Source organism: Meriones unguiculatus, chromosome 4 (genome assembly GCF_030254825.1).
Source record: "Meriones unguiculatus strain TT.TT164.6M chromosome 4, Bangor_MerUng_6.1, whole genome shotgun sequence".
Taxonomy (NCBI): domain Eukaryota; kingdom Metazoa; phylum Chordata; class Mammalia; order Rodentia; family Muridae; genus Meriones; species Meriones unguiculatus.
In genome coordinates, this window is record NC_083352.1 from 106,048,232 (window position 1) to 106,336,589 (window position 288,358).

General features: G+C 46.5%; 4 protein-coding genes across 4 annotated transcripts; 2 read left to right on the top strand and 2 right to left on the bottom strand.

The window, feature by feature from the left end:
* Nucleotides 1–28,054: 28,054 nt before the first annotated feature.
* On the bottom strand, nt 28,055–78,242 carry Rab22a (RAB22A, member RAS oncogene family). Its single transcript, XM_021644414.2, has 7 exons — nt 77,934–78,242; nt 76,670–76,749; nt 47,735–47,816; nt 40,219–40,290; nt 40,035–40,141; nt 39,388–39,497; nt 28,055–34,644 (listed from the first exon to the last, which is right to left on the bottom strand). The coding sequence occupies exons 1-7, from the start codon at nt 77,967–77,969 to the stop codon at nt 34,547–34,549; spliced, it is 585 nt and encodes a 194-aa protein (XP_021500089.1). The 5' UTR covers nt 77,970–78,242; the 3' UTR covers nt 28,055–34,546.
* A 203-nt stretch (nt 78,243–78,445) lies between these two features.
* LOC110552835 (putative serine/threonine-protein phosphatase 4 regulatory subunit 1-like) lies at nt 78,446–152,935 on the top strand. Its single transcript, XM_060383239.1, is given in 12 exon segments — nt 78,446–78,452; nt 118,864–119,028; nt 120,335–120,477; nt 129,755–129,901; nt 137,746–137,853; nt 138,447–138,512; nt 140,273–140,431; nt 140,991–141,156; nt 144,556–144,739; nt 147,154–147,328; nt 148,064–148,249; nt 149,513–152,935. Coding segments are annotated over 8 exon segments (957 nt in total). The 3' UTR covers nt 141,153–141,156; nt 144,556–144,739; nt 147,154–147,328; nt 148,064–148,249; nt 149,513–152,935.
* Nucleotides 152,936–159,781: 6,846 nt separating this feature from the next.
* Ankrd60 (ankyrin repeat domain 60) lies at nt 159,782–165,170 on the top strand. The gene is made up of 2 exons (XM_021644410.2): nt 159,782–159,866; nt 165,013–165,170. The coding sequence occupies exons 1-2, from the start codon at nt 159,782–159,784 to the stop codon at nt 165,168–165,170; spliced, it is 243 nt and encodes an 80-aa protein (XP_021500085.2).
* A 41,940-nt stretch (nt 165,171–207,110) lies between these two features.
* Cimip1 (ciliary microtubule inner protein 1) lies at nt 207,111–214,416 on the bottom strand. Its single transcript, XM_021644408.2, has 4 exons — nt 214,305–214,416; nt 211,197–211,278; nt 209,349–209,447; nt 207,111–207,450 (listed from the first exon to the last, which is right to left on the bottom strand). The coding sequence occupies exons 1-4, from the start codon at nt 214,370–214,372 to the stop codon at nt 207,289–207,291; spliced, it is 411 nt and encodes a 136-aa protein (XP_021500083.1). The 5' UTR covers nt 214,373–214,416; the 3' UTR covers nt 207,111–207,288.
* Between the last annotated feature and the right edge of the window lie 73,942 nt (nt 214,417–288,358).

The following is a 288,358-nucleotide window of genomic DNA, read 5'->3' on the forward strand; positions in this document are numbered from 1 at the left end:
AAAATAAGCCCTCTATGGTCTTATTAGCATGTGACTAGTATTTCATTGTGTAACATACATATACTATGTAAAATAGATCTTAATAGCCTCCTCATAAAACATATATGAAATAAACATATATGAAGTAAACATGAGTAATTGTTCACCATGGTCTATTCTATATGACTGAATATTCATATTGTTCAGGCATTTCCCATGTTCTGCATCCTTGAACTTATTTCCATAATAAACGTTTTTAAGGGGAAATCTCTGTCTTTTAGCTTGTGCATCTATAGTCCATTTATATTTATTATACTTATTGGTGTACCTGGATTTATTTCTACCACCTTACCTTGTTTCCCTCATTAATGTACCATTTTCTTTTTGCCTCTCATTTCTTTTTCTTCTGAGTTGTTTTCCTCTCGGTCTATTCTTTCCTTTCATGGTCTGCTGCTGTTGCTTCAGTGCTTATTTTAATTTTTTTTAAAGTGTACTGAATTTTTGAAAGTCTAGCTTTTATAATATTTTGCCCTGCTTTTTTTAAGAACTTCAGCTCACTATAATAGCCCACTCCTCACTTATGTGCCTTCATTATTGTGCCTTTAAAGGATATACATGTTTTCCTCAGTCCCTGTTCTGTGTTTTGCCACACTATCTCTTTGCATTTGTCATACTATGAACTCTTTGGAGCTTTCTAAATTTGTTCACTGGGTATCTTTCATCAAGCTCAAAGCTTTTCAGTCAGTATTTTTCTTAATTTTACACCTTTTGCTGTTGTTAACTTATTTGCTTTGTTTCTGAGAAAGGGTATCTTGTATCCCACTCTGACCTTGAACTCACTATGTAGCTGAGGATGATCTTCATTCTCCTGCCTCCACCTCCCAAGTGCAAGAATTCCAGATGTTAGATATCACTCCCAGTTCATGGAGGACTGAAGCTGGAGTCCAAGGCTGCCTGCTAGCCAAGCATTGTACCAGCTGAACTATCGTCTCAGCCTCAATTTTATTCTGTTTTTGAAGTAGGGTCTTACTACGTAGCACTCACTATGACTAGAACTCACTATGTAGAGACCAGGCTGGCCTCAAGTTACTTTGGTTTATTAATTACACCTAACACGGGACTTCCAATGTGCCATTTTTAAGAGTGTAGCCCAGCAGTACTGACAACTTTCATGTTGCCTGCAACCAACCAGCTCGCCCATCCCCCAAACTTGTACCTTCAAATCTGAAACTCCACATCTCTTAAACAGTAAGGCCATGTTTCCCTTCCCCATCCTCAACTCTTGGGGAGCTATTTTCTGTCTCTGAATTTGAGTGTTCTAGGTACCTGGGGTGGGGTGGGGGTCACAATTTGTGACTGAGCTACTTAGCACTAAGATAGGACAGAGTGAGAAGCTAAGGAGATGTGAGAAGAGAAAGATCCCCTCCCCCTCAAACACACACAATTGGGTTATGGGGCTATAGATCCCATTGGACAGCACCCTTGTCCCTTTGAATGGTAGATGCCAGGGATCTGTTCATATACCTGTGAGGATTTACCCAATGCTCACAGAAGCTGTTAGGCTGGGTACAAAAGAGTGCTATAGATGGCTATCAAGAGGCATAAGATGAGGCCTGTGGTGATTGGCTCTGGACCTGCAACCTTACCGGCTATCTGGCTCTCATCATTGCAGGTCTGCTCATTCAGTAGTCTTTGGAGGTACAGCTTCTATGCAAGAACTCTCATTTACACAATAAAGCCAAAATTGCCCAAAGAGCTAATGTGTGTGTTGTCTGAGGGCATCTCAGACAAAGATTTACCAACTAACAACTGTGAGTCCTACCATAGCAGCACTCCTCTCTCATCCCCAGACTGGAGCAGTGTGCCTCAAACAGCCCCTTACAGCTTTACAAAGCATGATCCTGTAAGCAATCCAGCTCAGATATAGTGCTTACTTCATTTCAAGCTCTATTTAATCTTTGAACTTTGTAATAAATTGCCTCCATGCAACTTAAAGCCACAGGATCATGTACATTGTGGAGACACCTAAGTGTTGTCAGAGCACATGCTTAATGCCAGCATTCAGGATGCGGAGCCACACAGATCTCTGTAAACTCAAGGCCTGCCTGACCTATGTAGCGAGTTCCAGGGCATCTAAGAGAACTCTCTTGAGAAGCCCACACCCATGACTTGGTGCCATTTTTTCCTATGACTCTGTCTAAATACTTAATGAACTCATTGACTTTGCGTTTAGTCTGGCTCATCTTGAAATTCTTTTCAGTGCCATCATCAAGCATCTGGCTTCACCTGAGCAGAGGTCTCTAAGGGGGGAAGGAAGCTCTTCAGGCTGTTGGCAGCAGTGCTGGACTGTGTCTTCCTGCCACCACGGCTGACAGCATGATGTCCCTCAGGGCTCATCCATTGTGTAGCATATGTGACAATATTGCTTTCAAATGCCACCTCAGCCCCATCCTCTCACTCTTAACATCTGGAATTCTGGTTGGCATTTTTATTCATGATGTTTTTGAAACCGTGGTTGTTTTCCGACAGTAGCTTATAAAATGAGTTCAGTCATTACCAGAATCTGAAAAGAAAGAACAGGATGTGCTGAGATGCCTTCTATTATTCAGGAAACTTCTATTTGACCACACTAACGTGCTTGCACTCAGATCTATGTACAATGTCACAAGTATTAGCATAATACAGTTATTGCTGGGGCTTGTTAGACAGAGAATGAAGAAGGAAGAGCTGAATAGAGGGAGAGGGGAAGGCAGCCAGTAAAATAGTCCAACTATTGCATACCAGCCTTAATGTCTCTTAAGATAACACATCATCATCACCATTGTTATTATTATTACTTATTGGACTTGGTCTTGCTGTGTAGCTCAGCGGGCCCAGAACTCACCTCATAATCCAGGTAGGCTTCACATCTGTGCTCCACTTGCCTCAGCCTCATGATAGCGGCCATTGTAGTCTTGGACCACTGCCCTCATATCCATACACTTGCTTGGTCTGTTGTTTTTTTGTTTGTTTTTTTGTTTGTTTGTTTGTTTTTCTTCTCTTTCGGCACAGGAGGCTCTTGGATGTTAGTGTTATGTGGCTTATAGGCAACCCCTACCCCCAGCCTTCTGGATTCCATTCCAACCTCTCATCTTCATAACCCACATTCCAGATATATCTAGACCTTTCTTTTGGTCATTTGTTATCCCTTAGGCTGCCAGTAACAGTTTCAGACGGTTTTCCACTGGTCACTCTAAGTCTACGCGCTCTACTTTCTCCCTTTATATATGTACATGGTCGTGCGCATTTGTAACAGATCTCACGCCGTCCCCTCCCCCCAGCACAGTTTTACTGTGGGTCTCTTCCGCTGTTACTGCACTCAGCAGTTACAACACTCAGGTTAGTTTGGGAAGAGAAAGATCGTACAGAACCAGTGCAACTTACCACAAAGGCCAGTTCATAAACGGACCCACTGAGCAGGCAGCAGTTCAAAGGAAGGAGAATATTTTCCACAGAGTGCGTTGCTTAGTTACCCCTGAAGCACTGTTACAGAGGACAGCTTTGCATGGAAATCCCGCACCTTGAGAAGCATGCCCAGACCTGGGGACTGGACTTCCACATCTCTGCTCTCTGTCCCTCATCATCCACTGTCCATGACCATGTGTTGGTGGTCCTGTCCATGCAGCTATGTTCTTGTACCCATATTTCTGGTCCAAGCACCTGGAGTCATGGCTATGCACCTCTTCTCCGCCTATCAGCCTGTGCTCCGACTCAGCACCTGTGATCCTGACTCAGCACCTGTATTCCTGACTTAGCACCTGTGAGTCTGAATATGGGCCTGTTCCTGTTCCATACACCTGTGTTTGTTGCTATGCACCTGTGTTCCTATTGTCCATGTACCTGTGCTCCTGACCATGCACCTATGTTCCTATCCCACGCACCTGTGCTCCTGCCTATGTACCTGTATTCCAGATTCTCTCTGCTCTTGTCAACAAATCTCTACTCCGACTGTGCCTCTGTGCTCATGTTCATCTTTCAGCCACACTAGTAGACAACCACATATATTTCTTGAGATTATGACAAATGGTTATGTCCAATTTAGCTGTTACTATGCAAGCCAGTTAAATCTTGGGTGTGATTTTTCATCTAGGTTGAAAGGGTTGTTTTTCTATGGAAACCCTGTTTCTCTGGCTGTGATTTAAGCTCAAAGTACAAAGGCTGGGGCATGTCATTTGCTTCCCATAGTTGCCCCATAGCCTCAAAAGTAGCTGTCCCTCCCCAGGTCCTCCAGTCCTTAGTGCTTCATCACTACAGCAGCTGCAGGGCTCTCCACAACTTCTGTGGCAGGTGGAAATGATGTTGGTACCCAGTGTTACATGGGAAACTGGCTTTCAGGGAGCCGAAATAACCCCTGTTTGTAGTGTTAAATTTTCTGTAACATAAATATTCCTGCTATGACTTATTTTAAATCAACGTCAAGCAAACCAAGTAAAAAGCAGAAGTGTTTGGTTGGCTCTGATTAGCTGTGTGAACCCCTGCCGATGTCAGTTCAGCCAGGCCCTGTTCCTAAAGCTTCACTCGAATCTGGAGGAATTAAAAGGTGGAACTCCGGGAGATACTGCTATCCATAGAGGACCGAGTGGAAGAGATGGAATTCCGAGATTCTTAGTGAGAGCTCAGAAGAGCTTCGGGAGGTGGACAAAGTCTCAAGCAAGAAGTGCTCTCTGGCTAGGGGCGTATTGCTTGCTATTGTGTACCATTTTCCTGGGAAGATGTGAACAAACATTCATTCATACCAGATAGCACACAAAAGATAGACTAAAAAAAAAAAAAAATTATTCCACCCTCCCTCTGGCTACTTCAGCCAGTAAACCCAGTGAGTTTACTGGGTTTAATCACAGGAGCATAGATAAGGAGTTACTTTCAGGGACATGGGTGACTCAAGGCCACCCCAGCATGAATGACAACTCAAGAAAACTGTATTCCTGGAGCATTTTGCCCAAATTTTAGGCAGCCCTATTTAAGAGGCTACTCTCCTTCAGCAGCTTTTCAATGCTTCTATAACCTTATGGAGGGGCTTTGTGAATCTTATAACATTCTGACCTTCTTGAAACTTGTAAATTTCATGGGCTTTCTAAACCTTGTATGTTTTCTGAATCCTATGGGACTGCCTCCTCCTTCCAGGAGGGGCTGCTTCAATGTAGAAGGGTAAAACACACACACACACACACACACACACACACACACACACACAGAACATGTTACTTCTGGGACTATAGAAAACTTCAGGAGACTGGGAAAACTATTCTTCTGGATAAAGGGCAATTGCTAAGCTGACAAAGACAAAACATGAACAGCAAGTCTTTCCCATCCCCTCGCTACTGCTTTGATGTCTTCCTTAAGAGACTATCCTGATGGAACATGTCAGAAGCCTTACCTGACAAAAAATGTGTGTGTGTGTGTGTGTGTGTGTGTGTGTGTGTTAATTTAAGAGCATGTCTTGCTTTATAACTGGAGTTGATTTTGTGTTCTCCATTTCCTTGCCTCAGCTTCCTGAGTCCTGGACTTGGCATTGGAGTTACTGACAGTCGTGTAGCTAACCAGCCAAGGACCTCACAGCTTCAGCAACAACCAGCTGTGTTATTTCTCTCACACTGGCAAAGGGCTGATGGTGGTTCTCATTGCTGCAGTCCATCTTGTTGGGGAAGCCATGGTAGTGAGAACGTGAGGGAGCTGGTTTTATTGCATCCATAGTGAGGACCAGAGACAATTTCTGTTTCTCAGCTGGTGCGAATGAAAACTGTCGGGGGGGTGGGGATGGAGGGGGAAGCTGTGTGTGCAGAGACTGATGGGCTAGTTAGAACTTCAGGAATGTGGAAAGATTGGGATGCTGCAGGTCCAAAGGCTAGTTCTAGGTAGGCCTCTGGAACAAGCATTCCTTGTCTGTCTCTGTGTCAGAACTAACATCCTTTTGGAATCTAGTAACTTTGCCGACTTCTAGCTTCCACCAATCCAAGCACTAAGAATGTTATCACATGGCATCATAGGCCATCTTCCCCCATCTTACCGTACCTCCCTCTCTAATGTATCCACCAGTGGATTTTAAACTTGCTGTGATATATGACTCTCTTTGTTCTGTGAAACTACAAAAGCTTCATGAAACGGCTTCCACAATGAGACACAGAATTTGAGGTAAACTAAATCTATGTTCCTGGGCCATGGCCACTTAAAATAGCTCCAGAATAAATGACTTATTCTCCTTTAGGTTTCTTACTCTCTTTTGTGTTGACATTTGCTTTCTCCGTTTTCTTTGCTCCAGGACCCCAGCCCATGGGATGGTGCCACCTACATTTAGAGCCCTACACCATGTACCCAGTCAGAAGTTCTCTCATAGGAACACTCAGGTTTGTTTCCGTGGTGATTGTAGAGCCTGTCATATTGACAGTACTAACCACCATAGACACCAACTGCTAGTTTGGTGGTTGTTTTATTATTGTTGATTTTTAAAGTATATTTGTAGGTGTGTGTGTCTGTGTGTGCCTGTGTGTGAGTTTGTGCACATGAGTACAAGTATCTTCAGAGGCCAGTGGCATCAGATCCCTTTGGAGCTAGAGTTTCAGGTCATTGTGAACCCTGTGACATGGGTGCTTGGAATTGAACTTGGGTTCTCTAGAGGAAAAGTATGTGCTCTTAACTTCTGAGCTATCTTTCTAGTATTTTTTTAAAGACACCTATAGGCTTAAGAATTCTCTAGAAAGACAGTTTGTGGAGTGTTCTTTTGATCGTGGTTACCATTTAGATCATGGGAAAATGTTGGAATCCTGACATAGGGCCAGGAAACTTGAATCCCTGCCTGGAAAAAGGAAAAGAAAGACCTTTCAGGACATTGAGAGAGTAAAATGTGTGATATGACAATAGAAAAAAAAGCTGGGCACAGTGTGTACCCCTTTAATCCCAGCACTTGAAAGACAGAGGCAAGTAGATCGCTGTGTATTTAACATCAGCCTGGTTCACATTTTAAGGACAACATAGTGAGATCCTGTCTCAAATAAAATAAAATAAAATAAATAATAAATAAATGGAAAGAAAGCAGAAGGGAAAAATACTGAAGGTTAAAAGGTTTAAGGAGAAATGAGGAGCAGAGAGGTGGGGAAGAGGAAGGTCTTAGAGGGGGACAATATTAGCTACTGGGCTAATTCTTGTGACGTTTTGACAAAGAACGTGGTTCCTTTCTGTCACTGTCCTTAAAATTTGCCAAAGGTTAAACTGAAAAGTAATGGAATAATTTTCTTGGGGGAGGAGATGTCAAGATAGTCTAATATTGACCCTGTTTTGTCATTATTAGTAGTCAGTCTTATGCATGTCTCCAGTGAAAAAGAGCAAGTGGGGTCAAAGGGGCGGGGAAATGTACAGATTGAGGAGAAAAAAAAAGAGCACCAGAAAATTGAATATTGAAGCTAAGGCTTGTACTGAAAAAGGTAAGAGGATTAAGGGGAGGCCTGATCTGAGATGGAGAAAAGGTAAGGGGACCCCTCAAGACCCCACCTGGCCGAGCTCAGGAGAGACTTTTGACTTTTAAACAGTTGAGACTGTGAAAGACTAAGTACATTTTAATAAGTCCAGGAGCCTGTGGTGCCCAGGGAGGGAATGTAGTGGTTTGAATGAGAACGGCCCCCATAGATTCATGTTTAAATAGTTGGAAGAACTGTTTGTGAAGGATTAGGAGGTGTGGTCTTGTTGGAAGAGGTGTGTCTGTGGAGGCAGGCTTTGAGGTTTCGAAGGACTCAGGCCATCCCCAGTCTCTCCTCTCTCTCTCTCTCTCTCTCTCTCTCTCTCTCTCTCTCTCTCTCTGTGTGTGTGTGTGTCATGGTTGTGGATCAAGACATGAACTGTCAACTATTCAACTGTTCCTTCACTCCACCATCATGGATTCTAACCCTCTGAACCCGCTGTCTCACCACTCATGCTGCTAATACCAACCTGAAACAGAGTTGAGACTATGAAATTGTCTCTGAAACTGTAAGCCAAATTAAACCCTTTCTTTAAGCCAAATTAAACGTTTCTTTTATAAGTTGCCCTAGCCATGGTGTTTTATCACAGCAATAGAAAAGTAACTAAAATAGTGTTCATGGTAAAAATATTTTCCTGCTCTTCAGCTTCTGTTCTATGTTCCTTATAGCTTTCCATCACAAAGACAACTGAGGCTCTTGGGAAAAAATAAATGACTCATGGTCCCAGGGAATGGATACAGAAGACAAACCTGACATAACAGATGGAACCAGGAAGCAAGGAGGCCCTGAAGAACCAGCTGAAGGAGATCCTAATGGCCACAGCTTAGAAGATCTGAGTAACAAAATCACATGACATAACAATGGAGTTTAGCAGGAATTGCAAAAGAGATGTTTGTAAGCTTTAAGCCAGCCTGAGCTACATAGCAGACTCTGTCTCAGAAGTATATATATATCACTGGGTAAATGGTAACACATAATGACACTTGATGCCAAGCCTATCTAATGAGCTGAGTTTGATCTCTGGGACTTACATGATAAAAGGTGACAATTGACTCTAGTAATCTGTTTTCCAGCTTCTACCCCACCACCTTTACCCCTGCCTAACAAGAAATAAATAGTTTCAAAAACAAAACAAAATCTAAAAAGAAAACAAATAGACTTGTACCCATAATTATACAAATAAATGACTGAATAGAGCCTGGTTTCTTATACTATGAATTTGGCCTCATATCGGGCCAGGCAGCTGAAGGTGGAGTTAAGAACATTTTGGCAATAGTAAAGGATTTCTGAATTCAGAATCAAACACAAAAATGAGCCGGAGGTGTTTCTGGCTGTGCTGGCTCATGTTGCATCGTGGGGCTTCCCTTCAGCCTTGGTTCTGAGCTCAGGACACCCACAGTTTGCTCTGCTCTTTACACGCTGTCTCACCACTCATGCTGCTAATACCAACCTGAAACAGAGTTGAGACTATGAAATGTTACAACTTTCAATGTTTTTACTGTATGCACAAAAAAATTGTCTGTTCTTGTAGAAACAGAATGGTTTGATTAGGAAAAACAGCATTTAATATATTCAAATGTCACTCCTCAGCCTGTAAGTGCCAAATTAGCATACGTTTGGATTGTATCATGCTTAGAATATTTGATTTTAAAAATTGCTATCACACATGTGTATGTATGTATGTATATGTTTGATTATTGAAGACAGTTTTATGTAGCCAAGGCTGGCTTCAGACTGTATAGCTGAGGCTAGCCTTGAATTGCAGATTCAACCCTCTGAAACTGTAAGCCAAATTAAACCCTTTCTTTAAGGGTTTAATTGCCTCAGTCTCTGAAGTGCTGGGATTAGAGGTGTGTGCCACCAGGCCCTACAGAAAAAACAAATGAATAAATGCAAGGCTGTTTGACTCACTGGCCTATGTGTTAGAAGATTTGTTGTGGGGTGGAGGGGCTGCAGAGTTGGCTCAGTGGTTAAGAGTGCTTGTTGCCCTTGCAAAGGACCTGGGTTCAATTCCCAGAACCTACATAATAGCTCACAACCATCTGTACCCCAAGTTCTAGGGGATCCAATAGGCACACATGTGGTACACATACAAACATGCATGCAAGTAAGGTATATACACACACACAAAATAAATAAATAAATCTTTTAAAAAAAAGTGTTGGCTGTCAGGATGACTCAGCAGGCAAAGGGGCTTGCAGCCTAACCTAACTATATGAGATCAATTCATGGAGCCCACACTGTAGAGGTAACAACTCACACATGTTGCCCTCTGACTTCCACATGTTACTGTGCACACACAAGCATGCGCACACATGTGGATACACACACACATACACACACTAAATAAAGAGATGGAATAATGAAATTAAAAAATGATTGCCAGGTATAGTGGTGTACACCCTTGAATCCTAGCACCCTTGAATCCTCTGCCTGAAGCAGAGGCAGGCAGATCTCTATGACTTTGAGGCCAGCCTGGTCTACATGGTAAGTTCCAGGACAGCCAGAGTTATATAGTGAGTCTTTGTCTCAGGAAAAATTAATTAAATGAGGCTTGTCATAATGCCATAATGCCAGCATGAGGGAAGCTGAAGAAAGGAGTTTGCCCTGAGATTAAGTTCAAGAGCTGCAGATCAGTCTGGGCTCCAGAGAGAGATCTTGTCTCCAAACAAAAGGAACCACAAACATTGCTAAGTGAATTCTGACTTGAGATTAGGACAGAATTTCTAACCACTTTTGAAATGACCTCAGAGGCACTCCCACCATCTGATACTCTGCACTATGTAAAGTGGCATTCTCGGCACTGACAATTATAAAATCAAAGTGTAAATCTACCTGAAAAAACATTCTGCAAATACTTGCCCACTCTTTCATTCTTTAAAGAAAAGAAAACAAACAAAAAAACATAACGTGCCTGTGCCTGTGTGTGTGCCTGTGTGTCTGTATGCATGAATGCACACGCCTTGGCTCATCTGGAAGTCAGAGGACAACATTCAGGAGTTCTCTCCTTCCATCACAGAAGTTCTGGGGACAACTCAGGTTGTCGGGCTTGGAGTCAAGCACCTGCATCCACTGAGCCGCCTTTCCACTTCCACAGCTTAATTCTTTTTTGTTGTTGTTTTGGTTTGTTTTTTGTTTTTGTTTTTGTTTTTTTGATTCACAATGTAGCCCTGGCCATCCTGGAACTTACTCTGTAGGCCAGGCTGACCTGGAACACGCAGAGATCCACCTGCCTCTGCCTCCTGAGTGCTGGAATTAAAGGTATGTGCCACCACCACCTCCTGGCTCTGATTTAATTCTTAATGTAAAAAATAAATGAACACAATTATCTCAAAATCTAAGTTTGCTTTCATCTTTAGTAAATGGTAAAAACTTATATGTGTATCAAAGAGGTTTAAAAATACACCTTTTTATGGCTTACTTTCAGGAAAAGTTTGCTTTGCACACTTGCTTCACACACCTGCATATCTAGGGTCACATAACATTTCCCAAGTGACAAGGGGTTGTGACAGGTGACCACATCAGAGGCTCCTGCATTGAGTTCCAAGCGTGTACCTCAGAGGCTTCTGGGAGGAGGAGCAGGCAGGATTTCCTATCGCGTCAGCAAAGATTGAAACTAGCTACAAAGTAGCTTCACAGTGGAGGAGCCTTCTGCAAGGTCAAGATCAAAATCCACAAGCCCTGTTGGTAGAACATGCCCTTGGTGACAGGATGTGTGTGTGACCAAAAGGGCATCTTGCCCATCTTAAGAATGCACCTACATTCCCAGCTACTCCGGAGGCTGAGGCAGGAGCATCACTTGAGTCTAGCAGTTCAAGGCCAGATTGGCAACCTCTGTCATAAAATAAAATAAAATAAAATAAAATAAAATAAAATAAAATAAAATAAAATAAAATAAAATAAAATAAAATAAAATAAAATAAAATAAAATAATAAGAAAAATTGCTTTGAGTTTGAGGCCGGCCTGGCCTGCAAAGTAAGTTCCAGGAGAGCCAGAGCTACATAGTGAGACCTTGTCTTGACAAACTGAAGAACCCCCTACCAAGTGCTGGGCAGGGCTCCTGAGACTGTCAGGGGTCTCCATAGTGAAGTCTGAGAGGCTGGCACAGCCCGGAGGAGCAGAAGGAGACGTGCTAACTGATGGTTGTGCGAGAAAAGGACATCCGGGGACAGCTAGGGAAATTGGTGTAAAATGTGGAGCTCAACGAACAATAACATATTACTCGTGTTAATAATGGCTCATTAATTGTGATAAATGAGCCACACTAATGCAAGCTCCGACAATAGGGGAAATGGAGTGTTGGGTAACGGACACTCTCTATTATCTGTAACTTTTCTTTAACTCCAAACTCTCTCAAATTATGAAGGTCTCATTTATTTTCTCACTTCAGGGATGGATGCATGCCAGGCCAGGACTCCACTGCTGAGCCACACTCCCCAGCCCTGAAGAAGATAAAAAAACCCTTTTGAGACAAAGTCTCCTTGTGTAGCCAGACTGGCCTGAAGCTTGCAGTCTCCTGCCACAGCCCCTGAGGTGATGGAACTGCAGGCCAGCTCCACTACCCATGGCCTCAAATCTCTTTTTGATGTATTTATACGGGCACATGGAGGCCAGAGGGAACTTGAGGTATCATTCCTCAGGAGCTGTCCACCCTCTCATTGGCTTGAAACTCGCCAAGTATGCAGGGTTGGTGAGCAACAGGGATCTGTCTCTCTTTGCCTCCGCAGGGCCAGGAGTACAAGTACTCACCAATACACTTAGATTTAAAAAAAAAAATCTATTTTTCCACAATTTTATACACACACACACACACACACACACACACACCATGCTCTGATCATATTACCCCCATGAGACTCTTCTTCCTGAGTCCCCTTTCTACTCTTGCTTATTTATTTATTTATTTATTTATTTATTTATTTTTATATTACTTATTTTTTGTGGCCCACTGCACTTAATTATGGTTGCTTGCATGAGGATGGTGTGGGGTTGTTTACTTAAGCAAAGGAAGCTTACCAATGGCTATAACACTAAGAACTATGGCTCCCCTCTCACAGCAAACCTTAGTAGCTCCTTGAGGAGAAGTGGGGCTCTAGGTGCTCCTCCCCCGTCCATGATGGAGTGTTGATGGGCCCAATCTTATGCAAGCAGCCATTGTTGCTGTGAGTTCCTGGTTGTAACTGTCATGTCGTGTCTAGAAGATAGCCCTCCTCTCATCTCCCAGCTCTTACATTTCTTTCTACCTCCTTTTCTACAATGTTCCCTGAGCCATATAGGAGGTGATACAGCTATCCCATTTACACTTGAGCTCTCAACCGTCACTTCCTCTCAGCACTCTGAGCAGTTATGGGTCTCTGCATTGACTACCATCCACCATCAACAGAAGCTTCTCTGGCTAACCCTGAGCGGAAATAAGCTATGGCGAGGATCATACATACTGAGAAGGCCGTTTGACACCCTGCCCATTCAGCAGGCCAGCAATGGCAGATTCTCTTTATGACCTCTCCAGCCCTTGGCTTTTGATGGGGTTTACAGAGCCTGGTATAGATACCTCTGGTGGAGCAGGCCTCAAATCAAATCAGAAAGTGATTGGTTGCACATTGACACTCACACCTTTATTGCATCAATGGTCCCATCTTACCCAGCAAGCTGTTATTCCAGCTCACAGGGCTCACAGGTCTGTAAGACCACTGACTTCTTGCCTGGCCCCCACAATGGCACCTTCCTAGCTTCCCTGCCTCTTACGGGCACTCCAAGTTAAACACAGATTTAAAAATTCAAAGCTAGGATCTTCCTATGAAAGAAAAAATGTAGTGTCTGTCTTTCTGGGCCTGGGTAACCTCACTCAGTATATTTTCCAGTTCCATCCATTTTTCTGTGAATTTGCTTTTCCTTTCCAGCTGAGTAAAACCCGTTGTGTTTGTGTCACATTTTCATTACTATTCATGGGTCGATGGACATCTGGGCTGATTCCAGTCCCCAGGTATCATGAATGACAGCATGAACATGAGTGTTCCAGGGTCTCTGTGACAGGATATGAGTCCTTTAGGTAGATGTCCAGAAGTGATAAAGCTGGGCATTGGGCAGTTGTGTCATTTTCTGAGAAAGTGCCACACTGGCTTTCTTAGTGGCTGCCCCACTTTACACTCCTACCAATAGTGAACGAGGGTTGTTTGCCTTTTCCTACATCTTCACCAGCACTTGTTATCATCTGTTTTCTTTATAACAGCCATTCTGGCTGAAGTGAGACAGACTCTTGGGAGTCCTTTTCATGTGAATTTCCTTGACTGCCTGGGCTTTTTAACCCACTTGCTGGGGACTCAGCTCCCGTCCTCATGCCTGTGAATGAAGCCCTTCCCTGGCAGCCATCTGCCCACCGCCTAAAAATGTTTTTCAATTGCATTTCTAGTCTCCTACATAGTATTCTCTGCAGGCCACTTTGTGACCATTGCCCTGTGACAGCTGAACCCTCAGAGATCCCAAAACAACCAACGCTGAACCATGTCAAGGAGACAGGTGACTGCTGAGTTGCTATCACTGTCTTCAACCCATTTTCTCCTTTGGAAAAGCCATTGTCATTCATTTTTACTTGTCTAAGATTTCTGTTTGTTTGTTGTTTTCTTTTTAGAGATAGGGTTTCTCTGTGTAGCCTTAGCTGTGTAGCCAGACTCAACTTGTACACCAGGCTGGCCTCAAACTCACAGAGATCTGCCTGCCTCTGCCTCTGCCTCCCAGAGCGTTGGGATTACAGGCATACACCACCACACCGGCTTGTTTGTTTTGAGACAAGGTTTTACTCTGTAGCTCAGACTGGCCTGGTCCATGCTCTATAGAGCAGAGTAGCCTCATAGTCTGGGTAATCCTCCTGCCTTTTGCCTTTTGCATACTGGAATTTGCTACTGTGCATGCTTGCCTTCATCTAGGTGTTAAGTAAGACTTTAAATAGAATTGCATGTGTGCTGTGTATTTGATGTGTGCGTGTGTGTGTGTGTGTGTGTGTGTGTAGGTCAGAGGAGAACCTTATGTGTTGTTCCTCATCCTCCATCTTCTTTTGATGAACAAGAGTTTCTAGTTCTCTGTTTCTTGTAACAGGCTGTCTGGCTCATGAGCTTCCAGCAGTTTTCCTGTCTGCCTTTGCTCTCCCTGCAGAGGCATGCTGCACTCTTGCACCTGGCTTTGTACAGGTTTGCAGGACCTCTACTGAAACCATCAGGCGTGCAGAGCAAGTGCTTTACCCACGGAGCCCTTAAATGGGATGTTTTCACCACCGCTCCTGTGTCATGTTTATTTATCTGGCTTGTTATTTATTGTTTGCAACGCTTCAGAATCTCCTGTTTGAACAGCCTGCAGTGCATACATTTATTGTGTTTATTTTATTCTATTTTTGCAGAACTGGGAATTGAATCTAAGGTCTTGTGCCTGTAGACAAATGCTCTTGCACTGAGTTACACCCCCAGCAACAGTAGAGGAGATGTGTTTAGGCCAAGCTGCCAGTGAGAGTTCCCTTGAAGAAAAACACCAACATGATTACAATCTGTGATGAATGACAAAACAGATGAAAAGAAAACTGAAAAGAATAAATACACTTCACCTCGGAGTCTTGGAGAACTACATGCTCAGAAGATGTTTTAAAGGGGGCTTAAAAATCACAAGAAATGACTGAAAAGATAGCAGGCAAGGGTTCTTGCTGTGCACACATCACATGCATGTACTCGCCCTCATGTGTGTAAACACACACACACACACACACACACACACACACACATTCTGCATGGTGCACAGAATGACCTATGATACCTGTGTTTTCAGTTTTGAATGAGTGAGTTTATTGAGTGTACAGCAAACAGAGGTGCAAAAACAAACAGCAAGGAGCAGATAGAGAGGCAGCAGAGAGACAGCAAACACCATGGAGCCAGGAGCTTACAACATCCAGCAGAGATGACTGGAGTGGCTGGACGGAGAGCAAACAAAAGGTAATGTCATCAGATAGGGGCTTACAGCACCCAGCAGAAATGGACTAGAGAAGCCTGGTGAGGCAGCAGCTGAGTTTTGGATTGAGAGTCTGGGCAGAGCACAGTTCTCTTTCTCTGAGTTCCCCCTTTTACTGCAATATTTTTATATTGTGGAGCAAATAAATGCAATTTTTAAAAATTTTACAAGATAAGCCAGTTACAGTGGCACATGCTTTTAAACCCAAGACTTGAGAGTAGAGCCAGAAGGATTTCTGTGAGTTCAAGGTCATCCTGGTCTACATAGAGAATTCTAGGCTAGCCTGGTCTACACAGGGAGATCTAGGATAGCCAGATCTATATAGTTAGACCCTGTCTCAGGAAAAAAAAATTACAAGAAAGGTCTTACTGCATGGAAAAGACAGGGAGGGGTCCTCCAAGCAGACCTGTGCAAAGACCCTAGGGTTCAGGAGATTCCAGCAGACCTGGTTGAGGGAAACGTAAGGATAGCCATCACATTTAGTCAGCCCTACTGTGTGTCAACTGGCTTTAGGTGGTTGCTTGAACACACCAAACCATCCACGGCCTGAGATCACTTCTCATCTTACCGCTGTGGAGTGAGTCCTGAAGGCTAGGAACTGGGTTTGACGAGGGTGAAAGCAAGATGCTGGCAGGCTGGCGCCTGTCTGAGCCTTGAGGACACTTCTGTCACCACCTTCCTTAGTTCATAACTACCTTTTCCATGTGCAAAGCCAGGCACATAGCTTCTTGGAATCTTCTGTTGTCCACATCAGAGCTCTGTTGGACCCTATGCATCCATCCTCCATTGCCTGGGTCTTTCTTTGTTGTCTCACCTCTGAGTGTGTGTGTGTGCATCCGGCATGTGCATGTGAGAGAAAGAGAGAGACATGGGCATGTTCCTGTGTGTTCACAATACACACATGTGCAGGATGTATGTTTGTGTATGTGTGTGTAGGCTAAAAGGACAACCTTGAGTGCTATTCCTCAGGCATCACAGCTCCAGTTTTGGAGACAGGCTCTCTCATTGTCCTGGAGCTAGCTGAAGTAGACAAGGCTGGCTGGTCTGTGAACCCCAGGGAGATATGTGTCTTGATTCTGCTAGTGCTCACACCACAGACATGTGACTGCACTCTGCTGCCCCTTTTCTAATGTGTGTTCTAGCTGCCTGTCTTGGTTAAGGCTTCTATTGCTGTGAAGAGATACCATGCCTGTGGCAGCTCTTGTAACTGAGGTGGGTGAAGGGGAGTGATTTGGGCATCACCACAAGGCACACCAGCAATGAATGGAGTTGTGCAAGCCAAGTCTGGAGGTCTGGAGTGTCCTCTGGGTCAGGTGGCACTCGAAAGGCTCTGGGTTCCAACTGCGCCCTGGCTGTGCGGCTGATGAGGAGGCCAGGATGCTGAGCCGAGCAGCCCGCTAGAGCTGGGAACCAAGGCTCCTGTTACTCCAGTGGGTTTTAGCCTTAAAGATTTAACCTTCCAAAGAGAGAGAGAGAGAGAGAGAGAGAGAGAGAGAGAGAGAATGAAACGCTGAAACTCTGGCTTTGGAGATGATGTAAAGTAATGTGCATTGTTCACCAAGCTGCAGTGCTTTAAGAACACTTCTTAAAAGGCAAAGTAAACACTTTCATTTTACCTTCAAAAAAAAAAAAACAAACAAAAAGATTTGACCTTTCTCCTCCATATTTTCCCCTTCTCCTTTCCCAGCCTTTCCCCTCCCCTTTTTCTTTTTGTGTGTGATGATGAAGATCAAACCCAAGACCTTTTGCGTGCTAAATATGCACCCTACCACTGAACTGCATCCCAGTTCCACCCAATACCTTTGTGCAGATAAGTGACAGACAGACAGACAAACAGACAGACAGGGTTGGGGAGGTGCCTCAGTCAATAAAGTGCTGTCTCTGCAAGCATGAGGACCTGGGTTTGATCCTCAGAACCCACATAAAGAAACCTAGCACAATAGTACATGCTTGTAATCCCAAAGCTGGGGCATAGAGAGGGCCGGATTTCTGGACAGACTAGCCTCGTAGGTGGGCCCCACGTGCCAGTGAAAGGCCCTGTCTAAAAAGTCAAGGTAGATGGCGCCTGAGGAATGACACCCGACATTGTCCTCATCTGTCCCACCTTTTGCGTACCTTCCAAGGCCCATTGAGAATGGGCACCTGTCAGGTGACAGGGCCACAGAGTCATTCCTGGGTCTTCCACAGCATCGTGTGGGCTTCTTCCTCCTGCTTTTCCATCTGTCTCTCTGGGTAGAGGGCTGGAGCTTCACCTGTCCCCAGGCACCCTTTTTTCCCTGTGGCTCCCTTCTCCTTATGATCAATTTCCTGTTCTGAGTTTAGAAGGCCAGCTGTGCTCCTGGCATGATCCATGTGTTAATGTGTGCGTGAGTTTTCTTGGCAAGAATCTGGCTGTTAACTTGCTGGTTTTCAGTCATGCGGACCCTAGAGGCCGAGCAATGTTGCAGAGGCTCCCAGCTTTGACCCTGTGTGTGATGGCTAAAGTGTCAGTTTGAAGGGATCTAGAACTACTAGGAGACAAACCTGTAGACAAGCCCAGGCTGGTGTTTGTGACTGGGTGAGTTGAGAAGGGGAGACCCATTCTGACTGTGGTCAGCACTGTTCCCTGGGCTGGGGTCCTGCGCTGATTAAATGAAGAAAGTGAGTTGAATATCAGAAACACCTCTTTATGCTTCTGACTATGGATGCAACATGACTATCACAGCTCTGCCATGATGGACTGCACCTACAAACTGAGAGCTAAAATAAGCCCTTGCTTCCTTGGGATGCATATGCTAGACATTTTGTAATAGCAACAAGACAAGTAATTAATGTACTCTGGGAGCATGTGTGGAATATTCCTTTGTGAACAGCACCCCTTTTTTTTTTGACATCTACAGTGTCACTCTACTTTTAAAACACCTCCATGCTGACCGAGGGGCCCAAAGACCTTGTTGGATATTCCTTCTCTTTCCCTCCATGCCCATCATCTGAAATAAGTTTTTGTTCTTCACTATTTTTACATCTACAGAATACCTGTGGAGAAAGCCCAGTATCTGGGCATCTCCTCCCCGCAGTGTTCCCTCATGCTACCGTTTCGTACCACCCTGTCGTATTTGTACAAACTGAGGAGCTAACTCTGGCCTGTACCACCAGCCACCCTCCAGACTCTGGATGCCAGTGGTTTGCCTACTAACTGTGCTGCTCTGTTGCAGGATCCCAGCCCACACGCTTACAAATGTCTCTCTCGTGAAGATGCCCTTGGAGCTGACTGCTGGATAGGGTCGTCATAACAACCACAGCCGCCCACCGCATCCTGCAGGGGCTCTGGCTGCCTGGGAGCTTTCAGCCATTGTGCAAACCTCTCAGCAGACCAGGACGCCACTCCAGCGTTTTCCTTGTTGCACACATCAGGAAACTGAGGCACAGAAAACTCCCCAAGTTGGCCTGTGGAAGTGAGAACCTGAGAGCAGAGGCTGAGGACTGGCTGTGATGGGCTGCAGGTCAAGAGGGAGCATTTCTCAGAAGTAGGGGATGTGCTTAGGTATTATTTGAGTGTCTTCCAGGAAATGGGCTCCTGAGGGGACATCATCTTTGTGTGGTTTTATGGTGGCAGAATCTCATGCATACAGCCCAGGCTGCCTTAAAGTCATTATGTAACCAAGGCTGAATTTCAACTCCTGATCCTCCTCTGTCCACCTGAGCACTGGGATTACAGGTTCTTATTTCAGTGGGTGGAGAAGTGAGAGAAGGAACGAAGAAATGGGGCTGGGGATATGGTCCAGGCAGTAACAGTACTTAGATGACACCATGAGGACTTGAGTTCAGATCTTGGTGCCTACATGAAATGTTAGGCAGCATGACCTGTGGAACACAACCATAAACTCCACTGTGGCTTGCGCGCTGCAGACCTAGCTTTAGGTTCATGAGAGACCCTGTCTCAAGGGAATGAGGAGGAGGCGGGGAGCGTCAGAGCAGGACACCTGACATCGTCCTCTGACATCTGTGTGCACACACATGTGAGCACATACACACTGTACACACAAACACACCGACAAACACACAAACATGCATAAATGCTCACACCCCCACACACATACACACATATAGAAGAATTGAAGGAATGAAGGAGAGATAAAGAGTTAGTCCCTGTGTCCATGTCCCCTCCCCCCCCCACAAAAAAAATAATTACCATTTATAAAGAAAGTTTCAACCAGCCTGGAACAATGTAATACCAGTAGGTGGGGAGGGAGAGGCTGATAGAGCTCTGTGAGTTTGAGGCCAGCCTGGTTTAAAAAGCAAGTCCAAGGCTACACAGAAAAACCCTGTGTCAAAAAACAAAGCAAAAAGATCCAACACTTCTGGGACTAAAGTGTCAGCACAAACCTGTGCATAGTGGTTGCTTGATCCTCAAAGACTTGTCTACTCAAGAACAAGCCTAGATGGGCTTTGTGTTGACTGCAGCCATATGCTTCATAGACTCTCAAAAGAGGGGTGCAGCCACGTGAGCCACTCATGAAGCCCCCTCAGATCTGGGCAGGGCTCCTCTTCAGCTGAGGGTCTTGGTGGTCTAGGTGGCTTGGGCGACTGTCCAGAAGTTTAGGGCTCTCTTCTGTCTCTGAAAGGAAGCTCTTCCCTAGAGCCAGCTTTCTTGGACCTTTCCTGCCTGACAGAGAGAAAGCAGAGGTGGATTTCTGGGCCCCATCTCTGTGCCTTGCATGTAAAAGGTGTTCAATAAATGTTTGATGAATGAACGAAATAATGTAATTAAGAATCAGAGAGGGCGGGGTGGAGGGAGTGAGTCTTTCAATCCTTAGAATTTGTCCCCAAGCACTCAGAAGGCCACATTTGCATACAAATAATTGATATTCTAATTACAAATCATTCCTATTGATTTATTAAGCAGATCCCCAAAGAATCTCCAGATGATAATTAGATTCTCTCTCCTTAGGGGTGAAGGCGGTGTGTTTACCTCTGTGGGCCGCCCCCACCCCTGGGCAGCACGGCAGAGCTTCATGATAAATGCTCTGAGCAGCAGCAAGCGAGAGAGCATGGGCGTCATTGCAGAGAGAGGTCTCAGGGCTCCAAGACTGCTACTGTGTTGGAGAGCACAGGCTGTGCCCACATGTGTGTCTGTGGGTGGGTAAACCCGATGACCTCACTCACGGCGCTGATGTTTGAAGGGACATGTGCCCACAGGGAGTAGAGAGACCAAGGGCAGACAGGCAGTGGGATAACCTGACTAGTGCCTTGAAGTGGTTGGGAGGGGGACAAAGACCTATCCCCACTGTGTGCCCCTCCTGGTGACAAGCTAAAGGCATGACAATAATGCACAAAGGCTTTAAGGAGAATTACATAACCAGTGTGAAAATGCACAGTGAGAAAAGCCTCCTTGGTACACAGACCAGGAAACTGAGGCACAAGGAGCTCCGGGAACTTGCCCAAGAGGAGTGAGAGTCATTGATCTCACCGACAACTGTCACTCAGGCCTACCTATACCTTTTTTTTTTTTTTTTTTTTTGTCTTTCATCTCTTCTGTCCCAATTGGATGGCCAACCCATGGTCTCTGAAAACAGCTGCAGTGTCCTGGGGTCCTCAGCCTTTGAAGGGCGGCTGGGCTCTTGGAAGTCCAGACAAACACACATACATAGAGAAAGGAAGGAGAGTAACCAGACACAGGTCATGGCACTTTCAAGTTTGCTTTCTCCAGTCCAGTCTTTTTGCTCCTAGGAACACTTGGATCACTGCTCAGTGGCTGCCACCACTCTACTTTTCTATCCAGGGTTAAAACTGGGAGCCCAGAGATGATGGAACTAGAACCAAAGCCAGGCTGCAGCAGCAGGAGGTCCTGTCATGTTCTCTGAGAGCAAGAGTGGGTGCTAGCTGCTCCAGCCCCCATCCGTCCTTGCAACTAATACCCCCCTAGGACAGGCTGCTTTGGCTATTGGCAATGCTTTGCAAACAAGGAGCCCTCTGACATTCTTGTAGGTGTGTGGGTTGGTGCATAACTCTGGGCATTCTCTGGGGAGGTGGTAGTGAGAGAACACAAGAAATGGGGTACAGGGATAGGAGGCAGGGTGGCAGAAAGGGTAGGATGGAGAACTTTATTCAGGCATAGACCTTGTGAGGATGTGGGCCAACACTTTGCATGGACCACTGAGGGCAGATAAGAATGAGCCGGAGGAGTGTGCTGGTACACAATTTTAATCCCAGCACTTGGAGGTAGAGAGAGATGGATCTCTGTGAGTCTGAGGCTAGCCTGGTTTACAGAATGAGTTCAAGGCCAGCCAGGGCTACACAGTGAGACCCTGTTTAAAAAGCAAAACACAAGTGAACTGATGGCTGTCACTGAAATGGTAGCATCCCTCTATTAAGCTGCGAGTTTGACATTTGGACCGTGCTTTGTCTGGGCCTGGAGGTGACTGGTGAGGAGTCTTGCTTTTATCTTGACCATCTGTTAGGCAGGTTGGTCCTCTGTGATGTCCATTCTGTGCATGTTCTGTGGGTCAGAGCACAACACAGGCAGCTGGGGCCAGCAGGGGATGTTTGTCTTTCAGTGGCTTGAGTCTCAGTTTCATCCCTCATGTGGAGGGGAAGAGAGGAACACTTGAGGAACTCGAGGAACAGTGGCCACATCACAGGCACAGGACACAGAAGGAGCCTCACTGTGGGGATTTCACCCATCTACTGACATCCCTCAGCATGGGGAACAAGGGAGGCGGAGCTTTAAGAAGTAAACCTAAGTGGGGCCTGTTGTGCCCCTCAGGACGAGTTGTTGCTAGTGTCAGTCATTTGTCAGTATGTGAGTTTTATCAGTTCTGGTGGGTACCACCCTGGGTCCCAAATACACCATCAGCATCCAGGCACCAAGGCATCAAGAACTATCTCATCACCATTAGCCCCGAACTCTGAAGACACTCCTCCCTTCACAACCTTTAAATACTGTTAAACAGAAGCAGATGATTCTTAACTTGTAGCATCAGAAACCACAAAGAGAAGTAAATATCTTGTTATTTTCTTCTAGGGGGAAGGGCCCACAAAAGAGCTGTCTCCCTTTTCTTTATTTCTCAGAAGCTTAATTCCCTAGGGGGGGCCCTGATTTGTTTGTGTTCTGATAATGCATGGTGTCTGTCTGGACTCATGAAGTCCTGTCCTGATTTCTCATTTATTTATCCCTCTGAGCCCGAGATGTAGGACTCTGCAGCGGCAGGGATGTTTTAACGTTTGACAAACCAAATAATAAACGATGATGGATCAGCACAGGAGAGATGGTACCAGGGAGGGGCGGGAGGCGACCTTCAGCTCCCAGTGGCAGTCAGCTGCTGTACCATCTGCACTGCTCACAGGGCTCCCGCCTCTTCAGCTGTTCTGTCCCCTCCTGACTCCTCTGCTCCCCCGCTCCGAGCCCCGGGTCTCCTGACGACACCCCTCCCCTGATCCTGTACTCTCTTACAGAAAAAATATTTTGTCTCTTTTCTCTGCAACTTAAACATTTGTCTTTTCTTCATTTTGTATTTGTGTGCATACACTGGCCTGTGTGGGTGTATCTTAAAAAAAAAATGAAGACAGCATTATGAAAAATGAGGACAAGCTTTCATATTGTTTAGGTTCATCTAGAACAATAAAGAAGTGCCCCGGCGGACCAGCGGTGGAAGAGGCAGGTACCTGCTGTAACAGGGCTCTGTTACAAGCAATTGCAAGTAGGGCTGAAAACAGAATATATATAAATTACATCTATATGTATACATACATAAGTGGTGCGGTGAATGATGTCGTTTGACAGAAGCTTGGTTTCCCGTCATAAAGTTTGCAACCTTCTCATTTAGCAAATAAAGCTATCCACCAAAATCAGATGTGGCGCCTCACATGGGTAACGCCTAGCACTTGGGAGGCAGGATTGTCACAAGCTCAAAGCTAGCCTGGGTGACACAGTGAGCTTCAGAATAGCGCAAGCTAGAGTGTGAAGGACTCCCTCCCCATGAAAAATTACACACCAGATCACAGAAGGGGAGCCAAAAGGCTGGGTGTGCTGGGGCATGCTCTAATCCCAACTCCTGGGGTGAAGAAGCAGAAGGAGCAGGACTTTAAGGCCACCATGAACCCTACCTCAAAAAAGAGAAGAGGGGACTGTCTATATTAACCGTTCTAAAATGATGTACATGCTTTAGGCGATTCCCAGTCTGGGAGCCAATGGGAAAGGAACTTGTACTTGATGGTCTCTGAGATGAATGACTTGGGTGGTTTTCCTGCAGGGGCTTCGCAGCCAGCTAGATGAAGGATATTGCTTGCTAATGTGGTGAGTCCATGGATGTACTTGGGTTTTGAGATGGTTTCACTATGGGGGACAGGCTGGCATGGGATTTATTCTGGAACTCAGCTGGCTGGCCTTTAACTCTTGGTAATCCTCCTGCTTCAGCCCCCCAGTGCTGGGATTACAGCTAGACAGCCCTATGTGTGGCTCTTAGTAGGACCCTTCTGTTGGCTCTGCTTGGTTCTTCCTTGCCTCAGACTGTCAAAATTTGGGGGAGAAGCAGGTGGACTTCATGTCATCCTCAGAGAGGTGTCATGGGCTTCTTTGTGTGCTGCCCTTTCTGTAGCCACCAGTTTGCTCCTGACTGTTCATAAGCACTGCCTCTCATCTACCCACATGTCCACTGCCTGTTACTTTCAGGAGGAATTCAAGAACAGGAAGGAAAGCCCACTTGGAACCTGATTTTCCAACTTGTGGTTCATTAACAATAAGGTGTGTGAAAATTCAGGTGAGACACACAGGGTAGGCTATTTCATGACTGGGCAGCCTGGGTCCCCAGGGCTGGTTCCAACGGCAACTCAGACTGTTGACAACATTCAGATTGTTCCCACCAGGCTTAAGACAAATATAAACAAAATAGCTCTGAAGTTAAAAATGTGTTCTTATTTATATGCAAACAAGGCCTGACCCCATCACCTGGGTGGGCTGGGGGTCTCCAGCGTGGATGATAGTATACCACAGGGCCCCCACTGTCTCGACAAGGTGCATTAACCCCAAATTAACATTCTCAACTCCTTAATTTTCTCCTTAAAAAATGTCCTTTTCTAATGGAGTGGAGCCCTGGTAGCTTTTCCATTTTCTTTTTCATATATTTGATTTCACAGAGGCCTGAAGCTCTGTTCGACACTAAATATTAATAAAGAGAAAAGTGACCCCCTGCTCCGCTTCCTACCCCATTAGCAGTGGTATCAGAGACTGCTGCACCTCCGCGCACACTTCGCAAAAGGTGGTCTCTGAGTTCCTACCTTGTTTCCTAGGAAACGCTGAAAATAAATCTAAAGTGACTGGAGGTCTGATTAAAATCATAATTAACCAAGTGATTCATCTTGACAAGGTGTTGGCTGTAAAGGTCCCCCACACACTTCTTGCAGGCTCAACCAGCACTACAAAGAAAAGTGGTAATAGAATACTCCCAGAGAGTAAGTTCTAGAAGCCTGCAGATGCCTCGCTTCCTAAACACAGCTATTTTCAGTGGAGAATCAGGACTTTGACCATTATTATAAGACCACCACCACCCTCCAAACTTAAAAGATCCATGTTTTGTAATTTATCAGCTCAAAGGAAATACACTTAAGTTCCAATGTAAAGAAGATCTACCTGCAAGCAATTCTGAGGTTGCCAAGAAACCTGGACAGGCAAACCAGCTGCTGTGTGCTTCCAGGCAGGCAGCCAGCTGCCTGTGAAGACACAGGCCATTGTTTTGTGCATTTAAAACATCCTGCTTGTTTGGGGTGCTGGTAATCTCTTTCTTCCTTTTGGCTTGGGCTTCTTCTGTTTCTCTTGGCATCTATGAATGATGCTGGCTCTTGCATAGTGCTGCTTTGATGGGCCAGAGACTAATTTGTCCTCTTAGTATGTATTTACACTTCCCTACACCCTTTCTTCCATGAGAATTTAAGATAGCTTGGAAAGACCTATGGCAAATGAAGAAATGAAAATAAATGTGCCCTATAAAGTTTTACACACTTGGTCCTAAACCAGCTTCTAAGCTTTATAGCGAAACAACAAAACACTTCAGTGTTTTCAAGCAGCTGCACGAGTATGTGTTTGTATGTGTGCCCAAGGACGACCGTGGGTGTCTGTCCTGAGTCTGTCTGTTTGAGACAGGTTTTTCACTAGCCTAGGTTGTAGGCTGGGCTGGCAGGGATCTGTCTGTCTCTGCCTCCCTCGTGCCGAGATTACAAGTATAAACCTACCATACCTGACTTTATCAAGTGAGTTCTGTGGATCAAACTCAGGTCTTTGTCCTTAACTGAGCTGTCTTCCCAGCCCCATGGTTTTTGGTCTTTTGAGACAGAGTCTTATTATACAGCCCTGGCTGGCCTGCAATTCTCTGTGTAGACCAAACTCAGAGATCTGTCCGCTATGTCTTCCAGTTACTGGGATTAAAGATGTGCTTGCTACCAGTCAAGCGGCAGCGCCTGATTTTGAACTCTCCCTCTTAAGGCTTCTACCTCCTGAGTGATAGGATTCCAGCTGTGTGGCACCATATCTAGTTAATGCTGTGCCCTGTGTATTCCCCAGGGCTTACACACACTAGGGGAAAACAAGACAACCACACTTTCTGTGTATCTATTGATTTTCACTAAAGTTCTGAAGGCAGGAGAGAGATAGTTCTTCAAAACTTATTTTATTCGTGTCTTTGGAGGCTCTGTAAGCCTCTTTGAAGACTGCAATGCACAGTGAGGATTTGGTCAGCTGGTGCAAGCATTTGCCATTCAGACCAGAACAGAGAGAAAATGAGTTCATTCAGTACAGAGAGCAGCGAGCATGGCAGTAACACAAATGACAGCCCTGATTTCTTCCAAATGTATTGTTCCGAGGGCAAGATGAGATGTAAAATGTGGGCACATCTCTGCCATGGCACCCACGAGGAGGTCAGAGGCCAATTTTTAGGACTCGTTCTCTCCTTTCACTGGTTTTGTTTGGGAAATAAGGAAGATCATGCACAAAGAAGGAGCTTGAATAAGTATAGAATTATCTACAAAGTAGCAGGTGTCTGTCACTGAACCTCTCTCTCTTCAGAAATGACTGCTGCTGGCAGCGACTTCTAGACCGTAACCAGGGAGACTGAGCAGCGGGGATTCTTGTGTGCTGCTAGTGGGTTTCATGGAAAGGCATAGAAATGTGCATCTAACAAAGCAAAAACTATACAGATACCACATGCCTCCTGGGAGCCAGGAACGCTACTTCCAGGATGCGCCCAAGAGAACCATTATGTGTACACCATAGAATGCTTGTCACAGGTGGGTGGGGCTCACACCTGTCATCTCAGCATGCAGAGGTAGTTGGCTCTCTGTGAGCTCCAGGCCAGCCAGAACTACAGAGTGAATTCCAGGATAGCCAGGGCTAGGCTGAGAGCCTGTCTTAAATAAAAAGCAAAACAAGCACCGATACACCAATCAGACAACCAGAAACATTCATCTAAATACACACTCATAATAGCAAACAAATAATCTAACAAACAATGCAAAAAACAAAACCCTAATGCCTACAGGTAAAGCATAGACACATGGCAGGAGCCTGTTTACAGGTAGAGTGTTCCACAGAAACAAAGGCAGGAGTGAGCACAAGTGCCTCGTGCTATTCTGAGTCATGGCCAGACTCAACAGTACACCTACACGGCTGCACACAGTCCACATGAAGATGTGAAAGCATTCAAAAATGATGCCGTGCTGTCAGAAACCAAGGGCTGGAGAGATGCTCAGTGAAGTGCTCGCTCTTCAGGCATGAGGATCTGACTCTGATCCCTGGCACCCACATAAAGGACACGAATGCCAGAATGTGCCTGTAATTTCAGAATGTGCTGGGAGGTGGAAACAGTGGGATCTGTGTAATTTGCTGGCCAGTCACTTTCATCAACTGGTGAGCTCTAAGTTTGGTAAGAGACCTTGACTCAAAAACTAAGGTGGAGAGCAATGTAGGAAAACATTCATGCGGGTCTCTGCCTTCCACATGTGTGTGCATACACACATAGACAGGCAGGCACACACAGGTGCGCACGCACGCACACACACACACACACACACAAACGGGCAGAGATGTTTCTCAGCTGGACACACCACTGTTTGGGTTAGACAGAGATTCATGGTATATTCTGTACATGTTTATACATTTTTAAATGAAAACCAAAGCAAGTCATCCAATCTGTATTAAAATCACTCACCCGAGTCAGATGGGGGCTCTCAGCACAATGGTTTGAAAACACAGGTATGTTTTCTGTGTGTTTACTCCTGGTTAATAAAGTGACTTTCCACCAGACACCACACAGATACACCAACCTTTCACTCAACATCACAGATACGCCAACCTTTCATCAGATACCACACAGATACACCAACCTTCTACCCAACACCACACAAATACACCAAATGTCTGGAACTCTATATCCAAAATCTGTCTGAAATGTCTTCAGAACATGTGGTTAGAAAGATGTGAACAGTGATGGGTGTGGAACACATAACTTGAAATCCCAGGACCTGGGAGGGTTGAATGTGATAGGCTTGGGCTGTCCATGGAGAACCCAACTTAAACAAAATAAAACAAGAATTGTGATGAATGCCGTTGAACAGAGAGGCTGGATCATGCATCTGTAAACATAGCATTTTATTAACAAATGTTTGCACCATTCTTAACACAGATTCTATAGTGACAGGGCATGCCACACTCTATCAAAGCATACGATGGAAGTCAAGCTGAAGGAACACTGTTCCAAAGTATGCCAGGTCTACCATCTGCAAACAGAAGTACACAGAAGAACACAGAAGAAAAACCTTACAACAAAAAAGCAAAAGGCCAAGTTTTCTTTTGTCAGCATTTACAAACAAAACAGACATCATACAGTTTACATAGACTTAGGTCCAGCCCAAGGTCAGACTGCAAAAACTATCATCAAACATCCATTCAGGCTTAGCAAATCCTCATTCCAGTATTGTTACAGGTGACCAGGCAGTATGTCACTTGTTGTGAAGCCACGGTTTTAAGTTCAGGCTGTTCAGAGAGCTACCAGGCTTGAGAAACCCGGAGCAAGTCGATTTTTATATAGATGCTATTTTAAAGGCACAAGTCGCTTACTCCCTGCACTGGGTCTTGACAAGGATGGCACTTTTAGAGAAATAAAGATTGCTGGTATAAAGGCTTAGGTTTTCTCTCTAGATGTCTGATTTGGACTTTTAAACTCTTTAACAGGTGCTCTCTTACAAAATCTGTGGAGTTCCTACCCTTGAGCCCATCATCCTGTCACCCTTGACAGATCATATTCTGTCACTCAGTGGAGTTTGCCTTAATGGACTCCTGCTGCCCACTGCCCTTCTAGAAGTCCTCGGGGCTCTTTAACCCACAGAGAAGGGCATGTCATGTGTGCCTAGGTGGCTGGGCCAGGGTGCCTGAGGGAGAGCCCACAGAAAATGAGAGTAAGGCAAGAATTCAGCGTCCATCAAATAGAAGGCAGGCTGTAACTTCTGAAGGGCAGAGCAGTGATTGATGATGCTGAGTGACTCACGATGTAAAATGATGGGAAGACTGAGTGGGACAAGTTAAAAAAAAAAATTCTTCCCAGGGCAATAAAGCTCTGTCTACACAGCACAACAAATGGCTTAACAATAGAGCCACCATCAGCTGCTCTGACTGCCCAGCTGCCAATCATTCTCCCCCACCAAACTGACGGGTCCTTCTGACATCTTGAGCATGACCCAAGTTGAGAAAGTTTCGTGCACCATGCAGCAACTTCAAACAGGAATGGGAGGGAAAGAAGTCCCAGTCTTGCTTCCAAGCTTTTTCAAGGTGTAAAATGGATTACTTAAGTATAAATGCCAAGTGTTCATGATGGGTCAAAGAACGTTAGGGCTAGTCCTCAAAGACAACAGTATTGTGGGCAGTGCCTGGCAATGGTGTAGAGTAGGGGAGCATGGGGCAGGCTCCGGGCTGGTTGTGCAGCTGACTCAAGACCTGCCTCATGGTGCAGTGGATAAAGCACACAACTTGGCTTTAAATGTTTGGGACCTCTGCCTCCTTGACAATGTTAGTTCTGAGTAAAGATCATGGGCCCCACATGCAACATGCTATTTTAAAGGCGATTCCCTTGAATGGACCACAGCAAACAACCTGCCTCTAAACACTGGGAAGCTCCTCAGTCGAAGTAGCATGAGGAGCCAGCAGGCTGTTTCTACTGTGCGATTAAGAAGGACATTTAGACCCACAGTTGAAAACTGTCAATTAAAGAAGGCTCTTTAAAAAGATCATTATAGTCTTAGGACTGCCCCCCCCCCCATTAATTGGCAGATAGAATTAGGAACTTAAGTCCTGTCTGTGGAGAGCTACCCCGGTTTTTTGCTTGTTGTAATTATGCAGCATTTTGATGAGACACTGGGCACCATAAAATGAACTCAGAGCAAATTAAAACATTTTTTCCTCAAGTTTGTTAGACATTATGGTTTTAATCTCACCATTACTATTTATATATTCTAATCCTGCTACCTAGAATGTTCAACATAATAAAAGGAATCGATGGAAGGTCTGAGCTATTTTTTTTTTTATTATTAAACTTCTGAATCCTTTTGTTTTGAAGCCAAAATATTCTAGCACATCTATAATTGATTACTCTCTGAAAGGAAAGAACACAGATATTAGTTATTTCTGATAGTACAGACCATCAAATTAAACTTGATCTATGCTGGTTGAAGTCCTAGCTTCAGAGAGTAAATCACTCTCCTACATGCTAAGAGCACCCTGAAGGACGAGCTGAGAAATACGGCGATTCCAAGCTCTATTCATCTGCCCTTCGCAGCACATCTAATGAACTTCATCACGGCAGGCCCCTCACTCATCACCTTCTGAGATGCAGAAGGGAGGCTCCTGCAAAGTGTAATACCCTTCTAATATTTTTTAGACTTTCATTTGCACATAAAACAGGACAAATGCCCTGGAATTCCATTAACATTTCTCGAAAATCAGATAATCAAATTGCCTGGTTTTCTATTACTGGAAGTCAAGACGAGCCTCTCTGCTGTCACAGGAAATTCACTGAGGTCATTCCTCTAAGTCTCAAACTAAATTCTACCTGACCCTCCTTTCCTAAAAGTGCAGTGTTCTTGTTTATCTTCTAAATAATTTGCTGCTCAGAATATTTTAAATGATGACATTTACTAATGTGTATGTCTAAGGATACGTGTGGCAATCAGAGGACAACTTGTGGAATTCTCCTTCCACTAAGTAGGTTCCGGGGATTGAATTTGTGTCATCAGCCTTGGCAGCAAGTGCTTTTACCTGCTGAGCCATCTCACCAGCTCCATTTAAAAAAAAAAAAATCATATTCACAGGCTATCTCAAGCATCATATCATTGAATTTTTTTTTTTTTTTTTTGATAAGCCAAGGAGACTAAGGGAGGGCATGGCTGACAGACTGAACCTCAAAGGTACACCCCATTTTGTCCTTAAAAACTGATGAGCTGGGGTTAGGCATTTAGCTCAGTGGTACAGCACTTGCCCAGCAAGCACAAGGCCCTGGGTTTGGTCCTCAGCTCTGGAAAAACAAACAAACAACAACAAAAGACAAAATAACAAAAGAACAACAACAACAAAAAAAAAAAACAAGGTTAAAAAAAACCAAACAAACTAATGAGCTAGTAAGAGGCGGAGGAACGTATCTTGAAATCAAACAAAGATTGTGGTGCTCATCCCTTAAAAACACATGTAAATGAGGGACTGCAAGGCATTCCATGACCTAGCTCCCACTGCTAGTCAGGTCGAGCAGCCCAATGAGTCTAATGTGAAAAGTCAGCCTGTCCGGCTGCCATGTTCTGAAGCAGGGATGGAGGTCAGATCGGAGTTAAAGGGTTCCCTAAGTGAGGATTCCCTCATGACTCCTGCAGGTTCCCACAGACACAGGGCCTGGCTATAGAGACAACACAGTGTGCTGTCTTCCACTTTGAGGGTCTGTGGGTCATGGTCTCTGCGGGTTCTGGATGAGTGAAGAAGTGCGAGATGAACCCCGTCCACTTCACTTGCGACAGGAAAGGACACAAGGCAGTGAACTGTTGCCGTCTGGGATGCTGACGTGTTGGCATGCAGTGTATCCCAAACCGAATCTACCCATTCAAACATGGTACCCTTGAAATACAGCAGCAGATTCTCTGCAGTGCTAGCAGACAGCTACCTACAAGGCACCTTCAGTATTCTATCTTTTAGAGCTTTAGAAAACCCCCAAACCCACTTTCCTCCTGGAGACAAGGAACAGATGTAAGACTTACAAGAATTTCTAAAATTAAATGTGGGTCACCCCCTTTTCATATATTAAAAAAGCCGGAGGACAGCTAATCTCAAAGACACTGGCCTCTCCTAAGACAATCTCGATATTTTGACCTGGGTAGGCATTGAAGGAACAGGAGCACAATGAGAGGAGGCGGGCACTTCAAACATCATCATAAATGGGAACAAGGACCTAGGCTATTTTAAAAGGAATAAATCTCTCGGCTGCCATGTACAGGGCTTGTCTTGGCTGCAGCTGACAGGCGGGTGACAGCGTTTCACTGGGAACCAGAAGGGCTTGTTGGTAGGTGTTTCTCTCCAATCACTTCTCACAGAGTTTACACTGAAGGACACTTAATCAGACTCTCACTTTATGTTCTTTTAATCACCAAATGATAGTTAATTAGTTATCACAGAATCAGAAAAACACTTATGTAGAAGGAGAGATGGAGAGACAGTGGCTCCTAGGATCGGACACCTGCAAAGAGCTTATTTCAGTTTCTCTGAAAGAGATCAATACACACCGGCAGTTAATTAAAGATCTTCCCCTTCTGTTCAGTCTTCAAAGCTTTTAAAAATGGCTTTGCATCATAAGGGAACCAAAGACTTTTATGGAGAGGCTATGTCTTAATGCCTTTGGAGTCTGGCTATTTCTCTTAAGAAACAGCCAGGAAAAACAAGGAATTTATATTAGATTCCTGCTTAATCTAAAACATGGTCAAAATAAAGCACTATGTCTGACTACATTTTAATATGCATAAGGGGAAAGTAAGTGGCGATCTCCCTGTCTTCCACCGAGCAAGAAGGGTGGGCCTGACGGAAATCTGCTGTCACTGAGCAGTACTTGATACCACAAGCAGCATGGCTCCTTTGTCTCTAGAGCAGACTGGTGACAGAGAGGCTGAGGAAGACATTAACGCAGAGCCCATGCTTCTCATCCTGGTGATAAGACATGCAGCCGTGGCCAGAGTCCCTCCCCGCATGTGACATGAGAGGGAAGCTAGCTAGAGAAGCCACGGCCCACAGAGGAGAGCAGGAGGGGATGCAGCAGAGCACAGTGAGGCAGAGGTGCTGCCGTGCACACTGATGAGCCATGGCTTCCAGAATGACCTGACTCTTCAGGTCAGGAATTCATACCAGATTTTGGTAGCCTCGTCCACATGAGGCAAGCCGTTAGCCGTTTTTTTTTTTTTTTTTTTTTTTTTGTTTTGTTTTGTTTTGTTTATAGAGAAGGTGACAAGGCCACACTCAGGTTGGCGTCACCTGGGCTGCCGGTGTGTTAAAACCTCTCCATTTTAAGTGTGTAGGGGAGGGGCACAAAGTAGTAACAATTGTTTTTAAAAGTTTTGACTGTTCAGTTAAGGACAGCTTTGAAAACACAATTTCGTTTGAAATTCAAGCTGTTTCATTTCCTATTTAATCTTGTAAATTTCCTTCCCTTACAATACTCGGGCTGGAAGGGCGCCAAATTAGGCCAGGAACAAATTTCCAGCAGCTTCACTTGGGTGCTTTATTTTTAGATTATATTAAAAACCTCATTAGGCCCCTGAGGGAAAAGAGTGTAAAGCACTAACAGAGGCAAGAGAAAGTAAAGGAGGGAGAGGTGAGGCGGGCTGTTGGTAAGCAAAGCACTCTTAGAACAGTTGGTCTGAGCTCGCTGGAGGAGCTAAGAAGTGCTCGCTCTCGCCCCAGGTAAATGACGGGTGCTGGGCTCACTCTCGCCCCAGGCAGGAAGGACTAGTCAGGCTTGTCAAGGAGGCATATGTCTTTATTACCATTTCCAGATGGGATGCAGAAGGGCGAGGGGAGAGGAAGGAAGCTGCGAGCTAAGTGCTCCATGCTTCTGCACAATGTAAATGGGCTTCAGAGTTTCCTGTGGACAGGCTGAAAGACGGGTGGGGGTCACGTGAGACTGGGCACAGGACTAAATGAGTACTGAAAGGAATTCAGACGTTAATAATGTATTTACATAATTTATAATTTTTAAGCAATGGTCTCATAAATATAGACTACAAATTTACATATGCTAGGCAGCACATACTTGTTCTTCCCACCAAATACCTGGGCCAAAGGAAAACAACAACAACAACAACAATAACAAAAAACACCACCAAAAGAATCATTTCCTTTGTTCTTTCTCTCTTCTTTTGAAACCACTGCTCATCAGTTTAGACACATGCAACTCAACTGGCTCCAGGTAGCTTCTCCACACCATCACCTGGACCAGGAGAGCTTATTTAAAATGGTAACAATAAATCTAATGTGTGTGGTAACACATTCAGGGTCAAAAGCAAACCCAAGGTGAACCAGGCAGCTGCTGCTGCTGCTGCTGCTGTGGTGTTAATTTTCTGTGCATGAAAGTGCTTTAGAGATGGTGGACTCTGTCCCAGGAACAACCATCCCTCCCCTTGTGGTCACTTTGCACATCTTAAATGATGTGACTTTGACACTAGAGATGAGGACCTAGGAGATGACCATCTCCACAGCCTTTCCCTTAAGATCCATGAAAGTGCTCATTTCCCTTTACAAATAATACATAAAATCCTGATTACAAGTACCAGCAAGTCAATCCTACCACCCATACATCAGATGCTCCTTTCAGCTAGGTCAACAGCCAAGGATGTGGTCCCTTTGCATGCCAGAGTCCATCGACAGAAGTCTGCAGTCAGAAACACCCATTGCAGTCTTCCAAGAGAACAAAATAGCCATTTCCTCTGAGTCCTTTTGCATCAAGAAGACTCTCGAGCACAAGGCGGCTACCAGTGGCAGGGCCTGGCTCTCCTGCAACATCCAGGACCACCTGCTTCTTCATCAGGGTGGGGCCCTGGGTTGTCAGCAGCAGCTTCGCTTTGGCTCCGATGGCTGTCTTCGGAGTTTGAAGCCCTTGCCGCCAGACGCCGGGTTGGCATCAGTGGATGGAATTCTTCGACCTGCACCAAAGTGAGAGGAGAGGAGGGAACAAACTTTGATTTCCTAATCTGTGCCTTCTCAGACAATATTTTGACAATGCAACGGGACAGTTTCTTCCAGGTAAGACAATGGCAATGCATTACGGCAGGTCCATCCAAGTAAGACAATGAAGATGACCGAGATGATAGGGAAACAGTGTGTCTTTTCACTCTGATCCAGCATCACTTAATGCTGAGCCCACAGGACACCTGCCACAGTGAAGAACAAAACATTGCCACAGCAGCAGAAGCCCAGGTCTTTCAGATGTCACTAACTCTTAAACTATCTCCTATTTCTATTCCAGGATCCAAATAAGGATGCCAAACAGCATTTAGTAAACTTTTTACTACAAAGTACAAAAATCAGACTGGAAACATTTTCTCTTGAGCCAGTAATGCATGCATGTTAAGAACAAAACAAAACAGAACAACAACAACAAAACAAAACAAAACAAAACAAAAAAACAGGCCCTATCCCATGTCGCAGGGCAGAGGCCACCACAGGGGTGTGGAAGCTCCCACTGTACCCAGCTCCTCTGCCCCCAGGATGGTCTCTTCTGGTACACAATGCGCTGCTGTTGCTCTGAACAGCTGGACATGTGCCCTGTCTCCTAGACTAACCACTCCTCTATGGATCCCTGTTCCTTGGCGTACTGCAACTGCATAGGGGGATTAAAGAGAACGTGAGGAACCAGGGCACTGTTCTATTTCAGGGCATTATTCTGACATATGCGCCACATTCCCAGTGTACTACCTTGAGCAATTTAACGTTTGACAGGTGCTGCCAAACCGCTTTCTGAAGAGCTGTGGCATTTCATCTCTCATGACATCACAGGAGAGGGCAGGCTTCACTTTACGGCTCTGTGAGGCTAATGTCAACTTGGAAAAAACCCTTCACTCACTATCCACCCACCTGGCTGACATGGCTCAAGGCTGCTTCTTGTATGAAGGGTTTTCTAGCCTCCCCCTTCTGAGCTACTCCAACACCTCACATACCACAGGCACCAGGACACCGGCAGCATGCTGGACTTCTTTTCTGTGTGATTGCTATCCCCAAACTGGACCCTAAGCCCTAATTTCTGTCTTGCCTACTTTCCACTGTGGTACTCTCAGATCTCTGCGGCACAGCACCAGGCAGAGAGGCTGTCTGTCTGTCTGGTGTGTAAACAGAGAATTAACAACAGGGGCATCTTCTGACATCAGCAAGGCTGAGAGACAATCCCTGACAATTCTCTGCGAAATCTTGAGGCATCCCCACTGTGGGCTTTAACCTGTGTAGACACAACATAATATCACTTCTACATGGAAGAAAGTATTCCTCAACTTTCCAAAGGCACTGCAATACTGTTGTGAACAAATCACTAAATATAGCTATAAGTCTCCTAAAGGTTCTTATCATTATGGTTTTCTCAGTAAATAGAAATGGAAATATAGCTGGTACCTCAGAGGCAACTGAAATGTGACAAAAGATTTTCAAATGTGTTTTAGATATCTTTATGGTCTGGGCACAGCCAATGGTTTCATAATCAGGAACTATGCGGACCATAAAGCAAAGTAAGGATAAACTGAATTCAGTTTAGGTTAAGAAGCCCAGTTCACTGAAGGACTGATTCAGAAATCAAACCAAAGGGGAAGGTACTCCCCACATCGTTAATCAACCAGGGACTGATACTCAGACTAAAGCCCAACTCATTAGGAAGGTGGGTGGTGACTCGGCAGGAAGGCAGGCAAGAGGCTACGAGGGCGCCAGCTACTGTCCAGGTAGAAATCTGTAGGCAGACAGGTGCTCGCTCACCTTCAAGACAGACATAAGGATGCAGGTCCTGCCTCTCCTACAGATGAGAGGGAAGAAATCTCATACACCACTGCTGTGGGCAGCAGCTGGCACAACTACCACTTTGCAAACTGTTTGGCAGTAAAGCCACAGGGAACACATGCAAATCTAATGACGCAGCAATCTTTCTCTCAGGCACAAAGATACTGAGCAAAAATGCATCCAGATGTTCCTTAGAGGACACAGGATGTTCAACAGTGCAATGTGCAATTGCCCTAAGTCAGAAACAACTGCCCGATGTCTGTCAACAGCAGGAGGGACAATTATAATGTAAACAGTCTCCATTTCTTCTTTTCCCAACTTTCAGTTCTGACACTGACAAACACCAGCCACGAGAATGTATCTTTTGCAGGTGCATGGGATGTACAATATAAGCACATGATGTAAGTCAGATACAGCATATATGAAGTCCTGGGTTCAATTCCCAGCACCATCCACAGCATGAGGCATGGTGGTACAAGTGTATTCTAAGAGTCAGGAGGGAGAGAAAGGAGGCTATCGAAGTCATCCTTAGTCACAGAGTGAGTGTGATGTCAGCCTGGGCTACAGAAGATGGAAACAATGGAGGAGATACAGCAGTAAAGTGCTGGCACAGACTTTAATCTCAGCACTTGGGGGAAGAAACAGGTAGATAGATACCTTTGAGTTCCGGACAAGTATGAGCTACCTAGTGAGATTTTGTCTCAACAAACAAACAACAACAACAACAAAAACAAAAGCAACTGAGGAGCTGTCTATCAAGATGGGTTATCCTTTGGGGTGGGAACAGCTGTGACTCCAGGTGTCATTCACAGGCTGTTTTGCCTTTGTGCTTCTCAACTACCCCTTTCTGCGTGTACATTATACTTCAACCCAAAGCCTGTGTGCCAGGCCCAAGTTCTCAGTCAACACCCACTGAGGAAAAAGTAAAGATGATTTCCTTCTCTGTAATGTCCCCATCTCCTTGCCCATGGTCAGTTCTTCTCAGCTACAGGTGCACACTAGGTGTCTGCCTCTTTCTCTCTGCATCGTCGGCAATTGAACCCACAGCCCTGAACGTGACAGGAAAGTCACAGCACAGGGACGCACTTGCTTGTGAGGTTTTGCTGTAAGGACTTGTTGTCTGTAAAGCCTACTACCCGTGATCTTTAAAACTAGAAGAAGCACCCACAACAAAGCCAGGGATACTTTGAACACATGACACGCTACATACAGACATTCAGAAAGACCATTAAGACTCCTTGTAAGAATGAACCGGGCTACTGCCACTTAGGATCACCACATCTTAGATATGAATTGAAGAGAAAAGCTTCAGTGTACCAGTGGTAGACCACTGGCTGTCTGAGTTCTGCAAAGAACGCTAAGGTTTAAATGGCTAAAATGACACAATGGAACAAACATAAAAATCCACATCTCTGAGCCATCTAAACTATCATGTGTGTCCAACTAGATGTGTGGACTCATACTTGTAAATTCCAGTAGTTGGGAATTTACAACAGGGGAACCGCTTTGAGTTCAAGCTTGAGCTACAGAGTAAGACTCTGAGAACCTGTCTCAAAACAAAAAAAAAAACCAAAAAAAAAAAAAAAAAAAAAACCAAACAGACACAAAATGAAAATAAAGCAGCCCTAATCTCCAGATCTCAGAGAGGTCTAACTGCTGCAACAGGCCTAGCTGTGGGTACCATACCACAGGCCTGCTCCCTCGGACAGTCCCCATACGGCTCTGGTGGGTCCTGCAATGCTTTACATTCACCTTCAACAAGGCCAAGAGCTCTTCCAGCTCCCAGCTACTCTGGATCTCAACCTAAGGGCAGCTGATAGGCAAATGCACTAAGCTTGAATGGCTACTCCTGCCATCCAGGAGCTGGCTATGCTCAGTTAAAGCAAATCATCCCGCTCTTCGAGGCCTGTACTATCAGGCCTCAGCTCTCATTCAGTGCCTCAAAGAGACCCATCCCAACCATCTTCCTTCATCAGGCTTCAGCTTCCAACTGTCTTCCCAGAGGGGCTTTCTGGGACGGTCTGCATGCATTCTTACATCTACCTCAATTGCTTTCTTCATATCTCTTATTATTATCTGAAATGATCCTATTTATCTGGAGTTCACCACCTGACTCCCTCAACAGAACATACACTCTAAGGGAGCAAAGGCTGCATCTATCTTCTTTAGGCTGATCCCTTGAGTCTGGAACAGTTCCCAATAAATATTTTGATGAATTTGAATGAAATGAATAAACACAGATGCAATCTACAGAAGAGTCCCAAAGGCAAGAAGCAGCCTATCTCAACACTCTGAAGGAAGAGAAGGGGGAAAAGGACTGACCCTTTCCTTGCCGAGAACTAATTTTTGAGGTTTTCTTAAGACAGACCACACACACATTTCATTTCCCTTGAGTTATTTTGTTCTTTTTCCATCTAGAAACCTTTAGTATTTTTAAATCTGTTTATGTCTACATATAGGTACGAGCACACAAGTATAGCTGGGTACAGAGGCCAAAAGAGTTGGAGCCTCTGGAGCTGGAGTTTCAGGTGGTTGTGAGCATGATGTGTGCTGGGAATGAAACTCAGGTCCTCTGGAAGAGCAGTGACTGATCTCAAGCGCTAAGCCAGTTCTCCAGACTCTATTTTGCTCATTTCTGATGGTCTTAGATGAGTAACTGAAACACATTTAGAAGATAACAGAAGGTGGCTTTGACACTGAGAGGCATTCTCTCTGGAAAGGTGCTCATTACCAAGCAACACCCAGAAACTCCACCATGACAGACATGGGTTGTTCTTATCTGTTCAAGTGTCCTTTCAAGGACACAGTCTTAGAGACTGTACCAAACAAGGTAAGAGTCTAACCACAAAGAAAATTCTGTTTGTGTTTGCCCTGAACAGAAGAAACCCCCAAGATGCAGTGATACTTACTAATTTCTATAAAGAGTTCATTTATGTTTATTGCATTTTTTGCGCTGGTCTCTACAAAGATGGCATGAATGGAATCAGCGTAGTCCTTAGCGTCTCTTTCCATGACTTCTCTGGAAGGCAACAATTGCTAATCAGAGTTTCTGCCCCTGAGGACCTCTCCCACTCCCCATCCCCCTTGACAACAAAAGGATAGCTCCATCAGCTATGGCATGAGCCCAGACAGACTTTCCAGTTACATGATCTTCCTGATAAGATTTTCTACAAGCACTATATTAAACAACCCTGCCCCACGCCCAACAAAACAAAAGCAAGGCTCTAGGAATCAGACATAGTGCACAGAAACTGTCAATAATAAATGCACCTTTTTTATTCAGCCTGTCATAGCAGCCTGGGGAGGCAATGATCTCAGATAATGCCATATGTGATACCACCAATGTTTGAGTAAATTACACAACTGTCTACATGTAATATAATTAATTCCAAATGACTTAAGTCTTCATTTTAGTTTGAAACTTTAGGGCCAACCAGGTAACACAAGAAATTTTTCAATGTCAGAGATAAAATCAAAGCTAGACTCTTATGCTGGATCTGGCTCATTAGAAAAAGAACACCTAATCGGCATGGGAATCTCGTGCCCAGTCACTCACCTGACATCAGTAAGATCACACTTGTTCCCTGCAATGGCAACAACAATGCTGGGGGGGCCGTGCTGGCGGAGCTCTCTCACCCAGTTCTTCAGTGTTGAAAACGTCTCCTGCAATATGAAGGGAGAGTATCTAGAGGCCTGAGCAACAGATAATAGCATCTAAGAAGAAATGAATAAAGTCTTACTTCTTTTGTGATGTCATAAACGATGATGGCTGCTGCTGACCCTCGATAGTACATCGGTGCCAAGGCACGAAACTGCAGAGGGGAGAAGAAGCAATGAAAATGGGGTGGCCAGTTAAAGATGTCCTCTTACAGACTTTGAAGTCCATTATCCCTACACAAAAGGTAATTTTTCTCTGAAGCCACAGAAGATGACATACCACTTTACAGCAAAAGAACCCGTAATTACCAGAGGCGAAGACTGACTGTAGTGCCGGAATGTCCCACAAAAATAGTCTAGAAAACAGCTTATTAGGAACTGAATATGGGGCAATAAGCAATTGTTTCAGCTAAAAAAGCTTTTTAATTCAACTCAAAGTTATAATTCCCAAATTCATTTGTTGAATAGTCCTTTAAACTTTGGCTTCCCAAACTAAGGAGATAAACACCTCACTATAAACAAGTTCCCAGAGAAGTGGCTGCATTACTGGGTGTTGTAGAGACAACACTGTAATCTACATGTTGACTGTCCTAGACATGAACACACATTTAAATTCACTACTTAAATGAGTTTGCAAGTTGCTTTTCTGACATCTCCATGTACAGGTCTCATCTCTCTTGCACAGTGTCACACTGCAAACGCAGTTGCCGGCTCCTGCTACCACAAACTAGAGAGGGATACAGAAGGGAAAAGGACCATCCTCAAAGCAAGGGTAATTCAGTGAACCACTTCCTTGGAGGAGTGTGGGATAGAAAATGAGGAGCCCTTTCCTCACTCAAATCTGGGTCTAGGGCAAATGTCTCAGTGTGGCTCTTGCCCACCGTACCTTCATTTTACATTCTGACTTTAAGATCTGGTCCCCAGAGTGACGCAACACCCATGTACTGCAGCCTGCTCCTCAGAGAACGTCGGGTGCACATATGGGACACACAGCATGCCCGTGCGTCTTTAATGTCTCGAAGCTCAGGGTTACCCCTTCTGATAAAGTAGTGGCGTTAGGACTGCAACCCCAGGGAAGATGAACAACTGCCGTGGCCCTCGTGCACTACAGGTAACCAAGAGCTACAAACCAGACAGTCTCAGTCCTCTATGCCTCCATAAGCATTTAAAATGTTGGACTGGCTGCACAGTGTAAGAGAACGAGATAGTGGCATGCAGGCACAACTAGGATCATGGTCCTACCTGCCTCCACTGTGGATGTTATTGGTGATGGCAACATCATTTAGAGGGTCATTTCTTTCTCTATAGATTTGTAAGGTGAAACTCACACCAAGAAAAGCAGATTGCAAGTCTACAACATGTAAGTCAACAAACACGAGTCCCCACACAGATGCTCATCACAAAGATAAAGCGTTTCTGCCAACACAGATGATCCCCAAGATCTCTAGCACTTGTCTTCAACGCTACTGGTAGAGGAAACACAACCACAGTGTTTTTAATTTTTTTCCTTTTGCTTATAATCTGGATAGAACATGCTTTCCAATCTCTCATTTTCTCTCCTCTGAGCACATTTGTTTAATCACCACAGTTGAGGTCTCATGGCAGTTGTGTCACCTCTGCCCACTCAGTGGGGGGCTTGGTGCGCTTTACATCCACGAATGTATCTGCTGTGTCTGCACACAGGTTTAGGGCTTTGTTGCAAAGTTGTTCAAATTTTTAAAAATGCCCCTGTTCCTCTTTCTTCCTCTTCCACAGTAAGTTTTAGTATCCCAGGCTGGTCTTGAATTCATGGTGTAGCCAAGGAAGACCCTAAACTTTTGGCATTCCCACCTCAGTCTCCTGACTGAAGGTAAACTACCGCACCCGACTTAGATGGTGCCAAGGATCAAGCTCCAGGCTTGCTGCGTCCTGCCCCAGGCCCCAAGCTTAGCCTGTTAGTTATACTTTCTTACATTACTTACTAGGTGGCCGTTCTTGTAACTACAATAACAACTTTTTCTAGTACACTGCTATTTTAAATGTATGCTTCCTATAAAACATTGGAACCTTACATGAACCTAACCTCTCCTGATAGTATCTTGCATGAATCTAAACTCTTCAACTTCACCATTCTTTGGCTGCTGCTCCTAAATGCTTCAAATGCACACTGTTGAATGAAATAGCTAGTTGTCCAGAAGTTGTGAAGAACAAAATAAATTATGATTTTCGCCCTCTATTGCCTACAATAATCATTATGTCTTTCTTTAGGATATGAGTAGCCATCTTTGGGACTGCTACTACTGAACCCTCTGCTTTTACTTTCCCAAGACTATTTTGATTCTGTATCTGGAAGACAATTTTCGCAGATGGACTTGTTTGCATGCCCAAAATATGCTAGAGACTCTGACCATTGGCCTGCTAACACTGTTTCTGTGAGAAGTCAACTCCCCTCATACTGTTCTCTGGTATATATCTCTGGCTGATTGAGGACTTTCTCTTTATCTTCAGTTTATGACAGCTTGATTAGGGTCCATGCTGTACTTAAAAGGTTTGCTGAAGCCATTAGAATTTAGAGTTGATTTTCACCAAACTGGAAATGCTGGATTCAGTCATCAAATACTGAAACACTGTCTTTACACTGTACTCTATTGCTCCTTCCTTCTTTCTGGGTGCTGGTTCTACTATACTTAGCTGACCAAGCCTCTATGTTGCTGAGACTATGCAGACTTTCCTGGCCTCTCCTTTTCTGTGCTTCTAAGCAATCTATTCTATTGTCCACCCAGCCAACTTTGCCTCTTGACACTGTGGCTTTAAATCTTAGCATTTCCACTTCCTTTCTGTACAAGCTTTCCATCTGCAGTCATCTTGCCATTCTGTGAACCTGCAGACATACTTAAAGGAGGCGTGCTTTCAACTTTGGCTGCAGACTCCCATCACAGTGTTGTCCTCTGTTCTCACTTTCCCACACATGCAACAACTGTGACCGCACACTGGCCAGCTGCCACTGTCATGTTGAAGAGTGGTAAGTAACTCTTACCATTTTGGGACTGCGTATGTACAGTCAGGATGGCTCTATTTGGACTGGATCTCAAGTCCAGGACACTGTCTCTCCTCTGAATGAGATTCTTCATCAGAATGCTTAAGGACTTTACCAATACCCTCGAATGTGGTGGACTGGGTTTAAACTCCAGCTCTGCTGTTTGAGGAGCTGTGAGTCTTTGCTCAGCCTCACTGTGTTTGCAATGCCTTGTCTGCACTTTCACAAAGGTATATGGAAGGCTTTCCTTTCTGGGATGTGGCTTTTCACAGCTCAATGCTTTCATCCAGCAGCTCTAGCACTCTCAGACAACGTCTCCCACTATCATAGTCTACATTTCCTGGCCAGTCAGTGGTAGTGCATGCCTTTTACCCCAGCACCGGGGAAGCAGAGGCAGGCAGATCTCTGTGCGTTTGAGGCCAGCCTGGTCTACTCAGTGAGATCCAGGACCAGCCAGGCTACACAGAGAACCCCTGTCTTGAAAAAAAACAAAAACAAAAACAAAAAACAAAAACAACAAAAAAAAGCAAGACCTTTTCTGCTTGACTCCTTGCTGCTCTATGCCACACAACTGGGGGTGAGCTGGGTATGTCTGTGAGGCCTGGACCATGCCAGCATATGCCTTGGTCACTGCTTGTTTGTTAGCACTTTCAAAAAGCTCCTTTGTAAAGTCTGAGCCAACATTTACAAGCCAGGGTGGCCCTCATGAGCTACACTCCTGTGCTGACTTTGAAAGTCTCCTCTATTCTGGTAAAGAAAGAAGACTGACACAGATAAAGAGATTCCAAAGATGTCATCCCCAAATCTGGCTCTAGATTAGGGGACAGCAAAGTTTCACACTGTGGACCAGATAAGAATAGCTTCAGCTCTGTGGCCCTCTGATTTCTGTCACAGTATTAAATGTATTTTCATCACCAGGATTACTACTGTAGAGTAAGAGCACAGCACAGCACAAAGAGAACGGACAAGCATGGTTGTGCTCTAATAAAACTTTATTTACAAGAGTGGGTGGCTGGTTCAATATGGCTCATGTCTGCCATCTCAGATGTTCTAGATGCTACTAAGTGCTCCTTGTCCCAATTTAAGCACTAACAACAACTGCTTATGTGAATCCTATAAGAATTGGTCACCTTCATGCTCTTCCAAACTCTGTGGAACAGGCAGCCAGAACAAGTGCAGGAGAACACAGGGTTGTAAACTGTTATAAATGTGGCCAAGAAGCCTTCCAGACTGTCAGTTAGGTTGCCCTGGGGATGTTGCCCTGCATTCATGGTGTATTTAGGACACGCATTCATGGTAGCAATCTGTCTATGTTCTGGGGTTTAAGTAGGACAAAATACGCTTACTCAAATTGCAAACAGTGGACAAAGGACTCACAAATGCTCAGTCTTAAGAAAATATATTTAATCGTGAAAACAAGTTTCATTTGAGAAACTTCACCCTTCTTTTCAGAGCCAAGAGCTGATGTTTAGAGAAGTCTGAGTTGGTGAGGAGACAGTGTGGTGAGCTGCTTCTGCTAGGAATGTATGAGAGCACCACATGGGACCTTTCATTTCACAGTGGACTCTCATACTCCTCACAGAAACAGTTGCTTTGAAAAAACATCTGAGGTTTCCAGTCTGTTTTTCTAGGCGCTTCTTAACCTTTTGATATACAAACCATTGTCTTCTTAGCACTTCTTTCCTTTTAATGTAACAAGCTCCCTCAGTCAAGGACTCACATACCATTCAATTTCTACTTGCTTTCATCGACTTAGTGAAATCACTTTGTGGTATGTTGAAACTTGTCAGAAAACCCATCGTTCAGAACTACATGCGGCAACTAATGTGAGGGTCAAATGGGGGAGAACATTTGTTCATCAAAAAGCCTTTTCATTCTGCAATGGTTTTGGGTCCCCACCATGAATCTCAACACTACAGAGCTAAGCAATAAACATGGTAACATCAGAGACTTATTGCTGGAGTCATGGAGGACCTATAGTAGGAAGAAAGGCTCTGTCTTTATCTGTCACAAGATGGACTACCAACCAGGTGACGTAAGTACTAACATCAATGCTATGTGCCAGGGGCTGGGAGCACACAGGAGGGCATTCCCTGACCCTCAAAGAGGTCACAGTCTAATGGAAGACAGAAATATAAGAAAATACGTGACAATTCCATGGTTGAAGGCAAGCAAAGACTATTCAGGACCTACAGTTGATCTGCTGCCACCCAACTAACTCCTGGGTGTTTGTTTGCCTTTGTCTGGTACTCTGCCAGGGCACTGGGACTACAGCAGTGAGTAAGACATGTAGGCACAGCTCTTGACCTTTATATCTCGGCTGTCAATAAAGGCAGATAGCTGAACAGACATTACAACTTACAATGAATATCTTGAAAATGAATGCTAGCAATGATAGAGAATGAACCTGAGACCCTGCTCAGGTACAGGGAGACAGGGAAAATGCTGAGGTATGACATTTTGCCTGAACAGCTGGTAAGAACCCTGTGCCAGTGAGAAGGACCAGTATATGTGAAGGCCTGATGGCACGTATGTGCAAGGTCCTGCCATGGAGGCCAGTAGGCAAGAACAACAGAGTAGGACACATGGGCTGCATGGGTCCCTTAGAACATAGCTAGAGGTGAGTAAAGGTCAGCAAGAAGATAGAGTGTGATCCATGTTCCTCATACTGTCTGGGTTCTCTTGAATAGTGATATGGGTCAGGACTGGGTGGAGTCAAAAGGCTGCACTTGAATGACAGTGAGGGCAGCCAAAGCCCAGCAGAGTAGAGAGCTGAAGAACTGTGTGGCCAGCAACGCTGTTAGAGAATGCAAGATCTGAGTATAAGAAGCACAGCTTTCTGACAACTGAGGGGTTAGGACAGCCCTTCTTCGTGTGACAAAGGTAGGCTCCAAGGCTGGTCAGTTATCAGGCAAAGGATGGGAAGAAAGACAAGACAATATAGAGCTGTGTGGCCCACTGGAGAAGCACACATTTACTGCTCCAGGGCAGACTAGGTAGGAGGAGACAGCAGAGTCTAGCAGCAGCTAGCATAAAAGGCCTTGAAGACCTAGCCCTGATTGAATGGGCAATCCTTGAATTAACCTTGAAATCTGGAGAGCTGGGTATGTCCTTCTGCACAGTGACGCTGGCCACACCCAGTATTCTTCTCTTGATTCTCTTCTGCCTTCAGCATCTCCTAGTTAAGGGAGCCTGTCCCTGGCCTTGTCTTTCAGCATCTCCCGCCCAGCTCTAGGATGCAAGATGGTACTTCATGCAAGGAAAGCCAGACTGCACCACAGAGCAGCACTATCTGCCAAAGTAGTCAGTTATGGTCCTTTAGGTCTTGTGACCACTTAAGTAGAGGGAAGGGCAAGCCTAGGCATTCATTCCACTTCCATCATATTAAAAAAATCACTCTAATAATGGAGACTGATTGGCAGCATGTGAGCATCAAACATACATTGAGAGGGCAACTGAAACCTGGGATCCAATGGAAGGATACATCTGTCACTACCAGGGAAAGTCCATGCATATGGCTACTGGCACAATGCTAGGATAGTATGCAGATACATCCAGTAGGACAGCTGTCCTAACTTCCTGTTCTAGATGCACACAGGCCACCAACACAGCAAGGGTGGATGCTCTGATAGGTGATACATAGTTTTAAAACTGAAGGCAGCCAGCAGTAAGGCTGAGGCACAACCTGTGCTCAGATGGACAGTGGGACACCACTGCAGCATTCCTTCATTTGTTGGGGTGATTTTTGTCAGTATCCATGCTGTCCATCTTAGGTAAGAGTGTGCTGACAAACAATTTTCCTGATTACTTCTGGTATACTTTCAAGAGCTTAGGACAGTACCTCGCACCCACTAGGTGCTCTGTTTGGATAGAATCATTTGAAAGCAAAACTAAACTGCAGCTGACTAATGGGATGACCACTGCATGTACCTCATCAAGGAAACTGGACTTAGTGTCCTGAATGGAATGAGAACAAGGGTGTGCTGCAGTTTTGGCTCCCCCTTCCATGTCTATCCTGCTCCCCCCACCTTCCTCAGTTTCCATCCCACTGTGCTGCCACAGCACTCCACTGGCTCTACACTGAGGTGGGGATAGCTAGAGCTTTGGACAGGCTCCCTGTCAGGCATTTAAGTGCCTGTCATAGGCACTGCATTAGCTAATCTGTCCACTTAAACCTTAAAGTTTATATGCTGTAAAGTTCCCTCTTTAGCTTTTAAAAGGCGGCGATAAATGAGCTGTGCTTAATTCTCCCTTTCTACCACTAATTCTTTTACATCTTTACTAGAGGACAGAGCCCCAAATCACACACTCTGCTCCAGGAACTTTATCAGGCCTGTTAGTCAGCATTTACTTTAAGACACTAAAAAGTATAAAAACGCCCTCAGTGCCCATTATCACTTTCTCCATCAGTAGACTTTGTGGCTCTAATTGAAAAGAAAAAGGCTGGCCCATGCAAATGGAAGTATATGTGTCTCTGGTGCAAAGAAGTGAAGAGCAGTGGACAACAGGGACACTGACAGCTTAGTTGGAGCCATAATTTGTTTTGGGCCTGAGAAAACATAGTAAACGAAAGAGTGACTTACTCGTTCTTGTCCAGCTGTATCCCAGATTAGGAATTTATGTAGCTCATTTTGGTACTGGACAGTCTTGGTCATAAAAGATGCCCTATAAAGAGAGACCTAAATGGTCAGAACACAGTTATTTAACACCCGTGTCCAGCCCCAGTCGGAATCATCACTTTGACTTAGCACTCAGGCTCCCAGCTCCCCACTATATCCTCACCATGTTCCTCTGGAGTGTGAGGGACGGCCAGACACTGGCTGTAGCCTCTGCCAAAACAAAGCATTGGGCACATCTGCCTGACAGAGGAAGAAGCCAAAGAACTGAGAGAGCCCAGTAATTGGAAGCTTAGCTTAGGCTCCCTCGTAAAATGCAAGGCGCTATCATTCAAACAGGTGGGTACCATAAATAAGGCTTATTTTATTTTATTCTTGTGAGGCTATGTGTGTGCGTGCATGCCCATGCACTTATAAGGCAAGCACTTTTACCTGCTTAACAAGTTCACTGGCCCCAAGAGAAAACTGTCTAAAGACCACTATGCTCAGGGACCTGAGCGTTAGTCGAAAACACCTTACACCATTTTGGGTTTCTCCTCCAGTTCTCAAACCATGTGCCACATAAACAGCCAAGTAAGAACCAGGGAAACATGGGAGCTCATAGAATTATGATGACAAACAAAAGAGGACAAGCAAGGATGGCTTCTAGGAAAGCTGAAGGAAGTGATGGTGGCCTCTGTACTATTATCACTGTGCTTTATGAACACAATGCCTTCTCAGCTGAGGCTCAGTGTCGGCCACAGCCCAGCCCACGGTCACACTCAAAGTTTGTATTATTTGGGGACCCTACACATTTTGCAGGACTTTGAGTAAAACTACCAAGTGCCCGTGCATTTCTGAGGAGTCCACAGCCACAGCACAAGCCTGACATTCTCAGTCTTGAGATGGAGGCCTGGAGCTGTCCTCTCCCTATGCTGGTTCAAAGAACCCAGAAATGGCCCTCTGGGGTAAACAGCCAAGATGTGTATTTTTTAGAGATGCGTTTCCCTTTGTAGCCCAGGCTAGTCTTGAACTCACAATCTAGCCATAGCTTCTGAGGGCTGTGATTATAGGTGTGATTCAGCATGCCAGGCCTGAGGTGTCCTCTTAAACTATATCCCAGTCAATGCAATCTAGACAATGAACTCAATGCTTGACATTCTCAGCCTTAATTAGAGGTAATCTTCAAGAGAGTGCATTATAAGGACTGCTAGAGGAATACAGAGCTCCACAAGTACCAGAATTCTTAGAAACACTTATGCAAATTCACAGCCCAGCAGGCAGCCTTGCAAACTGGCTGTTAAGGATGGCAAGTGAGTGGAAAAGCAAGACCTAGCTATACTACAGGTGCTGTTGGCCCCATGGAGCCCCAGAAAACACTTTGTGGTTAAAGGTTCTCCATAAAGTCCACATATTCAGAACTTCTGGTGAGTCTCTCTAAATCAGGATGCGCAACAGGGTTCCTCACTTGAGAAAGATCTGGTAGTCAGGGAGCACAGCTTTGGAGAAGTGGTACGAGAAGACATGTCTGCATGGGTGTGACTGCTCAAAGGCAGCTCAGAAAATGTTCACTTGAAACTGTCTAACAAGACCCAAATTAAGCTGACCACTCAGCTCTGATCAGCAGCACCGCGGTACTATAGCAAGTGTGACTGCACACAGATCACACACATGTTGAGTGCTGGAGGGACAGGCCAGGCTGCATTCCTTGTGAACTGAAAGCCGAGGAAGGAGGGTGCAGGCATCAAGAGCCTTAAGCTCACAGCTCACACAGTCTACCGTGCCTTCAACCAGTTCCTTCATGAAGACAGACTTCCATGAGTAAGAGGAAACACACAGCACAGCCTTCAATGTCCGAGAAGAATGAGGCCCATACCCCAGAGTCCTCACTGCACATCCTCCCAGACTTCCCACAGCTCCACCTCTGTAGTTGGGCACTGTCTGCAACTGTCTCTTTGCTGTCCAGGAACTTAGTCAACACTTACTGTGGTTGCCCACAGGCTACCTGCAGTCCAGCACCGCCCCCCCCCCCACCTCCATGCTCAGCATAAAGAACAAAGTGTCACTCAAACACAAGGAAAAGGTAGAGGTCAGAGAAGGCTCTGTTCCAGCTTGGCCAGAATGGAGCAGAAGGAAGTGGTGCAGGGCTGCTGTGGTGAGGGTTCTATGTGCCTTTCGCCCAGTTACCAGCCTCAATCCTGTTCTGCCACCAAACAGAACCTGGGATGGCTACAGACACTCTTTGTGTCCCCCCTCTCCCCCACAGGGAAGGGACCTTTGCAATTCGCTATGGAAAAAAAGTCATAGGATCTTAGGGGGTGTCTTTGGTGCTCACTCGTGGGTTGAATCAAGAGCTTCTTCCAACCTCCAGGTCTCAGTCTGTCACTCTCACCTCTCCTCCTGAGCCCTTTACTCTAAAGCAAAAGCATCCCGGCTAACTGACATACAGACTTGGTTTCTCTCTGTAGTCATAACACTCTAGAGTCAGACTTGGGAGTGGTGCTGCCTGCTGCTTCTCAATAGTACCTGCTGGGTTCTGGGCTTGCACTAGCACAGAGGCTGTCTACCGGACTTAATCGTGAATTTCTTGCCAAAGCTGTAGTACCTGAGGACAGCACTTTTCATAAGTGAATAAACAGACAATGGAGACACTTCATCACACAACGAGGTGTCTGACCCAACACTGGTCCCAACTTCTAAGTTGTCAGTCACAGCCATGAAGCTGTCTTTTAAAACAGGTGACTATGCTTGTCTTTTATTAACTTGCACTCAATATTGTACTAGAGTCGTCTGGCTCTTTATTTTCTATTTAATCTATATCCAAACCTTAGCCCCTGAAATAAACCCATGAATTGAACCCTAATCTTTGGGTGACTTTATTCCAATTTCCTGCCATCATCACTTCAGCTCAAGGACCACTCCTCTGATGTTCAAGTTAAATGACACAGAGGGGATGAGAACTACAGTGCCTTACATTTTGAAAAACAGGCGCTGGCTCCCTGCCATTCAAAGGATACATTCCTATTTCCCAGCCTGCCATTCACTCGTCTGAGAACCTCATTTTTTTTTTTTTACTACTAAACTGTCTCTCTTCAGTCTTGTAGGCAGATCTTACTCTCTCTTTCATCTAAAGTCCCTAACAGCATTATTTCCTAAAGCTAGAACACCTTTCATATGCTTCTCCATTTTCATGACACCCTAAAAATATGACTTCCTCACACATCAGGTAATCAGGGCCTTTGGTCAGAGTGTTGTTCCTAGTGAAAACACTTGCTACAAGGTGTTTTAAAAATTTCCTTAACTTCAGCAACTTGTTTAGTTCCTGTGAAACATAGATGTACAATGACTTCATTGCAGATTCCCTACTTCTGAGGTTTTCTTGTGACTGGCACATGAGATGAAGTCACCTCCACTGTGCACTCTGAAGACAAACAGCTCATTGTCAAATAAACAAAAACCAACACCACAGGTCTCACAGTTATATGTGCTGCTGATGCACTGCACCAAGATGGACTTGGAGAGACAAACACAGATCAGCCTTAGAGTTCCTCTAAGAGAAATATCAAAGCTCTCAGGAAGGTAAAGGGGGCTGCAAGGCCCATTTGGGGCTCAGAGAGGGTTTGCTGAACACAGGGCACAGCCTAGATGCTGCCTGTATGTTGTGGTAAATGCTCATATCTCAGCATTTGGGAGACTAAGGAAGGAAAACCTTCAGCTCTCACAGAAGTCTTAGGAGTACCCCAAAATTCTGTGACATACACAACCTACAGTGGCAGGCCTCTCACCATTCCCCTACACTCATGAGGCCAGCTACGTGTGAGGACTGACCAGCCACACACTGCTGCTGCCACCTGCTCACACCAGTCAGTACACAATAGGTTGTCCTCTAGGGTTGTGTTCATCTCATACAAATTCTTTATTTTCTGTACTTTGTTCATAAATTCAAAAAGTCCTTTGGAAAATACTGAAAACCTAGGAAAATATTTATTTAAACGGATAAAATATCTCAAAAGTTTCACCTTCCCTTTCCTATGCTTTTAATAAATAATTTATACTACTTTCACATCAAAACCAATAAAATCAACAGTGGCAACAAAAGTAGCTGCTTCAGCTAAGTGTTGGCTGCTATCATGCCCTCTTCCTGTTGTCCCGACTGTAAGCTTCTAGACTGTGAGTCTTCATCATCACTGCTTAGGGGACAGAGCCATGAACAGGGCTGCTGGGATCCTAGGATAGTCATCTGCACGCCCGCTGTAGCACTGTGTTCTTACTCCCTCCAAACACTCGACCTTCCAAAGTCTTGGACAAACTCTGGTAGGCAAGGAGTTAGGACCCCACCACTGCCTTTGAGAAATTCAACTGGGAGAGCGGGTCAGGAGGACAGATACTTTAGGAGACACTTACAAGAAGCCAGAGCCAGAAGGTGATTTGTTTTGCTTTGTTTTCTGAGACAGGATTCCTTTGTAGCCCTGGCAGTCCTGGAACTCAAGTGCTGGGATTAAAGTGTGCACCAACATGCCTGGCTTCAGAAGGTGATTTGAAGATGAAAGAGTGCAGTGATGGGCTTTGAAGATGGCAGAAGAGGCCACAAACAAAGGCAGTTACTAGAAGCTACAACAGGCGAGGCAACAAGTTCCCCTCAGAACTGCTAGGATGAACCAGCTTGGCCAATATTTTGAGTTTAGTTTGGTTTTACACTTCTGATCTCTAGAACTGTAAGTGAAAACACCTGTGTTCTTCACGATATTGCTGTGACTAGTTATGGCAGCACAAGGAGATGAACTCAGGTAACAAGACTTTCCAGGAGAGGAAGGTGAGTTTTCAGGTGTTAGAAGGCGATGGTGTACATGGGCATTAAGAGTAGTGGTGAGACTAGAGCCAAGAACTAGGGATGCAGTAGCAACATCCTGCTAGAGCCAGGTTAGAGAGGGTGGAGCATGAAGGGCTGTTAAGAGGCCAGAGAAGGCTTGGGTGGAGAGAAGAACACTGGGGAAGGGAGGAGAGCATGCTGGGAGCTAGTGCCTCTCCACAGAGGTGATCATTCTGTCCTTGATATTTTTTCTGTACTACTGCTGAATAACATCCCAACAAACCACTACCTCATTTTAAACAGAGCCTTATCCAAGCAGTGATGTTGGTAACATGAAAAATATTTGCAGGTTTCATGGACTAATTTTACTTATTGCTTCCTGGTGTACCATTTGAACACAACCATATACACTGCTTTAAAAATGAGAGCTAGGACTGGCCACACTGACAGAAGGTGTACTCACTCATTCCTAGGTCCTTAGTGGCTCATGGTGTGGGTGATGGACTTCACAGGGCAGGAGACACAAGAGCAGAAACTGGAGCACTAAGCATTTGGAAGCATAGATAGGGGCTGGGGAGATGGTTCAGCAGTTAGGAGCTCTTACAAAAACTCAGGTTCAGCTCCCGGATCATGTGGCAGCTCACAACCATCTCTAAGTCTAGCTCTAAGGGAATCTTCTGACCACATGTAATGCATATAAATTCAGGTAAGTATAAACATATACACATGATTAAAAAAAAAAAAGAATACAGATAGTATGAAGGGAATAGGAGAGAAATGAGCAAGGTTAAGTGGTCCCAGGAATGATCCTGCACGAAGATGAGCAGGTTTGGTGGGTAGAGGTAGGCAGAAGGGACAGTTGGGAGACTGATATCCAAAAGCATATAGCTTTGACTGGGATGAGAGGAACGGACAGTCTCAGCAAGTCTGAAGCAGGTTTTCAGGTGCTTAGGCACATGTGCAATGAACTATTTCAGCCATTTCCAAATTGTAATTGTGGTCCTCAGGTTTCTGAGCAGGTGATAAAATACTGGTATGCTTCAGTGCCTCACATGTACAAATAGGGATGTACTGAGGCCCTCCTTTGGCTCCTCCAGCCAGCCACATCCTCTCTTGCAACTAGACTTTATCAGTTTCTGCAGAATACTACAGGTTTATATGAGCATACAGATCAACTCTCTGCACCCTCCTTATTTTTGAAACACTGGTGGTAATACTCCACACCGATTTTTTCATTCTCTACGGTACCTATCTCACCCGATAGATTATGAAGGTGAATTTTCAAGTTGCTTCAGTGTACTTTATATAATCAACAGTGTCATAGGCGTTCACTGGAGGCTGGAATTTACACAGTCCTAGAAGTGGAGCCGCCGGGCAAAACTGCAGGAGACAATCAACACACAGGGTAAGAATCAGACCTTCAAGAGTCTTCCAGCTTGGTTGATTAGTTTGAATGCCGTGTGCCACGAGATCAGTCCACTGACCTTTTTTTAACTCAACTACATCATGTGAAAATGAGGAATAACTTCACAGATGTGTCCCAAAGGTTCATGTACTTAAGGCTTTTGTAGCCAGCATGACTTTACTGGGATGTGTCATGGACTTTTGATAGGTGCAGCCTATTAAGGTTCTTAGGTGTTTATGGGTATGTTCTCAAAAGGGATTGAGGATCCCAGACTCCTTTTGCTTTGATTCACAGCCATGAGGTTCTAGAGCCTCCTCTGCTATGTTATCCTATGCTGCTATGCCGCCTCAGCACAGGAATGAAGCAACACTCGTACAACAGGGTCAAACGACCATCTAGTACAGCCTCCAAAACTATAAGCCAAAACAATCATTCTTTCTTTTTATAAGTTAACTACCTCAGCTATTTTGTTACAGTGACAGAAAGGTGACTAACACAATGGGGCTTTACAAAGCAGTAACTTATTGAAGCATTGTCCTGGTTAGCCTTTATGAACTTGACATAGCCCAGAATAATCTAATAGGACAAGTCTGTGAGTGACTGTCTTGATTGAGGACTGATGTGGGCAGGCCCACCCAACTGTGGGTGGCTAGCATCATCCCTAGGCAGTTAGAACCAGGCTGTATAAAAAACTAAGCAGAGGTGCTGGAGAAATGTTCAACTGTTAAGAACATTTCTTACTCTTCTAGAGCACCCCAGTTCAGTTCCCAACACCCCCAACAACAAGTGGCTCACAGTCATCTGCAACTTTATCTCCAGGGGCTCTGACACCTTTTCCTGGCGTCGACAGGCACTTCCACAAATGTGGCATATATTTACTCAGAACAACACATACACATACCCCAAATCTTAAAAAACTATGAGCCAGTGGATGAGTCAGAGGTGAGCCATTCAGTAGCACCCCTCCACGGTTCCTGCCTTAGTTCCTGCTCCAGTTTCCCTCAATGATGAACTGCCACCTCAAGTGTGAGCTGAACTAAACCTTCCTTCCAAGTTGCTTTCAGTCAGAGCGGTTTATCACAGCAATAAGTGAATGAGAGGTAGTATGTACAATAAAATGCAGTACATATTTTCAGGCTAATGCACTTAGTCTCATGTAATTATCCCCCCCAAATAATACAGTCAACATTTCCCAGTCCTAGAAATCTCCCTCATGCACATTTCCAGTTTATTTTTGCTCCTAAGCTGACCATGGAGTCTACAAAACGCCAGAAACCAAAGAGCAGATGAAGAAATTATATATTACATAATTATTATAAAATTATTATATACATGGCAATCTATTGTTCTCAAGAGCTGGGGTTACATGTGTCCAACACCATGCGGGGCTCTATGTATGCTGAGACCATGAGGTAGTGTGTTTTAAATCATGCTAACCGGTGTTTACAGAAACTCTTAGACTTGTACATGGACCCTGAATTTGGGAATGTTCTGGCCATTTATCTTCAATAGCTCTTCCATCTTCTTTGTCAAGCCAACTGTATGGACAGGAGACCTGCTAGTGCCCTGCAGTTCTACCACTAACAGTCATCTTCCTCTTGCACTTTAGTCCAGGGTTCTCTGTCTGACCTGACTTGAACTAAACATATTGGGTGACTTCACAGAAAAGGAACAGAGCAAGATGAGCAGAATGGATCAAGAGTCCTGGAATTCTCTTCACTGTTCTACCACCCACCACGCTCTTGAGCTTTAGCCATGCTATTCTATGCCCTGTGAGGCAGTGATTCCTGTGGAGAGGCTGCTTTGAGCTCACTCACCCCTCTATGAGTTTCTACAATGGCCAGTCCGAGCACCCCAACCCATGGCAGTTTCTCTCTGTTTCTGTCTCAGACTGGCAGTGAATGTCTTTTCAATAGCCTATCACTTTAAGTTAAATCCTTTAGGTTTCTAGTTAGTCAACATGCTTTTAAAAACTTTGCGCTTTTTTTGTTGTTAAAAGGATGTGATTAAGAGTCTTTGTACCTTTTTATGTGGGAATCTCAAGATATGTTGGGTTGTATGAAGGACTGAGGCATTACACTTACAGAGGACAGTGAGCACATCATGATTATGTGACAATTTCCATTTTGATGGGTTTTTGCCAAGTTGCCTATCCAGGCCTGTATAAGGATGAAATTGTTAACTGCTCTCTTATTGAGAAGGCAGGACATTTTGGGGCTGAGGATAAAAGGGGAATTCAGCATAGGGAGGCAGAATCCTAGTCATGTTTGCAGTGAAACACCAGGCACCTGGAGTCACTGGAGAAGAAGCCTCTCAGAGCTATCAAAGTCCATGAAGTGACCTGGGAAGGTACACAACTGTACAAGAGATTCTTATAGCCTCAGTGTTTTAGTGGTGGACATTGAGGCTGGGAACAGAAGGAGAAAGGAAGGAGAATCAGAATTCTATCCTAGGAAACAGGAGGCTAAAAGAAGGAGTAGGGGGCTATAGATGAATATAAAGATAATGCCAGATGCCTCGACAACTCGCAGATTGATTGCATTTGGTCATGCACAATGATGCTACAGTAGAAAAGGACAGACACAATGAGTGTATACAATCTCACAAATCTCAAGGCAGTGGCGGGGGGCACACAAAATGGATGGATGGATAGATGGATGGATGGGGTCAGGACCTAATAAATTACTGTTGAGAAGGATATAGTTGGGTGGCCATTTCTCATGAAGTTCTTTTCATAGAATGTCTAGTGGGGTGGTGGGGACAGGCTGGAGGGTAAAAGGGCACATCCTGGGTAGAAAGGAACAACAGTGGAGGGTCCTGCAGATCTATGCATCAAAATCTATGTATGAACTCTGCCATCAACCATACCTGGTTCCCAAACTGTGCTCATAACTGGAGATATTCCAAGGAGCCCAAGGGAGGGCAATGGTGGGCAGACTGAAAAGGCTGAGTAGAGGTTCTGGCTGATGTCCTGCTCTGGGTAAGAGCTAGGGATAACAGTCCTCCACATTGCAGTGGCTCACTTAACACTTGAAGCAAAGTCCAGAGATACAAGGCCTGAGGAAAGACTGCAATGTAAAGGCCACATTCTGACATGGCCATTTTAACTCAAACTCGGAGCACACATTCCAGGTATCAGTCCCACCACTGATGTTTGGCTAAAACAGCTTTTTTGGCCCTAACCTGTTTCTTGTAGTTTTAGTATGCAAAGAAATTGTGACTCAAGGCCAAGAAAAAAGGACAGATAGCACCAAGACCTGAGATGTCCCAGATGCTAATAAAAATAGGGATTAGGAACACAAGCAAGGCTTGGAGGAAGAGGGGCCTACCGAGTGACTCATCCCAATTCTAGGCATTTCATGGCATAAAACAGGACTGCTGGCAATGCAGCAAGCATGAGGAACTGAGTTTGAATTCACAGCACCCATGTAAAAATCTGTGTGGTAGGATGTGTCTATAATCCCAGCACAGAGGAGAGGGAATCAGGTGGAGCCTTGAGGCTCACTGGCCAGCCAGTCTAAGATTGTTGAGCTTCAGGTTCCAATGGAGACTTTGTTTCAAAAAAAGGTAGAAAGAAACTGAAGAAGACTTTGCATGTTAGCATCTGGCTTCCTCATACAGAAGCACAAATGTCCATGTTTCTGGTGTTACTTCTTATGATCAGGCTTAGCAATGCTTGTATGTGTGGTCTGATATCCTGAGTAACAATATCCTTTCTTTCAGATCCCAATCAAATGATGATCTTTCAGTCTACAAGCTTGGACTCTGTCTCCATTAGATCAGACAGGTTGGTATTTCCTCACCTGGAGGACAGGGTTTTTCTCCATCCCTGTTTAACAGGAAGAAGCTTCAGAAAATGCACCTTCAGCCAACACCAACCTTTAAAAATAAGGGATTGGAAAGTGGGTGTGGTAGCTCACTATAAACCCAGTACCTGGGAAGCTGGGGCAGGAGAATCACCGGAAGTTTGAGGCCAGCCTGAGCTACATAGTGAGTTGCCAGCCAACCTACTCTACAAGAGTGGGATCCTCCCAATCCCACCCTCCTCCCTCATCTCTTCCCTGCCCTTTTCTAAATCCAATGCTAGGGGAGGACCTCTTCCCCTTCCATCTGACCCTAGCTTATCAGGTATCTCCAGGACTGGCTGCAATGTCCCCCTCTGTGGCCTAGCAAGACTGTTCCTCCCTCTCAGGGTGAGGATGGGGGGGGGAGGTAAAGGAGCCAGTCATTGAGTTCATGTCAGAAATAGTTCCTGTTCCCCTTACTAGGGATGAGGGAGGGGGCTACGGCTAGGATACAAAGTAAATAACCTGTGATTAATATAAAAAAATAAAAGAAATCTTCAAAAAAAAAAAAAAAAAGAGTGAGATCCTGTCTAAAAAAATAAGAACAACAAACCTTCAAAGAAATGATCTAAATCTCAAAAGGAAAAATTAAGGGTGAGCAGAAAGATGGGCGAAGTTAGGGGGACATGCGAAAGGAAGGGAGCCCTGCATACATGCTGCTGGGAGGATCTCTTCAGGAAGATTGTGGATCATGTCAACAGTCAAAATACGTTTTGGCTTGTGACCTAAGTATAACAAGGCTTCCTTTGACCTAGGTTTTATCTCATAGCCTGGGAACCTGTATCATGCACCCTGCAAACCACTTTCAAGTCTTGTAGCCAACAACAGGATTACGAGAACATTTCACCCACTCTTTTTAATCTTGCAACACTGTAAGTGAATGGGGCTCCAAACACTGCCAAATCCACATAAAGAACAACTCTGACAGGAAGGTCTGCTCTGCAGGGAAGCTAGCGCTGCTCTGCGGTGTGCGCTGCTGTCCTTTATATGTGTAATATTCACCATTAATGCTGCATTTACACAAATAACATACACAGGAATCATAGGCAGGGGTGGGCTGTTCAACAGAAACACAGGTACCAGGGTCCCACTGAACAGTGACTTAAAAAGTGCTAGAAGAAGCAAATAAGGCACTGCTCAAGCCAGAGCTCACATCTGGAACAGATGTTCCTTCAAAGTGAGGTGGAAGCCTCTGTAGGCTGTGAGAACGGAGCCCACAGGAACTAAAACAGTACTTATAAGGCAGATGGTGTTGACTGTCATAGCACCAAGGCAAACTTTGAAGGGAGTGCAGAGCCTGAAACTGGAATGTAGACTCAGCAAAGCACCTCCCAGAAACTTGTAGGGAAGATCAACCAGTACTGTAATCAGTACTTCCACAAGATGGAGGGAAAGAACTCAGGACAGCGGGAGGTCACCAGTGCTGGCAAACTCAGCACTAGACACTGTGCTCGAGGAACTAATGGGCCCAAATAAAACACAGGGCTTCAAGGACAAACCTATAATAATTAATTTTAGTAGATCTCAAACTTGTCTTAAATCAACACCCTCCTACTCATATTAATGTCTTGATTAAATAACACAATGCAATTAAATGAAACAATTGCAGCTGGCAACATGACCTGGTCATGGATATAGTTAATATCTCCTTAATATCCTTATGCACCACAATCTTTCTCTTGCTAAGGTACCGCCATTTCAACAGAAGCCCAGAAGCACAGTGGTGCGTGCCTGTGACCAAAGCACTCAAAAGGCTGGGGCAGGAGGAATGTGAGCTTAAAGCCAGTCTCAGCTATATAAACAGTGTCAGATTAGTGTGTGCTACAAGGAAGGACTCATTCTCAAAAAACAACATAAAAGCATCCCCAAACAACCACAAAACATCATTAATCTGAACTACCTAGAACAGAATTTAGGTGAACTATGGCAAGAGGTATCACACAGGGTGGACAAAATTGGTGTTCTGAAAAGTCAAACCCTCCAGAAAGAAAAACAAAATGGCATGCCTTCTTCAGCTTGCCCAGTGAAGAAGCCGAAGCTCAAACTGTTTCAAGTAGCGGGTACAGGGAGTGTCATCACAAACAATGTTAACTTTGAAAGCAGTGTGGCATCAGATTTCTAGTATCAAAAATTCTCAGGACCGGGGCTAGCAAGATGGCTCAGTGAGTAAAAGTGATTGCTATGTAAGCTTGCAATCTGAGTTCAATCCCCAGGATGCAGGAAAAGGTGGAGAGAAAGAACCAGTTCCACAAAGCTCTTCCCTTAACAATTGTGGGGCTTGAGAGTCCCTTAACAACATGAGTCAGGATTGGGGCTGATGAGACAGCTATTCAGTCAGTAAAGTTCTTGCTCTATAAGCACAAAAACTTGCCCTGCTAAAACCCACACCCACAAAAAAAAAAAACACACACACACAAAAAAAAAAAAACCTTGGTGTGGTGCAAAACCCACACCCACATAAAAAAGCTTGGTGTGGTGGTATGTGCTCCAGCTCCAGCTTGGGAGGTAGAGACAGGGGTACTTATGGGATACACAGAAAGAAGCCTGCCTTGCCTAATCAGTAAGTTCCACGACCCAGTGAGAGATCTCAACGGCAAAAACCAAAGATGCTCAGGACTGTTTGATAGCTGTATTTACATAAAACAGTAGACAAGGGAGGTGAATTTTGGTTAGAGAGTATTCCTGTGTTACTATTTATTTAGTCTTTGTTCAATAGATCACGTATTTAAGTTTAATCGAAGTCAACAAAAAAAGACAACAGATGTATGGAAATATGACTGTGTGTGGATGTGTGCCACACATCTCTCTCTGTCTGTTGCCTCTGAATAAAGATATAAAGGTTTAGCTACTGCAAACACCATGTCTTTCTGCTCCTCACTATGATGATAATGGACTAAACCTCTGAAAGTATAAGTCAGCCCCAATTAAATGCTTTCTTTTATAAGAGCTGCTGTGGTCATGGTGTCTTTTCACAGCACTAGAGCAGTAACTGAGACAGCCTACTACTACAGGACTACAAATAACCCTAGCTAGTTAGGAAGATTACAAGTTAAGAGCCAGCCAGAGCTACAGAGTATCTTGAAGGCCAGCACGGGCAATTTGTAAAACCCTGTCTCAAATACACACACACACACACACACACACACACACACACGACTCTGGGGATAGGAAATATAGCCTAGTGTGTAATACTCACCTAGAATAGGAGAGGCCCTGGGTTTAGTGCCCAGTCTCAGGGCTATCATGTAAATGAAACATGTCCTGGGGGAGAACTGAAGGTACTGAGGATGTGATGCAGCCTACAGGAGGCATTCCCTGAGGAAACCTTTACACAATAGTCTGCAACAAATGCTAGGTGGTCTGTTGAATAAAGGTAAATCCAAAGGAAAACTCCATTTTACAAGAAGGAATATAACGTTTTTTCTTCCTGCTCTGAATAATGTTACCATGAAATAGGTAAAGAAGGTAACTATTCATGGAGCAGTCACAGTGGCTGGAGCTGGTGTCAATGAGTGAGCTGAGGAACTCCTGAAGATGGAGGAGGTGCTGGTCTGCCCTGAGCACTCACGAATAGGATAACAACACAACTGGCCTTTCCTGCAGCAAAGGGTCAGACTCCCTTACTGCGCAGCAAGCCCTCCACCACTGGCCCCAAACTGAGTTCCCCACTGGCCACTCCCTGTGACTGCCTCCTCATGGCCCTCTACCTACTACTCATTTTCTACACCAAGCAGCTGGTGGTCTTCTCATGACTCTGAGACAGGGTGTGGGATCACTATACAGTGAAACAGCCAATTTAAACAACAAAACAATTCAGACCTACAGAAATAAATGCTAAGTACAATTAGAGTAAATTTCTTTTTCAGTTTAAGAACTTGCACATATTTATCCCCCAGCCTTTCAAGGTACACTGCATCACTGAATGGTAGTCTAGTACAGCTTCTACAAACAAGAGTGCTTTCCCAAATAAGCAGAGAACACCTCAACTGCTGCAGCTGGTCCTCACACCCCATCAGAATTCTGATAGCTGTACTGATGTCACCCTACTGGCAAAATCCCAGTTCCAAACACATGCTACAGTGTGCTCTCATGACTCCTCTCCTCAATCTGGTCAATGTTCTCTTCAACCTTTCAGCCTGTGAGACTGCCAACCAGCTGTTGTGTCAAATGTTTCTCAATCTCAGTTTGTCTGGTGTCATTGTATAGGTTGTAACATACATACATATGGGTTATATTATAAGAAACCCAGTTTGTGGAGGACATGCCTCTTGTCCGCACCCATTTGAGATGGTCCTAAAGAACATGCAACTATACCCAACAGAAGCCAGAACAGATGACTCTCAAGAGGCCAGAGAAGACACTACAGAGGCCATGCTGCCTCACTACCTCCTCTCTGTTGTGAGGGAACTCTACAACTAGGGACAGGCTCACCTGGCAGAGAACAAGGAAGCTAGCTGAACAGAGGCCTCCAGCCACAGCAGCCAGGCTCCTTGGATTCCCAATCCACAGAAACTATGATGTACAAAATGATTGTTGTTTGATGCTAAGTACTGGGTAACTACTACATACAACATATAAATACAGTGATCCGCCACAGAAAGGAGAAAAATATCATATAAGAAGATAAACTATCAGGATAAGACTCAAGAGCCATTCTTGACAAAAATGCTTGCTCAACTAGAAATACAGAAACCTCCTCCTCTTCGTAACTGGCAACTCCAGTGACCAACATCATGCTATATACTCCTGAAAACATTCAAAAGCACAGTATCAAATGTTCCCTTCAAGGAGGAGGAAAAGCAAAGATGTTGGCTCTTACCAGGATTTCAAGCTAAAAGTCCGGTGAACAAGGCATGGGGGAAAAACAATTAAAAACAAAACAAAACCTAAAACTAAGCCACCACCAAAACCAACTTAAGAGCAAAACAATCCCTACTTTGTCATGCCATGACTATGCATTCCAGGAATCCAAAAAGCCCACAGCACATCCTGGAGTATAAACAGAGTTATTAAGACTAAATGATGACAGGCCAATACACAAAAATCAATAATATTCTACAAAAATAATGAAAAAAGGTTTTCATTCACAACAGCTAAAAGGATAAAATATTTAGAAAATAGTTAAAAATATTCCCAACATTTCTCACATTGAAAACTATAAAAGAGGGCTGGAGAAATGGCTCAGTGGTGAAGTAGCTATACCGCACTTGCAGAAGACCTAACATAAGTTTGTACAACACACACTTAAAAAAGAAAAAGAAAAACCCCAAACCAAAAACCATAACCCAACAACCCCCTAAAGCAGCGCAGAGAAAATGCATAAGGCATGGCAGAAAGAGGCACATACTCAGGATCAGAAGACTCAATGTGAGCAGCACTGACTCAAGCACTACTAAATGGTAAAGAATACAAACTCAGAGAATGAGGAAAAATTAACATGTTCATAGTAATGGAAGATTTTCACCCATTTCTTTCAGTCAAAATGCCAACAAGGGGGCTGGAGAGATGGCTCAGAGGTTAAGAGCACTGGCTGTTCTTCCAGAGGTCCAAATTGAATTCCCATCAACCATATATAATGAGTTCTTGTGTGCGGGTGGGTGTACATGCAGACAGAACACTGTATACATAATAAATAAATCTTTAAAAAATGCCAACAAGGATAACAGAAAAGATCAAAGTGAAAGAAAAAGCAAACAAACAACCTTACTCCAATCACAGGCGGCATCCCCAGCAGCTAAGAGCACAGAAGGCTCACAAAAAAAACTCTGGACCTTGCTGAGACAACTGCACGAAGAAAGACAGCAGATCATACCACGTCAAAGGATGAATTATAGAAAATACATTCTCCCATTTTACAATTTTGTCAGTAATCCAATAAAAAATTAATTAAGTTATTCTTATGTCTGAGATTGAGAACTGCCTATTTAAATGATACTTGGATCAAAGATAAAGCCAATAATAAATCAGAAAATGCTTAGAACAAAATACAAAAATCTGCTGAGGTGGAAAGACAGTTTAGTGCTCTTGCAGAGGACCTGTGTTCAGTTCCAAGCACCCATGGCAGGTAGCTCACAACCATCTGTAGGGGATCTGACACCTCTGGCCTCTGCAGTACTGGCAGTCATATACACATAACCACACATACACATAAATAAAAAGACATTTTTATTTTAGTTAAGGTGTAACTTATAAGGTGTATGCCACAGTGTTACTATTGCTGTGATGAAACACCATGACCAAAAGCAAGTTGGGGAACAAAGAGTTTACTCGCCTTACACCTTCACAAAAGGGTTTGTTTGGCTTAGTCCATCATTCAAGAGAGAAGAACAGAAATTCTAAACAAGGCAGGAACCAGGAGGCAGGAATTGATGTGAAGGCCATGGAAGGGTGCTGTTGCTTTTTCTCTCTCTCTCAACTTTTGATTCTTTCTGAGTGTCATATCATGCTCTCCACCCCCTCATTCCTGTCCCTTCGTATCCATTGCCCTTGCAAGCTCCCCATAAATATAACAACAAAAATAATGAAAACAAAAACAGAAAACATCTCGCTGTAGAAGTTTCAGTGTGTCACAGTGTATCACACAGTATACTCTTTTGTCCACACATCTGTACTTGAAAATTTTCATTGCAATGAATCATTGGTCTGGTTTTAGTCCTCTGGTTTCTGCTATATTCTCAATACTGGATCCTCAAGGGACTTTGCTCAGTTATTTTGTTGTCCTGTGTTGTGGAGATCTTTCAGCTTTGGATCTTCAGGACTAGCCCTTTCATATACTCTAGCAGCTCATAGATGTGGTAAATTTTGGAGTGGGCCAGCCCCGGATCTGGACCTAGATAGTAGCTGAGTTGTTATAAGACTGTCAACTCTATTCTACCAGTACCACAGGTGAGCTCTCCAGCACTGCCCCAGCTAGCTCATCCAATGTTGCAGCAAGCTAAGGCAAGGTCAGCTCTCCTGCTCTCCAGCCCTTGGGATGGGCTAACACATACCAACAGAATCAGGGTCTACTGTGCTGCCCAGCTGACATGTGGGGCCCACTCTCCTGAGTACTGCAGCCAGCTAGGGGCTGGACCAGCTTTCCCACTATTTCACTCTCCAGGCTGCCTCATCAGTTCCTCCATGCCTTCATCATTAGGGTCAGTTCTACTGTGCTGCTCAGGCAAGGTACAGTGCCTGCTCTCCACAGTATTGTGGTGAATGGCAGCTCTCCCACTGTCATGACCCAAGAGGCCAGCTCTCCTGACTATCACAGGTGTCGAAGGGCAAGAGTGGAGGGGCCAGCTCTGCTGTGCTGCCCAAGGGAGATGCTGGGCCGTCAACCGCTTTCTTACAGAAACCAAGACTACCAGCCCGGAGATGACTCCACCCACAATGGGCAGGGCCCTCCCGCATCACTAATTAAGAAAATGCTCTACAAGCTTGTCTACAGACCAATCTTATGGAATCATTTTCTCAACTGGGGTTCCCTCCTCTCTGATGACTCTAGCTTGTGTCAAGTTGACATAAAATTAGCCAGCACAGTGTTTAACAAAAGTCTGAATATCAGGGACAAAAACACCAATATCAAGAGTAGGAACTTTCATATACTAATCAAGACATAGACAAACACAAGAGAAACATTACAATTGACCAAAGGCAAGACCCATCCAAAATGAAAGCAGTGTCAGTAGGAAGCCTAGCTGCTTTATGCTGATAAACTAGCAAGATGGAAGAAGTCCACAAAAGAGTTAAAGTTGTTAAAGAATGCAATCTATCAAGACCAGAGCCAGAAGTAACAGATAATTTGCATATGAACAATCTTACAACTATGAACAGAATTCACTTCTTAATTAACTCTATTATACAAGGAGTGCTGGAAGCCCAGATGGAAACACTGACAAATCTTACTAATCATTTAAGGAATAAAAAGGAGGGTTTCATACAAGCAGCATTTCTGAATAAGCACAACTTTGATACAAATCTGACACATGTTCAAAAAAGATGACATCATAGTCTTAGTTGCATACACACAAGTCCTAACATAACAGTCAACCAAAGCTTACTATGATGCTCGACAGCACCAAAATGAAGGGTCTAGAGTCACATGCAAGACAAGCCTGTGGGCGTGCTTGGGAGCAACTTCCAGACTGGGTAACTGAGGTAGGTGAGCCACCCTGAATGCGGTGGCACAACCCATGGGTGGGTCCTGGACAAACATCAAGAAGTGTATGCTGAGCAGCAGCTCTGCCACTCAGCCTGCTGACAGTAGATGCAACTGGCCACTGCCTCCTGTGGCCATGACTTCTCTGTATCATGGACTACAACTCCTCAAATTACAAGCTAAAATAAACTTGTCCCCTCATAAGATGTTTCTTGTCTGGTATTCTACAAGACCAGAATGCAGACAGACTTGCAGGCAGTGAAGGGTTAGCTCATGAAGTTTCAGAGGAAAATTCGGAACTGGACTAGAGGCCATTAAAGTTGTATTCTGGCTATATTGTACCTGGGTCCTAAGAATCTGATTGGGGCTAAATTTGAAAATAATGGAGTAATTTCAAGACAAGAAAACATTCAGGATGTGGCATGACTAGTTCTTGGTGCTCTTATTCGGATCTATAGTGAGAGAAAGCAGAGACATGAAAAATGCAAAGTTCAGTAAGGAAAGGCATATGGGCAACGATGAGGACAGCCTGGGATACCTCCTCCATATATACAACCCCCGCCCCGCGCGCACACACACACGCACGCACGCACGCACGCACGCACGCACACACGCACACATACACACGTGTGCGAGAACAACCTTAGAATAAGATTGTCTAAAGGGTCCCCCAGGGTCAACACACAAGAGACTGAAGCAACTGTAGCTCAAGGAAGCAAGGCTACATTTGAGGCTTTCAGCAAAATTTGGCAGTGATATTCATGTTTTATATGTACGAAAGACCAAGTGTAATTCTAAGTCTTGTATTAAGGCCCCAAAAGCCACTGGAGTCAGATGAGTGGCAGGATCAGAGTTCTTGCAAGGAAGCTCCAAGGGGACACTTCATACAGTTGTGAAGGTAAGGCCTAACCTGCAATGGACCCCAAGATATTGATAAAGCTGGGACCATGAACCATCCACAGAGGAAGGGTGCAGGTGGCAATGTGGAGCTGGCCGAACAAAGGTTATGTGTGTTAAGGCACAAACAGGAGGAGTGGCACTTGCCATGTCTTTTGGAGCCAAGATCATTTCATTATGGGCTTCAGAAGACAGACACTGAGCTTCAGAATTTGAAGTTTATAATACTGGGTTTAGTTTTGCTTTGACCTAGTCCATCCTTGCTATGCTCCATTCTCTGTTTTCAGAATTATAATTCCTTACTCTGTGCCACTGGAAACCAGTTATGTAACTTGTTTTTTGTTTTTCTTTCTTTCTTTCTTTCTTTTTTTTTTTTTTTGAGCTCACAATTAAGAGATTGCCTTGGGTTTAAGAAGACAGTTGGACTTTAAAAGAGTTGGGACTATCAATGATGATGAGAACTTCAGAAGCTGGATTGGATGCATTTTGCACTATGAGATGGCCAAGGTTCTATCGAAACAAGGATGGAAGATTACAGCTTAAAATAGTATGCTTGGGTACTGAGTAGTTAAGGAGTTGACTTGTGATAGTTAATACTGTCAACTGGACAAGATCAATCACCTCAGAGATAACTCTGTGGGCTTGTCTATAAGAAGTTTCTATATTTGGTTAACTGAGGATAGAAGACCATAAAGGGGTCCCAGACTAAATAAAAGATGGGAGAGAGAACTTGACCACCAGCTAGCTCTACTTCCTGACTACAGATGCAATGAGGCCAGTTGTCTTCTTTTGCTGCCATGACTCCTCCGTCACCATGGACTGTGTTTCCTTAAACTGTTAGCTCCAGTAACCTCTCTCCCTTAAGATGCTTCCCGTCAGGTCTCTGCTAGAGCAGTGCTTCTGAACCTTTTTATGGCTGCCACCCTTTAGTACAGTTCCTCATGCTGTGGAGACCCCAACCATAAAATTATTTTGATGCTATTTCATAACTGTAATTTTGCTACTGTTATGAATTATAATGTAAATATTTTTGGAGATAGAGGTTTGCCAAGATTCTCAACCTGTACGACCTACAGGTTGAGAATCATTGTGTTACAGCAACAAGGAAAGTAACTAAGACATCCGTGATATATAAAAACTACAGGTCACCATCTGTGTGAATGACTCCTACAAAAATCCAACAAAGATATCACATATCATGTGTTCAGCCCAGTACAGACAGAAAAACATGTTCACACACTCAAACAAGGAAAAAAAAAAGCATCTTCTTTGAGCAATGTGGTGAGGGATAAGCAAAAAACAAACAAACAAACAAACAAAAAACAACAAAAAACCCCCCATTAGACATTTTATGACACCACAGCAAGAGCTCCCAGCTCAATTATAGTGGCATCAGAGTGCTCAGTCACCACTTATTCTCACCAACAAAAATAGAAATAGAAAGTCAAATGCTTAAAGTAACTATAACAAAACCCCATTTCCAGATGACACAAAACCCATATAGACAAAACACAAAAAATGCATATATGTAAGTGAATTCATAAACAAATTTAGGAATGCCATGGAGAGAAGCTCAAATACCAAGTTGTAGTTATGTTGGTGGCACATGCCTTTCTTGGGGCACTTTCAAGGCTAAGATGAAATGTTTCCAAGTTCAAGGTTACACACCAAACCCTACCATAACAAACAAGATAATCAACAACAATAAAAGGTAACTTGGAACCACTTATTATTTTCACACCAAAACAATGCATTAAAATTAAAAACATCAGCCCCTTAAAATAACTCTAATGACAGATGTGAAAATCCATTACAGAGAAGAGAAAACCCAGAGACTACAGAAGCCCAGGGGATGTAAAGATAATCCATATTCATAAACTAGAGCATTGGTGTTATCATATCATTCTCTAAATGGATCTGTAAATTCAGTGGAAGGCCAGTCAAAACCACAATGAGGTCAGCATGCTGGTTTGTGTGAACAGAATACCATTGCTAACATCTGTATGGAGATGTGAGAGACCCAAGGCAGCCAAGACATTCTTGAACAACATAACACTCAACCAACACTAAAATTGCAACTTACTATGAAAACTTAAAAGAAAAAAAAAAAGAAAGAAAGAAAGAAAGAAAAGAAATGAGAAAAGAAACCCATTTGAAATACATAGCTATCAACAGGGTAAGTTTAAGATATGAAACAGGCTGGAGAGATGGCTCAGAGGTTAAGAGCACTGGCTGTTCTTTCAGAGTGACCCGGGGTTCAATTCCCAGCACTCACATGGCAGCTCACAACAGTCTGTAACTCCAGTTCCAGGGGGACTTGACACTCCACAGGGATATACAGGCAGAAACACCAATATACATAAAGTAAGAATACATAAATTAAAAAAGACTGTACTTGTCAAGATATGCAGAAAGAACGCAGGGAGCCTAAAAGACACCAAAGCAGACCCAGAACAAGCACTTTTATGGGGGGAGGGAAATCAAGAAAACATGCTACTTGTACACTCGGTTATATTCTAGACAAACAAGTTAAAGCAGTAAACAAGGACTCACTCAGAGATGTTCAAATACCCTTTCAGTGCAGGCAACAACAAAAAAAGGGCCATACAAACATCCCTATTAAGCACATGGTTTTGTTAACATCCATCAAACACCTCAGAGAGCAGTAAATACATAACCTTCTCAGGGATGGAGCATGTTCTAGGCCAAAAGGAGGGTATACATATATATATCCTAACAAAGTTAACATAATAAATTTCTTATTAACTCTGGGTACAATGGGCATCATTAGCTGGACAGCAGGAGGAGCCACTTAATTTAACTGAAAAAAAGGCCAGGAATCCCTTTTGCCATAAGGTCAGGAAGGCAAAGGTGCCAACTATCCACATCTCAACTGCGGATCCTAACCCTACATTATACCTGCTTACTTGGTGTGATAAGAAAGCAGAAATCAAATGTGTATAATAAACCAGAGAGAAACAAAGTGCCTGACCAGTGACTGTATCAATAAAAGCTCAAGGAATTTCAAAAGTTGCCTTACCTACCGCAACTTAACAAAGTCACATATTATCTACATATTGTCTACATAGTATCAGCATGAAATTTATAGTTCCATTTATAATTCCAGACCGAAGCTGGAGGGTTATGAGTTTTAGGACAGCTTGGGCTACACATCAAGACCCTATTCCCAAATAGCCTGATCCAAAAAGAAAAGCTCCAAACCAACAAAGAACCCCAAAGCAAAAACCACCACCACCAACAAAAATAAATATTTTAAAATAAACTTAGGAAAATATATATAAGGCTTGTACAGTAACAACTTGAAGTGCTGACAGAAAGAAAGGAATCTAGAAAGAGAGACAACAGGACTAAAAATCAAGACAAGCTTAGACTACAAGGTGAATTTAAGGTGTGTGAATTTAAGGAGGGGAGGGGAAGGGAGGAGGAGAGGGAGCAGGCACATGGGGGGGGGGAAGGCCAGATAGGGCATGAGTGAGCGCTTTGACCTAAAGAAGAGAGAAGTCTATCACGGTCATGATCACATCACTGTTAGGTTACCAAATTTTCCCCAAACTAGTCATAAGGTTCCCAGTCAGGTTTTTAGTAGGTGCTTGAAGAACTGGGCATGTGAGTGTACCTAAAGTTTATACGCAGATGCAAGAGCACAAGAGCCTACAAACAAAACAAAACAAAACAAAACAAAAAAGCTGAAAAGTAATACAATTAGGTGACTGCTAGATTTCCAAAATCAGAACTTCTCCCACATACTAGCCCATTCCTGATAGAGGTACAAGGGCAATATACTAGACCGGATGCTGAGCTCCACATTACCTAATATCCAGAATGACCACAGGGAAAGTGTCAGTCACCTCATACAGCAAACACACTAGGAGAGACAGAGCACAGGACTTGGGAGGCAGAGGCAGTGGATCTCTGTGAGTTCTAGGCCAGCCTGGGCTACTTAGTCAGACTGTCCCAAAACACAGAAGCAAAACAAAAACCAAAAAAAAAAAAAAAAAAAAAAAACAAAAAAACAAAACAAAAAACCCAAAAAAACCAAAACAGAATCTAGAGCACAGGAGAAAACCCTTCTGACCTTGGATATATAGGATACAACAAGCCAATGCTATGAACAGGATGGAAAAATATTGACTGATAGGAGTGAAACAATGCACTTGGAACTAGACAAATATCTGAACAGATACCAGGAAAAGAGAAGCACACCTGTGGGCAGTAGGGAAATGGAAATGAGAACCAATGTGGCACACACACACCTGGAAGACTGACAGATTTCTGAAAGATGTGGAATCACCCCAACTTATATACTCTCCTGGATAGAACATCGAACACTATGAGTATTTGTTCTGGTTTGTTTTGAGACAGGGTTTCATTATGTAGCCCTAGTGTGCCTTAACTTGCTATATAGAACAGGCTGGCCTCAAATTCACAGCTCCTCCTGCCTCTACCTCCCAAGTGCTAGGATTAAAGGTGTGTAGCACGATATCCAGCTGGTATGAATATTTTGGGAAAGTATGACAGTTTCTTATGAAAATTAAACAAATATTTAGTACATGATCCAGAAATGGCACTTCTAGATAATATAACTCTACATATATACTGGAAAGTAAATTTATGTCCAAATAGATAAAATTTATTCCTAACAGCAAAAAATTGTAAAATCTAATGTTTATTAATTAGCCAATGAATACATTTTGGTATATCCCATGCAATGGAAAACTACTTAGTAATATAGAGGTACATGCTTGTAATACATGCAGTAATATGAGTAACCCCCAAAATAAAAAAGAAAAAACTAACTTCAAGACAGAACATTATCAGAAGTATATTTATCTGAAAACTAAAAACAGACTGGTAAAAGCTTCTGTAGCTACCTGGGGTAGGGGAAAGGGCGGAGCTGCAGAGATCAAGTGATGGGAGGTGGACAGACTCAAAGTGGGAACTTTGTTCACTAGAAGACTGTTCAGAGAGTGCAAAGGCTTGTCACAGAATAAGATACATAACTGCAAGACACAACCAAAGAATGTCTAGTCCACAGACCATAGAGTGACACTCGCAAGATAGTGAGAATGACCAGCAAACAGCCCAAGGTTTGAGGGCATCATGCCATTCTATGCCAAGTTTATGTGCTTTACCCCAATTTTTACAACCACCTCCATAAGACACCACAGAGTACTCCCAATGTGCAAATGTAGCCACAAAGAGATTAAGTAGTTTAACCAAGCACACAATTGAGTACAATGAGAGCTGGGAAATACACAGCCAGCCTGCTGTGAGGGTGTGTATTTAAACCTTTGCCATGTTGAGGTTCAACGACAGACCTGTAATAGCAAAATGGAGGGAAGGGAAATGTACAGGAAGTGGGAAGACAGCTAGGCTCCACATTTTAAAGAGAAAATCAGCAGATAATGCCTAAAATTGGTGGTGGTAGTGGGAGGAGGTGGTGTGGTGTACGTGTGCTTGTGAGATCTAGAGGAAAGATCAGAAAATAGCTGCATGCCATGGCAACAGTGGTTGCCTCTAAGAAATGGGTCAGAGTAGACACGGCTGTTAGATTAACTTAAAAGGCCTATGACACCATTCTTTTCTGCAAAACTACTCTTCTCCCCCTCCCCAACTCTCTCTCTCTCTCTCTTTTAAAAAGAGGATCTTGTTATGTAGTCCAGGCTGGCCTGCAACTTCTCATCCTCCTGCCCTCAACTTTCCTAGTGAAAGGACAAGCATACTGGGGATAAAGCTCATAGAAACATACAAAGAATTAAGATACTAAGACAGAATAATGGCTGTCATTTATTGATCTCTAACCATTTCAGCTCTTTGCTAAATGCTTTTCCTGCATTATCTTGAACCTTCTGAATAATAAGGAGGTGGTCCTGTCACAACCCTTACTTTATTGAAGAAACAGATTATATGGATTTAACTGTTATGGGCTCACTGGCTAGCAAGTGGTAGAGCTGCAGTACAGAAATACTCTATTGTCTGTGTGCCACTCTGAAGGCCTCCATGTCAGGTGACAGTTTGGGGGTTTGAATGAGAACTGGTGCCTTGCTACTTGCTGGGAGCAAGAGGCTCACCTTTACTATATCTGAGGACATGCTAGTCCTGCTCCCTATCTAGGGAAAGAGGAACAAGCCTCTCAAGGATTATTCACAAGTATGGTCACAAGCATGTAGAGTTCCCAGGTGTCTGTGTGCCGACTGAGGGAACAGGCTGCTGGTGAATAGAAGCTACTCCAGCTTGGCTCTTAGGGGAGAATTCGGGGTTAATGGTGTGGGACCCACCCACATGCCCACAGTGACTGCAATCTCACTACTCTAGCACACCCAAGGGACACAATGAGCTCCCAAAGATCACCATAGCTCATCATAGTGGTGATTCTAATGACGGCCTCACCTCCTCCACATGTATTCCCTGAGGGTTAGAATCACAGCCTGTGGGTTGACCTCTCACCAGCTACTGCCAAACCTTTGCCATATACTTCCCATGCTAAATCAGTGAATTCTCATCAAACCGCAAAAGTAGGCATGAATCAGACAAATCCAACAGAAGCCTGGCCACTAGCATGGAAATTCTCTCAGCTAGTGTTCACTGAGATTCCTCACCAAGGTTCCAATTCAAGTACATTAGGTTCTTTGTACTTGGAAGGTTTTCCAATTCAAGTATAGGAAGGTTCTTGCAGCCAAGGCTCCTCCCCAATCCTTAACCCACTTGGGCCATTGAAGATGAACACACATTTAGGAGTGAGGGAGTTAGGAGAGGAGAGATAGATATCCACTTCCTTAGGGAGCTAAGTCTAAATTATTGGTTGGAGATATGGGCCAGTGGCCAAGAAAAAGGCCCAGACTTTGGGTCACATGACCCAGGTGAAAGTGCACTTTAGGAACAGAGGACATGATCTGAAGAACCCTAACAGTTACTTCAGCAGTAGGAGAGGCCAAGAGGTATCAGTGGAAGAGTGCAGCCAAAGGCCGGAGGAGGGAACCAAAGACAAAGGTGCCTCACTCCTTCATACCTGGTCTGCACCTGTCATGTTAGTGAAGTCCCCATTGTTAAAGATCCATGCCTGGTCCTTGTCCCACAGTCTCGCTGGCCAGTCCTGCAAGTCTTACTCTTTGTCCTCTGTCCTTGCTAGCCTCGAGATTCCTCCTTTATTTGGTTAGTCCTTCAGTCTGCTAGGACTGTTCAGATTACTTTCTGCCACCTCTCACTACTACCAACTTCTCTTCAAATACATACTTTCTTTACTTTCTGCAAAGTACAATCCACTCATATTTCTTTCACTTATTTGTTTGCTTATTTATTTATTTGAGACAGGGTTTCTCTGCGTAGCCTTGGCTGTCCCGGACTCACTTTGTAGACCAGGCTGCCTGGAACTCACAGCGATGTGCCTGCCTCTGCCTCCCTGAGTCTGGGGATCACAGCCTGCACTACCACACCATGCTATCCACTCATCTTTCAATATCTGCATGTGGGTGCTTCTAAGTGTTTCATATTTCCCATGGGCCCTGCAGGAACCAAGCATGCCCAGGAAGGCCATGGCCTGCTGTGTGCTGACATCAGAGAGATGATAAAGAGTCATTTTCTGCACAACAGTTACAGAACATGCCTCTCTTAACCTACAGGGAAGCTACACCTTTACATCATGGTAGGAGCAGAGAGTCCAGATCAGGTTTCAGCAAATGTATTCTGAAAAGTGCCAGGTAGACATGTGATGGCTAATGTTGTTTTCCCGGCACACATGGGATTGAGTTAGCCTAGGCTACATAGTAAGTTTTAGGCTAGATAAGACCATGCTCCAAAAATAAATAAATTGCCAGAGTGCCAGCTGACAAATCCTGGTTTTGTGTACCATAGGACTCCTGCCTTTGGTCAAGATAGCTTGTGAACAGTAGAGGCAGCTGTGACTGCTTTAATAATATTTTAATTACAAAGGGAGAAGGCAGAGGACAAGCCTACAGTTTGCTGATGCCAGGTTTCAATCACTAGCACCCAGGATACCTGACACACGGTTGGCACCCAATAAATGAAGAAAGCTTTTTGAAAAATACCCACTTTGTTTTTGAGGTGGCTCTTAGGGACTAGTATCTAGAGATGATGGATTTAATGACATGGTGGGTGGAACTGTGTGGACAATGGGCTATAGAGAATGACAGCTGAGAGAGTGGTAGGTTCTCTCCCAGTGTAAGCAGCAGGACTGGAGGGCAATGCTGTCAGAACACAGCAGGGTAGATGGGCAGCAGAGCTGTAGGAAGAGGGAGAAAGTGATGAAGAGCTGGGTCTTTCAGAGAGGTACATGGGCCACTGGGCTGTTATTCATAAGGGAAGAAGCTGTTAGAGGCAGAAACAAGGAAGCAAGGTTAAAGGAGAAAGGGCTCTGTAGTTTTTCCTGAAAAATATGAGTCAAGACTACAGCCTGTGACACAGTGGGAGCCTGATTGAGCCAAGGCAAGAGAAGTACTCTTAGTTTCTCTCTCCTCATCTGATAGTAAAGGAGGTGGTGTCTCAGTACTTGTGGGTTCTGGCTTTTCAGTTGTGGCTCAGTGTGAACACAGTATGTCACTCAGTGACGCATCAGCACTTCTTGTCACTACCCATCACTTCACTTTGCAGCAGGTACCAACAGGCCCCGAGGAGTGTGAGGTGATACTTTAAACATGTGGACACACCCAGTTCTTCTAGAAGGATACTATCTTAACTGCAGCCACAATGGTGGATTTCATCTCCATCCCCTCAAAAGCGTACGAAACCCAGAGATTCAACAAATTCTTAAGCGTCAGTCTTAAGGAAGCTGCCCTCACTGCTATGAAGTCCTTCCCTATGTGGCAGAGAATAGTCTTTTCAGAGCTCAAAGCCATATCACATCCTGATGGTGGACCATACACACCATTTTTTTATCTTCTTTAAAGATAAAAAAAGCAGTTGACAGGCAGAAGTTTCAGAATAAACAGCATCTAATCATCATTAGTTGTACAAACGTAACATAGTATTAGGGCTTATAAGAGCTCAAGTTCTCAAAAAGAAAAATGAAGTGTTCGTCCCTTGATCACCCCTATGACATTTAAACAGTTAGAAAAGTTTTTTATTAAATTTATAAGAGGCTGGAGAGATGACTCAGCAGTTAAAACACAGTGCTCTTCCAGAAGACCACAGTTTGGTTCCCAGCACCCACAGCAGGCAGTCACAACCACCTCCAGGTGGATCTGATGCTTCTGACCTTCAAGGGTGGGCACCCACCTTCACATACTTACATAGACACACACATACCTAATCAAAACTAATGAAATCTTCAAGAACTCTATAGTCAACTTCAACAATCAAAAAATATCAGAGACCCTAAAGAAAACACACAAAACAAAACTAACCAACCAATCACCACCACCACCAAGGAAACATTTCAAAGTTCATTTATTAATTTGTCACTGTCATCAGTGCTACAATGTTCAAGAGGGCTCGGAGCCAATTCCACTTCTTTTCAAGGACTAAAACTAGATTTTAATTGATATGCCCCAAAGAACTGATTCAATATGTGTTTTCATTTACTTTCTTTTAAGGCGTAGTTAGGTGTGTAAACTCCTGTGTCAATTGATTCCTTATTCTATTTTGAAGTTCTTATTTCCAAAGTCTGAAGATAATTCTCCTAGGATACAGTAACCCTCACTGTATTCTCTCAAGTCATTTTGGAACTGTCAAGAACCCGGGCACTCACAATTTCACTGAGCTCAAGACAACAGGAGTTACACTAGTAACATATTTTTGTTTGCTTTTCCATGCACCCTTAGATTTAGATTAAATAAACTTGTTCTCTTACCCTATGGTTGGATTGATATTAGGATCAAAACTGTCTTCCACGAACCGCCACACGATGCTGGATTTACCTACACCGGTATCCTGAAAGAGAGTAAGATGGGTGACTGAAGAAAAACTAACCTATTTGCAGACACCCAAAACCACTTTGTGGCATAAAGTGGGGACTTTTAGAAAAAGCATCCTAAGCTGTAGATTTCGTACATTGAGAGACACAAGGCAGGCTTCTGGAAGTAATTATATTTCAAAATGTATCACTGTGGCCAGGCCGAGTAATGCATGCTTTTAATTCCAGTACTTGGGAGGTAAATCTCTGAGCCTACAAAGTGAGTTCCGCAAATTTGTACCAACAAATTTGGGAGGTTGAGGCCGGAGGGTTCCGAGTTCAAGGCCTGCTGAGACTACACAGACTTAAAGGTTAGCCTGGGCAACTTCTTGAGATCCTGCTACAAAATAGAAGCAAGCAAGCTGGAGACACACAGCTCAGTGATATAGTGCTTGCCTAGCATGAACAAAGTTTTAGGTTCAATTTCTAGGACTGAGCTCCTGCTCTCTCCCAACGAAGAAAGACTCTGGTTTCTGCTTTATGTGAAAAGTGATGAACTCTCTGGTCTTTTATCATATACCAGTAAGTTACGTGCTCCCACGCTGGGCCTGAGTAATCCCAGACGAACCCTAGCCCCACCCTGTTGAGGGGCAAAAAACATCCAGTTATTGGAATTCTTTTCGGTCATTAAAACCGAAACTCAGGAAGGAGACCATCAGAAGGCCAAAATATCCTGAGACAACCGGAAGCTGAACCTTCAAAGTCCTGGAGGCTTCCTGGTATGAACTCCTCCCTTCCATACGAGAAGAGCAAACTTTGGAAAGCAACTCTTGCAAAAGTGTCAAAGACGTACCAAAAGTTTAAAACCATCCCATACTGCTTGAAAGGAGGCCAAGGGTGCTCATAAAACCTAAAGACATGCCGGGGGGTAAACTTTGAGAGACTTCGCTAACTTCAAAAGTGTCCCTCTCAAAGTTGAAAGGCAACTACCTGCGGGTTGCTTCATTGTGGAATGGAAAGAAGGCACCGCTCCGGGGCTCCGGGGGTCACTCCGATACCTTGGGGCCTTGGGAGGGGGATAGCCTGGTGGTCTGGCCGCTCCAAGGGTCTGCGGGGGGGCTGAGTCCCGCGCACGGCGGGAAGGGGTGCAAGGGGCCCTGGAGTGCCGGGGGCCGCCCACCTGACCTCCGCGATCCCCGGGACCCGGCCCGCCGCCACTCACCCCAAGCAGGCACACTTTGAGTTCCCTCAGCGCCATGGCCCGGGAACCAGGGGTGCGGGCCCACCGCCGCCCTAAGTTGAGAGAGAGGCCCGGCCCAGCACCAGCATCCCCCGGCTCCGCTGTTGCACTGCCCAGCGCCGGCTGTGCACACGGGGCGGCCTTGCGTCCGCCGCAGCCTTTCTGTCCGGTTGACCAGTCACTTGTCCCGCGAAGTCACCTCAACAGCCCGGACACCGCCTCGGCCTCCCAGGCACCACCTTCGCCGCCATCTTGGGACGCCAGCTGGGTCACCTGACCTCCCCGCCCACTTCGGCAGCCACCTTCGCCGAGAGGGCGGGGCGGCCGGCTCGAGGCTCACTGGAGGGTAGGCGGTGCACTGGGGGCGGAGCCTCATCATAGCCCCACCCTCCAGCTCCGCCCCAGCCCTATCTTCGCTGAGGAGTGGGAGGAGCTGGGTGGGGCGTAATCTTGGCGTTACCACGCCTCTAGCTCCACCTCCCACCCATCCCAAGATGGCGGGTGAGTGGGGCCAAGCTGGTGGGCAGAGCAGGACGGATGGGCGTAACCTTTGCTCTCGCTCCGCCTCCAGCCCTGCCCTCCACCCCAACCCAAGATGGCGGGTGAGTGAGCCCAGGCTCCGGGGGCTTCGGGTGGCTCCCCTCCCTTTCCCTGGGTGTTCTCCCCTCCCTACTTATCCCCCCGAGCTCGGGACCCGCTAACCGCGTAGCCGACATAACTCCTTGTGTGTCTTTTGTTTTTGTTTTTTTTTTTTTTTCAGAGATCCCCTTGTACTTTGTGGATTTGAAGGATGACTTAGAAGACTGTAAGTAACAGTTGGGGCACCCCGCCCCTCCGTGGGTCCCTCTCGGAGGACTGTAGGGTGTCCTTAGACGGGGCGGGAGCCTCAGGGTGGAGCCAGTCTCGATCCCGCTTCCTCAGGTGGGTAGGACATCGGTCTGTTAACTGTCACTTTCCCTAGCTGCTTTGGGAGCTGTGAGAGGGAAAGCAAGTCCCAATCTGGGATGAACGTTCTGTGTAGCTGGATGGTGGGAGCACTGCAGTACTTGTGGGCACAACCCCATCTTTTCACGGAACCCAATGCTTCCCTCGTTTTGACCCTTTCCCTCCACTTGACCCTTCTAGCCTCCTCCTTTTCTCTGGAATAATTTTAAGGGATAGTAGCTGAGAGAGATGACACCTTCGAAGTGCAAGTTCAAATTTGTGGTTAATGAATGAAGCTTTGCCTTTTCCATCCAACACATCTACCTGCTCAAGTCATTTGCTGGGTCTGAGAATTAACAAAGATGAACTAGAAATAGCCACTATTCCCTGGATCTCCCTCACAGGCCAGATAGGAGCAGAGATATAGCAGAAAAATATCAAGCCCAGGGAAGCTTGCTGGTCACTGAAGCCAACACAAATTCCCAAAGTCAACTGGAACTTCCAGCCCTGAGTGCGACCCTCTTCTCTTCCCTTCCCTATGCACAAGTCCCTAGTGGTAAGAGTTGATGTTGACTGAAAAATGTTGGTACACCATTGCAGTGGTGAGCATACTTTATCTCTTCCCTGGGGTGGATGGGGAGGAGGGGCTCAATGTTATTAATGTACTATGACACTTGAGGAGAAAATACAAGTCAGTGGTGAAGAGGCCTGACTGTAGAGTCAGCCCTCAGGCGAAGTCCTGGGTCACTCTAGTTTCAGTGCAATCTGGGACAGGTCGCCATATCACTTAGAGCTCATTTCATCTGCAAAATGAGCATAATAGCATCCCACCTCATAAATCCTTTATGGATTTGAGGCAAGTCTGGTGTGCAGTGTGAATTCCAGGATGGCCAGGACTGCATAATGAGGGATTTTGTGAAGATTAAACTATCAAAGAAGGTGACATGAATCCTTGTGCACAATAAACACTCAGTAAATATTGGCTGCTGCCCTGTAAAGTAAGTTGGATTAGCCTGTCTTACAGATAAGGCTGAGAACCAGAGAAGCCAAATGTCTCCTCTACTATAGCACTGATGGTAAGGAAGACAAATTTATCCCTTCTGACCCCTGTTCTTTCTGTTTCACCGTGCAGACTGACCTTACAGATGCTCTTCACTCAGTAAAAGGGGCATAGCTGTCAGTCTGGGTGCTATGTAATCTATTGTCTCCCTGAGCAGTTTGTTTTCCACCTTCCTACTGCTGCAACCCTTTAATAGAGTTCCTCATTTTGTGGTAAATCCCAACCATAAAATTATTTTTGTTGCCACTTCATAACTGTAATTTTGCCAGTGTTATGAATCATAAATATCTCATATGATGGTTATTTGATAAGTGACCTTATGAAAAGGTTATTTGTCCCCCTAAAGGGTCTGTGACCATAGGTTGAGAACCCCTGAAAATGACTCACTGCTTCTTGGTTTAGGTCAGATTCCTATGGGCTGATGGTAGGATGGTCATCCATTTTTATAACCACATGTCCTGCATGGTCTAGGTGCAAACTAATATACTGATAACAGTAATGGATTCTAAAGCTTGTCCAATTTGCTTGATGATTCTTGATTATGTTTGGATAATCTCAAAAAAGGCATGATGAGGGGGTGCCTTGCTTTTAAATGATTTAGAGCCTTCAGGCTAGAGCAGCATAGAAAAGATGGGATTTTCTAGGATTGGCTTGTTGAATCAATCTGAATTCTCTTGAGAGTGTAAGTGAGAGAGGTAGTCTCCATTCAGTTTTCAGGTGGCGTTGCAGGTAGGAGATGGGCACTTAGGAGTCTGCTAAGGGTTTCAGAGGCTTGTGAACGTCCAGGTTTGCATACAGGGTATCAAGGCTGAAGAGGTGTTACTGTTGATAAGATCTGTTCATCCAGTTACCATTTAAATGTATACCAGGGGTGGATGAATGAGAAACCAGAGCGCTCTATGGCACATATAAAGAGACCTAATAGACCAATCACACAGTATGTGGTCATATTTGGATCCTTGGTTGAACAGAACCAGTGTGAAAAGGAAAGGCACTGAAGTGAGATTGGGTTATTAGATAATATTAAGAATTGTTATTTCTTTGGCAGTGATAATGGTATCATGTTTTTCTTGAAAGGAAGAGCTCTAGCAGAAATAAGCATTCATGAGTGAAATGACTTGGTATGTGAAATCAGCTTTCAAATTCTCTAACAAGTAGTAAACAAAACGTTGGGAGGAGGGATCCACTGGAAAAATGGCAGAATTCTGATACTTGTAGACACTAATAGCTGGGGACTATCCTTTCATTTTTGCATTTTTGAAAATTTCCATGGTAAAAGGTTTTTAAAAATGAGATGAAAGTGTCACAAATGATCAGACATTTGCAGGAGGAGTTGGAAGGCTGGATTTAATTCTGAATATGCTGTAAATTGTTGTAAGATGCATTTAGCTTCAAAAGACCCTTGTGTGAAATACGTCAGTGTTCAGGAGACTCTGTTTCCTTTCAGATGTTTAGTTTTCAAGAGGTATCAGTGAAGGAGCCTGGGAGAGGGCTTTTATTTATGAGAAAAGCAAGGTGCCAGTAAATGATGTCTGGATCTTTGGTGAAAATAGGATTAGCTCAGCCTAATACAGATAGACTCTTGGAATCTGGGTGCTGGAGGGTGTGGTGGCTGCTCAACCTTGAATTAAAGACTTCTTCCAGAGCAAGGCACATTGCATTTCACCTACACACTTTGTTCTGTGCTTGTGACAGTGTTCTCTCCAAGGACTGAGGCCACTCTGTGTAGCTGTTGCAGGCAGGCAGAGTGCCAGCTTGAGCCATACATGCAACCATTGAGTTTTTTCTTTGTTCAATGTGAATTTGATCCAAACATTGACAACTGTTTTTACCAGTCTCCCTGTCAAGAGAAATAATTCAACAGCTAGATGAGGATTCTAATACTTGAAGCACAGAGCAAAATTTAGATAGTCGATCATTCTTTAAATTAGAAATTGACCAATATATATTTATTTTCATGAAGGATCAGATAATAATAATTTTGGGCTTTTCAGGCTAGAAGGTATGTGACAGAACTATAAGCTCTGAAGTTGCATCCTAGACTAATGTAGTGTGAACTACACACTACATTTATGAACTACACACACACAAACACACACACACCTTGGAATCAACTATAAACCACACAGACACTTACACTACCCACATACCCGATAAGCTATACAGATACAAACACATGCATACACACATTCTAAAAGCAAGCATACTCCTCTACCTAGAAGGAACTGTAAACCACACAGACATACAATACACATACACTCCAAACCATGTACTGTAAACTGCACATCTGCAAGCCACATGAACATACATACACCAGTAAAACCGCACAAACACACCCATAAACCTCACACATGTATACACATACACACACATACCATAAACTACACATACCATGAATCACACAAAACATACTCATAAACTTTATACACCCATATATACACACAAACACCATAAATCACACAAACATACCTATACACATATATGCACACAGACATAGGTACAATAGACTACACATACCACCAACCACACAAAACACATACATAAACTTTATATACCCATTTATGTGCACACACATATATAATGTGTTATATAAACATATCCATAAATCACACACAGACATATACACCATAAGCTACACATACCATTAATCATACACACACCATAAACCACAAATGTGCATATGTGCATGTATGTGGGCTTGGATGTATGCTGTTGGAGCTTTATCAATACAAGGGAGTGCCGGACTTGGCCCAGGGCGAGTGGTTTGCTGCTCCCTCCGTGAAATGAAACTCAGATTGGAGTAATGAGATCTGTGGTCTGGGGATGAGCTGGGCCTACCTGTTGGGGTGTCTTTCTTGGTAGATTTAATGAACAGAATATTGTTTGAGGATCACTGCTTGATTGAATAACCTTGGACAAGTTACTCACTGAAGTGTGGTCTCCTGTGGTTGCTAGGGATAAAGATATCCACTCTTCTCTCTTTGTGGCTGAGCAGGGCAGGAGTCCAGAGTGGCTCCCCTCACAGCCTGATGCATTCTCATTCTACTCGGGTTCCTATGAGGCAAATAGATGGATGTCAGGAAGTCCTAGAGATTGTCTGTGTTTAAGGGGGGTGGGGGGGAGGTCAGTGGCAGTCTTCATCACAACATGAAAATGAAGTTATATCACAGAGAAACTTTAACAAAGTTTTTTTAAAACAGAGTTTTTGCAACAAAATCTAATTTAAAAGAAAGCTTTTTAGGGCAGGAAGGATGGCTCAGTAGTTAAGAGTAGTTGTTTGTGGATGCCACACCCTGGAGCTAGGGTTTTACACACAGTTGTGAGCTGCCACATGGGTGCTGGGAATTGCACTGGTGACCTCTGGAAGAGCAGTCAGTGATATGAACCACTGTTTTGGGTTCCATTGTAATGGGGACAGGGACTGTCTCTGACAGGAACTGATTGGCTTGCTCTTTGATCATCTTCCCCTGAGGGGGGAGTAGCCTTACCAGGCCACAGAAGAAGACAATGCAGCTGGTTCTGATGAGACCTGATAGACTTGGATCAGAGAGAAGGGGACCTCCCTTATTAGTGGACTGGGAGAGGGACATAGGTGGGGAAGAGGGAGAGTGGATTGGGAGGGGAGGAGGGAGAGAAGTACAGGGAGGATACAAAATGAATAAACTGTAATTAATAAAAAGAAAAATAATTTTAAAAAAAGGTACTTGTTTTTGCAGTGGACCCGGGTTCAATTCTCAGCATCTGCATGGCGGTCCATAACGATCTGGAATTCTAGCCCCTAGGGACCCATCACCCTCTTTGGACTCCACAGGCATCAGGCATGCACATGGTTCACGTATGTACATGCAGCAGAATACTCATACAAATAAAATAATAAAACCTTAATAATTATAATAATAAATATCAAACAACAATAGCACAATAAATGTTGCTTTTCTCCTGGTGCTAAGGATAGAACCCAGGACCCCCTGCATGCTAGGCCTGAGCTCTGACCTGAGTCACACCTCCACTGTCTTGTTTGCTTTGAGTTTGCCTCTGTGTGTTGTTGTAGAAATTCCAAGATGTGTTCTGTAGGCCTTAAACTTGTGATCTTCCTGCCTCAGCCTTTGGAGGCTGTGGCTATGGGACTGTACCACCAGGCATAGCTTACAAAAGTGTTTTTTTTTCCTTCCAAATTCCTGTTGGTCTTAACCCTGATGGGGTACATAGAAAAGGTGGTATGCAGCTGCATCCTCATCTGGACAGTCATCTTCTTTGTAACAGATGTGTCACCAGTGTGCCCAGGCTAGGCCGTGGAAGGTTTAGAGAGGGAAGCAGAAGAGACCCTTGATCCCAAGATGCGCCCTAGTGGGTAGCAGACCCTGAAGGCAGTGCAGACTCAGTGTGTCTCAGCCCAGGCAAGAAAGTGAGCCAAGAGGGAGGGCATCACGAACACAGTGATTCAGCCTGCTGTAGGGAAAGTGACATTCTTGTTGAGTCAAGCTGAGGAAGGCAGGAGGCATTCTGGAAAGTGTGTAAAGGTAGCATTTCCAGATGGCCTCTTTTGGATTAGAGCTGATGGTGATGTGGGAGGCTTGGAAATGGGTGTTTGGAGGGGAGAGGTGAGGTAACACTGGGAAGTAGGGCAGGAGGCTGCCAGAGAAGAATCTGCATTTTGACCAGTAATGTTCTGGTCTAAGGGGAGGGCAAGAGAAGGCTCTGAATGCTTACTTATATGTATCATGGGAGCCTGAGGAAGGAGAATCACTTACCCAAGCAGTGGTACCAAACCTCCGTTTATTTTTATTTGTTTATTTGTTATTGTATGTCTGTGTTTGTGTATAGGTATGTGCATATAAGTAGAATGTCCATGGAGGCATCAGATTCCCTCTGGCTAGAGTTAGAGACAGCTGCGAGTTTCCCAGCAGAGATGCTGGGAATTGAGCTCCACTCCTCTGAAGGAGTAGCATGTGCTCTCAACTGATAGGTCTTCTCTCCAGCCCCAAGCCACCATTTCTTTAAGGTTAATGATGTGGAGCCCCGTTCTGCGTGTTTCTAGCAGTTTAATTACTTACTGGGCTGGTTAGATGGCTTGGATAAAGGTGCTGGCTGCCAAGCCCACTGACCTCAGCTTAGTGCCCAAGACTTCCACCTGGATGAAGGGCAGAACATCTCCTACAGGTTGTCCTCTGACCTCCATGTGTGTACCATGGTATCCATACATGCCCTCATAAACACACAGTAAATAAAAAAAAAATAATAAGGTATACTCCTCTAGGGCAGAAACTTTGCTAAATAAAACTGTACACCTGTACTGTAAGAGGTAAGTACTTTTTCCCCATTGCTGTTACTGTGGAAGGCTGACAAGGAGTGAAGAAAGGTGAAATAAGTTGTTCAAAATAATGCATGCAATCTAGTGAATGGTACCAGGGATCCCGGGTGTGGAGTTTGTTCCACTGCTAACCATCATCCATTCGTCAGACCTTTACTAAAGCTCCATTGCATCTCAGTTACTACGATAGGCATGGTAGTCCCAGAAGTGAATGAGCCCAGTGACAGAGACCAGTGTTCAGCAGGTTAATATACACCAGTGTCATAGTTCCTGGTTGTGGTAGATGCTGGAAGGCAGACAGTCATGAATGTGGAATGCCAGCGCAGCCAGGTGTATGTATGTAGTCCTAGCATGTGTGAGGCTGAGGCAGGAGCATCCTAAGGTCTAGTCTGGTTTAGACTTTAGAGTAAGGTTCTCAAAAAGGGGAAACAATCAAAACAAAGTAAAAAGCAGCTGAAAAGAAAGTGCCAGTGCAGTGCCTGGAGGGCTGGAGGGCCTGTTTGTGTCAAGTGGCCGGAGAAAACCTTTCTGGAACTTTGTGAGGGGCTCTTGAGTTGAAATTGGAGTGAAGGGTGGAGATTTTTGTGTGAAGAGCCCAAGAGATAGTTCACTGATGGCCCCTCAAAGTCAAGGACCAGCAGAATGCCTGAGTCTGGCACACAGGTTTGATAAACATGGAGGTCAGAGAAGCGGGTACAGTCATACTCCATATGACCCCTCAGGCCCCTTACAAAGTAAAGTGTTTGCTTTTTACTTAGGAAGTCATGAAGAGCCCCTGGAGAGCTTGAAGCAGGGTGTGGCTGGAGCTGAGTTATTACTTTCAAGAAAGGTGATGTGAGTAAAGTTGCAAACCAGAGAAGGGATGGGTACCATGTGCTCTCGCCCTCCCAATAAAGGACTTAGGTGTGACACAAGGGGATGAGACTGATGGCGATTTCCACTGGTCAGGGACCTCAGTGACCTCAGAGATGGGTCTGTGGGAAGCTTGTTTGATCTCTACACAGAAAGGGCTAGATACCCATTCTTCTTGTTCCCAAACTCTGTGCCACTCTTTGGCAACATTTGACATGGAATGGCCAGGTGGCTCTCTTGCTCATCAGAATGAGTTGAATTGACCTTGGGTTGCCATGGTCTAGAACAGCAGATGGCACCAGGCAGCACTTAGGGAAGAATGATTTGGGCACTGGAGTAAATAAGTAGACACCACTTACTTCAGAGGGTTAGCTAAGATGGGAACTAGAAACAGTTCAGGGTGGTTGGCAGTTGAGAGACTCGGAGATTGAGTGGTCAGCACAGCTCAGAAGCAAATGGGAGTGAGTTAGGAAGGCATGGGAAGTTAAGCAAGGAGTTGAGGCCAGCTGCTCAGGCCACCAATGAGGCAGTGGCTGGACGTTGGGCATGTTGGGAACTGATTACTGCTTTCAAGTGTCATAGCCTAGGAGAAAGCACACCAATTCAAGGAGAAGCTGGGTGAAAAGGGCTTCCCTTTGTAAATGGAAGATTCCAGAACACATTGCTACCCTTTGTGTTTACTCTGAAAATTTTAGGAAAAGACAAAACCATAAGCAACCTCCCCGCAAATATTTGAATGACCTAACATTCCACTCTTGTGCCCAGGTGGAGAGCATTTCTCATGGGGGTGTCTTCATAGCAGCTCCGTGGCACAGTTAGACTTGAGCCTGCTCAGATATCCACCAAGGGGGAATAGCTGCAGACTGGGGTGTAGTCACAGGGCAAAACTTTGGCTTTCTAAGCAATAGAGAGCTCTCCCCACCAACGTGGCCGAGTGTCTTGAGTGTAAAAGAAGCCAGGCTCTCAGAATGTGATTCTGCATGGTGACACACGCCTTTTAAACCCAGTACCCAGGAGTTAGAGGCTGACAAGTTGCTGTGAGTTCAAGGCCAGCTTGGCTTACATAGTAAATTCCAGGCCGGCAAGAGGTACACAAGTGATCCTGTCTCAAACAAAACATCCAGGCTGGAGAGGAGTGCCTAGGTTGTAGTCTGAGTGTCAAGAGTTGGGAGGGGAATATGGAAGAAAGCAGGGGTGGAGGCTGGGCTAGTATTGGGCTTTGTCTTAGTTAATCTTCTATTGCTGTGAGAAGACATCATGACCAAGGCAACTTGCAGACTAAACAACTTATCAAAGGCTTGCTGTTTCAGAGACTTAGAGCCCACGACCATCATAGAGGAGAACATGGCCTCAGGCAGGCAGGCAGGCATAGTGCTTGAGCAATAACAGAGAGCTCACATTCTTTATCCATCAGCTTGAGACAGAGAGAGCTAACTGGGAATGGCTTTGGCTTTTGAAACCTCCAAGCCTATCCCCACTGATACACCTTTTCCAGCAAGGCCACACCTTCTAATCCTTCCCAAACAGTCCTACCAAACAGGGACTAAGTATCCAAATATACGAGCCTAAGAGGGTCTTCCTCATTCAAACCACCACAAGCTTCATGAGCCTGTCCATAGAAGAGTTTATTCCTGTCTGGGAGAAGTGTGACCCAATAGCAGATTGGCCAAAGAGAAGCAAATCTGTTGGGTTGAACTGCCTTACCAAGCAGTTTTGGAATACTTTTAATAGGAGGAAGATAGAAACCTCCCTACCCCAGAGGCTGGTAGCTTCCTTCTAGGTCCTTTCCGTCTTTTTGAATGTGTCTCAAGTCTGACTAGCAAATTCATTGCATCTTTAAATAATTGTGCTCTATCTAGCAATACCATGTCAGTGACCAGTCCCCTCCTCCAGATATGCCCAGGCAGTGGCTCTGCAGACAGCTGAGATGTGTCACACCCGAGTGAGGGTTAAGCCTCACTTAGGTGCAGTGGTCTCACCAGTCAGGTAACCTGAGTAAACGTTTCCCATTGACCGTCAGTGTAAATGTCGCAGACATAAATCATGAAAGGTTTTGGGATCTGTGATTAAAGCCACAAATCAAAGAAGAATCTCCATGTATGGACAGTGTAGAAAGGGTGGCTGCTCCTGAGTTAAGCTGGGCTTTCCAGCTAGCCCAGAGCATGGTGCTAGACATGAACATCAGTGGCCCTCAAAGGTTTGCCCTGTAAAGCATTTTGTGTTGGACGCTCTGCTCTCTGAGAGCTCATAAACCTGAGGGTCTTGTTAGAAGATGACACTGATACAGGCAAATTTTGTTGGCACAACTTGCCTTTGAGGTTCAGTTAGGTCAGCAAGGACCTGCTGTAGAGGGCCAGTTCCCCAAACAAGCCAGTGACCAATCAGAAGGGTTCTTTGAAATTTGGTGGGTCTTGTCTAGCTAGGAGAAGCAGTCATCATTTAGGGTCTTGTAGTCATCCTTGGAACTTCTTAGGTGGAAAGACAGGGCCTCTCTGAACAGTAGGATGGAGAATGGCTATTGAAGTCTCCCCCCAAACATACAGAACTCTTAAAAACTTATCGTTCAGAGAAAGACTAGTGAGATCCTCTTATATTTAATGGTTATTTCCCTAAGATCTCCATTGAATAAGGTTAACCACCTTGGCCTCTGTCAACTAATCTTCTAATATTTTGAGCCAGACTAGACATAGTGGACCACGTCCATCATGTTCTCCATTCAGTGTCCCCTAGTGCTATGTCAGAGACAGAATATTGGATCGTGTGGATAATTGGTCTGGCCCTGGGTGTCATATCTCACACAGAGTTATAGTGACAGGATGACATGTTGAATGGAGAGTCGTAAATATCGGGACTGCCCGGAGAACGGATTCTTAATGAAAATGCTTGCTGGGATGGACGTGCTGGAACATTCTGCCTGCAGCTTCAGCTCTGCTCATGTCTGGACCAATAAAGGTACCTCATTGACTATGTTTTATTGTGTTTATTTTTCCTCACCTTTCCACTTAAAACCAATTATACTGTGGCTACTCAGTCAGGATCTAGTGGCTGTCTCTGTGACTTCCTGAGTCCCTGGATCAGAGATGAAGACAGACTGTCCTGCCTCTGCTGTGCCTCATGCTGTATCTGGAATGTTCTTTTTTCTTCCTCTGATTTTTACCTCCCAAAGCTGACAAATTCTCACTTGATCTAGAGGACTCTGCTTAGGGCTCATTTTGCTGCAGGAAAGCTGTCTCTGACTCCCCCAGTCCTAGCAGGCCTTATCTCTTGCTTGTGTGTGTCATTTCCCATGGCCCACCCCCTCCTGGACTGAATGTGGCATCTAGACAGTGGCTTTCGTCCCCAGGAGCATCCGGGGACTTTAGGACTTCACTGAGTTCTGGGTGACTGGGGATGGCGAGGGTTTTCACAGTGCGTTTGCCGTTTACAGACCTGCTTTCATACTGATTGCTTCTTTTCTTCTGTAAAATAATCTCATGAGTTTCTTGTCTTCCTGTTAGATGTTATCTGCTGGCCTTTGGTCCTATGAAGCACATTTCTCCAACAACAGGCTCAGTGTTGGTTCCTACATAGCCTGCTGGAAGAAGCTGATGTCTCTTGAGAGGCAATGACCTCCACACAAGCCCTCAGAGATAGGACATATAGGGTTACTGGAGCCTCCTGTCCCATCTGCCCTATACTCCATCTGTTGAATGGGAAAGATGCTGGCAGTATTCTTTGGGGTGTTGTAGACAAACGTTGAGTAACTAGCATCGTGAAGGATAATCTCCTTTTTCTGAGTAGTAGGTTCTTGTTTTTTATTTTTTTTTTAATTTTAATCATCAAATAGTTTTTTGTTTTGTTTTGTAATTACCTGGCTTTAGGTTCAAAGGAAAATAAGTCTTGTTATTCTTTGTGAAATGGGTACAGCCTCACTGATAAGATTTTGGTTTTGGTTGTGTGAACTCAGAAGCATGTTGGGTTGCCTGGATGGTAGAGGTGAGCTGTTTCAGTGGAGGGCTGAATTTGGAATTCTTTCTTATAAGGAAAGTAACAGCCAGAACTGCTGGCCACAGGGACCTTGGGCACAGTTAAAAACAGGCTATGTGTATGCGTGTGTGTCACGAGTGTGCTTGAGTGTGTATGTATGTGTGACAGTGTAGGTGTCTGCTTGTGTTTATTGTGTGTTGTGTGTGTCTTGGTGTGTGTTGTGCACATGGACCCAGCACCACGTAGTGGACTGGGTTCTAAGCACATGGGATTCTGGGAAGAAAAGCATTCTTGCAGATCACCCTACCACTTATAAGCTCTCCCCAACTGCTCTTTGATGATTCTTTGCTGTAGAGTTAGTTCTGTGTTGTGTGAATCTGGCATTGACAGTTCATCCTAACCTTGATGGCAGATGAACTAAAACATGGTCAGTATTGGTTTATTTGCTGTTTTAATTGGGCCAGTTGATAAGCAGTTACTATTAGAAATTACTTTCTCTAGGAAGGCTTGCTTTTCTGCATTATATTAAGCTTTCATGAATGGAGCTGGTAACTTTATTCCCCAAATGCAAAACATACAATGAAAACAATCGAACAAGGAATTATTCATATGCTGCTTCATATTTCATGCCTGACTTGAGTACTCAGGATTTGTGGTGTTTATGTACAGCCTGGGCTGGTTGGCTCCCAGAATAGTTGACTGCCCTTGTTACCATCATGTAGACCTCACCCCATGTCCCTGTGAACAGTTGCCAGACAGCGTGCCATCTTAGCAGTGGCCGGAAATGTAAATCCTAGAAAATCCTTTTAAGAGCCAACATCACTTTCTGTTCTGCTTCCATCGCCAGGGGACACAGGCAACCAGCTAGGCAGGCAGGTTTTTACCATTCGCTCATTCATTCTGCACCTTTTATTGAGTGTCTGTGTGTGCCAGGCATATCAATGAGCTCATCAAAGCTTCTTACTCTGGGGGTGAGGGAGGGGGAGGGGACACAGCTGATGAACAGCAAACATGCTTTTTCCTTTTGAAGGTGAGCGAGTTTGGTGGAAAAATAGAAAGAGAGATGGGACAGTGGACTGATGACAGTTTTTGTATGTTTATTTGTTTTTATTGTTTTCGTTTTAAAGAAAGTTATCTGAGGGGACCTCTAGGAAAGAGCAGAGGAAAGCACCCGAGCCAAGCCACAGTGATGGGAACATGTTCTGCTTGGGTAGTGACAGAAGGCATGAGTGGTGGCGAAGACTTTCCCACTGACTAGAAGCCTCTCAGGTAGTCCTGCTGAGACCTCTACTCCTTAGGTATGACTCCTTAGGTATGACGGGATTTTTGTCATGCTATTCCTCCACCCCAAAAGGGAAGGGATGCTCCTGGCATGCGGGGTGTGAGGAAAGGGTGCTATTGATGCAGTGAGTGGTCAGACCTCCAAGTGCCCTGGCGGAGAACAACAGCCTGCTCTGTTGTTACAGAGTGCACATCAGTTGTTGATTGATTTAGTAAAATGGCAGGGGTGAGGTTATTCATCTCAGCACCTGGCCGGCACACTGAAGCCAGCGCTGGCTTTGTTACCATGAGGAAGGACAGTCTTTCATTTGCTTCCTATTAAAAAAATGCGATGTACCACAAGGAAACAGTGCCAACTGCACAATGATCGCATTAACTCAGCTCCAGGAGGGGCTTCCGATTCTCAAGAGGGCCCAGGAACAGGTTCACACAATGCAAAAAGCTTTTATAAAAGAAAATGGATTTTCAGTGCTTGAAATAAGAGGTGCTATTCTTTTTGGTATGAATGTGACATTATTAGTAAAATTATTTTCTTTGGATTGCATCAATTCAGAAATCAGTAACTTGTATGCCATTTTGTTATTTTTATTTTATCAGTGCATAATGGGTATTTTTCTTCATATCAAATACATTTGGAGCCATTTTGAGACACTTGTATTGGTTGCTATAACTGAAATTTAACAGAAGTATACGATACGATAGAAATAAAATAATTAAATCCTGGATAGACATTGTTGCCTGCAAGAAATTGAGATAGGGTTTACTCTGTAACCCTGGCTATCCTGGACAGTACGTAGAACAGGCTGGCCATGAGCTCACAGAGATCAGCTTGACTCTGTCTCCCCAGTGCTGGGGGTGGGGAGGGTTTAAGGCGCTACACCCATCTTGCCAGTAAGAAATTCTTGACGGACAAATTCTTGCTTTTTATTAAAAGGACCATTATCATTTCAGGAATGGTGGCACACACTCACCTGTAAATCCAGAGCTCAAGAGGATCAGGAGTTCAAGGCCAGCCTCAGCTACATGAGACCCTGTCTCCAAAGGAAAGAAAAGAGAACACTAACTTGTCTTATGGAAATGTTTGAGGTACATTAGCACCAAAAGGTGCACTTTCTTTAATTTTGTTAGAGAATTAAGAAGGAAATAACTTTCCCGTTGTGTGATTCAATAACATTTAATGTGTTTTCCACATGTGTGAGTGGGGTGATGGAGTTCTAAGCTGTGTGTGTGCTCTGAGGCACTGTGAGCCATGTTGGCAGCAGGGCTAGTGAGCCACACTGCAGTGAAAGCACCAAGCCTACCTGTGGCATGCCAGATGTGGCTTCTCTTTGCCTCCATTTGGCCACCAGCAGTGACCCAGGGACATGTGGCTGTGAGCCTGATTCTGCTGTAGGACTAAGATTAGAAATCCTGTTTTGAAAATAGACAACACTACCTATAATTCAGATTTGCTACTATTTCAGGTCAATTTTCTTAATTTTTAAAACTCTTCTTTCTCCCCTTCTTTACATTCATTTAATAGAAACTATCAAATTTCATTCTACTATACCTGTTGATAGAGTCACTAACACTTGACAAATTAATCCACTTTATATTGAATGTTAGCATTCATTTTACTTAGCAGCAATATGGTGGTTTTGACCTGTTTTCTGTCTGTTTGTCAAACAAAAGCACGTTAATTAGAGTCTGTGCTTGTTGTATACCTCCCTTCCTGAGCTTAGCTCCAGGGGATTCGGGCTGCATGCTGCACCTCAGGTTGGTTTTCTGAAGGCTACATTCTCGCCTTCTTGGAGGCTGCCCGGCTGTCTGAATGCTGCTAATCAAAGCCTCAGGGGACTGATTTCTATAGAAACGCGTTGAAGTGTTCCAGGCACTATATGATAGGCCAAGTGTTTAAAGGCCTGGCTGTGGAGGCGGAGCAGGCCTTGGCAGGGTTGCTGCTGTGTGTGGGGTGAGGTGCCAAGTCTGCAGTGGAGAGAGAAGCCCCTTTGAGCCTGTGTGTGTCTTGAGTCAGCACTGCCCACATAGACTAGGTGCAAATTCCAGAGCACAGGTGCTCATTTTACTTCAAACAATCATGTACACTTTCAAGTAAGAAATAAAAGCAAGAAAGAGGAAAGTAGGGTTTTTTTTTTCTTCCCATTTCGTATGCTTGGTTTCTTTTGAAGACCAAGGTTTCTAAATGGTGTCGCTCCATCTAGCCTGCTGTTTCTTCCAGCATTTGTTGTTGTCTGTGTGTTAAAAAACGATGTGTTAGGAACACATTTTTACTTTTTTTTTTTAATCTGACAGTGTCTTTATTTCATCTCATTCCTGAAGGCAGCCCCACTGGCTTTCAAGCTCTGGATTGACAGATTTTTCTTTTAGCCCTTGGGTGATGTAGCAGCTTTTTCTTTCTTTCTTTCTTTCTTTCTTTCTTTCTTTCTTTCTTTCTTTCTTTCTTTCTTTCTTTCTTTCTCTTCCTTCCTTCCTTCCTTCCTTCCTTCCTTCCTTCCTTCCTTCCTTCCTTTCCCTTTTCCTTCTTCTTCTCCTTCTTCTTCCTTCTCCTCCTCCTCTTCCTCTTCTTCTTCCTGTCTTCATGGTGTGTGAGAAGGCAGCCAGGCATCACTCCCTGCATTGGGTCTTCTCTGCTGTTTTCAAAATGATCATTTTGGTTTTGGTGACCAGTGGTGCCATGCTCCTGTTTGCCCTCTTGGGGTTCACTGAGAGCTTAAGGCTGTCATGGCTCTAAGGAGATTTGAAGAATTTTGTCATCTTCAGTGAATTTTAGACTTTCAGATGTTGTTTTCAATTCTTGGATTACTGTTTGGTGCCTTTTAAATTGAAAAAGAAAATTGTGTAGGTATGTGTGTACAATGTATGTGTGCTATAAATGTGTTTGTGTGTGAGGGTATGTGTACACTATGGTATGTGTAGGAGTCTGAGGACACCCTCACCTTCTGCATTGTTTGAGGCAGGGTCTCTCTTGTTGTTTGCCATTGCACTATGTACTCCAGGCTAGCTGGCCTGGAGTCTCCTGTTTTAGTTTCCTGTCTTGTCACATGAGTGAAGGGATTACAGAAAAGCCACCATGTCCAGCTACATGGTTTTGTGGTGATATGGGCCACCAGGCTTGCGGTGCTGCCGGTCTTACCCACTGAGCCACCTTTTTCTGAGGAGCACTTCTTAGTTGGGATTCCTCTCCTTTTCACAGATTACAGACATCTTTATGTTGTAAGAGTTGCCTGAAATTCCTTTGTAATCCCAACTTTTGGGTCCTCTTAGCCTGTTTAGATTTTTGCTCCCAATTTCCTGTTTTCTCCAGACACTAAGGGTGCTGGACTCCAGGGTGGCTTCTGTTTGTCTTTTTTAGTAGACACTTGAATTGCTGGGGCAGAGATGTAAGAACATCTTGTCTTTCCACCCAGTCTTCAGCCCTTCCTGTGCAACGTGAGGTTCCCACATGGATTCGTGGCTCAGCCGTCAAGCCCAGGCACTGGAAGAGCTTGCTGAATCTCCTCTCTGAATTTTTCCTTCTGGGAGTTCTTGCCCTCCCCTCCCCACACTTGTAATGCTGCAGTTAGCTTTGAACTCTGCCAGAGAAGCACCAACAGCACTAGCAGCATATTGTAGTCAGTGATTTAATAATAATAACAGCAGCCGATACTTCTCAAGGAAATCGTTTTGTCAGGAACAACAAACCAAAGGCCCAAAAGTGACAATATTTACAGACAGACCAGACAGAGAAGGGTTTAGTAAATAAAATAGCTCCCATCTCTACTTAAGGGGCAGATTCTGATGGAGAAGGAAGCTTCTTGGGAGGGAAAGAGGTCTCCTGCAGTCCGGGAAAGTTTCTTGGTCTTATGTAGATAGGTCAGTGGTCTTTTCACTATCTTGTCAGGTAATAGATGACTATTTGTCTTTCCTGAGATTGGCCATTTGAGATGAGGGCCTTCAAGTCATGAAAAGTGAGGTCCAGACAAAGGAAGAGCAGGGATACATCAGGAGGTCTTTGTTCTGTGGCTGTACAAAGCAAACTGCTGGAAAATCCACCCAGAAAAAGCACCCAGGAAACAACTGACTGCGAGATTTGCTCCTGAGAGTACATCCTTAGGTGTGTGTGTATGTATGTGTAGAAACCACATAATTTCTGTGGCCCTCTGAAATAAGATGCTATTATAAACCCCTGAATTCCTGTTTGCAAATTCCTGTCTCATGGTCTGGTGGGAGAAGTTGCTAAGGACTTGGAAACAGGGCTGCACTTGCAGAGTACAGCTTACTGTGCTGTGCAGGAAATAAGTGGGGCAGATATGGTTGACCTTTTTGAAGATGCCAACCTATAAAGCATTAACACCAACTCTATCTGAGCACTTCAACTTTGTGACAATTCTAAATAAACCAGTGATGTTTCTGGATGCTGCCAGGGTTTTGGATGCTTTTAAAAGAAGTAGCTCTCCTATGACTGATGGAGTGGGGTGCAGTGTCTGTCATGCAGTAAGTCCCGGCCCACCATTGCACTTTGTGAGCCAAGTTGCCCTACATGCAAGCATCTGACTTTAATGGTATCTGCCGTGTGTGCTGTAAAATACATTAAGCTATGTTTTATTTAAGAAAAGAAGAAAGGAGGTTGTAGCAGATGCTGCGGGCACTACGGGTCCAGGCTTCTAGTTGGTGGGACCCCACTACAGTACGTTACTTAGTCCTCACTGCAGTAGTCATGGGAGTGGCACTGTTTGGCCCCTTCCGTGCAGAGGAAAGGGAAGCTAGAAGCCAAGGTTACTCCTAATGAGGCTGTCAGAGTCCAGATCCTTCCTTGTTGATTGGCTATTATTCTTCTAATCAGTCTTTTTGGGGAGCCATCTGTGCCTGGATCTTCACTGTTCCTTCTTTTCTTTGCCTGTGGGACTCCACAATGCAAGTAAACTTCGTTATTAATTATTCAGTTGCACATCCTCAGATTGACTATTCATCTTTTTTTTTTTTTCTAGCCAGTATCTCTTTTCTTTTTCTCTAATCTCTTTTAGAATCCTATTGGACTTACCTTAGGCTTTAGCTTTCCATCTTCTGGGTGTCCTAATTGTCCTCTGTTGCCATCTTCATTTCTCTGTGCAGTGTTGTGGGTAATTTGTCAGATCAATCTTCCAGCTCACTAACTCTCTCTTGAGCTGTGTCTAAACTGCCATTTAAGCCACTTACTGAAGTTTTAATTACAGTGCCCATTTTTCATGTCTAAGGTTCTTTTCCTGCCTGCCCCTTGCCTGTTTTTGCTCTCTTCTTTCATCATGATGTCTATTTTTGAAGATGTTGTTCATTCTAAGCAGGGTCCTCAGTCATTTTCTTGGGTCTTGTAATGTTTTGGTGCTGAACCAAGGATACTCATTTGTCTTCTGTATCAGTTCTTCCTGGCAGTTGTTTGCAGTTGTGTGTAGGTTGAGAGATGTGTTACTTGGCTTTCTTTGAGATAGTTCAGTATGTTTCCACATGTTGAGATAAAAGTGTTTCTTTGGGGTCATTCTTCCTTTGCTTCTGCCGGGGTGCCTGGGATTGTGACTAATCAGGACAGATACCCTCTAGTAGCTCAGCATGTGTCAGTTGCAGTCATAGGCTGTCTATGTGTATGCTTTTGACCTCGATTGTGGACTGGCTCCTCCTCCCTGCCCCAGAGATTGACTGATTCCACAGCCATTTCTTACTGAGGTCTTGATTTACCAATCGTGTACCATATCACTATATGTTGTTCAGGCATTTCTCTGTCTCTGTGTCTCTCCTGCTCTGTGACAAGGTCTCACTCTGTAGCTGGCCTAAAACTTACTATGCAGCCCAGGTTGTCAATCCTCCTGTCTCAGCCTCTCAAGTGCTGGGATTACAGGTGTGAGCCTCTCTGCCTCTTGCTGTCCAGCTCTTAAATGTTGTTTGGGTATCAGTTATCGCTGAATGTGCTCACTTTTATTAGCTTCCTTCCTGGCCTTGGGGGAGTGCTTTCTCACTCCCATGCTCCTGCTCCTATGTGTCTTAGAATATTGTATTGTACTTGCTATGGTGTGGGTGGGACGGTAAGAGGATTCCATTTTCTTTAACTCATGTTGTTGGAGATCTTAGTAGCCAGGTTGAACTTCGTGGTCCAAAGTCCGGCAGCATGGAAGAGCATGATTGATGTAAACTAAAGATCAGAATGTCAGTTTGTTTGTTCCTGGAATGTTCGGTCTGGTAGCTTCCCACTGGACAGACTATGGTGAGAACTCAGTGGCTTTTCCAACACCACTGGGGCAAGTAGAACTTATTGGCCAAAACATAAAAGGCTTGGCAGCCTGTATCTGCATTCTTACACATCTTGACAATACCTGAGGGCACCCCGAAGGCCACCCACCTCCCTGTGGTTTCCTGACTACTGTGCTTCCTCTAGATCTCAGCTGGGTTTTGAGGAGATGCTTGCTGTCCCAAAGTCACTTCATAAACATGGACCAGAGCGGACTGAGGCTTTAGAGGTGCCAGTGGCCCCGGGAGAGGTGCTCTCCTTTACTTGTCAAAGTAAAACAAAGGTGTTTTCATTTCTCTCTGGTAAATACCTGGAAGTAGGGATTAAAGGGTTACATGGTAAATGCCTGTTAATTTTGTAAGAAAATGTTGGGCCAAGCTGACTTAGGAGCAGTACCAGTTTGACTTTCTGTCACTGATATCTGAGAGGCCCATGGCTACATACCTTTGCCAGCATGTTCATATAGTCGGTTAAAGACATTGTCTTAATAATGCACATGTAGCATGAATTCATTGTGGTTTTAATTAACATTGACAAAATTGCCAAGGATGTTGTCCAACATTTCCAATTGTCTTTTCTTAAAATGTATAACCTTTATGCAAATCCTACATTAAATACCTGTTGTGCAGTGTTCTGCTTTCATTTTCTCTTTTCTGGTTGGGGGGTGGTGGTGGTAGGAGAGTAAGGTCTCCTTGTATATAGCTCAGGTTATCCTCAGACTCATGGCAATTCCCCTGCCACCTCCTGAGTGCTGGGATCACAGGCATGGGGCACCCCATCTGGCTTCTTCTTTTGAGAACAAGCTGTTCCTTGTGATGTGGCTGAATCTGTTGACACGGTATGTGCTTTTTCTCCTGTACTCTAGAATTTTTTACTCTTTCTTGCTTTGAATTTGTCTGACAGATTGTGAGTTAATTACCTCCACAGTATATAAGGACCAAGGTTCATTTTCTCCACATTCATTTGTTTCATTTTGTTTGCTGAAAAGATTGTCCTTTGCCACTGGGTTACCTTGGCACCTTTGTAAAATCTTCCACGAGGTTTGTAGACAACTGGGTTTCTTCTAGCCGTGACATGTTTATTTTTAAGCCAGTCTTGCATATCCTCAGAGTCTTTTCCCTTTAAAATTGCCGTGGCTGTTCTAGACCCCTTTGAATTTCCGTGTAAACTTAGCAGTCAGTGTATTGATTTCTACAAGTTAATTGCTGGTTTTTGATTGTGATGGCACAGGGTTCATTGTTAAATTTGGAAGAGGTGATGTAAGTGTTGGGGCTTCCAGTCCTTGGAGTGCCTGACCTTCGCTTTGACTTTTAGCGCTTCTGTCATTGCTGTGATATTTCCTACAGTTAATTTTTGGGAGTTTTCCAGTTTTAATACTGTCCCTAGTGGCATCTTAAAAATTTGGGTGTTGGCAATTGGAACTCAGGTTCTGTGACCTGCGTGGCGAGCCCTATATGTACTGTCATTTCCCCAGTCCCCACTGTTGCTTTTTGAACACTGAGTTGTGTCCTGCACTGTTGAGGTACTTATCTGCTTTCACTGCTGTAGTGATTTCATTGAGGTCTTTGGCAAAGCCAGGCATTATTTATGAGCGGGGGAGGCTTCTCCTTTCCACTCTATCTGCTTTTGTCTTTTTTTTCTGGTCTTGGTGCCATATGTTATTTGTACAAATGCTGTGCGTAAGCTCTACAATGTGTCATCAGTAGTTTTGCTTTATACATTAGTTATGTTTTGTTCATCTTGATGTTATTATGTAGGAGATGCTTCTGTGCCTGTGTTTGTATGGGTGCAGCTGTGCGTGGTATATATGTGTGAGTCAGAGGACAGTTTGGGGGAGTCCACTCTCTTCTTCTATAATGTGTTCCAGGGACCACAGTCAAGCTGTCAGGTGTGCGTGGCAAGTGCTTTCTCCTTTCCAGCGCTCTCACAGGCCTGGCAGCTCCCTGTATTTTAGGGTAATTTTGTTGAATGAGAAACTGTGACCCTGCCTGTTTTCCTGGCTCCTCCTCCTTACTGGAGTGGTTTCCAGGCTCCATCAGTGTCATGGCCTTTTTGAGTAAAGCCTTCCACTTGGTGATACAGTCTGCTGGGAGGGTACTGTTTTCTGTTGTTTGTCTTACAAGGTCTATGTCGTTTGCTGCTGGAGACATGCCTTGGTGGTAAGAGCAGTCTGCTCTTCCAGAGAACCTGTGTTCGGGTTCCTAGCTCCCGTATCATGCTGCCTACAACCGCTTGTAACTTTAGCTCCCATACACAAATTTTAAAAAGTCTAAAACGCTTTAGATGTTTATACTACTTTAAAATTTCAAAGCTATGTTTCTAGGCACAGACTTTGTCTGAGCTCTGAAACCATATCTTTCTGTTTTCTTTGTCTTTGAATAGTTTTTGGTGAGAGGTCTGCTCTTCTTTTCGTTTCTGCATTTTAATGTCACTTCTCATTTTATCCCACCCTTGAGCACTCAAGATTTTCTCAAGGAATGCAGTTATTATTTGTCAATTAAAAATAAAGAGGACTTTTCAAAGGATATTTTGGTCACTGGTGTGTAGCAGTTGAATGTGGTGTGTCCTGCTACCACATACGTTTGTACTCTGCACAGAGTGGGAGTGTTTGAGTCTCTAGGCTCAAGTCTGTAGACTTGCAGTTCTCTTTAGATTAACAACCTAGCCATTATTTTTTAAAGTTTTATTATTTTATGTGTACAGATTTTTGTCTGCATATGTGTCTGTGTACCATGTGTCTGGTGTCACGGAGGCCAGAAAAAGGTATCTGATCCTTTGGAGCTGGAGTTACGGGCAGGAACTGCCATGTGGGTGCTGGGAATCAAACTCCAGTCCTTTGGAAAAACAGCCAGTGCTCTGAACTGCTGAGCTGTCTCTGCAGCCCCTCTTGCTGCATCTTTTGAGTCCTTCATATTCCTAGTTATCTGACTGTTAAGTTATTTCCATTAATCTTTTGGTTTGTTTTGTGTATTTTTCTCACTTAGCTATGTACTTGGATCTCACTTGTATTTTTGCCTCTCTTTTTCTGGAATATATGGAATATATTTTTTAAATATTCTTTTAACTGATACTTAAAGAGAATTGTCTATTTATCCCATCACCTCTTGGCAACTTCTGCTTATTCATTTTTCCTGGTTATTATCAGTTTGATTTCTTTTTAAGCTTGATAATATTTTTTTGCATTCTGGACATTTAAGAATTTTGTGGTCTAAAGACCTTTTGAAAAGCTGTATAGAAACCCACTTCTACATAAGGTTTCTAAAATATCTACATATATGAAAAGAGGTCAAATGGTTAAATGGAGTTAAGTCTGTAATGGAGGAGCAGGAAATAGCACCCCAACTAGACACCATGCACCATTAAATAAAACCTTCAGAACCAGGATGGGGTTACCTATTTTTGAGCTGTTGGCCAATGGGATTCCATAAGATCGTTCCCAGATGTGTACCGGCTATTGCCAATGCTTTTGACAGTAAGACCCTGTTGCTGAAGACTCCAGGTACTTGAGTCAAAGGATGTGGAGAAATTTATCTGGGGCTCATGTAGATGCTTCATTCCAACTGGCTGGTATTTATTGTACTGGGAGGTACTGTGCACAGTACTGGAGGAGAAAAGGTAGTTAGCAGTCTCACCCAGCCTGTGTGCATGCTGATGCAAACTGTTAGGGGAGAAACCAACTATGTTTTGATGGGATTTAAGAAGATGTCCTCCATGAGATGGAACCTATACCTGACACTGTCAATGAGGACAAGAACTTGAGACAAAATATGTAATGGGCCCCAGGAAAACCTACTATGATCGCTCTGCTAAAGGAACATAGCGATAAAATGACTACCAACGACATATTGCTGTACCCAAAGGTTAATGCCATACTCAGGCCTCATCAGAGAGGCTTCTTCTTGCAGTCATTAACGCAAAGACCCACAGTGGTCAAGGTGTAGGGAATATGAGACTTGAGAATGCCTAGCCCTAAATGGACATCTCTAGCACCACTCCCCTCAAGGCTCTGGGATCTTTATAGAACTGCAAGTAGAAAGAGTGTAGGAGCCAGAGATGGAGGTCAGCTCCAGACACTGCAGGGCAGTTGCATATATGAACTCAACAAGACCTGGCACAATCTCAAGTCAAAATACCAGCGTGAAGGAGAGAGGGGAGTGTGGAGTCCTGCCTCTAGCTGAGGAGCTGTTGGCATGGGAACAGGAAAAGTCTGCCTTTTTCAGTGGTATATGCAACACTTGGAATAACCAACTCCACTCCCAGGAGTAGTCAGGCAACACAAACTGGATTTGATGAGTTTAAAAGACAGACAGACAGATAGACAGAAAACATGAAATGAATATGTAGTGGGGAAGTATGAGTGATACGATCAAAGGACATTGTATGAAGTTTTCAGAAAATCAATACAAACATTAGAACATTTAAAACTATACAGTAAGAATTGGCTGTGGTGAGTTGCTGGGTTGTAGGAGGTGCTCTTTGAGGGCTAATTATTCAATACTCTGCAACCTGTGGCTTTATCCCTTATTTATATGTCTCTGCTGCAACAGCTTTTCTGTGGACTAATTGCCAAGGTCTTTAGTTTTCTGATGAAAGTGTTTCTCGCTGAGTATGAAAACAGCAAGTTCTCTGTCCCAGAAGCATAGGTGGGGCCCAAGGGCTCTTGCATGTGAGGGTCTCCTTGTACCTGCAAGTTGGTCTCTGTGGATTTCAAAGCTATGAGTGAGCCCCAAAGCTCAGGAGTGAATTCTTTATTCTTGTTAGATGCACAGAAGCTCCCACTCATGTGGCGTGAGGCCTGCAGTCTCTGCACCCCTCAGAGGATCTTGAGCATGTACCTCAAGCACTGTGGTCATGGTCTTGGTTGTGACCCCTGTGGAGCAGTTACTCAGCCAGTGATCCTGCAGAGAAATGGCATTTTAATAATGCCCCCCCCATACAACTAATGCACAGTAGTTGGGCCTGGGGTGAGAAACCGAGTTACACAGGGCTTGCCCAGGGAATAGGAATGTTCAAATCTGATCCCCAGTACCCGCATAAAAGCTGGGTGTGGCTGTACTTGCCCATCCTACAGCTGTGTAGGCAGAGACAGGAGGATCCTGGGCTTCAGTGGCCAGCCAGTATAGTTGAATCAGTGAGCTCCAGGTTCATCAAGAGACCCTGCCTCAAAACATAAGGGGGAAAAGCAACCAAGAAGGACACGGAACATGGACACATGTAGGTATGCAGAAATATGTGCTTTATTAAAATCCCACCAGGCAGTTTACATTTTTTAAATAAGCTCTCATTTCTAAGTAAAAGAGTTGAGATAATCATGGCCAGTGTTTTAGGGAAAAGCGGGCACCTAGGCAACAGCTTGCAATCTCTATTTTAAACTCTTATCAATTACTCATAAATTGGCCATGGCTTCCTGTCTGCCAGGTGGGACTCTTCTGCCTTTTCACACCTGTAGTGTGACTGGCACGGACATCTGATTTTCAGTGCAAAGGACAGTGGGGGGTATCAGCACCTCTAGAGCAGGTGCCCTTGATCTTCCCAGAACCAGCTAGGGAGGCAGGTCTCTTGCCAAAACTAGCCTCCGGGAGGCCTCGGCAGCTTGTTTCTTCATCTTTATTCTTTTTGGTCAAAATAGAAAAGGTTCAGCAGGGGATTGGGAGCCAGGAGGGCTCTGCTGTGTCTTTTTCTCTTTGTTGTACACAAAGCCTACCAGGCTCTCTTTGAAACAGTGAGAGTCCTCTTGATAATTGGGTTTCAAATCCAGGTTCTTCCCTGCACGCCTTATCCTTCTAGTAGATTCCCTGTTCTCCAGCAGGAATGAGACAAGATGGCTGCATAATAGGAAAAGTCAGCTGTAGTAGGGACTAAAAAAATTTCAAAAATGGTTAAGAAATACATTTTTAAAGTGAGTGTGTTGAGAGCAGGAGTGCATGCATGTGAATGCAGAGGCCAGAGGCATCTGATCGATTTAGAGCTGAGGTAAGCTACCCCGATATGAATGCTAAGAATCAAACTGTCCTCATCAAAAGCAAGGGCTTGCTTTTAGCTGCTGAGCCATCTTTCCAGCCCAATAGCAGAAATCTGTCATGACGCATGTGTAGTACATAAACCACAAGTTTGTAGGCTGGTGTCACGGTCTGAGCCAAGGCTTGTTATAGGCACTGGGACTTCTTAGACAACAGCTGAGGCCCCACGTGCTCTTCTGGACTCGGTTCTCCTTATGGTCAAGATTTGTGCCTAAAGACATGGGTCTTTAAAGAGATGCAGAGACGCTGGGCAGGAAAAGCATTGTTGCACAGTCGAGAGACCTTAGCTGAATGGTGGAAGGAGAAAACAACAACCCTTGCTAGTTGTCCTTTGACCTCCATGTGCACACAAGGCTGCCCACCCCCCTGATAATAATAAGGGAACTTCTGTCAAAATACCAAGCCATAAATGCAAGTCCGCATGTTTGCAATGTCCTCACTTGTTTTGTCCACACCTAACTTGCCCAGCTGCACTCTAGTAATTCATCATCACTGACCTCTGAAGAACACAAGCTCATGTTTACTTCAGTTGCACAGCTTTCTCCTGCAGTCATGTGTCAGTTGTTTGCACAGAGCTGCGCTAATATATTTAACCCAGGTCAAGGGCACAACTGGCCACTAGGCTTGGAGCATGGTGAGCAGAGATGGCTGTGAGAACAGCTGTGTGTGATCCCACTTCAGGTTGGGATGAGCCAGGTGCATGATTAATAAACAATAGCAAGGAGGTCTGCTAAATGGCACGTCCTTATTGCCCTCACCAAGGCTCAGAGAACCCCCGAAGAGGGAGAGGCAGAGGAGTCCAGAGCTGGAGGATGGAAGGGGTGCTGTGAGTGCTGTGCTCTGGACATGACATGGCTGTTGCACTCAGACTCAGAGCAGCTGTGGTTACTTCCTGAGGAAGACTGAGCCAGCCACAATCCTAGCATGGGTGAAGTAGGTGACCTCCAGGCCCACCCCCTTTTGAGGACTTCTTGGCATTGAATAGTTCCTGGGGGAGAGGAGTTATTCTTTTTGAAGATGTGGCATTGGTAGTTTTCCCATGCTCAAGTGGTTAGCTCTCCACCCACGCACATATGCTAGTAACCTGGTAGTTACTAGCTGGACTTAGTGAGTTATCAAAAGGGGAAAAAAAAAAAAGACAAAGTTAGAAGGATGGCATATTGGGAGTACATAAGAAGAGTTAAAGGAGAAAAAAAAATACATGTCATGTTTTTGTATACCTATATGAAATTCTCAAAAACAAAGAAAAAAATTTAAAGACTAAGAATGGCTGAGGAGGTGGCGCAGTCAGTATAGTACTAGCCACGCAAGCCTGAGGACCTGAGCTTGGATCCTCAGTACCCTAAAAGGCCAGGCGTGGTCATGTGTATCTGTAGCTCTTGCGTGTGGCAGGGATACAGGCTGCCACGGAGCTCAGTCTAGCCAGTTGGGCTACTCGATACAGTGACCCTATCTCAGAAGAACAAAGGAAGAAGCGAGTCATGCCTACTCAGTACTTCTATACCTTTGGACCATCACAGGTGCTTAAAAGATAATAGCCATTACTTTTATTTGTATGTGTGAGTGTGTGTTTGTATTTGTGTGTGTGCATGCACACATGTACTCACATATTTATAGATGAAAAATTGTGTGTACAAATATGTATTTACATGTCTACGGAGGCCAAAGGTCTTTGTTAAGTGTTGCTCCTCAGTAGCTGTCAACCTTGGTTTTTAAAACATGATCCCTCATTGGCCTAGTCCTCTAAAGTGGCATAGCCTGGCTAGCTACTGAGCCCCAGGGGATCTGCCGGTCTCTGTCTCCTTTGCATTGAGATTGCAGTGTACTCCATCATGCCTGGCTTTTTTGGGGGTTCCGGGGGATTGAACTCAGGTCCTTGTGCTTGGACAGCAAGCACTTTACGGGCTAAGCCATCTCCCCAGCCCCTATTAATTTAATTTTTATGACTACCTAACAACTTTTCTTACCATCAGCATTCCCAGAGAGTAGTCTCTTAGTGATAAGTCTTTAGTGTGTGTTTTATAGAAAGATTTTATGGGAAGATTATGTTAATTTGTTGGTTAAAAGTTTCCTTAGAGAGATGCACACCTATAGAGTGAATCTGTTCATCATGTGTTTATGGACCATCTGCTGCGCACTGTGCACACTGCTGGGTGTGGAGAACTCAGTAGTGAGGCATAGAGGCTTCACTGCCCTGCACAGAGAGCACCATTGGAGCCTTTGCCATGGGAGGTGGTGGGCAGGGCAGGTTTCTGGACATGTATCCTAGCCATGACCTAAAAGCCCAGGACAGAGATGAGGAATGACATCTGCAGGTGTTGGAAATGAGAGACTAGCCCCGGTCCTCACAGACCATAGGATGGGGAGCCCAAACAGTGGCAACCAGTATTCAGGGTTAGCCAGGTCACAGGGTTGGAGGACAGATCTACAGGTCTTTGTGTGCAAGAATTCATATGTCTTACCACTCTGGTGGCACAAGGTAGGTTTACTTCAGGATGAGAAGGACAGAGAGGCTCAGTGATGCCCTCTGGTCACACAGCTTATCAGAGGTAGGCATGAGATTCCTTTTATTTCAGGTGCATTGGCTTCAGGGCCCCTCAACTCAGCCACCTCAGTGCACTTCTTAGTCTGGATGGGCTAAAGGACCTGTGGGAGGGGCCTTCTTGAGTGTTGATAGACCAAGGTGTGCATGGGTGTTGGTACCAGAAGTACATGAAGTCCTGTGAGCATCTTAGGCAGGCAAGATTTGGGGTGAACAAGATGCTGGATGTTTGCCTTTAGGGTGAAATATGTTTCTTATCTGACCATATTACCATACTGGATGAGACGTACATATTCTCCACAGAGATGAGTGGTTAGCACAGGTGTTGATGAGAGCCAGTTTCCTTTGTGATACTGGTTCTTGTCTCCCTTCTTTTGTAGCTCCATAGCTGTTGGCTTCATTGTGAGTGGCTTCTAGGAGCTTGCACCGGATTCCCAGCCACAGGGCATGTCTCCCTCAGTGTGACCTATCACCATTGGTGGCACCTACAGATACAGTTTTAGTTTCCTCTTCCTGTCTAGATGGATTTGAAGGTTGTGCTCCAGCCTGTGAGAGCGGGAGGGTCACAGCTTTCTTGGCCATCCCTGGCCACGATAACCTGTCCCTGCTCACTCGCTTGGAAAAGGATTCATGCAGCGAGAACGTCTTCAGCCAGTAAGCAGCATCCTTGCACTGCTAGCCTTCTGCTGCTGTGACAAGATCCAGGGGACTCATGGGTAAGGTAGGCAGCAGTTGTCTCCAGAACGCTCTAATTTTGTCTCTGCGGAGTCCTGTCTTACTCAGCTTTCTCACCTGTGTTTTGTTATTTTGGTGGAGATGAGAATCAAATCTAGAGCCTTGTGTGCGCTTCAACACCCTTTCTCACTGAGGGCCTTCTGTCCCATGTATACAGTAGGGTGTCGGACACCACTGCTGGACTGTGTACTTCCAAGTTCAGCTGAGGGCTTCGTTATCACCCTGTCCTGCCATGCTCCACTGTCACTCCATAGTAGTCCTCACCCAGTCCAGGCTATCTTGTTTTTAGCAATGGCCTTGATTTGGTTTCTTGAAGAAATCAGGACCTGAGGCTGCCCAAATTCCCCAAACCTGAACACTTTCATCTCTGTCTCTCCTGTCTGTCCATTTCCTCTGCCCTTGGCCTCATCGCTTCCCATCCCGTGTCCCCACCTGGTCAGGAGTGCCTTTGTCCCCTAATCTTTATTTGACACAGTGGTCCTTTCCTTCCCTTACAGACCTTAGCTCATTTCTTATTTTCTGCATCATCCCTGACCGTACCACTCTTCAGAGAGCCAAGAGCCTCCTCAGAATCTGTCCTTACCATCAACTAGCATGTTCCTGTTAGAGGTGACATTCTATGTCAAGCATTGTAAATCACAGACCTGGGAAAGCTCAAGTTTTCCCACTTTAGAAGCAGGGCCATGGTGGCCCTCACTCTCATCTTCATGTGGTTCATAGCTTGCCAGCTGTATCTTTCTTGGTCTATGCTTTTCCTGTCATGTAAAAGCAGCATTCACACCAGATATGGCAGCTCATACCTCACCTCAGCACTTGAGGGTAAGGCAGGACAATATCAAGTTTAAGGATATTCTGGGCTGCTTATGAGACCCTGTCTCAAGAAACAGCAAAAAGAAGCTGGGTGCAGTAGTGCATGCCTGTAACCTCAACACTCTGGGATGCAGAGGCAGGTAGATCTCTGTGAGTTCATGACCAGCCTGGTCTGCAAAGCAAATCCAGGACAGCCAAAGCTACATAGAGAAACTATGTCTGGAAAAAAACCAAAACAAAACAACCAACTAACCAAACAAAAAAACCCAAAAAGAAATGTTTATCAGTTGTGGGGGCCATAGCTAGTCTCTGCTGCTGTCTTACATTTCACGCTTGGGTTTCCAGTCCACCTGGAGTCATGGCTATTTTCTGAGCCCTGTGTGTCGCTCTCTTCAATCACCTGTCCTCATGGACTCTGGTTTACTTGTCATTGCACCGGTCTGCAGTACCTTAACTAGATTGTCAAAAAGGTGATATCACACAGAGCAGGACTTGCTACCCTGCTCCTCAGGATGCCTTGGCGAGTCTTAACTGTTACATTCGCGCCCCCCCCCCCCCGTCCCCAAAAACACAGTGTGCAGGGAGGGGCTTAGCAGTTCCTAGAAAACAAGCAAACCAGCCAGCCCATGGACACTCCTGTAGGAAGCTTCCATCCACCAGTCAGCCCATGGAGAATGTGATCCTTCCAGCCCTTCTGTTTGTATTTTAAGGTTTTTCTTTACTTCATTTGTATATGCACTCACGTATGTGTGTGACACACACACATGCAAACACAGTAATACAACTGATGCTAGAGCCTGCTGCAGAGTCCTGGCTCTTGCCAGTTTTTGTTCTAGCTGTTTGGGTTTGGTCTTGTTGCTGATTATTAACTCTTTTTTTGAGACACAGTCTTGCTGCGTATCCTGAGGCCTTGAACTCTCACCCAGGGATGGCATCACAGGTATGTACCTTCTCAGCCACTCCATTTCTTAAGCTTTCTAGCTGCTGGTGGTTTATGAGAATGAAATAAGCTTTAAGCTTTGGTTTCCTTTTATTGGTACTACACTGATTCTAACTTCACTGCATTTCTGTAGAGTCTCTTGGTTTTCTGTGAGCTGTACTGATTTTTATGAAAATGAGGTTTTGTTTCTTCTTTCCTTACTTCCGTTGTTGTTGTTGTTGTTTTTGTTTTTGTTTTTGTTTTGAGACAGGGTCGCTCTCTATGTAGCCTTGGCTATCCTGAAACTTATCTGTAGACTGTCCTCAAACTCAGAGATCTGCCTGCCTCTGCCTCCGACGTGTTGGGATTAAAGCTGTGCGCCACCACACCTGACTCTTACTTTACATTTTAAGCAAAACTTTTGTGTTTATAGTTTGCTAAGAGATGGCTTTTAGATTAAATGCACACACACACAGACAGACAGTATTTCAAGAGTAGCACTAAGAATTCTCTGGTGCCTTCTATTTAGATCCCTCTCTGCTGTCAGCACTTTGTCCTGTCCCCTACAGGATCTCTGTCTCATTATGTTGAATGTTTTTCTCTGACCTTCTGAGAGTAGCTTACAGACCTCATGCTGCCTTGCCCTTGATTGCTTCAGTTGCATTTTCCTGAGAACAAAGACCCTCATTGTCACTCCTGTAATCACACTGCCATAGTGACACATGGGAAATGTAGCTGGTACAATATTGTCTGTTGTCTATTTTAGGTTTTTTGTTTGTTTGTTTGTTTGTTTGTTTGTTTGCTTTTTGAGATAGGGTTTTACCGGGTAGCTCTAGCTAGCCTAGAACTCACTATGTAGAGTAGGCTGGTATCTAATGCATAGAGATCCATGTGATTCTGCCTCCCAGGTGCTGAGAAGAGAGGTGACACCAAGTCCTGATAATACTGCATCTAATATATAGATTTTAATAAAAGGTACCAGTTGCCCCAGCAATGCCTTGGAGTGGCTTTTTCTGTCCAGGATCTGGCCCAGCACCGTGTGTTGTATTTAAGCTTTGTCCTCCCATAGTGCCCATTTGTCTCCAAGTTTCTCTCTAACTCTCATGAAGCAAACTTTTGCTTTTCGTTTTTTGAAACCCTTGAACTCCTGACACTCCTCATGCCTCAGCCTCACAGATTCAGAGCTGCTGTGCCAGCTGGTTCTGATATTGTTGAAGTGTGTAGGTCATTTGTTTTTTAAATTCAGTGTGGTTGACAGACTCAGATTACTGTGAGGTCTGAATTCTGTATCATGCTTCTTTGTATTTCTTTTCTTTGCTTTTTTTGATATTGCTAGGTGATTTTTTTTTTCCTACTAAAAATTTCTTCTTAAAAGCCTTCTTTAAGGCTGGGCATGGTGGTGCATACCTCTAATTCCAGCATTTGGATGGCAGAGCCAGGTGGATCTCTGTGAGTTCAGATCTCCATGAGTTTGAGGCCAGCCTGGTCTGTAGAGTGAGTTCCAGGACAGCCAGAGCTATATAGAGAAACCCTATCTCGAAAAACAAAACAAAACAAAAAACAAAACCTTTTTTAAAACTTGTTGCACTGTGGGACTGGATATATAGTTGAGCAGTTAAGATTACTTGCTGCTCTGGGGAGCTGATGCCTCTGCTGGCCTCAGCAGGCATACCAGGTGCACATAAATGCTCGTAGGCACAACATTTATACATATAAATTTTAAAAAAATTAAAACATTTTTCTATGTGGTATACAGAAAGAAACACATGCATATAGAGTCTAAAGCATTTTTATGAGGCCAGTACCGTTGGTGGTCATGTCCTCAGGTCAAACACACATCCCTCTCCATTGCTTCCGCCTTACCAAGCGCTAATCACTAATCTTGATTTTTGTGTGAAGCGCATTCTTAATTTTCTGCTAAGCTTAAGTCCTATCTACCTGTGCTTCCCATTTTACCTGCTGTTGGTGGAGTCAGGTCTTCCCCTGGAGTCAGGCTGTTGATGTGGCTGTACAACAGGGCTCACTGTTTCCTGACTGCACAGCAGGTGCTCCTGGCTATTTCTGCCCTTTAGACTCCTATATGGATTTAAAATCCAGCACATCAGATCCTAACAAAATAAAGCACAACACAGCTCTAGTTTGTCAATTTGGAGGACTTGCTCTCTTTATAATATTGAGAATCCAATCTATAAATGTGGCCTACTGTTGTATTTATTTAGGTTTTTATGTCCCAATAAAACCTGTGTGCTCTCTCTATAGAGAAGGCTGTAATGGGATTTTTTTTTCCCCTTCTTTTGGTAACATCTGCATTTTTACATTGTACAATTTGTTCTCTAGTTAGTCAGCTTTTCTCATTGTGACAAAATAACTGAGAAAAATCAATGTAAAGATAAGATGTATTTGTGCTTGTTGTAGTAGAGGTTTCTGTCTGTGGTCAGTCGTCTCCACTGCTTTCAGGTCTGGTGTGAGACAGAAAAATGATGCAGGACATAAAGGGACAAAGCTGCATACGTCATGCTGGTCAGACAAGAAGAGACTGGTTTCCCACCATCTCATTCCAGGGCCTGTTCCCAAAGACTTAACTTCTTCCCACAAGGCCTTGCCTCCTAAGGATTCCACTTCTAATAGCACCTTAGGCTGGTGAGCACACAGTGGACACATACAAACCCTAGTGCCTCCTGGCTAGGGTATAGGCTTCTCTTCAAGTTCTTCTGTTGGCTGTTATAGACCCTCTGTGGGTTTACCTACAAGTGGACATGAGGCTTATGTGTAGTGTCTTTTTATTTTGACATATGGTATCCGGTATCCCAGGCTAGCTTTGAACTCACGATGCACCATGCTGTACACACAGTGTGGTGGCTAAACTGCACCCTCCCATTGTCACCAGGTCCCCCGAATGCCCTGGACCATGAGTGTTCTGCTGACCAGTGAGTATTCACAAAAGCACTTTACCATTTTTAAATACTTAAAACAATTTTCAAATATCTTTTTGTTATTCGTGCTTTCATTTAATCTGTGCTCAGAGAACAAAGACATTTTACAGTTCATTTATTTATTTATTTATTTTCTTACCTCTTTTTTTTTTTTTTTTTTTTTCAGTTTTTCTAGACAGGGTTTCTCTGTGTAATATCCCTGGCTGTCCTGGGATTTGCTCTGTAGACCAGACTGGCCTCTAACTCACAGAGACTCTCTAGCCTCTACCTCCCGAGTGCTGGCATTAAAGACAGGCACTGCCACACCCAGCTTATTTTTATTTTTTTAAGTTTTCTGACTTGTTTAAGTTTCAGAGTATGTTCTATCTTGAAAGAATGTTATAAGTTTCAGCATCTTTCTTGATCTCCTGTTGGCTGGAGGCTCCCAGACAACAGTCCAGTTAGGCTCCTGTCTGCAAGCATAGCAGAGTATTATTATTAGTGCCAGGGGCTGGCTTCCTACTATGGGGTGGGTCTCAAGTCGGGCCAGTTATTGTTTGGACTTTCCCTCTATCTTTGTTCCCTCATTATCTCTACATTGCTTGTAGGCAGGGTAACTTTTGGTTCACAGGTTTTGTTGGTGGGTTGTTGACACCCTCCTTCCACTAGTCCTGCCTGCAGCCAAAGCATGGGGTGGAACTCTGGGGGTCCTGCGGAAGTGTTGGCGGAACTATATTTATATGGAAGGTATATGAACACATCTTGCTTTTTGAATCAGTTCACTCATTTCTACTTCTTCATTTGATCAGGCAAGGCCAACCAGTGGCCCTCAGGCTCCATGTGTCCCAGAAGAGCTGTGAGTGCAGCCTACCGTGCTCACATGTAGCATTGTATCCCAGCAGCAAAGGCTGGGCACCCCTGATGGACCACTGATGCCGATGCTGCTGTCAATGTGGCTTGTTAAATCAGCCCATCTTGCTGTTCCGTTCTGTTTATCTATCCCTCCTGAGTGCTAAGCACGTGCTGCTCTGTCTCATGGCGTACTTGGGTGGGTGAATGGCAGGAACAGTCTTTCCAGAAGGCCATATCCTTCCTCATCTTGTCAGCCTTGCTAACTGAGAAGGCGCCGAGGGCTGTGCTTTTGGCTCTGTTCGTCCACGGTGTACTCCCAGGGCATGCCAGCAGGAAGCAGCAGGTTCTCTGAAGCAGGGACCCAGGACCAGTTGTCTGGCTGTTGCCATCTACATTCCCATCTATATTCATACAGTAGACTGTCTAGCTCTGGGCTCGCTCTTCTCCCTTCTTCTCTTTCCTTAAGAGGGCAGGTCCCTTGAGTCCACTTGAGGCTAGATGCAGATTTGCACATCCATTCTACGGCTAGAGCAGCAGCTTGGGTATCTTAGTTGCTTGATTTCCCCGGGGAGGCTAGTGTGAATGAGGTCCAGGGAAAAGTAATCAGTTTCTTTCTTCATAGTGTCTGTTTCGACTTTCCCAAGCTTCCTGGCTGCCAGGTCTCAATCTTTTATCCCCAGGGTGGTATCTGTCTCTTCGGACAGCTTCTGCTGACAGATTTCTTCTGTGGTGTGTTGGGCCAGAAAACTTCACTTTGAATCCTCAATTTGTAGTCTTCTTTTCTTGAAAATTGGAGTGGGTGAGTGTACTTTGGTCATCTCTCCTTGTGAAAGGGAGGCCCCAGCTGCTGGTTGCTCCGAGGGGTTGTGTGGCTGCTTTGTCTAAAACAGCTCCCTCAGTTGATTGTGCACACCATGTGCACACACATCCAGTGTGTCCTGTTATGCAGCCATCACTACAGTAGCCTGAGCATCTGTCACCCCACAACCTTGTTTGCCCCTCATGGTCAGGCTCTCCCTACTCTGACTCTTGGGTCCCCGCAACCACGGGCCTGGCTCCTGGCGTTTTCTCGTTTTATTTCACTGGAACTAGGGAAACAGATTAGGGACCATATTCTTTTTGTCAGTACTTTGACACCTCAACATTCTATACTTTGAGCATGTGTTCACCAGTGAATGATGCTGTGTGCATATTTTGAAGTCTCTGTGTACAGTCTTGTCTTCACCTCATTTGGCTAGACACCTGAAAGGGAAGTTGGTGGGTCAAATGGTGAGGGTTTATTTGATGGTCTGAGACACTGTTTTCTGAATCCACAACATTGTCCACAGCTCCTCATGCTTGAGTCCTCCTTGGCACTTGGCATGGTCAGCATGGTTTGAGTACTAGCTGTTGTAGTGTTATCTTACTATAGCTCTTTTATTTTTATTTGTTTATTTATTGGTTATTGTGTTGTATCTTCGCTTTTGAATTTGAGTTTTTTTTTTTTTTTGTCTTGCAGATGTCTTATAAATAGTGTAAGAGTTAGTTTTGATGGTCAGCCTGACAGAATCTAGAAGACAAACCTCTTGGCATAACTGTGAAGGAATTCTTAGACCAGGTTGATTAACCAAGATTGGAACCCCCATTCTAAATCGATGTAACACTTTTCCATGGGCTGAGGTCTCAGACCAAAAAGGAGACAGTGAGCTGAGCATCAGCGTTCTCCTCTCTCTTGACTGTGGATGCCAAGTGACCCACAACCTCGTGCTCCTGCCACCAGGACTTTCTGGCCATAGTGTCTCTTCCTTCAAACTATAGGCCAAAATAAACTTTTTTGTTTGAGTTGCTTCTGTCATAACTTTGATTATAGCAATGGGAAAAGTAACTAATATATATAAAGAGTTCTCATGTAATTTTGCCAGCATGTTCTAGTGCAGTGACCCTCAACCAGGAAGTGGTTCTGCACCTAGGGGACTTCGGGAGACATCTCAGAGACACTTTTCTGGGTGTCACATCTTGGGGGTCAGGGAATGCTACTGAGACCTAGTGGATATAAACCAGGGCTGCTACTAAGTACCTGGGTATGCACAAGACAGCCCCACAGCAAAGAATTATCAAATCCCAAATGTACTTGTGCTGAGGACAAGACACCCTGCTCTGACGTCTATATCAGAACTTGTCTGCTGTGTGCAGCAGGCACAAAAAGCTGAGACACTAACTTTAGCAGTGCTCCAGGATGGTTAAAGGACCACAGGTACCATGGCTTTACACTGGTAATCGTTTCCTTGTGCCATGCTTCCATCCAGGGTACCATGTCAACAACTGTCATTGTATCTCTTCAGTCTCCTCGAGTCTTTGACAGTTTCTTGCTCTCGCCTTTTCTTACATGACCTTGATGGTTTTTGAAGAATAATGGTGAGGTAGTTCATAGATTGTCTCCCCAAATGGGTGTCTGGTACTTTCTCATATTTAGTTTGGGATTCATGAAATTTTGGAGAATAATCTAGACTCATTCCCTTGTCATTGCACTGTAGGAAGACTTCCATCTTGTGCCTGTACTTCCTTGTTCATGCTGCTTAGATGGTGTCTGCCAAGATCACCCTGTTTACATAGATGTGCACAGTCTGTGTTCACATAGACATCCACGGTCTGTGTTCCTAAAGACTTGGGAGGTGGAGACTTTCCTTGTGATTGAATCAAATAAATAAATACCACAATATGGTATAATTTTATGTTGTAAAGTCTAGCGATCTTTTCCAGATTTAGTGTACATGTTCCATGCCGAGCAGAGAGTGATCTCCAGTAGCTGCTTTGTGGTTCAGTGAGTGAGTTTATTAGCTCTGTAGTGAACATAAGCACAGGAACAAAAGGCAAGGAGCAGACAGAGAGGCAGCAGAGTGGTCAGGAGCTTACAGAGTCCAGCAGAGATGACGAGAGCAGCTGGACTGAGAGAACAAATGAAAGGTAGCATCATCAAATCGGGGCTTACAACATCCAGCAGAAAGGGACTAGAGAAGCCTGTGGAGGCAGCAGGTGGTGTTTCTGTTTGAGAGTCTGGGCAGAGGCTACCAAGTAAGAGAACACACACTGGCAGATAGAGGTGTCATCATTAAATCAGGGGCTCATAATATCCAGAGGAAACCAGCTGGGGAAGCCGAGGCTGTCAGGTAGATTTACTGATTGAGGGTCCTAGAAGGAGGGTTTTCTTTTCATCCACTCCATGGCTGGACTTGCAACATCTCCTTCCCACTGCAGACCCTTTCATATGTGAGATAAACACTCATAGACTCTGCTGGAGGTGATTCGCCTTAGCAGTTCTCAGGGCCACTGTGCTTTATGCTTCGGTGGTTCTGATGTTCTCTCTTCTCTACTACAATTGGGCACGGGGTCACCCATTCTTGGACATGAGGTGTTGGACAACACATTGAAACAAGCGTGCTTGGGTCTGAAGTGTGTGTGCGTGCCCTGCTTCCAGAAGTAGCTTCTCAGTGAGTTCAAAGAGCATATGGCAGTTTACCAGTACATTGTCTGTTACATATATGTGGTGGTCTGAATCCTGCATTCTCATATACTTGAATGTTTGGTCACCAGGAAATAGAACTGCTTGAAAGGAGTATAAGGATTAGGATTATATGGCCTTTTTGGAGAAAGTCTGTCCCCAGGGGTGGGTTTTGAGGTTTTGAAAGCCCATGCAGGGCTTAGTCTCTCTCTTGACCCGTGGACCAGGATGTGGCTCTCAGTCACCACTCCTGCACCATGTATGCTGCTGTGCTCCTCACCGTGATGATCATGGACTAAACCTCTGAAGCTGTAAGCAAGTCCTCAGTTAAATGCTTTCTTTCATAAGATTTGTCTTGGTCTTGGTGTCTCTTCACAGCAATAGAACAGTAACTAAGACAATAGGCCATACAGTTCAGCCTACTACAGACAGCCTACTATACATACAGTTTACACATGTAGTTGAGTTCACCACTGTAGTGTCATTCCACATACGGTACAGTTTACAGCGTCCAGATTTCTTGTTGATAGATTTTTAATATAGTCACAGAATTGTGTAACATTCTGCAAGGAATCTTGACATTTTCTTACCACCTCCAAAAGAGATTTTGTTGCCATCAATAGTTTCTGCTCACGTGACCTCATCCTCTGCTTTAGGCAGCCACTATCCTGTTTTTTGTCTCCACTGTGTGTAGCAGCATAATCATGTGGTTCGTGGTTTTTCACTCAGCTGGTTTCCAAGGTTCCCCCATTTTTTAGAACACCTCAGTTCTTCATCTTGTCAACATGCTTGACACCTCATAATAATTTAGGTTGTTTTCAGATTTTTTTCAGTTTAAAAAACCTTGTTTCAGTCATTTGCGAATAGTGTGAAGGGTGATACTGCCTCTTTTAATGAGATATTTTCTCCCGCTCTGTTTCTTGTCTCCCCCACCCCACTTAGCAGTGCGATTTGGGGAAAGACTTTTTTCACTTTAATGACACTTTAAAATTATTATTTTCTTTTATGGTTTATATAATTTGAGGCTTCAAAAATATTGCAAACCAAAGCTCACATAGACTTTTTTTCCCCTGTATTCTTTTTCTTTTCAGGAATTTTTATGGTGAAGCCCTTAACATTAGCCTTCTAATCAGTTTTGTATTAATCTCTGTGCATGGTATGAGATGAGAGTTAGGTTCATTTTTTCCAGTGTCTGTTCATTCCAGTATCACTTTTTGAAAAGGCTGTTTTTTCCCTGTTGACCTTTGTAAAAACTCATTGGTGATGTATGTGTGGGCCTATTTCTAGACTCCTACCGTGACTTTTATCTATTTCTCCTTGTAGTTTTATTGATTTCTACTCTGTAGCTTGAAGCTGTGTTATTTAGTACATAGACATTTAGGATTATTATATCTTCTTTATAAGTTCACCCCTTTATCACTGTGAAATGACTTTATCCCTGCTAATGTTCTCTGTCTGAAATGTGTTTTGTCTGATGTTGAGACGCTACCCTAGCTTTCTTTAACCATTGCTAGTTTTTTCACTTTAAATATATTTACATATGTATATTAGAATGTGTTTCTTGTTAACAGTATATAGTTGGATCTTGTTTAAGTCTAGAAGTCTTAGTGCTTTAGCTGGAATGTTTGGAGCATTTATGTTATTTGTATTCACTGGTGCTAAAGCTGGCATCCTGAAGCTTGAGTTTATTTGTCATAGCTCTTTTCTCTTTGAACTCTTTTATCTGCCTTTTCTTGGCTTAATGGACTTTTTATGAATTCAGTTTGTCTTAATAATTTATTAGTTATAATTCAACTGTTTTGTTATTTTAGTGGTTGTCTCAGGGTTTGACTTATTAGTGATATTTTTCTACTTCATAATGTAATAAAATTACATTAATATGCTTTCATTTTTGTCTCCTGGTCTTTGTGCTGTTTTGACTTCCATTTTACATACATGTGCATAAACACACATACATATAAGTGCTATAAATCTATAATTCATCATCAGTTTTATTTAACAGTTGTTTCTTAAAGATATTTAAATAATGAGAGAAATATTTATATGTGGTCATCATTCATTTCTGGTGCTTTTTATTCGTTTATGTAAATTTGGATTTTTGTCTGGTGTCACTTTCTTCTACTTGGAGGATTTCTTTGATCATTTCTTTTGTTCAAGTATTTTTTTCATGTCTAATATGGCATTGATTTGTGGCTCCTTGTTTCGCGTAGTTCACATTGGATTCCTGGGTATGTGGTCCTGCTCCTTAGAAGGCCTACTCCCTGCTCTTGGGCTTCACTTTAATAGAGATCTTGGTTTCTTGCTGATGGCTGATTGCTTACAGCGTAAGTCTTACGCCTGCAGTAGCAGTCTTGTCTTCACAGCCTCCTGGTGAAAACCTCTTGTGTTTGGCACATGCTCAGTGTTGCCTGCTGTCTGTGGAAGGCCTCCCTGGTCATTGTGCTGCCATCCTAGAACCTAGTGCCAGTTTTCCTTTCTTTAGATAATTGCTGCTACCAGTCCTGTCCCTCACCTTTGTTGCCGTGACTAAGCCTACCTGTCCATGCTCCCTCAAAATAGGTGTTGTAGGTCCATTCTGTTTAAAGTTAATCACATTGGAAGATGGGAGGATAAGCAGCAGATTCAGGGAAGTGCCTGCGTTAAAATTATTCTCTCTAGGCTTCTATCTGCATGTAGTTTCTCATTCTCCATACCTTGAAAGGGACCAGAAAGTGCTCTCTGGGTGTTTTGTATTCTTTGGTCACTTGTTCTTCATACCCCTGCCAACCCAAGAATTTTCTTCCAAGTTTGTATGGGCCTAAAGAACCAGTGTGCAGAGGAGGATACAGCCTTTGCTGTGTCAAGTTTATTCTGGCTGCAGGTTGTGAGATAAAGTTACAATGCCTAGAGAGCTTTGATTGCCATTAGAACAGCCATCTCTGGTGACCCTTGGTAGTCTCTATCTTCTGGATAGACATGGCTGGCTTTCCTTTGCCTCATGGCCTTCCTGCTCTTAGCTCTGTACCTACAATGTAGCACCCTTTAGTCAGCACCTGCCAAGAAACCTACTGTGTGGCCCCTTCTCTCACCATAGTCAGATTGTTGCAAGAGGACTCCTGGATATCTTCTGGGACTTGAGCCACAGTGATGAGGACATTCTTGCAGTCCTGGAGGTGGCAGTTCACCTGTCAGAAGATGCAGGTTTGTTCAGTACTATAACTTTCTTTCTTTCTTTTTTTTTTTTTTTTTTTTTTTTTTTTTTGCCTGTACAGTTCTTAAAAAATTATATACTGCAAGTACTAGCTAAAATTTAAAGGCCTTCATATTAATCAGTGAGCTTTGGGCTGTATCTGACCATGGATGGATTTTGTCATGAAGAACAGACGTCTTACTCGAGAATGACTCAAATTGTCCTTATTTTTAGAACCTGAGAGTGACTAATGTGACGAAGGCCATTTGCCCTGGCAGTTAGGCCTTTTGTATTTCTTGAGTTTTGCCAGAGTGCTGGTTGCTAAGAAATACCCAATCAGAAGAAGCCCTTTGGATTAGAACAATCCCAGTCATTAGTTTCTCTCACCTGTGATCTCTGTGGACTGATCTTGATTTTCCTTGCTCTCTCTGCCTCTCTGTGATTGCTATTCTGAAGAAAGCACACTGCAACACAGCAGACGCTCTGACGTTGCCTGACTCCCCACCCCCGCCACACAGTAAAGAGGAGGAAGATGAATGAGTAGTGGGCTTGCCAGTCCTGACAGCTGCCCTGCAGCCCCTCCTTCTCTGCACTCATAATGAATGGCGAGATGCTTCAGAAAGTTCCAGAAATCTGAGGCCTTAGAATTTGATCATTTTAGCTGAAGATAGAAAAAGAAGCCTTCCATATAGCTCCCATATTAGTTTAAAAAATTCATATGGATGTGACAGGACGCTTTTAAAAAGGCCCAAGTGGATGTTTTGAGGCTTTGAATGGATTCTCTTGGTAAATGAATCACCATTTACAGTGCTGCGGCAATTATATATTTGTGTTAAATTTAATGTGGTGTACCGGAGCTCGAGCGCTCTTTTGTTTAATGCTTTGCCTTAAAAATAATTGGGATGCGTGGATTGTGGGGGAGTGCGTTTGTGAAAGAATTATTTATAATGTATACATCCCGGCTGGAATTTAAATAAGCACAACCCATAGGTCTGGCAGAGAAGCCATTAGCTGTAATGGCTTTTGGACGCTGGCCCAGCATGCAGACTTCTTGGTCCTTTCTCCATTTGTATACGGCTTGTTATAATAGAGTTGTCACCCTCTCTTCCTTTTATGTTTTTATATTGCTGTGTGGCTTACTAGCTTTTTTAAGCCTGCCTGTAGCATAAATACTCTAAATGGGAAATGATTTTTTAAACTGCATTTGTCTAATTTTCTTGATGAAGTATTTTAGTAAGAAAAGCTAGAAACCATTAGTATATACCATGTCAGATGCTTGGCTTATTCTTACTGTAACTCTCTGTCCCATTGCTGTAGAGCCCACTATGCAGATGGAGCTGATGGCACAAATCCCTCCCATTGTTGCTTTCTTACAAGAAAGCAGGCCATATGTTCCTGTGGTGGTCTCCCAGTACTTCATGCCTGTTGTAGCCCGGCACCCCGAGGATCCAGACAACCAGGTGCGAGCATTGCCACCTTCAGATCTCCCCAGCAGATTCTCTCCGCCCATCGTTTAGGTTCATCCACAGTTCAGGAAAAGCCTTGGTGGCATTAACTGCCTGAAGCAGGCTCTCTTATCTCATGGGAGAGACAGGCTGCTTTTCTTCCTACTGAAGAGATTTCCCACTAACTTCCCATTATGTGTTCAAACACATCTGTGGACAGAATATAACAGTGGGTGGGGTTCATGGACTGTCTTTTGCTTCAGCTGTCATTAACACTTACCAGTACTTTTCCATTTATCTCACCCAGATAGACTCCATAACAGAGGAAAGCAGTTCCAGATACTATGTCACTTTAGCCATCAATACCTTAGCACGACTCTCTTAAGAAATAAAGAGCTGAGGATGGCTGGGCGTGTTTAGTGCACCTCTTCAGTCCCCACACTTGAGAGGCAGAGGCAAGTGGATCTTCATGAGTTCGAAGCCAGCCTGATCAACAAAGTGAGTCCAGGACAGGACAGCCAGGGCTACGCAGAGAAACCCTGTTGAAAAAGAAAAGAAAACAAAACAAAACAAAAAGCTGAGGATGTAGCTCAGTGGTAGAGCATTTAGCTAGTGTACACAATGCCCTACATCCAGTCTTTAGCATGGCAAAAGTATATATAAAGACATGCCATTATTTTTAAAGCATGCCATTATTTTTAAAGCTTACCACTACTTGCTTGACCCCATCTGCTCTGCTGTCACTAGTTAGATTGCCCAGTGTCTCATCAGTGTGTGTTTTGTTGAGTCTCTGTTTTTGAGGCAGGCCAGCTTTCCACTTGCTCTGTGGTGGGTGCTGACCCTGAGCCCTGGGTCCTCCTGCTTCAGCATCTTAAATACTAGATTATGGACCTGCACTACCATGCGTAGCAACAAATAGGACTTTTCCAGATGATCCATTTGGGTATAAATATAAGCAAGGTCAGCACATTGGGTTTTCTCAAGTCTCTGAAGTCTCTGAAGCTCGTCACAGGTGCACCTCTCCCTTTCTTGTGTGTATTGACTGAAGAATCCAGGGCATTTATCCTTTGACTCTCCCATCATGGGTGGGCAATTGCATCTCTAGCATTAAGATTCCCTTCATCCCAGATGTTTTCTATAAACTAGGCATGGAGTCTAGAGGTTTGGCCAGAAATGGGTTTTCTGTTCCACAAGCATACTTCAGAGATGGTACCTGTCTCCATACTGGATCAAGCTGGGAAGCATAGGAGCTCCAGGAGCTTCTTTCTCTGATGCTGAGTGCAGCTGCTGGGTGTAAGTGATGTCATCTGCCCTTTTATGGGAACAGTGTCCATCACTGCCAACAGCCAGCGTAGTCCTCTTAGAAACCACTGTTTCCTTGTAGGCTGTATGGTTCTGACACATGAATTCTGTCATGTATCACTCCTTGATGTCATGCTCGGAAGTCTGCAGTGAAGAGCTTTCCCTACTAGCTGCTTGAGAACTCTCAAAATCTGACTATGTAGGAAGGCGAGGTAAAGTCTTTATTTTCTTCCTTTATTTACTGGTTTCCAGGATAATTCATTGGCATCCTAAATCATCTATATCTAACCACTGAGGCTCTTATATTGGTTGGATGTCAGGATTACTGAGAGCAGATAGGCTTTACTGTGGAGCCTGTGTTTCAGTCATCATGGGCATTGATCTTTTTGATAATCGAGTTGTTTCAGCTCTGACTTGTTGAAGTCATTATTCTAGAATCTTCCTGACACATATAGTAGGCTTCAATAGTTTACCTACAGCTGGAACTGACTGCTTATTCAAAGAGTCCCAGAACATGGGTACCAGGGTGCTCTTGGTAATGGACTCAATGAACTCAATCATTCATCCGTAATGATGGCAGTTTTTAAAACTCATATCAAAGATGAAAGGCTTTTACTTCTGGTTTTCTTATTTTTATATATTGTTTTCACTTTACACAATGCTTTAAGTCTCATGTGGTAATTGACACAGATGTTGGTGTTTTAACCCCACATCATTGTACGTAGGTGTGTGTGTGTGTGTATGTGTGTGTGTGTGTGTGTGTCTGTGTCTGTGTCTGTGTGTATGTGTTTTGCTGGGTCCCACGCCTGCCTGATAGATTAGCACTCTGATCCCTAGTCCTTATTTTACTCTGGTTCTTTCTAAGTTGCCCAGCTTGGCCTTAAACTTTTGACATTCTTACTTCTGCCTCTCAGGTAGCTGAGAAACTAGGCACCTACCACCAGGCCTCACTGGTTCTCTTCTACTTTGTTGTTTTGGTTTTTCCTTTTTTTTTTTTTTTTTTTTTTTTTGACATTTAGCATTTCTCCCTTCCCTTTTTTCCCACCAAGCTCTCTGATAAACTTTTCCTCTTTTTTTTCAAATTCATGGCCTCTTTTTTCATCTGTTGGTATTTATTGCATGCATTTCTTTGTAAAATATATATGTACATATATATCTAGACATACGTTGAGTCCATATTCTTCTTCATTTTTTGAGATGAGGTCTCACCATGTTGCTCAGGCTGGCTTTGAACTCATGGGCTTTGAACCAATGGTCCTTCTGCCTCAGTATTATGAGCCACTGTCTTCTACTGTGACTGAACACATGGTTATCTTCGCAAGTATCAGTAACTAGTATTTTTACCCTGACTCATGTAAAATGTTCACCCAACTCCCAAACTAAAACTTAGTATATTGGAAGAAGTCTGACTTTTCTTCCTTCCTTCACTCCTCTAGCTCCCTCTCTTCTGGGACTGTGTCCTCAAGCTTTGTTAGTCTTATTGCTCTCCAGTCAGTGCTGTGTGTCTTGCACGCTGTCCTTCCACGGGTGTCTGTGCCTCCCATCCTGCTGCTCTGCCTGCTTTCCTCATTGTCACATACCCTGTGCTGGAGTAGTGGCTCACTGTGGGTCGTGCTTCCATTTCCTGTAGTGCCAGCCTTTGTACATAAGCTGTTAGACACTGAGGAGGCTGTTCTGGGGCAAAAGTATGCAAAAGTAGCACAAACCTGAAGACCCAGGGTTAGTCCTGGAGCCCACATGAAAATGCCTGATGCAGTTGGCTCACATCTGTGATTCCAGTGCTCCGGCTACATGATGGGAGCAGACACAGGAGAATCACCCAGCAAGCTCTAGGGCTAGCTAGCCTAGAGTGTGCAGCCTAGTGGCAGAAACAAGAGGGATTGCCTCAAAAACAATGTTGGAAAAGAGAAGAAATTCCTGAAAGTTCTCTGACTTTCACAAAATGCCATGGAATGCATATTTCCATGAATACACACACACAGAGACACACACACGCGCGCGCAAAGTAAAGGAAGCCTCTAACCTTTCTATTTGTGTGTTTTTCAGAGATGACTTCCCGAAAAGGGTAAAAGTGTTTTAATTTTTAATGACATACCATGTTTAGATTACCACTATTTTTTTTTTAAATTCTTAACATTTAGTTTGTGGTTTTTCTTGATTTGATGTTCTTAAAAGGGACAGACAGTCATTTTTAACTGTTACACAGTGTGACAGGATGAAATGGAGTTTTCAGATAAGGAAAAACCATCCCATTTCCACTCTCCTGCCATGGGTATTTTGATTGTCTTTGCATTTTCTCCCACACGAGTCTGATCATAATGCAGGGTGGCTTCTTCCATTCATTCATTTGTTCTGACAGTTTTTGAGTGCCCATTATGAGCCAAGCCTGGTGTGTTGTGCCTGGGGATGAAGAGACGAGCAGAACAGATTTCTGCCCTCAGCAAGCACATCTGAAGGCCACAGACATCCTCCTGTTTCTTCATCATCTCCACTGTTTTTAATTTTGTTGGGATTCCGGGTCCACAACCTCACGTGTGTCTATGTGTACTGTTAGCAACATGAACGTTTGTTCTTCTGTTGACTTTTGATTCTCTTTTTATGTATTCCTTAAAATGAGAGACCGTGTCCAGGGATTTTTTACCTTTTATTGACCTCTGTTACCTGTCTTTGCCATATATTTTGTTCTAGAAGGGAGATGCAGAAGTGTGGTTTGCTTCCAGGGTCCAGCCTGTACCCTCCCTATGTTTGCTGAGGAGACATACTGTGATTGGGAGGCTCTCCCTCCTGGCAGCCCAGCTGCTTTCCTTTGCCCACCAGGGTGCCCCGTTACCCCTCGCTGTGCCTTCAGCCTCTTCCTGAAGCGGGCCTTGAGTCAGTGCTCCTCTCCTCCCGCCTGGCCTTTCCTCATCACACGGGCCTTGGAATCTCCGACCCTATCATGTCTACCTTCGTGCACCTCTGTTGTGCAGATGCCGTCCACCTTCTCAGATCCACCTCATCTTTCTGTTGTTTGGTAGGGCTTCTGCCACCCTAGCTCTGGCTGGTTAGGACCACCCCAGCTTCTTCCACTCTTACCTGCTGAGCTTGGTCTGCGGGAGGGAGTGCTGTCATGCATTGATTGGTGCCATCGGAAATTTATGGGCTCCAATCGCAGCTGGACGTGCAGCACTGCCTGGCAATCCTCTCTCCTGTCCCTCATCAGCTGCTTCTCCCATTATCCTTGGCAGTTCCCTTAGACCTTTGCCATTCTCATCAGGCCCCTCACCTTGCCCTGCCTTTCGCCAAGCAAGTGACCTTGCCTTTTACATCACAGAGAAAATAGAGGCCTTCAATCTTCATCCCCTATCGAAATGAACAGAACACTGTCTGATGTATTCAATTCCCCTGAGCCGTGGCCCTGGGAACTCTGGGAACCCTTCCCCCTCCACCTCCACATCCAGTGAGACCCATGCCACGTCTCCATTGTCTCCATCGTAAATGCATAACCCAGAGACATCCCCTATCCTTCTGCCCCTCCACCTTCACAACCAGAGTTATGAGAAAGTGGGCTGGACTGGGTAAATTCTCAGGGCTGCCTTCTCTACCCCACTCCCACCATGAACTTTATGAGGGCCTGCTCACTAGAGCCAGCTTATTCCTCCCAGTGCTCTTCTCTCCTAACAGGTGCTGGCTTGTTGGAGGTACCCCGGCCTGCTGGCACTGTCCAGAGGTTTTCATTGGTCAGGGTTCTAGTGGTTCCATGGGTGGGTTTACCTCAGGCTAGGGTACGTGCCTTCTTCTGCCAGATGGGATCAATCTGTTCATTTCTTACCAGTGACACAGGTGAGAAGTACCACCTGCATCCCCGGGGTCATACCTGAATTGTGTAGCTGTGCCCACACGGGCTGCTCCTTGGGCTGTGCTAAACAGCAGGTACTGTGCTCCAGGTCTGCTGTGGGCATTTCCTGTACTATCTCAGCACCTGGGGAGCATGGCTCATGCTCCTTCCTTCTGGTTTCCCATGGGAGTAGGCTGAGGTATGTGAAGTAAGCCTGTGGTTGGATACCATGCCTGTGCCTGAGCCTCAGCTGTCTGGGAAGTGTACAGGCTCTTCTGGACTATCCATGAGCTTCTTGCCTGTCATCAAATCTGAGTCCTTTGCTGTAGGGACCTTTGTGAGCTAGCCCAGGATCTGGCACCTGGTCACAGCCTGCTGAAGTTTTGTGGAGCTGGGCAGCTGGGAATACCGCCCCCGGCCTTCTGTCGTCCCCGCACCCCCCGTTGTATTTTCACTCTGCCTGCTCTCCCCATGTGCTGTTTCTGTGCCTCGGTCTCTCTCCTCTTTGCTTCCTGGCTTTGACCACATCTCCTACAGCCAATCTCCCTGGAGGAAGATCTGCAGTAGCCTCCATCTGCTCCTACTCAGTTTGGGCAATCTGACTCTGCCTGCGCAGTGCTCCTGGGAGCTGTTTGGCCTTGAACTCAGCTAATGGGCCACGGGAAGATACAGTGATCTTGTTTTGAAAACAATTTCAATTTTAAAATTATCTTGACAAATTTAATCACTTGAGAGAAGGACCATAAAAATAAACACCCGACTCCTTCTGCTTTCTGTACCAAGAGTTTGCTGTTTTACTTGATAGTCCTTTGCTTTTGATTCTGAGGTTACAGTGTGGTTGCAAGTGCTTTGTACCACTCTCCTGCCGAAGAGCACCACCATGCTTTGCATGCAGGTCGTCAGGTGGCAGTGAAAGTGGCGCTGAGGGAGGTGTTGATAGTGCATGGCTGTACTTTCTGGAGCATGGCTGCTTGCCATGTGTTGTCTCCGGTGTGTTGGTCTATGCAGCTCTCAACTGTGCATTTTAGGTATGTATACATTGCATGTGTATCACCCTCCACTCCTACCCGGAGCCAGTTCACCTGTTTGGGGCCTCTTTGAGAGCTCTGCTTGATCCATGTGCCATTTGTCACTGTTGCTACTTTGGGTTTTGGACACTGGACCTGGATGCCTGTCATCATTCACTGCTGCTGCACCCAGATGGTGTGAAGAAAAAATGACCAGCTGTGTCCCTTGATCCTCCCGGGCCTTTGGGCCTGGGATTCTGTTCACACCCCCTTTGTACTCTGGCTAGGGTGACTTTGGAAATAGTGAGAGCCATCCATTTGGGCATTATGTGTCCTGTCTACTGTTCCCAAGTCTGCATCTTGAGAGGCCTTTTACGCTTGTGTCAGTCCTCTACCCTGGCCTACACATCTGGTTCTTTATAGTGTGTACAGATGACCATCATACATTTTACTCTCGCTACTGTATTGAACCAATTACCTGAGTTATGCAGCACTTTGCTGTTAGATCAGGGTTATCTTAGGTGATCTTATTTAGCTGTTAATGTAATCACTCAGTGCATTTGAGATCGGGTAGCCTGCTGACAGGTTAAATGTACTTAATGTATCATTTGCTTGAGTTGAGACAGGGTCTCTCACTCTGTAGCCTGGGCTGGCCTGGAACTCACAGTGATCCTGTTGCTTCAACATCCCAGGTGCTGGATAATAGACAGGGGCCACACCCCGCTTTAACACACTTTGACTTATGATATTTCCACCTTGTGGCTCTCTCCAGAGCCATCCCAACACTATCTAGGAATCTCTGTGTTCCTATCCGGTCTCACAAGTGTAGAGGCTGAGACTCAGCCTGTGAACCATGGAGCACAGCATTCCGATTCTGGATCTGGAGTCAGGAACTCCCTCCAGTGTCGCCCTCCCCTAATTGTCCACTAACCTCAGCCTATGTCCTGGTGTCCCATTCTCTATTGTTATCCCCTGAGTCTTTGATGGCTGAGTGCTGCTGCACTTGTTTGCTTTGTGTTCCCTGACTTAGGTGTCCTCCAGGCTCATCGGCCACATGGCCTCAAGTGAGAGGCAGCCTCACTGCCAACTGGGGTGGGGAGATGGTGCACAGAAGACAAAGGGACACACAGAGATCAGACTCCTGCAGACACTGAGAGCCTTTCCCAGGCTCAGCCCACCTCACCCTCAGTTGCTGTTACATTCAAGTTTCCCTTGCTTCTGTCACCTAGAACATGTCACATTCCTCAGAGTTCATCTCTTTAGCCTCTTGAACCCGCCCTCACCCACCTAGCCTCTGGAGATTGCACCACTTGATGCCTCTACCTTTAACTATTTCTTCACATTCTCTCTTGTCTTTCTCTTGGCATGATTCCTGTGATGACATTTATGACCACCAGGCTAATCCTGGCTGGCAGCACGGTCCTTATATTACATCTTTAAAGACCCTTTTCTAAAGAAGCTTTGGTGGCCATTCATTTTCCATCACTGTGTCATGATACCAGATAACCCAGTTTCAAAGAGGAAAGGTACATTTGGGTTCCTAGGTTCAGAGGTATTGTGCCATGGCCAGTTGGCTATTGCTGTGGGACCTGTGTTGAATATCAGGGAGTGTCATGGAGCAGAGTAGCAGCTTAGCTCATGGTGGACAGGAAGGAGAGAGAGAGAGAGCCAGCCCAACCCAGAAAAAAAAAACCCATGACTTGGCTTTCTTCTGCTAGGCTCTACCATCTGACCCAAAGGTGTCCTCTCATCTGCCTCAATTTCCCAGAATTGACACAGGCCAAGGATTGAACCCTTCAGCTCATGGACAAGATCAAAACTCTAACATTCATAGCTTCATATTTCAGAGACTGATGTAGAGATATCTTTGGACAAACCATCTAACTACTGCACTTGACAGCTCCTATCTTTGGACATCTGTGTCCATGTCCACTAACTATCCAATCCCTGTTGCCCTCTCTCTGTCCTTGGCAGTCACTTGTGAGTATCCTGGTCATGTCCTGACTGTGCCGTGTATGTCCTTAGCGGTCACCTGTGAGTGTTTTGACTCCCTCCTGGTACATTCCATGTATCCTTGGTGGACCTCCAAGGGAGTATCATCCATCCAGGCTGCCCCAAAATTGTTTCTATGTCTCATGGCTTCCTTATGTCCTTAGCTCCTGGCACTTGCCAGCTCCTCAGTCAGTTTGACACCAGAATCATCGTAGCAGGACCCAGTCTTGTCACTGTGCTGGGTAATATTGCTAAGGCATCACCTTTCTTGACACATGCAGGCAGCGGGGCTTCATCTTCCCACTCTGCCTGGGCTCTGCCTTCAATACCTTGCTGGCTTTCTCTGCTCATCTCTCATTGCCTGCAATTCACTAAGAGTGCTGCTGTCAGAGGGATCTTTTTGAAGCACTGTTTTCCTGCACTCCAGTCAGAAGTCCTGGTGTCATGGAGACTTTATGGCCACAGCCTTGGGGCTCACCCTCTTGTACTCTGCTATGGACTGATCATTGGTGACAATGTCTGTTTACTTCTGGGGCCCATTATGATTTTGTTGCCTTCCTCTCTTGACAATGAACTGCATATTTCATTGCAGTCTATATAAATGGGAATTTTAGGTGCTTTCATTAAAAAATAAAAAATAAAAAATGTCTCTAGCTGCTTCAGGTGCCCTTGAACCTGGTGCTGACTAACTCCACAATGGTCAAGGATGAAAAGCATCTTATTTCTGTAGCATACTCTCCCATGGCGGGGCCCTTCCAGACACAGCTTAGGCCTTGTGTGCGGTGGGCCAGGTTTGCACAGTAGCAGGGGTAGGTGCTGACTTTCATTCCAACACCTGTGCAGTAGGGTAGATGTGTGTCCATGGAACAGGCTCTTAGAGAATGGAGCATTCTGTGTCACCCGCTGCCTGTGCAAGAATGTGCTCAGTACAGCTGGCAGCTCACATGGCGCTGCCCTCAATTCCATCCTCCAGAAGACATGTGACAGTTATGAATCATACACAAAACATGCACATGGGAGGAATGGTCGCACCAGGAGGCTGAGGATCTATCTCTCAGGCAGGAGGCCAAAGGGGAGACCCAGAGGAAGATGGAGAGCTGCCTCGGGAGGGCTAGCCCTGCCTGAGAAGGCATCTACCCAGCTCCTACTTCACCTTCTACCATTTTCTCACCAGGTCAGAAAATCCAGCCAGGAAGTGCTACTGGCCCTTCTGGAGAAAGGTCTAATTTCCCACTGTGACATCGAAGGCAGAGTGTGTCCCATTCTGCTGGATCGATCTGCTCCTGAGCGTGATGATGAATGCAGAGCGGAGGCTCTGAGCGTAAGTCTTCCCTGGGAGCAGCTTGCGCAACTGGTGGCTAAAATTTCTCACAAGAGTTGAACTTTGGCCAGCACTGTTCCCGAATAAGGTGGCCAGGGCTCATTCAGGGAGGTTTCATGGGTGGCCTCAAATCTGTTTTTAGACATTCTTGCAGCACCATTGCTGGAGTGACTGTCATCAGTCACTCAGACCACCACTGCACAGGATGCCCTGTTCCATAGCTGAGCTCCTTAGCCTAGTGGGTTAGGTCCTTGTTTCTCAAAGTCAGGAGCTGGCGATAGTGTACAAGGTGATGTCAGGCAGTACTTCGACAGGCAGAGGTCCTCAGTACATCTAATGTCTTTTATAAATGACTGGAAGGTGTATAAGCAGTAAGGAGTCCCTGATGAGTGGCTGTGGCAGCGCACTGGCAGGGGCACAGCGAGGTGTGTGCAGCATCTGGCCTGCCATGGTGGTTTTCTATATGGCATCCAGCAGTATCAGGCTGCACACCTCTTCTAAGGGACGGTGTGGTCACTCAGAGCTCCCTCCTTCCTGTTGGAAGGTGAGCAGTGCCGGCTTCTGAGGCACTTGCCCAGTGCTACAGCCTGGCTTTGCTCCTCCTCTATGTTCAGGGACCATTAAAGGCTCTCTCATTCCCTTTAGCGCTGCCCCTCCATGACCCATGCAGATGAAGCTGTGTTTTGACCCTTTCTGCAAATTACAGCACAGAGCTGCAGGGGCGGCCAGCCTTTTATGAAATAGTTTTGCATAAAGAGTTTTTAAATCCTAAGCCTAGATGACGAACACAGGGTGAGCAGATAGTTGTTTTCTTGTTCAGAAAGGGATGACGTTAGAGGAAGGATTTTTTTCCCCAGAGTGCAAAAGCATTATACGCCATGCAGCTAAAAAATTATATTGCAGTGTCAGAACATTTGGCAATTATTCTTCATTTATGTAAAAGTTTTTTCAACTATGCGTTAAAGGTCTGGATTTTTAAACTAATTTAATTTTTTGCATATTCCATATGTTTATAAGATGAATCAGTCCAAGGAATAATTGATTATTAAAATTCAAATTCTCCAGGGTTCTTTTATAAATTTCAAGTTTCTCTACAAGAAATTTAATTTACTTTGTAAAATGAACCTGGATAATAGCATTTAGTCGGGTGTTTGGCAGTTGAGCAGTGAACTTTGCCAAGTAGATCTTCTTTTTCATTTGGAAGTTGGTCCAGCGAGTTTCCAAGGTTACAACAGGCAGTCAAGCATCTTATCCCTTAAGACTGATAATGCCACACAGAATAATGCTGAAGGCATTTCTGCAGGATTTTTATTTTTGTTTCCAAATACTCCATTCTTGTCTGTGGTGTCCTTCCTGCCCACCCCACCCCACACCTTTTTTTTTTTTTTTTTTTTTTTGTTCCTTTTTCTCTTTGGTAGAATCACTTGGAAAATATAGCAAACCTTCTATAAACAGTCCCCATAGACCATCTGTAGAATAAATTGGCTTCTGGCTTGTGACTTGAAGCCCTACTGTGCATTGCCAGACCAGCCACGTAGCTCTATCCTCTCCTGTGTGACTGGAGGTCTTGCTTGTCTTTCCATGAATCCCCACAGGAGCATAAGGTCCTGTCAGGTTTGGCCCACCTGTGTTTTAGTCTAGTTTGTTTTCCTGGAGCCTGAAAGGTAGGGGGCCCCTAGATGCCAAGAGCTGTGGGGCTGCCTTCTTTTCAGCTGGGAAGAGACAATGTGTGTGCACGCACAGTGTACATTTGCTTTCATTTGGAAAAGAAAAGGCCGCATGTAGATTGTGGAGCTCCCCAAGCAGGATGTTTTCCGGTTCCATAGGCAACACCTCAGGTTCTGTGGTAACTCTTCAGGAAGCCATTGGCTCTCAGAGTGATGCTGATGATGGAAGCAGATGGGGCTGGGCAGTACCCTCTGCATTCTGGGTTCTCTTTGTAGCCCCTGTGTGTGAGTGCTGTGACATCTGTACACACATAAGCACACGCCATCTCAGAAGGAGGCTGCTCTATGGGAAATGGCTTGTCACGTGGATAACACACACATCTGTTTCTTCCTCGGCTTTCATTCTCATTGGGATGAGAGTCAGTGCATCCTGACATTAACACCTTAGGTGCCTGCATAATCGGGACCATTAGCTAGCCTACGGTACCACTTAGACAATGCAGCTTTCCTGTGGGGACAGGGGCTCAGTTCTTAGTTTATTACATGTGCCCACATTCCTTTGTTGACAATCTTTCCAGACACTTTGATCATGGTTAGTGACACCTTCCTCTCTGTGATCCCAGGCTGTTGCATGTGATCTCCTTTCACTTAGCCAGTGAGTTATGAAGTCGCATTTACCTGTCCCTTGAAGTTGTGAGCTCTGACCTGAGGCCACCATGGCCTTGCACCATCAGCGCCCAGCACAAGGCCAAGCCCAGAGTCAGTGCTGAATAAATGTTAGTTGTCGGATGAATGGATTGGTAAAAACTGCTAGAGCTGTATCTTGTAATTATATCTAGACAGGATAAACAGGCCACTGGAGACCAATTATAATTCCTCTTGCTTGCAGGGAAGCCATTAGCATTCTGCGATTATAACTAATTGTCAGAAGCCTGTTTTTCTCTCAACACGTTTTCACAGTAAGGCTTCCTCATTTTTTTTGTCGTCATCCCTATCTTGAGCTCATTTTTATTTGTGCATTTATTTAAGAAGAATGCTTTGGTTGTGGGCTGTAAAGAATAGTTGGCTCCAAGCAACTCCGTGAAGATCGACATTCCACACAAGTGGTTCCCAGGGTTGCTGGAATGTCATTTCTTGTCGCTGTGTGCTGCCTTTTAATGATTCTGGATTTGTCTTATATGGTGTAGTAATAAGGTCATGTGGGTGTGGTGGTCAGGGAGGAGTGGAAAGAGATACAGGGAGCTCTTTAGTTGCCCGTTGCCCTGGATACAGAGGTCTCACATCCTCATTTATTGTGGCTGTCACTGTACAGCTCTGCTAAGCATTACATCAGAAGCATGTGTCCTCAGAGTTTGAAGACACGAGCCTTTTCCTTATTTGTGTTCTGGGCTTGGATTACCCTTCGCTCACCCCAATTAGGTTTCTTTGTGTTTCACCCCCCCGCTTCTCTTGTCTGTGTACAAATTCTCAACAGAATGATGGCTATATTACCCACCCAGAATGCTTTACTGTACTATGGCAGTGCTGTGTCCCTGAGAGAGACAGAGCTTGGAGACAGAATGCATGCCTGCCTGCCTGCCCTCTCTCTCTCTCTCTTCCACTTTTTCTCCTATTTACTTATTTTGGGGTATTCTTTCTAAAACTTTGGAGGTAGCTTTTTTGTTGTTGTTGTTTGTTTGTTTGTTTCCTTCTTTCTTTCTTGTTTGGTTTTTTGAAACAGGGTTTCTCTGTAAAAGAGAGCCTTGGCTGTCCTGGAACTTGCTTTATAGACCAGGCTGACCTCAAACTCATAGATATCTCCCTGCCTCTGTCTTTCAGAGTGCTGGGATTAAAGGTCTATCGCACCATGCGTGGTATGGAGGTAGCTGTTCTGTTTTAATTTCAAACTTGTAAAAGAGTTAAAAAAATATATAATCATGAGCCCTGTGTGCCCTTGTCCACTCCTCTAGTAGCTTCTCTCACTTATTTGTGTCTTTTTTGTTTACACACACAAATGCATATGCTATATGTGTATAAAGCATCTATCTGTGTGTACATGTGTGCATATGTAGGTGTGTATATATACGTGTGTCTAAACACACATGAGCCATTTGAGATTGAGTTGAGGACATGGTCGTTTGACATTGAAAGGAATGCTTTGGAAAACCATAGCACAGGGGTAGAAATCAGTACATTTAAGTGAGTGTTGATGTCACCTACTTCACACCACATGTGGTCATTAGTCTCTGCCCTGAGTCATCCTGTCTCTGGCCTCCTGACCTTAAATGATTCCTGATTCTTTGGATTTTGTAACTTGGGAGTCTTGACACAGTTTCAGCAGTTCTTTTGTAGAATGTCTTCCATCTTGACATTGCCTAGTGTTTCCTCAGGTTTGGTGTTGGACTCTGTTTCTCTAACAGAGATGTCATAGACATGACATGCTTTCTTAGTATGTCATGGCAGGAAGCTCAGAACCAAAACACTGTGATGCCAATTTTGGTGTAGTCAGAGATGGTGTGTCCTCTCAGAAGTGAGGAGAGTGTGCAGTAGGCCTCCTACATGGGCTTACTCACTGATCTTTACACCTAGCTGACATACTGTTATAAGGCGGCTTCAGAGACGTTTTGTATAAGATCGTGCTCCTTTCATCCTCTTAAATTCTTGTTAGTTGACCAGTCAGACCTGTAGCTCTAGAGTTTTCTTTGTGACATGACATGGTTTTGATAAGAAATTCATTTCAGATGAGAACTTCATTTTTGTTTGTTCTTCTGTGTCATTGGGTAGGTTGGATATTTACTTACCCTTGTATTGTCATTCATGATTATCAGTTCTTTGAGTTTCATCAGTTTTTAGCCTTACTTTCTCCACTGCTTGCTTTGCCATTGCTTTCTACTTTTTTTTTCCCGCCTGCCTCCTAAAGTTTCTAAGTTTGTAAAACAGGAAACATTGTTTTTAAGTCCATCTTTTCTGCTGTATTTAAAGAAGTAGGTTTGTTTAATGTTTATGTCCTCTGATTTATTAACCTTTATCATCAAGAAGAATTGTTTATGTCTATAATGGGTGCACAGTTGGGTCTTGTCTGTCCAGTCTCATAGTTTTTGCCTCTTCATTGGCATACTTACTTCATTTTGCTTGATAGAGTTGTTGACCTGTTTGGCTTTATTTCCACTCTTTTGCTATTTGTTTTCTGTTTTTCTTACCAGTTTTTGTTCCTCTGTTAAATTCTTTCTTTGCATATTGGAGTAACTGAGTACTTTTTAGGATTACATTTTAATTTCTTTATCAGCATAGTCTCTGTTGCTGGCTCTCATCCTCTGTGCTATTGTCTTCATAGGTTACATTATGAACCAAAAAGGTTAATTTTATATTTTTTTAAAAGTCCTATCTTTTGAAGAAATTACTAAGAGAAAGATATAGCACTTCCTACGTTCAGCTTTGCCATTTTTGATGACCTTTCTTTCTGTCATTTCCCTTCCATGTAAAGAACTTCCTTCGAGGCTTCTTGTAATACTGGTCTTAAAACAGTCTTTACTTTGCCTTAGTTTTTAATGCTAGTTTTGCTGGGTATAGATTTGTGGGTGTATAGGTTTGTTTCTTCTTCCTTGTAGAGTGTCAAAAACTGTTTTGTTACTGTCCAGTCCTCCTGTTTCTCTCTAAAGTCAGCTTTCATTCTTATATTTTTATAGATAAAGTATCTTCCCTCCTATAAGCGCTTTTTTTCCTTCTCTTTTCTCTTTGGGTCTTAACAGTGTTTATCCTACTCTGTATTTATTGAACAACCTAGATTTTACAGGGCTTGGGAAGTTAGAGGCTTTTGTTCCTTCACATGCTCTTTCCATTGTCTTCTCCATTGCAGTCTGGGGCTTTAAAGATACAATTTTAATCCTAAATTTTAGCCTACAGGTGTTTTCCCCTTTGATCCTCAGACTTGACCATTGTTATCTGTCTTAGTTTGGTGACTCCTTGGTGATGACAGTCTCCCCTCCACTGTAGGTGACTCGGGTTGTAGTCTTCCCTCTGCTGTCAGGCTTTCAGTATAGTTTTTGCTTCACTGTTTGTGTATTTAAGTTCTAAGGTTTCCATGCCAACATTTTACTATCTTCACAGTTTTTTTGAGCTCTGTGACACAGAGTTGGATCTGGTTTTTTAACCTGTGTCTTGTTAGAGATTGAGTGCATTTGGAGCAGCTCCATGAGCTTTGTTTTCTGGATGCAGAAGTTAAATCCTCTTGGCTTGCAGTTGACTGTTTGCATTATGGGTCACTTTTGCCCTTGGCACCTGTGTGGTATTTTTTGATAAGACGTTGAAGGTTTTACATGAGTCATTGGAAAAGCTATGCTAGGTTACATCTCTAATATGATTTGTCCTAACAGTTGGTTATCTTGAACAATCTCCAATACAGAACGGTTTCCCTTGTGAGCCACAGTTAAGATTGCTGCTCAGTGTGTCTCATCTCTGCTGGATTCTCAAATCTTGCCCACACATGTGTAGGTTGTGATTCACCAAGGATTTGAGCAGATCTTAGAGAGGTTTGGACCATATTTGAAAATCTGTTCTTTGCTATGCAGTCCTATCTATCTATCTATCTATCTATCTATCTATCTATCTATCTATCTGAGGTGATCTCACCCTGTAGACCCAGCCGACCTTGAACTCACTTTATACTTCATAATCCTTCTGCTTCAGCCTCTTGAGTACCAGAATCAATGGCCTGCTCCACACTCCTGGCTTGCCTTCATCCTTTAAGGGCAGCTAGACATCCAATCTTTGCCTTTCGGTTGCCCTTCACTGCTTTCTTAAGTTTGTTAAACTTATAAATCAAAGCTTGTGGAACACTACAAGACAGATGCCTGATAAGAACAACTCAGAAGGAAACATTTATTTGCTTTATTACTTTTGCAGGTTTAGAGGTTGTCGACTGCCATGATGGGGAAGATGAGGCAGAATGGCTGGCAACAAGGAGAACAGAGAACAGATTGTAATAGGAGCAGGAGAGAGACCAAGGCAAGATCCTGGGGCTTCATCACCTGCAGGCCCCACTTTCCATAATTCCAGCACCCCATTAGTAGATTTAGGCACCCTTGGCCCAGGAACTGCTTCCTGAAGATACTTTGGCACCTTCCTTGTTTTGTCGTTTCTCAGTCCAGTTACATTCAAGGGCAACTGTTGCAAAGCTCCTCTGTTACTATGGAGTTCTGTTCCTTAGTTTCTGTTTCTTTGATGAGAGCCCTGATCTGCTCTTTTATTGTGTCTTTTCTTTGTAGTCCTCAAGCATAGTTATAATAGCTGCCTTAAGTTCTTTTTAAGGTCTGTAAATTCTAACTTCTGGCAGTGTGTTGGAGGGGTGAGTGGGTGGGTAGGTGTATCCGTTTCTAATAACTGCTATTAGTTAGTTTGCTTGTTTGTTTGGGGACCACACTTTCTAGTCTCATGCTTATTTATTTTTTAATGGTGTTAGATTCATGCCTGAGCAGGTTTTTTGTTTTGTTTTTTTTGTTTTGTTTTATTTTTTTGTTTTGTTTTGTTTTTTCTGTTGAATCTTATTGATAAAATAGAAACTAGATTCCCTTGCTTTGCTCTGAGAAGCCCAGGCAGAGTCAGGTTTTTTCTGTCCTACTTTGTGACACTCACCATCCAGTGAGGCAGATAGGATTGAATCATGTGGACTCCTCTTTCTTTGACTCCCTTCCTAAGCAATCTACAGTCTTTCCAGCTTTCTTAGAAGACTCAAACCTGAATTCTTAAAGCAGTAAACCTATAGTGTTTCCTGGGGCATCACTTCTCTGCTTAGGCATGTTGAGTGAGAAGCATGCCACCCATAGCTGTGTGGAGTGGCATTGCCAGTGTGACCTGTGGCTCTTGTCTCACCTTAGGACCATTGGTTTGTATTTATACCACCTGACAGTGCTGGCTACCTCACCTGGAAAGTTGGCATGCAGATAAACTTCATGAAGATGAAATGAGCCAGTGACCAACAACAGTGGGCACATGGTTTGGGTTGGGCAGTTGCCAATGGGGCTGCAGGTGAGCTCATATCTAGGTAAAGTTAGGGACATGCTTGGCCTCTGTTGATCATCTAACCTGACAGAACTTAAAAGGCCTCCTGTGTTTTCCTTCCAAATGGGGTTTGTTTTTTCGATACATGGGATGGAGGTATTTTGATATGACAGGCCATCCTGCTTTTCTTGTTACATTCAGATTGTCAGTAGAATGGCATCCCTACTGACCAAGAACACAGTTGAACGCCTGCTGCTGCCTCGAGTCTGTGAACTGTATAGTGACAGGAAACTCTTCCAAGTTTGGAAGGTGGGACCATAAGAGACTAAAACCTCTAGAGTTTCTGTGTACTTGTTTAGTGGACGTTCTGGGAAGGAATGCCACTTCAGGCTGGATGGGAATATGCATACTCAAAGGGTCTTTGATTCTTGAAATGATTTGTTTCAGAGCCCTCCTGTCTTTGCTATGCCTTCCAGTCCACCCCCGGCTTCTCTTTGGGTTACTTGGGATTTGGCTGTGGCAGCCCTGCTTGGAGGCAGTGATGCCTCAGCTTCTACCTTGCTCTGTAGGCCTTGGGATGTGTAGTGAGGTGAGGACGGGGGTCTTGTATACTATGCAGCGAAGCAAATGGGCTCTGTCTTATTACTAACCAAATGCATTATGTATCAAGATCAATTAGGAGCCAGGAAACCATAGAAGTGGGTGCCCTTTGTGAATCCCTGTTTTCAATGCAACAGGCACCCAGCGTGGTGCTGTGTGGGCGATAGGCCTGGTACATACAGGCTTGTTAGCTGCCTGACCAGAGGGATGATTGCTTTCAGGGCTCTTGCTTGTTAGGTTTTACAGTTTGTTAAGACAAAAAGAAAGACAAAGGAATGATTGTGTGCCTTTGCTTTTCACAGGTATGTGCCACACATTTTGGTGATATTTGTCATCCTGTTGGACAAGAAGCCACTGAGAAATTTTTGGTATGTGACGTTTTGCCAATCATAATTGCTACCACACTCCCTGGTGTACTTTGCCAGTCTGGCTAACAAGTAGGTGGGCACCGACAGCCCAGACTCTGCTGTTCCCGCTCCTGCTCCTGTTCTCCTGTGTCTCCTCTCTCTCTGCTGCCTACCCACCACCCTTCAGGGACTGTTCCTGCCCTTGAATCTGTAAACACTAGGCATAATTTTCTTGGTTTATGGTTAAAATCCAGAGCCTCACAACCATTCAGGTCCCTTCACAAGTGTCTCTTGTATGATATCTACCGTCATCCCACACCTGCCCCACCAGGCTGGTCAGGCTGGCTTCAGCTCTGGCTCTGGTTCAGCTGGGAGGCCTGTGATTTTCAAAGTTCCTGTGACCGAGGCAGCAGGTGGAGTGCCACATCTACTTGACATGACTTTCACCCCTTTTGAGGCAGTGGCTCCTCTCACAACCACCCCGCTTGTGTGGTGAGAACTTCCCATGCTGCTAGCTTTGCTGGAGTACACTCTGGCTTCCTTGCCTGACCCACACTCACCTGCCCCCATGCCATAGACTGATTCTTTTTTTATTTTGTTCAGCCCTTGTAGCCTTTTGCGTTGAAGATCCTGGGGAGGGTTTCACAGATGGGTTCCTTGAGGGCAGGGTCGCCACTGTGCTCATCTGTGCCTCGGCAACTGCTGGGCTCTCAAGACTGCACCTGTCTCTTCATTTAATGCTCTCGCTGTGTGGTTGGAGTTTAACCTCAAAGAGGATCATCTCTAAATTGATTTTTAAATTTCAGTTCAGAAGCATATTTGTTTTCTTTAAAGTGTAAGCCACATCAACACCATTGTAACCCAAGACAGATTTATCCTGGGCTTCTGTTCTGAAGACACCAAGAACATTAGCATCACCTTCATGTCTCTGGTGAGGGTGGCAGTGGCCAGCATATTCATTTTTCTGTAGGTGGCTTCCCATCGTCAGATCATGCTCCCATTTGTGAAACATTTTAAGCTAAGTGTTTTACATTAGGATATTAAAATCAAAGCCCTTTAAAGGATAAAATTTAAAAGATTTAATCGCCACCTCCATGTAGATATAACTGAACATATATCAAAATTATATTTAACTCATTTTCTAATAAAGGAAACCAGAAAAATATAACAGCCAAGCTCAGTGGAGAGCCCTGTAGCACATTTTCACAGTCTGACCACAGAACCCCAAGTGACTTACAGAGTAATTCTCACAGATCTGCCTTCCTCTGGGTATAGTGTGCATGTCTGCAACATTCTACCATTCTGTGTAGCACAGAATTTCCATCCTTCCACCGCAGCCTTCTCCCTGCTGGGATCACAGGTGTGAGCCCCATGTCTCTTCTCAGTTGTTTGCTCACTCTCATCCCAAGGAACTGATCGTGCCTGGTCACAGAGAGTGGCCATGGCTATTCACTGATAGGTTGTTCACTGTTGAGTCTCTGACTTTTAAGCTTTCTCTAATTTCACGGAGGGAGGAGCCTGGGCCCTTCTCCTGAGAGTTTTCACCGTTCTCTTCTTAAATTTAACCAAATCACTTACTAAAGTTAGGTGATGAAAGAACTATGCTTTCTTTTCCTATTTACTGTTCATTTTGTATTATTCCTTTAGAGAACGTGTTTCGCTGTTACTTTATCATTGTTGTTTTATTCCGTCTGGCTTTGCCTTCACAGGCTATTAGGAAAAGGGTTGGCTATCCACAGGCACTCAGATTTGAGTAGCTCCATTTTTGTTTGTTTTGGTAGATCCCGAAGTTTTTTGAGCTCTGGTCAGGTAACAGGTGGCGGATGCAGAAAGCGTGTGCAGAATGCTTCATGGCTGTGTCCCACAACACCTCCCCTGAGGTCCGCAGGGCCCAGCTCTCACCTCTCTTCGTGAGTCTCATCAGTGATCCTTGCTGATGGGTGAGTGTGCACACAGCTGGAGGCTCTGCTGGCTTCTGCAGCGTCAAGCTCTCCAGCTGTCCAGCTGTCTCCAACTTCCATCTTGGTTTCTGGTTTGTTTATAGTCCTAACATAGTCAGAGCTAGACATTGTGAGATCATCATTAGGCTACTTAAAAATCTCAAAAGCTTTGGGAGCCAATTCTAAGAAAGAGGTGCATGGTTCAATACTCGGGGAAAGTATACAGCTTAGAAGCCAGAATTGGGAAGAAACATCTATAAGTGCTTTGCTCTCTTTTCAGTGTTATAGGCACATAACCCTGTCAGTGAGGTCTTCCTATGTACTTTATAAATTCCAGCGTCATGTGGAACTCACATTCTAGAGACATGAAAACTCTGTGTGGGGTCAAGTGCACCTCTTTTCTGTTGACAATGGTGTGTTTGGTGCTTAGAAGGTGGTTAGGGAGCAGTACAGCTGAGTAGGTGCCTTAGGGTGGGTTTCTGGGGACCAGCTGTCTCTGTTCCTGCCTACTTTCAGACCTGGTCCTGCTGCATGTCAATACAGTATGCTCTCTTTCTAGGTGTGTCAAGCTGCCTTTCAGTCCCTCGGCCCCTTTATATCCACGTTTGCATACCCATCCCAGGCTGGCCTGTATATTCGGGAGGATGGCACTCTGAGCCAAGAGGTGGAGCTTGACTTTCCTCTGGATCACCCAGGCCCAGCAGTTGCAATGCCACCTTAGCCGGGTAAGCTCCAGCCAGAATGCTTGGCAAAGGTCCCCGCCCCCTTCACCTCAAGGATCCACCTCGAATTCTAGCAATTATCTCATCTCCAGTTTTAGTAATAGTGACCTTCTGGGCAAGATGGAATATTAGAGCTTTAATTATGTAAAGAAGCAAAAAGTAATTGCAATAACGATTTCGAAACATGACTGCCGGGTTATAAATAATGAAGCTACCATGTCTCCTCGGTTTAGATAAAATATTCATTGAGGGTGGTGATTAAATAACCTGTAAAGAAAATTGTCTCTTTCTCCTTGATTAATGAAGTTCTTTGGAGAATATACGCAGGGAAAAAGGTGAAGTCTCCCAAATGTAGGTTGTGACTGGGGACATTCTGTGTATACAAAGGCCCCATCTCTGAGCACTCTGTTGACCCTCAGGCCCTTTCTAGTGCTAGTTGATCTTGGGTTTGTCCTGCGTGCCCTCTGAGGACGGCAGGTACGTACTGACCAATTGGGGGTAGTTTTTATACCATGAGTGCTCTGTGAGGAGTGAGAGGTAGGACTGCCTGAGCAGTTGACACCTTTTAATACAGATCTTCTTCATCACCCTTCATCAGAACTCACTGTGCTTCTGCAGGTGTCATTTCCTTGGGGGAGAGGGGTGAATGTCACTCCCTGGGGGCAGATCTTCCTCATCAAGGCCTGCGGCATGGAGGCTGGCCCAGAGTCAGCGCCTCCTAGCTTCTGACCCTTTTGTTCCAAAGCCTGCCCCCTGCTGGGGTACTGATAAATATTCAGGGAGGTGGCTGGACTTCCTGGGGTGGGTACCATTCTCTGGCTGCAGCTGTGAGGTTGCAGTCTTCTGACACAAGGCTAAAGTAGGAAGAGTCCAGCTTAGGAGGTGTGGGCTGTTGCTTCCGTTTCCTTCCCATGTGCTCCTTGATGGGTGAAGCGTGCTTTCTTCCTTTACTCTATTTCTAAAGCACCTGTGCACAGGGAGCCAGATCCACTTCCGGAAGGAACCTCAACTGAGACCATTCTTCTGCATAGCAGCAGCTCTTCCACAAACACAACAGAAAACAAGGCAGGGGGCCCTTCCTCGTCCAGGGCTGAAATGACTGGCATTTCTCCAGGCAGCAGCCCCCTTCCCGGAGCTCCCTGATGTCAGTGGCAGCCTCAGCAACAGTTACTCTGAGGCAGGTCCAGGGACTTCCGAGGTTCAGCACTTTCCTATATTGGTGAACTCCTCTTCCTGACATAAGCAAAGATATGGAGGTGCTTCTGAGAGAGGCTGGGCCACTGGAGGAGAGCCATGCTGAGCCTGCGGCTGCTTGTGACAGCCATGTGGCCAGTAGTGAGATCCAGAAAGTCCTGCAGACTTTGCAGGGGTGTCTGCTTCATGACCCAGCTGTCCAAGGGGAAGGCAGGATGTCTGTGTGTTGTGCATGGCACAGGCCTGCTTCCTTGCTGGCTGGCCTGTGTGCTACTGTGTATCCTTGTAATCAGTTATACTGTATGCACCTGAGGTAAGGCTAGCACAGTCTGGTATCTGTAGGCAGGACCTGTGGGATGTCTGGTTTCCTTGTTCCAGGCAGCCCTGACAGAACAGGGGACAGTGCTTGAGCACTTATGTGATGATGGAAGGTTTATTAGCTCAAGGGACAGTGATATCATTTCTGACACTATGTGTCCTCTCTGGCCAGGAACACCTCAGAATGGCCCTCCTTTTGGAACCCATTAACTCAGACATTCACTAAGCCCTAAGGTTTCTTTCTTATGCAGCTAAGAAAGTACATACTTGTTTGAGGTGTTTTTCTTGTCAGGCCTAATGTTCCCACCAAGTGTGGGGTCTGGGAGCAAGTCACCTAGCCCATACCCATTGTCATGCATTTCCCAGTTAGTCCTCAGCGTTCAGCTATGCAGCGCTTCTGTTTGTCCGAGCAATTGGAAAAACAACACTTGCTGCTGTAGCTGGGCAGAGATTTGTGATGCTTTGGGGAAAGGAAATGTGAAGATCCAGTTCACCGCATGATTAGGCTCTGTCTACAAATCTGTGAGTAACAGAACCCAGCGATTGCTGAAGGGATGGACAAGCGCCCCACTTCTGAGGGCTGCAGACAAAGGGCTGGTGTGGAAAAGCATATCACTGCAGCTGCTCTCTTTCCCGGCAACAAGAGCTGATCAGGGCTGACCAGCGGTGACCCTGAAGTCTGCTGGAGGGGGTTGTGGGGGAGCTCTGCCTAGGTTGTGGTGAGGACTGACAGAGGGGTGTCCAGAAGAGGCAGGGGGCAGGAAGCTGGTTGGTCCCGGGGATCCCCACCCTCGAGGTCAGGGGATGGGTTGCAGAGGATCTTCCTGTTCCTGGGAAGCCATTGTTTGCAGTATTCTGCACATATTTACATAACTAATTTCTCAATAAGAAAGGACTGCTAGCTTTCCTCAGATCTCAAAGGGGTCAGTAACCCCCAGAGATTCAGAAACAAATGACACATTTTACATTCTGGCTGTTGCAGAGGGCCTGATGGTGCTGTACTTGTGAGTTAAGACATATTCCAGCACAGCGGGGAGCCAGCTACAAGCTCTGAACATTGGAGCAAATCTTTCTATCGGTGGGAACAGCATGTAGGGATGGGGGCAGGGCATGTGTTCTGTACGCTGGAGAAGGGAATGTACAGTTTTAATTTGTGTAGAAAAATTCTGTGAAGTAGGTCCTCTAAGCAACCACACTAGTGTGCAAATAAACGTGCGTGTATGTGCATGCATATGTGTGAGTAGCAGGGGAGAGACAGCCCCCCTGCTTTGTACATGGCAAGTGGAACAAGCCTTGTCAGGGACGATGGCCTCCTAGACTCCTCTGCTCTATGACTTCATTTTGTCCTTTTGTGAGAGACAGTGGAGTCAAACTGACTTTAACTGGTAGGTGTGTTTTGGATCCAGATGTGCTGCTCTGCATGGCTGATGATCAGTTGGAATGGTCATGTCAGTGACCAGCATGGCATTCTGGGGACTCAGAATGAGCTAGGTACTAGGCAGTCTCTGCTTGTAAAGGAGGTGCACATGCCTCTGAGAGGAATCCCATTCCCAGGCCAAAGCTGGGTGCATACCCCTCCAAAATGAGCCTAGGGTCACGTTAAATTATTAAAATACATTTTTTTTTTTTAAAGTTTGAGACAGGTCTTACACGCCCAAGCTAGTTTAGACCTTGCTTTGTAATAGAGTGTGACTTTGAGCTTCTGACATTTTTGCTACCACCTTCCAAGTGCTGAGATTATAGGTATGCACGCCTCACCCAGCTTTTGGAGTACAGGGAATGAAAAGCAGGGTTTTATGGGTGCTAGGCAAACACTCTACCAACTGAACTACATCCCCAGGCCCCATAAAGTTACTGAGATTCTTGGTATTTCTGGGTACTTCTCTTCAGGTATTATCTGCCCGTACTGAGAGCAACACAACTCAACTCCACCAGTGAACCCGAGAGCAAGCAGACAGAAGGTCTAAATGGAGAGCCTGTTTCAGATCCCAGCCCTGCCTCTGACAATCACATCCTCCTGTCAGCTTCATCATCTCAGAATGAGCTCTCTGTGGCCAGGATATTACAGAGCACAGTAAGTACTTGCCCTGTCCCTTCAGCCACTGAGGATGTGACAGAAATCACAAAGCTGCACTTGCTTTTATTAATACATCCCTGCAGAGAAGATAAATGGCAAATTTCATTTCATTCTTAAGGTCATGTTTTGGATAACTAGACAACCAATCAATCAGGTGATTGATCACCCTGAATCCCTTCCATGGGAACAGGATGGGCACCAGAAACAACCCCCCTCCCTGGGGTGAGGCAGGGAGATGACAGGCAGTGCTCTTGGGGAATTAACGGTGTAAATGTCCTGGGTCATTGCTGGCAGTCACTTACATCTTTAATAACAGAAGAGGGTGAATTCCAAGTTGGTGAGGGCTGTAGAGAGTGATGAGTGTGGCTGGCCCCATGGTTCACAGACATCCTTTAATACCCAGATGCTTAGTGATGATCCTTCCCAGAGGGGAGACACCGGGAAAGGCACCTACTTTCCATCCTGCGTTCTGGCTTTTGCCTCCTGTAAGACTAGAGCCTCATGTGAAACAAGAAGGGCCTGGACTTCCTTCTTGCCTGAGTCTCTAGAAGCTTCCTAACCCTTATGATACCTGGTGTTCTTGTGCCTTCCCAGTTCCTCCCCAGCTTGCACATGTGCCAATAAAGGTGGTACCTTTTTACTCCTGTAAACCAGGGAGAACAGGCCTTGCAAGTCCATGGTCTTCAGGACCAAAGCGCACATGGCTCTGCATTCACGGCTGATGATTTGGTTGTAGTGATGATTTATCACTCCCACCCTAAGCCTGTTCAAATGAAGCAACAGTGCATAATCTGAATCTAAAATGTTTCAAAGTTCCTAAAAGTGATGTTAGATTTAGTAAGATATAACGGGACGTCCTATGTTGCTGGTGCTTTCTAGAGAATTCTGGGAAAACTGGCCTGCTGCCTTTGTTACCTGCCTGTAGAAACCGTGAGTACAGAGGAGAAAGGTCTAGTCTGTTTGCCTTGGTGGGGTACAGCAGTACTATGGCTTCTTTATCAGAAACAGAATTGGGGGAAAAAAAATGAGCAGCCGTTTCAGCCAGGTCTTCCGAGGTGTGTGTGAAAAGTGAAACTGGTGGATTTGTGGCTCTACCCTGGGGCATGGAGGAAAAGAAAATCACCCCTCCACCATAGTGCCCAGGGGAGACTGTGCTGCCTGCTCCGTGTCAGCAGAAGGTACTCAAGAGAAAGAGGGCCCGTGCAAGGAAACTTGACCCCACACGTCTCCTCACTTTGCTGTGCCCATGTCTTTCCCTGGCCACAGCTGTAGGTAGGGTGCAAATGGCAGAGTCATTGGAAGTAACACTCCTGAGGAGCTACGGTTCTCTAGAGGGGCTCTCCCCAGGGAGTTGTGCGTGCCTAGCACTATCCAGCGTGCCACCCTAGTTGGGTGTTTTTGAGAAATGAGCTCAAAGAACTTAGTGTGTTGAGTTGGAATGTATTGCTTACAGCCTGGCTTAGCGCCTCAAGTCAGTGACATGCACAGTGACTTCATTGCAGACTTGGACAGGGTTTGTTCCTAAAGTGCTGAATTTGACTCCAGCCATGATGTGTTAGTGCGTGTGGATCCAGGTGGAAAGTTGGAGGCACCATGCCCAAAAGAAACCTTGGGTGTCCTACCAAATTGTCATGTTTCCTGTTCAGATAGACAGCGTGCTTTTCTGTAAACATCAGGCACTAAGGTCCAGGTAGCATGCTCAGAGCAAACAAAGAATCTATTGGGTATTAATTGACTTCTGGATCATATATTGAGCTGATTTGTCAGAATCCATTAAGACAATAGACAGTATGACATTTCAAGTGCAAGTTAGAAATCCGTGTTATGGTTGAAGCAGAAGGTCAGGTCCATCTCAGTTAATGTTAATCAATGACCAGAGACTGACATGTCACCATTGAATGCTCTTGCTCATTTGAATTGTTAACCTAATGTAAAGGTTCATCAGCAGACATTAGAAGTGCTTGCACATGTGAGCACTCAGAACAGTTTACTAAGTAAATACTCCCCTGCTGGCCCCATCTTCTCTCCCCAGGTCACGGCTCTCTCCCTCCATGCCTCCTACCTGCACCGTGACTTGATTCCCTGCAAAGGCTGCAAGTGTCTGTTGTGTCCTTTCTGAAAAGCCACCCCATCCCTCCTCTGTAGCTGCATTGGAGGCTACTGGTTGGCCACACAAAGGAGACCCCGGACTTAAAGACTAGAAGGAGCAAGCCTACCTATAGGCTTGTCCAGCTTCCACCATAAGCATGGCCTGCATGGCCTTCTGTAAGGCAGTCCTGCCACCAGAATATGGGTGGGGTCCCTTCCGCAGAGCACTGGTAGCAACTATACCGTGTGCAGACCCTGCAGCTTTGCAAAAGTGTTTTCTGACATCAGAGGTACCACGTACTTAGATGTTCTTGTCATTTCAGACATGAAGAAATGTCCTTTGATGCGGTGGATGAAGATGCTGTCCTCCTTTGGTGTCAGTTGGTAACATGTCCCATCAACTCTACCGGATCCAGCTGAGCCTCAAACCAGTGGCCGTTTGGAGGTGGAGCAGGGGCAGGAGCTACTGCACATGAGGGGGGAACACCTAAAGTGCAGGTTTGTACCTTGAAACGAAAGAAAAGGATAAAACCCAGAGTGTGGATCCTTGCGAGCAGCCGCTGAAGCCTTGTTCTCCTTCTGCCGGCATTAACTATATCTAATTAGTTACATTGGTAATCGTTTCTCTCTGAGCTATATCTAGTTAGTTACATTGGTAATAGTTTCTCTCTGAGCTATATCTAGTTAGTTACATTGGTAATAGTTTCTCTCTAAAAACCACTGTGAAGTAGTATTCAAAGTCAGTGAAGCTCAACAAGAAGAGGGAAAGATGACCTCACACTAATGCTTTTGAAGAACTGCTATTGCTCTTTTTGGTACAAAAATGTTTAAGTTTCTTTTGTTGGACCATGCTTACATTCATCTGTCTTATGGGATGGCCCCTTGTGCCGTACAAAGCCCCCTAAATAGTTTAAGTCGTTGTCACACATCGCTCTTCCGGAGACAAGCATAAGCAGGGGATATGTTTGTATTGAGGGAGGCCTCTCTTCAGTGAGAAAGAGCTCCTGAGGATCCCAGGGGTAGCCTTGGGCACAGCTTCCACACCGTGCCGTACACTCAGCTCTCCAGGCTCTCCTCTGTGGCCTGGTTGCCTGCTTTGGGGCAGCTGACTGCAGTCACTGATGTCCCCTCTTGTTCTTGCCTGCTTCCTGCCCCTCTGCTTCACTGGGACAGCCTACATTGCTGTTCTTGCCCTCCTTGCCAGGATGATGATTTTTTTCTCTTGTTTCCCAGGATATAATCCCTCAGCCTCTGCTTGCTCAGTTCGTGTCCATGACTGACTCAGCTAGAGCCCAGGATATAGACACTGACATAGCCAAACCCTGTGCCCACAGCCTTCCTGGGGTGGCCCTGATCCTCAGCTTGCCGAACCGGCACTGCCTGAAGGGCACATGTGAAACACTGGCTTCAGATGCCCAGGTAAAAGGGGCATGTGAGTAGGAGGCCCACGGGCTACGGTGCAGCCTGCCGGCCTGACTTTCATGTGGCTGGGAGCTGCTTTGTTTACTGCTCTCTGGGGAAATGCTAGGAACATTGAATCACACGGGCTTGTGGCGATTCGTGTGTCTGCTGTTGCCCCTAGTGGAAGGTCTGGTGGACTCTTGCCTTCTCCGTTCACGAGCTGGCAGTGATTCTCCGGGATCAGTTGCTAGCAGCCGACCTGGATCCATCTTTAGGGGGTTTTTAAGGGTCTGGCTGAAGTACATGTAGGAGTCCCTAAACACCTAAAGGTAGGAGAGGGCTGCTGTCAATGTAGGCTTTCCTGCAGTCTGGTGGCAGTGAAAAGCAGCCATGTTCTTCTCATCCTGCAGCTGAAATGCATACAGACTCTGAAACATTCATGCCTCTGCTGCTACTTGGACCCTATATGGCTACGCTTCTTATGAAGGGTCCTGGATGGCAAAATCCAGGATTCATAGGAGTGACCTGGCTTGCCTAGAAGTCACCTGTGGAAAGGGGTTGGGCCCAGATGTAACCCCAGCTCTGCACACAGGAAGACCTTTTCTGCAAGTTGCCATAGCCACTTCTGTTCTTGCTTTTTCCCCTTTCCCTTAAAGGAACGATGAATAGAAAAATAAGGGTTTAGAAATTACTTAGGGAAACTAATTTGTAGCATAGCAACAGGGGCTTTGTAGCATAGCTGCCCCAGGGACTTTGGTGGTCACTGACCCCATGCAGATCCTGCCTTTCATGTCAGGTGAATGTTCTCAGCCCCAGGGACTGCAGAGCCACTATCTACTAAACAGAGACAGACCTTCTTGGGTGGGGAAGCACAAGGATTTCAGGGACATGGGGTGGGGAGGGGTGGATGGGTGGGGTGATGTATCTCTGCCAGAGGAAAGGCAAGAGTTCTTCAGTTGTTCAGGATAGGCTTGTACTTGGTGTCAGCCAGCAGCCATGTTAATGTACAGCCACGTGGAGTCATATGTGCCTGGGGTTGCAGGTGGCGGGGTATGAGGGAGACACTAGGCTTTTGGCTAGTGACAGCCTTAAAACCTGCAGAGAAATAAAGGGGGTGCTGGTGTCACCTTGAAGCTAAAATGTATAATGGGGGTACTAGGATCACCTGAAGACTGATGTGTTTAACAAGGGTGCTGGGGTCACCTTGAGTGACATGTGTAACGGGGAGGCTGGGGTCACTTTGAGGCTGACATGTCACTTATGGAGGTGTGTTTCCAACAGTTGCTCCCTGAGAACAAGAGGAGAGAACACCTCCACCAGCTGCAGGAGTTTGTGGTCACTGACAGCAACAGGAACTGGAGAGTTCGATATGAACTAGCAGGGTAAGAATCTGTCTGGGGCCATGGGAGACGACTCAGAAAGAGTGCTTTCCTTTTCTCTTTATAATTGACTTCAGAACCAGCAGTGCAGTGCTCTTTTGGATAAAGAGATTATGTTTTTATTAAGATATAAACGAAATTCCAAAGCTCTGAGTTATATATGTCCCCCTGTCTCTGGGGAGACATCCATTTTCACACGAAGACAGGGCTAGAGTCACTCTGGAATTGAAGTGTTCTGCTGTTCTATAAGGCAATTTATTCGAACCAAATAAAAGATGAGTCACCCACTCTTCAATATTTTCCTGTGACTCGGAGTGGTTTTGCAAAGCCTTCTTGAACATTCTGCGTGCTGCCTTCTCTGTGAGCACATGGTACCTCACGTACTTGAACGTCCGAAGAATATTGAGCAGCGTGGAGGTCTGACAAGGTCCCCCCCAGATGACACAGCTATTAAGTAAAAATGCCCCCCATGCAGCTTCCTTTCATGCACCATGGCTGTGTGAAGCACTCTTCAACCCCTATCTGCCCTCAGTCCAGGGAATGTTCTAGGCTTCCCTGGTTATGAAAGAGAACATGGTTCATTGTCCCCTTTTCCAGGTGGAGAATGTGCTTTACGGGTGTGGAGGATTTTTTTGTGGGGTGCTCCCTTAGGCTTTTGTTGAGGTTCATTTCTGTACCTTTAGTTTTCATTTTTTTTCTTAGCGACAACTAGTCATCTCTCAAATAATTATGTTCCTGAAGAAATCCATTAGGCTTTTGCAGCTATTTAGGATATGATTTGGCCGCTGCCAAACTGGGAGATTTTTTCTTTGCTGTGAACTTTAATCATTATGCTTAATTTGGGAGATTGAGGTTTAGTCATATGTCGTGTTCGCAGTACACTCCTGCATAAACAACTGAGAAAAACTGCCCTGGGCCCGACGAGGAGCCCTGCGCCCCCTGGCGGAGGAAGGGGTCCGGGACCCCTGTGGGCCCGGCCTTATCTCCCATCGCCCCACTTATTGCAGCAGCGGGCCGCGATAAGGGCAGCGCGCGGCCCGTTATTGGCCTCATCCCCCCTCCCCAAACACACACACACAGACGGCGAGACCGATATGAAGCCGCTTGCAGCGGCCGGTTTCCTCTCCTCCCTTTTTCATTTCCTCTGCCCGCGTGCAAATCACACCATTCTCCCCCGCCCAAGCCGAGCAAAACAGAAAGAGTGAAGGGAAAAGACCTAGCGAAAAACCGAGGAGGAAAAAGAGCGAGAGAAAAGACTTAGGAAAAAAGAGAGAGAAAGAAAACACTGCCGAGAAAGAGCAAGTGAAAAACAGCTAGCGAAAAGGAGGAGGGGGAAAGACCTGCCGAGAAAAGGGGAGGGGAAAACTCAAGCAAGAAAGAATGAGGGGATAAAAAGCCCTTCCGTGGAAGCACGAAGGGAAAAAAGATCTAGTGAGGAAGCAGGAGGAGGAAGGAAAACAAAACAAAACAAAACAAAACAAAAAACAAAAAAAACCTAGTGAGAAAGAGGGATGGGAGACCACCTAGCTAGAAAAAGGAGGAAAAATGATGCAGTGGGGAACCGGAGAAGGACCTAGCGAAAACTCTAGGACGGAAAAACCTAGCGAGAAAAGGAGGGAAGGTGAAAAGGCGAGCCCGGCGGCGAGGCTGGGAAAAGCGCGCGAGCGAGCGCTGGGCGGGAATGCAAACGGACTGAAAAGAGCGGGCGAAAACGAGCTAGGGAGAAGCGAGCAAGAAAAAAAGAACGAAAGGGAAAGAGCGATGCTGAAGGCGAAGGAAAGAGCAAGCGAAAAAGAACGAGGGAGAAAGAAGATAGAAAAAAATAATTCGAGGAAAAGAGCGAGGGCGCCGCCATCCGCCGCTTGGCTTTTCGATCCTGCTCGTCCTCGGCGCGGCCGGGGAACTGCAGCCCGTGGCTGCTTTTACGGTGTCTGGTGTTGCAAGGCAGAGTTTTGTGTGCATTTTAAACATAACCGGACACTAAAACCTGAAACCCGCACCCCAAACCCTTATTTTACAAAAGCGCCGGTGCACGGCGGCTTCGGCACGGCGGCTTCGGCACGGCGGCTTCGGCACGGCGGCTTCGGCAAGGCGGCTTCGGCACGGCGGCTGCTCCCGCTGCCGCTGCCGCTGCGCCCGCGCGTGGCCGCCAGAAGGAAGGGGCGCGAATTGCCTAGTAACTAATGTGGCAGGGGTCCCTCTGCTTGTGGTTGCAGGCAGTGGATTCTGATATTGGATCTCTATGTCCCCAGCGATGTTCACGGTTGCCACAGGCACGCAGACAAAATTTCTCAAGGGCTCTGGATTTCTTTCAAGCTAGTAAGGAGCCGGCAGCCTTGCCCGTAGCACGTTTTTTGTTTCTATTTTAACTCCATTATTGTTTGGATTTTTTTTTCCTGGGCTCTATTTGTCATTTCTCTATAAGCCTGGCTTTTAATTTTTGCAGTTAGAAGCTGTATTGCTTCATCAATTTTCAGGATAGCCTTCTGTTATTAATTTTATGCTTCCATACTGGGAACTGTGCAGAAATCTTTTTGTATATGAAACTCTTTAAATAATAGCGTAGAGTTTTTGTTGTTGTTTGTGTGTGTATTTGTTGTTGTTGAATTCCACAGCTTTGTACAGCAATTCATAATGAGCAAAGCCTCGGGCAAAAGAGATGAACCTGGTTTTCACGGCTGTCTCCCAGCTCCACAGAGCACAGTTTTACTTGAAAGTAATGATTTTAAAATTTCTTGATGATATTAAAATTTTATAAAAATGCCTTGTCCTCAAAGGCAACAATTTACTCATTTCACAAGATGATGTGTTTTTAAAACTGGACCCTTCTGCTTGATGCATTTGCCTAAGGTTAATTTCCTTGTTTTTTTTTTTTGTTTTTTTTTTTTTTTTTTTTTTTTTTTGTTTTTTTTTTTTTTTTCCATTCTCCTTGAAGAGTTCTATGTGCATGTATAAAATAAAAATGCCTTGTCCTCAAAGGTAACAATTTATTCATTTCACAAGATGATGTGTTTTTAAAACTGGACCCTTCTTCTTGATGCATTTGCCTAAGGTTAATTTCCTTGTGGTTTTTTTTTTTTTTTTTTTTTTTTGTTTTGTTTTTTTTTCCATTCTCCTTGAAGAGTTCTATGTGCATGTATAAAATAAAAATGCCTTGTCCTCAAAGGTAACAATTTATTCATTTCACAAGATGATGTGTTTTTAAAACTGGACCCTTCTGCTTGATGCATTTGCCTAATGTTAATTTCCTTGTTTTTTTTTTTTCCATTCTCCTTGAAGAGTTCTATGTGCATGTATAAAATAAAAATTATGCCTTGTCCTCAAAGGTAACAATTTATTCATTTCACAAGATGATGTGTTTTTAAAACTGGACCCTTCTGCTTGATGCATTTGCCTAATGTTAATTTCCTTGTTTTTTTTTTCCATTCTCTTTGACGAGTTCTATGTGCATGTATAAAATAAAAATTATGCCTTGTCCTCAAAGGTAACAATTTATTCATTTCACAAGATGATGTGTTTTTAAAACTGGACCCTTCTGCTTGATGCATTTGCCTAATGTTAATTTCCTTGTTTTTATCCATTCTCCTTGACGAGTTCTATGTGCATGTATGTATTATTATTATGACCTGTTTAAACATCTCCCCTGTGTACGCTAGTGAGAACTGGAAGAATTGCTTTCTCTTGGTTATAAATTGATTGTGAAGGTGGACATGAACATAAAAATGCCCCTGTGCTGGGCAGAGCGCTGCTTATAATTGCTTCAGCCGGCACTGTCTCACGGCTGGCGCTGCCTCAGCCGGCACTGCCTCACGCTGGCTCTGCCTCACGGCTGGCTCTGCCTCACGGCTGGCTCTCTCACATTGCTTGCAGGTGGTGGCAATGCTATGGAAGTTGTACTCCCATGGTGCCTGTGCTCTGGGGCTCAGTTTTATCCAGGAGCTCATCTCACGGTGTCGGCCCTGCCCTGAGTCGGTTGGAAGGCAGGCTTTTGCTTGCATCTGCCGGCTTAGCACGGCCACGGAGAATCTGCCTGTGGATTCCTTTCCCTGGCAGAGCCTGGGGATCAATTTACTGAGCCTCCTTACCTTGTAGGAGACTGACCAGCTGTATGAGGTACACTGTCTTGTCCAGGGTCACCCTGGGCATGTGTTCACACCCCAGACATAGTTGGTACCTACTGTGTTTCATCCTGGAGCTGAAATCAGTGACGAGCCCGCAGGCTCTCTCAGCAGACCCAGCCCACTCCTGTCACACTTCATCCAGGGTGTACCGGAGCAGTATGTTAGAATGCAGAAACCCCTTTTCATGCCCCCAGTGTAAAGCTAATGTCACCTTGTCTTCTTGATAATGCCCTCTGCCTAGCACCTGCAGTGACCGGAGCTCATCTTAAATGTCAGCCATTTTGGACACATCTGATTCTCTAGTAATAGCCCCTGAGTATGGAACACGGTGAATCACTGTAGCACACTTGTTAACCTTTAAGGATAATTGTTTTAGGTGAAGCATTAACCCCAGAGAGGTCAAGTGGACCTAACCTTTAAGGATAATTGTTTTAGGTGACGCATTAACCCCAGAGAGGTCAAGTGGACCTATCAGGAACCCACTAGTAGTGGAAAGCCCTGGTTTTGGGGGTTTTGGTTTTGAGGGTTTTGTTCCCCCAAATGTTATTTTTGTCATTTTGGTGTTTCATGATGCTGTCTCCTGGCACCACAAAGGCAGAGGGGATTGTGCGCCATCTCCAGGAGCTAGTTGCCCAGCTGTGCTGACCGCCATCGTTGACGGAGTCTGGGCCCATCCCAGGCCCACAGTTCAGGTCTCTGTGCCTGGCAAACAACTACAGTGAGAGGACTCACCAGCGCCCCCTGTTGGTCCATGAGGAAATAGCCGGTATTTTTCCACTGCACAGCCATCTTTGAAGAAAAACATTGCTGCATCATTGTGCAGCAAATGCAGAAATGAAAATTTTTTTTTTACACTTTTAAATTTTTATCTGGAATTTAGAAAAAATATGAGAAACAAGAAATGATACCTATTCATTTTGTTCAAGAAAAACCAACAAGATTTAAAAAAAAAAACACAAAACCTTATTATTAAAGATGAAGAAAACCCAGGAAAACCCAGTGCAAGGAAAGGATGTTGAAGAGATAGTATACCTCAGAGACTAATTAATTTCCATCTGAGACCAGCTGTGAGAAGAAGGTGTTAGGGTGACAGGGCAGATCTGGAGCGAGACCTAGCTGGCCTAGAGCCTGCTGTGAGCTCTCTGCTGTGAGCTCCCTACTGTGAGCTCTCTGCTGTGAGCTCCCTACTGTGAGCTCCCTGCCAGTGGCCTGGGCAGAGCAGCCTCCATGCAGTGAAGTGTGCCTTCCCCTCCTGTGCTGCCCCATGCTGTCTGACCTGATGCAGTCCAACCGTGTAGAACACGCTGACACCCAGAGCCTACTCGATGATCCTTAGATGCCATCGCCATGATGCCAACCCACCATGACACCAACTTCCCTTAGAGGGAACACCCGGAGGACCCAGAATCCATACACCTGGCTGAAGTCCCCACTCATTTGTTTGTCCTGAGACCTTCAATGCCACCACCATACTGGAACAGAATTTCCTCACTCAAAAAAAAAACAAGTCTAGTTTTGCTGTCCAGGGCCAGTTGTGAGAAGGAAGGAAGGAATATCTCATACACACTGCAGGCTGAGGAGCAGGGCACAGAGTCCACTCTGTGCCCAGGTAGATGTGACCAGCTTTCAGAGGCCCGAGTCTGGGCCAGCATCTGGGTTTCCCTGGCAGCCAGTCCCTGTCTTAGAGGCAGGCTTCTGAACAAATTGTTACCTGCAGGTGTGTACAGTATGGTGGCATTGTGTTAGGGGACAAGTACAGAGAATTAGCCACTGTACAGTTAGGAAACCAGGTTCAGAACAGCTAACCAACTTACCTGAGGCACAAAGGGACCAGTTTAAGTTTTGAACCTATACCTGCTGGCTCCAAAACCTGCATTTTTCCTCTAGATCTTGGTCAGTCATTCTGTGGAAGTGAATTATAAATATTAGCCACTGTTTATAACTAAATTCAGTTCTTGAAATTTAAAAGTAAACACACATACACACACAAACATCCCCCACGTCCCCCCACACTTTTAGAACCTATAGTTTCTGAAGTAAATGTCTTTAGAATTACAGATGTATGTGTGCTTTGAAGATCTTGAAGAAGCCCCTGTGGCTCTCATCTCTGCAGGCTGGAGTGAGTGAAGAAGCTGTTCCTGTGGGCTTGTTTGTGGAACACTTGCTTCCCAGCCTCCTGAGCCTGGTGGTGGATCCTGTGCCACATCCGAGGGTCCTTCTGGCCAAAACCCTGTGGCAGACACTGCTGGAGAAGGGTGTGTGGGCCTTGTTGGCTTCTCCGTGAACCCTAGCTGTGACAGGTGGCAGCTAGGCTCTCAAGGAATTATAGCAGACTGAATAGTAGCACATTGGAAATACAAGACAGCTGAAGAGATGAATATAATTCTGTTTTTTAAGCAAGGATACAGCAGATACAAACTGTCACACAACTTTCTAGGTCGTTCATCAGTTCCAGTTATGATCTGAAAGGAAGCCAAAGTTCATCTCAAAGCTACTGCAGTATGATACAGAATGTAAGCTGTGTGTCTATGCTAGCTTGTTTCTCCACCATAGTGTGGGCCCATTTGTTCATTTCTAGCCTTGTTCCTTCCCTGTTCCCTACACATGCCAGTTCTTGTGAACTGCACAACAAGATGCATTTAAAGGTGTAGTTGCTTTAACTTTTAAAGCAGGTGTCACTACTAACAGTCACCATTAAAATCTCAGAAATAATTTTGTAATAAGGCATTTTATCATCTGAAAGGACTTAGGAATGTGGCTATCCTTGGAAATTTTATCCAGTGTCTTGACATGTGGCTCAAAAGACAACAAAACTGGATATGTTCTAGAACACAGTTCATGGCACATGTAACTAACTTTTTTCTCCTTAGCATATTTTAGAAATGTTGAGAACCATCATCTTGAAGTTGTTGAAGTAACTCTTTTGACTCTGCAGCCTGACCAAGATGTTTCATTCTTCGCTTCCTCGGAATCAAAGATGCAGAATGCTCTAGATACCACTAGAAAACTAGAACTACTACCCTGTGATGAGTACATGGGGATGTCTTTGATGCACACTTAAAGAAGATCCAGTTGTATTAGACTTTTGGAAGAGGCTTATCTCAGGGGATGGGGCAGCCCAGTGCTTCCCACCTCCTTGCAGACCTAATCAGTGGAAGTTTGTAGAAAGGTTGTGGGTCCAGACACCAATGGCTGTCAGGGCTTCCTCACTATCAGCTGTGATCAGCAGTTAGTTAGTTAGTTAGTTAGTTAGTTAGTTTTTGAGAAAGTGTTTTTAAAAATCTTCCCTCAGAGCCTGGTACAGTTGCTCATATCTATAATTCCAGCACCTGGAAGACTTGGGTAAGATCAAAAGTTCAAGGCCAATACAGAAAATTCTAGGTCTGTCTGAGTTATATAACAAAACCTTGTTCCAAGAAACCAAACATAAATGCAGCTCCCCTTGCTAATAAAGTAATTTAGTAGAAGTTTCTAAGTATTCTCTGGGCTTGCTGCCCTAATCCTCTCTGGAAAAAAAAAATGGAGTTTATGGCATTGTATTTCATCTCCAACTGAAATAGCATACATATGTAAATAACTTGACAGGAAGAAGATACATGGATGTAACATTAGCCTCTATCAGTCATTTGAAGTTGTGTCCTGCTTTGGAATTGCTGCAGATACAGCTCATTTTGTTGACCTTTGAACAATATCCTTATAAAAGCAGGTGGGTAAAGAACGGTTACCCTCCATTATGTGGCCCCACTTTGGTATTGTACTTTTGTTATAAACTGCTGTACCTGGAATGTTTCTTCCAGCCCTCACCCTTCTTCCATTTCAGAAACTTTGGAAATGTGTGTTGGTCTTTGAGGGCAGCTAGAGTTTTAAGGTTGTTTCAATGTGGACATGTCCAAGGACTCAGGTAGGGGTGGGGGCAGGGGCTGACTGCTGAGATGCAAAGGAATTGGTTATATTTTAGGCAAGAAAGGAAGGAAGGAAAGAAAAAACATACTTTCAACCTGAACTTCCTACAAATACTGTTGATTTAGGGAGTTAAGTTATGTATTCTTTACATAGGCTTAAATACAAAGAACTTAGATGTCCTACTTTTGAATTTAAGATGAACAGAAAGATACTATATAGTTTTTTCATTATAAATAATTAATAAATATAGCTTTTTCATTAAATAATTCTGTATTCTATAAACATTTGATACGGTTTTGTATCTGTGTCCATCCTTGTTTTGTATTTCTGATTTTAACAGGGCAAAGTAGGGGGCCATGGGGCCCAGCGCTTCTTGTTAAAAATAAAAGTCAGGTTGAATTTCCTGGCACAAGATATCCCTGCAGCTCTACAAATACCATTGATATTTTTATTTCAAAGGGAAGTAAGGAGTCTGTGGCATGCCAAAGAGAACAGGAAATGTGTAAAGAACTCAAAAAGCCAGCACAGGCAACATAAATCTGTGTCAACAATAAATTGACACAGATTTAACTCATTAAAGTAAGAGGCAAAAGATTAAAAACAAAAAACCCAAACGACCTGCCTTGTGTTTGCTCTGTGCCTACAGTAAACAGATGGGACATGCTGTGGGGCTTCTGTGGTAAGTACATTTTATTGTTGGATTAAAAGTCTGTTGGTCTACAACTAAGGAAAAGTATCCAGATGGAATCTTGGATTCTTTACGGATTATAATTTTCTATTAAAAAACAAAATCCAGGCGTTGCTGACACACGCCTTTAATCCCAGCACTCAGGAGGCAGATCTCTGTGAGTTCAAGCACAGCCTGGTCTACAAAGCAAGTGCCTGGACAGCCAGGACTACACAGAGAAACCCTGTCTCAAAAAACCTAATTAATGGTAAGTAACAACAACAACAACAACAACAAAAATTAGAAAAAAATATTCAGAGTTCTGAGGTAGAACTCTGGGTACTGAGATTAAACTGAACACTTACTTCAGATGAAAGGCTAGCTGTCTATCAAGATTGTATCTCAGTGATAGGGAATTTGAGATCAGTAAATAGCCAGGACTACAAAACAACAAAAGCCTGCAAAACCCCTGCTAAAAGCCCCAACCTGTTTACAGTACAGGTTACAATTACCTGTCATTTAAAACGAGTAGATTAAACTACCCCCCCCCCCCCGCGGTGTCACTGCCTCACTATACAGTCAGGGGTGTCACCTTGAGCTGCCTGTGCCTCTCTGCCCCCAAGTGCGTGTATGGCTTGGCCCAAATTTTTGTATTTAACTGCTATACAAAATGTATTCTTCCTGGTAACAACAGAGTTTTCGAAGGGTGTTGTGGCTCCTTGTCCCTTCCCTGGTGCTTTCCCTCCACCCCCTGAAGACCTTGCTTCGGATCTAGCATTTGAGGGCCCCCGCCCACCTAACTCCCCTGTGTGAGCTCTCCCTGAAAACATTCAAGCCTAGCCTGCCCATCAAATGTGTTCCACACTTTTCTCCGAGGATGCCGCAGTGTCAGGGCCCATGGGTTCGGTGCCATTTCCACGCAGGCACCGGCCATTTCAGCGTGGCCCAGGCCTGCTTTCATTACTGTGTTCCTAAAAGCTCACGGGCACAAGCCTGGCGACCACCTTAGAAACTGTGGGCCCAGCGTTTCCGGTTTCTCCCTGATCACGAGGAGTGTCCCGAACAGACAGAGGTCGATTCCCCACAGCGCTAGGAGGCTGGCGAGAGCCGTGGAGGGAGGTGGAGAGTGGGGAGGGAGCCATCTCCGGAAGCGTGGGCGCCCCTCTCCCGTCCCGGGGCCCGAGCGGGGGCGGCGATGACGCGCGGGATGACGCGGACGCTAGCCATGCGGAGGGCGGCGGACGTGGCGGGGGCGGGTGCGCGTCCCCGGAGGCCGCAGGGGGCCGCCCCTCGGCGCGACCCCAACGCGGGTGCGCGCACCACCCAGCCTTCCAGACAGGCCCGCGCGCGGGGTAGGGGGCAAGCCGCGGACTCGCTCATCTCTGTCGAGTCACCAGATTTCATCCCTAACGTCTTCTTCCTGCGGGTGAAGCTGGAGGAGACTGGAGAGCTATTCCGCGTGCCCAACTGCCGCAACGACATGACAGTGCGGGAGCTCAAAGAAGAGCTGGACCTGACAGCCGGCATCCCCTTCAACCTGCAGCGACTGCAGTTCCTGGACCAAGGTGGCCCCTGCCCCATCCCTTCCCACACCCAATGAGCTCCTCTCACACAAGGGACACAGCCCACTCCTGCCCTGGGTCCCCAAGACCCACTGAACTACCAGAGGACCCAAGGTGACCAAGTCAACCCCAACCACCTCGAGCCGCACCTAAAAAGGCCCCTTGGAGCACATGGGGTATCTGATTAGACCCCAAATACAGAGTGAATCGGGTTGACAAGCATTCTGTCTCCCAGACTACAGTCTGTCAACCTTGAGCAAGTCCAGGCTCCTCAGGACCTCAAATCTCAAACTACAGAAAGCCCTTCCTGGCAGATCCTCTGTCTTCATAAGGGACCCAAACCCCAAAGACAACTATGTCCACTTGAAAGTGCACACTTAGAACAAAACTAGACCTAAAGAGAGACACCCCCCCACCAAGTCAAGGGCAGGCCTTTTCCCACAATAACCTGGATCTAAAATAAACCCTAAGAAGTGAACCCCAAGTCCTCTAGCTAGTTTCTCTATGCAAGCATTCCAAAAGCTGAGACAAGCCTTGCTGGTCTTTGATCCCCAAACTCAGAGCTTATCTGCCCAAATTTGAACTCCAAATCTCCAAGCTAGCAATAACTAGCTTAGAATCCTAAAACTCCCATCAACTGTGTCCACACAAGGCTGCATAAATTCAAAGAAGCCAGCTAGACCTAGGACCCTCAAGACCCAGAACAAAGTTAGCTAAGACTGCACCCCATCTCTATGCTGTCACTGCCTCAGGAACCCAAGTCCTAAACATAAAATTCTACCCACCTTAGGAAACCCCAAATCCAGAGCAAACATAACCAAATCTTCAGGCTAACCATGACTGTTTTAGCCTAACCAAGCCTCCATCAACTGTGTCTACACAGAGATGTTAAAACTCAGAACAAACGTTACCATCCTGGAACCCCCAAACCCAGAACAAAGCTGAATGTTCAGATTTCCCTCCCACACTAACCACTACCAAAGATGCACCCCCACCCCCTGAACTCATATACCAACTATATATTCATTCAAGGATGCTAAAATTTCAAACAAAACCTGCCAATCCTACAACCCCAAACCCAGAACACATCTACCCAAGGCTGAGCCCACAACTCTCCCAGGCTAACCACTACTGCAGACCCCCCCCCAAAAAAAAAAAACTCTCTCACTAACTGTGTGCATACAGAGAAGTAAAAACTCAAAACCTTTCTTATCCTTGAACCACATACCCAGAACAAACCGGAACCCAAGTTTGAACCTCAAGAATCTAGGCTTAGCCATCACTCTCTTAGGACCCCAAGTGCTCCAACAACTTACTCAAAAGCAAACCAACTGCTTCCCATGTTGGTACCCCAAATCCAGGATATACTACCCAAGACTGAACCCCAAATCTCCAGGCTAGCCATCACCATCACCACTCCAGATCCTCCAGCAGCTGCATTTACATGAGGACACTGAAATTTCAAATCATCTTACCCACCTTAGGACCCCCAAATCAAAACAAGCCTGCCCAGTTCTGAGCCCAAGTCCCCGGGCTAGCCATATGACCATCAGAACCTGGAATCCTCCATGGCTGTGTCCATACAAAGATACCAAAGGCTGAGACAAACCCTGCCCACCTCAAGGTCCTACAGTTTGTCCACACACTGCTATGTTTGAACCTCAAATTCTCTAGCTGCCTCTGGCCACACCAGAACCCTAAATCCCAAAGCAGACTCTGCCCATATCACCGGTACCAACACAGAGCCTCTGTACCCAATTCTGAGACACCCCTCCCCCAGCTGTCACCATCCATCTGTTCAGCCAAACCCCAGTCTACATTAGGATGCTAACTCCTAAAATGGACCTTGCCCACATCTGGACCCCCAAATCCAAACCCAAGTCTGTCTACCTTTGAAAGCCAGCCCTCAAGTTCCTCACGACCACAGCATGACCCTCAGCCCAGGCCGAGTGTCCTCCTTAAGGATTTCGAGGACCCTACCTACAGAGAGCCCCCAAAAGTGAAGTCAAACCTGCATCTTTGATTTCCCATCCTACAAAAACCATGTATTCATGAGCATCTCAAAGCTGACGCCAGCTGCGCAACTGTGAGGAAATGAAGGTTCAGAGCAACCTTGACTCATGAGGAACCCCAAATTCAATAGATATCCTTTAGCCAAACCTACTCATATCAGAACCCCAAATTTAGAGCAGACCCTGTCACTAGCAAGACCCTAAATCTCAGGGGAAATCTGTCCAGTTCCCCTCAGTTGTTTACCAACCACAGCTGCCTAAATAAGTCCAAGCAAGGACCCCAAATCCTGCCACATATTCCTTCTAAAGTAGGACCCCCAACCAGACAGCAAACCTTGCTTTCATAGGAACCCCAAACCCAGAGTAAATCCTGCCCTCATCAGGACCCCAGAACTCAAAGCAAACCTTGCCCATGATTATTAGACCCCCCCATCCTGACACTAACTTAGTCTCTCTCTCTCTGAACCCCAAGTTCCAAGCTGTGTCCTTCCCACACTGGGGGCTCACCAGGAGCCCTGCAGATCAGGGTCCAGTACTTGCAGCTCTCTTGAACCTGGACCCCCCACAAACTCCTACCTAGACAAATCCCATGGGAAGGCACCCAGTGGAGGCCAGAGGCTCTACAGCCTGTCTTTCCATCTATAGCCTTCCCTCAACCTGAGGACTTGCTGTCCCTGTCCCCACTCCCTACAATGTTTAGGATATGAGAACAGGATCAAAGCCCCCTGGGCTCCATCATCTCCCCACCTGATGGAAATCAAAGTTGAAGATTGAAAAAACAAAACAAAACAAAACAAAACTCTCTGGGCTGCCAGGAGAATGTGAGCAGCCGGCATCCAAGAGACACTGCAGAGTACTGCAGGGCCTGGGAGCGATGGAGACAGCTCTGAAAGCAGCCTGTCCCCACGCTCAGCTCAGCGTTCTCAGGCGCTGCCTGTACTAGGCTCAGTTTCCTAATCTGGGGAGCAGAGCCCCATTAGCTCTAGAATTCTCTGTGCTGTTCCCGGTGGACAGGAATGACTCTGCAAATTGCCGGTGTGCAGTCAAGGCCAAAACACTTTTTCCTTGGTACTTAAAAAAAAAAAAAAAAAGGTTAAATGTTTTTCATAGCGCATGTATTTTCTGATAGAAGTTGAAAGATGCTTTTTGATTTATTTAGCAAGAGGCTGTGTTTGAGCCTGTCTATAGCTAACAAGTTATGAATGAGGTGAGCTGTAATAGGGGGAATGTGCAACAGTTCCCCCCCCAAAAGGAATTTGAAAATTACATGTCTTCTTAAGTCTGGACCCCCTTTTGTTCATTTATTTTCACCACTGACCAATAAATTCAAGCAAGCTGAGAGGGAATGAGAGGTGGGGTGACTTCATGCTGATGTCACAGTGCTAAGCCTCAGCAGTCACTTAGCAACTGTTGGAGGCCTGACCCCTGTGCTGTGCTGTGCTGTGCTGACTGTGGCTGGCACATCTGCCCACCTCCAAGGTTGCAAAGGGAAGGGCAAGTGAGATCATGGCGGGGAAGTGTCTCGATGACCATGCCTAAAGGAGTCAAGCAAATTCATGGGCAAGTGCTGCCCCTGAGGATCATTTATCTGTTGATAATTAGCAGCACTTGTCTGAGCCCAAGGTAGTGGCTGCCCAATCTACAAAGCGAATATGCTAGGGACTGCACGGGAACTGATGTGAGTGAAGAAACCCATCTCTCCTCCATGCTTACAAAGTGGTTAGAAAGTCAAGTTATCTTAGAGCAGTGACAGACTGGCTCCCACGTTCAAGCCACAAACAAGACCCTAAGTAACGGATTTGCCGACCAGTGCTGTCTGTTTACCTCTTCCTGAGAGTATGGTCATCAAATGGTGCCCACAAGTCTGGCAGGGTAGCCTCAGTAGAGAGAGAGCCATGTAGGCTGGAGGGTCATCATGAGAATTCAAGGATGTCCTTCTCAGGTCAGGCCTAGAGATCCAGAACACTCATGGGTTCTGTTCACCTGGAGAGGGTGCTAGGGTAGCCTAGGCAGATCATTATTGCTTATAATCCAAGTCCTCTGTGGTTCCTAAGATAGTAGGTGATCAAGAAACTTGTGTTTATAAAGAGAAACTACCACTGTATTAAAAAGGAAGAAAGAAAGAAAGAAAGAAAGAAAGAAAGAAAGAAAGAAAGAAAGAAAGAGAAAAAGAAAAAAAAGAAAGAAAGAATCACTCCTTCCATAATGCCTTTCAGCCTGGGCTGATTATTATATTTTATTGTTTTGAAACTGTACCTCACGTATCTCTAGCTCAGGGTTTGTCTTGAACTCCTGATCCTCCTGTCTCCAGCTCCCAACTTCTGGGATGACAAGTCTATGCTGCCAAGCCTGGCTGAGCCATGCTGGGTCGGGCAAGAACTCTTGACACTCAGGTCCAAATACAGCAAGTACTGATGTTTTCTTCTGAGGTTACCGTAGGCGGGTATGGGGACAATCTTGTCCCCACCAGGGGCAATGTCTGGGGGACATCCTTGAATGCAAGAGCTAGCTGTAAGAGCAGCTGATATGCTACAGGCAGAGGGTGTAGAAACTGTGGTGCGTGGGATAGAGAAGGGTACCTATTTGAAAATGTCAGTTAAGCACCTACGTGATAAAACCTTGATGTGGCTGTCATTTGCAAGATCTTTCATGTCACTGTCAACTCTTTAGCCAGCTAATGGCTACATTGCCTGGAGTTCAATATTCAGTTGAAGGTATATAACTTGCTAAGTACACTGTCGGGCCTGTGATGTATAGCTCAAATTTAAGTAGTTCTATTTGTAGAGTTTGCCTCATAAAACGATTTCACTGACTCATGTATTTTTCCCCAACAGGACAAGCTGTAATTACAAAATTTTATAAATCATTGCCATTGTGTGTGTGTGTGTGTGTGTGTGTGTGTGTGTGTGTGTGTTTCTTTTTGGGTCCAGCTTCGATCTGAGCTGAGCCAAATTAATTTTCTAAAAAGCATTAGCAGCAGCAAACAGGCTCTTGTGCAACTATCAAGTGAGATTTTTTTTCCCCTTTGCTCAAGATTTTAAAAGTATCTGTGTGATTCAAGGTCAGACAGTGTCTAAACCGATACAGTGATTTCTCTAAGTCCTAATGTTGTTAAAAGGAAGAATTGTTCCCCGTAGGAATCTTGATGGATGACGCCACCCTGAAGTTCTACGATGTCGTGCCGGGAGCAGTTATTTCATTATGTATCTGGCATTATGATGGTTGGACCGAACTGGTTTTGGCTGCCGTGGAAGGGGACCCCAGTAAGGTGGTTTCATGCTTCTTTCAATACTAGGGGGTGGGGAATCCCAGTCTTTAACATGGGTATTTGAATACAGGCCTGAGGGTAGGGAAGAAAGATGAGCCTTCTGATTGGAGTGTTCCCAGCCACTCTGGGAGGTGAGCCCCCCCTCCCCCGGGTTTGCTTATTTACAGTTTACAAACCCGCTTACTTGAGCCGCAGTGGCCACTTTCTATCCATGTGTTGAAAATCCAATTTAATCCTAGTAAAGATCAGGGGCCTGTAGCTCAGTGCTCAGAGACTTGTGTGCATGTGCAGCTATCTGAAACACCCAGGAGGTTCTGTGTGATTTTGGGGAAGTGGTCTGGCCTCCTTGCACAGCAGCCTGTACCTGATGCTTGCCAGGCCTCCTGCTGGGCTAGCCCTTGGCCCTGGGAGAGAAAGGGAAGGAAGGTAAAGATAGGAAAGTTTACCCATCCATGAAGATGAATGGTTAGCATCAGGCCAAGTGTGTGCTCTTTCTTCAGAAGACACTGGGTGTAGAGCTATGGGGGCCACAGGAGGGAGAGGCAGTTTCCTGCTGGGAATGGTGTTCAGGGGAAGGTTGGGTGCAGAGAAAGGTGCTAGAATGCTTCCAGGGAAAGGCGGGTAGTGGTGGTCCCTGTATCACCCAAGGCCTGAGGAACAAGAGTGAAGCCATCTCTAGCCCCAGCTATATAGCATGGCTGTCTAGCTACTTCTCTACAGCCCCAGTTTTCTCTCCTGGAAGTTCAGTCAGTGCCTGTGGTATCTGCTTCCTGATGAGATATCTGCTGCCCTCCATTGGCCCCAGGGCCCCTGCCCACGCCACCCTCTACCTGATCTGGACCTCCGGAGCACAGTAGTCTCTGTGATATCCATGGCCCTCCTCCCATCCCTCAAGAGTTGTGTCTCCTTGGGATGCTTCTGTGATGGGCTATCTGTCTACCAGCTGTGTTCAGGAAGTTCCAGAAGCCAACAGAGATAACAGACACAGAAATAGACTGGACAGACAGGATCCGTCACTGCTACATCAAGACCTCCCTTTTCTGAGGGTTCCTTCTGGGGGGAACCCACAAGGAACATTGTGTTGGCTGATATTTTCTCCAATGGCCACAAACATCTTCCTCTGGACATACTAGCAAAGTTGTCTTCTCCCTTCAAAGCACTGGCAGGCAGGCCTTCCTGTGTCCCCTGCCTAACTGGGGGTAGCTGTGCTTCCTGAGTATGTGCAGATCACCAAACGATGTTTCCTGTCAGCATTCCTCTACTCCCACTGTACATTTTGGTTTGGCTTAAGTAAATCTCCATGCATGGTTAGGGCGGGGGTCATGCCCTAGAGACAATCTTGACCAATTTCTTTCACCTAGCTGTCATGTCTTGGCATCAGCGAGGATACCGAATTCCGAACAGCGAACTCACGGTATTTTCAGGGTGAGCTGTGGAAGCAGTGGATCGCTCAGAGGGCATTTGTGGCCTTGTACATCTCTGCTCACAGAGGCCACGTGGACGCGGTGCGATATCTTCTAGAAATTGGTAATTCTGCAGAAAGCGTGGTCTGGTCTGATTGAGAGGACGGATTGACCTGTCTTGTTTCTTCAGCAGTGGCTCCCTACATCCCAGTCTTCTCACCCACCAAACACATCTCCTGCTGGGTTCCTTGGTTATAAGTTCCTTATAGCATGCCTATCAGGAACTTACACTTCTTTATAGGCCCGGTCTCTAGAAAATTCTGTTGTGGAAGGACCAAAATTATAGGACAGTGAGATGCGGGGGGCAGAGGGTGGGAGGTTGGTTCCAGAGGACTTCCTAGATTGTCCTTTCCAAGCAGCCCATGGTCTGTCTTCATCCTTGTCTCAGCTGAAGTAGATTCTGCAATGGTCCCAAAAGACCTTACCCTGGATATCAGACGGAATGGCCAACAGGCTGGCTGGAGGTCCTTTCAAATAGATACTTACCCACACTCTCTTTCCATCATGTCTCCATCATGTCACTTAAGGGTGACCATCTGTCTGTCTGTCTCTCTGCCCAAAACTGGAGTGAGCACTGTGTCTGGGAAGATGTCTGGGGGAACTCTTTTCCCCTCCCTGGTTGGGGAAATGGTACCCCTGATTAAAAGGCAGACCACTAAACCGGACGATAGACTACATCTTCAGAAAGCTCAAAAACATGGTTTCCTTGGGCAGAGGGGGAATGACAAGCGAGTCTGGACCCCTTTCTTTTCATCTGTGGTCTTGCTCAGTCCTGGCAGTCCCTGTCTCCCCCCCTCACCCCCCCCCCCGCCTCCTATCAAGCAAGGTAGAAGACAACTCAACTGTCCTGGGCAAGATGCTGGCATGTCGTATCTCTGCTACAGAGCTCAGGATGGTTGGGTGATAGCACCGCATTCTCCGCCATCCCACACTGCCTTTCTGCACTTCTCTTATACAATGAAAGATGGGCTTTCACAGCCCAGCAGTCCTTTAAGCTCATGAAAAGTCATCTTCGCTCTGATGGAACTGTGATGTATTTGAAGGCACCCATTAAAAAATGACGGCCAGCTTTGCAAAGTTTTCCGTCCTCTGCAACCACCAAGGAGGGTGGGGGTTGGAGGAGGGTGGCAGGGTCATTGTGCCTGCATTCTGGAAGCCTACTTAAGCTTCGCCTCACCAACCAGCCATAGCTCAATTCGACTGTGCGGCAGCCGCAGCACTGCCAGCTGGGTTGAATTGAATTGCCTTGTTTTCTGTGTCATGATTTTTGTTCCCCCAGAATTTGATTCAATCCCACAAGTCCATGCTGGACCCCTGTCATTAGCCCATCTGTCTCCAGGAGGCAGTGAGAATCCAGATCTGTCCACACTCAGGCTGCCATCCCCTGCCACCTCCATAGTTTCCTTGAGCTGTGTGCTGGGGATAAAAACAGCAGTGCTCAAGCCATGGGTGTGTCTGTCCTCATGGATTTTAGGAGGGAAAGTGAGCCAAGGCTTACAAATGATTAATTCCATAGTCAGTCACACATGGGATGCATTCAGCCCAGTGCCTACTGAGCTCTTACAGGGTAGGAGAGGCATAGGGAGGGAGAGCTGAGGAAGTTACTGAAGCTCTAAAGAGGGGAAAACACAAACATATAGTCTGGCACAGGAACAGCATGTGCAAAGAGCCTGGGGCCGGGTGCAGAATGATGCGTTTAAAGGGTAAAGGCAGGAAGTGCATGGAGCTGGAGCTTTGGAAGCAAAGGGAATCAGGGGAAAGCACAAGTGTGTGTGTGGGGGGGGGGTGGAAATCGTGTCGGAATAAGCACACGCAGTCAGATGGTCGGACAAATGCATCAAACAGTGTTTCACAGGCAGCAAGATTCAGTGACAGGCTTAAAACACGGGACTGGAGAATGCTGTTTACTGGGTGCCCCGTGGGACCAGGCTAAATGGTGGGGTGATGAGCTGAGGGAGGCCACTGTATCCCTGGGAGCAGCATCAACTCTCCCTTGCATTCCTGCCACCGTGCCTGGCGGCCCCCTTTTTGTGCCCCAGCGTCAGGAGGGTAGGACTCCTGGCTAGGAGAGCAGGCCACTCCAGCAGGGTCTCTTTATCCTCACAGGAACAAACTGTCTGGGCAAATCACCCCTGGGCAGGACGCCTCTGCATGCAATTGCAGCCACGGGCAAGATAGACTGCCTTAAGCCCTTACTGGACTATGGCGCCTCCATCCATGAAAAAGACCTGAAGGGCGACACACCCATCTCCATTGCTCGGCGCCTGCACCGCAGAAACTTCGAGCGCAAGATGTTCCTCCTGTACTGGATGATGAGGACCGGTAAAAGGTCCGAAGCGGTGCCGAGAGAGCCTCCAGGGAACTCGGGATCTGGAAATGTGCGGAAGAAGAGCTTAATGTAGCTCCCTGGGCACATTTGCCCCTCACACTGCCCTGGGGCGACCTTATAGCCCCACGGTGGGCCGCATGGCACTCATTAGGCAACAAAAAGGGAGCAATCGAAATCAGACACCAAATTGGGTTGTCCTCTTACCAGTGCCTCTGGGAAGGTGTAATGGAGCAGATGAGTTGGTCTCTTTTGTAATCCACTCTGCCCTCACCAGGCCGACAATGCCAGCCTTTAATTTTAAGCTCTTTGTACGTGGCACCCAATCACACCAGTTGGGGTGATGGTAGCCAATTATCTCTCCTCTTTGAGGCCATCTAATGCACCAGCATAATAGGAGTAATAGCAGGACTAATAGCACCCCTGTTACCGCACAGAGCGAGCACGGCCTATGTCAGGAGGTCATGTGCAGTGTAGGTTGTGGAGCTGTTTGTCAAACTCATGCAGCTAACCATTTCCGTGGCCAGGGTTGGGACACAATCTTGGCTGAGCCAGCTCTTAGGTGTCTGCTGCCTGAGTATAGGGCAGAAGAGAAGCTGGGAGTGGAGCCTTGAGCCTCCAAACGTAGCCTACCAGGGGGCTGCTTTCTTATCGCCATGGCAAGGAGGCTTGTGGCCTTAAGGGTGGAGAAAACAAGTATGGGAGACAAAAAAAAAAAAAAAGGTTGGCAGCCTCTTCCTGTGGTTCCCAACCAAGGGTCTCCTCAGCCTTCACGCTCGTCTCCCACTTTCCCAAGTACCTTCTTTCCCTGGGAGCATACTAGCTCTGGGAGCCGATCACTGGCCCCAGGTACTGCTCTGCTCTAGACTGTACCTTGGAGTCCATCATGGCAGCAAGTGAGCCAAGTGTAGGCAACAAGCAAGGAAGCTGAGGCCCAGTGCCTCTAAGAGGAGCACTGACAGGAAGGGGAGCCAGAGGTTGCTTCACGTGTTCCAGAGCTGAAACTTGACTTGTGTGATAGTCTTTAACTCCTTATCTTTCAACCTTGCCTTGACATTCTAACGAAGTAAGAAGGTAGCAAAGCACCTTCCAAGGCACAGTTGTTTGCTACTCAACTGCTGGTTTCACCGGGAAAGTTCTAGAAGGAAGCTGAATCCCATTAGGATGACTCCCAATTTTAAGACTGCAATGTAGGGACGGTCACAGGCCTAATGTCACCTTGTCACTCCTGGTGGCCATGTTTTCCTGAAGCTGTGAACCTTGACACAAGTTCTGGAATCCATGTATGTGCCAAAGGTCTTTTGGCCACTGGTCAAGTTTCTGAGTGTGGGGGCTGGTAAGATTGGCATTGCACCCTGGCTGCCCTTCTTTCTGACTTCCCAATAACCAGACCTTACTTTAAAATTAATAGTCTTATGTCTCCTGGTATCCCAGAAAGTAAGACCTTTGTTGACAGTGGTCTTAACACCAGGTGACATGGCTGTGCCCAGGCGTGCCCAGGCTGAGCCTCCTGTTTGACAAAGAAGAGTCAGGAAAGCACACCTCAGCAGCAGGGACGTCAAACTGAGATCTTATTTTTGGCAGACATGCTCCAGAATCAATAGGCAGATACTAAACAACCCCAATCCACAGGGTCGGGTCACTTAGCTAATGAGGTGTATGGAGCGGGGAGTGACTTATGGGTACCCTTTTAACTTAACAAGTGGAGTCCCTCCAAGTCTTTCGTTGGCCAGGAGCTTGCTAAGCAATCTTTGTTAGTGGAAGAGCCAACTGCCTGGCACGAGAACCCACACTTTTGGGGACAAGCACTCCATTTTCCCCAATTCAATTAGATACTTGGCTAGACATCCAGCAGCGTCAAGCTTTCTGTGGTGCCATTTTCTTCGGTCCGGGGCCAGGGTCACTTGGACAGGCTTCTGGGTCCTGAGGACACATTAGAGACAATCTCAATGCCTTGCGTTGGGTCTTAGGGTACAGCTCGGGTGTGTGTGTGGGGGCTCTCCTAGCATGAAGAAGGGACTGGGTTCAGTTCCCAGCATGGTGAACACACATGTGCTGCCCTCCATACATAACGCATACACTTGCCTATCACATGGATGTAAGCCCACATCACAGGCTGTATGGGGTGTGTCAACAGCTGTGTGATCTTCCATTGGTTGATGAAATGTTAAAATTGGACTTATTTCCTACCATGCTTATTTTGAAGAGTGTTTTGTCCATACTTCAGGGGCTAACAGAGGGGAGAAGGTTCATGTTCAGTATTATTATTGGTCTGGTTTGGTTTTTCTGAGACAGGGTTTCTCTGTGTAACAAGAGCCCTGGCTGTCTTAGGCTCACTTTGTAGAGCAGGCTGGCCTTGAACCCACAGAGTGCCAGGATTAAAGGCATGTGCTGCTATGTCACTATCATCTTCAGTATTTTTGTGGGATTGGAAAAACCTTGCTGGCACATGCCCTGGAACAGGTCTGGAGTGCTGAGGGAACCATGATATGCCACATCCTGGGAACAAACAATATATGTATGGAGAGGACACTGGTTCCCCTACATCTGTGCCTTCTTTGGGCTGGCCTTCTGGTCACCAGGGGCCTCATGTGGAGTTGGAGGCACCGAGTAGGGGCCAGTACAGCTCTCCAGGCTCATGTTTCTTGGTGGATCTTCACTTCTCTGAGCTGAGGGTTTCTTGTAGAGGATGGAGGAGGGTCATTCCTGCACACAGTCCCCAGAGTTGCTGGAAAGATTGGGGAAGACCCAACACTTTGTTTGAGAGATCGGCTAGGAGGCTGAAGCATTGGAAACAATGGCTGGACTGTTGAGAGGAGAGGTGGAGGAAAACCCGGTTGGTGTCTTTCTCTGGGCCCTCTCTAGTTCTGGCCCCTGAACTCTGATGACCAGTTCTTGGATCTTAGAGCCCTGGGAAGTGCTATGGTGTGTGCTCAATGACCTCAGAGGCAACATGGAAAGGATTTTTCATATCTCTTCATCCTTGCCAGGGATATAGCTTGCCAGCGAGCCTCACCGCAACCTGGTAAATAGTTCTGGAAAGCCAGCCCCCGAAGGATGACACAGCAAAGATGATGGTTGCATTGGCCACCATGTTTTCTTTTGCCTTGGCTACGAGGGATCTTAGTCAGTGTCCAGCGACCAGTGTGCCCTTTCCCCCTCTCTCTTCCCTGAGTCACTCCCTGGCCTTGCCTCCTGATTGGCCCTGCAGAGGTCATGGCAGCTTGCCTCTGTCATGGAAGCCAATGCAGCAGAAAATCTAAAAACAGCAACGCAAGCTCAGGACTGAGGTAGTGGGGCCTAGTCTCCTGGCTCTTCAGCCTCTAGTGTCTCCAACCCAAGTATCATCACCAGAGAGTAGAATCATCCCTCCGGATTTGACTCCTTTGACCTCCCTAGATCACAACCTGGATGTTCCCTCTGTGTCTACCACCCCAGTTTCCAGAGGATGGGGAGGGTGTCCCTCTGGACCATGCATGGGGTTCTGCTGAAAACTGGGTTAGCAGGTTTGCCCCATTGCAGCTCCCTGACCCTGCAGTAGAGAGCCTTGCTCGGTGGCAGCCTACACAGATCCCTTCAAGTGGAGACCCAAGCAAAGCCAACTTCCACAGGCAATGATGTTCTGCCAATGAGAGCATTGCCTTGCTTTCTGGAGGCCATGGGCTAGAACTGTGCCCCCCCTCCCCCAACGTGTGTGTGTGTGTGTGTGTGTGTGTGTGTGTGTGTGTATGTGTGTAGTTGCAGTTCAAAGCACAGCCTCTGTGTGTGGTTCCTTAGATATCACCCACCACTTACTGATTTTTTTTTTTTTTTCCCGTAAGGTCTCTAACTGGCCTGGAACTCACCCAATAGGGCCAGACTGGCTGCAAAAGTCCTCAGGATTTGCTAGGCTCTATCTCCTTGGCAATGGGATTGCAAGTGCTTTGCCTACCAGCATGATGGGTTCTTTTCAAAGGTCTGATTTTCTTTCTTTTTTTTATTTATTTTTTAATCTGTAGGGGTGTTTTGCCTTCACGTATGTCTGTGCACCACATATGTATCTGAGCCTGCAGAGCTCAGACAAGTGCTGCTAGATGCCCTGGAACTGGAGTACAGATGGTTGTGAGCCACCACATGGGTGTTGGGATTTGAACTTGGGTCCTCTGCAAGAGCTTAACCACTGAACTATGTCTCCAGGCTCCATCCTGAGTTTCTTTATGTGGGCTCTGGGGCTCAAACTTGGGTCCTCAGTAAGCTTTGCTGATCGAGCCATCTCCCCAGCCCTCCTCCCCATCAGTTGTGTGACCTCAGGACCACCCTCAGCTTCCTCCGTATCATATGTTGGTCTGGTCCTACACAACCAGTCATGTTGCTGGCTCTGTGGTCTGGCACACATGCTTTGGAGACCTCCTCTGCCCCTAGGTATGCGGCATTGGGCAGACCAGGGGGCCAGCTTTGGGGTCTCAGTGGCTCACGTGGAGTGTTTGGGGTAATAAAACCTGCCCCTGTTGCCACCGGAGAGAGGAAAAGCCTGGCACAAAGCAGACACTTGAAAAGAAATGGCAGGCATTATTTGTATTATTATACCACCAGCACTTAATTTGCTTAGAATGTTTACTCGCTGAGAATCGATCCCCTCCCGGATTCCGGAGAGACTCATAAATTCTCAGCAAACCTCATACAGTAAGAGTCTCCATCCAGAACTAATAATTCCCAAAGTGGGAGATTAATAATTTCCCGTAAACTTGCTGCTCCGGACATTAAGTAGAAGGCTTTTTTTTATTTTTAGCAACCCACAGAGCGCCCCCAGACCAGCGCTACTGCCGACTAAAAACGTCTCTCAAGCTTAGGAAAATTCCAGTCTCCAGACCCCGCCTCCTCCGCATTGCGCATAGAATACAGAGGCAGTTAGTAGAGGGCACAGAAACCCATTAACATTTAGCAAAACACCGGGGTTTGTGTTCTGCGGAAATGTCAGAGACGCTGCTATCTGCGTCACTTGAAAATTCAAGAGGGGCTCAGTTTGGGGGGCTCGAGGATGGCGTTTCTGCTTCAACCTTGGAACGGATTGCGGAAGTGAGCTTTAGGGACACATGCACTGGCCAGGGGAACACGTGAATAGCCCTTCTGACATCCTGAAAGGGGTCTGGCCCTTCACCACCCCAGGAGTATACATCTGGCTATGGAACAAGAAGGCCCAGTGTTCCAGCTGCCCCAGGAAAGCACAGCACTGTATCCCTACAGCGTCACCCTTGACTTGTTGCTATACATTCTAAATTTAAAATGAGAAAAATTATAAATATTAACATCTGGGGCTCCAGTGTGTGTCTGGGAAATGTCACAGGAGCATTTAGAGAATTTCATACACTTGCAAGGTTATAATTGGTCAATTCCTGTCCAAAAGCCCAATCTGGACCCACCCACCCACCCCAGTTTTGTAGAAGTCCTGGGGTACAAGACATGTTTACATATGTTGAAACAGCTGGCTAGGATGGCAAAGGCCTTGGAAGTATTCCCGGTGCCCAGGACGGGGAGGGGGGCGGATGTGGGAGGCACATTTTGTAGCTGTTGAAAGATCCTAGTGGGTCGGGGGGATGTGATTTAAGAGTGCCTGCTGCCCTTTAAATCCTAGCTCAAACCCACCTGTAACTCCAGCTTCAGGGGTTCTGCTGCCCTCTGCTGGCCAATGCGGTCACTGCATACCTATTGCATAAGCAGTGTAAACACACGTGTTTATGCGCGTGCTCTCGCGCACGCACACGTAATTTTTATCTAAAACACTTGAGGGCCTTGGTAGGTGGTTTAGTTGGTTGTGTAATGCGTCGGAAGCCCTAGCTTCAATCCCCAGCCTTCCTAAAAGTGGGTGTGGGTGTTCACACATGCAATCTCAGCCCTTGGGAAGCGGAGGCAGGAGGATTTGAAGTTCAAGAACATCCCTGGCTACATGGTGAACCCTAGGCCATCCTGGGCTACATGAGACCCTTCTTTTTGTTCGTTTGTTTTGGTTTTGTTTTTGTTTTTTCGAGACGGGGTTTTTCTGTGTGGTCCTGGCTGTCCTGGACTCGCTTTGTAGACCAGGCTGGCCTCGAACTCACAAAGATCCACCTGCCTCTGCTCCCCGAATGCTGGGATTACATGTAGGCATGTGCCACTGTGCCTGGCTCTTGTTTTGCTTCTTTAAAAAAAGGCTTGATCTTGTCTCACATGCTGTAAGCACAGGCCAAGGGGTAGTCACAAGGTTGTCCAGGAGGTGGCCCCGAGGGTTGGAAATACGCACTTGGTCCCCAGGTTACAGGTGTAAAGAGACACCCTGGGCATGTCTGTCCATGTTGCCTTAAGTGCAAAGAAGGACGTCGAAGAGACTGAGGGCTGGGGAGCGGGGTCTGTCCGTAGTGCACCGAGGATCAGGTTTGATTCCCAGAAACTAGGAAGCCAGGCTGGAGGAGACTGGCTCCCCCTGGCTCTGTTGGTCAACCATTCCGGCCTACTCATGTGAGTCCCAGGCCAGTGAGAGATCCTGCTTTAGAATGCAAAGAGGATGGAGCCCGAGAAGCACCACTCTGGACATTTGCCCTCCACAGATGGACACACATCCACACACAAGTGTACATACATACACACTTACAAGCACACACAACACACAAGTCCATACACATGAACACACATGCACACACAAACGCACATACACACGTGTGCACACACAAGCATACATGTGCACGCAAGAACATACATACACGTACAATACGTTTTCACACTGCATGCACAAACACACACACATGTGCACGCACACACAGAGGGGAAGAAAGAAGAAAAAAGACCCTCCCACCATAGCTCTCCGAAGCTGGAGGAGTTTGACGATTGATCCCTTTGAGGCATTCTGAGTGTGTTATCATGTAAATGTTCTAAAGTGCTGATGTAGGGGGCATAGGCTCTGAAGGCATGGACGGGGTGCAAGTCAGCCAGGGTGCCCTGGACATGCCTGCAGGGCCGAGCACAATTCAGACTGGAGGGCAGGTGGACAAGTGCACGAGGCTCCCCAGATGTCCCCCTTTGGGTACCTAAGGCAGGAGCAGTGACAGAGCCCAGTCCCCAAAGGTTCCAGAACTTTTTTAAAAATTCTTTTTAATAATTTTTATTTTTTATATTAATCACAGGTGTATCTCAACTGTAGTCACCTCACTCTTTCCTCTTTCCCTCCCAATCCCACCCTCCCTCCCTCATCTTCTCCCTGCCCCCTTCCAAATCCACTGATAGGGGAGGACTTCCTCCCCTTCCACCTGACCCTAGCTTATCAGGTATCTTCAGGACTGGCTGCCTACCCTCCTCTGTGGCCTGGCAAGGCTGCTCCTCCCTTGGGGGTGGGTGGGTGGGTGGGTGAGGTCAAAGAGCCAGCTATTGAGTTCATGTCAGAAATAGTCCCTGTTCCCCTTACTAGAGAACCCACTTGGATTCTGAGCTACCCTGGGCTACATCTGAGCAGGGGTTCTAGGTTATATCCATACATGGTCCTTGGTTGGAGAAACAGTCTCATAATAGACCCCCGTGCCCTGATATATTTGGTCCTTGTGGAGCTCCTGTCCTCTCCAGGTCATACTAACTCCCCCAACAAGGAAATCATGAAATTTGCAGGCAAATGGTGGGATCCAGAACTTTTTAAAGCCACAGTTCCTGGATCCTAAAAGGAAACACTGGAGATGAGCTGGGACCCGGCTTCCACCAGGCGGTGGTGGGTGGGACTGCCGCTGCAGGCTAGAGATGGAGCTACCACCAGGTGTCGCCTGGAGACCACAAATGGATCCCTGGCTAGCTACCGACTGCCAGCCGAACCCCCTTCTCCCGGGGTTAGACCCTCGTGCTCCAGGCTTTCACACTTGATCCTTACCTGTTTTCATTTTTGCATAGCTGGAAAATGTGTTTTAAATCATGTAACATTGTATTTTCTTTTTCTTCTTTTTTTCTTGCCTTCCAAGGGCTTAGGAATTTGGTCTCAGGGTCAAGGTTAAGAGATAGCTTTAAAAGTTAAGCCTACTTTTTATTTTAAAGGGTCTTGCTATTATGTAGCTCTGGCTGACCTGGAATTCAATATGTAGATGACGCTGGCCAGGAACGGGAAGAGGTCCACCTGCCTCTGCCTCCCAAGCGCTGGGATTAAAGGTGTGTACTACCATGCCTAGCTTGAAATCTGCATTCTGACCTCCAAACAGAGGGATGTCTAAGCCCTTTCAACTGTAATGAACATTTTTGCAATAATAAAGGCAAGGTTTCTTGAAGGCCAAGCATTGTTCCTTAGCAGAGTATAAGACATGTGCAGAGATGGGCTGAGGTTGAAGGCGTGTCCATCAGAGCCACAGCTTTTCCCGAGATTTGGGAATAGCATCCAGCTTGGTGCTGTAAAGCACCAGCTCGAATTCCGAAAGGGGTCAGGGTGGGAAGTGTGCCCTGGACTCATGGCACGGAGGCGGCTCCCTCACTGCTTGCCGTCCAATGGATCAGAGATATGCCAGACCTCAGTGCTGGTGTGTTAGGGCCTGTCTGGCCTCTGTCACCACCTTCCTTGGTTCAAAGCCATTTCTTCCACGGACAAAGCCAGCCACACAGTTTCTTTAAATCATCCCTGGCCCTGGTCAGACTCCTACTCCATCTCCCGCTCAACATTCTCTCTCTGTCTTGGCCTCCCTGAACCGCCCTTTTTATGTTCTTATATTTGAGTTTTAGTATGTGCCGGTGTGTGAGGAGGCCCAAACTGGACATCAGTTATCTTTTTCTCACCCTTGGGCCGGTGACAGGGCTCAGCAGGTAAAGGAGCTTGCTGCAAAGCCTGACGACCCTGAGTTTGATCCCTGAGACCCTCATGACATAAAGAATTGACTTCCTCAAGTTGTTTTCTGATTATCTCCATACAAATGCCCTCTCCCTCACCCTACACACACACACACACAATGTGACAAAAAAAAATTCAAGAGACTCCTAAGCTTACTGATTCAGCTATCCTGGCTGGCCATCAAAGGAATCCCCCCATCTTCATCTCTCTGGAGCAGGGTTTAAGGCACGGGCTACCACACGTAGCTTACATGGGTATTATGGATCTGAACTCAGATCCTCATGTTTGTACAGTGGAAACAGGAAACCACCACTACACAACCCCATCCCTAGTGGGCTCGGGAGGATGACATGAGCCAGGGGAGAGGCAAGCCAAGGCAAGGCACCAACGCGTAGTCTTGAGGAGGGCCCTTCAAAGGACAGAAGGCAGCAAGTCTTGGTGGGAAGCTGCCGGGAAGTCGGGGAAGTCTGGCTGGTCTCTGCTGGAATGAGTCATGAGACCCTTTGAAAGAGAGCATGGGAGACACACAACTACTGTGAGGACCCGCAAGTCCACGCCATGACTTACCAAAGAGAATTTGAGCTATGATTCTGCACAGAAAAGCAGGTAAGGTATCTTCGTAGCACGTTGGCTTAGGTAAGCAGAATAGTCCAGCCACCTAATTTGACAAGCTCATGCAGGGATATTACTTACCCACAAAAAGCAAAACAAACAAACAAACAACAACAACAAAAACTGGGTCAAACCCAGTTACCAGCTACAGATAAACCCAAGGCAACAGGAACTTAGTACTGGTGGCTGATGGGGAGGCTACCAGAACTCACCTCACCTCCTGCCTTCTCTGGCAGCCTGTGGGCAGGGTACGGATGTTAGGGTATTTGATGAAAAGCGATTAGTGTATGTGTATGATTGTGTGCTTGTTCACAGGTGTGCGAGTGTAGGCCAGTGACCGATGTCTAACACCCATGCTGGCTTACCTCCTATGGACACAGGGCAGAGGGATGTGGATGGCAGAGGAAATCCAGCACCTGACCCTAGCAGGTTTGTGTCCAGGGTCAGGGTTAACTGGGAACCTTCCAGTTTTAGGTACTCTGTGTCTCGGACGGAGGTGGGGGGGTCTCAGCACGCCTGGCTGTTACATGACGCATGTGTTCCCATATTGGGGTCCTGAGACCACTGTGAGGTTTAGCCTGGGTATTCCTGAGTCAGTTCCTCACACACTTGCTGGTGCCCTGTTCACTGGGCTTATCCCCCGAAGCCATTAAGTACTGAAGAAGTATGAGTGTAAAGGCTCCTAGCCTTCTCTCCAGATGTTCCCAAGTCCACTGGGAGTGGGGGGAGTGAGGAACACAGAGACTCCAGATAATTTAATATCTTCCCAACCCCTGCCATCAGAGAGGGGCTGATTTATTTTGAGAAAGTTTCTGCATGTTTCGAGGGGCAGGGTGGGGATGGGGGATGCTGTCCCTCCTCCAGGAAGTGTAGAATTAGAACTTGAAAAAATGACTATTAACAGCTGCCAGAGTCGGCTCCAGGGGGAAGTCCTTGAACCCCTGGGGTCTCTTCAGACCCTGTGACCATCCGTTTGAGGAGAAAAATATCTTGCCTGGCATAGTTTGCTGTGTATGTTATAGATCTATGTATATATTTAGCAAAGAATCACAAATTCCCTGGGAACAAGAATCCCAGCATCCTGTTTTCATGGGTCCAAAACAGAGATAAGGATCGAATTTAGCCCGTGACCCTGATGCCATGAGACTTTCAGGCTGGGCCAGTGCCAGCGTGTCTTCCCTTTTCCCAGAGCTGGCCGCCAGCTGGACGTGCAAGCTCTGAGGCTTGCAGAACTTCCTTTCCTCTTGGACTCTCAGAGGTCAAGGCTAGCCCAAGACAGATGGGAGTGTGGTTAGGAGGCCCTGTGGCCTAGTTCTGCAGAGAGGTGGTCCCCCCATGAATTTTGGGGAACCCTACAGGGCAACACTGAATTCTCAAATCACCTAGGTACCTCTGCGGCCTAAGTCAGCCAAGTCCTCACTGTATCTCAATCAAGGTTGAGTGAATTGAAGCCTGGTTGTCCACCAGGCAAATAAATCAGTTGTAAATTAAAGGAAGCCCAGGGCACAAAGGTTCTAGAAAGCATTTAAGTGGAATGCACTGGTTGGGATGAAGGCTTCACTCGGGAGTGTATGTTGGAGGGAGGTGTAGGCTGTGGCGGGAGGCTTTGTTCTCGGTCAGTCACCCTGTGAGGCTAGTGGCTAGAGAGCGCCTGGCTTGTGAAGCCTGAAGCTAGTTGCACTAGGAGTCACTAACCATTTTGGCCCCGGATCACATGGAAAAGTGACCATCCAGAGTCCAGCCCTGGTACACAAGGATGCCCAACCTCCTACCAGCCCCGTCTCAGAGCAGTGCCCCATTCCCAACCCTTTCCCACTCCCTCTGAGCTGCCTTCAAGGGCTGGGGTTAGCCTCCCCCTCTCCCCCCCCCATCTGCTCCATGTCTCTCAGACTGCGCTTGGTGGGCACGGCTGTTAGAATTTAGAATCTCCCACTACCAGAACGATTGGTCTGTAAAAATATGAGACCATGTTTCTCTTCTGCCTTGATCCTTCCACGACTCCCCGCTGCCCCCTGGATAAAGACAGAGTCAAGGCTGGGGCCTTACAGGCCTCCATACTCCAGCCAGGTCCTTGTGGATCTCACTCAGGGTCACACTGTTCCCCTCTGGAGCTCACAAATGCACTCTCTCTAGCTTTTTATACTATACCCTCACTACCTAGGGTTCTCTGGCCTCTCTTTGTCTAGCTGGTCCCAGTTTCAACCTCTGTTGCCTTCTTGGCTTGCTCCCTAATCAAACCCAGCTCAGGTGTGACAGCTGGAGACGAAGCAGCCATCTTGTAATCTTCAAGACAAATTTGCAGGGATCTCAGCTCTTATTTTAAGGAACCAAGAGGCAGCAATGACAGCCATCACCCTTCTCTTCCTAATGTCACTTTAGTATATTCTTCTGCTATTTTCAGCCAGGTCCCAGTGGACATAGTTTTTCTTTTTAGACATTTCCTCTGCACAAATATCTAGTATCCACATACAGGAGTTGAGCTGTACTGTGTCATTTCTGCACCTCAGGTTTTATCTCATCAAGGCTCCTGAGAGACGTCTGAGCTGGGGGCAGAGCTCAAGAAACTGAGGAGAGGGGTGCTGTCAATCCTCCTGTACCCCAGATTCGCACCTTTTACCCTTGACTTTGCAGGCTCCGCTGAGGGTGGTGCCCGTTTTCCAGCTTCTGGACTTAGGGTGTGGCCATGCAGCATGCTGCGGCTCCAGCTCCGGGCAGAAAAGATAATGGACCCCGGGCCCCCCATTTCCTCTCCTCCTCCTCCTCCAAGTGTTGTTGTCATTTCTACGAGAAGGACACACTACTCTCTGGAGTTGGGGGTGGGTGGGAAGAGCCACAGGTGCAGGTCCCCTCAGACCCAGCCACAACTAGTAGAATGGTTGTGTGAGCCTCACACAGGCTTGTTAACTGAGGACTGAGCTATGCAGTCGGTTCTCCTGCAGCATTAACAGAACACCCCGGTCAGGCAGTTTTTAAATGTTAGTCCTGTTTCCCCACTTTAGCAAGAAGCAGGTTGGCGTCCGGCTCTCCAAAGCACCTCCCGAAGTAAGAGCCAGGAGCCTTGCGGTTCTCTCAGTCTTAGCGGTTGAAGCTGCTGCCTTGTCTCCAGGCCGCTTACCTGAGCGCAAAGCATGATGGGGAATCAGCTGGGGGTGGGGCCCGCAAGAGTTCGCAGATGGGAGGGTAAGTTGGGACCAGCTAAACAAGGAGAGGCCGGAGAATCCCGGGAACAGGCTCTGTGTTAGGCAGCAGTACCTAGTGTAGTATTCCAGTGAGGGAGGAAGGCAGCCTGGGCCTGAGCCCAGGGGTGTTTCCTGTTAAGAGACTGGACAGAGAACACCAAGAGCAGCTGGGAACGAGGAATTTTGAATTCGGCTCAGGAGACACACTGGAGGAAACAGCCATTCAAGGTCGGGAAGAGCCTGGCCAGGCAGAGGCGTGAAGGTGGTGATTTCAGGCATGTCTGGCACCTGACCACTATAGACTGTGTTCAGCAATCCCTCTTCCCAAAGGGGGCCCAGAGGGGCGGGATCTAACAAGAGGGGCGGGGTCTGGCCAGAGGGGCGGGGTCTTCATAGGCTCTTGTAGCTGCTGCGGTGCAGGCGCGCCTCGTCTCCAGCTTCCTTCATCAAGAAACAGACACTTCATGGCGTTGGGTCCAAGAGCCAGGCTGGGATCCTGGCCGGTTCTCTGCAGGGCAGATGTGGCCTGGCACAGTCAAGGATCAGTCACAGACAGGACATTCTTCTCCCCTTCCTGCCTCTGGACCTGAGGACAGCTGGGGTGGACTGTGAGATCCCTAGCAACAGAGATGATGTCACACACAATTTTGTATGCCCACACTAGAGCTTTCAGGAGATGCTGGCCTCAGCATCCGTGGACCTTAATCTGCCCTCGTCTCCACCATGCTGAACTCTGGTGTCAGGGCCTAGCAGGAGGAAGGCAAGAATGCTGGGGTCGCTCACCAGGCCAGTGCTGTATATAATTCTCCTGGGTGGAGACAGACCTTCCCTGGCGCCTTTGCCGTTCTTCCTGCGCAGAGCATACTTGTGTGTCTGAGAGGGGGTGGTGTCTCCACTCCCATGCCAAAGCCTCTGTGGGGACTCCTACCTCTCCTGTCAATGGGAGTGAGTAGTGTTGCCAATAACCCTTGTGCCACTTGTGCTCACCAGCCAGTGGGCATGAGTGGGGCCTCACTCATAGCCCAGATGCTACAGAGTCCTGCTTTGCTTACTGGTCTTTCTGGGGCCTCAGGTAACCCCACAGACAAAGCCCCACAGATCTTTTCCACTCCAGACAGTTCTAGGGCCTCCTGGCTGTCACACCTATGTACCCGGGTGGGTATGTTGGCTGCCACTGCCCTCTGCTAGTGACACTAGGTTCTGCCATGGGCCAAGGTCACTGGGTTGTAGCATATCGAAGAGCAGGCTCTCCATAAGGTCTGCATAGCTCTGGGGGGGGGTGCTATCCTCATCTGAGGGTCTTCTGCTCTTCCTCTTCCTTCAGCCTTCCCTCTTTCTCTTCCTCCCGAGCAAGTGAGGGACTGTAGGAGATAGGGCAGGACTGGGAGGGTGTCTGGCAAGGAGAAGAGCCTGGTAACATTGTAAACTTGCTTAAGTCCAAAGAGGGTACTGTTGGTTCTGGAAACCTTGACAGCCTCAGGGGTACGGTGGCTTTCAGGGCTCGGAGTAGTGACTGACACCACCAGGTGACCCTGCCTCTTCCTTCCTGGGGGCAGGGGGCTTCCTATGCTCCCTCACGTTCTTTTCCTGCAGATGAACTCTCGCCCATGTCTGTGAGCCTCCACCACAGGGAGCTCCAGAGTGGGGTCCTCAGAGCTCAAGACCTAGAGTGAGTACCTTTCTCTCTCCGTCAAATTTCAGAGAAGTCTCCATTGAGCTACCTGGTCACATGCTCATCCTAGAGTCAGTCCTGCCAGGCATGGTGGCAGGGGCAGTACCAGGGAGGCTGCGAGTCCTAGGTCAGCCTGGGCTACCTAAGGAGATCCAGATTCAAAGCAAAACAATTCTTGTACCCCAGCAGGGTGGGGTACTCTGATTGTCCCTTGGCTAGTGGTTCCACCCCTTTCCAGAGGTTGGGGGTCGAGCATCCTGATTGACACCTGACCGCAGACTAGGTACCCTAGAGGGAAGGAGGAGAGAATCTGTTCATTGTACTATTTTATAATTAAAAACTACATTTTGTGCTACCTGGCTTGACCTACTTCAGAAATCAAACTTGTAGCTCTCATCCAACTCTGAGAACCTTCACAGTTCCTGTGATGTTAGGGTCTTAATGCAAAATTAAACAAAGCAAAGAAGGGCAGAATTGGACAGCAATTTTCTAGGGGCTCATTTTAGCTTTTAGCTGCCCACACACAGAATGTGTGGGATTAACTTGGAACATCACCCTGAATACGCTTTTTCAGCCATTAGGGAGGGAGGCTGAGGGACACAACTCCACGTAGCACCAGGCAATACATGACAAAATTGGCCTCCCGAAGCCCAGGGTGGGCCATTAGTAGTGCCAGTGATAGCCACGTCTCCCCTTTATCACACTGGAAAATGCTAAGAGTCAACTCACTCCACAGGGGTGGGCGGCTTTGGGGTGGGAGAGTGATCTCACCTGATGAAGTGAGCCTGTGGCAGTATGAGGGGCCCCGGCTGCAGCGGGTGCCTTTTCAAGTGGAAGTGTCTGTTTTTGGGTCAACTGTTCGGCCTCCGCGATGCCCTAGATCTACCTTGATGTCCCCATTTTCCACTGGCTCTTGGGATCCTGAAAACACCCAGGCACATTTGCTGTTTGTTTAACGGCTGAGTCTTGGGGTGAGTGTGAGTGCTCTGGGCTCCCACCTGATTCCCTGATCTCAGGCTCTGGGCCTCTCTGTCCAGTCCAGGCAATGGGTCTACTCCACTTCACCAACAACTAACACCGTATGTGGGGATCCCAAACAGAAAAGCTCTGTTGCTCACCTAATAATACCTAAAAAACAAAGAGATCCGGGTGAAACAGCCAAAGGCCTGTTGACAGCATTTATCTTAGCGTGCGTAAGCACACCTGAAAACTCTTGGTACCCAGCACGGAGGGGTGAGTCTGGAAGCCATGTCAGCTCTCCACTGCCGCCTCCCCACCGGCATCAGGAGGACCTCAGAGCAGTCTCCAGTGGCGCCCTCCCTAGCATCACAGTGGCCTCCATCCTCCACGGCCCCCCACAGCATTATGGTGGTCCCCAGCCTCATCCCATCATCACGACAGTCTCCAGCCTCACCCATATCATGACAGTGGTTTCTGGTCCCCCCTCACCCTCTGGCCTCCAGCTCCTCTGGGTGGGGTGGGGGATCTGAGCGATGGCACCCCAAGTACCTGTGCTCCCAGGAGAGTTGTGGGAGGCAGAGCCTTGGCAGATCCCCTATGAGGCTGTTTGCTCATGTGAAGTTTGTTCCCCATTCGTCCTTAGGTGTGAGCTGGTGATCGTCACCGGGAATGGCATTTTAAAGAGGTTTTAATGGGCTCATTATATCAGTTAGTGGGTTAAAACAACACCATCTGTCATTTGACTTCTTTGGATGGCGAGTATGGACACAGCTCCCCTGGGCTGCTCTTGCTCAGGGGTCTCAGGAGCTGGGTCAGTGTCAGAAGGGCAGTGTCCTCATCCAAAGGCTCCGCGAGGAAGGGCTTGTACAGGGCTTGCTTGGGTGGTGACAGACACATTGTCCTGATGACTTGCTTCCACCTAGCAGGTGACATAGGCATAGGGCCTGGGAGAGATGGGGAGGGTGGTAAAGGGGAAGACAGAGGGGAGAGGAGAGAGGACAAAGACTGTAAGCAAGCAGCAGGCCTTGGAGAGAGTCTTGTCACCCGGGGGGTTCTCTTGGAGGGTGTGTGGAACAGCCCCCTCTCTGCACTGTCAAGAGCTCCTACCGTGTTATGCCGCCATCTGTCCCCAGTTACCAAAGGTCAGGCTAATGGGGCATCTCAACTGGACTTCAAACCTGCCAAACGGTCAGCCCAGTATACCTTTCTATAGCTGTATACTCCAGCAGCCTCAGGTTGGTAGTGGGTTACAGTGTTTTCCGCACCAAGCTTTGTAAATTCAGTGCGGCGTGTAATAAGCCATCCAGATTTTGCGTTATTGACCAGCTATGTTTTCCCTGCTTCATTGTCAACTCTGCACCAATATTCTTAAGAAATGTCATGTCAGTAGATTTTTGTCTTTATGAAGACATTCTGGAACATTCTGAGTTAGTGACTCTCCATGCCTGCCTAGCCTGAGGCCACCCCAGGATTCTAGTATCTGGGGGCCTTTGTACGCCCAGAGATCTTTGCAGACACCCACAGCATAGTTCCCCTCCCAGTAGGCAAGCTGCTGATCCCCACCCCCCACCCCCCACCCCGGGAGCGCTTGGACCGGCCACCTGACCTCTGCATTATGGGGCTTTTCCACACCTGGCTACCAGGTGCTCAGTTATTTGGCAGCACCTGCCAGGGCAGAGAACCCTCTTGCTCCCCAGTGCTCTCAGAGAAGCTGTGATCCTCTCCAGCTCACTCTCACAGATAGGGTGCTCCTTGGAGTCACTGTGAGAACTTTGGGGAGGGAGCAGGAGTTATGGTAGGCCCATTAGGACTTTCCGCTTTTTTGGCATCTTTTCTGAGCCTCAGTTTCCCTACCAAGAGAGAGGACTAAAGGATCCTGCAGACCTTTCTTTGAGCTTTGACTTTTTGGGGTCTATCTGTGATTGTTTTGGACCTAGAAAGGCTCCAAGGACCCAACAGGTCACTAGCATGCTTGTGCCAGCTCTGACCTCTGTGCCAGCATCCTTCCTGGTTTGCTGAGTAATGACACATCAGGGTCCTTGTCTTAGGGTCAAGCTCAGCCCGATAAACAAGGCAGGAGCTTTAGTTGGCTTAGGTAAGGTCGGTCTGGACAGATGTGAGACCATGCAACAGACCCTGGGCTCAGGCTGGCCTCTCTACCGAGAGTTGCACTGGTGCCCAAGGGTGGGGGCTCTGTTTCTTCAGGGAGCTCCAGGCTGCATGTGAGGCCTCTCACCTAACTAGGTCTGACCCATGAAGGGTGTCCAAAGAAATCTCCGCAAAGTCAGCTTACGGTGACCTCAAATCATAGCTCGATTCTGGTACTTCTAAACTATTGTTTGATTGACTAATGGGGACCATGCCTTTGCCAATATGACATTCAAAGATCCCTTCACTATCTCCCTTTTAAAATGCACCCAAGATCTAATAAGGTGGTAAGAAAGAACACAAATACGATCTACATATGTCTATGTAGACACTGGTACATAAGGTTTCAATGTATAGGCTTATGTGTAGTTAGTAGATGAGCTAGATATATTTCCATATGTAATTCATGTATCTATAACGCCCTCCACCCCTATCCTGGAGCCAGATGGGTCTGTTGACTGTTTCCTTTGGAAATCAGCTCTGCACAAATGATTTAGACATAATTTATATGCTTCCCCAGTGACAAGTCTTGGCCCATATAATTAGCTGTAATGATAAATACAAATAAAATATGGGATAATATGTGGCCAATTACCCGTGCCAAAGCTATAATTCCATCTGTGGGGATGATAAACCGCCGAGAGTGTCAGCAGTCCTGTGGGGCTGGCTCCTGACACCAGAAATTGCCTGTCAACTGACCATATGAAATGAGGTACAATGATGTGGTGGCATCTGAGGCTGAGGGATGGAAGGGCTGGAGCCGAGTCTGCCTTTCCCATGAACCTCAGGGACAGCCCCTCTCACCTTTGCACAGCAATCGCACCGCTTTGACCTTCCGATGAGCATGTCAGGGGCACAGGCCAGGCAGGTGAGCAGTGGGAACCTGAGGCTGGGTCAAGAGCAGCCTAGCTCCAGGCCCTGAACAGTGATGCCACTGAGGATGGTATCAGAGGAGGCAGGACTCTGTAAGTCCTTTCTGTGAGGACCTTGAGGGACATGACCAGTGTCCCCAGGATAAAGAAAGAAATGGACTCAGGGCCACTGGTACCTGCAGGAGGGCTTGGTAGAGGTAAGGAGTGGGTGTGAAACTGGGCTGCTCTTAGCTCTCTGGGCCCCAAACACTGGGATAAGTGGCTATCCTTTGGCCATCCCAGAGGGCAGCTAGTATGTCCTAGGGCCTGTGGAAGGCAGGCCAACGGCTCCAGAGATCTCACGTCCCAATCCCATTACTTAGGAAAAGTTGGACACAGGTAAATCAAGGACCCAGAGATGGGGTGAGTGTCCTGGGTGGACCTAACACTATTGTATGAATCCTTGAAAGACAGAGGAGAGGAAGATCTTAGACAGACAGGAGGATGAGTGACAGGACGCTAAGTGACAGGCGTGATGAAGCCAGGAGTCTAGCAAGGCATACCTGTTGGCTGTGGCAGGGTCTACCCAGCCTCGTAGCTCTAGAGGGGAACCCCTGGGGGTCCCGCTAAAAGCATGTCTTGACACACCTGTGTTCTCTTCAGAGGACACCGCCTGTTGTACATGACTCCTCTGAGCCAAATAACTGCCATCTTGGGGATTTCAGCTGTGTCTGTTTGCAAAAGATCATCTCAGCCGGGCTTGTTGTTTATATCACCTGCCCATAGGGGGATAGGGAGGATTGTAAGAGTACCAGGGCATCCAGCCGCCTACTGCATACAACTCTGCCCTAGCTGCCCATGGCCTTGAGGAGGGCATAGGGCACGTAGGCCAAGAAGAATAGGAGAGGGTCTGCACACGTGCAGCCATAGACAGAGGACATCCCTGCTGCCAGTGAGGCCCCTTTGGAGGGACCACTCACATCTCTGTAGGTAACGACCTCCTCATCTCTGCTCTATGAGAAAGTACAATAAACACATTCACTCTAGGGAGAATCTATAGTTGGGACCTTGGGAGGGGTTGTTGATCTCTCCCCTTGGGAAGGGATTTTAGCAACTGCCCATTCCTTGTCTGTCCCATTTTCTAGAGGCCTCTGAAGGTGGGAGAGAGTGACCTCTCTCCTGGTCAGGGGAGCATGAGGAGTTCAGATGCATGTAGCATATGGGAGCCCACAGGCATCCACAGGAGGAGAGGGGAAATCGAGGTGGGCCAGGGTAGAGCCAAAGGTAGCATGAAGAAGGGGAACCAGGCCTCGGGCTCAAACTATAAGGGATGCTGAAATGAAATAAAAGAATAACTGACAACCCCAAACCGCACCTGAGATCAAGGATAAATTGCATTTTAATGGAATTTTTAAAAATAAAAATTAATGCCACAAATCTATGCAAACAGAATATCAGAGCTTTAAATAAAGACAGATGAACTACTACAGTGTCATGTTCAGCTATATTGGAGCTGGGGGCAACAGAGAAAATTGGCGACAGGCTCCCATCTTCACTGAAAGCTTCACTATTTTATATTCCGTGGAGATGTTTGTATTGATTCTAGGTTTTAAAAAACATTATTTTAGAGTGCTGATTTTTTTAAATTGTATCTGCTTTATCACCACCCATTTTACTCCATGTTTGGTGGTAGATGGCAGATCAGGCGACCAGTTACCCAGAAAGGGTGGCACCAGCATTCCAGGGTCAGTGCCCTCTGGTGAGTGCTCCTCACCTGCTGAGCAGCCAGGATGAGGGGGCGGGGCTCACCTCAGGACTGTGGCTCATGCAGTGCCACAAGTGTCCAGGAGGGGGCAGCATGGCACCTCAAGTTCAGCCTGGGCCAGGGGCATTTCTTTCCTACAAAAGTACCCAAACAAGAGAGGGAGGCAGAAGGAGGCTAAAAATCCCTGCTCCCACGCCCTCCCTGTCCAAGTCCTAGTCCTAGTGAACTGTGTGGTTTTATTGCATTTGAACTGAAAACGAAAAGAATGAGCCCTCGTGCAAGATCGAATGTTTATCCCTCACAGCCACTCTGGACCGGATGGACTCTTCCTTGTGATTAGAGACTGGGTTGGGCTGGTCTCTGTCAGGCCCTGCAAGTTGGTTTTGTGCCTTGCCTCTTAGTTCTGCCTTGCCTGTATCGGTGGGAATCAAGAATGAGAGGCTCTGGAAGGCCCGGAGCATGAGCACCCTATCCTCCACCAAGCCCTCAACACAGCACTCCAGCCGGCAGATGGCACCACCCTGGCACGCCTGCCGCCCCTTCTGGGGTCATGATGGAGCACAGTGCTGTGGTCTCCGCCAGCCTAAGCCTACTCCGTGTACTTCCCCTCTGAGGGCATGCGTGCAGGGCACCCAGACACCACAGTGTTCGTGGGGTGACGACTAATCGCAAGGAGCTGTGGAAAAGGCTCTGGGGTTTACCTCTGCCGGGCCCTGTCTGACTGCAAGCCAATCGGGGCAAGGGCATGCTGGGCTGTGGGCTCAGGTTGGAGGGTGTCTCAGGGAAGGGAGAGGATGAGTGACTGGGTAAGTGCCAGAGGAACTGTGGAGTGAGTGACCCACAGGGCTAAGCTCCTCTCAGGAGATTGCTGGAGATAGTGTGGTTACAGAATGGGGATGGGGGTGTTTAGGCAGCCGGGGCACCTTGCCCTGAAAGAGTGGTACCCACTTAGGCATCCCAACTCTTCTCGTTTTACTCATTTTCTGCAGCGGGCAAGAGCATGTTCTTTGATCATTTGAAAGAAAAACCATGAAACTGTAAGATGTTTGGACAAAACCCCATTCAGACATAAACGAACTCCAAAGTAATGAGTTCTCAGCATGGAGTTTCTGGGACGGCCTGCAGGTGACTGAGCTTTGGCATCTGGGGTTAGCCTTGTCTCCACCACAGGGACACAGGGACACAGGGACACAGTGAGTCCTTGAAGGTGTTTGATCCTTGTGGTCAGCCCGTGAGGGAAGTCTCACTGTTTCTGTGTTTTCTCAGGTAGGAACATTGAGATCCAGACATAAACAGTCCAAGTTCACACAGCACAAGAGACTCTAGACTCAGAAGTCCCAGAGCCCGCTCTCGACACCCTTCGTGATGCTGTGCCTTAGGGTTCCTCGGTACTCTCCCCAGCTTCTGGATGCGGATGGTCACTGCTGACAGGACGGAACCTTTGAGGTTACAGAGCACAGTGTCCTTCAAGGGATGGGGGATAAGACCCAGTCTCCTAGATTAGCCTCCCCTCCTCTGCCTCTCTGATGGGGAAATGGAGGCTCCGAGAGGCCAGCCCACCCCTGTCCTTCTCCTGCAGTTAAGTGTGGTGTTGGTGCCTGGCCGTGTTCCACATGGAGAGGGGTGCCTGACCCAGGCTTTGAGGTGCTGGCGTGTTGTAGGACCCCTGGAGCAAATTGCTGGCTCTGCTACCCTAGCTCTTCTCTTCCTGAGGCATCCCCTAACCCTCCAACCTTCCCAGCTTCTCTCTGTTTGACCCTGTTTCTATAGATACATTCACAGCTCAACAGTGACCTCAGCAGGGGTCCTCGGAGGCCCCTTCCCAGAGCAGGGCCCTCTGTCTTCTTGCTGCTTCTGCCTTGGTGCAGTTGGGGTCCTTTTGGGATCTGTGGCTGCTGGAGTCCTGCCTTCATCAGCTTTGAGACCAGCCTTCCTCCTGCTTTTGGGAGGCTGGAAAGAATGCCCAGCAGACTGAATGGATGAGTGCATGCAGACCTGGCTTCCTTCTACTTACAGGGGTCCCTCCTGGAGGTGGGGTGGTCTGAGCTTCTCAGCCACTCAATGAGGCTCTTTCAATCGGCTGAAGGACGATGCTTGAACTCACAGACAGAGCTCTGCCTCTCGTTGGCCAAGGGAGACAGGCTGAGGTCTTTGAGCTGACTGTCCCATTTGTGTCTGGGATCTTCCCTTTCCTGGCAGGTTGGAGATCTAGTCCTCCTCCTTCCTACACAGGTGGAAATGGTCCTGCCTAGGCCTAGGCCCCAGGTGTTCTATATCACAGCAGAAGCCAGTGCTTAGCAGATTGCCCAGGTCAAGGGCATGAGCTTGTGAGCATGGCTCTGAGCTCTCTGTTGCGGGCTGAGGATGGGTGAGGGACATTAGAATCGGAACATGGGAGAGACTGGCTGTGTTTTCTTCCAGGTGCTTTCCTCTGCAGGACACGGGGCCAGCATGTAGCTGTAGGGCTTTGGCTGCAGGTTCAGGGCACACCTGAGCCTTTTGCAGCTTTGAGGCAAGCCTGTATATGTGTCCCAGCTCCTGCATGTATGACGGGATTCCCTCTCACTTGATGAGCTAGAGAAGAGAGGATTCTGGGAGTTTGGCAGGTAACAAGTCAGGGCAGACGGGGTTCCTGAGATGGTACCTTTCTCCTTTTGTGCAGACAGAGCAAGGAAGGAAATGATGTAGAGAGATGTGGGGTTGGGGGTGGGGAACAAGCAGGTGACAGTGATGGCTGGGTTTTCTGTGGGTGTCTGGCTGGTGACCTTTTGGAGGATTGGATTCAGAAGTGACTGTTCTTTGTCGAGGTGCAGTTCAGAGACATCAGATGGAGCTGCTGCCTGTGGGCGAAATGTCAGGCCCCTGCTGTCCCTGGGTGTGGAAAGTGCATCCAACAGAATGCAAGCTGAGATCTGCCAGGTTCCTAAGAAAGCGCGTCCTCAGAAAATGCTCCCGTGTCCACTTATTTGTTGAGATGGTAACCAGCGACCTGTTAGTGTATGTGTGTGTGTGTGTGTGTGTGTGTGTGCGCACGTGTGCCTGTGACTATGTGTGTATGTATATACCGGTGTGTCTGTACATATACACATGTGAATGTGTACATATATGTGTACCCGTGCATGTGTGTGCATGTGAACATGTGGGCCTGTATGAGTGTGCTGCCTTTTCCCCTCCCTGGACTCCTTCATCAGAGTTTTGTGGCATGGATAGAAAACAGAGATTCAACTTTTTTTCTCCCAAGAAGCATTTTTGGGGAAACTGTGCCTGAGACAGTGAGAGAAAAAGGCACCAAGTTGGGGTAGTATCCCCGGGGTCAGGTAGCTCTGCTGCCTGCCCTTGCCTCCTCTCCGGAGCAGCTCACCTGAGGACTGAGCCCCAGGTGCCAAGACTCTGGATGCTCCAAAGGCCCCTTGGCGCCGACCCCTAAGGCCCTTCAAATCTGTGCAGATGGAAGCCTGGCGCCAGAGCTTTGCCACACCTGGGTTTGCCGTAGGCTCAGCCTGCTGGGGTATCAGTGTGGTTCCTTCAGCCTCGCTGTGCCCTGCTGTCCTGATGCATTGACTCGGGTTGCAGAGGTTCCTCCCTGCCATTTGAAGTGAGGAATAAACTCGGGGTGTCTTGACCGGTAGCTGGTATACAGCAAGCACACAGCCAACGCTGGCCCTTGCTGTCTGTCTTCGCTAATGATTGACCAGGAGGAGATTCTATCCTGAATCCCTAGGCACCAGACTCACTGAGGAAGGGGACTATGTCTTAGGGGCAGTCTTCTCAGCCACCCATACAACAAAGCTTGATTTATTTATCTATTTATTTATCCTACAGTCGTGCACCCGGAAAAGAACCCTCCCCAGCACTGCGCTTGTGTGCTTTAGTTTTCCCGAATGGCCCTGCATGAGTGGGGCTCACCTCTCCCTCAGGCCGACAGCATCAAACAAAAGACTGCACTGTCAGAATTCCCCGTGTTGTGCTTCCGATGTTGTTTCCTAGATAGACTTGGGCCTCGTGGAACCCCTGAGACTTTGAGGAGAAGCCAGTTAGAGGAATCTTGTCTCCCCCAGCTGTGACAAGGAGCCAGACCCTGGGGCCCCTGGGGGAGTTTGCCGAAGGCAGCGAAGGAACAGCTGAGAGCTGTGGGGAGATGAGGCTGTGTTCCATCTTGCAGGAGGCTTACCGGGATGGCTCTGTGGTCTCCGAGGATGACCCAGGGACGTTTGTCACCTGGTGAGAGCCCAGCCTGCCAGCCATCTCGAGCAATTATTCCTAGTGCCTTCTGCAGCGAGTTACAGAACCTCGTTTTGAAAGAACAGAGGCCCAGGGCCACCAGCGGGGGGGCTTTGACCTTTATGGCTGGTGGTCAGGGATGGGACAGGGACCCTCTGTGTGACACTCAGACACCCTTTTTAGGGAAACTGACTCTCCAAGAGCACTGCCCTGGGGTCTCTGGTGACAGAACTATGTGCGGAGCCCAGTGCCCATACCCCAGCCCAGCCTGGCCCCTCAGTCACAGCCTCATCTGAGTAAACAGAGGGCACACACAAAGCCAGGTCAGCTCCTGGCTCTGACCCCCAGCACGCTCATCTACCCCGATGCCCAAGTACGGAATCAGTTACCAACCATGACACTTTTGGATGGATGCCAAATACAACATAGGGTCCAGTGGTCAGAGGGGCTGGGGTCCCTTTGGCAGCGCTGTTGGTATAAGGAGAAGCGTCCTGATGCCATTCTCTTTGCTCATGTGGTACTCCACAGGAGGAGCAGAGAGGACCTGTTCCCACCATGGCAGCTCATCCACCTGGGAGGGCTGGGGGGATGTGGCTCGTGAGAACCCAGAGTCTGACTCTCTGGACCATTGTCCTGCACATAGGATGGTTGCCATTGCTCAGACTTCCCCCTTCTCATTCTCTTCTGGGCTGGTGGTCCAGCTGGGACACCAATTGGGTCCTTCCCTCTCCTTCTCCCTTGCCTCCTTATATCCACTGGGTCCTCCCATCCCCTTCCTCCTTCCCTCGATGTAGGCGAGCCTGTGGGCATTTGCTCAATTGACTAATTAATGACTGATGTGGAAGGGCCCAGGTCCCCGTGGGAGGAGTTATTCCTGGGCAGGTGGTCCTCCATTGTCTAAGAAAGCAGGCCGAGCAAGGCATGAAGAGCAAGTCAGCAAGCAGCACCCCTCCATGGCCTCTGTTTCAGCTGTGTGGCCCCAGGTTCCTGCCCTGAGTTCCTCCCTTGGTTTCTCTGACGGACTGTAACCTGTAAGCCAAACAACCCCTTTCCTCTCCAGGTTGGTTTTGGTCATGGTGTTTTTATCACAGCAGCAGCAGCAGAAAACTAACACGCTCAGGAAGGGGCGGTGTGTTTGTGGGGCTTCTGTCCCGTGTGGAGTGACAAACCTAACACACACACAGCCTTCCCTACACACTTAACCTCCAGAAGGAGCCTGTGCCAGGTTCGCTTCAAGCCAAGGGTGGAGAAACATTCCATGCAGAGGAGGTTTGGGTCCCAGACTCACCCTGTAGACATCTTACAACCGGAGGCTGGGTCCAAGCGCCTGATTCAAAAGTCTGGCAGGAAATCAAACATGGGCAGAGAGGCACGTGTTTAATATTTCTCTGAAAACGCCTAAACCCGAGAGAACAGCGCCATGCACTGTCCCAAATGTGCAGCCTGGCGGATTTTTACAAGCTGTACACAGCTGGGTCCCCAGGGTCCTGATTAAGAATAGAATGTGACCTGAAGTGCCCTCTCCCCAAACCCCTCCCGGCTGCCACCCCGCAGAGACCCCAGCCTGACTCTGTCAGATCAATGCTGTCTCCGCACTTGATATAAATGGAAGCAGACAGTGCGTTCTTTTCAGTGTCTGGCGTCTCTGGCCCCATATTCTGTGGGTTTATTTTTATCTTCAGTCCCACCAAAGCAGGTTTCCTACGGCTGGGAAGGTTCCCACAAACAGACCCTCTGGGTGCTGACGGCTGACAGGAAATGACCAGACAACCAACTGGCCTTGAGGGATGATCAGGGGATGGGTGGCTGGTGCTGAGGAGGCAGCTGAGGCAGCAGAACGGTTGCCATGCAAACATGAGTTTGGGGCTCAGGACCCATGGGAAAAGCTGGCCTTGGTGTTGATGGTCCCAGGGCTGGGCAGGAGACAGGCGAATCCCTGAAGCTGGCTGGCTAACTGGTTTGGTCAGTTCTAGGTCACCGGTAGACCTGTGTCAAAAAATCCAGATGAATGGCACCAAAGGAACAGCTGAGAAAGTTCTCCAGTCCTCTGTACTCACACACACAGGTGCACACATAAGAATAAGCACATACAAGAACAAGTGTAGTCATTGTGAACACACACACACACACACACACACACACACACACACACACGGCCTGCGGTATTGATCAGGGCTTCTGGGTCCTACTGTAGCCTCTATCCTGACCCATGATGTAAGTGACACGTATCTCAGGAACAAGGAGAATATATGAGGGTAAAATTGCATGCATGTAATACAGAAGCCATCATTTAGAAACCCCAGCCATTTTTAGGGGAAGTTTGCTGTGCACAAAGTAGCCATCTGACTGAGCGGGCCTCGGCGTCAGGTGTTCACAGTACTGCCCTCACCACTTCAGTCACCTTGCAAACCGCTTTGTCCACGCTGAAAGGAGACCCCCTGTCAGAAGTCCCCGTGCCCAGGTAACCCTGGTGGCCCCTGCCCCCCCCCAACCCACAGTTGTTTTCTGTCCCTATGAATTTACTTACTCTGGGTATTTCCCACTACTGAGGCAAAAGACGGGAAGGAGGCCTTTGTGGTTTCTGGCATCTTGTCTCAAGTGGTCACCCACCTCGACACATCTATCCCATTTGCTTTCTCTTTTTGGCTTCTGGTCCCTTCCTTCCTTCCTTCCTTCCTTCCTTCCTTCCTTCCTTCCTTCCTTCCTTCCTTCCTTCCTTCCTTCCTTCCTTTTTCTAAGTACAGAAGTGAGCATTGCTGATGGAGGTGAAAGCCCACTTTTCCACCTCTGTTCTCTTCCCAAACCCTCACCACCCCCTTTCCAAAGGGGAACACTCAGAATCAAGTCTTCCATGGTGTTTTGCTTTTGAGTTGGGAATTGACAACAGGAGAATCTGCAGTTCCGGGTGACTCGCTCTGAGGTGTGAGGTAAGAGCAGTGTCAGTCACCCTTGGGGCCAGTCATCTTCAGGACAGTGTGTATCAACACGGCAATGGTGGGCTGGAGTCTGTCCCCACTGTGGTCCCCACACAAGCTGGAGGTCAGGAGGCTTAGATGCCCGCTGTTTCATGGTGGTGTCATCATCCTTGCTGTTGTCACAAGGACCTGAGGACAGGTACACTATCAAGAAAACTCATTTTCAGAGAGGAGAGGTCAAGGTTGATGGCCCTGTTTGTCCTTTATAGAGGGAACCCTTGTTTGGGTCAACACGATGATAACACAATGGTACCAGTACACAGGAGAGGAAGGACACACAGACATGCGGGTCAGGGGTATCTGGTGCTCAGGCTCACTCTTCCTATGGCAAGCTGTCTTGAAGGAACTATCGGGCTTCTGTGAAATCCTCCAACCTCCCCCTCCCTTTCCTTAGGCCCTGCCTCTCTCAGCCCTACCACCTTTTAACATCACTACCCTGGAGACCTAGCTGCCAACATTAGAACTCTTGGGCATGTGCTGAAACCATTTACAAACCACAACTCTTGGAGATGGTGGTTGTGGCAGAGGGTGATGTGGTGGCCTTGCAGCTTCGTTGAAGGACTGTTAGGGTGGGGAGGGGAAGCCAAGGCTCCTGCCTTGGCTGTGGGGACACTGGGGAGGAAGAAAAGGGGACACTGTGTGGGAGGGGAGGAGAGGTGGGTTCTAGAATAAAGTGATTTTTTTTTATATTTTCAGTTTGAGAAGCCTTTTAAGATACTAAAAAGGAGACATCTGAAAAGCATTTGGAAATGTATTTATTTGAGAGAGTATAAACTGCTGTTTCTGGCATAGTTAATTTGTACCACACTTAATAATAATTGAAACATTTAACAACTGGGTGATTTTATATTTTTGAAAACCAAGTTAGTAAGTTTCCTTTGGGGGAAAATAGAGTATCTAGCCTTGAATTCTCTCTGGAACCCAGGCAGGCATTGAACTTGCTGCCTTCCTACCTCAACCCGTGTGCAATCATTCCCTGGGCAGGTGGGCCTAAGCTGTCTAAGTTACTTAAGAGCAAGCCAGCAAGCAGCATTTTGTCCATGGTCTCTGCTTCAGTCCTGTCTGAAGTTCCTGCCATGAGTTCCTACCCAGGCTTCTCTCAGTGACCTTTGGAAGTAAGTATACCTCAGCCAAATAAGCCTCTCTCTGCCCCTAAGTCACTTCACGCAGGGTGCTTTATCATAGCAACAGAAAGGCATAGGAGACAGAAGTTGGTACCAGGAGTGTTGTGTCACTGGGATGGAGTTGAGCTTCCAATGCCTTTAGAACATTTTATTCTAGAATTATGGAACTTTGGGATGGAGAGCCATGGAGCGCTCAGGGCTTAATGGGCCATTAGTGTAGAAGCCTGCAAGACAATAATGGTGAGAGAAATGTGAGGTTATGCAAGGGCTTAATTAAGAATTGGGACAAGGCTATTCATGTGAAAGTTTGACTAATAATCTATGCACGCTGGTCATGCCAGAGCTGAAGAATCAGCTGTGATTAACAAGAGACCAGCCTCAAGGGGGCAAAACCTCCCGGGAAGGATTTCTTTGGGGTCAGCACACAGAAACTGTGATCCAGGGGCCACTTGTCAAATAGGTACAGAGCAGAATGAGGATGAGCTGAGCTGTGTGCTGCCGTTGGTAGAACTTGAGAGTTGAGGATGCCCAAGCCCTTGGTGACAGACCACAAGTGAGCCTAAGATGCCACACACTCAGTGGCAGGACCAAGGTTTATGTTACTGATATTTGGTTTTGCTTTCACCTGGTTGTCCTTGTGCCCTGCATCTTCCCTTTTTTGGAATAAGAAGAAAGTTAGTAACTTGCGTTCTATTTTATAGGAACACACAGTAGGGATCTTTCTTCTAAACATTGATTATAAAGAGTCATTGCCCTTTTAAAATGCTGTTGTTTTTTTTTTTTTTTGTTGTTGTTTTAAGACTGTGGAACTTTTAAAGGTGTACTCTCTTTTGTAGCGCGATACTAATAAGAGATCTTGGTGACAAATAAGACGAGGTTCTGGTTTAATAGATGTGTTTGTGTCTCGTTGACAAGTGGTGCGGTGCTCTGGTTAGCCTTGTCAATGTGGTACAGCTTAGAGGGACATGAGAGGTAAGTCCAGAGCAGATTGGCCTATAGACATGTTTCTAGGGGATTGTGTTATTAACTGGTGCATGAGGGCGCTGCCCTCCGTGTGCAGCAGCATTCTATGGACAGGCAGTCTCAAGCTGTGTAAGAAATCCCATGTGTAATCCTGAGCCTGTGAGCTAGCCAGGGAACAAGCCAGCAAACAGCATTTCTCCGTGGTTTCTGATTCAAGTTTCTCCCTGGAGTTCCTGTCCTAAGTTTCCTCAGCGATAGACTGTAAACAGGAAGTGCTGTTTGGCTAAACCCGGTGCTGGTTGGCTTTCTTATCAACTTCACACAAGCTAGGGTCATCTCAGAAGAGGAAAACTCAAGTGGGCATTGCCATCGTGAGACAGACTGGCCTGCGGGCCTGTCCGCCGGCCATTTTCTTGATTAACGATTGATACCTGCAGGTGATCCTGGGTTGTATGGGAGATCTAGCTAGCAATTTTCCTTCACAGTTCCTGCCTTTGGCTTCCCTCGGTGATGGACCTCCATGTAGAAATTCAGGCCGGTTTCTTCCTCAAAGTAATAGAGAGTGAACAAACACAAAGACGCAGGAGGTTGCTGTCACCAGGGACAGAAGATAGGCTGTTGCCGGGATCTTGGTTCTGGGGGTGGAGTGGCTGTGAAGGCAGCTTTTTGACGCCTGTGAGGGTCAGAAGTCCATCTGATGGAAACCTTCACCCACCATGTGGAATCGCACTGTCTGGCCACACAAGCTGCTTTTGGCACCAACACCCATCAACACCCAGAATGCAGAAGAGGGCAGTGAGGGGGGACACCAGAGGGTTTGGGGCTCAAGTTATCCCATTTATCTATGTGGCTCCAGAAGCACATGGAGCCATGCTTGCTTTCCTCATGGGGGTGTGTGTGCACATGGAAGGATGCTTGCTTTTCTCGTGGGGGTATGCGTGCGCTGCTGCAGTGAGAGAGCTCCTTCACCCAGCTGTTGGCAGCACTCAGTTCCCATCAGACAACCTCAAGTAGGAGAGAGAAAAGGTCAGTGGGTAGAGGGGCCCAGACTCTTTTACTTCTCCTGGCTAGTTAGGGTAAAGGGGTTCTTTTAGAGCTCTATACGGACCTCTGTCAACCACAGACGCAGCCAGCAGTCCCCTCCATGCCGCTGTCGCCAAAGCATTTCTCTCCGTCTGTCTGCTCCACACCACCACACTGTCTCTGGTCTCTCCAAACTGCTACACGCCTCATACCAACACCAAACACAGGGCAGAATGCCACACCAAACGCCACACCAAATGCCCCACCAGCTCCGTCTCAGCCCTCACATTTATACTCTGAGTCTTAGACCGCGCCCCTCTCAATGGGAGCATGTGGAAGGCCATTACCAGCTGATGAAGATCACACCCAACACGTGACAATTAACAGGCATGGACAAACTATAATAGCCCAACTAAAATCCCACACTTGGAATTAAAACAGAAGCATATTTACATTATATACAAAGAAAACAAAACTTCTGTTACACCCCAGGCCATGCTTATCTTCTGAAATGGGGGCACAGCTTCCCACCACACCCCAAGGGAGAGATAACACAGAGCTTTGACCACAGAGGGGAGATCACTGGGCATTTAGGGACTGCCTGCCTCAGGGATGAGACTGGGGAGGGAGGTCATTTCAGGCCAGGCTCTAAGGAGGGCTCTTGTTAATTGCTTCATGGTGAGTTAACCTCTCCTCTAGATCCAAACACCATCTGGGGAAGCATCTTTCTTTGTTTTCCCCTCTCACCCCATCTTCTGTGTTAAGGGTAGAGCTGACTGAGTCCTAAGACCATTGATCAACCAGTCACACTGACTGGCTTAGCAACGGACATGCTACCAAATTGGAGTGGCTGAGACACAATGAGACAGTAGTTGGGAATCCTGGGAAATAGACTTCGGACACCAAGAATAAGGAAAGCCAGAAACAGTTGCAGCCCTCTTGTGACCAAGTATCCTGCTGACTCCTATTGTTTTCTTTCCACTCTCCTGCTAGTGGTTGCAATGCAACATAGGAAGGGGTTATTGGCCCAAAGAAGATAATGTAGTTGGGTCTAGACCAGTGGTAAGGGCCACCGCTGTCCTTTGAGACCCCCGGGGAAGGTTTATCCAAGATGAGCAGGAAGCAGCCTCCTTTTCTACTGCTGCAGGCTAGTGTGTGGCCCTCTCTGTTGGGGGCGTAAACAGTCTATCCTAAGGGAAGGCCTTCCATAGGGACAGTTAAGAGAGAAAGAAAGAAAATCCAGATCTTTGGAGGCAAGTTATCAGACTAGCTTCATTCCCCCACCCCGATTGACCTTGGACCTCCTCTTTGGAATATAAGAAACTTCCTTATGGTTTAACCATGCATCCGTAGCTAGAAAGAGTCAGATCATGTTGTTGTAAGTTGTGCAGAAAGACCCTGTGTTCTAGAGACAGCCTTTGAAAGCCTGATCAAACTGCACCGAAGCTTGATGTGCCCCTGGGCTTCCCAGGTACCAGGTAACATATTCCTTTATCTCTTGGCTGGCTTGGGGCGGGTTACTTCCTTTCAAAATCAACAGGGTCCCTGAACAATTCCATAAAGGCTAATAGATATGAACGACTCACTCCTACAGTGTCTTCTGTGACATCAACATTTTATTTCTAAAACTTTTTAGCAATTCCAAATTCTAAAGTGCCCCAGACCCCAGGAAGGTTCATTTAGTTTGACACAAGTGATCGTTTGGGGACAAAACTTGACCAGACTGACCTTTGACTCCTTAGAGCCTTTGAGTTAGTGTGTTTAAGTTTCAACAAAAACAACACTGGGCCAGAGAGATGGCTCATCAGCTAAGAACACTTCAGCTCGTTCATTGGACATAAGTTCGGTTTTCCAGCACCCCCATCGCATCTCACAACCACCTGAAACTCCAGTTCCAGAGGATCTGATGCTCCTTTTCTGGCCTCTGGGAGAATGCAGGCATGTGGTGCACAGACATACACACAGAGTCAAAACACCCAGGCATGTATAAAAAAAAGTTAAAGAGTATTAATGAATGTAATTTGGGGGGGGGGGGCTGTCCAGACTGCTGTTGGGGTCATATAGTGCACAGAATGTGTAATCCCTGTGACACGGTCACTTTAATCCCTCAAGGGATTAATCCTTCAAGGGCTCTGGGAGCCTGAAATGCTGAACCCTTGGGGATCGCTGACCTTGTTACAATACTTATGAGTGGGTCCCCTTGGCTTTCAGTTTGTGTTCAATTATACTTTCTCGTAACTCGAACACAAGTGTTCCTGATTTGTGTTAGACTAAAACATGCTTGCAGCCAGCCTGCTCCGAGTCCATGATCCAGTTGTGTTTGGCAGCATTTCTGAGCCTGTTCTTTCGGACCTACTTCAGTTGGCGGTTCATTACTGAGATGACGTCACTATCACGAACAAAGGTTTACTGGCTGCATCTCGACCTTGGAGATGCTATGGTATTTTATAGGGTATGGTGACATTTATGGGCCTGCTTGGACACCCACAAAGAGGTGGACTTCCATAGATTAAATGTCAGGTTTGCAATGGTCCAGAGTAATTGAATCCTGGGGCGCTGTCCACTTCAATTCCCAACTGGGCCACTGACTCGGGGCATGGGTCTCATCAGGTGCTAGTGAGCACAGGGCAGATTGTTTTGTGCCAGAGGTCAGGCTGGAGCCTAGGAGGACTGGGTGAAAGAAGAGGGTGGAGGTGGGAGGGTAGAGCAGTGAAATGAGACGCCCAGAGGAACAGCTCATGTCCGTTTCTTTGAATCATATCACATATGTGATAGCTGAGGAGTGATGAGTTATTGCAGTAAGTCATTACAGTGTGCTGGCTTATTTCATGCTATCTTGATGCAAGCTGGCCATCTGAGGGGAGAGAACATCAGCTGAGAAACTGCCTCCATAAAATCCAGCTGGAGGCAAGCTTGCAGGGCATTTTCTTAGTGATTGATGTGGGAGGGCACCACAATCATGGGTGCCACCCATGGATTTGTATGAAAATGGGTTGAGCAAGCCACTGGGGATCAAACTAGTAAGCAGCACTTCTCCATGGCCTCTGCATCAGCTCCTGTACCCAGGTTCCTGCCCTGTTTGAGTTCCTGCCCTATTTGAGTTCCTGCCTTGGCTTTCCTCAATGGACTGTGGCTCAAGACATGTAAGCCAAATAACCCCTTTCCTCCCCAAGTTGCTTTTGGTTATGGTGTTGCATCGAAGCAATAGAAACATTAAGACAGACAGCATCCACCATTGCAAGGGTTAAAGATATCTGAGCAGGGGCTTGGATGATGCAGAACAAACGTGAGAACCTGAGTTCAGATCTAGCACCATGTAAATTCTGGGCACTATGGTGTAAGCCTGTAATCCCAGAACTGACGTGGGGGTGTTAACAGAGACAGGAGATTCCTGGAGCCTTCTAGACACCTTGACTAGCCAAATTTATGAGCTCTCAGTTCAGTGAGATATCCTGTCTGCAAAAGCAAACTGAGGAAGAATGCTGATGTCCAGCTCTGGCCTCCATGTGCATGCACACATGTGCACACACATATACACATACATGTAGACATATGCATAGACACACAAATACAACACACATATTCTACACAGTGCAAACACACCTAGATATTGACAGGAATAAATGGGGCACACCTTGCTTTTCTTCAGGTACTGGGGATGGAGCTAAGACCTTGAAAATGCCAGGCCAATGTTGCAGGATATTTGATCCCATTGTGAACCCCCAAATTGTGAACTGTAAAACCTTGTTTTATTGTTTGTTGTGGTTGAGCCCTAACACACACCTTTAACCCAAGAACTTTCAGTTTGTTGTAAACTGGTGGTTATAGTGTGGTTCACCCAGCCCTAATATACACCTTTAATCCAAGAGCTTTCTGTATACCAGATCTAATAAAGTTAACCCTAAGTCAAGAGATGGATCAAGAAACCAGCTGACCCCGGGGTCCGAGGATTGTTCAATGTTCCTGAATAAACTGCATTGAAAAAAAAAAAAAATGTAAAAAAAAAAAAAAAAAAAAAAAGAAACCAGCTGACAGGGATTAAAGAGCAGGAGAGACTTTGAGCTGAGGGGTATTTAAGACAGTGTGGAGAAGAGCTTTTAGCTCAAGCCCTGGCTCCTCAGCTCCCTGGCTTTTGGGACTTTGAACTAACAAGCCTTCAGCCTTGGGGTTTTTAGCCTTTTCATTCTGGGCTGTCAGTTGTACTAGTGAGCCTTTTGGGTTTTTTTCCATCTGGACCTGAGCTGAGAAGGAAGATCAGCTGGGTGCTTTCTCTGCCTCTGTGAGCTAGCCAGTTTTCGCCCCAGCATCTGGCTCCCAAGTCCTTACTGGTAAAATAGAATGGTTGGGATTTTCCATCACGTAAACAACATCCCAGTGATTCAGCCCTGAGCTATCTTTGCACTTTTTGTTTTGTGAAAATCTCCTAAGTTGCCCAGGCTGGCTTTGAGCTTGTGTCCCTCCTGCCTTGGCCTCCTGAGCAGCTGGGATAACTAAACCTGACCATAAGGCTTGGCTGCAGTCCAAGTCTCTTGAAACTTTCAAGTGCCACATCCAATCTTTTTCCTCACAGGTGCAAACTGGGTGCAAGCATCAGATGAGCCCAATGATTGTCACCATGGACGCCCTGAGTTTTCCTGAAGGTCTCTGTGTACTGTGATCCATTCATTTCTGCCATCACTGCCTGGTGACCAGGCTATTGGTCTGGTGGGTACCGTCTTCAAGAGCCAGAAATGGACAATCTGGTCTCTTGTTAGTTGGAAGTTGAGACAGTTCCAAGAGCCCTTCCCTCTTAAGATGGGTCTCATGTAGCTCAGGCTGACTCCAAACGTAGCCAAGGGTGACCTTGAACACCATTTCTCCTGCCTTCCAAGTGCTGGAATTGCAGTGTGGAGCACCACACCTGGTTTGTCCGGTGCTAGGGATGGACCTGGGGCTTTGTGCCTGGTGGGCAAGCCCTCTGCCTAGGAAGCTTCAGCCCCATCTGCAATTCCATCTAGCTCTGCTGGGGTTTTTGGTTGCTTAACTGCTGCAGGCACACAGACAACAAGAAGGCCCCTCCCAGATGCAGCTTTTGATCAGGAAGTAGAACAAATAACACCTGTCCTGGGAGGGCCATCCCACCACGGTATGCACTGCCTCATGTATGGAAATCCACGGAAACACCATCCTCAATCTGCTGGAGGGGGCAAACCCGTGCTCTTCCAGCCACTCTCCCTCGCTGTGGGGACATATGATCACAGGAAGGGACATGTGCTTCTTCAAGGGCAGATGTTTCATCTGAAGCACAGACTGGGTATGCCAAAACATCGGGATGTATTAAGGACAAACAGTTGATTGTTCAGTCTCCATCAGGCTGAATGTCTGGGTGGCTGGGAACATCTCCAGAGCCAAACGGACCACATGACTGCTTCTCCCAGAGATAGCTGGGTCAGGAGACAGAAGACTGTAGACCAGAAGAGCAAAGGAGGGAAGAGGTATGCCAGCTGCCTTCCTGTCCCAGGTGGCTACACCACAGAAGCACAAGCTAGCAGTCTGAATTTGGAGTTGTATCACTGAGGAGGGTATGGATCTGGAGTCAGGGTTGAAGTAGCACGTTCCCTCTGATGCTGGAGAGGGCAGCAGCTTCCACTGATGGGTTCTGGCAAGTTCAGGTCAACTTTGGCTTATAGATATTCTCTGATTATATCTCTTATAGATATTCTCTGAGGTTGCCTGGCTGTAATGTATCTCTCTCTCTCTCTCTCTCTCTCTCTCTCTCTCTCTGTGTGTGTGTGTGTGTGTGTGTGTGTGTATGTATGTGTGTTCGCTTCTCTTTGGGAGGCTCAAAAGCCCAGGATGAGCTCATCATACTAGCCACATCAGCAATGACTTTATTTCTAGTTAAGTGCATGTTTGAAGGAACTGGAGGTTGGGACTTTGACTAATCTTTTTGGGGGATGGGTCATGGTTCAACTCCCTAGTTGAACCCTTACTTTTCTCAGGCCCAAGACATTTCCAGCTGTGGCTCTGGTACACATGGTAAGTGATGACCAGGACCACCATACTCAGAGATGGCTTCAGCACCCGAAAGGGCTGTGCTCTTGCAAACTCTCCCTTCCAGGCTGGGAAGCTCATGAAACTCCATACTTTGGGGCTGCAGGAAGGATGGGGAAAGACAGGGCAATCCCACCGGGAGTTCTGAATGTGTTTGTTGTTGTTGTTGTTGTTAGGAAGCCTGGACCTAGCTCTAGGAGGCTGGCTCTGGGAAGTCAGCACCTTGGAGGCCAGTTAGATGCTCCTGGCCCAGGCCTCCACCTGCAGGCTCTCTGAGTGAGGAGAGTCCTCATGTGGTAGAAGCTAATCTGCTGGGCTCCTGGGGTTGGGAGGCTCGCAGCCATGGGTGGATAGGAACGCTCCAGATACCAAGGGAATTCTGTCCCCAGGGGTCTGGTGCTTAGCAGCTATGAAATCCCTTTTGGAGAGAGGTGGAGTGGTGGAGGCCCATGCCCAGGACTGGGAGAGATCCTTGGATCTCCCTAAGAGGAGGGACTCTTGGGTTTCAGCAATGGTTCCACCAAAGGAAGGCTCTCCCAGCCCACCAGCCAGTCATGGAAGAGTTCTTCCTGCCCTTCACTATAGGAGGAATAGACACGTCTCATCGTGGAGCGGATGATGGACCATCAGTAATGGAACACCATTTCGGGGCTGCGGCTGAGTACTTGCCCAGCATGCAGGGGCCTCTGGGCTTCATCCTCAGCACTGTATAAACCTGGTTTGGTATTTTATGTCTATAATCGAAGCCCATGGGACATAGAGGCAGGGGGACCAGGGGTCATCCTCAGATACGAATTTTGTGCCAGCCTAGACTACACAAAACCCTACTTGGGGAGAGCAGTAGCAGCTTCCACGGTGGCCCTGAGCTCTGCCTGTCCTGTTTTCGATGGTGTAGTTCATGATGTCATGTCATGTTACATGATGCTTTTCCTCTCTGGCCACCTGGGAACCCCTCTCCCACCTGCTGCTGGAGGACCAGGTGGAAAGTTGTAGAACTGAGCAAGGGGAGGGCAAAAAGGGGAGGGCTAGCTGGAGGTGGGGTGGGAGGGGGCGGTGTCTACAGGGTGAGACCAGCAAGGCCATTGGATGGGGCTGGAATGCTCAGAAAACCCAGGAAGGGACTTCTGGAAACCCACTTGGTGGCCGTGGCCTCACCCTGGTTTCTGCCCTTGAAGCTGTGGACTTACTGAAGACACCTCAACAAGGAGCCTCAAGCCATCTCACTCCTCTCCTGAAGAGCAGTCAGGTCCCTGGATACAGGAGCCCTAGGCCAGCAATCTCACTGTCGAGAGGAGGATGAGAGGGGCCATGGAGGCTGACGCAAGGTTTTCATGGGAGGTTCTTGGGGACTGAGTGTAGGGGCCACAGCTACATCTCTAGCCTTCTTTTTACTTTTTCTTTTGAGAGCAGGTCTTATGGGGTTTCCCGAGCCGCCCAACTCACTCTGCATGCCAGGTAATCTTTGAACCGATGATCCTATTGCATTAGCACTTCGGAGAAGCTGTGATGACAGGCCTGCCCCACTGTGGCTGGCACCGACGGGTGCTTTCAAGTATTTCCTTTACTGAGACAAGGTTCCATATAACTCAGGCTAGCCTCAGACTTGATATGCCATGGAGGCCCTCGACCCCGTTTCTTCAGCCTCCATCTCCCTGTGGTCCGAGCAGCAGCTCTGTGGTACCGTGCCCAAGAGTGGAGCTTTGTGCCCGTCCACCAGCCATCTACCACCCGAGCTACATCCCCAGCCACAGGCAAGTGTGCTTAAAGCTGAGCCACCGCTGCTTCTCAGAACCATAGTTAGAGATCCCCACAGCATCAGCAAAACACAAAGAAATAAGCACATGAACCAGGGTATCTATTTTACTTCAGTTAGCCAACAATCCTGAAATGCACAAATCAAAGACAATGCCTAAGGCAAATGGTTGTTCTTCAGAGCATCCCTCGAGCAGAGATGTGGGGGACTGTCCCCAGGAACACTCAGCTAGGCACAGCTCACCGCCCCCCTCCGCTGAGGCAGAGGCTAGTGGCGTTCAGTACACGCCTTGTTCAGGCCAGTGCAGCTCCCGGGCGTAGATCCCTTTGCAGCTGCGGATCTCCCGGTCATGCTCCAAGTTCTTGTTCAGGCCCGGCACCGAGGAACGCCATCCGATGAAGCCTTGGGTGGTCTTTGGGACTGGGGGTGATGGAAGAGTCTGGAATAGAAGCGCAAGGGGTTAGTCACGGGGAAGGCTCCTTCCTGCCCACAGCAAGGATAGGAGAATGACATGTATCTCGCTGTAGGGAGAATAACCACACATGCTCCAGGAGTGGAGGTGCCTACCATGCCCCATGGGGCCTGTCATGGGGAAGACAGGAAAACCAACAGTAAGCAGTATGTTCCCACCAGCCGGAGTTTGAGGTGCATGGCTCTCAGTTTTTATTTTTTAATTTGTGGTGTGTGTGTGTGTGTGTGTGTAGGCTAGAGTCTGGCTTTTGGGTGTTCATTAAGTTTCCTTTCTGCTTGTGTGGTAACACTCTGACTGAAAGCAACCCGGGGAAGAGAGGGTTTGTGTGATTTACAGTTCCGGTTCATAGCTCCTCACTAAAGTAAGCGATGGCAGGAGGCTAAAGTAGAAACCACGGGGCTTGTTGCTTGTTGGCTCATTCCTAGCTCACTCACAGGGTCATGTTGAGAAGGCATGTTATAAAGCCCAGGGCCACTTGCTTAGGGACGGCGCTGCCCACAGTGGGCTGAGGCCTCTCATATCAACTGTTAATCAAGAAAACCCCCATAACTGTCTGTAGGCTAATCTGATCTAGGTGACGGCTCACTTGAGGCTTTCTTTTCAGATGACTGCAGGGTGTGTTAAGCTGACAAAGGCAACTGAGGAAATGTCCTAGTTAGGTTTCTTATTCCAGTGACAAAGCACCATGACCAAAAACAATTTGGGAAGGAAAGGGTTTATTTCATTTCACAGCACGTATCCTATCATCCAGGGCAGTCAGGATACGAACCTGAAGGAAGGAGATGATGCCAAGGCTGAGGAGGGGTTCTCCTTAAAGCTTGGCTTGCTCAGTCTGCTTTCTTATATACCCTAGGAACACATGCCTGCAGGCAGCACCATCAGCCATAGTGGGCTGCAATCAGCAATATAGAAAATGGTACTGCAAACTTGCCCACTGGTGAATCTTCCGGAGGCATTTTTCTCGGTTGAGAGCTCCTTTTCCCAAAAGACCGTGCCTTGTGTCAAGTTGATACAGAACTAGCTGGCAGAGCATGTGTCTTCCTCAATGGCTCCCAGCCTTGTGTCACTGAATCTGTAGGTCACTGGTTCAGATAGGCCACCTGGCCAGTGAGTTTCAGAGATTTGAATTGGGGCGAGGAGCAGCTTGCCCACGGAGGAGCTCGCCTGTGGCTCTTATGACCTGCCCACCCTGAATTCCCTGATTTTTCCGTTTACTGAGGACCCCTTTCTTCCTCGCTTCTGATTGGTCAACAAGCACCCAGTCATGGCTGACACTCATCCCCCTCTGAAAAATGCTGGTTCCTGTCCCCAGTCCTTCAAGCATACCATCCATAGAACCCTGGTCTCCCAGGCAGGTACTTCGGTAACCCCAAGATACAGGAACCAGGGAGGAAGTGGAGACACAGAGTCCAGGCCACACATCCAAGACTGAACATGGGAACTGAACAGTACTGTGGAGCTCAGGCTGAGATCTCACTGTAAATCTGAGCCTCAACTGCTTTCCTGGTCCCATAGCATGTGTGTGTGTGTCCCTGTGTGGATGCACATTTGTTTGTGCATTCGTGTGTGTGTGTGTGTGTGTGTGTGTAGGTGCATGAGTGCTTGTGTGTACACGTGTTGATATGTGCACGTGTTTCTACATGTGTGCTTGTGTGTGTGTACATGTGTGTGCATGTATGCATGTATATGTGCTTGACCCACATGTGCAAATAGGTGTCTCAACTGTGAGGTTCCCAGCCTACTTGTGGGGCTCTTGTGCCTGCCCAGATTAGCCATGTCCTCACCTCTGGTTATTAACGAACCACAGTTTGCCGTGGGACTTATTTCTTTTTTTTAGAAAATGGTGTAAAAGCAGGTTTGCAAACCTTGATGTATTTGTCCATGGGGCTCACTGTCCGGACACGGAAGTGGCCGGGCAGGTCGATCTTGGCCTTTGGGGTGTGTGGCTCTTCATCCTCAAGCAGCTGAAACAGAACCCCAGACACAGGAACCTCAGGCTGAGGCTAGGACACGAGCCCTTCCTGGACCCCAGAAGGCTACATGTGATAGGCAGTGGTGAAGCTCTGAGCATGCTACTGGTCCCAGCACAAGCGGAAGGTGGTGAAAATGAGATCTGATCTGCTGAGTTAGTCCTGAGTGACCCTTGCTGAGGCCCTCCTACTAGTCTTGCAGCACAGGAATCAATATCCCCCATCACGGGACCAGAGAAGACATCCCTGGTCATGAACTCAAACTAAAAAACTAAAAAAAATGCCTGTGCCAGTTTTCCAACCAGAGAGGAACGCCCCACACTCTGGGAGAATTTAAAGGCATTTAAAACTCCCTGGAAACCCAACTTAATTACACACGAGGAATATTAATATCGGATCACTTGCGAACAGTACATTATTAAGGCCCCTACTTTATGCATCCAATTTCAAACCGTATAACTGTCTAAGAATTTTTAAAACCTCATTACAAATGGCATAATTTCAGAGCTGTGCGGTGGGTGGGCTGCTGCTGGGGCTTCCGCTGCTGTAAGTTAGGAGATTTTGAACCACTCAGTTCTGGTCACCATTTCCCTGCAGACGAAGAGGAACCATCTGAAGTCTGGCCAGAGGTAGTTACATCAGAAACTGGCCACCCCTAGAAGCCCTGTGGGCATTATGAGTGTTGTATATAAACTATATATATAAGTATATATATATAATGTATATATAGTAGGCCCTATATATATATACACACATACATACATGTATATATATATACATGTATAATATATACATATTATATATTATATGCATATTATGTATATTATGCATTATATATTATGTATTATAATATATACATACATGTATGTATGTGTATATATATATATATATATATATAGGACCCACTCACTCTAGAAGCAGGTTTTGTGGGAACATTAGACTCCTGGACAATCAGAAAGCATTATCACTGAGCTTATGGTGGCTGCCTCTGTGATTAGAGCTCTCTCTCTCTCTCTCCCTCCATGTCCCCACCACTTCCTATTTGGGATTCTTGCCCCCTCTAGATTCTGTCATCTGCACAGTCCCTTGCAGACATCTGAATGTGTGACCCATGCTTTAGGGAACACCTGGGAGGGAAGACACTGTCTCAGTTATTTCTTACAGGTCCCTTTGCCTCCAGGCCCACAGAGGGGTCCCACACACCTTTGTCCCACCTATGGCCCCAGTCAGTTAAGGAGCTACCACCCCACTTCACAGATGGGAGTCGGTCATGTAGCCTCCAAGTGAGACCAAGATCAGCTGGCTCCTCACCTTGACACCCCCTTTGCTCGTTTTGTGGCCAGCCATCATTCCTTGAGCTCAATGGTCTCTTTATTAAAAACGGGCCTGCAGTGGCAGCCCCGTGCACCTGGCTGCTGTACAAACCAGCCTGGTTCAGAGGATGTGCCTGGTACACACACCTCAGACCTTGAGAGTGCTTTGCAGCTCCTCACGGGAAGGAACCTCTGGATTCAGGGAAGCAGAAACACAGCCAGTTAATTAATGTGTGTGTGTGTGTGTACCTGTGCATGCACAGTGCAGATGCCAGAAGAGGACATCAGGTGTCCTGTTGTATGACCCCACAAAGTCCTCTCAATTCATTCTCTCTGATTATTGGATGGTCACCATTTTCCCCCCTGACATGACTAGTTATAGCCTGGAGACAGCGGTGGGAAAAGGGGCTCCTGATAAACTTTCAATTACCTTTTCCATGGGGGTTGCCAAATATCCCCACTTGGCCGGCCACTTTTCCTGGGCTTCATATTCGGCCCTCAGACGGTATCTCCTGAGAAAGAGAAATCCTGAGTAGGAGGCAACACCCTCAGAAAGGCCCCGTGCAAACCTCCAAATGCGCGGAGAGCTGCCTGCCTGTGCGTTCTGCACACCAACCCGACTGGTGGGTCTGCAGGGGGCGTGGAAGGGGAAGTTCGATGCCCTCGACTGAGCCACTCTTAACTTATGGGGAGACCTTGGCCAAATCGAGAGAGGAGGCAGTGGGGGGAAGAGATGGTACAGAGAGCATGTTGTGGGGATCAGGTGAGACCTGGACTGGCTGCTAGAGGGGCATCTGAACATTAACCCTCTTTTCTGGAGGCCCCTACCCACCCTTGGAGGAAGAGCAGATTGAGACAGACAAGTATCCATGGAACAGGGCAGGGAGCTTAAAAAGACACTTCCCCCTGGGTTCCTGCAAGTATAGACTCATCCAGTGTGAACTTGATGTGCAGAGAGAGAGCCTCCTTAAATGTCACCCCCAGCTGCTCCACCCACCTGTGAGCTGAGCTTAGGGGGCAGCAGGTGAGGCGCCCTGTTAGGTTCTGCAAACACGGAGTTCAACTTGATCCTTCAAGCTCCTTCTATCTGCGAATCAGAATCTGCACCCCTCCTCCATCTCTTGCAGGTTTTGGGGCCCTAGCCCAAGCCTGGAAAACCAAGTCTATTTCTTTCTCTCTCTCTCTCTCTCTCTCTCTCTCTCTTGTGTGTGTGTGTGTGTGTGTGTGTGTGTGTATGTGTGTGTAGGTGTTCCCATGTGCAGGTCTGTGAGAAGGACAGAGGTCAACCTTGAGTATTGTTTCGGGGTTTCTATCGCTGTGATGAAACACCATGACCAAAAATCAAGTTGGAGAGGAAAGGGTTTGTTTGGTTTACACTTCTATCTCGCTGTTCATCATGGAAGGAAGTCAGGACAGGGACTCAAACAAGGCAAAAATCTGGAGGCATGAGATGAGGTAGATGCCATGGAGGGGTGCTGCTTACTGGCTTGCTCATCATGGCTTGCTCAGCCTGCTTTCTCATAGAACCCAGGACCACCAACCCAGGCATGGCCCCACCCACAACAGGCTGGGCCCTCCCCATCAATCACTAATTAAGAAAATGCCACCTTATGACTTGCCTACAGCCTGAACTTATGGAGGCATTTTCTCAGCTGAGGCTCCCTCTCTTCTGATGACTCTAGCTTGTGGCAAGCTGACATAAAACTGTCCAGCATGGTTGTCATTCTGCATGGTTGTCTCCACCTTGTCTTGGAGATAGGATGTCTCTGTAGGATCTGGGCTCACTGGTCAGGCCACACTGACCAGTTCCAGGGATGGCCTGTCTCCTTCTCCCATGCCCTGGGATTGTAAGTGTTCACCACATTGATGCTTTCAACAAGGGCTCTGGAGGAAAGACTCAGTTCTTCATCCTTATGTGCAAACACTTCCCAGGCTGAGCCCTCCACGAGCTCCAGAGCCTGTGTGTTTTCATGTATGTCCCGTGTACGTTCTGTGTCTGGGTGTGTGCACCTGCGTGGAGGTCAGAAGTCAAGATAGTTCATTTTTCCCAGGGCCCTAGGGTCTGAACTCAGATCCCCAGGGGCTCACTGTGAATATTTCCATCTGCTGAGCTATTGTTCTAGTCATGGAGTCTATTGCCCATAAAGATGAAACCAACATGAGGCTCAGACAGGAGGCACAAACGTGGCTGTAAATTTCCCAGATAGCCACATCGCAGAGGAAGTAAAAAATACTCAACTGATAGTTTTCATGTTACTTCTTTAGTGTGAATCTTTGAAATTTGTCAGATTTTCATTTCTTGCTAACCTCAGTTTTGACAGTGCCCATTTCCAGTGCTTGTGAGCCATGTTTGATACTGGAAAGCAGAGTCTTGGGCTCAAGTGAGTCAGAGAAGAGGGGACTTTTGATTTGGGTCTTGAAGGATATATAGGAGTTTGTTTGGTGGGGTGAGGAGGATAGAATAATGTTTCTCCCTGGCAGTTTGTGGGTGGTAACAAACACTTAAAAAACTGAGATTGTGCAGTTTATGAGACACTGTTTTCCACTTATGAGAACTAACACAGTTTCCTATAAAACAAGCCTGTGGCAGTTCTGATAGAAAGCATGCTCTTCATCAGTTTCCATCATTGGTTGTCCACACAGGTGTTAAAGCAGATGATAAAACCCATAGAGATGGTCACTGTGGGCTCAAGTTGAGAGGTGAGCCTGGGGCCCATCATGTGGCTGTAGTAGGGGGATGCTAACTAAGTTCAAGGACGGACTGAGCTGTGGCGGAGTGACTTCAGGCCAGCCTGGGAGACTCAACTATTAAACGTCAGAAAAAGAGAGCTGGGGTGTCATTCAGTGGCAGAGCAGTTGCCCAGAATTTTTGAGGCTCTGGATTCATACTCAGTGCTGAAGAGGGAGGGGGAGGAGAGATGAAGACAAATGTTCCTTGTATCTACATAGTGGTTAAAATGTCAAATAATGGAATACTATTTGGCACTCAAAAAACAGCCATTGCAAGGGCCTGATGGACACAAATCTTTCAGAGAATGGATTTGTTGTTGTTGTTGTTGTTGCTGTTTGAGACAAGGTTTCACTCTTAGACCAGGCTAGCCTTAAACTCACAGAGATCTGCCTACCTGTTCCAGCTCCAGTGCTGGGATTAAAGGCGTGTGCCACCAACACCACACACAGTCCCCGATCCTTTAAAGTTAAAATTTCTTCTCATTTAAAAGGATCAAGGAAAACCAAGAAACAGCGAGCCTCCCCTCCTTTGAGGTTGTCAGAAATTAGCATCTTAATTTTGTTGTTTCTTTTTAAATTCCCAATTGGAATTCTCCCAGTCTCCACACTGGGCAGGAAGGAAGGGCAGGAAGACTGTGGTCTCCCTGTGTCCCTAATGTTGCCCGTCCCCCTCCTTCAGGTCCCTGATTATCCTTAGAGCACTCCTGTTGTGCCTAGCGGTTAAGTGTCTTCTGGTCTTGGTGGGGAAACTGAGGCCGCCGAGGTATGCACACGGCACATGAGAAGGGCCGAGCCCAACGGGCCTTACCAGATCTCATCCTGGGCCACAAGGTTCATGCGCTCTGCGGCGGCGGTGCTGAGCGGTTTCTGAGCCATGGCTCCCGGTGTCTCCACAAACCGTAACGCTCCTCCTGGACTCTGAGTCCTTAGGTGTAACCCTGTCGCTGGGAGACCGGTTGCCAGGTAACACATGACGCAACGGTGGAGGCACAGGTGAGGGAAAGAGAGTCCCTGGAGCTTGCCTCTAACCTCCGTCCTCTGAGAGCTGGTGATCATCCTGTCACATCCTACTCTGAGAGCCCTCTAGACCTATCACCAACACCCTCGCTCCTCTTTCCACACTGGGAATTGCTCCCAGGACATGGCACACGCTCCACCTCTGACCTACATTCCCAGCCCTCATTTTTGTTTTGTTGTTTTGTTTTCTTGTTTAAAATTTTGAGACAGGGCCTCCTCAAGTGGCTCAGGCTGGCCTTGAACTCACTTTATAACCCGGACAGACCTATGCTTTGAGCTGCTCCTGTCTCAGCTTCCTGAGTAGTTAGGATGGCCTGGCTTGTACCATCAGCCCTAGTCCCTGACCCTCATGTGGAGCAGACAGGCAAGGAGACAGGAGACAAACACCCCTGAGGTGACAAGGGACAGTGATGATGAAGAAAGCCACCATAGAGATGACGCTAACAGTGACAGGGGGAGGGAGGTTTCTAGAAGGATAGCCACAGGGGCAAGGAGATTCTTCAGTCTACGAAGTGCTTCCCACACAAGAGGGGGACCTGAGTTCAATTCTCAGACCTACATAAAATGCTGGGCATGGTGGCAAATGTCTGTAACCCAGCACTGGGAAGTTGGAGACAAGAGATTCTCCGGATAGCTAAACTGGAACGCTCCGGGTCACCTCAGAGACAGTCTCAAAACACAACGTGGACAGTGCCTGAAGAATGACCTCTGAGGTCCACCTCACATAACCATGTGCACCCACATTTTCTGTGCAGGGTAAGGAGTGTTGTAAAGGCCCTGTGCACAGGGCACCCTGAGGAGCGTCCAGCACTACAGAGAACTGTGGTCACATGGACAGGCTTGAGGGGTCTTATGTGGGCCCAGCTCCTGGCCCCACTTTTCATCACTGAGACCCAAATCCCGGAGTCACTGGACTGAAAGGAAGAAAGGTTGACTTTCCTGTGGCAAATACCTCATGGAAGCAAGGTCTGACCTACGGTCTGTGGTGGCAGAAGTCTGAGGCAGCTGCCCACATACCCAAACTCAGGAAGCAGAGAAGATGACTGTTCATGCTTAGCTCACTTCCCCTTTTTGTTCAATCCAAACCTCCAGCTGTGGGGCGATGCTGCCCATATTTAGGCTAAATCTTCCCATCTCGGGCCACCCCAGACAGCTGATGCCCACAAAGATGGATACTTTTCAGTGCTGACCGTGGAAGGAACTGTTTAACTGCTAAGCTAGGGACTTGATTGCCCTGTACAAAACCACCCAGGGAACTTGCTGTAGGTACACACCCAGCACTCCCACTAGTGACCCACTCTTCCTGGGACTCCAGTCACTCTGTCCTAGTCAGGTTTAATGAAAGGAGCCAGCCCACTGTGGGCAGCACCATTCCCTAGACAGACCGTAGAGTGAAAGTTAAATAAAAGCCTGAGCAAGCCACCTAGCAAGGCCTGCTGTATTTCCTTGACCGTGAAGTGAGAGTTCCTGCTCTGGCTCCCTTCTTTGATGGACAGTATGAGCTGAAACAAACCCTTTTTCCTCCCCTATATTGCTTTCAGTCATAGTGAAACCTAGGATCCTAGGAAACCCTCCTACCAGGCTGGGTGGCAAGACAGAACTGGACAAAACACAGGACACATGGTACACAGTGTTCCAGGGCACACAACTTCTCCCCAGGTACCCACTGCCTGTGCTTTGTGGTTCCTGAGAAACCCTCCATTCCCCCACAGATCATGTTTCGCTGGGTCCTCCTATCTACCCAAGAATGTCTCTGAAATTCCTCTTTTGGGCACTTGCCTGTGGGTGGACTTTATCCCCCCCCCCACCGTGTTCCATTGTGCTTGCGAGCTGACATCTCCCTTTCCTGTTTCTTTTTTTTTTTTTTAACATTTTTATTATTATTATTAATTACACTTTATTCATTTTGTATCCCCCCCATAAGCCCCTTTCTCCTCCCCTCCCAATCCCACCCTTCCTCCCCATTCTGCATGCATGCTCCTCCCCAAGTCCACTGATAGGGGAGGTCCTCCTCTCCTTTCTTCTGATCTTAGTCTATCAGATCACATCAGGAATGGCTGCATTGTCTTCTTCTGTGGCCTGGTAAGGCTGCTCCCCCCTCAGGGGGAGGTGATCAAAGAGCAGGCCATTCAGTTTATGTCAGAGGCAGTCCCTCTTCCCATCACTATGTAACCCACTTGGACACTAAACTGCCATGGGCTACATCTGTGCAGGGGTTCTAGGTTATCTCCATGAATAGTCCTTGGTTGGAGTATGAGTCTCTGGGAAGTTCCCTGTGTTCAAATTTTCTTGTTCTGTTGCTCTCCTTGTGGAGTTCCTGTCCTCTCCAGCTCTTGCTATTTCCCACTTCTTACATAAAATTCCATTCACTCTGCCCGACAATTGGCCATCAGGCTGAGCATCTGCTTTGATAGTTTGCAGGGCAGAGGCTTTCAGAGACCCTCTGTGGTAGGTTCCTAGTTTATTTCCTGTTTTCTTCTTCTGGTTTTCAGAGGCCCTCTGTAGCAGGTTCCTAGGTTGTTTCCTGTTTCCTTCTTCTTCTGATGTCCATCCTCTTTGCTTTTCAGGATGGGGATTGACCGTTTTAGTTAGGGTCCTCTCTTTTGCTTAGTTTGTTTAGATGTACCAATTTTAGTGGGTTTATCCTATGTTGTATGTTTATATGAGTGAGTATATACCGTGTGTGTCTTTTTGCTTCTGGGACAACTCACTCAGGATGATCCTTTCCAGGTCCCACCATTTATCTGCAAATTTCATGATTTCCTTATTTTTCATTGCTGAGTAATACTCCATTGTATAGATGTACCACAATTTCTGCATCCATTCTTCAGTTGAGGGGCATCTGGGCTGTTTCCAGCTTCTGGCTATTACAAATAAAGCTGCTACAAACATGGTTGAGAAAATGTCCTTTTTGTGTACTTGAGCCTCTTTTGGATATAAGCCTAGGAGCGGTATGGCTGGATCTTGAGGAAGCGCTATTCCTAGTTGTCTGAGAAAGTGCCAGATTGATTTCCAGAGTGGTTGTACAAGTTTACATTCCTACCAGCAATGGAGGAGGGTTCCCCTTTCTCCACAACCTCTCCAGCATGTGTTGTCATTTGAGTTTTTCATGTTGGCCATTCTGATGGGTGTAAGGTGAAATCTCAGGGTTGTTTTGATTTGCATTTCCGTAATGGCTAATGAGGTTGAGCATTTCTTTAAATGCTTCTCTGCCATTCATATTCCTCTACAGAGAATTCTCTATTTAGCTCTGTTTCCCATTTTTTAAGTAGATTACTTGGTTTGCTGCTTTTCAGCTTCTTTAGTTCTTTATATATACTGGATATGAGTCCTCTGTCAGATAAAGGGTTGGTGAAGATTCTTGCCAAATCTGTAGGCAGTCACTTTGTTTTGATGACAGTATCCTTTGCTTTACAGAAGCTTTTCAGTTTCAGGATTGTTGCTCTTAGAGCCTGTGCTGTTGATGTTCTGTTCAGGAAGTTTTCTCCTGTACCAATGAGTTCTAGGGTATTCCCCACTTTTTTTTCTAGCCGATTTAATGTGTCTGGTTTTATGTTGAGGTCTTTGATCCACTTGGACATCCAGTTAGACCAGCACCATTTGTTGAAGATGCTATCTTTTTTCCATTGTATGGTTTTGGCATCTTTGTCAAAAATCAGGTGTCCATAAGTGTGTGGGTTTATTTCTGGGTCTTCTGTTCGGTTCCATTGATCCACCATTCTGTTTCTATGCCAGTACCATGCAGTTTTTATAACTGTTGCTCTATATTACAGCTTGAGATCAGGGATGGAGACACCTCCAGAAGATCTTTTATTGTAGAGGATTGTTTTAGCAATTCTGGGTTTCTTGTTATTCCATACGAAGTTGAGAATTTTTCTTTCCAGGTCTGTAAAGAATTGTGTTGGCAATTTGATGGGAATTGCATTAAATCTGTAGATTGCTTTTGGTAAGATGGCCATTTTTACTATGTTAATCATGCCAAGCCACGAGCATGGGAGATCTTTCCATCTTCTCATATCTTCTTCTAATTCTTTCTTCAGAGACTTGAAATTTTTTCCATACAAGTCTTTGACTTGCTTGGTTAGGGTTACACCAAGATACTTTATGTCATTTGTGGCTATTGTGAAGGGTATTGTTTCCCTAATTTCTTTCTCAGCCCCTTTCCTGTTTCTTATCCTCACCCTCACTCCTGCCCCGTTCCAAGGCTCGAATCTGAATCCCTTTCCCTCTGATATTTGAAACAAAAAATTTCCAAGCCTCTGGCAGACAGTTTCCTTATCTAACAAATTCTCTTTTTTTCTTGGCAAACTTGTTCTGAAAAGACTTCAAACAGGGAGAGAGAGGAGACAGGAGACAGAGCTGCCACTGTTGCTGGCCACACATGGGAAACTTGGAAAATATTTACAGCTTTTAGGTTTGTCGTGTTCCCGAGTACTAATATTTTTGTCCTTTTCTCAGTTCTCTGGGACAGTTCATTTTTTATTTTTATTTCTTTTTCATTTTGATGTTGCTTGATAAAACATTCTAATGACGGGAGCCAACTGCTTCCTTTTTTTTTAAGTTTTTAATCTTAAACACTTTTCTTTTTTATTGGATGATTTTCCCCCTTTATTTCTTTAACCAAAGCGTGCTTAGTCAAGGAGCAGGCTGTGCCTACGGCGTGCCCTGTGCGCCAGCATGACTTTTCCACAATGTAGCTGGTTATTACCTGCACAACAAAGGCCCGTGGGCTTGTGCTGGAGATGACAATTTGCTTCCTGCGCCTGCTGGCTTGCGTGAGCTGCAGCCGAGGCAATAGAGAGCGTGTCTTGGTTGGGTTCAGATCATCTACGCCCCACTCCTTTAGCAATAGTTACCATGGTTCCAGGGCCTCATGGAGGTCGAAGACCAGCTGCCCCATGGTTCCCTAGAAACTCCCTCATTGGTCCTTCCCTCCAGCCTGCTTCATTCAGCTCCCCAGACATGGGAACACTTGGGTCCCTTGTAGGACATAAAGTGAACGGGGTCAGGGAGAGACTGGCTTGGACTCTAAACCATGAACGGTACAGCCTTGGCCATCTACGGTAATAATGCCGGCTGCCTCAGAACCTTGATGGACAGTTATTGGAGCACATAGTTTCTGTTTTTTTCATTGCTTTGGTGGAACACCTGACAAAAGTAATGCAGAAAGACATGGTGTATTTTGGCTCATTGGTGGTGGCAAGGGTGCCAGGTGGCTGATCGCCCTGTGTCCACAGTCAGAAAGCAGACAGGGTGGAGCTCGTGCTCAGCTCCTTTCTCGTTTCCCATTTCATACATTCATTTATTTGTGGTGAGTGTGTGTACGTGTGTGTGTGTGTGTGAGTGTGTGCACACACTTGTGTACATGCAGAAGACAAAAGACAGCTTGCAGGACTTGGTTCATGGTCTTTTACTACGTGGGTCCTGGAGCTCAAACCCACAGGCTCAAACCCTCAAGCCGCCTGGTTCCTGGGCTACTGAGTCTCAGGATACCCTTCCATTGGGACTCTGCCCCACCTCAGAGCTATGTGTTTCCTGGGCTCCCAAGTCCCAGGATATCTTTCCAGGAACACCAACAATAACAAAATGTCTGGAGCTGTTGAGAAAAAAAAAAACAACAGGTCATTTGGCCAATAGTTCTTGAATGTGATGAGCATAGTGTTTGCCTCTGCTCAGCTCCAGTGACGTCATCATGGAAGATGACATCACAACAGCAGGAGTGTAGAAGAAGTCATTATGATTCGAAGACAGAGGAAGAGCCAGTCTTGCTTTCACTGTCTCCAGGGAGAGCTGACCTGTGCCCCATGCGCACTACACTGACACCCATCAGTGGCCTGGCCGTCTTCTATTAGGCTACTATTTGTTTTCTGTTGACAGAAAATTTCCTGACAGAAGCAACTTAAGGAGGGAGGGTTTCTTCCAGTGTAGAGATTGAGGGGATTATTCCATCATAGCGGGAACCTCAGTACTGTTCTGTTCCGGTGAAGAGACGCCAGGACCAAGGCAACTCATGAAACAGAGCACTGAATTGGTGCTTGCTTACAGTCTGTTATCACCGTGGTGAGGAGCACGGCAGTACGAATGGTGCTATAGCCTAGATGAGCAGTAGCCTGGCACGAGCTTTTGAAACCTCCAAGTCTACCTGTAGTGTCCTCAACAAGGACACACCTCCTAGCCCTTCCCTACACAGCCCAGTAACTATAAGCCTATGGGGGGGGGGCAGCCTCACTCAAACCACCACAGTGAGCAACAATGGCTGCAGGAGGGGGAAGGCATGTGGCAGGAACAGGAAGCTGGATGGTCACATGACATCCCCCGGAAGTAAAGAAGAGGAAGTGAGACTGGGCTTTGAAGCCTCAAGGTCCTCCAGTGACATACTTTTTTTTTTTTCCAGCAAGACTGCCCCTAAAGGTTCCAGAACCTTCCCAAACAGCTCCACCTATGGGGGAACCAAGTGCTCAACACAGGTGCCACAGGGGACGTTTCTCATTTAACGTACAGATGAGCTAGAGGCTGCAGTGTGCTTTGTGCTCCGAATGAAGCATACCGTCCTATGGGGCCTCCATAAACTCAAGATGTAAGCATCTCAGGAGTCTCAGACATCACGGAAACTTACAAGATTGCCTAAGCCCTTTCCTCCCCAAGGATGTGAGCAGTAAGGACTCATGAGTATCAGGGAGACTCAGCGACCTTGCAGAGATGGGTTTTCCGGTAAGACATCTGTCCCCGAGTTAGCTGTGATCTTGTCACTAGTCAATGGCAGTGCCATTCTGAGCTCCCGACCCTGCCATGTTCCTGGAAATCACCCGTCACCCACACTCCTGTAAGTGGCCCCAATATAGTCATTGCTTTACCAAGATGGATTTTGGTGGAGTCATTTCTGTGGTCTCTGCTTGGGTGTCTTGTTTGGCGTGAGGACAAGCTTGTTCACGTCTCCCCAGGAAAAAGTCATACAATCGAAGCCTAAACACTTTAGAAGAAATTGGAGCTGTGTGTGAAGAAAGAGGAGAGAGGGAGGAGGAGAATGATGTAATGGTTCTTGGAGTGTCTGGGGCCCCCTGATCCAGGGCACTTTTGTTGTGCAGGTGTCCATTGGAGTCTCTGACATTTTCCATGTGAACCCCCTCCCCTGCCTCTGGAAGGCCCTGTGGATAACTGGACATCTTAAGATCCATTCTGCCTATTGGTCATTAGTTTGCCCAGTCCTGGTTCCCAGTGGGCCTGGCTGCTTAGACCCTCGCCCCATCCCGCCTGTAGACATGTGATGCATTGCCACTTTCCCCCAAAGCTTGGTTAAGATTCATTAGCTCAGTCCTTGGCTAGAAGATATGGAAACTGCTGGACTCTTGGGATTCCCTCATGGCCACCCACCTACCTCTCCAAGGAGCACCTGGTGCCATCTTTTGCTTTTCTTCTTCTCAGCTTTATTCCCATACTGTAGAGAGAGTAGGCCTTCGGGCCCTGACACCTCTTTCCTGTAGAGCTCTTCTTGGCTAGTTTGAATAGTTAATTTTATCTAACATGGAAAAGCATTAGAGTCCTGGCCAAGATGGCTCTCGGTTAGCATGTAATACACTTGATACATGGGTTAAGGCAGCCACGAGTCGAGAAGGGTGCTGCAAGCACTGGGCTGCTCTTTCTGCTTACATGCAAGTGTCAGTATGCTCCAAAGAACCTGCCCCTGGTAGGGACCCTGAGTATGCCGATGGCAACCACAAAAATGAGGGCTGGGCAGTAGCTGGGTGAGCGGTGTCTGCGTAGCACACACAGAGCCCTGGCTCTAGCCTGACACTACATAAAGTGGGTACGGTGGGGTGGCCCGGAATCCCAACACTCTCAAAGTGAATGAAGTAGGAGGGTCAGAAGTTCCAGGCCCATCTCTGCTCCATGGTGAGTTTAAGGTCAGCCTGGGGATATGCTGACTTGTGCCCAACAACAGCAGCAGCAGCAACAGCAGCAGCAAAGGCTTCTCAGAAGTTCTGCCACTCTGCAGGCGTCTGTCTTCCACCCTCTTTGGGGAGACCTAAATGAGCCCTCACAACTCACACCCGCCTCAGTCCACAACTCAGCTGCAGGCCTGTAGGACAGACGCAAGAGTGCCAATGTCTATCTTCAAATCCCTCGGCTCCCGTGGGCTCAAGTCAAACTCTTCAGTGCTACTTCCAAGTCATTCTCTTCAGAGCTGGGCATGCTGTACACAGGGCATGTTTCAAATGAGAAAGAGAGCCCCCCCTTCTCTGCCTGTGAAAGGCAGGGGGTCTTAAGACATTTTAATGCCTTTCATATTCCTCGCTCCAAATATATTATTTCAGTACAATAGTTTCTTTGCGGGAGAATTGCTTAAATGATTCAAAATGGATTTAAAAATATATTTCAAGTTTTAATTTTATGCACAGAACATTAATGAGCAGAGCGCCTTAGAGACTGCCTGTCAGTTTAACGTATCTGCAGAATTCTCAACGCAGATGTTACTCCATCTAAATCCTTTTAGAGGGAAGAAACGAGTAATTATTTTTTTTCTTAGGGGATGCCAGAAAATATATTATTTTGAAATTATATTTTGATCCCAGGGTTCTACCCAAATATTGTGAGGGAACGGGTATGTCAAGTTACTTGGACACTAAACGTTTTCTTAGAGTCCCAAGAGGAAAAGCAGGCAGGGTCCTTCATTTCCTGTCACTTCTCCCCGTCTCGCTCCCCCAGAAACCTCTCGAGCTACGGTGAACAGGAAACACAACTGAAAGCTTAACCTCCACTGTGCATGACCCAAACCACAGACCCCTAGACTGCAGCAGAGGGTTGGATACCAACACTAACACGATGTGATTAGGAAGGCCGACCTCTGTGTTCCCTTTTGTCTGCTGGCGATGCTCCCAGATCTCTTCTCCAGGGGTGGGTGACCAAGGCTCCGCCAGTCTTGTGTGTGGATGCGTTTATCCATTCCCCAAAGGATGCACACAGAGAACCTTAGGTCCCTTAGATGACCTGTCTGACTCTTGCTCCAGTGGCAGTCATTTTTGGAGGGGACAGTCCTCTTCAAGTGCCCAAAAATGTAAACAGTTGTCAAGTAACTGACATTTCCAAGTCATCTGTCAAGGTGGAGGTATGGGGCATGGCCAGTGTCAACAGGATGCGTGACGCAAGGTAGAGCCATGGACTGTGGCCTCCTCTTGGGTCTTGTCAGGTTTTTAATCGGGTCCTCAGCAGACTAGCAAACACAGCTGGACTTCCAGCCACCAGGGAAAATGGGTGGAGCCACACTCACTATGTACCACCCCCCCAACCTCATCCCTCCCACCTCTACCCTCCCCCCCCCCCCGCCCCACACAGGCCAGGGCCTTGGCAGGAGAGGCTGAGCCCAAGGGGAAGAGGGCTTTGGAGTTGGAGGCTGTTTCTTCTTCCAGGTTCAGGAAGAAGCCTAGCAGATGAGGTTAGTTTTGCCAGATGCACCCTCAGCCACTTCCTGTTTGTTCAGGGGTCAGCACGTCTCAATTCCAGATGTGTCAGGAAGAAGGCAGTAGGACTCTCTTCTTGCTTTAAAGTCTTTTTTGAGCAGTTTTAGGCTCACAGAAAGATGCAGTGAGAGTCTGAATTCCCATCATCCTCTGCTCCTGAAGGCGTAGCCTCTCCACGGCCAGCATCCTCCATAGCGGTCCACTTGGTACCACCCGAGCTCTTATGTCAATGGTGGCATTTCTCAGAGTCCGCAGTGTGCGTGCGTGCACTCTTTGGTGGGCTTGAGAGAGGTAGACTGTTGTGTAGACACTGCTAGGGTGTTCCACAGAGGGGGCCTGACTGCTTTGCATCTTTCCCATAATCCACTAGTCATGCCTTAACACTCCAGACTTCTCAGATGTCTGGACATTTAAACATCTCAGTGAATTTACCTTCTCCTGGTTTGGAAGATGCTGCAAACGCTCTTCCACGTCTCTCCATGGTCCGGTGAGTCATTTTCCACAACGATCCACTGTCTGGGCATGCCACAGCTGCTTGTCCACTCACTTGCTGAAGGACATCTTGGTGGCTTCCAGGTGACACTGCTGTACTCCCCACATGGAGGATTTTATGTGGACATCAATTTGCAAGTTGTTTGCCCAACTCCCTGGAGCATATCGTGGAAGGGCTGTGTGGCAAGGCTGTGTTGAGTTTTCTGGGAGTCAAACTGTGGTCTAGAATGTCATTCCATTTGCTCTCCCACCAGCAGTAATTGAGCTTTTCTGGCATCTCCCGCCCGGGTTCCGCAGTGTGCTCTTCTCTTTTAATTTTGCTTATTTTTCGTGAGCCTCTCTTTGCCGCATCCCTATCCTCTCCCTTTAAGTAATAAAAGATTTTATTTGGAAAATAAAATTACTGAAGTAATGAATACATACATAAAAACATAACCTTGAAACTTGTGTGGAAGATTAAACACTCCGAGAATGGCTGCAAAGGTGGAAAATGGGAGTGTTGGGGGTGGGCCTTTCAGCTATCAGTGAGCAAGGAACTTAGCTTGTCGGAACTCCACCATAACCCAGGAAGGGGATGTTCTCCAGCAAATGGGACAAATGAGAAACATATCCCTCCCATAGACTGATAAAAGTTCTAGAATAATTAAATGGTACAGTACAGCAGATGGGTTGCCCAAAAAAAAAAAAAAAAAAAAAAATGGTGGGTGATGTGAGGCCTCCCAACTCAGATGAAAAACTCAAGGCCGTAGAGAGAAGACTGAAGCTTGCCTTTATGAAATGGGGTCCTGTGTGAAGAGGAAGCCAGAAAGCAGTAAACCACTGACCCATGTGAAAACTGCTGACAACCAGAGGTCAAAGGTTAACTTATGTGCACTACCAAACTGCAAATAGTCTAGACATGCTCAAAGTAAGATGTGAATGTTCCAAAGTCCTTCCTCCCCCAAAGTAGTCACTGTGTGTGTGAGTGTGTATAAGTTTGTGTGTTTGAGTGTGGGTCTGCAGGCTCATGCTGTATGTGCCTGCAGTGGAGGCCGGATGAGATAGCTCAAGTCCTACTCTCTCAGTGTCTGCCTTAGTGGACCAGGAGCTCACTAGTTTTTGCTAGACAGGATAGAGAGCAACTCTCAGGGATCTAGCATGTGCAGATTTGGGGGTTGGCCTCAAAAGTTCGGCCCTGGGGCTTGCTCAGCAAGTGTTCTTAACTGCTGAGCTGTCTCCTTGGTCCAGGAAAACTACCTCTCCTCCCCTCTTTTTTAAAAAACCTAAGTGTGATATTTTTACTTGCGCTTTGAGGATCTCATGTGCGTACACAGAATGTTTTGATCATGCTCACCTCCGCTCCTCCCTGATCCTGCTAAGGAGTAACTCCTAAGCTTGATGAAGTTCGGGCACCCTGCAGATCCCAGTTTTGAGACCCTGCACCAGGAAGCGGGGCCTTTGGGCTCTTCCAGAAACCTGTTTTTCATACTCTACCCACCTTACAGGGCTGGTATTGACTTAGGTTTTTCCTTTAAACTCTTTAAAACATACTTATTTCAAAGGAAGAGTTAGGCCATTGCCATGTAAGAGAGAGACTGCAAGCCGATGTGAGATGTGGTCAGATTCTAGTCCCTGTACCGGCTTCTTGGGTTCAGAGAGGGGCTTTCGCACTTGACCTTAGCCACAAAAACAAACAAATAAATTAAAAAAAAAAAAAAGCTTTTGCACACCAGGCAAGGACTCCACCAAGAACGGCTATACGGGGGTGAGGGCTTCGGTTAGGCTAACCCCTGGAGACCATCCTCTCAGTCGGAGGGCTGGGAAGGACTGGCTTTGCTCTTGTGTTTTTGAGGTTTTCTTTCTTTTTGTGGTGAACCCAGGGCTTTGTGCATACCAGGCAAGCCCTCCACCACCAAGCCACATCCCCAACGCCTGGTTTATGTGTCTGTTTTCTAAGATAGTATTTAGGTGTGTGTGTGTGTGTGTGTGTGTGTGTGTGTGTGTGGCACAGGCTGGCCTCCCAAGTGCCATGACTATAGATGTGTGCATCACACTGTTTATGACTTTTTGACGTACGCACATCTCCTGAACCATCTTATGCCCCCCCACCCATTACCCCCCAAAAAGCTTCTGATGAGATGACACTGTGTTGGAGATGTCAGCCTTCAGTCTTCTGGACACCTTCCTTCTCTTTTGCCCAATAACCATGCCTTCAGAAGAGTGCTCAGATCCAAGCAAGCACAGCTTCTCCTGCTGCCGAGCTTCCCCAGATTTCCAGTGTCTTTGTTAGGGTTTCTATTGCTGTGAAGAGGCACCATGACCAAGGCAACTCCTATAAAGGAAAACATTTAGTTGGGGCTGGCTTACAGTTTCAGAGGTTTAGTCCGTTACCATCATGGTGGGAAGCATGGCAGCATGCAGGCAGACATGGTGCTGGAGGAGCCAGGAGTTCTACACCTTGATCCAAGACAGCAGAAGGAGACTGTGTACCACGCTGGGCATAGCTTGAGCATAGGAGCCCTCAAAGCCTGCCCTCCACGGTGACACACTTCCCCCAACAAGGCCACACCTCCGAATAGTACCACTCCCTATGGCCAAGCATTCAAACACATGAATCTATGCAGACCATATATGTTCAAACCACAACACCCAGTTATGTTTTAAATATGTGGACTTGTCAGTGAAGTATTTAAAGATGGCCTAAAATATTTAGAGAAGTTTGGTTGTGGCCAAAGACAGCTAATAGCCCTTCCTTTCTCTCTCCCTTTCTTCCTCCTTTTCTTCCTCCCTCCCTGCCTCCATCCATCCATGCATTCCTCTATCCATCCATGCATTCCTCCCTCCTACCCTCCCTTCCTGCCTCTATCCATCCATCCATCCATCCATCCATCCATCCATCCATCCATCCATCCCTTCCTGTTTCTTTCCATCCATCCTTCCTCCCAAGATCCTCCATTCTTTTCCACTGTCTCTCTTTTTGAATAATGGAAAGGGTTAATGACCTGTTGAAGTCCAGACACTGCTGAGAGAGACAGTGTTGGTGCCTGCAAGCCCAGATGTGGAATGGAGAATCTGGGATCCACTTATCAAAAGTCTCTTCTTTACTTGCATCACAGGACTTTCCTTCCAGATATTAAAAAAATTTGGCAAGTCACGGCAGAAGGCAAACGGAGGGCAGGGGCTGGGAAATCGGCACAGCAGATGCTCCTGGGTGACTTTTTGAGTGAGTCTGGTGCCCTTCAGAGATGGGCACCTGGGAAGCCTTGAGCACTGGGGCATTTGGAGCTGAGAACCAGGGGCTCCTGGAACTCCCAGTGACACTGATGGGGAACAGACCAAACTTTAAACAGGCGGTTTTCAGAGACGTGTCTCAGCTCTTGTCTTAATGGTGCATCCCACTGAGTTGTGTCTCCAGGAATGCCAGCGGGAAATGACAGTGCCCAAAGTCCTGACTGCTTTTTTTTTTTATTTTTACTAATTTGTGTGTGTGTGGTGTATATGTGCATATGCACAGCCCCTCCCCCCATGGGGAAGCAAAAGAAGGTGTCAGGTGACCTGTTCTGTCACCCTCCACCTTAGACAGGCTTTCTCACGGAACCTGGAGCAACAGACTTGCACACAGTGCAGCTTTTACGTGGATGTTGGGGATTTGAACTCCTGCCCTCATGCTTGCACAACAAGTACTTTTGTTCATCTCTCCAGGCCCCAAAGTCCTGATTCTTTGTGGTATTTTCCAGCCTCTGAACTGGCCTGCTTATGTGCATGTGTGTGTATGTGCGTGTGTGCACGTGTGTGTGTGTGTATGACTGTATGTGCCTCCCACCATATTCCACACTTGCTTTCTGATCGATCCTTCAGACATTCCCTCAGATTTCTGTTATTAACCCCATCTATGCCTACCTAGTACCTTTCCCTCCATATCTACGCAGGGAGCCTAGACTCTTGCCACCAATCCCAGCCATGTGTGTAGCGGCAGTTTAGGTTGTGTTGTGGGGATATGTTTTTGTTATAGTCCCAAGTGTGGGCTTCGGGAATGCTCTGTCCATAGCTGATAGCAGCCTCGTGAGAGGGCATGTGATCCTTGTCAGCTGGAAACTGTCTTGTGCAGGGGGCGGGGTTTCTGCCAGCTGAAAAAGTCCTTGTGTGGACTCTGAGAATATATATATATATATATATACACATACATACAGACAGACATATATGTGCCCACAGACAGAGAGGGATTCACTCCTAGAGAGAAAAGCTCCAAAGGACTATTCTTGCTGTTTCTGCTGAGCCCTGCTGCTGCTCTTGGTCCTTGTTGCTATTTCTGCTACTGCTGGATTTCTGGTTTGCTGTTTGGCTGGACTGCTGGCTATCCTGACTATGAAGAGTGGAATCACCCAAGGAACTATGTCTAAAGATGTCCACATCCCCCATTCCAAATAGTCTTCTTTCTCTCCTGCTTAAGGTTAGTAGGTTTGAAGGGTGGCAGAGGCATTTAGGAACCCAGTGACTCTAACCAGCAGGAAGTAGCTAAAGAGAACTACATCCCCTCTTCCCACTAGCCTCCTCTCTCTCCTACCAGGGTGTTGGAAGGGACTGGAGTGGATAAGGGAGAAAGAGACATAAGGAACCCCAAATAAAGTAGGTTTAAAAATTTCAAAGCTTACACATGTGTGTGCAGGACAGGGGTCCCTGTTGGTGGGTGTTTTTCCTCAACTGCTTTCTGCCTTACTTATAAAAATATTATTTATTTGTGTATGTGTGTGTGTGTGTGCACGTGCATGTGTGTACCACATGCATACAGAGCCTGTGGAGGTCAGAGAGGTATAGGATCCCCTGGACCTGGAGTTACAGGTGGTCTTGAACCACCCAAAGTAAGTTCCAAGAACTGACCTGGCATCTCTGCAAGAACAACATGTGCTCTTAACCTTCTGTCCAGCCCCACAACCTTATCTTTTGAGTTAGGGTCTCTCACTCTCCATGGAGGTCAATGACTTGGCCAGCTTGGGTGGCCAAATGAGCTTCAGGGATCTGTCTGTTTCCAAATCTTCAGTGCTGTGGTTACGGGCGTGCACCTGACTTCTCGTGTTTGTGCAGGGGTCCGGACTCCAGTCCTTTGTGCTTTTGTGGAAGCACTTCAGCTGCTGAGCTGTCTCCTCAGCCCCTTCTGCGTGTTCCAATTCTCTGCCAAGGACAGGCGCCCAGCTTGTCCTACACTGCTTAGCTCACTACCTGGTGGAAATGACAGAACTCTAGAAGTTGGTGAGGTTTGTCCCCAAGGTATCAATGGTCAGAACAATCTGAGGGTCACACCTGAGATTTCAGAGTGATCAGACTGAGTTAACTCGCGGCTGTGGCAATGGCTGTGTTAAACCTGAGAATTGCAGCTCCACAACTGTCTGATCAAAGCAACGTGTACTTTGGGGGTGCACCTAGGACTGGTCAGAGGATCCCTAAGTTGGGATTTGAGAAAGCGGCTCCTGCTTGCCTCCTGAAGTGCCTTTTGTAGGAGAGGTAAACTGTGCCCAAGGGCAAGAGAGTTGGCTGCTATACATTGTTAGAAAGATGCAATGAGCGGGGATGGGGATGTGATGGAACAGGCCTTTAATCCATCTGCAGAGGCAGGTAGATCTCTGGGAGTTCAAAGCCAGCCTGGTCTACAGAGCATGTGCCAGGACAGTAAGAGCTACATGGGCTCTTACTACATTGGGTAGTGTCTACATTGTGTCTCGAGAAAACAAAACAAACAAAAGACAGAAGGATACAATGAAAGGGAAGGAGCAAGGGTAAGGATGTACCTCAGGTGAATGGGGGCGTAAATTTAGTGTATGTTGAAAAATATGTTTTGCAGTTTACATCAGATCTATGAAACAGGAACTTCATTACAAATAGAAACCTTAACTTGCAGGGACTTAGCCCAGGATTAACAGGAACTTACTCTTAACTGTCTTAACTGCAAACAGAACCTTTAACCTGTAAGGTACTTTTTTTTTTTTTTTTCTGTTTTGGTCTCCCATTAACTAGCAAGGTATATTGTTCTTGTTTTGGTCTCACAGCAGCGCTTTTGGGGTCTCCCAAGGAGCGATCAGTCTTGAAGATTCTCCCACATTGTCAGCAGCAAGAGCCCTAATTAAGGTAGCTGAACTGGGCAAAGGAGAAAGAGATACTGCAGTTTGTTGCAAAGAAACTAAGAGGCTGGAAACAGAACTCCCCAGAGGGAGGAAACCCATCTGAAAGACAGCGTCCTTTCCTCATGCACGCCTTCCCAAAAGGCCAGGTTCAAAACTCTTAAGAAGATCTGTCAGACTCCCGAATGTAGGGATGAGCCGGTGGTGGAGAAGAAAGGAATCAAGCAACCAGACAGCTAGTGTCTGCCTGTGACTGCAGTCAGGAAGCCCTGGAGGAAAGGGTTGGCTCCTATTGCGAAGTCCCCAAGGAAATTTGAGGAGCCCCTGAAAAAGCTTTGGTTTAAGTTGCGGTTTAAAAAAATAATGATATTTGTTTTTTATACATGTGGCGCTGTATAGCTCTGTTTTCAAACCCACTTAGAGTTTTAAAAGAGAAGTCAGGAAGACAGAAAGAAAAGGAGAAAAGGAGGAGATAATGCAAGGGAAAATCTGGGGTTCTGAGGACTAGGGGCCTCTGAAACATCCTTTGCTACTTAAAGGAGCACAGTTGCTTAGGGCTGGGGTGGCAGCCAGAACCTGTGAGCTGGTATATTGAAGTCTAGCCCATGCCAAACCTAAAGGCAGCTTTGTTTCTTTCTGGGCCAGGCGGGGTGGTGGTGATGGTGGTGGTGATGGTGGTGGTGGGTGTCTGTCAAGGCACATGATGCCTGGGCTCCTGGTGAAGGTGTCTCCCACAGTTCAAAGGCTAGGGGTCCACCGCTGGGTACTGGGGTGGGGAGGGCCACGTGCACAAGGTTGTTTCAGAGTGGGATCAGTAGTGTGGCGGAGCCCTCATTCATCCAGGAGGCATCGTTCCTTGGCCGGGGAGTCAGTCGTGGGAGGCTGTAATTCTTGGAACCTGATATCAAGTTGTCCTTTGAAAAGGATGCCACAAAAATGAAGGAATACAGAAGAGGCTTCATCCCAGAACAGAAGCCTGAAGATGCTTCTTGACCTCCTTTTTCAGGACCAATATCTTACAGGTACATTCTGTCTCAGGTCACCAACTTGTATCTCGCCAACCTGGACATGGATGACACATGTGCTCTTGTGTGCATGGGCATGCCTGCTCATGATCACTTTATTCATCAGGGCACCCTGGCTCAGAGTATTTGCCTGAAGTTGAGCAGCCAGTTGGTGATGGCATCACATTCCACAGCCAGTCGGTGATGCCACATCCAGATGGTGATGCCACCATGTTCCATAGCAAGATGGTGGTGCCACCATGTTCCACACCCAGAGAATGATGCCATCATGTGCACCCTGAATCTGCTCTGTCTCTTTACATCTGCTTACTCCCAGCTCACCAGAAGAACCTGCCTGCCTCCATCTTAGGCTTGAAAGCCATGCTGTAGTAAAGACAAACTAGATTCATTCTTGTTTATGATTAAACCTCTGTTTCTCAAGGCTTGGGCTATGCTCCACCTCTAACCTTAACTGCAAATGGTTCTGTACTGTCTTTTCCAGAAATGACAATCATGTCTTTGTTTCAAAAGGTTATATGAGCAGCTATGACTGCCTTCTGTTATGACTACCTTGCTATCCTCACCTTGCAACCATGTCTTAGAAGAAGGAGGAGGAGGTGGAGGAAGAAGAGGAGGGCTGATGATATAGTGTGCTCGCTCGCGTGTGCACACAGACAGGAACACACACATACACACGCACTAACCCAATAGTTTGGGGACACTTGTGCTGGTGGCTACAAAATGATACCAACTGTAGTCTTCAGTACATGGAGTTGATGGATCTAGGGAATGCCGATCATTCTACAAAGAGAAGGAAAGAGGGTCTCTGTTCCCTGGGGCTCAGAGGGGACAGAGAAAGGAAGGAAGGATGACACCCTGGGGGAGTAAGGGAAGGTGGAAGAAGCATGAGAGGAGCTGCTTGTAGAATATGGCCACATGATAAAGGCTCATGGACTTGGGGAAGCCAGGCCTCTGCAGCTATGGCACAAGTCTGATGAGGGAGGTGAGGATGGGAGCCCTTGGGGGTGAGGCAGTTCCCAGGGAGAGAGGGGACCTTCTCCTGTTGGCTGTTGGAGTTTCATGGCAACTGCCTTAGTCACTGTTCTACTGCTGTGAAGAGACACCATGACCAAGGAAACTCTTATCAAAGAAAATGTCTAGTTGGGGACTTGCTTACAGTTTTTCAAAGGTTTAGTCCATTATCATCATGGTGGGGAGCATTGTGGCATGCAAGCAGACTCTGGAGAGCTGAGAGCTACATCCTGATCCTCAAGCAGAGAGTGAGTCTGTGTTGGCATGGGATTTTGAAACCTCAAAGCCCGCCCTGAGTGTACTGGCTAGCTTTATGTCAACATGTCACAACTAGCTTCATCAGAGAGGAGGGAGCCTCAAATGAGAAAATGCCTCTAGATGGTTAGGCTGTAAGCAAGGCTGTAGAGCAATTTCTTGATTAGTGATTTATGGGATAAGGCCTAGCCATTGCAGATGGTGCCATCCCTTGGCTGGTGGTCCTGGGTTTTATAAGAAAACAGGCTAAGCAAGCCATGGGGAGCAAGCCAATAAGCAGCACCCCTCAGCATCAGCTCTTGCCTCCAGGTTCCTTCCATCTTTGAGGTCTTGTCCTGACTTCCTTCAGTGATGGACGGTGATATGGACGCATAAGCTTCGTAAACCCTTTCCTGCCTAAATTGCTTTTTGATCACGGTGTTTCACTGCAACAAGAGAAACTCTAACTGAAACACCCAGTGACACACTTACTCCAATAAGGCCACACCTTTTTTTATAATTAAATTTATTTATTTTTATTAATTACAATTTATTCACTTTGTATCCTCCCATAAAGTCCTCCCTCCTCCCCTCCCAGTCCCATCTTCCTTCCCCCTTCTTCACGCATGCCCCTCCCCAAGTCCACTGATAGGGGAGGTCCTCCTCTCCTTCCTTCTGATCTTAGTCTATCAGATCACATCAGGAATGGCTGCATTGTCATCTTCTGTGGCCTGGTAAGGCTGCTCTCCCCTCAGGAGAAGGTGATCAAAGAACAGGCCAATCAGATTGTGTCAGAGACAGTCCCTCTTCCCATTACTATGTAACCCACTTGGACACTAAGCTGCCATGGACAGCTTACATGACACTACATCTGTGCAGGGGTTCTAGGTTATCTCCATGCCTGGTACTTGGTTGGAGTATGAGTCTCTGGGAAGACCCCTGTGTTCAAATTTTCTGGTTCTGTTGCTCTCCTTGTGGGGTTCTGTCCTCTCCAGATCTTACTATTTCCCACTTCTTACATAAGATTCCCTGTATGTTGCCCAACAGTTGGCCATAAGTCTCAGTGTCTGCTTTGATAGTCTGAAGGGCAGAGCCTTTCAGAGGCCCTCTGAAGGCCATACCTCTTAATCCTTCTAATCCTTTCAGATGATGCCACTCACTGGTGACTAAGCATTCAAATATATGAGCCTATGGGGGTCATTATTATTCAAGCCACCCCAGCAACCTTCCAGAAGTCTGCACGTGATCCACTGAGGTTGCAGCTTTAGAAACTTTTGACCACTGAGAGAGCTTTATTGAGGGCTCAAATCAAAGCTTCGGTAGAGAGGTATGGAAAAGGGTGTGTTTGCTGACTTATCTGTGACCCGAAACTCTCACCCCATAGGCAGAGGAAGCAAATGGGTAATTCTTATCAGCTTTGTCAAAGAATGAGCCTGTACACCGCCCAGACCCTTCCTTAGCAATAAGCCTGGAACTCAGGAGAAACAAACAGGCTGGTGGGCAGGGCATTTGGGATGGAATCCATGATTATTCATGCCAGTGAGGTAGGAAACCAAATTCTTGAGCTGTTCCTAAGCATGATCTCAGCACAGCTGCTTCATGACATATTGGAACAATGTCCAGCCATTCTGCTGGAATGCAGAGAGGGCGTTCAAGGGTACCCTCACCCCTGCTTCAGTGCTAGCTTCTATGAGAACAGATTCCATAGTGGTGAGTCAGATCTGGCTTTTCTTGAGGTCTCATTGAATTTCTGTGGTAGCCTAGAATCTGGTTTGGGCAGATCTAAGTGCTAAACACACCTGAAATACTGTGTGTAACAAGAACCTTTATTTGCCTGTTTCAGTTGTTGTCTGGGAGGATTATTGCCTTTGTCTGCTAACCTAGGACTGGTCCTGGAAGCTTCTAGCCTCAGTACAAGCTAAGCTAGGGCTAGAGTGTTTTCCGCCTCCAAGACTTATTGCTGAATAAGCTCACCCTTTCTCGTTCATACTGAGCGCCTTGAACTCAGATCTGCTTGCCTCTGTCTCCTGGATTAAAGATGTGTTTGTGTTCTAGGTGGATCACAGACCTAGAAGGTCTTTGAATGTGATCTCTTGCCAGAACAGCCATGTTCTGAATTAACATTCTTCTAACTGTGTGTCTGCAGAGGTGTGTGTGGCTGGAAGGAGGAGGCTCACACAGAAAGTGGGTGATTTGCTGCACTCAGGGAGGCACATGTGAAGGCTGCACATGCCTATAGCATGTATCAGGTGCTGACATGGGTGACTATACAGAGCTGGATGCTCTGAGTGTATATTTGCCGTGGATGCGTTGAGTTGGTGCCGGAGAGGGCACACCCTACAGGTCCCACATGCTAGTTGTGCCTTGGCCAACCCAGTCTATGAAGTTCCCTTAGAGGTGGGCTCAGGGGTCCTTAGTCACTCCACAAAGGAATCAATTATTTCCACAAAGTTAGGGATGGATATTGCTCTTCTAGACAGGCTGGATGGAGTTGGGAAGGCCCATCTGCCTCCTTAGGTCTCTTCCGGTTTTCTTCCTTCCCTCCTGGCATTTTTCAAACCAGAGAACCGTGTTATCAAAGGGTAGACTCTTTAGAGATGCAAACTCAGCCATATTTATCAGCTACATCCTCAACGCAGCCATGCAAACTATCTGCCCACTACCTATGAGTTCATCCATCCGTCATTCATCCACATATTCACCAACCCATCCATCCATCCATCCATCCATCCATCCATCCATCCATTCATCCATCTGTATCAAAACATACAGCCATTTAGCAGGCTACCCATTCCCCCTCCACACACCCATTTATTAATTCATGCAATGGACGAAATCGCTGTGTGGCTTTCATCCATGCATTACAAATTGAGTGCCCGTTACAGGCCAAGCACTGGAAATCGAGCAATAGAACCATCTCCTGTGGACCCACCCCCGGTGCAGAGCAGAGCAGAGCCTTTCAGTACTATTTCTGAATGAGTGTAGAACAAGGCCAATGACACACCTAACAAGTGTCTCCACATCTTTCCACCCTGCCTGATGAAGAACTGCAAAAAAAAGGAGAAAGTTTTAGGGTTTAGGGGTAGTCATGTGTCCTGCTCACAAGAATACTGTGGCGGCACCTTTCCAGCCGCCAGTGTGGCTAACTCCAGCTTTGGGATAATGGATCCCACTCTAGTTCTGCTGGCGACAGAGGTGGAAACTCTGGGAAGGCTCAGAGTAGAGGTGGGCAGGCTGCCAGGGGTGAGCAAAACAAAGACAAGGTCTGGGCAAGAGGTTGGCGCCGGGGCAAATGAATAAAGCCCTTCTATGAGGGAGAAGGAGGGACTTCTGTGGCCTCCATTTCCAGTTTCCTGTTGTGGTGGGCTCAGCCTCACTTTTCAGGACCCAGAACAAAGCTGCAGTGTTTTCCCGTGGAACATATTCTCATTGCATGCATGTCCTTAGCTCTGTGCGTGTGTGAACATGTGTGTATTCAGGCTCACCACAGCAGTCAAATGTGTGTGTGTGAATGTCGGATGTGTACACAGAGATCTGAGCGCCTCACTGGGGTGACAGTGAGTTTGTATGACATGTCTGCCGGCTGGTGTGGGAGGGCGGCCCCAAGCTTGAGCGCCACACAGACTGGGTTTAAACCAGCTTCAGCACGTGCCAGCTGTGAGTCCTGGCCCATGAGTCACCAAGTCCTCAATGTAGCTTCCACTTGGTAAGCAGGGGGAGTGGGAACGGGTCCTGAAGAATCGCCTCAAGGACGGTGTGATGGAACAATTCACACCAAGTGCCGGTATTCAGAGCCTGACACAGGGGTGGCTGGTGTGCTGGACAACCCAACACAGAGTATCCTGCTCAGCCACGCAAGCTGTGGACTCTGTGTGCAAGCAGGGACTCCCTACCCTCTCTTCGCCATGTGCCCCACGGCTATTGTTGTCCTGCCCTGGGAGGTGCTGATGTTGCAGACCTTGGCAGAGCCTGGTGGTCCAACACACATGCACATCCCAAGGCTGCAGGAGAGCCTGAACCCAGCGCAAGGTCTTGAGCAGGATGTGGAAATAATTCTTTGGGTCAGTCTTTGAGTTTACGGATCTGAGAGACATTGTCTGCACTGTAAATATGTCCTTCTGTTGAGCTTTATTTAGCCTTGTTTCCAAGAGAGGCCAGGCAACCTTCTCATTCTTGCTCCTCTGGACATGAGGTAGCTATTTTTCTCCGACTGCTTTCAAGCTTTCCTGTGTTTTTATTTCTAATTAATTAGATAATTAATCAAATAGGATTTTGCTGCATAACCCAAGCTGTATCCAAACGTGGTTTTTTTTGAGACAGGGTTTCTTTTTTTGTAGCTTTGGCTATCCTGAACTTGCTTTGTAGGCCAGGCAGACCTCTAATTCACAGAGATCTTCCTACTTCTGCCTCCCTGAGTGCTGGGATGGCAGGCATGCTCCACCATGCCTAGCTTGCCTCTGTCTCTTAAGCACTGGGATTGTGGGCACACATCACCATGCCCATTTGGCTTTTGTGTATTTTTGCAATTTAACTATCATGTGTCCAGGTAAAATCTCCAGTGTATTGTGTTCATGTTGTCTGGAGTTGGCCAAGCTTTTGGAATCTGCATGCTGACATTTCCCATCAACTCTAGGAAGTTTCTGTTCATTTATTCAAATTTATTTCATGCCCTGTCCTTGTTCATTTTCCTCTTCTGAGGCATCAAAGTCACTTACGTCAAACTGTGTGATCTTGTGCCTGCATCACTGAGCCTCCTTTGTTTCTTCAACCCCATTCTCCTTGTCCTTCAGGCTGTCTAAGATTGAAGACCTTCCAAATTTCCAGCTCCTTTGCCATGTTCAAATGGTGTTAAGTACCTTAGGGAGTTTCAGCTTCAGTCATTCTAATATCTCAGCTCTGAACTTTCCATCTGGCTTTTTAAAATAATTTGCTTTTGGCTCTCCAGGGTCTCTATTTGATCATGAATACTATATTTTCCTTTAATTCTTTTAACCTACATGTTGTCAGGTCCAAAAGGAGACTCCAATTTCCCAAATACCAAAAGGCAATACAAATATGCAGAAATGAACTCCACCTGGACTATAGAAGGGTTTCTGGCAGTAAGATAAAAGCCAGGATTCTTTGGGAACTTGTGAAGCAATTCTTGAGTACCAAAATGAGTCATTTCCCTTGCTTCTGGCAAAAAAAGCCAAATAGTTCTTCCATTAACATATACCCATGGTACATATCAACATATCAAGGTCCACACTAGTTTATAGGCTCCCTTAGTCCCCGCTCACCAGTACCTTTTATACATTTTAAAGTCTTCTGCCCTTCCCTTCCCCCAGCTACTCATCCTTCCTACAACCCTGCTGTTTCCACTCTTCTTGGCTCCTGCTACTCTCATTGTGCTCTCTCTATTCTCCATCTCCTGGTAGTCTCCCCTTTCTCACAGACAGCTCTACGACACCATGTCCAGTGTGTTGGTCATGTTCAGTCTATTTTCTTTCTCTCTCTACTCTGAACTCCTCCAGATGCCTCTGGCTGTTCTATCGCTAATGTCTACAATAAAACCATTTTCCTTAATCATACCATAGAGCAATCATGTCAACAATTTTTTATTCTGTCCCCTCAAATAAAAATTACTTTAGGGTCTTTGACTATTGGGTATAATGCTTGTTCCAACTTGCTTTAATTTCTATTGACTCTCTCATCCTCCCCAGGCTGCATTCCCTCCCTCCCTTTTTCCTTTTTCTTGTATGAAAGGGGCCATAAGAAAAGAAAAAAAAACCTGCCAACATGACCAAAGAACAGCCAGAGGTACCTGGAAGAGACTGTAGCAGAAAGAAAAAGAAGCAGACTGAATATGGCAAGCAGACTGGGCATGGCCAGGACCAGGCCAGTGGGAGAGAAGAGTAAAGATAGCAAGATAACAAGAGGTAGAGAATAGAGCACAGAATGAGAGACCAATGAAAAGAGAGAGAGTAGTAAGAACAGCAAGAGCAGAGGATAGTGAGTAGCTGGGTTATCAGAAGAATAAGTAGTAAGGGGGAGGGAAGCCCACGAGCTGGAGGGAGTTAGGGTGGAGGAGGAGGCAAGAAGGGCTAGGGTGCTAGTGTGGACTTTGAAAGGTATAACAGGTACTTGTGATACCTAAGGATCCTGGAGGCCAGCATGTGCTTTGATATGCTGATGGGTGCCAGCAGTAGCCATATGCCCCCTTCTGCCAGACGTAAGGAAAATTACTTGTTTTGTCATATGGGAGCCAGTTGCACATGCTCCTGAGGAATGCTGGCTTTTATCTAACTAACTCTCCTATAGTCCAGGTTGATCTCACTTCTAGACTTATGGACTGCCTTTTTGAGTCTGGGGACTCATAGTTTCTCTTGGACCAGACATTCCCCAACCCCAACTGTGTAGCCCAGACTGGTCTTTGGCATCTCTCTCCAGGTATATGCCACAACCTGGCTCAGATACCCTTTCCTTGGGTGCTATAGAGACTGCTTCCTTCTCCTCTTGATCCTCTGCCTTCCCAACTCATCTTCAGGTGAGTTGCCTTTGCCCTTAGTCCCTCCCTGGGGTTCTTATCAAAGAACCAGCTAAGACAGTATATTAATCAGGGTTCTCTAGAGGAATAGAACTGATAGAATGAGTATATATACATACACATATACACATAAAAGGGATTTATTGGAGTTGCTTACAGGCTGTGGTTCAGCTTGTCCAACAATGGCTTTCTACCAATGAAAATCTTAACAGTTACTCTATTCATGAGCCTGAATATTTCTGATGATCTTCATTATATGTCAGAAGTCCATAGATATATGTCAGAAGTCCATAGAAATAGGCTCTAATGTCAGTAAAGGAATGAACTTGCCAGCAAGAGCAAGGGCAAGCAGGCAAACAACAAAAGCTTCCTTCTTCTATGTTCTTTATAGAGGCTGCAACCAGAGAATGTGGACCAGATTAAAGGTGGGTCTTCCTACCTCAAAAGATCCAGATTAAAAGTGAGTCTTCCCTATAAGAAAAGTTCATCACAGGTGTAGCCAGACACTTGACTTTTAGTTAATTCTAAGTGTTGTTAAGTTGACAACCAAGAATAGCCATCACAGACAGTAAGTGTTTTGGGAGTCTTTGGGCATCTTTCAGGCATGACAAGCATGGCGACCGCAATCTGCTGTTGGCCTGTAGTGCCTTGGTGTTGTGAGGCCTGTGTAACCCCATTTCTAAAAAAGAAACTTTATCTTAAGGGTAAATGACCTAGGCATAAACTCCAGTTTTAAAAAGGAGAAACATCCACAAAAATACGCTTCGACCTCTCACCTCTGGTAATATTTAACCATCACTCCTAGCAATGGCTGATCAGTGAATAACTGAAGTTTACCTAGGTGTTCTTTACAAAAGAACGAGTAAAACAATTATGGTTTGTCCCTCCGGTCACTCGATATTTGATAATTGTCCATCAATCATAGAACTGTCAAGCTGGAATTCCCCAAACCTTGCTGTAACCCTAAATAAAAACCACTCTCTTCCTGAGCTCAGGGCTCTAAACTCAAGAACAGCTGTGTTGGTGATGGTGTGGGCCCGAGCTTGAGTTTGTAATAAAGACCCTATTGCGTTTGCATCGGAATAGGCTCCTTGGTGGTCTTTGGGGATCTGTGAGACTTGGACATAACAGTGTATGTCTTAGGGTTATAATTGCTGTGATGAAACACCATGAACAAAGCAATTTGGATAGTGAACACTTCCACAGCACTGTTCATTATCAAAGGAAGCCATGGCAAGAGCTCAGGGCAGAAACCTGGAGGACAGGGCTGATGCAGAGACCGTACAGGAGTGCTGCTTCCTCCTCATGGCTTGCTCCTCATGGCTTGCTCGACTTGCTTTCTTACAGAACACAAGATGACCAGCCCAGAGTGGCACCACCCAGAAAAGGCTGGGCCCTTCCACATCAGTCACTAATCAAGAACATACCCTCAGGCTTGCCTGCAGCCGGGTTTTATGCAGGCATTTTTGCAGTTGAGGGTTTTACCTCCTGGATGTTTCTAGCTTGTGTCAAATTGACACAAGGCTATCCACACAGCGTGCATGTTTGTGTCTGTCTCCAAGCAGCATCTCTACAGCCGTCTGGGTTTGAGCTTCTCTCTGTGTGTCTGTGCTGCGCATGTGATCTCGATTATCCAGTCTGGGAGGCCCTGCAGCCCATGTCATCCTTGTAAGCCACAGGACACTGAGACAGTTCTTCCACTGCTGATGCTGCATGAACCACCAAGCAGTTACTAGTCCCGTGAGCTCTGATATCGAGGCTCTTATGTCACACAGGCTTCATTTGAGGAAGACTGAGGGGAGCCTGATCATGCTGTGCATGCTTTGAGCTGCACAGGGATGGGTGTGACATTCTACAGAAACCCGAAGAACAAAAAGTCAAACTTCAGACGCTTGGGGTCACAGCCCTGTCAGCATCATTGGCTCAGGTTGGTACCCAAGGCTAAAAGTTCCTAGTGTGTGGCTGGTGCGCATGCGTGAGTGAATGCGTTTGTGCTTGCGCCCCCTCTCTCTGCGTAAGGGTTTAATGCCTGCTTTGTCTATATGCTTTTCTCCTCGTAGGGACATCTGCCTTCCCCTTTATCTCCACGACTTGGCACACAGCACACAAAAGACACTTGTGGAAAAAGTGACATCTTGTCTTTCACCTGCTGGGATTTCCAGACTGCATGGCCCAGATCACAGAAGAGTCCCTGAGCCACTGCCCGGCGACAGACATGTTGGTCCCTAGGGCTGAAGTGAGACACAGAAAGCTCTGGAAATGCACTGGGAAGAGTCTTCTAGGCTATTTGCAGGCTTCAAGGTGAGAGCGACAGCTGGCCTGACGCTTTTGAGCCAGGAGTCTGAATCTGGGGATTTTCAGCAGCCTGGGACCAGCGAAGGAAGGAATCAGTTCTGCCCAAACAGGTACAGACACCTCCTGCAGGTGCCCATGTACCAGATGGCTTCATTTACGTTCAGACCCACAGCTTCCCATGGCTTTCTAATGTCCTAATATAGAACCCTAGCTCCTGTCCCAGGGTCTACAAAGCCCTGCATGTGGCACCTTCTCATATTGCTTCTGTCTGCTTTCACCCCATCGACACCACCCATACTGGCTGGTTTTGTCAACCTGATACAAGCTAGAGTCATCAGAAAGGAGGTAGCCTCAACTGAGAAAATGTCTCCAGAAGATCGGGCTGTAGGCAAGCCTGTGGGGCATTTTCTTAATGAGTGATGGATGGGGGAGGTCCAAGCCCATTATGGGTGGGGTCATCCCTAAGCTGGTGGTCATGGATTCTATAAGAAAGCAGGCTGAACAAGTCATGAGCAGCAAGCTAGTAAGCAGCATCCCTCCATGGCTTTTTCATCGGCTCCCACCTCCAGGATCCTGCCCTGTTTGAGTTCCTGTCTTGACTTCCTTTGATAGTGAACAGTGATATTTCCTCCCCAACTTACTTTTCTTGGATCATGGTGTTTCATCACAGCAATAGAAATCTTAACTAAGGCACCAGTCATATGTTTCCTCCTCCCTGGTCACTTCTCAGCACATGGCTCAGCCTTAGGTGTCTTACGGCATTTCCAAATGCAAGCCATGACTCTTCCTCACCTTTTTGTTCTACTTATTTTCTCTCCACCTACCTCCAACCCCAGGCCAGATGCCCTATCAAATGAATATGATGGGGCATATTCATATTACTCATTCAATATGAATCTGTTGAGTACCCACAGGGGACCAGGTCCATTGAGGCTCTGGAGTCAACAGTGGGATGTAACAGCTTAAGATGCATTTGCATTTCAGCTGACACAGCAGAAGATGAATGAATGAGCCCTCAGAAATGTTCCATGTGTGTCACAGAGAATGGGATGGGGGGGGAAGCATTCCTCTAGGAGGAATGAGGTGTAGAGGGGAGGGGCTTTCCCAGAAGCCTCCACCAGAGTGGCCCTCACATATTCAGTGTCAGATAAGTCAGTCATGCTCCCGTCGGCTGTGATGGAGCCTGACTGAGTGAGAACTGTTCACCACAAGGACAGAGTGTGTCCAGGGGCTGAGGCTGCAGCTGAGAGCTAAGAAAGGTGCTCAGCCTCATTCAAAAGCAGCCACAGAGATCACTCTGTGCCAGAAAGTCCTGGGAAGGTGAGAGAGTAAGCAGAGACCACGTTGGTCCAGAGCATAGCATGGAGGGTTGTGTGAGCCGAGAGACAGGTATGATGTCCTTATAAGGACACTGGAAAGCCTTTAGAAAACCCTGAGACGGGGACTGAGAATCTGAAAGCCAAGAACAAAGCTTGTTCTTAAGGGTTAGGCTCCCGCAGACCAGAGCTGGGCAGTGGCTAGGAAGCACACACTGAGGGAGCCCATCTCTCAGACCCACCTTGAAAACAGAACCGTGACTCTCCCCAGATCCAGAATCTTGTAGCTTAGGATACTCCTGCTTCCTGTCCAGTCACATCACTTAATCTCCATAGGAACCACCAGCTGGTGGTGGATGGTGGCATCCAGGAGGGATGGAGGGAGGCACAGCTCTGTGCTGTGGTCTGTACAGTGGTACGCTGTAAATGAATTCCCTTAATCTTACAGGAACCTCAACTCGGGTAAAACTGGCCAGACATAGGAAAAGAATTTCAGGAGAAGCCTGTAAGGTGCATTAAACATAGAAAGAATGAAGCATGCCACGGAGAACACGGGTGGCTTCTGAAGTGGGCTCGAGGTTTACTTATCTGTTCATTTATTTTTTTATGTAAATGTTTGTTCATTTATATGAATATGTAACTACAATTGTTGAAAAAAGGAGACCCTAAATTTGGGAGGAGAGGGCAGTCATGGAAGGGGTAGGAGGGAGGAGGGGGAACCACACAATCATCTTTTTTAAATGAAAATATATATATTTTTGAGATTAGAATTACACCATTTCCCCCTTCCCTTATCTCCCTCCTACGTCTCCCGTGACCCCCAACCTTCACGGTCATTTAAATTTGTGGCCTCTTCCTCCTTAGTTGTGCACATGTGCAGATACACACACAATCCTAAATATGGAAATACAACCTACTCAGCGTGTATGTTACTGGTATGTGTTTTTGGAGATGACTATTTTGTATTGGAGAGCCAACTGCTGTGCTTTTCCCTAAGGAGACAACTTCTCTCCCTCTCAGCATTTTTTAGTTGTCTGTAGTTCTCTGTCTAGCGTCAAGGCCTTTTGAGCTTTCCACAGACCATGTCAGCACATGTCGTGGCGTCATCCCTCTTCAGGTCTTGTTCAGGCAGCCATGTTGATGAGATTTCATGGGGTAGCTTCTCTGACATTCTCCTGAGAGACAGGATCTCAGAGGAACTCCCTGTTTCTCTGGTTCTTTCAATCTTTCTGTCCCCTCTTCTACAGTGATTCCTTGAGCCTTAGGTGCCCGAGTTGTGTCACTGATGTATCAGTTAGGGTTACAGTTTATTAAAAGATGGTTTAGCAGTGACTTCAAGTTTTTAGAGAGAGAGAGAGATGCTTAGAGAAAGAGTGAGACTTACTGCAGTGTAGACACAGGCTGCTTGAGGGAGTCTCAGATGTCTTAACAGCAGCCATATCTGCCACTGCGAAGGCTCCCGGGTTACACCTCAAAGGTGGCTAAGGGGCTTTGTCTCTCTCTTTCAATGAGTAACATCACATTGTGGCTTAGAGATGTCATGGATGGAACTGGACCCTGATAAGGTAAGGCCAGGAGCCACTTGGGTTGCAGAAGGGGTTTGGGGCATGTCCTTCTGCTTGTAACAGGGTTTCTGGTGACCGTCCCAGAAAACTTGAGGCTTGAAGCTGCAAAGCATCCAATCTTCCATTCACCATAACTGCTCTGCTTCATGGTGGGGGAGTGAGGTCTGATGAGGCAAAGACAGCTGCCTAGTTGGTAGTCGGACCAAACTTGAACTTTGGTATGCTGGCCCCCAAAGGCTTTGTTCTTGTGACCGTTCCACAGATTTTGCATGGAGGAGAAATAGATGGAGCTGGATCCCGACTCTGCTACTTGGTGGATTTGGGAAGCCTCCATTGCCTCGACTGTAGAGCAGCATGACAGTTAATACCATCAACTGAACGGGATCTGGAATCACCTAGGAGACACACCTTAGGGTACATCTGTTAAGGAGGTTTGAGACAGATAGCACCATTCTCCGCACTATCTAAATAAAGAGGAAGAATCAAGCCGAGCACCTCTGTTCACCTCTCTCTGCTTCCTGCCTACAGTATGACCAGCTTCCTCATACTCCTGCCTCCATGCCTTCTCCACCACAATAGGCCGCATCTTCAAACTGTGAGCCAAAGCAAGCCCTTTCTTTCATTTGTTGGGTATTTTTGTCACATTGATGAAAAAATATCGATGCAGGTGGAAATCGTAGCATCCCTACCCGAGGCAAGCATGTTGGCAAACCAGAGAGGAGACGCATCTGGATCCCGTCTGAACTCTTAACCACAACTGTGAAATGACGTCACGAGTCCTTCAACAGAGCATGGTGATCATGACCCGTCACTCTCCTCTGCCAGGGGTTAGGCTCGAACAGTTAGCTGCGGCTTGCTAGAGTTTACATGGCTCATACCTGGCTGGAGGTGGGGGTGGGCACTGGGCTTGAACTTGTTTGATTTCATGATCAAATCATCAGTCACCTTCTTTAGCTACTTTCTTGGTTACCTTTCTCATTGTTGTGACAAAATACTCAACAAACCAGCTAAAGGCTGGACGGTTTGTTTCGGCTCACAGATTGAGGGTCAGAAACCATCATGGTGGGCAAGGCAGGTCATCAGCAGCATGAGGAGGCAGGACACATGGCCTCCATAGTCAAGAAACAGAGAGAGATGATGCTGGTGCTCGGCTCTCTTTCTCCTGTTCATCCAGCCGGTGATAAGTCTTTCCATGGGCTTGAACTTCTGTCCTCAGTTAAACCTCTCAGGAAATCACACTCCTACATGCACACAGAGGTGTGCCTTCCAGGTGATTCCAAATCCTGTCAAGTTGGCAGTCAAAATTGACCATCCCAGCCAGGTGGCTTGAGACAACAGGGCTAGAATTAGCAGTGTGAGAGGAGCCTTGGTGGAGGTAAGTGCACCACTGGGACCAGACAATGGATGATGTCTGTTTCTCCTGGGGTCTTTTGGGTCTGCAACTGTCACCAAGGTATCTGCTTTCGTGGGAAGGTGTCAGTTATGAGGGATAGATACATTATGGGCTGTGGAACCTGGAGGAAGAAAATAGAAAGTTCACAATAAGATACAGCAAACGTCGTAGGAGGCAGTCATTGAAAGCTCCCCTAGGTCACAGCACTGTAAGCTTGAGGACATTCATGTCAGAGAGAAGGGTCTCTAGCTGGGTCAGGAGCAGTCTGTGAGGTAAAGTATGCATCCTGGAATAGCAGGGCTCTGAAATTGTTCACTACCAAGAAGCTGCTTCTCACCAGGCTCTGAAGGCCCAGCGACCTGGAGCAGCCAGTGTGCCAGAGTTTGACAGGGGACACAGAAACAATGTTCCAGATTGCTTAGGAGAGAGGTAACTTGGTGTGTGTGTGGGAGGGTGGGTGCTTGCTTGTGTATATTTGTGTGTGAAACCTGTCAAAGAATCTGCTGAATTTCCTGTATTCGATTTCCTCTGGAATTGACAACATATTTTTGCATAGCACACTTGCTAAAAATTAATGAATCAGTTGCCCCAAATGGCCTTTATATAAACAGTGAATATACAGTGGGCATACTGGAAAGATGACTTAGTCAGTAAATTTGTTACCCCACAAGTGTAAAGACCCAAGTTCAAATCCCTAGCTCCCATGTAAACAGCCAGGTATGGCATTATATATGATATATTCACAATCCCAGTGCTGAGGAGGAGATGAGACGATGCCTCTTTGACGCTGGCCAACCTGATCATACTGGGGAGCATCAGATTCAGTGAGTCACCTCAAGAAAATGAAACAGAGAATGATTTACAAAGGCGTCTAGGACCGACCTCTGCCTCCATATATACATTCACATACTTGCATGCACACATGTGCGCACACATACACACACAAAGAGAATTAATGAGCCAATATTGCTCCTTTGTCATTTCCTCTAACACATCATTTATTTCAGTTTCTATAACTTTTACCCAGTTCCCTTTTCTGTTCCATGTACTGGCCAGGGTACCACAGCATGTAGCCAGCTGCTAATAAGACAGTGAGTGGCTCTTCCATCGGCCATCAGGAGTTTGGTCTAAGGTCAGGCTACCCGCAAGACTGCTGTCTAGTGACCTCACTGCCTGGGACTCAGGCAGCTGCCTTTCTGCTCTGTCTTCATTTGTCAAATGCTTTCTGTGTTAATGCTGTGCTAAGTTGGTTCTCTCCCTTTACCTTCCGGTGGTGGTGAACTGCATCAGCTGATTTTTGAAGGTTGAACCAGCCTTGCACTCCTAGAACAAATCCCACTTGACCCTGTGTGTTCTGCAAGATCCAACATGTTAATGGACATGTCTTGTCTAACTTTAAACATTTTGCACACACTTAATCATATTCCATGTTATCAAAGACTATTGAAGATTTCCATCTGCGTTTATGAGAGCCATATCTGCAGGTCTTCCTTCTTGTAATAATATCTTTCTCCAACTTTGGTGTTTGGCTGATCCTAAACTCATACGGGGAACTAGGCAGTGTTCTGCCTGATTCCATTTTCTTTAAAAATGTTATGAATTTTATTTGTTTATTTGGGGGTCATCCATCATGGTGCACAAATGGAGGTCAGAGGGACAATTTTCAGAAGTCAGTTCTCCCCTCCCACCTGGTCCTGGAGTCCTGAGAACCAAACTCAGGTGGTCAGGCTTGGCAGCAAGTGTCTTTACCCACTGAGCCATAATGCTGTCCCTGTTTCTGTTTTCTGGGCGAGTGTGGACCTTGTGTTATTTCCTCCTTTAAATATTTGGAAGGACTCACCAGTGAAATAGTCTGCATTTAGTGACTTAGTGTTTTTTTTTGTTTTGTTTTGTTTTTAAGGTTGTTAACTATTTGCTTAATCAACTGTGCAGACACAGGGCTCCTCAGGGTATGTGTTTCTGCTTGTATCAGTTGTGGTAGTGTGGATAATTTGAGTAATTTCTTCACTTTACTTACATGATCAAAACCTCAGGCGCTGAGGCGGAGCTCTTGTCCCCGTGTCCCTTTACTATGCACAGGATTAGTAGTGAAAACCTGTTCCACTCCTGATTTGGGCCTTTTGCAGCTTTTAGTCGGGCTCCAAATGTATTGTTCTACAATAATTCTTTTGAAGAATCACCTTTCAATTTTATGGATTTTATGTACAGCTCTATTTCATGGATAAGTATTTTTACATGTATGCATGCATGTATGTGCACTACATGTTTCCCCACGGCCATGGAAGTTAAAGCCCCTGGAACTGGAGTTATTAATGGTCTTGAGCCACCAAGTGGGTGCTGGGAACTGAACCTGGGTCCTCTGTAAGAGCAGCCAGTGCTCTAACCACTGATCATCTCTGTAGCCCTGCTCAACTGTTTTGATATTTTTTATCAGTTTTTGTCCTCGCTTTTGTTTTTCTGTTTTCTCTGCTTGCGGCAGACTTAAATCGTTCAATTTTCTTTCTGGAACTTTCAGCAGTGTAAGCCTGGGTTGTCTATCTCAGTTCTCTCCAACGTATACCTGATCCTAGAAGCCTCCCCCTGAGCTTCTCCTTTGCTGTATCTCATGTGGTTTTGTTTTGTTTTGTTTTGTTTTGTTTTTTTGTCTTGGTCTCACTTCCTTCAAAACACTTTAAAAAATCTCTTACTAGATTTGTCTATTATTTTAAAAGTCTCTATCTTAAGATCATATGAGCAATATAGACCTTAATAATATTAATAAGGTGCCCTAACTTAGACTCCTAGCAATAGGGAATATGGAACCTGAAATGGCCATCTCCTATAACTAGTAAAGGCTTTCAATGGAGGGATGGGGACATCAACCCAGCCACAAAACCTTCGACCCACTATTTATCCTGCCTGCAAGAAGGAACGTTAGCAGCGGTAAAATGGAGCAGAAATTGAGGGAATGGCCAATCAGTGACTGGCCCTGCTTGAGAACCAGGCCACCCCTGACACTATGCTGTGCTTGAAGACAGGAACCTAGCATAAATGTCTTCTGAGAGGCTTCTTCCAGCAACTGATGGAAACAGACATAGAGACCCACAGCTTGGGGTATCCTGTGGAAGAGGAGGAGGAAGGATTGACTGAGCCAGCGAGGTAAAGGATACCACACAAAAACCTATAGAAACAACTAACTTGGGTCCATAGAGGCCCACAGAGACTGAATTGCCAGAGAACATGTGTGAGACGAACAGTTGTGCAGCTTGGTCTTCATATGGGACTGCTAACAGCAGGCACAGTGGCTGTCTCTACTCTGTTGCCTGCCTTTGGATCCCATTCCCCTTACTGGGCTGCTTTGGGTAGCCACAAAATGAGAACATGCGCCTAGTCCTACCGCAACTTGACGTGCCAAGGCGAGTTGATATGAAATGGGGGGCCTCCCCTTTTTTGAGGAAAGAAGATGGATGGGAGGATGGGGGAGGGGAGAGAAGGGGAGGGACTTGGAGGAGAGGAAGGAGGGGAAGCTGCTGTCAGGGTATAAAGTTAATTAATAAATATTAATTAATTAATTAATCAAACCTATTAATAAGGTACATGTAGGTATTCCTGGGTAAGGTGCTTACGGCTAATATATTTATGTTAAAGTAACAAATGGATTTAATGTCTTTATTGTTATTTCAACTGTCTTGCTGCAAACACTTTTAATTATCCCTTTGTTAATGATCTCTAGTTTAATTTATCATACCAATAATATTTTGTGTAGTTTCTGTTTTTTTTTCTTAGTTTTGGGAGAGGATTGTATGTAGAGATAAATAATGAGTATCTTTCTTTATTGTTCTCCAGTTTTTGGGACAAGGACTCTCACTGAACCTATCTGATTGGCTAGGCTGGCTGGCCCCGAACCTGTCTGATTGGCTAGTCTGGCTGGCCAAAGGCTCGTCAGCACTGGGATTTCTAGTTGTGCTTTGCCCAGCTTACTGATGTGGGGGTTGGGGAATGAAACTCGGGTTCTTGTGTTTATACAGCAAGCACTTTACAAATTAAGCCTTCTCCTCCAGCCCTCTTGTCAGTTTTTAGAGTGCTTTACGGGGTGAGAATAGGGTCTATGTTGCTGTGTGTTCCATGTGAGCGTGGGATATGCTGCTGCTGCTGCTAATGATGATGATAACGATGATAATGATGATGATGAATTCTGTAGATGTCTGCTGATGACTGCACGTTCCTAGTCAGCCACGTCCTTATTGATTTCCTGCCTGCTTGATCTATTAGTTACTGACAAAGGGTGTGAAAGTCCCTGACTGTAACAGTGGAGTTGTCCATCTTCACTTTCGTCTGTCTTTGGCAAACGTGTTTCTCCATGCTTTGCTGCACACGTGTTAAGGATTGCTGCCCTTCTTAGAGAACTGATCTGTTTCAACATTATGTAACACTGCTTTTTATGCTGATAATTTTCCTTCTTGTGACGTTGGCTTTGCCTGACATTAATATCATTGTTGAATCCCCAAAAAAATAAATAAATAAAAATAAAAAAATAAAAAAAAACTAGGGGCCATGTCTTTTTGTTTAAATTTAAGATGTATTTCTAATATGCAGTTTATTACACAATTGGCTCCCATTTCTTATCCACTTTGGCAATTTGTTTTTTGTTGTTGTAATTAAGCCACTCACATTGAAAGTGATTACGGATCTTGAGCAATGGCAATCATGGTTGTAATAATTTTCTCTTTGTTAACAGAGACTTCTTTTTCTGCCTTCACTGATTTCACGGCATCCTATAAAAATCTTTTTTTTTTTAATTCAGTACTGAAGATTGAACTTAGAGGTGCATGCGTGACTGAGATGTATCCTCAGTCCTCTGTTTACTTTTTATTTTGAGACAGGGTCTCACTAAGCTGTGGCGGTATTTGTTATTTTTCTATTGCTGAGATAGGACGCCATAGACAACTTATAGAAAGGAGAGTTTTGGGGGGCCAAGATTCCAGAGGGTTAGGGCCCATGATGTTGGGGACAGCAAGCAGCAGACATGGTGTCTGGGGACGAAAGCTGAGAGCTGAAGGTTCACACCTGGAATGAGTGGAACCCACCCATTCCACTCCTTGTTCTCCACAGTCTCATGGCCACACAGTGCATATAATGCAACTTTGAAAGGTCCCATAGTCTCTCAGCCTCAACACTGCTTAAAAGTCCAAAGAACAATGTCTTTTCTAAGACTCAACATAAACTCTTAATTTTGATCCTCTGTAAACTCAAAAATCAATCACACGCTTCCAATAGGCAATGGCACAGGATATACATAGGGGCAAAGTGAGGTGATACTGGACTACAGCAAGGTTAAAAACCCCAGCATGGAAAACTCCATATTATGTACCTCCATGTCTGATGTCAAAGAGTGTAGATTCATTGGCACAGGATACAACTTCCTGAACAGAACACCAACAGCACAGGCTCTAAGATCAATAAATGGGACCTCATGAAACTGAAAAGCTTCTGTAAAGCAGAACAAAATGACAGCCTACAGACTGGGAAAGGATCTTCACCAACCCTACATCTGACAGAGGGCTAATTTCCAAAATCCATAAAGAACTTAAGAAGTTAAACAGTAACAAGTCAAGTAATCCAATTTAAAAAATGGGGTACGTAGCTAAGCAGAGAATTCTCTGTAGAGGAATAGAGAATGGCAGAGAAGCACCTAAAGAAACGCTGAACGTCCTTAGTCATCATGGAAATGCAAATCCAAACGACCCTGAGATTTCACCTTACACCCATCAGAATGGCTAAGATTAAAAACTCAAGTGACAGTATATGCTGAAGAGGTTGTAGAGAAAAGGGAACCCTCCTCCATTGCTGGTGGGAATGTAAACTTGTGCAACCACTCTGGAAATCAATCTGGTGCTTTCTCAGACAATAGGAATAGTGCTACCTCAAGATCCAACTATAGCACTCCTAGACATATATCCAAAAGAGGCTCAAGTACACAACAAGGACATTTGCTCAACCATGTTTGTAGCAGCTTTATTTGTAGTAGCTGGAACCTGGAAACAACCTGATGTCCCTCAGCTGAGCAATGGATACAGAAAGTGTGGTACATTTACACAATGGAATACTACTCAGCAATTAAAAACAAGGAAATCATGAAATTTGCAGGCAAATGGTGAGATCTAGAAAAGATCATCCTGAGTGAGGTAACCCACTGAAAGACACACACAGTATATACTCACTTATAAGTGGATATCAGACATATAATATAGGACAATCATACTAAAATTTGTTCACCTAAAGGAGCTAAGCAAGAAGGAGGACCCTGGGTAAGATGATTGATCTTCACTCAGAAAGACAAATGGGATGGACATTGGAAGAAGGAGAAAACAGGTAACAGGACCGAAGACCTACCACAGTGGGCCAGCATTGTATCTACCCAGCATTGTATCAAAGCAGATGCTGAGGCTCATAGCCAAACTTTGGGTAGAGTGAGGGAATCTTATGAAAGAAGGGGGAGATAGAAAGACCTGGAGGGGACAGGAGCTCCACAAGGAGAGCAACAGAACCAAAAAATCTGGGCACAAGGGTCTTTTCTGAGACTGATACTTCAACTAAGGACCATTTATGGATATAACCTAGAACTGTTGCTCAGATGTAGCCCATGGCAGCTCAGTCTTCAAGTGGGTTCCCTGGTAAGGGGAACAGGGACCGTCTCTGACATGAACTCAGTGGCTGGCTCTTTGATCACCTTCCCCTGAGGGAGGAGCAGCCTTGCCAGGCCACAGGGGAAAACAATGTAACTAGTCCTGATGAGACCTGATGGGCTAGGGTCAGGTGGAAGGGGAGGAGGACCTCTCCTATCAGTGGACTTGGAGAGGGGCATGGGAGGAGATGAGGGAGGGAGGGTGAGATTGGGGATTGAATGGGGGAGGGGATTACAGCTGGGATACAAAGTGAATAAACTGTAATTAATATAAAATATAAATTAATAACTGATAAAAAAATAAAAAATAATAATAAAATTAAAAAAAATAAAATATAAATTAAAATTTTAAAAAAGAGTGTAGATAACTCTGCCCTTACAGCTATGGGACTTATAGCATTCTTTTCTGCCTTGGGCTGGTTCCACACATTATTTACAGCTCTGCTGGCAGATGTCTCACAGCTCTGGCATCTGTAGCATCTTCAGGTCTCCAAGTAGTCCAGGTTTCACTTCACAGCTTCATGCAGTGGCCCTAGGACCTCCATGCACGGAACTACCCCCCCTCCCCGGCCCCCGTCACACACCTCTCAGTGGCTTTCTGTAACTGCAGAGGGAGGTTCCACTACTCTTTAAAGTGTGTATCCTTTGTGACTCTCAGTTATGTGGATGACACTACCAAGTGCAGCTGCCACTTTGGGATAGATTCTTGATCCCTTGAAATTGCAGAAGCTTTTATCATTCTTTTCTAGGATGAGAAAATTTCTTAGGCCTTTCCTTTCAGGACTGGAGTCTGGCCCTAAGGGTGCCTTCCCTTTATTACAATGAAGATCTGTCATGGTCCTAGTTTCCATGACAACTATACTGTCTCCTCCAGCATGAGCTTCAGCTGTGACCTTAACCCAACTAGAATCCATTTTCTCTCCAAACTGTACATTTTGTATTTATTTTTGCCCCCTTTCTCTTTCATTGTTGACCTGCATGAGAGAGATCACTAACAACCACACAGAGGAGTCAATATCAGCCTGTCTGGAATGCTTTCCACTAGAGAAATTCGTCGGTTACATTTTCATTTTACCTCAGGCAAGTTCTGAGGACAAGGATGGAAAATAATCTCACTCTTTGCCAAGATATTACAAGAATGGTCTCTAGTGCAGCTGCTAATATTGTTCCCCTTTGAAACATCCTGACCCAGACTCCATTTCCACAATGTTGTCTGTGCTACTATCTTCCAAGATCCTATTAAGATGACAATTAGTCACTGCTTACAATATTCCATCATTTTTCTAGTTCAAAGACTCCAAGTCTTCCACGTTCCTCCAAAACACATGGCCAGGCCTGTCACACAATAGGCCTTTCCTGCATGCCAAATTCAGTCTTAGTTACTTTTCTATTGCTGTGACACAACACAGCCAAAGCAATTTATAAAAGAGAGTGTTTAATTGGGATTACAGTTACAGAGGATTAGAGTCCATGATGGTGAAATGAACACACGATGTCAGGAACAGCTGAAAATTTACATTCTCACACTCAAGCAGGAAGCAGAAGGGATGAACTAGGAATGGTGCATGTTTTTAAACTTCAAAGCCAGACCCCAGTGACATACTTCCTCCAGCAAGCCCATATCTCCTAAGCCTCCCCAAATAGCTCCACTAACTGGAGACCAAGTACTCAAATGTCCGAGACTACGAGGGCATTCTTACTCGAACCATGAGAACCTGCCTGACTCCATTTTGAAGGCAGGAGCTATTTAGGTATATTGTTAAAAATAACTTTCCATTTGTTGTAAAAGCTGACTTTTCCGTTTTTAAGTCTGTTTCCTAGAACCTGATTTGCCTCAGCCCATTACCTTGACTTGTATTTGAGACCACCCTGACCCTCCAGAATCAGTGACTACAGGATAATGACTGTTAGGTTTTTGTTTGCTTTGTTTTGTTTCATTTTTCTGAGATTTTTCTGTACTTCCTAAGTGCCTCACTGTTGCTTCTGTAAGCCTGCTTTAACTACTCATAATTTTCCACCTTACGAGGGCCCTGAGAAGCAGACCCAGCACTTCTTTCTAACCTGATTTAGGAGCAGTTGCTGGCCAGCTCTTGGCTGTACCCCAATAGAATAAAGCTTGTTCCAAATTTGGCTCAAAAATTATGGTAGGGGTCTTATTCTTGCTCAGTGGAATTAACAACCACAATACCAGGTTCTCTCTTTTCCTTTGTTCTTGACCCCAATCTTTCCCCTTCTCTGAGAGTCTATGTTGGAAGCTATTTCCACAAACTCCACTGTGACCCCAAACATGCTGCATGTGGGAAGGCTGGAGTTCTGTAGGCTCCAGAGGTACACAGGCTTTGTTTCAGCCTGTCTTCATCCTTAGGCAGGAGAGGGTGGTTGTGGTGGTTTGAATAGGAATGGTCCCCATAGACTCCTGTGTTTGAATGGTTGGCCCAGAGGGAGTGGCACTATTAGGAGGTGAGAAAATGTGGTCTTGTTGGAGAAAGTGTGTCACTGTGAAAGTGGAACTCTGAGGTGTCCTATGCTCAAGTTCTGCCCAGTGTGGAATCAGGCTCTTCTTGTGGCTGTCTTTGGGTTAAGATGTAGAACTCTGCTCCTCAGCACCATGTCTGCCTGCACCATGCCATACTTCCTGCCATAATGATAATGGACTAAACCTCTGAACTGTAAGGAAGCCCCAATTAAATATTTTCCTTTATAAGACTTGTCTTGGTCACGGTGTCTCTTCACAGCAATAAAACCCTAAGACAGAAATTGGTACCAGGGACTGGGGTATTACTGTGATAGGCCTGACCATGCTTTTGTTTGGAGGAATGAGGATTTGGGAACTTTGTATTTTGGAAAGCAGTGGGATGCTTTTAAGTGGGCTTAATGGACCATCCTAGTAGGAATATGGAAGACACAGGTGCTGAGGGTGATTTGAACTCTGATGGCTGGGTTCAAAAGGTTTCAGAAGAGAAGAATTTTAGTATGTTGCCTAGAGATAGTTCTTGTGATATTTTGGTGAAGACTGTGGTGGCTCTTTGCCCTTGTCTGCCTGAGGCGAAATGGAGAGATTTAGATTTAATTGCAATGAATGGCAGATGAAATCTCAAAACATCCTAGTATAGACTCTGTCGTGTGGTTACTACTTCTCACTCCTATGAAGAGCACTCTGAGGAAAAGTAGCAAGCTGAGCAAGGAAAAATACAAAATGTATGGTTCAAGGAGAAAAGGGGCACCAGGAAGTACGGGGCTAAATCCCGTGTTCAAGGAGATAAACAGATTAAAGATATTAAATGCAATAAAAGGAGTGGTGACCTTGGGACAAGATCCCACCCAGCTAACCTTCCTAGTGAAAAAGAATTAAAGAACACTTTAGGTCTAGGTCTGGTTGTATACACATTTAATCCCAGCACTCAGGAGACAGAGGTATGCCAATCTCTGAGTTCAAGGTCAGCCTGGTCTACAGAGCAAGTTCCAGGATAGCCAGGCTTAGGCAATGAAGGAAATCATTGAAAACAGAGAGCTGGTGGATATCTAATTGAATGAGGAGGCCATGTTCCAGGCCCAGCAAGCAGTAGAACTTGATAGCTTTGGCTACATGGCTCTGACTTTAGAGTCAAGAGTAGAAGGGCTTACTGGGACAATTGATGCTGGTTAGCTGTAGCTAAGAAGTTAGTGATGGGGCTGGAGAGATGTCTCAGTTGTTAAGAATGCTGTCTGCTCTTCCAAGGGATCTGAGTTCAACTCCCAGCACTCACACAGCAGCTCACAACTATCCATAAGCAGTTCCAGGTGGTCTGACACCCTCACGCCAATGCACATAAAATAAAATTAAATAAGTTATTAAGGAAAAAAAAAAGAAGTTAGTGGTGATTAAGAATCACTGAGGTGAAATCTTCTGAGAAGTGGTTTCTGAGAGGACAAAGAAGCTGTGTTCCAGAGGTAGACCTCATGTTGGCAGCCAGACTTGGTAATGTGTAAGAATCACACAGCGGTACTGGTTTTGAAGGTATGAAGGGGTCATGGAGGGCAGCTGAGACTTGTCACTGTTGAGAGGCCAGGAAAAGCTGTTGTTGAAGGTTCAGCCTCAGCGTTATTTGAAGGCCCAGGACTGAAGGGGTCATGCAGAGAAGTTGAGGCTTGGCACCATGAAGAAAGCCTATTAGAGGCTATTGATGAACATGCAGCCTCATTTCAGCAGAGGACTCCAGCATATTGGAGATGTTAGTAACCTAGAATGGCTACCAAGAGTAGCAGCAGTAGAGTGGAGTCAGCCAGATCCTTGAGGGCTGCAGAGGGCAGAGCTAGAGAAGTGACCCAAGCCCTTTGGAGGAGCCCAGAAGATCTCAGACATTGGCACAAGGAGCTGTAAAGTTAAAGTTGCCTTGAGACCCCAAGATGTTAGAGATGCCAGAGCCATGGGATACCTGTCAAGGAATGCTGGCCAACAAAGCTGAAAGAAATTGAGTAGGGCATAAAGCATCCATTAGCCTTCAAGACCAGCTCAATAAGACGGGGGGAGGGGGGAGGATGGAGTGGTCCAAAGGCTGGGTTTCCCAAACCAACAGAGTTGGACATCAGACATGGAGACACAGAGTTTGGAGTTTGCCCAGCTGGCTTTTGGTCTTGCTTTGGTCCAGTATTTGGAATGGTATGATTTTCTAGGGGGGTTACAGTTGGGAGATGGCACGACTCTCAGGAGAGACTTTGAACTTTGGACTTTTAGACATTGTTGAGGTTGTGATAGACGATGGGGACTTTTGAAGTTGGACTAAATGAGCTTTGTGTTATGTTATGGCTACAAGCCTATGGGGCCAGGGAGTGGAATGTGGTGGTTTTAATAGGTTTGGCCACCATAGATTCATGTGTTTGAATGCTTGGCTCACAGGGAATGGCACTATTAGGAGGTGTGGCCTTGTTGGAGGAAGTGTGTCGCTGGGGGTTGGGAATCCTTGAAGTCTCCTACGCTCAAGCTCTGCCCAGTGTGGAATCAGAGCCTCCTTCTGCAGCCTTTGAATTAAAATGTGGAACTCTTGGCTCCTTCTCCAGCACCATGTCTGTCTGCCCGGTGCCACGCTTCCTGCAATGATGATAAATAATAGAGTAAACCTCTGAAATTGTAAGCCATTTAATGTTTTCCTTTATAAGAGCTGCCTTGGTCATGATGTCTCTTCACAGCAACAGAACCCTAACTAAGACACTGGTAGATGGAGGCTGAAGTGAGAACGCACCTGTCCTGCAGCAGGATGAGGCTCTGCCAGTGTCCACAGAGGAGGCGCTCTGCCATGAAGAAGGTTCTGGGAATATTTCACATGTGGTCTTCCTGTTCTCCATCAATGAGGAACTGATCTAAGGACTCCTGGCACTAAAGCTCAGGAGGTTGTAGAGTCCCTCTCAGCTTAGACTGAATCCTGCAGCAGGCATTCTTGGCTGTCCGTGTGCAGCCCTTGGCAAGGGTCAAAATCCCCATGCTGCTGCCCCAGGTTTTCTGGCTCCGGTGGCCTCCATGCTCCCAAGGCTCTCTGCTTGACCTGCCACTGCCCTGTTGCTTTGGGGCTGTGGCCTGCTTTCAGAACTCACTTCTCCCAAGAACACAGGAGAAGTCTCTGATTCCCACTTTGTCTGGCGTCTTTGCATCTGTGTGAGGATGGGAGTGAGGACCTGTAAGTTCTGCATGTCGGAGCAGAGGCTGGGGGCAGGCACAGCATTTATCACAGTATGAAATGCATTCGCCCTTTTGATGCGCACTTTGTTTCACCAGGCAAGTTATGGGAACCTAAGCCGTCATCCTCCAGCGGAGGGGCTGCTCCTTTACAGAGGAAGTGGCCGATGTCGCCTGGGTAACAGTCAGGTCCTAAAGGGCTGGTGTTCCTGTCAATGTGTGTGTGTGGGGGGGGCAGGTTGTATGTAGCCCAGGCTGACCATGAATTTACTAAGCAACTGAGGGTAACCTAGAACTCCTTACCTTCTTGCCTCCACCTTCTACCTGCTGGGGTTGCAGAGCTATGTCCCAACCTAGGGTCATGGGTCACGCTGTTATGGAGACTGAACCTTTGTGCATGGCCACAAACGCTCCACCAGCTGGCCTGCGTCTCCAGCCTGCCTATAGACTCAGTGTCAAGGTTAGTGAGGTTGGTCACTAACCTGAAGTCACCATTCATGCAACTGACAAAGCATGGCTTTTTTTCCTTCTCTCTCTCTCTCCAATAGCAGAGCTGTCCCCACACATCTAAGCCCCTCTGGGTGCCTTTGGTTGGGATAGAATTGAGTGAACAGACTGGCTGTCCCAGCTGCTCCTCACCTCCATCCGATGAGGCCACGCCTAGTAGCTTTTCAGTACTGACTGGGTTAGGAAAAAACTTCCAGAGACGGGGCCTGGAGATAATAGCCTGCCAGGTTAGTCCCTGTTTCACAAGTGTGAGGACTGGAGTTTGGATCTCTGAAAAGCCACATAAATGCTGAGTGGACATGGTTGCTCCTCCATAATTCCCTGGACAGCAGGGGCAGGGGACACCCAGAGCAAGCTGCCAATAAGACTAGCCACATCAGTGAGCTCTGGGGTGGGTTGAGAGACCCCCCCCCAGTGGATAATGTAGAGGAGTGATTGAGGGTGATTCCCGGCGACAACTTTAGGTCTCCATATGTGTACGCTCCATATGTGCATGAGCACCCATATATATGTGTTTCCACACATCTGCAAAACATGAATATGTACTTACATATATGGAAAGGGGGGGAAGGCTTCAAGAATAGACATTAATTCATTCCGTTAAGCGTGGACCAGGAAGCTTTCTGTAAAAGATTTCTGGTGGAGTCGCTAGGTCACGTGGCTTGCACAGCTCACCTCTATCCTATGTCACAGAAGCACACAGAGTGTGGAATGGATGCTGTGACTATGTAGCTCTTTACAGATGCCTGACTTTCACTTTTAAATCATACAGAATAGCATTCTCCTTTTGAGCTGCCCTTAATCTTAAAAATGAAAACACCTTATCGACTGAACTTGTGTAAAACCCAGTGTGGGCATGTTTGCCCACGGCTACCCCTTACCTAGCTTTGCTCTCATCTTGTAGGCATCAGTGCCAGGTAGGGCCAAGAACTGCATTTGAAGGTGCAACCTTACGGGCTGAGGGGATGGCTCCAGTGGCAACAACCTTGTTGCATGAGCAGGAAGACCCGAATGCAGATCCCCAGTACTCAAGAAAAGCAGGCCATGACAGCACATGCCTTTAATCCCTGTCCTCAGCAGGCAGAGACAAGAGGGAGCCCCAAGAAGGCATTAATAATATGATGTCCACTCAGCAGACTGGAGTTCACAATCACAAGCTAAGAGACAGGAGAGAGAATCAGGCTATTCAAGAATCTCAGCGGGTTCCATCAAGGGAGTCTAATTGGTCTGTGAAACATGGAATCTGGGGCAGATTCTCTGCGGTTCATTAGAGGATGGACATGAAGACATCCCTCTGGACAAGAATCTGGGCTTTTTCCCATGTCATATTCCACTGACCCCTTCCTTCCTGGAGGCCTTATGTCTGAGGACCACACCTCTCCCTCCTCATCTTCAGGATCTCTGGCCTTTCCTTGATGCATATCCTAGAGCCAATCTGCTCCATGTGACTGCAGGTGTGTGTGTGTGTGTGTGTGTGTGTGTGTGTGTGTGTGTGTGTGTGTGTGATGGTTAGTGTCGTCAACCTGACAGGATAAGATAAGATAGTTCTATCACCTGGATATAACTGCATTGTTAAGTCTATAGACAGACCGCTAGAAATGCTTTTGAGAGATTATTTTGCTCATGGAACCGTTCCCTGGGCAGGTGATTCGGAGCTTTGTAAGGTGGGAAAGCAGGCTGCACAGCACTCCCCTGTCTCTGCTTTCTGACTGTGGCTGCAGCGTGACCCGCTGATTTGCGCTCCTGCGCCATGCTTTTTCTCCATGTTGGAAGGTGCCCTCAAAATGATCCAGAATGAAGCCCTCCTCCTAAGTTGCTTTTGCCAGGTATCTTCTTAAGCAGTGCATGAAGTAGCACTGGAGTGATGGCATAGTGATGGAGGAGGCCCCGGAGGGAGGAAGGAGAGTTGCTTTGAAAGCAGGCCATCTACACTGACAGAACCCAGAAGCTGGCTCCTCGGAGCTGCACTCTTGAGTAGGGAGTGACAAGCTACCTCCAAAGAAAACCGGGGGTCATTTCACAGCCGTTAAGGCTGACCTGGATCTGGTCCTTGGATGACCTCCATAAAAGTTCTCTCTGAGACTAAGAGAAGATGCCAAGTCCCAAAGGGGAGGAGGTGGCTCTGTGGCTGCTCTGGTGTCTCCAAGGTCAGGGATTGCCAAGACTAGGATGACCTCAGGGGGCTTTCTCACAGTGCCTCCAGGTATCCAGATCTGAGCCTCCTATGCCTCTCTCCAAGTCCATTCTCAGAATAATGTCGAGAGAGGAGTAATGTAGCCCCAATTTGCAAATGATGTGAGTGAGGTCTCCTGGAGCTAGGACTGGAGTGTGCCGTCCTGAAGCCTCTGCCATTCCACCGTCCGGCTTCAGAGGGACCCGTGCCTCAGGAAGGGCCTATGTTGCTTTCAGAAAGGTGAGACAAAAATCAGCCACAGAAATGCTGTGTGTGAGCACGGAAAGCTGCCTGCAAAGGCCAGGGTCAGGCTGCATTGCTGGGTCTATAGGCACACCACTCCTCCCTGCCCTCTCCCCCTTCCAGCCCTCCCTTCTGCTCCTCTCCACTGCCTCTTCATTCTCTCTCACTCCTTTCCCCTGGTCTTCATCTTCTCTTTCTTGGCTTTTCTTCCTCTCTTCACCTCCTTCCCTTCTTCTTCCCTCCCTCCTTCTTTCCTTCTTCCTTTCCTCTATCCAACCCTCTCTCCCTTCCTCTCTCCTTCCCTTCCTCCCTCCTTCCTCCCAAGTCTCCAGCACCTTCCAGGCTCTGCACCGGACATCGGTGGAACTCCAGACCAGGGAGACATGCCGTGCTTCTCGAGGTCACAGGTTAGTGGGAGACAAATGCGTCGCTCACTCCAGGCCGCATAGGGTGACAGCTGCTCCGAGGGAAGTTTTTGTGAGGTCCCATGGGAACACAGATCAACACCTGCCTCCTGCTATTTCCTGCCTGACTGGCAGGTTCTGTTCCAAGTGACACTGGGTACGTACCATCTCCCTCAAACATTTGATTCATTCCAATAAAACCCTTTCATCTGGATGCTTGTTTGATGGAAATTCATCAGCTAAGCCATTCAGAGATTCAGATGGAGCCAACACAGCCAGCACTCGGCAGCAGGCTGCGGTACCCTCCGCCGCCTGCTTGGGTGAGAGCCTGTTTTCCCCAGTGAGTTCTGCTCAACTGGCTGAGCACTCTGTGGGGGCAGAATAAAGTGTCTCTCTCCTCGGGTGTCCTCAGAATGGGTGGCTGTGGGGACATAGGTGCCTGAGGTCAAGCAGCCAAAGCATGTTCTGTAAGCATGCAAGTCAATATAAACATCCTTCAAAAATAAAATATGGACTGACTAGATGATCCACTTGTGCCATTCCTGGTTATTTACACAGAAGATAACAACAAATAGGCCATAGGGATGTCCAAATGTCTGCCATGGTTGTGACTTGATTCACAAGAGCCAAGGCAGGGAATCAGCCTAGATGCCCGTCTATAAGGGGCAGGTAAAAGAAATGTTAGCTATGTGCACAAGGCAGCCGTTTGGGTGGAGCTGGGGAGCTAGGGCTGTGCTGGCATTGCCACACCACTCCCGGCTTTGTTCTTCTTTGAGAAGTGTGTATGCATGCCGGATCTTGGGTGTCATCTACCTCTTGTGAGACTGGGTCTCTCAATGAAGTAGAGCTTACCAGGTAGGCTGGCTGGCTAGCAAGCAGGGACCTCTTGTCTGCCTCCCCAGCACCGGGATTTCAAGTGCACACCTCAAAGCTTGGCCTTCCTAGGTGGGTTCTGGGGGTTGAAGTCAGGTCCTTATGACTGAGATTCAAGCACTTTATTGACTGAACCATCTTCTCCATCCCCCAGGGCAGTTTTGTTCATTTAAATGCAGTCCAGTTACCTGTGCGTTTCCCCTCCTGGAGAAGGGATGGCTGCTAGCCATAGCCTATGATCCACATCTGTCTGGTTTGCCTACCTAAAGCACCCTGGATTTTTTTTTTGGGGGGGGTCTGTGTTTGGAGTGACAGAAGGCTCTTTCCGATGTGTCCTCGGAGGGTTTCATTCCCTAGTCCACCCCAGTGGTCACGGCGATGAAAGTGGAGACAGTTCAGTTTCTGGTAACCAACAGCTTAGAACCTGGCTTTCTTTTGGTTAGTGCTGAGACAGCCTTTAGTCCTCCGCGTTGGAAACTCCAGCTGCTTCTCTCTCAGAACTCTGAAGACTGAACACTACCATGCCTGATGTTGGTTCCTTTCCAAATCAGCTTTGAAAATGGGTGTAGCGGAACTGGGTTACACAGTTTTCATACCTGCACATTGCCTGTTTTACTCACAGTAACCTCGTATCACCCCAGCTTGCTCCCTGCTACTTCCTTCTGCTCCCCTTCCTCCCACAAACAGTTGCTCCTCTGCTTCTCTGTATTTTCAGTCTAGATTTTACACATGCTGTCTAGTGCGCCTGAGCCTGTCTTATCTCATGCAACTCGATGACCTTCAATTTTATTCATTTTTCTGCATAATTGCATTTTTTCCATGATAGCTGAATTATATTCCTCATGTGCATATTACATTTCTTTTATCCCCTCCAAGGCTGATTCCATCAACCTTGATTAAAATGACAAGAGTCATGGTAAAGATGGTTGTCCAGGTGTCTCTGTGGAATGTTGACTGGGAGAGCTTTGGGTATTTGATCAAACAGCTGGATTGTATGATATTTAGTTTTTGTTTTGTTTTTTGAGATATAGTTTTTCTGTGCAGGCCTGGTTGTTCTGGAACTCACTCTATAGACCAGGCTGGACTCAAATTCACAGAGATTCTCCTGTCTCCGCCCCTCAAGTGCTGGGATTAAAGGTGTGGGCCACCATCAGTTGGCTTATTTAGTTTTGAAGAAGCTGTAAACTGTTTTTCACAATAGCTGCACTAATTCATATTCCCACCAACAGTAAGAAGGGCTCTGTTCTAGTTTTTGTTTATTTGCTTGTTTTTTTTTTTTTATTTTTTTGTTTTATGATAACACCACTACCCAAAACACCTTAGGGGAGAAAAGGTTAATTGGCTCACAACTCCAGAATTTTGCTCATCACTGTGGGAAAGTGAAGGCAGGAACTCAAACAGTTTCTTCATATCCACAGTCCAGAGCAGAGAGAAACAACGGTTGGATCCTAAAGCTGCACCTTATCAAGTTTTCTCCACTTTCACACAGTTCAGGGTATCCTGCCTAGAATACAGTGCTTCCCACAGCGGGCTGGTCTTCCTTCATTAATTAACAATTAAGACACACACCCCCCAGACATGTCCACAGACCAGTCCAATATAGACAATTCCTCATTGAGACTCCCTTCCCAGGGGACTCTCCATTTGGTCAAGTTAACAGCTAAAACTAATCAATGCAGGTTTCTTTTTTCTTTTCTTTTTCTTTCAAGTTTTAACAGCCAAATTTTATTTAAGCCTCAGCTGACCACCATTCTTGGTAGATTAGGATTGCAGGGAATGCTGCCCTGACTGAAGTTAAGAGTAGGTTTTTAAAGGCAAAAGCTTACAATCACACAATTACATCATTCCTGAAGACATCAAATTCTGCAGACATAAGATAGCATCACAAGTCTTGCAAATGGCAGTTAAGCAAGTTTACAGAAGCTAGAATAAGCAGCTAACTAATCATTTTAAAGCAGTTACACATTCTTTTTTATTAATTATAGTTTATTCACTTTGTATCCCAGCTGTAGCCCCCTCCCTCATTCCCTTCCAATCTCACCCTCCCTTCCTCATCTCCTCCCATCTTCCTTTCCAAGTCTACTGATAGGGGAGGTCCTTCTCTCCTTCCCTCTGACCCTAGCCTATCAGCTCTCATAAAAACTGGCTGCATTGTCTTCCTCTGTGGCCTGGTAAGGCTGCACCCCCCTAAGGGGGAGGTGATCAAAGAGCCAGCCACTGACTTCATGTCTGAGACAGTCCCTGCTCCCATTACTAAGGAACCCACTTGGATACTTTCCTGCCATGGGCTACATCTGTGCAGGAGTTCTAGATTATCTCCATGTGTGGTCCTGGGCTGGATTATCAGTCTCCAAAAAGACCCCTGGGCCCAGATTTTTTGGTTCTGTTGCTCTCCTTGTGGAGTTCCTGTGCCCTCCAGGTCTTTCTATCTCCCCCTTCTTTCATAATATTCCTTCCACTCTGCCCAAAGTTTGGCTATGAGTCTCAGCATCTGCTTTGATACTCTGCTGGTTAGAGTCTTTCAGAGGCCCTCTGTGGTAGGCTCCTGTCCTGTTCCCTGTTTTCTCCCTTTTCCTATGTCTGTCCCTTTTGCCTTTCTGAATGAGGATCAATCATCTTACTCAGGGTCCTCCTTCTTGCTTAGCTTCTTTAGGTGTACAGATTTTAGTATGTTTATCCTATATTATATGTCTAATATCCAATTTTAAGTGAGTATATACCATGTGTGTCTTTCCGCTTCTGGGATACCTCACTCAGGATGATCTTTTCTAGTTCCCAATGCAGGTTTCTTACTGCCTACATTCTCACTGGTATTTATTGTTTGTTTTCTTGATGGTAGCCATTCTAACTAGGGTGAAATGGAATCTAAATATAGTTTTGATTTTCCTTTCTTTGGTGGCTTAAGATGTTTAATAGTTTTCACGTGTTTACTGACAATATGCCCTTCTTTCTTCTTTGTTTTTGAGACAGGGTCCCTCTAGGTTGCTCTGGCTGTCCTGGCACTTGATCTATAGATCAAGCTGGCCTTGAACTCAGTGATTCCACTAGACTCTGCCTACTGAGAGCTGGGATTAAAGGCAGGTGCTACCACAACAGACTGACAGACTAACAGGTTCTCCTCCTCCTCCTCCTCCTCCTTCTTCTTCTTCTCTGAGAAATGTTATGTTCAGTTCATCAATTCATTTGATTATTAGATGATTCAGGTTATTTTGGGGTGGTTTAATGTTTTGGGTTCTTTGTATATTCTGGATGCCAATTATCTATCAGATGTAGAGCTGGCAAAGACTACCCTCTAAGTTGACTTTTCACTCTGGTAATTATTTCCTTCACTATGCAAAAATTTTTTAATTTGATGCAATTAAATTAAGTTTCATTAGCTAATGGTTGCTTTTATTTCCAGAGCTGTTGGAGTCTAAGACAGCCCTTGTGTTGCCTACATTTTGAGGTGTTTTCCTCAAGTTTCAGGGTTCCAGGTCTCTCATTAACATTTTTTGATCACTGATATGATTTTTTTAAATATGCTATAGAATTTGGCTTGTGATATTTTTATGCCCTCAAATTCTGATTTGATTCTAAAACTTTTTACTTTTCTTTCCTGAGTTTTTAACAGCCCAATTTATTATTTATTAGCTATTGTTCAATTTTCATGTGTTAGTATATTTTATATAATTTTGCTTGAATTTTATTGAGAACATTCGCACCTATGTTCATCAGGTATTTGGGGAATAGTGGAAAAGAGTGACAATCCAGTTGATGTCTGGATGAGATCATAGGTGGCTCTGTGTCACGCACAGGGTGGATGTTGGTTCTCATGACCAGGATGAGGGAATAGGGAGAGCAAGGTTGGGGTTGGGGGAATCATGAATTCTTTCCTTCCAGCCAAAGATGCCACATGGAACATGAAAGGCAAAGTGACCTTGGTGGCTTGGTTTGGAGGGCATCCTGGTCACCACGCAGACACCCTGGCATGCCGCCTGGCTTGCCCCTATGGTGAATATGTACATAGCATGTGGGGTTCCTCTGCTGCTTTGGGGGGGGAGGGAGGTCAGTCCTATTTATCGTGACAGCAGTACAATTATTTCAGCATGCTCTCCCTCACCCCACAGCACCAGCTCTGAGAATTTTCCAGCCTACATGTTTGGCTAATGACCACAAATTCTTAACAACAACATTCAGGAGCCTTGGGCTGAGGGCGGTGAGCCCTGCAGGGGGTGATGGGAGTGCGGGAGGCCACAGCTTCCCAGGGATTGTCTCTGGGGTCCCAGGGTTGTCGGTGTTTCTAATCATGAATCTTGGCGGGGGATCAGGCTCAGAGCAGCTACTTAATTGCCCCAGAATCTTCCTTCAGGTTGGTGCTCTGCAGAGCCTGGGGAGGCAGACGCATGCCCAGGCTGATCAGTCTTGACCCTGTGCTTAAGGTCCACCCGCTGTCTGGGAAGATCCAGGTGTCTGCCTTCCCATCTGGCTTCCGTGTCCTGGGAATGCTCCTGAGATGAAGCAGCTTCTTACAGACCACACGAGGCAGAGCCTCAAGGAGCCATTCAGCTGTAGCTCACTGAAATCTCTTCACACAGCCAGGCCTTGGGTGGGTGGGCTGTTGGTTCTGGGTCCAGATGTCAATCATGTCCATGGGACTCAGCTTTCACTTTGTTTCATCAACCTTAGCGTATTGACTTTTCTTCTTTGGGCTTGTTACCTCATGATTTTTACGATAATGACCACAGCTCCAGACATCACGTCTGAGTTCAAGGTATGAAGAGTAAAGAAAGAATTTATTTATTAGGGGAAAAAACAATCCTTCCCAGGAAAGCTACTGTTAGGCTTCAGCTGAGAGTTATATGGCTGTCTCGTGCGTGCTGCAGAAGAGGCTGAGAAAGTGTGATTCAGAAAAGCAGATGGGCTTGAGTGTATCAAGAGCAACATCCGGACCTCTGCTGCCCAAATGCAGCCTGTTCTCAGGGAGGAAGGAGGCTGGGTGTTGGGCAGGAACCTGACTAGATGTTGCCCCCGCCACTGGCCCTCCATGGTGGGCAGTGAGATTTGCTGTAGCGGAGAATCAGTTCGTGCGTACATGCTCCAGTCTCTCGAGGCCAGCTCCACGCACTGTGTGCTCAGAATGCCTCCGGGTCTAATGTCTGCCCACTGCTCACCGGATGCGAGGCACCCACCATCAGGAGGCTGTTCCCATTGTCTTTATCACCCGTATGAGGAAGCACAGGCTTTTTTGATTAGCACACAACAGGAATTGGTTTAAATCTCAAGCCTGGGCTGTGAACCCTGGGCCCGGCCTCTCTTCTCAGGGAATTCCGGCCGGGAGATCCAGTCTTTTATGATCTGAAAAGAGAGCGCGCAGTGGCCACTTGGGATGTGTGGCTCACTGTGGGCAATGGCAGGTTTTACACCCTGTTGATAGGCTCAGTGCCCTCTGCAGTTTGTGGCTCTAGCTCTGCCTTCCACAAACATTTCAGCCGTAGTAGAGAGACCAGGTCTGGCCTCACTGCTGGATCTCTGTGTGGGATAGTTTCTTGTCAACTTGACACAGGTTAGGGTCATCTGAGAAGGGAGAACCTCAGATAAGAAAACGCCTCCATCAGGTTGGCCTGTGGGCCAGTCTTTGGGAGTGTTTTCTCGATCTTGTGATACCAATCATGATTTATGTGGGAGGATCCAGCCCACTGTGGGCAGTGCCAGTCTTGGGCAAGTGGTCCTGGGTTGTATAAAAAAGCTTGTTGAGTGAGCCATGAAGAGCAAGCACCACTTAGCACCTTTCTCCATGCCTTCTGCTTTAGCTCCTGCCATGGCCTCCCTTCAGGGTGGGATTAAGCTGTAAGAGAGAACATGCTTTTGCCCGTGGTGTTGTAACACATCGATAGAAAGCAAACTAGAGTGGTTTCCCTGAAAACAAGCCAATCTCAAACCTGTCCCGGACCTGAGGTTGCTGGAGGGTTGCAGGTGTTGGCTTGCAATTGAGCTGTGCCGTCGTGGGCAGTTCTCCCGGTGATGAGAAAAGCAGTGAGGGCATTTGAAGTGTGTCACAAAATGTAGTGACTTTTGGGAGCAGCCCTGGAAGGACAGCTGGAAACCAGACCAGGGAGTACAGACTCAGCTTTGCAATGGGTCTTCTGGATGGAGTTCCTCACCCCAACCATAAGGGGGCAGCCCTTGAGAGGTGCTGGCCTGGCCTGGCCTGGCCTGCAGTCTCTCTTCTTCAGGGGCTCCCATGGTTCTACCCCAAGTTCTCAAGACTCCAGTCTCAGAGCTGAGAAAGGAGAGAATGGAGAAGTGGCCCTGCAAGGGTTCCCAGCAGGTCACCTGGAGGAGGTGAGCCTCGGTCTGGATGTGTCAAGGCCAAGTTCAGGAGTGGGTACTCAGGGATTGAACTCACCTCATGTGTGCCAGGTACAGCCCAAGATACAGTGAGCATGAAACAGCCCTAAAGGGAGGCAGTTTAGTTGGGAGTGGACAGCATGCATTCAGACTGATGGGAACTAGGGACATTTGAGGGGGACCCTGAACATAGCGGTGTTTGTCATGGCCAAGTGAGAGGTCTCTCTCTCTCTGAGCAGCCATCTCCTGAGTGATAAAGAGGGTGATCACGTGTGTGTGTGTGTGTGTGTGGTTAGAAAAAGATAAAGACAGAAACAGAGAGAGCGGGGAAGGGGAGCGGGAGGAAAAGATTTGAGCAGAGGAGAAATAAGGTCTGATGGGTCATCTTGTCAGTTTTATGGGACATATGTCGCCATAGACTTGCGTCTTGGTGCATCTATGAGGGAGCTTCTAAAGCACGAAGAGGGAAGATTTGCCCTGAATGTGGGTGGCACCATTCCATGAAGTGAGACACAGATATCCAGCTGAGCTACGGCATTCATGTATCCCCACTTCCATATTGTGAATGCAACATGATCAGTTGGTGCCAGCTCCTGACACCATGATGCCCCTGCCATGATGGACTGTACCCTCAAACCAAAATAAACCCTCCCCCCTCCAGGTTATGGCAGTGAGAAAGCTAGCAGACAAGGTAGACTTCAGTTTTAGGCAAATCTGAGTTCAAGTCTAACCCTGCTCATTAATTTTTTTTTTAAATTATCTTTGTGGGTTTGTGCACATGAGTGCAGTGCCTATGGGGGCCACAAGAGGGTGTCATATCTTTTGGAGCTGGGGTTATAGGCAGTTGTAAGTCGCCCATTGTGATGCTGGAAACCAAGCCCAGGTCTTCTGCAAGAGCAGTAAGTGCTCTTACTGCTGGGCCACTCTCAGCTGCACCAGTCTTGAGGTTATGTAACCTCATTTTAAGTTCACATAAGGACTCACTACTTTATGTACCTCAGCTTGTTCCATGGGCAAACTGTATAAACAAAGATAAAGCGCTGCTGTCTCAGGGCTGAAGCTCCATTATCTCTTATAACCCGGGAGGTGAGGGAAGGGCCTGCTGTTGAATATGCATATGAGCCCCTGGGTGGGCCTGGGTCAGCCACATCAGGCTGTGAGAGGGAGACAGGTTTCCCTGCCCTTATGGGACCGGTGTGGAGAGAGGCGACAAAGGGAAGCCATCTGCAGTGACAAGCTGGCCAGTTTCACAGAGGAGAATGGGCAAGGGTGAGGGAGCATGGCTGAGCACCATTTTATTCTATGGGAGGCTGCCAGAGGGGTTCGCCTAGGCAGGGCAGCAGGCTGGAAACAGATCACTGAGCGGTGCTGATGGTAACAGGATGGGGGTGCTAAACATAAGCCACCATCGAAACCAGCAGCTTTCAACCTTAGTCCAACCCACAATCTCCGAGAAGACACGATGTTACCCTCTAACTATTTCCCGCAGGAGAAAGGCTCTAAGACGATGCTTCTTCACAGCCACAGCTGTAACACCAGCCTTCAATGTGCCTCACAGTCTGCAGGTCAAATAAGCAGGTGAGGAGATAGAGGTGATGAGTTTCAGTTAGTAAGGACGAATCCACACACTCCGAAGGACACACGCTGTCCCCCGGTCCACAGAACAGCCTCTGCGCTTGGAGTGTTTGGCTACAGCAAACAGAAAGCCTCCCTTGAATGGGGTGAAACAGGGAGTTAAAGAAAGAGAGAAAAGCCACGTAACTCAACTCGGAGCTGGCGGTTAGAGCACCAGCTGCTCTTACAGAGGGTCAGAGTTCAGTTCCCAGCACCCACATGGCCGCTCACAGCCGCCTCTCATTCCAGTTCCAGGGGATCTGGAACTGGATGGTTAGAAAGAGATAGAGGCAGAAACAGAGAGCGGGGAAGGGGAGTGGGATGCCTCTTCTGGCATCTCCAGGGACAGACACATTCATATCCATAATTAAAAATATAATAAACTTTAAAAAAAGAAAAGCCCCAGGAGTTAGTGTATGGACGAGCCTCCAGAAATCAGGAAAGGTGGGTACAGGGCGACCTATTTCAAAGGACCCAGTGAATCCTTTGCCTTCAGTCTGCTTTTCAGGATACTATCCCCTCATCTTCAGGCCAACCATTCTGAGCCAGGGCCCCTGAGGTAGAAGCCTCTGCCTTCCCTGGGAATAGATATCTTTCACCCATGGTCAGATTGGACCAGTGATGTCACCTGTCCCCCCTGACTGAACAGTTTGCAGTAAGAATGCCCCATGGGCTTAAACCTGAGGTAAGAAAGGAAGCCATCAAACTGGCCTCAACCACTCATGAGCCCCACCCAACCTCATCCCCCGGCGTGGCCAGCAGCTTTCCTGGGAGCGGCGCGTGCTTAGGTCTGCTTTCTGAGCCAAAGTTTCGATGAAGAGAAGCAAGGAAAGACCCTCACCGGGAACCCTCAGAGGCAATTACTCCCGTCAGGAAGGAAATGTCCACAAACTCCAGACAGGACGTAACTGACAGGCCGAATTCTCTGCTAATGGTGCCAGTGTGAGTTGGCTGTGAAATGTCCCATAGCGGCTTGTGTGTTGGAAATCTAGGTCCCCAAATGGTAGAGCCGCTCTGGGAAGCTGGGGAACCTTTAGGGGGTGGAGCCTCGCTGGAGGATGAACCGCTTTGGGCCAGGTAAACTTCCTGTATGGCCTCTACTTCCAGGTCCACGAGGATGCGAGACAAGAAGTCACAGCTGAGAGCACGCAGTGCGTCAAAATAAACCCGTCCTCTAGTCACATGGAGGAAGCAGCTAAAACAGATGCCTTAGACACTCTGCGATGCTCTCGAGGAACCCAGAACTTCACCCATACGGAGACGCGCGACAGTCTGCGCACACCAAGAGTACGCTTTCCCAGATGTGCACCCTCCGAGGCTACCTCCAGAGGGCGCCCTGCCCCGCATCTCGGTCAGCACCCTTCACCAAGCAACCACAGGCTGCTGAGTCCAGCTGCCTGGGATGCAGCTTCAGGATGCTCCGTGGCGTTGTGTTCTTCACCTATGCTGGGGACAGCCATTGTCACACATACTGATGTGTAAATCGTCCTGAATTTCTCGAAACTTAATTAACCTTTTTCTAATCAATGGGCGGTTGCGGTGGGTGGGAAATTTAAAAACATAGTCTCCTCAACAATTTTTAGGTCCAGGAGATAGCACAACCTTGCATTTTAGCTTATTTAGGTATCAGTCTATGACGGTAACATTTTGGATACAGCCAAAGCCACACTCAGAGGAAAATCCCTGTCCTTAAACGTTGTGTATTGCATGAAAAAGAAAAAAAGAGCAAGCCAATGAGAATCGATAGTAAGTCAACTAACAAATATCAAGAAAACCCAACATAAATAGATCAGATGATCAAAGGCTGCATTGTCAGAGATCAGAGCAAAAGATTCATTAGGAAAAATAGTCAAGTTGGATAAGTGAGAAAAAAGTTGGGTATTTTGGCAAACAGAGGCAGGTGACTTTCTGAGTTCAAGGCCAGCCTAGTAAATAAATAAATGTATGGACCCTAATTTACCAAAGATTTACATTGATGTGTCCACTAGATGGGCCCCATTTTCCAGTGAGTTTGAGCTAGTCTCCATAGGAGCTGTAATTCCATTTGAGCTGTATCCGGCTGGTGAAAGGAGAGCTACCCCCACCCCCCAGCTGAATCTCTGCACTTGCCTCTGAGAACTTGGCTCTCACGCGAGGGCACACAGGCAGTGGGTTCCTGTTGCATGTGTTACCGCATGGACAGGCAGATCTGGGATGGCTGGCCCTGACTTTTGAAGGTTTACAGAAGCTCAAGGCTGGTATACAGTCCCTGGGGGTTCCATACCAGGAATGAATGTGTTCTTCAACACTAAACTTGGCCAGAATTAGACCTGCTTGACTGGACCTTGCAACTTTTCTTAAGATGGTCTTTCCCTTCTGACTGGAAACAAAAGAAGGGGCAGTTCTGTGCTGTGGGGTGGGAATGAGAGCAAGCCACGGGCAGAGCCTGGAGCCAGTTGGAACCCTAACATACCGGATCATGTTGGTACACGCCTATACTCTCAGCATTTGGGAGGCTGAGGCAGGAGGATTGCAAGTCTGAGGCTGGCCTGGGCTATGCCGGAAGACCTGCTGTGACAGAAAAGAAAAACGTAAGAAGCGGGGAAGTTCATTTTTAAAATACATTTATGTTGACTATATTGTCATGTCAACATAATAATAAAATCGTTAATGCAGTATTTTACATCGCTTTTGTTCTGTTTTCAATCTTTGAATTGACGTGTACATTTGATCCTTAATAGTGTATTGAGTTTAGCTTTTGGCATTTCATCGGGTTTGAGCTATGGGTGTGTTTGATAAAGTTTACAATTTTAGAAATACATGACCACATCCACGTCATTCCAGATAGTTTTGGCAACTGGATTGTGCATGAGAAAGCTGTTTCCTTTTTCGTTTCTTTCATCTTTAAGAGAAAAGATGAGGTGGGTGGCTGATGAGTTGGTTCCATGGGTAAGATGGCTCAGTTCATAATTGTCTGTGACTCCAACTCCAGGGAATCAGATGTGGCCTCTGCAGGGAACTGCATTTATGTGCGCATGCTCACTCTCTCTCTCCACACACCCCCCTCCACACCATTACAAATTAATAATGAAAATAAGTTTTAAAAGAGATGGAGGCAAGGACTGGAATTTGAAACGAAAACCTGCAAGTTCCAGGTGTCCCAGTGAAGGAAATCAAAGGGGTGTGCCACAGATGGAAAATCAACTCTCAGTGCACTAACACCAACACGGGGGTTATCAGCCTCCTGCCCATTCCTTAGATAATTTGCATGATACTGTCAATTGCAATTTAAATCTGCCTATTGCTTTGTGTTGGGGGAAAAGCTGAATAACTGTGATTGTTGGTTTGTGTGACAAAAGACTTACACTTGGATGTTATTGTTTTATCTCACTCTGTAGTCTCAGCTGGCCTCCTGCCTCAGTTTTCCCAGTGCCGACCTTACAGGCGTGAGCCATTGTGTAAGAACTGTGCTGCTCTTGTTAAGGTCACTGACAGAATTCAGGTTCAGCTCTTAGGCCTCTCCAGGGATCGAGGCCCGGCTCTTTGTGTCTGATCGCTGCCTCTTGGGCAAGTATGTCTTCTGTTCTGGAGAAATCCTGACTAGGACACAGTGCCATAGAAAAACCTCTGTGAGATCCCCCTATAGCTCAGCCAGTGAACAAGAGTGCTAGCCCACCGAGTTCAGTGCCTCCGGCTACACCGCATTTATAAACTCAGGGTGACTCATGGTATGTGCAGTAAATTCTGTTGATTTTAACCACTGTATCCATGGCAATCCAAAGTCCACTCCAGAAACAGAACCCAAATATTTTCCTCATGCATCACATGATACAAGCCAGCATTAAATGAGACCTCAGCCTCTCTCTTTATATCCCACCACGTCTAGATTACCCAGCAGGAATGAAACTATGGAAATGAATTTCCTCTTTTAGCCGAAACTCTCCCTTGACAGAGTGGGTGACTCAAAACTACTCGTGTCATGAGTTTGGCTCTTTAGTTTTGAGAGCTGCAGTTTCCTTGCAAATTTGAAGGTCCTTTTAGTTAAAATGTTCTTGAAATGCTCATGGGGAACCTGGGAGCTGGCTCGGTAGGTAAGAAAAGTTGCCGGACCAGCCTGAGGACCTTAGCACCCATTCCCCAACACTGGAGTGAAGAGCTGGGTTTGTCTGTGACCCTGGCACTGCAAGGGGAAAAGACAAGGATGGAAGAATGATTGGGTCTTGCTGGCCTGCTGGCCAGTCTAGCCAGGAAAATGGCTGACTCCAAGTTCAATGGGAGCTTTTGTTTCAAGGGAGTAAGGTGAAGAATGGCAGAAAACAGCTGATGCTCTCCTTCGGCTTCCAAATGTCTGAGCGTGCCCACGCACACAGGTAAATACCCCACAAAAACAAAGAGAATGTGTATTGGGCAGAGACCAATGCAAAGCTAAAACAAAGTCGAGCAGCCCAAAGTAACTTCATTTTGCCCTGGTTTTAGCTGAATTCACCCAGCTGCCCCCAGCCCCTCTTGGCCTTATCCTGAGGTGTGGAAACTCTCTTATGTGATAGCTCACCAGCTTAAATAGAGGGCTCATGCTGGCTTCATATTCATGGTGGTCAGTAATCTACTCACATGGGTATAAGGCCATAAATTCAGCTTTTCAGCTCATCCATCAATTGATCTTGGAGATTTTTCAGACATGTTTTAAATTCTATGGCCAATGTCCTTTGTGGGTTTAATGGAAGGCTTCATACTTATCTTTGCAAAATATCTTTCAAAATGTTTTCTTTATATTGTAACAAAAATTTAAAAACGGAGCTGATAAAGACTCACCTCTCCGTCTGAAAATATTTGCCCCTTTCTGGGTGTGAATTGTAGCGTGCCCACTGATAGGAGTGTGAAGTTGGCTTGTTGCGGTTGTTAACAGTTTGTACCGGCTTTAGTTGACTTATTTTGCTGATTCTTTTTCACTGTTGGGAGGGAATTTTGTTCCCATGTTCTTAGTCTGCTGGATACGGATGACTGATAATGCCTAGGAGCTTTCATTCAAACTGCCTTCCTCATGAACGCTGTGGTCCGGAGTTTTCACTTCTGGCCCTACATCTCCATCAACGTCCCGTCAACATCCATAGGCCTCCTCTATTTCATATACAAAACTTTATCCATATATACCATCACATCCCAAAGAGATGTGGCCCGACAAGGCACTCAAAGTGCCTGTGGCTCCTCCCACTGCTTCTCACCCCACCCCCTGCTCTCTCTAGCGCAGGGGCTGAGCCTCTTTTCCCTTCTCCCAGCCTCTCCGATTCCCATATAATCCAGGCATTTTGGCTATACATTCTCTTGCTTCACATGTGTTCTCTTGGTCTCTCCACATCTCTCTTGGCCCTGGCCAGATCTTTCTTGAACTCTTGGTTCTTCTCTTTCTCTTGGCTCTGTTCTGGATATCTTGGGTCCCATGTGTTCTTTGCTCTTTCTCTCTTCTCTTCCTCTTTTGCCACCCCCTACCCACATTGTTCCCACCCCTGTCATGATCATGACCTGGTTCAGTAGAGACCCGTCCAGATACCTCTGGCTGTTCTCTCCCTCATACTTTGATAAAACCTTCTCCTCAACCAAACCTAGAATTGGTCATGTTCTCATTTTCATTCACTTACTGTTTTGGTGTCTTTTGTTGTTGATGCTGCTGCTGCTGTAATCAAGTATCAGACTAGAAGCAACTGAAGGGAGAAAGGGTTTGCTCTGGTGTGGTGAGTTGAATGAGAATGTCCACTACAGGCTCATATATTTGGATACATGGTCCACAGTTGGTGGAACTATTTGGGAGGGATTAGGAGGTGTGGCCTTGTTGGAGCAGGTGTCACTGGGGATAAGCTTTGAGATTTCAAAAGATTCCCATCATTCTCTCTCTCTCTCTCTCTCTCTCTCTCTCTCTCTCTCTCTCTCTCTCTCTCCTATTTGCAGATCAAGATGTGAGTTCTCATTTGCTCCAGATAATATGCCTGCCTGCTGACTGCTGTCACACTGCCTGCCATGGTGAACTCCTAATCCTCTGAAACTGAAAGCCTAATTAAAGGTTAATTTCTTCTATAAGTTGCTTCTGCTGTGTTGTTGTTGTTGTTGTTGTTGTTTCCACAGCATTAGAAAATGTTGGTATCAGGCAGTAAGGCTACTGCTGTGACAGGCCTAGCCTTGCTGTTTTATGAAGGAATGTGTAAGAATTTGGAACTTCAGACTTAATAAGCAGCTGAATGCTGTAAGCAGAACTTGGAAAGACAGTGCTGAGAACATTGCAGTCTATGAAGGCCTAACTAAAGAGGATTTGAGGAGAGTAATATCAGCACCTGGACTAGAGACCTTTCTTGTGATATTTTAAAGGAACTCCTGAGAGAGACCTGAAGAAGCTGATTGAGTCTTTATTAATGGCCTTTACTAATTAAGTCTTTATTAGTTAACTAAGCAGATGAGCAGGAAACAGCCTCAATATCCACTTGGTTCCAATATTTAAGAGCAAAATCTGAAATTGTGACAGAGAGGCAGCTGTGGACATCTGCAGCAAGCAAGCCTCCTCTACAGAAGCAGCAAGATAGCAATTAAGTGGTCAGGCAGTTAAGTTTTAGCTCAGGGTCACATGGGAATTCAGGGCTGGTCCAGAGACGAGCTTTGCTCAAACACTTAAAGTGTTCTTAGGAATACTCTCCTGAGATGGCAGTACAGCTCAGCAGGCCACTGCAGTATGTTGGCAAAGGATGTTGATTCTTTTCATCCTTGTCCTGAGAATCTGCCTGAGGCTGAATTGAAGTGAGAGGGAGTGGGACTCTAAGGCCCCAGCCAGCTAAGCCTCTAACTTGTAAAAGGAAAGCCCAGGAACCTTAGGTTCTTAGGAAAACCAAAAACAACAACACAGGAAAGGATTCTGCAGCCATGACTTGCTGGGCAAGGCTCCACCCCAAGCGGTGGTCAGTGCACTGCATTGCACTGCACTGGTGCAGCCCCGCTCTCACCCCCTCTATGCATGGAAGATGTCAGAGCTGTGGATGTCTAGCAGGGAAATCTGCACAAGGATAGAGGAGCCAGCCCAAGAGAGAAAAGTGTGTGTAGTCAGCAAAGCTGGAAAGCGGAGCCATCTAAATCCATTGACATCAGAAAGGGAGCTATAGGATTGGAAGTTTGCTTGGCTGGCTTTCGGTCTTGCTTTGGTCCAACATCTTCTCTATCTCTGCCCCCTTCTCCCTGTTTCAGAATGGTAGTGCATGTTTTGTGCCACTGTATGTTGGAAGTATGCCATTTGCTTTTGGACTTTACAGAGAGTTAGAGTTAATACATTGTCTTGAGTCTCAGAAGAGACTTTGGACTTTAAACAGTGTTGGGACTGTGAATGACTAAAGGGGCTTCTGAAGTTGAAGTGAATGCATTTTAGATGCTGATATGACCACAACCTATGGGGGAGTGCAATGTGATGGTTTAAATGAGAAAAGCCCCCCATATGTTTGAATGCTTGGTCCCCACTAACAGTAGCCATTAAGTAAGGTGGCAAACACTATTGGTAATTGTGGCTGGAAGGAGAAAGGCTTGTTATGTTTGAAAAGTTGATAGCTAGTTGATAGAACCAGTTGGGAAGGATTTAGAGGTGTGGCCTAGTCACAGGAGGTGTGTTTCTGAGGGTGGGCTTAGATGTTTCAAGGGCAATTCCCAGTACTTTCTTTTTCTTTCACCCCTTGTGGGAATCCAGGTATGGCCTCTCAGCTACCACCACCATGCTTTTACTCTGCCATCGTGAACTTAAACCCTCTGAAAGCATAAGCCTGTAAAACACTTTCTTTCATAAGTTGCCTTCCTTTCCTGTTGAACTAACTGTAAGCTGTAAGGCAAAGTACACCCTTTCCTCTCAAGACACTTTTGGTTTGGTGTTTATCACAACAAGGAATACCACACTGAGGGATGAGACCCTGAGACAAAGGAGGCTGAGGAGGTGAAGGTGTCTGGGGAGAGACAGTGCCTGAGGGACAAGGGCCTCCGGAAACCATAATCCTGCTAAGGCTAACCCTTGGGCTTCAGCCACAAACTGCTAGAACCTATCGAGCTGGTCAAAACAAAGGAAAGCATTCTTGTTTAGGCCTTATGCCTGAAGTCCAAAGTCAAGGGTGGGTAGGACTGGGCTCTGTCTGAGCCTCTAGGAAAGGGCACCTCCTGTCTCTTGCAGCTTTGATGGCTCAGGTGACCCTTGGCTCATGGCATGCCTATGTGCATGTATCTCTCCCTGCTCTTCCCATATGCTACTTCTTAAAGGACATCAGTGAGTTACAGTCCACAGACCCTCAGTGTGACCTCACTGTACCTGGGATTATCCAAAAGCCTTTATTTCCATGTAAGCTCGCATCCTGAAGTTTTGTAGACATGAATACAAAGGAGGGGAGGGGGCACCATTCAATCCACTCTGTGCTTTGTGTGACTTTTTAGAGAGGGTGTATATTCTCTCTCTCTCCTCCCTCCTTCCATGTTTAAAGTGAGTCCCTGACTGATCAGAAGCTTGAGACACGGCTGAGATTAGATTTGGGTTGCAGGATGACATTTATGACCACAGAGTAGGCATGGAGGGCTGGCAGGAGACACTTATGAAATATTCATACACAGCAATAATCTTCACGGATAGCAGCCGAGGCCAGGCTTCGTCCAGCACTGTTGATTTAGGGACACTGTTAATTATCTCCTGCCAAGGATAATAAACCTGCCCAAAGTCAGCCACTTCCTGAGCAGCGCCTGAAATCTCCACAGCCTGTGGCCGCATCTCCAGGGTCTCGAATTGGTGGCCACCATTGTCTCCACCTGGAAGGCAATCTGAGCCTAGTCAGAGTGGGCCGGAAGTATCAGTGAGTGCCTTCTGAGGGTGGCTCCTCACTCAGTGGACGGATCTGTCACTTCCTGTCTAAAATGAGAGAGAGGAGGCTTGGGAGATGGCTCAGTCAGGAAAGTGCTTTCCTGACGCCATGGCGTGAGCCTATAATCCCAGTGCTGAAGGGGCAGAGACAGGCAGATCCCTGAGCCTTGCTGGCCAACTGCTCTGGGCAAATAAGGAGGCCCTGTGTGTGTGTGTGTGTGTGTGTGTGTGTGTGTGTGTGTGTGTGTGTGTGATATTCAGATTGCCACAGGTCTTTGAACAAGTGCTCATTCATTCATTTACTCATTGATTTGGCTGGGCAGAGCTGGGCACACATGTTAAGAAGGAACAGGTGGCTTGCCCCCATGTCCAGGCCCAGTCCCGCCTACAGACTTCTTGATTCGAGGTGAGAGACTTTGAGGTAGAACTCCACATCCTCTTAGGCAGGACAAGACTCAGAGGCAGATAAAACTGATGAGACCTGAGAGGCTAGGGTCAGAGGGGGTGGGGAGGAGGACCTGCCCTATCGGTGGACTGGGGGAGGGACATGGGAGGAAGAGAGGGAGGGAGGGTGGGACTGGGAGGAGATGAGGGAGTGGGTTACAGCTGGGATGCAAAGCGAATAAATTGTAATAAATGAAAAAAGAAAAGAAAAGAAAAACTGTGGTCAGCTCTAAGTTCCCTGTGATACATTTGTATTTCTTGTGTATCCTAGACTCATTTTTTTTTTCTCCATCTCTGGGATTCTAGCTGTCCGGGGGAACCTTGGTAGGCTTCTGCCTCCATCCTTTATAGAAGGATTTTTGTGGGTCTTCATCCAACAGGATGTGTGAGCGCCTAGGGGAGTGGATGGGGGTTTTTATAGGGGCCAATATAGTATCCAAATGCTGCAGAAGGAAGCCAGGGCTGGTAAGCCTCACTGTAGCCGTAGACTTGTGATCTGTCTAACCTTTCTAGAAAGCTCAGTGGGGTTTGATGACATCTTCCCTCAAAGTGACCGATGTAGGACGTGCCTGGGTAACTATGGCACCAGAGGGCTTTGGGGACCTCACTGCATGGAACAAGGAGCTTAGGGGTACAGTACCCACTCCCACCTCTTATCAGATCTCTCCCTGCTTACATTAGGAGAGGCCGGAGAAGGAGGTTACGGATGGGGAAATCAGCCTTGCACTTTCCTGGAGTCCCAGTCCCAGTCCCTGGCTGGGCAGGACAGTAGGCTGCCAAGGAGGCAGATGGCAGCCCCTTCTCATCACTAAAGGTTCACATTTCCAGTGTTGCACACTCATCAGTCAGGGGTGCTGCCGAGTTTTATCATCATCTCATTCCTTTTAAAGGTCAGGGACAGGCTGAGACAGAGAGGCAGGCCTGCAGCATCAGCCGCCAGCAGTGAAAGAGGTTGATCTGCCTGCCAGGGACTCGTCCATCACTGCTAGTAGCTGGCCTGTGGTAATGAAGGCAGCTCTCTCCCAGTTCCTGATCAATGTCTGTCTGCCATCTCTGTCAATAACTGCTGGCGGTCCAATCTTTTCCCTGACAAAAAGACCCTGGGAGTCGCCTGAAGATACTCTGTGTGATTCAGGGCTGTCTTGCTGGGCTGGAATTAAGTTGACTCTTTTGCTAATGAAACCAACTCCCGGGGTCTCTGAGGGCTGGAAATTCGAAGGCTCTTGGCAGAAGCTGGGAGGGGCAGTGATATTAAGGCAGTGAACATCAGTGCCTTCACTTTGATGATGGGTTCAAGGTGCTTCTGGCCCCTGTAGGAAGCAGCACCTGCCCGGGTGGTTGCAATGAGCACAGAGGGCTAGGCTGTGGCTGCCTCCCCCACTGCTGCTGGAGAAAACCAGTACTAAGAGGCCTTAGAACCCACCTTTGGTACCCAGGTACCTCAACCACAGCGCTGCATCTGGAGCTGAGGATGTGTTGAGGCTGAGCTCTGTGCCATCTTGTCCGAGAGTCCAGCAGGAGGACGCAGTTAGAGGACATGTCACTGCAGCAAAGAGCTGCCTGCCTCCTTGTTGAATGTAGTCTTCCTTCCCTGCTTTCCCGGAGGTTTCCTCAGGGTCTTTCCAGGTCACAGTAAGCGGTAAGCCCACCTTCACAGTGTAGCCAGGCTCACCTGGCAATTGCCCAGCCTCTGGCCAGGGGAGGTGGAGAGACAGTGACGCATGCTGACAGCGGAAACCAGCAGCTCAAGTCGGGCACAGTGTAAACAGGGCAGTTCCCCCCCACATGGTGACTTCTTTGTATTTCAAGGACTTAAAATCATTTCTCTGGCCCAGACGCAATGCACCATGGGCCTCAAGGTGACGCTTCAAGATCACAGATGGATTCTTATCGGACCATTGAAAACCAGCTTGATCAAGATAATTGGTTTTTCAAACAACACCCCTTATGGTCTTAGTTACATTTGGTCACTGTGAAGAGACACCACGACCAAGAGCATGCCTATAAAATAAAGCACTTAATGGGCTGGGGGTCTAACTTACGGTTTTAGAGGTTTAGTTCATGGTCATAATGGCAGGAAGCAGCCAGGCACGGTTCTGGGAGCGGTAGCTCAGAGCTTTACATCCTGATCCTCAGGCAGCAGGTGGAGAAAAAGAGAGAGAGAGAAAGAGAGAGAGAGAGAGACTGGGCTTGGCCTTGGCCTTTGAAAGCTCAAAGCCCATCCACAGTTAAACACCTCCAACAAGGCCACACCTCCTAATCCTTCCCAACCAGTTCTACCAACTGTGGACCAAGCATTCAAACACCCATCAGGGATTTCTCCTTCAAACCACAATCACTGGGGGGGGAGGGGGGTGTCTCCTGCCACAGTTAGTGTTTATTGTTGGTGACCTGCATGAAGGGCGCTTCAGGTGAGGAAACTGGGAGTCAGAGAGGCAAACGAGTCTGTCCCGTGTCACACAGCTGGTCTGTGGCAGGAGGAAGAGACTCTGCTCTCAGTTGTGACCCCAATCACATTCAGAACATGGGGGTTAAGCTTTAGAAGGTTTATAGATGTGGATGCACAGATGGGAGAATGAGACACGTGGGAACCCTGCTCCTTGCCCATGCCACATCGGACTGGTTCTCCGTGCCCTTCTCAAGCCTTCTACGTAACTGAGGATGCCCTTTAGGTTCCGGTCCTCCTTTCTCCATCTCCTGAGAGTGAAGGTGAAGACGACAGGCCTGTGCCATCACGCCTGGCTTACATAGTGCTGGAGAGCGACCCCCAGCCCTTGCACAGGGTAGGCAAGCCCTCTAGCCACCAAGTCCCGTCTCCAGCCTGAGGCAGTTTCTCCTGCACATTTCATCATCTCTGAATTTGATTCATCCTCTCCTACTGGTGCGTCAGAGTTTGGCGGGTGGAAACACTTTTTCCTGATGAGTTGTCTTTCCATTTCCGGCAGGGCCAGAAAAACCTTTCTGCAAAAAGGGCCCGAGAGTTCAGAGTCTGTGAACCGAGCTAGCTTGATTCCGATCACTAATGTTTAGCGTGAGAGCAGCCCTGGACATAGGGTGAGTGAGCAAGCGTGGTTGTGTTCTAACACAACGTTTGTATAAGTGAGGGCCACGTTGCCATCTGCACCAGGCCCCTTGGAAGCATTGCTTATAGAAGTAACCATTGTCCTGGCCGTCGGCAGCCATTAGGGAGGAGCTGGGTGCTGAGTGCTGGGTTCTGGCACCCCATCTCAGTTGACCTTCGCTTCAGCTATGTTCGTGCGAGGACTGTACTGTGTTTCGGAAGAGAAACCCAGTTGGAGAAGTCAAGGTACCTCTGTTGTGTGTACCTCAGTGTGGAGAGTGGGACCTGGGTGGTGCTGTCCCTGGCTGGCATGCATGGGCGTCTCTAAGCTTGGGGTAGGTCAACCCTTCTCCTGGGGCCCCTCAGGTGTGATCTCACACCAGCATAATCTCACGCTGTCAAATTGGTTAGGTCTCCACTTGCTCCTATGAAAACAGCTGCCTCTGCTTTGCAAGGTGAGAATCATGGGCAGAAGTGAGTAAAGAAAACAAGGGCCTGGGACTGTGGTGCAACTGACAGAGAGCATGCCTAACACCCACGGAGCCCTGAGTTCCACCCCAAGAGCTGCATAAACTGAGTGTGATGCCTGTTAACTCAGCCCTCAGGAGGCAGGAGTTCAAGGTCATCCTTGGCTACAGTGAGTCCCTGTCTCAAAATAGAAACAAACAGCCTACTGCCTATGCCTAGAGTAAGAGACAGGTCAGCACTTGGGGCTTCGTGTTTCCTCCCCTGTTTGGTTTGTCCCAGGCTCCTCGGCCAGGCCAGCAATGCCCATCAATAGTTACAGACCCAGCCTTCCAGAAGCTTGGGTTTTCTGGAAAACCAGAGGCAGAGAGAGGAAACAATGGCTCCCTGTGACGGTGCAGACTCTCACAGGCTCAAAAGAGTGCAGAGGAAGGGACATGAACAAGTTCCTGTCTCCATGGGAGCAGGTGGCCATCGGCTGTTTTTTGATTCTTCAGTAGCCGGTGAGGCTAACGGACAAGGCAGTGTGTGGGCCCAGGGTCCACGTCTCCACTTTGCCATTTACTAGACTACTCTGAACAGGTTATTTTACTATCTGTGCCTCAGTTTCCTCTCTGACAAAACACATGTAATATATCTAGCTGGATTTCCTGAGCATTTATTGGCAGAAGGCGCAGAGCTCTTCAGGGATACATGTGTCAGCTCTCATCTGTCTATATGTTCTTGTGTGTATGTGCACTGTGTGTGCATTGGTGCACACATGTGAATGCCTAGACACACAGTCAGCCACATTTCCTCCTGGCTGTTTCCTGCTCACCACCTTGGAGCTCCGAGTTCTGCCTACTGGTTCCCTTTGTACCTCTGTTTCTCAGACTGTACCCCCTTCTCCCTTGGCCTCAGGCTCCAGACCTGCCCCTTGCTGGCTCCTTCCCAAAGGCCAGCCTTCAATGTCATTCCTCAGCTGCTCTCCATTTTATTTTTTGAGGCAGGGTCTCACACCGAACCCAGAACTCACTGATCAACTAGCCAGACTGCCTGTCGACTGAACCCGTGTCACTACCTTCCCAGTCCCGGGACTACGGGTGTGTGCTGGTTCCTTGTCTAGCTCTTATGCAGGTGTTCAGGATGAAACTCAGGCTCACACTTGCATGGCGAGTGCTTTCCGGGTTGAACCATCTCCCCAGCCCCAGATGTTTTTCATATACGAATTTTAGTCTCTGATTTTGCTTGTTCATTTTCAGATCAAGAACACGGTGACTGTAGATTCCCAGATGGGATCTACTTCTGTGAAACCACAGTGCAGAAGAAGTGAGTGACTATGAAACTAGCCCAGACTGAGCACATAGTGAGGAGTCTCTGGATGCTGGTGACATCACTGATGGCAAGAGTCCAGAACTAGGTTTAAGCAGAGAGACTGGGTCACCAGTCTGCCTTTGCCTGTGTGTGTCTGACCAGCAGGTTCTCCTTCTAATAAAAGATCTATGAATGAGTTATGTGTATTAGTGGTTGTTTGCATATATGTAAACCTACCATGTGTATATGTAGTGCCCACATTTGCCGGAAGAGAGTATTGGATCCCTTAGAACTGGAGTTGCAGGCAATTATAAGCTGCCATGTGGATGCTGGGAGTTAGTCCCAGGTCCTCTGCAAAGGCAACCAGTGCCCTTAGTCACTGAGCCATCTCTGGAGGCCCTGACAAGCACTTTTTGTGGGCTCCTTTCTCTCATAGAATAAAGGATGCCCAACGCCTGGTTCAGACTGTTCTGGGATTCCAAGAGGTACTCCCTGAAGAAGGACACACAGTGAATGACCCAGCTCAGAGCATAGAATTCCCAGTACAATAGGGAAAGCGAGCAGACATCCCGGGCTTGTGCCTGCTGTGAGGGGAACCACTGTCTCCATCATTAAGGAGGATTTCAGCTGTGCAGGTCTCACAGGTGCCTCTGGCCAGCATAGGTGGTTTCTACTCTAGCTGAGTGGCCCTATTGAGAGAGGGTATGGACGCTCCAGGGAGCTTTCCATGTCTACCGAGAGGGCCACACAACTGCTTCCACTCCAGGTTGCTGAGCTCTTACCATGAAGATGCGTCAGTTTTACCAAGTGGAGTCCTTTTCTGAAAGGTTACCTTGTGCTTGTTATGTGTGCGTGTGTGTGTGCCAGCGTTAGTTAATGTACGCCCTGGGCGCACAGGAACCTGTGGAGGCCAGAAGGCATCAGGTCCTTTGCAAGTGCGTTACGAGGTTCGAGCCACCATGAAGACGTTGGAAAGCAAGCCCTGGTCCTCTGCAAGAGCAGTGGGAACCCTTCACCACTGAGCATCGCTCTAGCCTCCGGGCATTTTCTTGTCAGTTGAGGGAATCACGTGACATTTTCACCTTTGAGTCTATCACCATCTTGTTTCATGATTTTCTCACGTGGGCCCTGTGATATCTGCTCAGCCTACATGCTGATTATTGGGCCATGATGCTTAAATGCCTGGAGCTGCCCCTCAGAGACAGGGCGTCTATGTTGAATACATCTACAATACTTTACCAGGAAGTGGTTGGCTCTGCCTTTTGCTCCACTTCCTGCTCGTGCAGACTCTTGGAGTCGGGGGAAGTGAGAGCCGAGGTCCTTCTCATATCTCTTCTGAGCATGTGCCCTATACTGACACAGCCATCAGGAGCCTGTTGGAATCTGAAGTGCCCCCCTGGACAGCTTCGTGGCTGCCCTCTTCTCCTGCTCCCAACCTACCTCTCCTCAGGGTTTCTCTTAGGCTTTTTGGTTAGCTCACAGCTTTCCCCAGCTCTGCTTCACTGGAATCCAGTGGAGGAATCCATAACATCTTGTTGTTTTAAAAAACAAAACAAAACAACAACAATCAAAAATAAACCTTAGAGCCAGGCACCGTGTCAAACACTTTTAATCCCAGTACTCAGGAGAGGCAGGTGGATATCTGTGAGTTCAAGGCCAGCCTGGTCTACAAAGCAAGTCCAGGACAGCCAGGGCTTGATACACAGAGAAACCCTGTCTTGAAAAAACAAACAAACAATAAATTAATAAAAATAAAACCTTAGAGTTTTTACACTGGGCAAAGTTAAATGAAGGCAGCCTTTCAAGTAGAGTCACCCAAGGACAGAGAAATGGCAGCTCCCTGGTGATGAGGCTCTGTCCCCTCCAGGAGAGACCGGGTTGCTGACTCGAGCCTGTGGGCTTTCAGAGGAACCCACGCTGATGAGAAAGATATGGAAATCCATCGTTAAATGGAGTTAAAATGCTACCGGCCTCTCCCACAAACACTCACTCTCTGGAATTCTGCAAACCTGTGCTGGATTTCCAGAATCCTGAGAAAGCTGATTTGGGCTTTTTTTTTTTTTTTTTTCCTAATTTTTGTCATAACTTTTTCTGGAAATTATCCATTCTCGCTGATATCTCTGCAACTTCCTGTTAGTTATGGTTAGGGAATCTGAGACCCCACCTGTGAGGGTGACACAAAGTTTCCCCTCTAAATAATTTATGTATGTAAAAAGGGAGTTGAGAAATCCAGCCTGGAAAAGCTCAGTGTTACATGATTCTAAGTGCACGGTGCTCTGAAAAAGGTGAAGTGAGAGAGATTGGGAAGCGATGAGTGACTGACCTCAGGGTGCAGGGCCAGCTCATCTTCCCAGGCGTCTGCCATGGGCAGCGATGGGGTGGGGGTCCTAGCTCCAGGAACACGGTGCAGTATGAAATAGGGGAGGCTGAAGACATAATTTCCATTCCTCTCTCAGATATGAGAATTTGCCCAGTAGTGTAGCCACTGGCATGGCTGGTTCCAAGGGAGTCTGGTTGCAGAAAGTGACCTGCCAGGCTTCTGTGGTGAAGTCGGGGGCCTTTGATGTATTATTCAGGTACTAATCAATGCCAGAAGCCTATCCATGCTCTGCTGGTCCTCCTGGCTGGGGCCTCTGGTGTGTTAGAAGCAAATGCCACCATCTGAAGCATCTGTTGAGTTGCACCTAAGCCCCAGGCCGCTGGCTACCAGAGAGAAACCTTCAAATCCGTGATTTGCTCCTCAGGCTGCTCTGACCTCTGAGCCTGCGGTCATTGAGAGAAGAAGCAGCTTTTTCCAGCCCCAGATGAAAGGAAGCATGGTCTCAGGCGTCCCCCATGTTCTATCTAGAAGCACCGGGATCAAGGGGGGAAGCACTTGGAAGCCAGAAATGACTGCCAGGGACTTGCCGGCTTCCCAGAGTGCACCAGATGCCTGGAGTCATTAGACACGAAGGACAGCAGCGCCTGGGCCCCTGTCCTATGTTTGCTGCTTCTGAGCTGGGTGATAAAGCTGAATCACTTAGCCATGGCCACTAAAATGAAGCCGGATGAGACCTGCACAGCCTGGGCCAGCTTTGGGTTTGCTGTGTGGTGGGGAGCCAGCACCTCAGAGCACAGCTGGAGCACCTCAGCCTTGGAAACTGAGCTTCCTGAGGGGTAGTCAGCCTTCCCTCCAAGAACACAGGCAGACATGGGCTTTCATGTAGCAGGTGTCAATGCCACCTGCTAGTACTTTTGACTAGCTGCATTAATATTGTTATTAATAATAGAGGCTGGCATTTATCAAGCACTCAGTATATGTCAGGCGCTGGTCTGAGTTTTTCAGATGCATTTAACCCTTACCAGTGCATGTAGGAGCTGATGGGGCAATCTGCATTACGTGTCAGAGGAGACAGAGACAGAGCAGTGGATCTGTGTCACAGGGACAGGCACCCAGCTGCATGACATCTGTGCATGGGTGGAATAAGGAGATGTGTGTCCACTTCATCCTCCCAGAAGCAGCGTGTGATGGTAACGTTGCCAACTCTATGGGGTCCAGAATCACTGAAGAGGTAGGGAGCCTGGTCATGTCTAGGTGGAGTTACCTAGATTGGGTTAATTGAAATGGGACAGCCCATACTAACTGTGGGCATGGACTGGGGTCTTAGACTTTATACAAAGGACAAAATGAGCTGGGCACCAGAATTCCTCTCTCTCCCTCTCTCCCTTTCTCTTCTTCTTCTTCTTCTTCTTCTTCTTCTTCTTCTTCTTCTTCTTCTTCTTCTTCTTCTTCTTCTTCTTCTTCTTCTTCTTCCTCCTCCTCCTCCTCCTCCTCCTCCTCCTCCTCCTCCTCCTCCTCCTCTTCCTCCTCCTCCTCCTCCTCCTCCTCCTCCTCCTCCTCCTCCTCC

Excerpts from the sequence above, each read along its gene's own strand:
- Rab22a (XM_021644414.2), bottom strand. The coding sequence starts at position 77,969 with ATGGCGCTGAGGGAACTCAAAGTGTGCCTGCTTGGG. Across the intron at positions 47,817-76,669 it reads AATATCAATCCAACCATAGG|GGCATCTTTTATGACCAAGA; the intron begins GTAAGAGAACAA and ends CTCTCTTTATAG. Across the intron at positions 40,291-47,734 it reads ATACAGCTGGACAAGAACGA|TTTCGTGCCTTGGCACCGAT; the intron begins GTAAGTCACTCT and ends TCCCCTCTGCAG.
- Ankrd60 (XM_021644410.2), top strand. The coding sequence starts at position 159,782 with ATGACAGTGCGGGAGCTCAAAGAAGAGCTGGACCTGACAGCCGGCATC. Across the intron at positions 159,867-165,012 it reads ACTGCAGTTCCTGGACCAAG|GAATCTTGATGGATGACGCC; the intron begins GTGGCCCCTGCC and ends TGTTCCCCGTAG.
- Cimip1 (XM_021644408.2), bottom strand. The coding sequence starts at position 214,372 with ATGGCTCAGAAACCGCTCAGCACCGCCGCCGCAGAGCGCATGAACCTT. Across the intron at positions 209,448-211,196 it reads TGGCAACCCCCATGGAAAAG|CTGCTTGAGGATGAAGAGCC; the intron begins GTAATTGAAAGT and ends GTTCTGTTTCAG. Across the intron at positions 207,451-209,348 it reads CCATGGACAAATACATCAAG|ACTCTTCCATCACCCCCAGT; the intron begins GTTTGCAAACCT and ends CTTCTATTCCAG.